General features: G+C 37.7%; 36 protein-coding genes and 6 long non-coding RNA genes across 65 annotated transcripts; 24 read left to right on the top strand and 18 right to left on the bottom strand.

Moving 5' to 3' along the window:
- Window positions 1–4,301: 4,301 nt before the first annotated feature.
- LOC140788196 (uncharacterized) lies at window positions 4,302–7,605 on the bottom strand. The gene is made up of 2 exons (XR_012108981.1): window positions 6,601–7,605; window positions 4,302–4,808 (listed from the first exon to the last, which is right to left on the bottom strand). It is a non-coding gene; the product is annotated as an uncharacterized lncRNA (long non-coding RNA).
- Window positions 4,558–5,340, top strand: LOC140788195 (vascular-related unknown protein 4-like). 2 transcript variants are annotated; one of them, XM_073137360.1, is made up of 3 exons: window positions 4,558–4,890; window positions 4,994–5,056; window positions 5,168–5,340. In XM_073137360.1, exons 1-3 carry the CDS (start codon window positions 4,558–4,560, stop codon window positions 5,303–5,305), a joined length of 534 nt encoding a protein of 177 aa, XP_072993461.1. In that variant the 3' UTR covers window positions 5,306–5,340. The 2 variants fall into 2 exon arrangements, with proteins under 2 accessions (XP_072993461.1, XP_072993462.1); XM_073137361.1 differs by having other exon boundaries at window positions 4,558–4,875.
- Window positions 7,606–8,193: 588 nt separating the features above from the next.
- On the bottom strand, window positions 8,194–16,292 carry LOC140789290 (uncharacterized). Of its 3 annotated transcripts, XM_073138943.1 has the most exons (9): window positions 16,205–16,292; window positions 12,905–13,071; window positions 10,156–10,302; window positions 9,804–9,889; window positions 9,625–9,719; window positions 9,399–9,509; window positions 9,131–9,191; window positions 8,800–9,036; window positions 8,194–8,483 (listed from the first exon to the last, which is right to left on the bottom strand). In XM_073138943.1, exons 2-6 carry the CDS (start codon window positions 13,033–13,035, stop codon window positions 9,450–9,452), a joined length of 519 nt encoding a protein of 172 aa, XP_072995044.1. In that variant the 5' UTR covers window positions 13,036–13,071; window positions 16,205–16,292; the 3' UTR covers window positions 8,194–8,483; window positions 8,800–9,036; window positions 9,131–9,191; window positions 9,399–9,449. The 3 variants fall into 3 exon arrangements, 1 of the variants encoding a protein (XP_072995044.1); XR_012109146.1 differs by lacking the exon at window positions 12,905–13,071 and having other exon boundaries at window positions 8,800–9,191; window positions 16,205–16,264; XR_012109147.1 differs by lacking the exons at window positions 10,156–10,302; window positions 12,905–13,071 and having other exon boundaries at window positions 8,800–9,191; window positions 16,205–16,280.
- A 2,064-nt stretch (window positions 16,293–18,356) lies between these two features.
- Window positions 18,357–21,026, top strand: LOC140788025 (polyubiquitin-like). 3 transcript variants are annotated; one of them, XM_073137112.1, is made up of 2 exons: window positions 18,357–18,466; window positions 18,990–21,026. In XM_073137112.1, the coding sequence occupies exon 2, from the start codon at window positions 18,990–18,992 to the stop codon at window positions 20,817–20,819; it is 1,830 nt and encodes a 609-aa protein (XP_072993213.1). In that variant the 5' UTR covers window positions 18,357–18,466; the 3' UTR covers window positions 20,820–21,026. The 3 variants fall into 3 exon arrangements, with proteins under 3 accessions (XP_072993213.1, XP_072993215.1, XP_072993214.1); XM_073137114.1 differs by having other exon boundaries at window positions 18,408–18,583; XM_073137113.1 differs by having other exon boundaries at window positions 18,413–18,466; window positions 18,954–21,026.
- A 1,345-nt stretch (window positions 21,027–22,371) lies between these two features.
- On the top strand, window positions 22,372–23,300 carry LOC140789381 (NDR1/HIN1-like protein 13). Its single transcript, XM_073139056.1, has one exon. It carries the CDS (start codon window positions 22,560–22,562, stop codon window positions 23,205–23,207), a length of 648 nt encoding a protein of 215 aa, XP_072995157.1. The 5' UTR covers window positions 22,372–22,559; the 3' UTR covers window positions 23,208–23,300.
- A 1,982-nt stretch (window positions 23,301–25,282) lies between these two features.
- LOC140788027 (polycomb group protein FIE1) lies at window positions 25,283–29,732 on the top strand. Of its 2 annotated transcripts, XM_073137115.1 has the most exons (13): window positions 25,283–25,565; window positions 25,729–25,794; window positions 25,980–26,102; window positions 26,449–26,529; window positions 26,610–26,702; window positions 26,841–26,916; window positions 27,001–27,080; window positions 27,166–27,237; window positions 27,427–27,486; window positions 27,671–27,767; window positions 28,917–28,980; window positions 29,078–29,137; window positions 29,229–29,732. In XM_073137115.1, exons 1-13 carry the CDS (start codon window positions 25,389–25,391, stop codon window positions 29,284–29,286), a joined length of 1,107 nt encoding a protein of 368 aa, XP_072993216.1. In that variant the 5' UTR covers window positions 25,283–25,388; the 3' UTR covers window positions 29,287–29,732. The 2 variants fall into 2 exon arrangements, with proteins under 2 accessions (XP_072993216.1, XP_072993217.1); XM_073137116.1 differs by lacking the exon at window positions 27,427–27,486.
- Window positions 29,733–30,125: 393 nt separating this feature from the next.
- LOC140787970 (uncharacterized) lies at window positions 30,126–32,852 on the top strand. Its single transcript, XM_073137015.1, has 3 exons — window positions 30,126–31,069; window positions 31,974–32,510; window positions 32,609–32,852. Exons 1-3 carry the CDS (start codon window positions 30,308–30,310, stop codon window positions 32,714–32,716), a joined length of 1,407 nt encoding a protein of 468 aa, XP_072993116.1. The 5' UTR covers window positions 30,126–30,307; the 3' UTR covers window positions 32,717–32,852.
- A 2,203-nt stretch (window positions 32,853–35,055) lies between these two features.
- On the top strand, window positions 35,056–36,837 carry LOC140789505 (stellacyanin-like). Its single transcript, XM_073139222.1, has 2 exons — window positions 35,056–35,475; window positions 36,245–36,837. The coding sequence occupies exons 1-2, from the start codon at window positions 35,307–35,309 to the stop codon at window positions 36,664–36,666; spliced, it is 591 nt and encodes a 196-aa protein (XP_072995323.1). The 5' UTR covers window positions 35,056–35,306; the 3' UTR covers window positions 36,667–36,837.
- A 2,365-nt stretch (window positions 36,838–39,202) lies between these two features.
- Window positions 39,203–40,328, top strand: LOC140789039 (stellacyanin-like). Its single transcript, XM_073138628.1, has 2 exons — window positions 39,203–39,499; window positions 39,744–40,328. Exons 1-2 carry the CDS (start codon window positions 39,331–39,333, stop codon window positions 40,166–40,168), a joined length of 594 nt encoding a protein of 197 aa, XP_072994729.1. The 5' UTR covers window positions 39,203–39,330; the 3' UTR covers window positions 40,169–40,328.
- A 65-nt stretch (window positions 40,329–40,393) lies between these two features.
- Window positions 40,394–45,273, bottom strand: LOC140788081 (transcription factor ILR3-like). Of its 2 annotated transcripts, none has more exons than XM_073137193.1 (5): window positions 44,725–45,273; window positions 43,418–43,480; window positions 43,248–43,340; window positions 42,975–43,137; window positions 40,394–40,932 (listed from the first exon to the last, which is right to left on the bottom strand). In XM_073137193.1, exons 1-5 carry the CDS (start codon window positions 44,874–44,876, stop codon window positions 40,666–40,668), a joined length of 738 nt encoding a protein of 245 aa, XP_072993294.1. In that variant the 5' UTR covers window positions 44,877–45,273; the 3' UTR covers window positions 40,394–40,665. The 2 variants fall into 2 exon arrangements, with proteins under 2 accessions (XP_072993294.1, XP_072993295.1); XM_073137194.1 differs by having other exon boundaries at window positions 43,248–43,325; window positions 44,725–45,261.
- Window positions 45,274–46,191: 918 nt separating this feature from the next.
- Window positions 46,192–48,939, top strand: LOC140788074 (pentatricopeptide repeat-containing protein At5g50390, chloroplastic). Of its 2 annotated transcripts, XM_073137184.1 has the most exons (2): window positions 46,192–47,026; window positions 47,120–48,939. In XM_073137184.1, exons 1-2 carry the CDS (start codon window positions 46,445–46,447, stop codon window positions 48,557–48,559), a joined length of 2,022 nt encoding a protein of 673 aa, XP_072993285.1. In that variant the 5' UTR covers window positions 46,192–46,444; the 3' UTR covers window positions 48,560–48,939. The 2 variants fall into 2 exon arrangements, with proteins under 2 accessions (XP_072993285.1, XP_072993284.1); XM_073137183.1 differs by having other exon boundaries at window positions 46,192–48,939.
- A 70-nt stretch (window positions 48,940–49,009) lies between these two features.
- Window positions 49,010–50,112, bottom strand: LOC140788083 (protein VASCULATURE COMPLEXITY AND CONNECTIVITY-like). The gene is made up of 3 exons (XM_073137196.1): window positions 49,921–50,112; window positions 49,591–49,796; window positions 49,010–49,496 (listed from the first exon to the last, which is right to left on the bottom strand). Exons 1-3 carry the CDS (start codon window positions 50,017–50,019, stop codon window positions 49,301–49,303), a joined length of 501 nt encoding a protein of 166 aa, XP_072993297.1. The 5' UTR covers window positions 50,020–50,112; the 3' UTR covers window positions 49,010–49,300.
- Window positions 50,113–52,192: 2,080 nt separating this feature from the next.
- Window positions 52,193–52,683, bottom strand: LOC140788091 (uncharacterized). The gene is made up of 2 exons (XR_012108962.1): window positions 52,498–52,683; window positions 52,193–52,413 (listed from the first exon to the last, which is right to left on the bottom strand). It is a non-coding gene; the product is annotated as an uncharacterized lncRNA (long non-coding RNA).
- Window positions 52,684–53,351: 668 nt separating this feature from the next.
- LOC140788078 (uncharacterized) lies at window positions 53,352–56,266 on the bottom strand. 2 transcript variants are annotated; one of them, XM_073137188.1, is made up of 3 exons: window positions 56,028–56,266; window positions 55,053–55,825; window positions 53,352–54,161 (listed from the first exon to the last, which is right to left on the bottom strand). In XM_073137188.1, exons 2-3 carry the CDS (start codon window positions 55,678–55,680, stop codon window positions 53,503–53,505), a joined length of 1,287 nt encoding a protein of 428 aa, XP_072993289.1. In that variant the 5' UTR covers window positions 55,681–55,825; window positions 56,028–56,266; the 3' UTR covers window positions 53,352–53,502. The 2 variants fall into 2 exon arrangements, with proteins under 2 accessions (XP_072993289.1, XP_072993290.1); XM_073137189.1 differs by having other exon boundaries at window positions 55,919–56,038.
- A 711-nt stretch (window positions 56,267–56,977) lies between these two features.
- LOC140788079 (calcium/calmodulin-regulated receptor-like kinase 1) lies at window positions 56,978–62,119 on the bottom strand. The gene is made up of 8 exons (XM_073137190.1): window positions 61,959–62,119; window positions 61,042–61,411; window positions 59,632–59,785; window positions 59,375–59,501; window positions 58,913–58,998; window positions 58,752–58,823; window positions 57,963–58,166; window positions 56,978–57,552 (listed from the first exon to the last, which is right to left on the bottom strand). The coding sequence occupies exons 2-8, from the start codon at window positions 61,353–61,355 to the stop codon at window positions 57,229–57,231; spliced, it is 1,281 nt and encodes a 426-aa protein (XP_072993291.1). The 5' UTR covers window positions 61,356–61,411; window positions 61,959–62,119; the 3' UTR covers window positions 56,978–57,228.
- Window positions 62,120–64,222: 2,103 nt separating this feature from the next.
- Window positions 64,223–66,555, top strand: LOC140788076 (organic cation/carnitine transporter 4-like). Its single transcript, XM_073137186.1, has 2 exons — window positions 64,223–64,762; window positions 65,280–66,555. The coding sequence occupies exons 1-2, from the start codon at window positions 64,366–64,368 to the stop codon at window positions 66,431–66,433; spliced, it is 1,551 nt and encodes a 516-aa protein (XP_072993287.1). The 5' UTR covers window positions 64,223–64,365; the 3' UTR covers window positions 66,434–66,555.
- Window positions 66,556–69,910: 3,355 nt separating this feature from the next.
- Window positions 69,911–74,811, top strand: LOC140788073 (G-type lectin S-receptor-like serine/threonine-protein kinase B120). Of its 2 annotated transcripts, none has more exons than XM_073137182.1 (8): window positions 69,911–70,473; window positions 71,237–72,014; window positions 72,648–72,770; window positions 72,853–73,037; window positions 73,262–73,472; window positions 73,547–73,784; window positions 74,018–74,168; window positions 74,267–74,811. In XM_073137182.1, exons 1-8 carry the CDS (start codon window positions 69,991–69,993, stop codon window positions 74,555–74,557), a joined length of 2,460 nt encoding a protein of 819 aa, XP_072993283.1. In that variant the 5' UTR covers window positions 69,911–69,990; the 3' UTR covers window positions 74,558–74,811. The 2 variants fall into 2 exon arrangements, with proteins under 2 accessions (XP_072993283.1, XP_072993282.1); XM_073137181.1 differs by having other exon boundaries at window positions 69,913–70,473; window positions 71,237–72,047.
- A 6,436-nt stretch (window positions 74,812–81,247) lies between these two features.
- LOC140788072 (G-type lectin S-receptor-like serine/threonine-protein kinase At1g11330) lies at window positions 81,248–86,594 on the top strand. The gene is made up of 8 exons (XM_073137180.1): window positions 81,248–81,829; window positions 82,497–83,316; window positions 84,206–84,328; window positions 84,411–84,622; window positions 84,830–85,040; window positions 85,113–85,350; window positions 85,584–85,734; window positions 85,833–86,594. Exons 1-8 carry the CDS (start codon window positions 81,344–81,346, stop codon window positions 86,136–86,138), a joined length of 2,547 nt encoding a protein of 848 aa, XP_072993281.1. The 5' UTR covers window positions 81,248–81,343; the 3' UTR covers window positions 86,139–86,594.
- A 1,423-nt stretch (window positions 86,595–88,017) lies between these two features.
- Window positions 88,018–88,657, bottom strand: LOC140788085 (calcium-binding protein KIC-like). The gene has a single exon (XM_073137198.1). It carries the CDS (start codon window positions 88,508–88,510, stop codon window positions 88,172–88,174), a length of 339 nt encoding a protein of 112 aa, XP_072993299.1. The 5' UTR covers window positions 88,511–88,657; the 3' UTR covers window positions 88,018–88,171.
- A 30-nt stretch (window positions 88,658–88,687) lies between these two features.
- LOC140788082 (multiple organellar RNA editing factor 9, chloroplastic) lies at window positions 88,688–93,009 on the top strand. The gene is made up of 4 exons (XM_073137195.1): window positions 88,688–89,288; window positions 92,089–92,186; window positions 92,294–92,359; window positions 92,447–93,009. The coding sequence occupies exons 1-4, from the start codon at window positions 88,777–88,779 to the stop codon at window positions 92,623–92,625; spliced, it is 855 nt and encodes a 284-aa protein (XP_072993296.1). The 5' UTR covers window positions 88,688–88,776; the 3' UTR covers window positions 92,626–93,009.
- A 2,042-nt stretch (window positions 93,010–95,051) lies between these two features.
- LOC140788077 (diacylglycerol kinase 1-like) lies at window positions 95,052–99,906 on the top strand. Its single transcript, XM_073137187.1, has 13 exons — window positions 95,052–95,150; window positions 95,665–95,867; window positions 95,945–96,067; window positions 96,191–96,319; window positions 96,853–96,938; window positions 97,131–97,254; window positions 97,594–97,642; window positions 97,848–97,930; window positions 98,049–98,116; window positions 98,541–98,615; window positions 98,972–99,059; window positions 99,158–99,274; window positions 99,422–99,906. The coding sequence occupies exons 2-13, from the start codon at window positions 95,667–95,669 to the stop codon at window positions 99,749–99,751; spliced, it is 1,473 nt and encodes a 490-aa protein (XP_072993288.1). The 5' UTR covers window positions 95,052–95,150; window positions 95,665–95,666; the 3' UTR covers window positions 99,752–99,906.
- A 176-nt stretch (window positions 99,907–100,082) lies between these two features.
- On the top strand, window positions 100,083–100,872 carry LOC140788084 (uncharacterized). Its single transcript, XM_073137197.1, has 3 exons — window positions 100,083–100,251; window positions 100,339–100,487; window positions 100,568–100,872. Exons 1-3 carry the CDS (start codon window positions 100,194–100,196, stop codon window positions 100,733–100,735), a joined length of 375 nt encoding a protein of 124 aa, XP_072993298.1. The 5' UTR covers window positions 100,083–100,193; the 3' UTR covers window positions 100,736–100,872.
- Window positions 100,873–101,227: 355 nt separating this feature from the next.
- On the bottom strand, window positions 101,228–102,940 carry LOC140788080 (oxygen-evolving enhancer protein 1, chloroplastic). Its single transcript, XM_073137192.1, has 2 exons — window positions 102,573–102,940; window positions 101,228–102,169 (listed from the first exon to the last, which is right to left on the bottom strand). The coding sequence occupies exons 1-2, from the start codon at window positions 102,819–102,821 to the stop codon at window positions 101,411–101,413; spliced, it is 1,008 nt and encodes a 335-aa protein (XP_072993293.1). The 5' UTR covers window positions 102,822–102,940; the 3' UTR covers window positions 101,228–101,410.
- A 949-nt stretch (window positions 102,941–103,889) lies between these two features.
- LOC140789172 (palmitoyl-acyl carrier protein thioesterase, chloroplastic-like) lies at window positions 103,890–105,479 on the top strand. Its single transcript, XM_073138780.1, has 6 exons — window positions 103,890–104,237; window positions 104,321–104,454; window positions 104,527–104,640; window positions 104,726–104,894; window positions 105,020–105,088; window positions 105,171–105,479. The coding sequence occupies exons 1-6, from the start codon at window positions 103,890–103,892 to the stop codon at window positions 105,477–105,479; spliced, it is 1,143 nt and encodes a 380-aa protein (XP_072994881.1).
- Window positions 105,480–105,832: 353 nt separating this feature from the next.
- Window positions 105,833–109,040, top strand: LOC140788086 (sm-like protein LSM8). 3 transcript variants are annotated; one of them, XM_073137202.1, is made up of 7 exons: window positions 105,833–105,968; window positions 106,046–106,235; window positions 107,325–107,420; window positions 107,600–107,640; window positions 107,815–107,889; window positions 108,603–108,655; window positions 108,771–109,040. In XM_073137202.1, exons 3-7 carry the CDS (start codon window positions 107,384–107,386, stop codon window positions 108,859–108,861), a joined length of 297 nt encoding a protein of 98 aa, XP_072993303.1. In that variant the 5' UTR covers window positions 105,833–105,968; window positions 106,046–106,235; window positions 107,325–107,383; the 3' UTR covers window positions 108,862–109,040. The 3 variants fall into 3 exon arrangements, with proteins under 3 accessions (XP_072993303.1, XP_072993302.1, XP_072993301.1); XM_073137201.1 differs by having other exon boundaries at window positions 106,046–106,191; XM_073137200.1 differs by lacking the exon at window positions 106,046–106,235 and having other exon boundaries at window positions 105,848–105,968.
- A 530-nt stretch (window positions 109,041–109,570) lies between these two features.
- Window positions 109,571–110,393, top strand: LOC140788087 (uncharacterized). Its single transcript, XR_012108957.1, has 2 exons — window positions 109,571–110,052; window positions 110,145–110,393. It is a non-coding gene; the product is annotated as an uncharacterized lncRNA (long non-coding RNA).
- Window positions 110,394–116,928: 6,535 nt separating this feature from the next.
- LOC140788089 (uncharacterized) lies at window positions 116,929–118,019 on the bottom strand. The gene is made up of 2 exons (XR_012108960.1): window positions 117,900–118,019; window positions 116,929–117,314 (listed from the first exon to the last, which is right to left on the bottom strand). It is a non-coding gene; the product is annotated as an uncharacterized lncRNA (long non-coding RNA).
- A 2,341-nt stretch (window positions 118,020–120,360) lies between these two features.
- LOC140788088 (uncharacterized) lies at window positions 120,361–123,715 on the bottom strand. Of its 2 annotated transcripts, none has more exons than XR_012108958.1 (4): window positions 123,574–123,715; window positions 123,286–123,444; window positions 120,925–121,102; window positions 120,361–120,679 (listed from the first exon to the last, which is right to left on the bottom strand). It is a non-coding gene; the product is annotated as an uncharacterized lncRNA (long non-coding RNA). The 2 variants fall into 2 exon arrangements; XR_012108959.1 differs by having other exon boundaries at window positions 123,286–123,447.
- Window positions 123,716–126,435: 2,720 nt separating this feature from the next.
- Window positions 126,436–129,259, bottom strand: LOC140788090 (uncharacterized). Its single transcript, XR_012108961.1, has 2 exons — window positions 128,739–129,259; window positions 126,436–126,716 (listed from the first exon to the last, which is right to left on the bottom strand). It is a non-coding gene; the product is annotated as an uncharacterized lncRNA (long non-coding RNA).
- A 728-nt stretch (window positions 129,260–129,987) lies between these two features.
- Window positions 129,988–131,909, top strand: LOC140788075 (uncharacterized). The gene has a single exon (XM_073137185.1). It carries the CDS (start codon window positions 130,046–130,048, stop codon window positions 131,741–131,743), a length of 1,698 nt encoding a protein of 565 aa, XP_072993286.1. The 5' UTR covers window positions 129,988–130,045; the 3' UTR covers window positions 131,744–131,909.
- Window positions 131,910–136,726: 4,817 nt separating this feature from the next.
- On the top strand, window positions 136,727–142,083 carry LOC140788610 (protein TIFY 8). 2 transcript variants are annotated; one of them, XM_073137939.1, is made up of 6 exons: window positions 136,727–137,216; window positions 139,513–139,703; window positions 139,835–140,286; window positions 140,502–140,589; window positions 141,472–141,697; window positions 141,797–142,083. In XM_073137939.1, exons 1-6 carry the CDS (start codon window positions 137,036–137,038, stop codon window positions 141,883–141,885), a joined length of 1,227 nt encoding a protein of 408 aa, XP_072994040.1. In that variant the 5' UTR covers window positions 136,727–137,035; the 3' UTR covers window positions 141,886–142,083. The 2 variants fall into 2 exon arrangements, with proteins under 2 accessions (XP_072994040.1, XP_072994041.1); XM_073137940.1 differs by having other exon boundaries at window positions 136,759–137,216; window positions 139,563–139,703.
- A 745-nt stretch (window positions 142,084–142,828) lies between these two features.
- On the bottom strand, window positions 142,829–149,537 carry LOC140788413 (katanin p60 ATPase-containing subunit A1). Of its 2 annotated transcripts, XM_073137659.1 has the most exons (8): window positions 149,497–149,537; window positions 149,114–149,414; window positions 147,811–148,279; window positions 146,384–146,581; window positions 145,721–145,965; window positions 145,453–145,611; window positions 145,196–145,283; window positions 142,829–143,309 (listed from the first exon to the last, which is right to left on the bottom strand). In XM_073137659.1, exons 2-8 carry the CDS (start codon window positions 149,230–149,232, stop codon window positions 143,028–143,030), a joined length of 1,560 nt encoding a protein of 519 aa, XP_072993760.1. In that variant the 5' UTR covers window positions 149,233–149,414; window positions 149,497–149,537; the 3' UTR covers window positions 142,829–143,027. The 2 variants fall into 2 exon arrangements, with proteins under 2 accessions (XP_072993760.1, XP_072993761.1); XM_073137660.1 differs by lacking the exons at window positions 149,114–149,414; window positions 149,497–149,537 and adding an exon at window positions 148,925–149,067.
- Window positions 149,538–149,993: 456 nt separating this feature from the next.
- On the top strand, window positions 149,994–154,193 carry LOC140788415 (protein PGR-like). The gene is made up of 5 exons (XM_073137663.1): window positions 149,994–150,314; window positions 150,426–150,539; window positions 151,410–151,632; window positions 152,111–152,359; window positions 153,749–154,193. Exons 1-5 carry the CDS (start codon window positions 150,169–150,171, stop codon window positions 153,878–153,880), a joined length of 864 nt encoding a protein of 287 aa, XP_072993764.1. The 5' UTR covers window positions 149,994–150,168; the 3' UTR covers window positions 153,881–154,193.
- A 230-nt stretch (window positions 154,194–154,423) lies between these two features.
- Window positions 154,424–157,334, bottom strand: LOC140788414 (palmitoyl-acyl carrier protein thioesterase, chloroplastic-like). 2 transcript variants are annotated; one of them, XM_073137662.1, is made up of 7 exons: window positions 157,218–157,334; window positions 156,262–156,795; window positions 156,043–156,176; window positions 155,701–155,814; window positions 155,411–155,585; window positions 155,244–155,312; window positions 154,424–154,936 (listed from the first exon to the last, which is right to left on the bottom strand). In XM_073137662.1, the coding sequence occupies exons 2-7, from the start codon at window positions 156,766–156,768 to the stop codon at window positions 154,661–154,663; spliced, it is 1,275 nt and encodes a 424-aa protein (XP_072993763.1). In that variant the 5' UTR covers window positions 156,769–156,795; window positions 157,218–157,334; the 3' UTR covers window positions 154,424–154,660. The 2 variants fall into 2 exon arrangements, with proteins under 2 accessions (XP_072993763.1, XP_072993762.1); XM_073137661.1 differs by lacking the exon at window positions 157,218–157,334 and adding an exon at window positions 157,119–157,212.
- Window positions 157,335–159,252: 1,918 nt separating this feature from the next.
- On the bottom strand, window positions 159,253–162,852 carry LOC140789878 (putative protein FAR1-RELATED SEQUENCE 10). Of its 4 annotated transcripts, none has more exons than XM_073139766.1 (5): window positions 162,578–162,852; window positions 160,845–161,882; window positions 160,274–160,717; window positions 160,086–160,193; window positions 159,253–159,968 (listed from the first exon to the last, which is right to left on the bottom strand). In XM_073139766.1, the coding sequence occupies exons 2-5, from the start codon at window positions 161,871–161,873 to the stop codon at window positions 159,429–159,431; spliced, it is 2,121 nt and encodes a 706-aa protein (XP_072995867.1). In that variant the 5' UTR covers window positions 161,874–161,882; window positions 162,578–162,852; the 3' UTR covers window positions 159,253–159,428. The 4 variants fall into 4 exon arrangements, with proteins under 4 accessions (XP_072995867.1, XP_072995865.1, XP_072995868.1 ...); XM_073139767.1 differs by having other exon boundaries at window positions 159,542–159,680; window positions 159,766–160,193; XM_073139768.1 differs by having other exon boundaries at window positions 159,829–159,968; window positions 160,082–160,193.
- Window positions 162,853–163,613: 761 nt separating this feature from the next.
- LOC140789879 (uncharacterized) lies at window positions 163,614–166,457 on the bottom strand. The gene is made up of 3 exons (XM_073139769.1): window positions 165,984–166,457; window positions 165,162–165,580; window positions 163,614–164,254 (listed from the first exon to the last, which is right to left on the bottom strand). Exons 1-3 carry the CDS (start codon window positions 166,146–166,148, stop codon window positions 163,816–163,818), a joined length of 1,023 nt encoding a protein of 340 aa, XP_072995870.1. The 5' UTR covers window positions 166,149–166,457; the 3' UTR covers window positions 163,614–163,815.
- A 194-nt stretch (window positions 166,458–166,651) lies between these two features.
- Window positions 166,652–171,217, top strand: LOC140788018 (psbP domain-containing protein 5, chloroplastic). 2 transcript variants are annotated; one of them, XM_073137100.1, is made up of 12 exons: window positions 166,661–166,781; window positions 166,891–167,057; window positions 167,399–167,519; window positions 167,801–167,850; window positions 167,994–168,061; window positions 168,473–168,571; window positions 169,486–169,545; window positions 169,655–169,714; window positions 169,830–169,884; window positions 170,243–170,292; window positions 170,609–170,742; window positions 170,901–171,105. In XM_073137100.1, exons 1-11 carry the CDS (start codon window positions 166,699–166,701, stop codon window positions 170,705–170,707), a joined length of 912 nt encoding a protein of 303 aa, XP_072993201.1. In that variant the 5' UTR covers window positions 166,661–166,698; the 3' UTR covers window positions 170,708–170,742; window positions 170,901–171,105. The 2 variants fall into 2 exon arrangements, with proteins under 2 accessions (XP_072993200.1, XP_072993201.1); XM_073137099.1 differs by having other exon boundaries at window positions 166,652–166,781; window positions 170,609–171,217.
- Window positions 171,218–172,121: 904 nt separating this feature from the next.
- LOC140788465 (pentatricopeptide repeat-containing protein At1g73400, mitochondrial) lies at window positions 172,122–175,411 on the top strand. The gene is made up of 2 exons (XM_073137716.1): window positions 172,122–174,218; window positions 175,146–175,411. The coding sequence occupies exon 1, from the start codon at window positions 172,358–172,360 to the stop codon at window positions 174,137–174,139; it is 1,782 nt and encodes a 593-aa protein (XP_072993817.1). The 5' UTR covers window positions 172,122–172,357; the 3' UTR covers window positions 174,140–174,218; window positions 175,146–175,411.
- A 1,161-nt stretch (window positions 175,412–176,572) lies between these two features.
- Window positions 176,573–192,870, top strand: LOC140788466 (uncharacterized). 3 transcript variants are annotated; one of them, XM_073137717.1, is made up of 16 exons: window positions 176,576–176,840; window positions 176,954–177,031; window positions 178,178–178,261; window positions 183,026–183,075; window positions 183,199–183,252; window positions 184,002–184,054; window positions 184,454–184,526; window positions 185,740–185,801; window positions 187,431–187,499; window positions 188,572–188,677; window positions 188,899–188,969; window positions 191,048–191,148; window positions 191,540–191,635; window positions 191,830–191,897; window positions 192,459–192,504; window positions 192,599–192,870. In XM_073137717.1, the coding sequence occupies exons 1-16, from the start codon at window positions 176,676–176,678 to the stop codon at window positions 192,677–192,679; spliced, it is 1,257 nt and encodes a 418-aa protein (XP_072993818.1). In that variant the 5' UTR covers window positions 176,576–176,675; the 3' UTR covers window positions 192,680–192,870. The 3 variants fall into 3 exon arrangements, with proteins under 3 accessions (XP_072993820.1, XP_072993818.1, XP_072993819.1); XM_073137718.1 differs by lacking the exon at window positions 178,178–178,261 and adding an exon at window positions 191,349–191,437; XM_073137719.1 differs by lacking the exon at window positions 178,178–178,261 and having other exon boundaries at window positions 176,573–176,840.
- Window positions 192,871–194,508: 1,638 nt separating this feature from the next.
- On the bottom strand, window positions 194,509–200,969 carry LOC140788825 (UDP-glucose 4-epimerase GEPI48). The gene is made up of 9 exons (XM_073138296.1): window positions 200,498–200,969; window positions 199,279–199,328; window positions 197,977–198,112; window positions 197,359–197,460; window positions 197,048–197,275; window positions 196,580–196,658; window positions 195,288–195,370; window positions 194,993–195,084; window positions 194,509–194,840 (listed from the first exon to the last, which is right to left on the bottom strand). The coding sequence occupies exons 1-9, from the start codon at window positions 200,678–200,680 to the stop codon at window positions 194,747–194,749; spliced, it is 1,047 nt and encodes a 348-aa protein (XP_072994397.1). The 5' UTR covers window positions 200,681–200,969; the 3' UTR covers window positions 194,509–194,746.
- A 2,236-nt stretch (window positions 200,970–203,205) lies between these two features.
- On the bottom strand, window positions 203,206–213,550 carry LOC140789472 (uncharacterized). Of its 2 annotated transcripts, none has more exons than XR_012109185.1 (13): window positions 213,017–213,550; window positions 212,717–212,871; window positions 211,892–211,969; window positions 207,969–208,048; window positions 207,334–207,418; window positions 206,307–206,726; window positions 205,098–205,205; window positions 204,937–205,004; window positions 204,704–204,807; window positions 204,554–204,625; window positions 204,377–204,430; window positions 204,200–204,290; window positions 203,206–203,655 (listed from the first exon to the last, which is right to left on the bottom strand). XR_012109185.1 is itself a non-coding variant. In XM_073139184.1 (13 exons), exons 1-12 carry the CDS (start codon window positions 213,450–213,452, stop codon window positions 204,210–204,212), a joined length of 1,725 nt encoding a protein of 574 aa, XP_072995285.1. In that variant the 5' UTR covers window positions 213,453–213,545; the 3' UTR covers window positions 203,206–203,655; window positions 204,200–204,209. The 2 variants fall into 2 exon arrangements, 1 of the variants encoding a protein (XP_072995285.1); XM_073139184.1 differs by having other exon boundaries at window positions 204,704–204,791; window positions 213,017–213,545.
- Window positions 213,551–213,996: 446 nt separating this feature from the next.
- LOC140789461 (pathogenesis-related protein PRB1-3-like) lies at window positions 213,997–214,892 on the top strand. The gene has a single exon (XM_073139170.1). The coding sequence runs from the start codon at window positions 214,050–214,052 to the stop codon at window positions 214,680–214,682; it is 633 nt and encodes a 210-aa protein (XP_072995271.1). The 5' UTR covers window positions 213,997–214,049; the 3' UTR covers window positions 214,683–214,892.
- The last annotated feature ends 11,172 nt before the right edge of the window (window positions 214,893–226,064 follow it).

Here is a 226,064-nt window from a genome sequence, read left to right on the forward strand (position 1 = left end):
TTCAGATTGCGATAGCTTTCTCTATGGTGTGTGTTTGCTTTGATAGGAAGTAAAGGGAGGAAGTTAGTTTATGAAAGGTAGTTATAACTTAGTTAATATTTAATCAAAAATTAGAAGTGTAGCTATAGATATTTTATTTTGAATTGCACGCCTCACTTAGGCATGATAAAAATGTATTACATAACAAGACGATGATTCTTATTTAAACCAAAATACGTTACACAAGAAAAATATTTATAAGGGCACCACAAACTCAAAATCTTGTTCGGTTTGAGGCTAAGTCCAAATTTAATTAGTTAATCTTATATTTTAATCTTAATTTTTTTAAAAAATAAATTTAGTTAAATATAAAATAAAATAAGGAGTTTCTGAACTCAAAAGCAAAAAAATATTTGAAGGATTAGTAGTTATAATAATTAATAATCAAATTACGGAAAAGCAGAGAAAACTTCTAGATTCATTTCTTCATCAAAATATTAATTTTTTAAAAGGGAGTCATTGGAATTCCCTACTCCCCTCAACCAAACAACCACTCATTATAAATAGAAAACGGGTCCCACATAAGGAAATTATTGGGTTCTCTAAGCGTGTATATATATATATATATGTCATTAGTCATGACAGTATTTTTTAGAATATATTCCTTCAAAAATCTCTTATTTGTTTGTATGCCCTCTAAAGTAGTTCATATTTACATTTATAACCCCCCTTGAAAATACATATTTCTTTTGCATATATATCCTTTAAAATCATGTTTACGTGAGTACCCTCTTGGAGATAAACAAAAATAATTTAAATATAAAAAATAAGACATATTTTTTATTATAGTTTTTACGTTTTTTTTATTAAAAATAATTTTATGTTCTTTTTATTAAATTATTCAGAGTTAACTTGAAAAAGTAATTAGAAGAATATCTGTGCATATAACAAATATTTTAATATATATTGACTTTGGGCCGTAAATTTTAGAATAGATATTTTTTTTATTATTCTCAAAATAAAGTATTAAGTCTAGAAATAATTATTCTTATGTTTACTTGTATTACAAAATAAGAGTGTAATAATTACTTTTGATATGATATAAAAAATAAAAAATATATACTTTATTTTTTAATAAAATTATCATGAATACTCTTTAATTTAAGATAAAGTAGATCGATGGAATAGATATTAAGAGTTAATTAGTAATTGAGTTAGTACGTAGTTTTAATAAATAGTGTTTGTATTCTAGAATAAAATTATTACGATATTTAGCTATTATTTTAGAATAATAAAAAAAATTATTTCTAAAGTGAACGGGCTTAGAGATACACAATAAATAAGAAATAAGACATTTCGAAGGGTATACTTGCGAAAGAAAACCTATTATTTTTTAATCAATAGCTTAATTAAGAGTAATGCTATGCTCCCAAATATTTTACAAATATTCTAGGAGCAAGATATGTGGCATCATCTTGTCCATGATAGTTTCTCTCTCCATTTTATAGTTATCACCGTTAATGGACGAGATGATGCAACGTGTAAAACTTTTTGTGGACATAGCATTAGCCGGTGATTAATATTATGGGAGAGCATAATATTTATCTATAGAGAGACAGCTACTTGACAAGAATATATTCAAACATGTTTCCGGGAGAGAAGGCTGAAGTATTTACTGTGAATTATAAAATGATCTACTCGGCTGAGTTCTTAATTTAAATACGTTATTTTCCATGTCAATGGAGGTCACCCAGGAAATCAATTAGGATGTGGTTTTCATAAAAACTGGATTAGTTCTAGAGTTATCCTCTTGAATACCAAAATTATCCATTTCTCCTCCTAAAGAAATAGCCTCAGAAGAGGTGCAGATGAGGACAAGATAACATTATTCGAGGTTGGTCCCACTTAGGGGATAGATAAGTCCGATCGAGTTCAATCCCATTCGAGATATAATTTCTTGAAAACCTTCTGTTTTCTATGTGGATACACCACAGATTTAAGCATAATATAGCAACTATTACTTGAAATCTAGATCATGAATAAGAAAAACAACTTCTTAAGTATACATTTTGGAACTCATTTTTAAGATGAAGACAAGCTGGAAGTCAATGTTCATGTTAACAATGGACCTTTCAACTTACAGCCAACTGATGGTGATGTGGTGATACTTATCTTTCTTGCGAGGCTGCTGCTGATTCCAATTTAGACCATTCTGCTATGAATACTGACCTGAAAGTGAGACCTCATGGCATTTAATTGGTCAATCTCTCGAGCTCCCAAGGTTTCATGGAAGCTTTACAGGAAAAACATGGATTGCCTCCTATTTCAAATTGCCCACTGGCTCTGGCTCTGGGTCAGGATGCATCTTTATACTCCGAAAACAACAAGAACAACTGCATTGAGTTTCATAAACACAAGGTCTTATTAGTCATGTGAGCTACTAATTTAACCAAGTATACATCACCTATTTGTCATTTGCTAACTAATTTGAGCACGATAGTATTGCTATCATAACGAGATCCAAAAGACTAAACCTTACATTATCTATTGATGAAGTGATGATATCTGAATCCAACTCTTAGAAACTATGAGCTGAGCCATGTCATTCAGCTATAAATATCCATCCTAGAGCAAAGGCCGTCTGATCTGCAGACTTTTGGCGTAAATAGGATTATCAACAATGGCAGTTTGAATTCAGATGAATTCTGTATTCAAGTTCAATTCTCGTTCAATTCTAGTTTCGTTCGTGTGATGCCGTAATGTAAATTTTATTTTTTCTACGAAAATTCCTACTTTAAATGTGTGCAGTTATTATGGAGAGCCATAGAGAGAGAAGATATTATAAATTGGAATGTGCCAATAACTCCGTTCCTACCTTGTTGGGTCTCACACTCACTCCCCTGATCCACTTTAAGACATACTTCATCTCAAAAAGGAGTAATAGCTAGATTTATTGAAGTATATATGTTGTTGTTGGTGAGAGTCTCTCATGGTATGATTAAATGATCTCACTAGTGCACATAGTTATGATAGTAAATGCTGCAATATTCAAAGGGACCAAGGAAGAAGACATCAATACAAATGATATTTAACAGCATTGGACCCTTTCTCCATGAATCTTAAGAGTCCGAACACAAAGGAATTATTTGAACTCCTATTTAAGAGTCAACCATGCTATAAATAACAACAGACCTTGATCATATGCTCTAAATCCATCATTTTCAAAATAATAAGATTTCCTACGCAACAGCATGGGAAAGATGTTCTGATACATGAAGACAAAAATTAAAATAAAAAAAAAATTTAAGGAGGAAAAGGTGGAAAGATGTTCTGATAAATGGGCTAATCGTGAATTATGGAATCTAATGTAAGGGGAGTATTCATGGAGTGCTAATTACAAGTATAACACGAATAAAAACAAAGGCTTCACAAAATGGTTGACACAGTAGCATATGTGCAAGGTGGTTTGAAGTATGTGAACAATGAAGACTGGCTAAAGAGTCAGCTACTTCTAGTGTGGAACCATTAGCACCTTGGTCCTTCGATAGACACTTCATAATTAAATGTAAATTTAAGTTTCACTGTGCCCATAATTTAAAATGTTTAATTTCCCTTGGCCCAAATGACTATTAATTCTGGATCTTTGGTGGGCTTTCCATTTGTCAAAGTTACAAGTTAATCCCTTCTATTATCCCTGTAATTCCCTCATACAACTGAATCACTCAACAATCCTTTTCTAGTTTCTATACAATAAAATGGTTTTTTTTTTGCCCGTATATCCCTCCAAAATTTCTTATTGCGTGCATATCCTTTTATATTTTTCATATGTATATGTATACCCTTTATCCATAGTTTTTGCATGGAAGCACTTCAAGTCTTGTTTTAACTATTGGAAGTTTAAATTTTAGTAATTTAACTAGCGCAAAGACATATATATTCTTAATTAAAAAGAACATATGCAAATAAGAAGAAAAGTAATTCTCTTCTTATTTTACAATTAACTTCATGGAATTCCAATGGTCAGTCCTGTTAGAAGGATATTTTTATGGTATGTATGCAAAAATCAAGTGTTTTTGAGTGATATATATTTATATATTAATTTTAGAAAACTGTACAAATAAATAAGTTATTTTAGAAGGTATACATGTAAAAAAAACACCAATATAATCAATCCTCTGCTTGTCAAGCTTAATACCGTTTGGTTTTAGCTTATATTTCCCTTGAATGCATCTATACTCTTTTCCCTAATAATAGGGGTTTGCATCTATAATGAGCTGAGATAAGTTATCAGAACAGGCAAGAAAAAAGGAATGCATGTAATATAGTTGTCCAATCACAGTAACTTAGCCCATTTAACTGGCTGGAATTGTTGATATGCATTTTGATACCACCCATTGCAACCTCTCGAAAAAGTATGATTGAGTATAAAACTTTAGATGCTTACCTACCCCACACTTATTCTGTATACTCTAATCTTTCAACATATGCTTCCATTCACATTCCACATCTTTGAAGTAGTATATAAAACTCCATAACTCTCCTTTCTAAAGGTAAAGCCCACCATCTCTCCCACCTCTAATGGAAGACTCAAACCCCTCCTCCATGAAGAACCCCATTTGCTCCAAGGAACTCAGTGCTGCAGCAGAGGAGAGTGGCTGGACCTTGTACCTTGAGGACTTCTTGTCATTTAAGAATGAGGAAGCTGCTCCAAGTAACACCTCTTCCACTATTGGTGGTGGTGGCTCTTCCATGGTATCCGACGCCGCTTCTTACGTCGCATGGAATCCACCGGCCCGCGTCGGGACATCAGATGGTTCCAAGAAGTTGAGCTTCAGGAAAAAGAAGGAAAGGAAGGCCTCAGTTGATGACTCTTTGGAAGATACTGCTAGTTCTCCTGTTAGTAGCCCTAAGGTTTCTGTTTCCTAACAATTATTTCACTTGCGTTGAAATGAATTTATTTCTGTATTTAGACTGTTTTTTTTTTGTTGTTCTAAGCTGCTTGCTATATAAGTAGGTCAAAGACTATTGTCATATGGATATGAACACAGACAAGAAAGTGGATACAGAGATTTTCCAGGTAAGTTATATGCACATACTATTATTTTGCCTTAATTATTGACTCTTTCTCTTCTTTTGTTGTATGGTTTCGCATAACAACGTGATATGTTGTGCTATTGTTTTCTTCTAGGAGAAGGGAAATGGCTGCAACAACTATAAAGAAACTGAAACCAGTGAGATTGGTGAAGCGAGTGTTGCTGAGAGGGGATATGGATGTAATGAACTGAGGAAAAGGGGACTTTGCTTGCTCCTTTGTCTACTTTACTAGACTATCTTGGATGAACTTCTAATTCTTTGCACGAAGTCTCTCTCTCTCTCTCTCTCTCTCTCTCTCTCAGAATGTAGATGAACATTGTATGCATACATACATGCATATACAATACAAAAATATAGTATAGTTATGTTTTCCTTTTTGTAAATTAATAGGTCTATGTTAGTGGCTAGTCTACCTTTGTTAGGTTAGATATCACTATAATTGTTAGGTGATAAGTCTATTCTATCGTATAGGATGAGTTACTCATAATTATATATCCATTATTACAGGAATGCAAAAACGAAGAAAATAAGCATTAGGCAATGCAGTCAGACCAACAGATTTGATATAATAAGGATAGGAAACTACCTTCTTTAATTCTAGTCTTCACAAAATTAAGCAAGACATGAGGATCAAATCTAAGTCAAGCCAAAAAAAAAAAAAAAAATTTGAAGCTGTTTTCACCTCAACACTATAGAAAGGAAGGATCTAAATTTCCAGTGGAATGGCCTGAATGCCCGTCCACAGTGTCATCTTCAGCAATATTTCCTATCCTTCTTGTGACTCTCTCTGAAGATTGACTATTTTTCCAATTCAAAATCGGATTAGACCTCTCTTAACAATATGCTTCATCAAGTTTGGTGAAAAATGTTGTCTAATACAGTACGAAGGACCGAGTTCATCGAACCAAAGATCACCGAGTATATATCAGGAATTAATTGGCGTTAATTGGAGCTAATCTGAAAAGCGAACTAACCTCTTCATCTGAAGTGAACACCTATTTCTGATATCTTCCTTAATCTCAACTTAAAACAAAAGTGAAAAGCTGGAGTAGATTGAATGCTAACAGTACGCCTGTTAATTCATATTAGATCTCAATCTTTTGAGAACTCCATTCCTCTTGCAGTGTCTCAGCCTAATGTTGATTGTTAGGAATCCTTCTAAAACATCCATCTAACAACGAATCTAATCATGCCTAATTGACTACGACTGAACATATAAACTATATATTCACGAGACACAAGATTGATCCCTCACATTTCCACAAGATTAGTAGGAGGATTAACCATTTCTGTCCTGGCATATGCACCCAAGATTGGTTGATATCTAAGTATTATAATACCACAATACATGTTTCGATAAGGAAATAACGCAATATGAAAACTGCCTGCCTTTAACTAACCGAACCAATGTCAAATTTTTATATCCTATGAGAAACAGAGAATAATGCACTATAGTTTGTCACCCACTTGCAGGAGTTGCAACACAATTAAAATAAAAAGGAAAAGTAGGAGGAAGAAGAGACTCACCCCATGTGCAAGGGCAAAGCAGCAGTTGAGAACGAATGACTTTGAGGTCTTGGAATTTATAAAGACATTCCGTTGGAGGAGGACTAAATTTTCCAAGTTGACTCTTCTTAGTAGCAGAAAGTCACCTTCCCCACCCAACTTCACAATCATGCATGGTCTGATGCAGACTGCATCTGAATTTGAATTGGGTATCATAAATGCACCATGGTATCTTCCAACACCAATGCCTAACAAATATTGAAAACTTCATACAAAGACATGAGCAATATTTACAGAAGTCTAGAGTTAGAAATCTAACTGATTGAAGTATATAAGAATGCCATAAGCCTTTTCCTGACTTTGCTTATTCAGGTATATAGAAACAAAACATGATGAACTCCCTTAATTTCTTGAAGAAAGAAAGAATACACATCATGCTGTTGGAACAAACTATGAGTGCTATGAGTAGTGAGTCAATTTCTTCTTTTCTTTACTGCCTTACAATTTTTATAATCTCATTAGCCATGCTTCCTTTCAATGATGAGCTAATGATGGTCGTCTTCAATCAATTCAGACCGTGGAACGTCCTTTGCTGGCATAGCATGGGCAAAGGACTAGTGAAGGGACCAGTATGTGTGCATGTGTACTGTCAATATATAGTTGGACTTCTTCAACATTTACACCTTGCATGTTTGTGGCATCACCCTTTTAATTTAATCACTAGGAACTGATTGTACGATTCTTAAGTTTGATGACGGGAGACCAACTGAGGTTATGCTGTAACATAGGATTAAGATAATTAAATCACAAACTATATGTCATAGTTCTCCACAACACAACAACTTAAACAAATGGCATTTGGAGTTAATCAACTAGTATCTCTGTTCAATGTATGGATCATCACAGTGTTTGCTGAAGCATATGACTACCTAAGAGGAGAATTATATAAAACAGAACTGGAAAATAAACAACAAATTCAACTATAGAATGGAGACACCAAGAGTCGAGTACTCTTAAAGAACTATATAAAGCAGAACAAGGGAATAATCAGCATTCTCAATTACCCACAATAAAATAGATAAGCTTATTCTTTCTTAGTGTTGAATACTCTAAAAAGATTATTTTTCTTCAAGATGCAAGCTTATCTATTTCAATCTCCGATGACACAGTGATAGATGCAGTAAGGAGATACAACAAGTACAAACTATTATAGCTTAGTAGCAAATCATAGAGTATCTTTAACATCATTTTAGGAGAATATCGACAGAAATAAACAGATCCTGATGGGTATACATGAGGTAGAAATAGAACACTCGACAAAGGTGTGTAGGCAGAAAATTGATGACAATGCATATGAGAAAACAAGAATTAAATCTTATCCATGCGGATATAAACATGAAAAGATGCAAGTTTTCTTCAAGTAAAACACAACTGCGATCTTTATTGATTCTTACTTATAAAATTTAATGTCCTAGTCCTCCGATAAGAGATATTTCGAGAAGGTTGATATAGTTGAAATGAGATCTGAAGGGGATAATTAGAACTAAAGGGACACAAAACATAAAATATTATTATAACAGAATGGTTTGAATTTGCAATGGCCACCAAGAAATATTGATAGGAGAATAGTCTTCTCAACTAAAGCAATTATAAGAATCTTAATACAAAGTCTTATACAAATGCATTTAACTTCACAACAGAGAATGTTACAAAGTCCAGCAAGAGACAAGAGCATTAAGTATGTAAGCATGGCAAATTATGCAATCGAACCACCAGTACTTGAAGTATAGTTTTCATTGATTTAGTAAAACTTGAAATTTATAGAGGGCAGAGCCTCTGCTGTCTTATTCCCTAAGCCTGCTAAATGACTTTGTCACCAAACTGTTGCTTTTGACCCCGGCGACCTGATAAACAAAATAATTAGCAAGAAGGAAGAAGGACAAACCCAGAAAGAAAGCAGGATATGCATAGTATGGTTTAGTCTGACAGAAATAATAAGTCTCAGGGTTACTTTTCTTCATCTATCAGATTTCTTGCTTATTGTTCACACTAATGGGTTCATCAAAATACTTCTGAGAAAATAGATTCATTATTCCTAAGGAAAGTAATAATAGTATATAGTCTGCAAAGTACAATAGCACTCATAATTTGATTAAAGTAAACTTCATGAATTACATAATATGATCACTGCAAAGAACCAGGAAGTTAACCAAAACATACCTTGATATCAACCTAATTCAGTTGCTGAGCTGAACCCCAAACCAATAGGCTCATAAATTTGCAGGAAAACTGTTGTCATTTCTTGTAGGACCTCCACTACTAGATCCTCAATTTTGTGTTTGCGTCACAGATTTGAGATTTGGGTGGTAAACGATATTGGGGCCACCCTGAGAGGGTTGAATTGATGATTGAGAACGTCTTGCATTAGTCTCATCCCCAGTATTTAGATCTCGAATTCTGGCAAATAGAGGGTATATTAAGTTGTTAACCCGACTGCACTACCATACAATTCATATGGTGAAATGTTAAATCTAGCAGGTACAGCAAATACCGTCCTTATTGACAATTACTTCATTTCATCTGTTCAACAAAAGGTGCACCGTGCAAAACTCCTGAAAATGTTTTATGACTATAAGAGTTTATTGTTGGATTTTTCTGCTCATGAAATTGCTTTGTAACTCAAAATATTATGAGAATATAGAGCTGGTACTGTACAACCTACTGATAGAGAAGATCCTGTTACTCAAAATATTATGAGAATGTGGCAAGATAACATTGTTCAATAAAGAAAAATTTACAATATCTGAACAAATATGTACCTGAATATTTATGGGAGAAATTACAGGTCCAAATGATTCGTTTTGCAGACATTACCAGAATATAGAGCTCACCCATTTCCAAATGGACCTAATAACGGATAAGGGAACAGGCTGCAAAGAAGTGTAGCAAATTTAATAAAATAGTAGTACTTTTTGTGTATGTTTGAAACTATCCTGAATAAGCACAGGGTTTAGCATAGATACAGATATGAAACCGCTGGCTCACCATTAATCGCACTTCCAACTGGAGAGGAAAAGAATCATTAAGACTGCTCGCAATTTTGTAATTCAAAAAGGGGAGAAAGAATGTCATCATGAAATCTACAGGTGAAAGTTCCATGCACAACATCATCCTAATGTATCCAAGCTTAAGTAATAAGAAATCTACATACTGCACTAGAATACCCTGTCTCATCATTCTAGCTTGATGATTGATCCAAATCAAGGAATCAGTTGCACATTTTATGATCCTCCAACTTCCTTGCCATGTGCTGTAACAAAACAAAAAAAAAAGAAAAAAAAAGAAAGAAAGCTGTCAATTATCTCAACAGTCACTTAGAAAATCCGTAGGCTAAAGCAAAGATAATTAACAACTACCTATACTTACAGAACGATTGATGAATTATAATTTTAATTATAAACTTATTATCAATCTTTTAGGATAGATTCAACTAATTATGGCATGCTGCTAGAAGCAAAAGTTATAACAACAATAATGACTACAACGTGTTCAGAGCCGACTATTCTGGTTACTAACATGATGCAAGTGAAGGCTCCAATTTCAAACCAAACCAGAAACTCTTCCAATAAATTTGAAGCACCTCCAGCAACAGTCCAACAGTATTCTGAAATAGCTGTTAGCTGCACAGAGCGATCCGCATCTCCAGCATAGACACAACAGGGACTGTTTAAAATTTGCATATGACTGTCAACACTCTGATGGATTAATCATTTGAAATAATTGCTTATTAATCAGAAACTCTCTCCAATATATTCACACAGATTATCGTAAAAAGAAGAAGAGATATTCACAAAATGTATTATAGTTGGATTTAGTCAAAGAAAGACAAAAGCTCAATGATCATACTGAGAATGTATCAAGAGCCAATGTGATATTCTATGATCAAACTTTGCCGTAACTACCTTCTCAAACTATATGTTAAAATTTAAATATTAACCAACAAATGGAATAAACTATGTCATGCAAACAATAAAGATCTATCAAATGATAGAAATATGATTCTCAGTGAGTCAGTTTACCGTAATAGTACTATTTCGACAAACAATTTGCACTAACTGTGCCCAAGATCAGTTTCCTTTGTTTCATTAAATTAATAGGTTCCGGGAAATTGTATCAAAAGAGGAGACTTGTATGAATCAATTTATGCTTGTATTACCATTTCTCGAGATAATGAAGATGATTCTAAGATGAAGTGACAATGAACAATATGCTCCTTTTTCTTATCCAATGCCATTTATAGAAATGTCATATTCTCTCAATATTATAGTAGTTGTGGCTAGATGAACTTGAAACATGTTGGAAAGAAATATTGAAATCAAATTTGGTTTCAACTTGAGAGGGGTGTATGTTGGAAAGAAATATTGAAATCAGATTTGATTCTAACTTGAGGGGGAGTATTGGAAAGAAATATCAAAATCAAAATTTATTACTATTATTATTGATTTGGTTAATCTGTTTGTTATTTACTTTCCTTGTATATAGCAGCTCTATTCTAATCTGTTGGATAGACAAGCTTAATTATATGAGAGATTGTTGTAATCTCCTCCTATTTATGTACTTGATTCATCTCAATGAAATACACAATTTCCTCATTCTAATCTTTTTACATGGTATCAGAGCTAGAACCCTAGCAACCAAGTTCTATTGCAGTCATATTCTAATCCATTGAAACCTTTATTACCCTCAATGGCTGAGGATAATCATTCTTCTTCCCAAGGTGTTGTTCTACCAAAGCCATCAAAGGTAGGGAAAGAAAAATCCCCTACTGACCTCTCCAATCCTTACTTCATCCATCCTTCCGATCATTCCGGATTGGTTCTCATTTCCAAGCCCCTCAATTGAGATAACAACTCCAGTTGGAAAAGATTCATGATTCGAGCCTTGAATACAATCCGGGCTCAGGCTAACACCACATTCACAGAAGCCCAATTAAAATAGATTATGGAACTTCTCAATAATCAGGCAGAAAGTACCCCTAATCCTAAGGCAAATGCAGTCACAAAACCGGGTTTGTCTCAATTAGCTCATCGAAATTGGATTATCGATAGTGGTGCAACAAATCATATCACCTCACCATCAAAAATACTGCATAAAGACAAATGTTGCTTGTTGTCACCCGTATTATTACCTATTAGAGAGAAGGCCAAAACTATTGCTAAAGGATCCATGCCTTTGAATTCCGGCTATAAATAAATTGCATGATTTGTTATCTGTTCCTACATTCAAAGTTGATTTGTTGTCAGTAGGGCGATTGACAAAAGGCTTAAATTGTTCAGTGATATTTTTTCCTTATTGATGCATTTTGCAGGATCTGGATACGAGGAAGATGATTGGTTTGGGTGAAATGCGTGACGAACTCTATTATCTGGTGGCATTAGGAGCAGAAAAATCTACCACCTACCGACCTTTGGCACAACCGCTTAGGGCATGTATCATCTTCCCGTTTGAATTTTATTGCCCAAAATTTCTTCTTTAAAATGGACGTCTCTGCTTGTGAAATTTTTTTTTTGTTAATAAATCAAAAGTTTGTAACTTTTTTGATCTATCGGGTATCCAATGAAAATGGAAGGTGTAGCTCGGTAGTCAAATTTATGAGAGGTATGGATGTTTGTGGCATAAGCCAAGCAACCAAAAACTCGTAGATGGGAAAAAGTATGAGGTTTTGAGTAAAGAAGCTCAAATGATGTCTTGTCGGCTAAAATTGGGGAAGGTAGCCGATTAATGATGTGAACAACAGTAAGAGCACATTCTTTCCAAAATTGGGAAGGAAAATTAGCTTGAAATTTTAATGCTCTTGCTACTTGAAGAATGTGATGGTGTTTGCGTTCCACAATCCCATTTTGTTGAGGTGTGTATACGCAAGAATGTTGAAAAATAACACCGTTATCTTGAAAAAAAGAACGAAGAGAGATAAATTCGCCACCATTATTACTTCGAACAGTTTTGATGCGAGTTTCAAATTGAGTAGAAACATAACTGAAAAAACATTTTAAAAGCAATTGTATTTCATCTTTATGTCGCATAAAAAATATTCAAGAAAAACATGAAAAATCGTCGACAATGGTGAGAAAATAATGAGAACCAGAAAGGGAAGGATGTCGATAGCGACCCCAAATATCACAATGAATAACATCAAATGGTTTAATAGAGAAAGTATTATTGACATTAAAAGGTAAATGACTTTGTTTGGCAAGATTTATTGGAATTAGCAGAAAAATTTAAGAAATTTTGGGCAATAAAATTCAAACAAGAAGATGATATATGCCTTAAGTGGTTGTGCCAAAGATCGGTAGGTGAGATGGTGAGATTGCATGTTGGTTGGTTTGAGGACGTGGCTTGTTTAGTAGTAGACTTTCCTGCTCCTAATGCCACTAGATAACAGAGTCTGTCACGCATTTCACCCAAACCAATAATCTTTCTTGTATCCAGATCCTACAAAATGCACCAATAAGAAAAAAATGTCACTAAACAATTTAAGCCTTTTGTCAATCGCCCTACTGACAACAAATCAATTTTGAATATAGGAACAGATAGCACACCATGCAATTTATAGACAGAATTCAAAGGCATGGATCCTTTAGCAATAGTTTTGGCCTTCTCTCCACTAGGTAATAATACGGGTGACAACGAGCAACCTTTTTCTTTCTGCAGTATTTTTGATGATGAGGTGATATGTTTTGTTGCACCACTATCGATAATCCAATTTCGACGAGCTAATTGAGACAAACCTAGTTTTGTGACCACATTTGCCTTAGGATTAGGGGTACCTTCTGCCTAATTATTGAGAAGTTCCATAGTCTGTTTTAATTGGGCCTTTGTGAATATGGTGTTAGGTCCACCTTCTTCACAGCTCGCTTAGTTGACTGCAGAGTAATTGGGCCGAGCAGAGTCTGAGCTCGGATTGGACTTGGCCTTTGGATGGCTAGGGGGGTAGCCATGTAATTTGTAACACTTTTGGACCCAATGTCTAGAGCATCACAATAAGTGCAGTGGGGACCGGGTCCATTACGTCTGTGATTAGAATCAGGACGATCGCTCCTCTCGTTCTTCCTTGGTGATGGCGGATAAAGCTTGCGGACGGCCATGGCAGCAACTGAGGTCGGTTCGGTGGAGGCGGAAGCAACTCCTAGATGGCGTTGTTTCTCCTCTTGAGCAACGAAGGAGTATGCTTCGCGAACCGAGGGGGAAGGTTTCATCAAGGGAATCTGGTCGCGGATTGCACTGTAAGATTTATTCAAACCCATTAGAAATTGCATTACCTTTTGTTACTCCGATTGTGGTGTTTCACAATGCATCCTTAGGGTTTTCAATCGAATGTAATAGATGGAGATAGAGGTGGTTTCTTGCTTGTGGAGGGCGATGTCCCGTTGGATCTCAAATATGCGGGCTAGATTGCCCCGAGAGAATCGGGTATCGAGGTCCTCCCAAACTTCTCTGGCAGTGGAATACAAATTCACATTGTCAGCAATTTCTGGATCACAGGTGTTGACTATCCAATAATGGATAATGTCATTACATCTTGACCAAATGGCATGATCTTCAAGATCATTTGTTTCTGAAGGAGCTAAGATAAATCCATTGATGAATCTGAGCTTATTTCTTATATTCAAGGCTCGAATCATGGATCTTTTCCAACTGGAGTAGTTATCTCCATTGAGGGGCTTGGAAACGAGAACCAATCCGGAATGATCGAAAGGATGGATGAAGTAAGGATTGGAGAGGTCAGCAGGGAATTTTTCTTTCCCTACCTTTGATGGCTTTGGTAGAACACCTTAGGAAGAAGAATGATTATCTTCAGCCATTGAGGGTAATAAAGGTTTCAATGGATTAGAATATGACTGTAATAGAACTTGGTTGCTAGGGTTCTAGCTCTGATATCATGTAAAAAGATTAAAATGAGAAAATTGTGTATTTCATTGAGATAAATCAAGTACATAAATAGGAGGAGATTACAACAATCTCTCCTACAATTAAGCTTGTCTATCCAACAGATTAGGATAGAGCTGCTATATACAAGGAAAGTAAATAACAAACAAATTAACCAAATCAATAATAATAGTAATAAAATTTGATTTTGATATTTCTTTCTTGATTTTGATATTTCTTTCCAATACTCCCCCTCAAGTTGGAACCAAATCTGATTTCAATATTTCTTTCCAACATACACGCCTCTCAAGTTGGAACTAAATCTGATTTCAATATTTCTTTCCAACACTCCCCTTCAAGTTGGAGAGTGAATATCTTGCACGCTCAACTTGCGTACCATAGGTATAAATATTTTCTATCCCAAAGGTTTAGTTAACAAATCTACCAATTGATTTGTTGAGCCAATATGCTTAGTAATTATTGAACCATCTTGAATCTTGTCTCAAATATAGTGACAGTCCATTTCTATGTGCCTTGTGCGTTCATGAAAGACTGTGTTTGCTGCTATATGCAAAGCGGCTTTGTTGTCACAATATAAGGAAGCAGGTCCATGGTGAATAAGACCTAAGTCTCCTAATAGGCATCGAAGCCATGTTAACTCGCAGCAAGCTCCTGTCATTGCGTGGTATTCCGTTTCGGCTGAAGACAATGATACAGTTTTCTGCCGTTTTGATTTCCATGAAATTAGTGAGGACCCAAGAAACACATAATACCCTGTAGTGGATCCTCAAGTTGAGCGTGCAAGATATCCACTCTCCAACTTGAGGGGGAGTGTTGAAAAGAAATATTGAAATCAGATTTAGTTCCAACTTGAGAGGGGTGTATGTTGGAAAGAAATATTGAAATCAGATTTGGTTCCAACTTGAGGGGGAGTAGAAAAATCAAAATCAAATTTTATTACTATTATTATTGATTTGGTTAATCTGTTTGTTATTTACTTTCCTTGTATATAGTAGCTCTATCCTAATCTGTTGGATAAACAAGCTTAATTGTAGGAGAGATTGTTGTAATCTCCTCCTATTTATGTACTTGATTTATCTCAATGAAATACACAATTTTCTCATTCTAATCTTTTTACAACACAAATTTGTATCAATATATATTTCTCTTCATTCCAAAGTTGCAGCATCTAATTGTCATCTCAGTACATAGAACCTCTAAGCAATCAAAATTTTGAAGGACAAATTGTTCCTGACAGAATATAAAATTTTTCAGTTCCAAAGGAATCAACAACTATTTGTCATCTCAGCAGTGAATCTTTTAGAGATCAAAATATTATATTATCTGGATTCTGTCAGAGGTGTTGATAGAGAAGCTAAGAGGGCATTGACTGCACAATGTTATATGTGGTCAACATAATAACTTTTCTTTCTAGAAAATAAGTGATCACACTAGAAATTGGACGAAAAGAAGGTAGGACTGGAGTGAGAGTGCTACATATGGCTGTATACCGTTCCTTAGTAAGGGGAGTTCTAGAAAATAAGTGATCACGCTAGAAATTGAATGAAAAGAAGGTAGGACTGGGGTGAGAAAGTGCTACATATGGCTGCATACAGTTCCTTAGTAAGGGGGTTTATTTGTTGCATAAAATCTCTAATAAGAGGCAAATAAAAAAAATAAGTTCAGATAAAAAAAGAACCTGAAAAATGTAGATCAAACTGGATGTTTTGAGGTTCCTTCAGTTCCCAAAGGGGATAAGGGGTTTGGATAAGTAGAGATAATGTGCTGAAGACTGAAGTTTTATATGCCCTCCTCACCAACTCCTTTTCATTATGTTTTAACACGTTTAAGGGCACTTTCAGAATTTAATGGAAAAGTCATCATCTTCCAAAATTATACAGAATAATCATTTCAACAAATGATCTTAACTGACAACCAAAGAAGGATAGCGACCAAAGGAGATGGATACAACTAACAAAAAAATTAAAAAAAAAACCCATTTATCAGCTAGAGGTGTTTTGTAACCATACAACTATACAAAGCTCCAAATAATGTTGAAAGAAAATATTTGGAGATATGTCCATATGAAGGATGTGGAGAAGTTCCAGAGATAGCCCCTAGCAGAAGAAGTAGCAATTGGAATTTCTTGTAATCGACAACTGACAGCTAGCCTATGAATATTTCAGAAGTGCACGCTCATACACAAATCAATTAACATCATTATAGAAATAGAAAAATGTTTCCTAATGCTTCAGAAGATATGAGGCTAATGGTAAGTTGGTATTCCTGTGTTTACTTTCTATACCAATTAGAGCAACAAGCTTTCATAACAATGGCAATTCAAAATTCATTAATAGGCAATATGTCACATCAAAAATAATAGAGCTCTTCTTCTTAACGGATGTAATTATTTATTAATCAGTTTGATAAAAATCTAAATCTAACGGTTAAAATTCTCAATAGTATAATAGGAATGTAAAAGATTTAAAGATATTATCAGATCAATAGGTAATTTTTATTTTTTAAATATATTACCTTGTATATTATTTTTTGATGATCATATGATCTTAATAATTTATCAAGTAAAAGATATATATATATCATTAATTGAGAGTAATATATATATATATATATATATATATATATATATATATTAGAATAAGGGTATTGAAGTTTTTTATAATTAACTCGATGAAAGTTTAATTAAAATTTATTTTGTTCAATTATCTTTTTATTATTTATGTATATCTCTCGTTAGTTTAAGATTAATTTAAATTAAATTTAACAATAGATAGAGGTAGAGAATCATATTTAAATTAAAGTCTATCCCCAAAGAATCAAATTTAAATTGTAGATACTTTCTATAATTAATACATAATTATATTTATCACAATTATATTTAAGAAAGAAAAATCTTAATGAAAGAAAAGAATCTGAAAATTAGGCACACCTAATCAAATCATCTTGACTAATATATTCCTTTTTTTTACATAGTGTGGTTTAAAAAAATTAGCTATTATAACTGTTAAATTAAGATTATAGAATTTAAAGAGATATAAAAGTATTTACCAAAATAATAATATATAGCCAACAATTACAAAACCAACTGAGACCACAGGATTTTCAAATGAGGCTGCGCCCAACTGCAAACAAGCAGCCTATCTAGGCTGACCTTTTCCTCTGTTTCTAGACTCTGAATTATTATTTCTTTAATCATCTTAAGCTCTATGTAACAATTGTAGATAAATGGGGCAAAGCAGGAGTATGTTATTGAGAAGTTGAGCTCATTACGTAATCGAAGGCGACACTAATGAGTAAAGTAACGTCTGTTAAGCATTCCAAGAAACACTTTGAATTCATGGAGCACTGGCAATAGAAGATAAATCAAATGACCTAAAAAAGACTACCTAGTTGTCCATCTAATCGAACAAGAAAAGCCAACAGAGTATTGACAGAAATAGTTTGGGCTATATTATTACATCCACAATTAAAAGAAGACATTTCATCGAACAATTGGAGGGCATCAAACAAACGAGAATAAAAAGGATTACCAGTTATTGGATTAGGTACTCCCACGTCATCATCCTTGACGCGTTCCACTTTGGCCTCGGAGAAATTAACGCCACAAATCGACAAGGTCTCCGAAGCAATTCCCGAGGCTGTTATCATTAACGGCGTCATATGACGGTCACCTAATCCGGCCGTTTCTCAATCGCCCATTCCATCTTGGTAAGTTCGCACCGCTCACCCACTTGCTTTGCGTGACTTCTACGCCTCTTTTTTGTCAATATTCCACGTGGCTTCTAATTAATGGTCGAGCCTAGTAGGCGGTAACAGCACCGTGTTGTCATCCTAAGGTGAATCGCAGCTATAAATAAATCCGTCGGGTGCTCTTACGTCTCATCGATTTCATCTTTTCTTTAGACAGCAAAAGCCTCTCTCTCAGATCCCCATTTTAAAGGTATTAATCTGTTCTTTCCTCTCCTCTTCGGTAGCGTTTGAAGACTTGTGTTTTTTTTTTGTTCAATTATAGATGGGATTTAGAGATATTTGACGAGTTTGAGACGTTTTTACTTCGGTGGGTTACATCGTTCAAGTTTTAAAATTTTTTTTGGTCGATTTATTTGTGGCGGTGCTTGCTGTGAGATTCAAGGCTTCGATGCTTTTCTTAGGTTGATAATATTCGGTGTTGGACGCGTTCTTATTGTCCTGTGTTTTTTATGTGATGGTCCATGCTCGATTTCTTCGATCTTTTAGGTCCAGCGTGGGTGGATCTAAGGCTTTGTTGAGTTGTTATCTTAATATGAGCCGACGATCTACTTGTTTTTAAGTACTTATTTTAATTGTGATAGCTGATGTTCGATTTCTTCTTTGATCTTTCTTTTTCTCATAATTTCTCCTGATTTAGTTGCAATTTTGTTGTCTCTTGCTTTTTCCTCCGGATTCAGGGATTAAAATCTGGGTTTATTTTTGGCTTCTCACAGATGCAGATCTTTGTAAAGACCCTCACCGGAAAGACCATCACCCTCGAGGTCGAGAGCTCCGACACCATCGACAACGTCAAGGCAAAGATCCAGGACAAGGAGGGAATCCCTCCAGACCAGCAAAGGTTGATCTTTGCTGGCAAGCAGCTCGAGGATGGCCGCACCCTTGCGGACTACAACATCCAGAAGGAGTCCACCCTTCACTTGGTGCTCCGCCTCCGTGGTGGGATGCAAATCTTTGTGAAGACCCTCACCGGCAAGACGATCACCCTTGAGGTCGAGAGCTCTGACACTATTGACAACGTCAAGGCTAAGATCCAGGACAAGGAGGGAATCCCCCCGGACCAGCAAAGGCTCATCTTTGCCGGCAAGCAACTCGAGGACGGCCGCACCCTCGCCGACTACAACATCCAGAAGGAATCCACCCTCCACCTCGTCCTCCGTCTCCGAGGTGGGATGCAAATCTTCGTCAAGACCCTTACGGGCAAGACGATCACCCTTGAGGTGGAGAGCTCCGACACCATTGACAACGTCAAGGCTAAGATCCAGGACAAGGAGGGAATCCCCCCGGACCAGCAAAGGCTCATCTTTGCCGGCAAGCAACTCGAGGACGGCCGCACCCTCGCCGACTACAACATCCAGAAGGAATCCACCCTCCACCTCGTCCTCCGTCTCCGAGGTGGGATGCAAATCTTCGTCAAGACCCTTACGGGCAAGACTATCACCCTTGAGGTGGAGAGCTCCGACACCATTGACAACGTCAAGGCTAAGATCCAGGACAAGGAGGGTATCCCCCCAGACCAGCAAAGGCTCATCTTTGCCGGCAAGCAACTCGAGGACGGCCGCACCCTCGCCGACTACAACATCCAGAAGGAATCCACCCTCCACCTCGTCCTCCGTCTCCGAGGTGGGATGCAAATCTTCGTCAAGACCCTTACGGGCAAGACGATCACCCTTGAGGTGGAGAGCTCCGACACCATTGACAACGTCAAGGCTAAGATCCAGGACAAGGAGGGAATCCCCCCGGACCAGCAAAGGCTCATCTTTGCCGGCAAGCAACTCGAGGACGGCCGCACCCTCGCCGACTACAACATCCAGAAGGAATCCACCCTCCACCTCGTCCTCCGTCTCCGAGGTGGTATGCAAATCTTCGTCAAGACCCTCACGGGCAAGACCATCACCCTCGAGGTTGAGAGCTCTGACACTATCGACAACGTCAAGGCCAAGATCCAAGACAAGGAGGGCATCCCCCCGGACCAGCAAAGGCTTATCTTTGCCGGTAAGCAGCTCGAGGACGGCCGCACCCTGGCCGACTATAACATTCAGAAGGAGTCCACCCTCCACTTGGTCCTGCGTCTCCGTGGTGGTATGCAGATCTTTGTGAAGACTCTCACTGGCAAGACCATCACCCTCGAGGTGGAGAGCTCGGATACCATCGATAATGTCAAGGCAAAGATCCAAGACAAGGAGGGCATCCCCCCGGACCAGCAGCGTCTCATCTTCGCGGGTAAACAGCTTGAGGATGGACGCACCCTTGCAGATTATAACATCCAGAAGGAGTCCACCCTTCACCTTGTGCTCAGGCTCAGGGGAGGCATGCAGATCTTTGTCAAGACCCTCACTGGCAAAACCATTACCTTGGAGGTGGAAAGCTCTGATACTATTGACAATGTTAAGGCTAAGATCCAGGATAAGGAGGGTATTCCCCCGGACCAGCAGCGTCTCATCTTCGCTGGTAAACAGCTTGAGGATGGACGCACCCTGGCTGATTACAACATTCAGAAGGAATCCACTCTCCACCTGGTGCTCCGCCTCCGTGGTGGCCAGTAATTGATGCTTGTCCGTTGTCGTCGTTGCAGTCTCAGTGTTATTAGTCCGTAGCTAAGCCATACATATCCTATAATGTACGAGGATGGCTTAGCATATGTTTCGAGTCCTTCCTTTCTTTTATGTTGCAGTTTGCTTTATCTGATGAACCTCTATGTGGTATGAACGAGAGTTGGCTGAATTTTATAATAAATAATTGCTGGTATCAAATATTACTGTTGTGTTGTATATTTTGGTTTCCCAACTTATCCCATATGCTTGCTTTGGCCCGGTGTAGTTGGTTGGGCTCTTCTTTTATTGTCACTCTTGTTGATACTTTGGTTGCGTGTTATTTAATAATCTTGCCTTGAACGCTCGGCTCGGGCTATGTATATTAGAACAATAATTATATTTGATTCAGTGGACCTAATCGCAATGAGTGGAAAGCATATTTTTGGCTTTCATGTTTGGCATCCACGAAACAAGTAAGTTAAAGAAGGTGATAATATATTTACCCAAAAAAGAAGAAGAAGAAGAAGAAGAAAGTGATTGATAATAACATACTACTCTTCAAAGAAAAGGTCATGGCACGACTCTGCCTTGTGGTCCGATAACACATCATAGCTGCTCTTGCCTACGAATATACCTTGAAGCTTTCTAGCTCATCTCCATCGCTGGGAAGCTCTGTTGTAGGGCATGCTCAAACATTACACGAATGCGTCCTTTATAGACCCAGCTGTTTGCTTCTACACAGGCGCCCCTCTTCTTATTCCGCTCGTCGTATCGTTGATGACTAAGGCTCTTGCCCTCGAAAGAAATCCTACTATCTATCCGGCGTTTTGCTGAGCTCGCTCTCTCGACGGAGGCTAATTACGTCGCAGATTGATTTACTAATTTAATTTGCTCTATAAAGTTCAGTTGGTATGCATTTTGGCCTCCAATATTAGAGGGTCTTTTTATACTCATGACAGATTATAATTAATGCACACTCTTGTTTCTCTTAAAAGAAAAGAAAAAATAACAGAAAAGGTGATAATATTAACTATATACATACCTTCATCAAAAATTTTACAGATCACACCTTTTAAGTTTTAACTATCTATTTTCTAACTCTTTTAGAACATGTGGGCGATAATATTAACTCTAGGATCCAGAGCTTTTCAACTTCAGTTACTACAGCCCTTAAATAAAAAGCATCTTTCAATCATCTGACGGACCAACGCATACAATTGTTTAAGTGACCTTGCCTTCAAGTTTGACCACATTCTTATTCTTCTGGCTCCAGCAACACCACCCGTGATAAATTAAATACGCAATATCTTTACAGCTCTGGAAGCTTAACTTGCACATATTCTCGAGGTTCTCACGTTCCTTCCCTCCCTTTGATTCTTTAAACAGACAGCACTCAAATTCCAGATCGTCCAACTGTATTGAACAAAACAACTACCGGCCTTATGATTATGTTACCTTTATAACTTGGGTTACATTGGTCATGAGTTATGATTAACAGCCTAACAGGTGTATTATGTCAAGTAATACCAAACCATGATCTACAACTTACCATCAAATGTTTTTTTCCCTATAAATTGCATATATACCTTCACAATATTCCTTCCTTTCTGGCAACAAAAAGCATAACATCAGTACCTCTCTATCTCTGACGTCCCTTCCATCTCCCGGCTTCTCCTCTACTGCATTTATTTAAAGAATGCCGATCGTGATCCGGTCACCGCAAGCTCGGTCTATCGGTTCAACTTTCCCATCATGTCGTCCGCGATCCCGTCGCCGCCTCCGACCCCTACCTTCCTCCACCTCCGAACCCGGTTCAGAGTCCGGCCGACACGCAACCCACACCTACACCGGGCCGCGAAGCTCATCTGCGCTTCCGTACTCTTCTTCCTCTTCGCCGCCGCCTTCCTCCTCTTCCTCCTCTACCTCGCGTTACGCCCCCACCGCCCCCGCTTCCACGTGTCCACCTTCTCCGCCACCGGCCTCTCCTCCTCCTCCCCCGCCCCGACCTTCAACACCCAGATCTCCATCCGAAACCCTAACGAGAAGATCGGGATGTACTTCGGGCCGATCGCCGGCTCGGTCTACTACCTCGACGAGCCGGTCGGGCCGGCGGAGGCGCTAGCGGGGGCCTTCTACCAGCCGCCGAAGAACACGACGACGATCGGAGGGACGTTAGGAGGGGGCCAGGTGGGGGAGGTAGCGGCCGCCGGGATGGCGGCGGATCAGACGGCGGGTGCGGTCGCGTTTAGGATCGAGCTGTCGTCGACCGTCCGCTTTAAGGTTTCGACGTGGGATACGCATCGGCATAAGATGCATGTGAGTTGCGGAGTGAAGGTTGGGAGCGATGGGGAGATCTTGCCGGATTATAAGGAGAAGAGGTGTGATATCTATTTCTTCTAGAGGACGACGGTGGTGTTCCTTTGTTTACTTATTTATTTTTTTGAGAAAAATTGTATAATAAGGAGTGTAATAATTAATAACTTATTGATATAATTGATAAGAGTTTTTTTTTTAAATAGATTATATGAGTAAGTAGGTTAAATATGAGTCAGAAATCGGATGTAAATTATATGAATATAATACTTCAATAATTACCGATCCAATGTTTAACTTTGTTATATGCCGAAAGGATTTGACTAGCCACAATAGTGACGTCAATTGATAGAGCTATAATTCGTAATGGATGACTTTTTATTATTTTCTTTAAATAATTTAAAAAGTTGCGAGAAGAAAGAGCAGAGGTTTAGTTTGACACGACCTATCCATCCTGCCACAGAATTAATCAAAATAAGTAAATCATGTCATCTTAAAAGGCGATTAAGATTCGATACAAATTGACTTAAACATGGGTCCGTCCTAATGTTCACTATAAAAAATCAAGCATTAAGCTTCAAGGGCGTGGGCGTACAAGTTCTAAATGATAAAATACCCCAAAACACCCGAGCTTTACTGACTAATTAGTATTAGCGTTTCTCTTCAATCTCGAACGGATCCTTAAATCACTATAGCTATATAATCTACAAAAGCCAAAATCCTAAATTTCACGGCACCAAGCAACCCTGACCATGGCTAAGGCAAAAGATCAAGGCCAATGCAAAAACTCCAACCAAGCACTGCAAAATTTCGACGGGACATCGAGGGGAGAGTGGCTGACGAGAGTAAAGAAGAATGGACTAGCTCGGCACACGGAAGATCTGACAAGGGACGGTGGTGGGATGGGGAGGGAAGGCAACGAATCCCTCAACAGCGACGACATTAGGGAAGGCAACAACATCGCCAAACTCGGGTCTCCTAGCTATGCGAGTGGCTTTAGGTAGAGAGAGAGAGAGCAGAGAAGGGAGGGGAATAAGGGACAGTGAGGTCAGAAAGGTGGAAAGTGGGGGCAGTGAGCTTTGAAGGTGGAGAAGGAAAAGGAAAGAGAGAAAGGTGGGGGAGTAAGTGTTGGTGCAGAAAGAAAAGTTGCTATAAGGAAGAAACAACAATTGAGGGGAAGGGGGCGGCAACAAAAAGGAGCAAAGCCAAATAGAGAAAAAGAAGAGAGAAAAATGGGAAGAGAAAGAAGTGAAAAATAGGAGAGAAGGGAAGGGGGAGAAAGCATCGAAGACGAGAAAAAAACCTCTCAATGATTAGGAGAAGAGTCATGGACCAACCTTAGCAGAGCTAGGTCTAGTGTCAATTGCACATCTTTGACGCTCAAATTTAAGAAATGTTCCTATCATTCATCTACACAGTATTTAGGCGCATAATAGGGTAGAGAAGCCCAGATTGTACTAGTGTTTTTCATCTAGTGTAATCGAATTAGTAGTTTAAGTTAAATCATTACATCCTGAATAGACCCAACATCATAACCAATCAGCAAAAGTAAAATAAATTGCTAAGAGGAATCGAATCTATAAAATATCAGAGAAATTAGAACAAAAAAAGAATCATTTTTCCTAAGTGAAATATATGTACAAGGAAGAAAAAGGAGTTTATTTATTTAATTTAGCCATTGAGGTGAAGTAATTCATTTAATCCAAAGTAAAGCGTTCGATTTAGAACGTCGAGAAGATCATGATAACTTATAATGCCATGAGATAGTGATAAGATGCTTATAAGGGGTGGGATTGAGCGTTTGCCATTGTTGATGTGGCAATTACGCATTCGATGACTAAGATTGCCCTCGCTGAAACAATCAGTTAAAGAAACCCATAATGTAATAATAGTGTTTCTCAATTAGGGTAATCAAATTAGTAGTTTGAGTCAAATCATTATAGACCAACCTCATAACTAATCAACAAAATTTTGTTAAGTCACTAAGAGGAATCGAATCTATAAAATATCAAATAAATAAAAAATATTACTTTTCCTAAGTGAAATATAAATTTGGTTTAGGTTTTAAGTAAGGCATATAATGATATAATCCGTAGTCGTAGAGCATATGATCCAAGTAATCGCAGCCTATCTACCAACAAAACAACGTTTTGCCATAAATAACCGGAGTTAAAAGTAAAGCTTGTTGCTTTCGCCCCACCCCACAAGGCCCAAAGTCCATAATTTGGAGAGGAGTTCAAACCGAATTGGAAGCTCGATACTTCGTCGATGGCGAAGTGTGGACTGGGTTGTGAGGCGGCGGTGGGCTCGCTAACAGCGTCGAAGAAGAGGGATTACAAGGTAAGCAACCGTCTCCACGAGGGGAAGAGGCCTCTCTACGCTATCGCCTTCAATTTTGTCGACGCTCGCTACTACGACGTCTTCGCCACCGTCGGCGGCAACAGGGTACCTCCAAACTTTCCCTCTTCTTACTGACGGGTCTCTCTTATTTCTCTTTTCTCCGTGTAATTTCTTGTGATCTCATCTGGGTTTTCTCCGTGCGTTGGATGGAGTAGTAAACTTGTGTTTGTGATTGAGATTTTGATTGAAAGATTTAATTTTGTTGTAGGTTACTGTGTACCGTTGCCTTGAAGGGGGTCTTATTGCCGTCCTGCAAGCTTATGTCGACGAAGATGTAAGATTCAAGGAGGAAATTGCTTTAAACTTTTGATTTTGATTCTAATTGTAGTTTGGGTTTTTTTATTAGTAAATCAGATGTTATGGTGTTTATCTGATCTGGAGTTGATCGCACATGGGGGAAGCTGTTTGAAATGGGATTATGTTATTTTCTGATGATGGTAACGGTTTTTTGTAGTTCAGAAGGATGAATCGTTCTATACTTTGAGTTGGGCATGCGATATTGATGGGACTCCATTGTTGGTTGCGGGTGGAAGCAATGGGATCATCCGAGTTATCAATGCCGGCACCGAGAAGATACACAAGGTATTTGCTATCCCTTTTCTTGATCTGATTTTAATTATAAAGAAGCCCATGAGGAAAGGGACAGCATGGATCAGGTGCATTCTACTTCCCAACTGTTCTTACAGCACTTTGGGCATTGAGATAATGCACATTTAGGCATAAAAGATAAATCTTTGAAAATATCTTTGCTATAACTATCTTTAAGAAGGGGGAAGTGCGCAGCACTACGGAAATGCACGTTCTGTTCATTAAGACATTACCTCTTTCTTGATATGCTTGTGTTATGAAATAGATGATCGAACTAGTAACTACATGCATCTGAAAGCTAATATCTTATTTCATTGTTGTTATGCAAATATGCTTGCAGAGTTTTGTTGGCCATGGGGACTCGATAAATGAAATTAGGACACAAGCACTGAAACCTTCTCTTGTTTTGTCTGCCAGTAAGGTAGATGAAGACATCGTCTGATCATAGTTGCAGATCTTTGATGCTCGCATGCTTCTGATTCTAGATTTTTTTTTTCCTAGGATGAATCTGTTAGGCTATGGAATGTGCACACAGGAATCTGTGTACTGATTTTTGCTGGAGCAGGGGGTCACAGAAATGAAGTTTTGAGTGTTGTAAGTGCATCGAAATTTTTTTCTTTTTCTCTTTTGATATCCGTGTCAATGATCACCAACATAGAGTAATTGTCTATCCGTGTCAATGATCACCAACATAGAGTAATTGTCTTTCTTCTTGGTCTTGTTGTTTTGTAGGATTTCCATCCCTCTGACATTTATCGGATAGCAAGCTGTGGTATGGATAATACTGTTAAGATTTGGTCGATGAAAGGTAAGTAAGCACCAGTCATAATAATTTTTCTGATTTACGTTAGCTGTATAATAATTGTATAATGACATTGCTTTGCTTGTGCAGAGTTCTGGACATATGTTGAGAAATCATTTACATGGACTGACCTTCCATCAAAATTTCCCACTAAATATGTCCAGTTTCCAGTTAGTATTAAACATCCTTGTCATTTTTAGAAGTAAAGGTTCCATTAGATTTGTTCATATGGGATCTTGACTCCAATTGTTTCAGGTCTTCATTGTCTCCGTCCACTCTAACTATGTTGACTGCACTAGGTGGCTTGGTGATTTTGTCTTGTCAAAGGTAACTTCTTGCATAGATTATTGTCTGATGGAGTATATGCATTAGTTGGCAAACTTTTTTTATCTAGCTGCATCCCTTGGTTATTGGTTCGCTGTCATCAAGTTCTTCTTTTGACCAAGATAATTAGTTCCAGTTTGATGATTACCTATGTCGTGAAACAAACTGATGCATGCTACTTTAAAAATACAGAGTGTTGACAATGAAATTGTCTTATGGGAGCCAAAAACAAAGGAACAAAGTCCTGGTGAGGTCAGAAATTATGCAATTCCTCATCCGAGGATGCTAAAATTTCTACTTATTTGTTTCCACATATGTTTTTCTTAAACCAGTTGTGTGTTCTAAAGCCATATTTGATAATGGAAGATGTCTTTCATTTGCACTTTCAGTTTTTGTATATCTAGATGAGTAATAGATTTGTTTAAATTCCATGTAGGGTGCTGTTGATATTCTTCAAAAATATCCTGTGCCTGAGTGTGATATTTGGTTCATCAAGTTTTCATGTGATTTTCACTATAATGCAGCAGCAATAGGTAACATGTATCTTTTATCATATTCAAGTTGATATTCTTTTAATACCTTAATCTTGCAATCATTTTCTGATCATATAGATTATGCACCCACGCCCACTTCCAAAATTTTGTACACAATATTCTTTTTCCTTTATTCTTCTCTTATCATTTTGTAGCAAGCTGTTCAAATGAACTACATGCAGACATTTTCATGTTCTATACAGCATACCCATATTTCTGAAGGTCCATGACATTCATGTGGATTCACAATCTCATATTAGGCATTGTTCCACAACTGAAAGTTCAACAAACTGGTTACTGAAATGATCCTAGTGTGATTTCATAATTCAATGTATGACTATTTATGTGTCCAGAGTGTCTGGCAATTGAACTAGAATTCTATGGTCTTTTACGTCACAACAGAAGAGGATTGCACCTCATTTTGGTCTCTTCTGAATTATATAGTCTCTATTCACAAGAAACAGATCAAATAGATAAGCGGTCCAATGGTTGTAGCAATATTGAGTACCATTATTGACTTTGGAACTCCAATATTGAGAGGTGCATGAAACTCACTTCTACTAATAGAAATAGGGCATATTTATTCCTACAGTTACAATAGTCTCAGTAGTCCCTCTGATCACTGGGGCAAGGTATTATTAATTTTTAATGGTGGCACAATAGCATCCATGTATAGTCATGAATTGACCCCAGGAGTGGATCTTGAGTTCGAAAAAGCACTCCTTGGATACTTCATAGTTTTCATCAACCTTAGATGTTAAAGGAATCTTCAACATGGAATCATATTGTTAATGCTTATTGAACCTTTATCAATGATCTTTCTAGACATGTAAAACATCATGTTAAAGTATAATCAAGGATAAAAAAATGTTCTTTTCATATTCTAAAAATTAAATGTCCAATGAGTACAAGGATTTTGTCATGGAAATTAACAACATGAGTGATCTTAGAATATTTAGTTGACATAACTAGAAAGACTGAATATCCTTCTCTAAGACAACTAGAAAGACTTTGAATGACCAGAAGGTCCAAAAAGTTAATTTTGTTTTCTATCATGACTATGTGAATGGGTAACTATTTAAAGCATAACTGCATAACCCCTCTTTTTTTGAGAGTTAAGAGGCTCATTCCAGGTTTTCTATTAAACAGGGAACCGTGAAGGAAAAATTTATGTTTGGGAGCTTCAGTCGAGTCCACCTGTTCTTATAGCTAGGTAATTTTGGCTTCCAACTTCTTTTTCCATCATCTAAGCTGCTATTGTGTCATTCGACTAACTCTAGTAGCTTTTTTTATCAACCGCATTGTTTCAGGCTAGCTCATGCTCAATGCAAATCTCCAATAAGGCAGACAGCCACCTCATTTGATGGAAGGTACTGAGCTCTCGCCAAACATATTCCCTTGCTTTATCATCTACTATATGTAGAACATTGACCATAAATTTCAAAATTTTGTTTGCTGCAGCACCATACTCAGCTGTTGTGAGGATGGCTCGATATGGCGTTGGGATGCAGTCCCATGAGTTGTGTCATCATTCTAGTTAGAGATCAGTTCTCTTTTATGATAATCGAAGTAAAATGGCAGTAAGGTCTTATTGATGGAGTGGTGGATGGGAGATTGAACTGCCTTCTACTACCGCAATTCTTCTGATTTCATGTAGATTATGCCATCCTTGGGCATGTTAGCAAGTCTGAATGGCCAACTAGCATATGTTTTACATGACATCTTTGAGGAAGTTGATACACACATTTGCAGCTTGCAGGTATTAAGTTTATGCAGGATTAGATTGCACAAGCCATCAGATTAGTGTCTAACAGAGTTCCGATTTGTTTATGGCTTTATCCCATAATGTAACCAACCCATGCTTTCTGTGAACTTGCAGTATTCTGCATCTGTGCCTTCTCCTTATTGTACTCCTACTATCTAATTCTGAAAGAAATGTGAATTCAAGGGTCTGTGATTGTATTATTTTCTCCTGAATCCCACACAATGTTCTCTTTTGGTTGGATCATTTGCAATTTTTGATGGCCTGATTATAACCTCTTGAAGGATTCAATGAGGTGAGGTGCCTGCTGTTAAAACAAAACAATAGATTCAACCTTGCTTACTGTACCAACTGTGAAATGAAATAAGTGATTGAAAGGTATATATGGTTAACTTTCTCAATTTTGATGAGTTGCATCAATTTTGGCATTTCTTCTCTTGTTGTTAGAAATAATATTAAATTTCTAGTGACTCTGTTGGGAAGATACGATTTGACCTGTGTTATCTAATATATATTTAGGGACATCCAATTTGGGTTAATCCCAATAGAGAAGTAGACTGGTTTTATATTTTATCATTTGACTCCTTGTCTGACATATGCAAATAAGGATCTTAGAATGGATATATATGCAAAAGAAATAAAAAAAATAAGAAGCCATGCATTATTTGCTTCTCACCAAGACCAAAGCTAGGAGGAATTATCTATCTATTAGACCTTCAACTGATTCCTTCCGTGTCGTCCCCACTCCAAATCCCACTGCACTGTATCCCTACTCCAAATGTTCCCCTACTTCTTCTCCACCCGCCTCCAAACTCTCCTCCTCCTCACCTCCTTCTCCCTTCTCCTCTTCCTCCTCCTCCTCCTCCTTCGCTCGTCGCCCACCTCCTTCACCGTCTCCTCCGCCGCCTCCTCTTCTCCGTCGCCGTCGCCCACCTCCCTCCGTCACCTCCTTTTCGGGATCGCTTCCTCCTCCAAATCCTGGCCTCGCCGGAAGGAACTCCTCCGCCTCTGGTGGCGCCCCGGCCTGGCTCGCGGCATCGTCTTCCTCGACTCCCCCCTCGATCCCGCCGCATCTGGCGGCGTTGATCACACCCTTCCCCCTACTAGCGTCTCCGCCGACACCTCCCGCTTTCCCTACTCCTACAAGGGCGGCCGCCGGTCCGCCGTCCGCGTCGCCCGCATTGTTAAGGAACTCGTCGAGATCGCTGGGGACAGCGAGGTGAGGTGGATCGTGCTCGGGGATGACGACACGGTGTTTGTGCTCGAGAACCTGGTCGGAACCCTGGCGAAGTACGACTGGGAAGGATGGCGGTACATCGGGGGAAGGTCGGAGATCGTGGAGCAGAATGTAAAGCATTCGTTTGGGATGGCGTTTGGGGGAGCCGGGATCGCGATTAGCTATCCCCTGGCTAGGGTTTTGGCGAACGTTTTGGATTCGTGCCTCGTGAGGTACCCGCATCTGTATGGGAGTGATGCGAGGATCTTTGCTTGCTTGGCGGAACTTGGGGTGGAGCTCACTCATGAACCTGGATTCCATCAGGTAAAGGACTCTCCTTGTTTCTTTGCTTTTTGTTCATCTGAATTTATCATTTTTTGCTTCGTTAGTTGATATTTATTTTGGCGACATGCGTAGTTGATGAAGATGAAGACTTTAGTGAACTTCGATTATGCATGTGATAGAGCTTGGAGATGATTTTGAGATTTTAGCATGACGATGTGAATGAAATGGTTAAATTCCGTCATATGTTTCTCCATGCTACTTGCGTTTATATTCCAGTGAGCTATATTGCACTTTGCCAATTTTGAAATTTCAGCTAAGGAAAGACGATTTAGAGGAGGTGAGAGAAACAAATATATAAAATAAAAAAGAGGAGAAAAGAAAAACCACTGATGAGGTGTATAGGTATGATATGCTTTCCTATTGAACCTTCTAAACAGCTGTTGATTACTTGATTTCTCATGAGGTCTCATCCTAATTTTGGTAGCAACCTAATTTTCTTTTTCATGAATCATGAATCATTAATCATTCTAGTGCTGTTATCTCCTCCTCCCTTACCTACTATGCTTTTGTAATATTACTTCCTAAAACATACATCATTCGTGCCTGATTGTCTTCCTGCAACCCGCCCTTTGTTCATCAAACTGACTCTAATATTTTAGTATGTCCAACCCCCACTCCCTCTCTCCTTTTAAGCAAACCCGAGAAAATAAACATTGCTCACTTTGTCCTCAAGTCCAGATATTAGATGTTCATAGGTTTTGATTGAAATAAAAGTTGCATTAGCTGAATAGTGGAAGTGACCCAGATGTTAAAAAATTTGAACACTGAGAAAAAGAATATTATCAAGCAATCAGCTATCTCTATGGGCAATCTAGACATAAATAGCAGCGGTTTGCATTTGTGGCATCAATTTCAACTCAACCATTTGGTTTTCAATGACCAGATTGACCTTCGTGGAGACATTTCTGGTCTTCTGTCTGCACATCCGTTGGCGTCATTGGTGTCACTTCATCATCTTGATTTTGTCAACTCACTGTACCCTGACATGAATCAAACAATGGCACTAAAGCATTTCTTTGAAGCTGTGAATGCTGATCCAGGCAGGATTTTGCAGCAAACAGTTTGTTATGACCGCTTGAAATCACGGACAATTTCAATTTCCTGGGGATATGTGGTTCAGTTGTTTGAAGGAAATCTGGTGCTTACTGACCTTCTTTCTGTACCAAAGACATTTACTCAATGGAAAAGAAGTCGTAATACTTCTTCAGATGTGTATATGTTCAATAGCAAGGAATATTCCAGAGACCAGTGTAAAAGGCCTGCTATTTTTCTTCTAAAAAGTGTGTCTGCTGGTAAGGATAAAATTGAAAGCAATTACAGTAGGCATTTTTGGAGAAAATGCTCGTTGATCCCCAACTCAACAAGGAGTCCTTTATTAATCAGAGTGTCCTCTCAGAGACTTAATGATACAGTTGGAAAGGTACTACAACATATCTCTGCTTCTCTTCCATAATCCCTTGATTTCAGATCCTATAAGATGTTATGTTCTCCTCTTCAATTTTCTTTTAATATTTGCAGGCTTCAAGGCGACACTGTTGCGATGTTTTGCCTTCATCCTCAGGATTTATCATGAAGATAGATATCAGGAAATGTAAAGATAATGAGTTGATTGCCATGCAACCATAGATAGTAACTGGATATTGCTATAAAATGTAGAGTTCTGCAAAAAAATTACTTACAAGGTTCTTTACTGCTTAAACTTGTTGACATATGTATTCCACATTTCCATTATATTCATAGTGTACCACGCAGTGTTTGCCAATATTATGTTTTAGTATTTTTCTTAAGGTAATACATCATTCTTTTTTTCCCCAAATATAATGTTCTTTTGCAATTTTATTTTTCTAACTTCCAAAGTTTGTACATACTCGAGCTTCTCAAGTTATCTGTACTTCTTCTATCAGTTAAGCCTGAATTAGTGTTTGATCAAATTATTCTATTCAAGAAAGGATTACATTGGTTAAAACGACGTTTCTTGATGTTTGTCTGTGGAATACCTGTCAGGAAAGTTGCATACACATCAGAATTATGATATATGCATAATCTTTTACCAATTAGTAGTGATAATGCCACAAACGACTTTTCAACTTTGACTTGAGGTTGCTTCTATAACATATTTACTGCGTTTATTATATGCCGAAGGTATGCCCGTTTACTAATTGCGTTATGCTGTAACTGATTGTGCTATCGCTTACTGGATAAATTTGTTCCTAAGGGATTGTTAAGTCGTTGATGTTTGAATTTTTCACTATATTGGAAAAAAAGAAGGTCTCTTTAATTCCCTTCTGTTAGAATAAGGCTACTGCATATTCTCAATCATAATATTCAATTCCATTTTCCCTTAGTTATGGGGTCTATGGCACTGCTACGCATATTGGTGTCAATTTTCTCATTCTTCTTCGTCGGATGCCTTGCAATTTGACAATGTTGCTACATCTTATATGGTACTTCATCTTCAAATGTTACTTTCACAACTGGTCTCACTTTTAACGACACAATTATTTATTTATAATTTGATTAACTCATTTATAATATATAAAGAATTTGTTTATAATTCAAATAAATATATTTACAATCTTAATAAACATATTTATAATTCAAATAAATTATAAAAAAATATGAATAAATTTATGCCATCGGATAACTCTCATTATGAATTATGACGAGTGTAATCCGATTTATGAACAAGTCATATTCGTATTTAAAATTTTTGATCCATTTAATAAATGGATCATTTCGTATTTGTATTATCATAACTCGATCTAAACTCATCTAACTCAACCTAATTGCCACCCCTTATTTAAAATAGATATTTTTTTATATCGTAAATAAGACTGAAATGTGATTCTTGTTCCACACAAGTGAATAATTTATGCTGCTTTGGGCTGAAAGAGTTCTTATCGCGACGGCCGGCCGAGAGGCAGGATGAAATTAGGACTAATTTCAAGTCTTTGTAAAGTTATACATTATTACTTTACTTTCTTTCTCCGGGCCAAAGTGCTCATTGTTTTCCTTGACTGTAGCTCGTGCCTCTGTTTCTTGCCATCAATCATAAGCTTTCAGCTCAGGAGGAGGGAATTTTCGATTCTAATTTGACTTGCCTATCATAATATTTCTTGCTTCTTTTTCCTCGAGAAAAGTATTTGGTGTTAGAATTCAGAGAGAAAAGATCGAAGCTCGCATCATTTGATGTTCCTTGATTAAACAACAGGATCAGATGATGGTATCATTCACCATATATTTTCTGTTCTTAAATAGTTGGGCAACGTTTTATGCCGGCAAGATATATCAAGACGGTGCCGACTTGCAAGAATAGATGGACAGTCGGCCAGAAAGCTATCTTTTTCAAATAATAACCTCGGTAATCGGCAAAAGATTAAGTAGCTTAGATGGTCCTAATCTTTTGGCGTCACAGATTACGTAAGACTTCCAATTATAACTTCTAGAAGAGATTTGTGTTAGAATACGTGGCAGCTGTGCACAGTGCACTGCATCCAGTCAAAGCCAGAGCTGCGAACTTCCACACTTCTACGGTTCTACCTACTCTAGCATTGACCTAAACGTAACGGTTGACTCGATCCAGATGTCCTCGATTGACAAGAGCTTGGTCGTAATATATCACACCCTTCAACTTCACAAAATTTACGGTTCACACCCTATTTATTTCCATTCTGGCCCTCATCTGTTAGCTTTATTTTCGATAAACACCTCCAATTTACAAAAAAATCTAAATGGTTTACTCGGAGTGCGTGTGCGTGTGTCTAAATACTTTACATATAAAAACGTGTGAAAAACTCGCCCAAGTCTCTGCTAGTTTCGTGGAAGACCAATCATCAAAGACTTGCTCAAAATAAAGCCGTGGATTCTCCGTTCTTAGGACTTATTCCAATTTAAACCATTTAATTTTTTTTTAAAAAAAATAACGTATTCACGTAGGAGATCTCTTCGTGGCTTCCACACCCATAACGTCTCCACTATCCAACGCATTGGCTTAGCAACGTTGGAATTCAACATATCCCCCCCCCAACAACCCCGTTGATTTGCCAGACGTATTCACATGTGACGCGTTCCTGAAAAGTAAATCTTCCACACGGTCTATAAATATCAAGAAACCGATGCAAGAATCACAACACCACCACCACCATTACCATTTCTTTCTCTCCTCTGGAAAACCTTAATTTGTTGATCTCCTCTGCTGCTCCTTCCATCTCTTTACATGGAGAACATGGCGAAAGCTTTGATCGCAGCCTTGGCGATGGCGGCTATCTTTCAGCTCGCCGTTGGCACAAATTACACCGTCGGAGCACCGGCCGGTTCATGGGATCTCCAGACCAACTACAAAAACTGGGTTTCCTCTATCACTTTCCTCACCGGAGATTTTCTCAGTAAGCTTCGGGTCCTTTTGTTTTTTAAAAGAAATTTTATTTTATTTATTTATTACTGTTCACACCAACTCAACAGTGACATTTATCATTCAACTCCAACTCCTGAAATATGTAAAATACCTTAATCTTAATCTTAAAAATTACTTAGAGATATTAAGATAAGTTTATATTAATGCTTAATTTGACTCATATATAGGGCAACTAAAACTTCAATGCCCCTCTCGAGTTGCCTATGTTAATCCTACGGTTGTAGTATGAGGTTTAGCTAGTTTTCATATTCTTTCCTGGTACCGGCTTCAATATAGTTTAATAACTCATTATGAGCTAAGTAGTTAATTAATTAAGGATTAGAAAAAAGGAGCATATTAGGCCGCATAAGTCCATGTCAAACAAATATCTAACACATGATGTTTGACTCGGATTTGGAAGCCTATCTCTATGGAGAGAGTTTTCGATCTGAATCAGATTAGGTTCAGATTTTATCTCCTTAGTTGTAACCAGAATTACTAAATAGAAAAATGAGAAAGAGAATATGGAGATCAAAGATCAAATTTAATTTGACACGAAGGAGAGAGAGAGAGAGAGATAACTAACCGATTTAAGGGGTGAATGTTATGAAATCTTAATTTTACACTTAAAATTAATAAACGGCTCCTCATAATTTGCTAGAGGGTATGGAAGAAGAACTAATTCTTGAGGCATTAAAATCAAAATGTGCAGATCAAAAACTTTCATTAACTAACCACAAAATTTGTTGTGATATGTGCAGTATTCAAGTATTCATCCAGCCAACATGATGTCCTAGAGGTGACCATGAGCAACTATGGGTCATGCACAACAAGCAACCCAATCTCCACAGACGCCAGTGGCAACACCGTCGTAGCTTTGACCGCCCCCGGGACCAGATACTTCATCTGTGGGATCCCAGGTCACTGCACCAGTGGCATGAAGGTCCAAATCGACGTATCCGCAAAGTCGGCGCCGGCCACCCCGCCCACTTCCGGCTCTTCTCCTCCACCTCCATCTCCAACTGCGACTCCTCCATCTCAACCCAACTCACCTCCATCCGGAGTCTCACCTGCACTTGCTCCTCCCCGGCAGGACTCGGCAGCAGGAGTTAGTGGTCTCGGCGTTCAGGAGAAGGTTGCGTTTGCGTTCGGGCTCGGAGTGCTGATGCTTGTGGCGTTTTGAGCACTATGAGGAGGATTTAATTTTATCAATTACATGTCCACCTGTTGTTTTTGTTTGGGGCTTTCGACATTATATTTTATTCATTTGCATAAATAATTTTTGATGCATCAGATTTGTAGCTTACATGCGGTTGAAGAAAATAAAAGTGGCTGGCCTGCCTATTTTATCCTACATTTGGCTCTGAATACTAGAAAGAGTATATCACAAGAAGGATAAGATTGAGTTCTGATTATTATAAAATAAAATAAACTCGTACTTACAATTTGATAGCATAAATTCCAGTTTATCAATTAATCCAGAGTCACAGAATATAAAACTTGCTTCAATTTCCAAATAGGGATGAGGTATCCCTTGTTGACGAGCATTTACATTCTTCCTGCTAATAAGACATTACGATCCACTTAGAGCAAAAGAATTGTGTAAAATTGTTGTCTTAACAAACCACTGTGTATTCTCCCCCTTATGCCCATTGATCTCCACCGCGAGAGAGGCCGTAAAGATGCAGGAGTGAATGAGCTTCATAAGAAGGACAAGGCCTTAGACATATCAGCTTTGAGCAAAACGGCACCAAATTTTGCTCTTAGAGGATTTTGTGAAGTTGATTGTCTCTTGCGCTAGGACATGATTGTCTACTGTTTGCCTTCTAAACACTCATTTTGAGAGGGAGAGATGAGGACATTGAGAAGAGGCTTAATTCTTGCTGCATGGATCTTAGCATTGAGCTTGTAATTGTGTTTTATAGACTTATGAGTCTAAAGTCGAATAAGGAGCATCATTTTTAAAAGACGAGGAGTTGTTCAGATTTTTACCCATACCCCAGATCAGAAGATTGATCGATCGATCGCCTTGCAGGTTGCACTCCTCAGAATATCCTAGTGAGCTGGAAAGAAGTGAGTATTAAGCCTGTCAGACCCTGGGGCCTTGTCCAGACCTAAGCTCCTTAGGATGGTTGTGATGATATATCTCATCATCAGAGGACAAGATGCAGAGGTCCTCAGCAGAGTATTTCACATCAAGATTATGGATGTAGTTGAACTACAATCTACACTAGTTTTTACCAGATAGAGATATTTTTTCCTTACAAATATTTCAAATGGCAAGTCTTTTGATCTAACTATAATGATAGCATGATCAAACAGAGGATTAGAGAGCAAGATCCTGACTAAAGGAAGAACAATGTTGGCATTGGTATTGTGGAGGAAGCTTGAAAGGTTTCGTCGAATTGTCATTTTATGGAGCCCCCCACACCCAGAACAAGTCCAGCGGAGAATTTTCATAAGATGGCGGCATTTTTGGCGTTGCCCCTTCGACCATCGTAATCTTGTTTGATTTATTCTATCAAAGGGGAGAGTAGAGAGTATGCCTTCTGATTTAGGCCAGGTTGGTGCTTGCATGGATGGGCTTGCTTTCGATCCACGAGGGTAACGGGCTTTGCATGGTTCTGAAGAGTAGGCTCATTACCTTTGAATAAGATTATGGGCTTTTGTTAGTTAGCTCTGTTAATAGGGATGGGGCAATGACGGATGGGGAATGAACTGAGATGGAGTCACAGTTATGAGTTTGATAGGGATGATGATAAGAGAGAGGAGCGGTGGTATGCGTTGCTTCAAACTGATAACAAAATTAGGAATTCAAACTTGAATCAAACTTATCACTAATAAACTGTCACAATTTATAAGATAGTCTACAAACAACTTATTGATCTCAACGATTTTACCTGACACAGTTTTAATCACTAGACCTTATAATTCACTACTTTCTATAATTGACTTTTAATTTCAATTTCCTTTAAAATTAATTTTTCATCTTAATGACTCTTAAGACGAATCTTTTGATGTAGAAGATGAGCAAAAACATTTATCGATAAAATGTATTGTTTTTCTAAAAACTTATTATCAAAAGATATTATAATTTTTATATATTCTATAAAGATAAAGTTAAATTCAAGTCAAATTAATTCTCATATAATTTCAGATTTTGCAAAGTTCCACGACTCCGTTCGAATGCAAGTTAGCCTTGTTGGAAAATTTTGACTTGAGTTTCTAAGTGCGTTCAAACGGCCAAAAATACATATCTATATCTTCATATCTTTTAATGTTTTTCAGGGTGCGTTTAAACACACTTCAACCGTACTGACTTAAATGCTTCAGATCTCAAAACTCTTGAAACTAAATCTTATTAAAATTTATAGATATACTCATATACATAAATAAAATACATAAAATAATTTGTATATATATTTAAACCTAACACCTATTTTTTTTATTGCAAAAAGTTTGTACAGAGTGAAAGCAAAGAAAATAATGGACTCATTCCAATTTAAATCATTAAAAAGGTCACGTAGGAGACCTCTTCGTGAGTTCTCACATCCATATCTTTTCCATTACCTAAGACATAGTCTCTAAAGCCGCCAAGTTTGGAATTCAACAAATCCCCAACAACCCTTTTGATTTGCCAGACGTGTATCCACATTTGACGCGGTCCTAAAATAATCTTCAGCACGGTCTATAAATATCGACAAAATCGATACAAGAATCACAGCACCACCGCATCTAAGGAGTTCATCTTCTCTCTCTCCTTTGGAAACTCTCATTCCGCAGCCAAATTAGTATTTCTCTGCCACCTTTCTTGATCTCCCCTGCTGCTCCGTCCCGATCTCTTTACATGGGAAACATGGCAAAAGCTTTGATCGCAGCCTTGGCAATGGCAGCTATCTTTCAGCTCGCAGTTGGTACAAATTACACCGTCGGAGCACCGGGCGGTTCATGGGATCTCCAGACCAACTTCGCAAACTGGGCTTCCCCTATCACCTTCCTCACGGGAGATTTTCTCAGTATGTTTATATTTATTAAAAACACCTTATGTTTGCATTTATTATCATTCACATCTTACATAGGTATTTATCATTGAACTCCTCGAGTTTGCTTAAAAAAAAAAACAGACCGAATAGATAATATTCTGTATTTTAGAGAGATTAAAAAGTAAAAAAGCAATGATCATAAATAATCATCCAAACTTTCTGCAAACTCTTCTAAACTTTCATAAACTAACCATAAAATTTGTTGTGATATCTGCAGTATTCAGTTATGCATCCACCCAACATAATGTCCTCGAGGTGACCATGAGCAACTATGGGTCATGCACAACAAGCAACCCAATCTCCACAGACGCCAGTGGCAACACCGTCGTAGCTTTGACCGCCCCCGGGACCAGATACTTCATCTGTGGGATCCCAGGTCACTGCACCGGTGGCATGAAGGTCCAAATCGACGTGTCCGCAAAGTCGTCGCCAGCTACCCCACCCACTCCCGGCTCTTCTCCTCCACCTCCATCTCCAACTGCGACTCCTCCTCCATCTCAACCCAACTCACCGCCATCCGCAGTCACACCTGCACTTGCTCCTCCCCCGCAGGGCTCGGAAGCAGGAGTTAGTGGTCTCGGCATTCAGGAGAAGGTCGCGTTTGCGTTCGGGCTCGGAGTGCTGATGCTTGTGGCGTTTTGAGCACCACGAGGAGGATTTAATTTAATCAGTTATATATTCACGGTTGTTTGTTTGGATTTAGATATTGTTTTGATTCATTGGCATAAATATCTTCTGATGTATTAGATTTGTAGTATACATGAAATTGATGAAATAAAAGTTGCTGTCCTATTTTTGTCTACATTTGGCTTTGAATGCTAGAAATTCTATCAAAAAAAGGATAAGAATGAGTTCTGATCGTAAAAATAAAATTAACTCATACTGAAATTTATTGATTATTCCTAAAGTCGCAATATAGAGCTTGTTCCAATTTCCAAACAGGGATGAGGTATCCCATGTTGATGAGCATTTACATTATGAGGCCACGTAGTTCATTGGCAAATACATGTTTCCTGCTAATAAGATCCACTTAAAACAAAAGAATTGTGTTAAGAATTTCAACAAACTTCTGAGTACATTAGCAAACAAAAATCTAAGCATAAATCTCCAAGTGCGCAGGTTCAGTTTGTCCAGAAAGCTTATGCAACTGGTGAAAACGCGTCAGTATCTTTGGAGGTATCGACTTCACCCGGCGGCATGAACTGCCACATTGGAAATCCAGGGTAACCGACAACGGGCATCATCAACTTACGCCCAGCAGCTTGACCTTGGGCAGCAAAGACAGTGGGTAATAGAGGAGGCTGTATGTAGGTTGGTTGTGAATTCAAAAGTTTTATTTGCTGCTCTAGGGTCTCCTTCTCTGCCTTCAGCTTTTGCTTCTCATCACGAAGCTCATTCTTCTCTGCCTGCAATGATGTAGAAGTTCAATATTTTCTGTGATTGAAACATGTCTAATAAGTCAGGGAGAATGTAAAGATAGGTGGACTTACTACTTTACCAGTTATCCTAAAAGTAAACAAGTAAAGCACAAAAAGAAATAAAATACTAGCTCCTTCAGCTGCAATTCATATCGTCCAAATGTGAATAAGTAGAAGTAGTACACAACCCCCAGTTTCAATAACCAATGATCACCCAAATGCTCGAAATAATTCTGCAAATTATGAAAAAAAAAGGATGTCTTCCATGATGCTCAACTTTGTCTCAGGAACTCGGAACAATTCATAAGAAATTAATTTGACATTTTGCCAGTTCTTGATTAGCTTTATATACTTAAATTTTATTGCTCAATGAATGTTGTATGGAGTTGCACCTTGACCATTCGCATACAAATAATGATTTCTTTTGTATCAAAAAAGGAATTACAGGTCTCTAAACTAGTTACTTTCATCACATGAGATGGGAAAAATAACTCAACGACTTCGCAGTGTTCCTTAAGTTGTCATTTTATCATACTAAATTTCTGAATTAATTACTGATGATCATAAACGAACTTCCTCTAAGCTCTGTGAAGCATCACACATGCGTGATTTTCTTTACCTACATTGTTTTCAGCACTAGTTTCCTACTCATCTTCAACTATTTACACCTAATCAAACAGCCAAACTCAAATCTCTCATATTAAACTAGACGATCTTCCATCTTCCATCAACAATAGTGGGGAGTGCAGTTGAAAGAAATGATAAATAATTAGTAAGATGCAAGGTTCTAAGTAATAGTATACTAAGTAGGCGGAGAAAACTATTCGTATCAGCAATATCGGTCGTTTTGACCATTGTATTAACCATTTAGATATTGAACTACTTTTGAATTATGTAAATTCTAAAAATTGATATAAAACATAGAAAAATCTCAGAATTTGATGAAAACAAAGATTAAAAAAGTTTAAATTACTCACATTAGATAGTAATAACATAACACAAAGAGTGAATATATTAAGAAATATATCGAATTTCAAAAGCATTCAGTAAATACATGTGTTCATCACCATCATCATCTTTGCAATATAGACGGCAAGAAGCCTCCTGTAGATGAGGCTAGCAAGTGCCTTTGCAATAGCAGTGAGCATAGAAGTGTTAAAAGAAAAATTAAAATTGGTGAAGGAAGAAAAAAATAGCAACAAAACGAAAAGGAGAAAAAATAGCAAGAAAACGTAAAATGTGGCATTCAAGACATTAAGAGATCAATAGTTGATATCTCAAGTTGTATTCACATATAGCCCACATAAAAGAAAAAGAAAAGAAAACCAAAATTTTGTGTTCACAGCCTATATAGTTTATGCTTGGGCCGAAACCAAGGTAAAACTGATTTCGACCCAAATTTTGGGTCAATAAGGATCAAAGCTGATATATATCAACTGATAGTATCGAATATTGATATCCGCTGATACGTTGAACTATGGTAAGATGCTGTTGCTCAACGATGGGCAAAGGAAGAAACTTCCTATGAGCTATCTTGTAGATTGTTTATGCATATTTATTATAAGAAAGATCATTATGAAGTTTATGATTATTAGATGACTAGTACATGGATCAGATAACCACCAAATATTATTTAGCCTAAAATTTAAATTACTGCAATCAAAGAACATCCTACTAGATTCATATATATTCTGACAGCTTAACTAGATATCATAAAACTCTTACCCTATATAATAATATTAATGATGATTATTTATCTTTTTCAGTTAGGAAACACTACAAATAGAAAAGATAACCAATAATTCTAATTCTACAAAGTTTTCACAGTAATGGCATTCAGAACTACTCAAATGGATATATTGATGTTGCAGTCATCTAGAATAACCATTTTGTAAACAGATTAGTATTTACTGAAAATCTAACTGAGAACGTTAATTTTAGGTACTAGCAAAGGATAACAAATAGCATCCTAAAATATATCTATACATAATGGAAGGTTGAACATAATGCGATATGAGAAAATCATTGACCTTCAACTCTTTTATCTTTTCCTGAAGACTCTCATTTGAATCCTTTAGCTTTTGTGCTTCAATGCGCAGCTGAGTAACCATGCAAGCAGCATCACTCAAAATAGCTGCTTTGTCTGATTTCGGTGGCTTCCCAGGATCAATAACAGACCCCAATTCGATGAACCTAAAAAGTAAAAGCCCAAAGACTTATTATTTCAAGCCACCAGAGAGGAAAATTACCTCATATAAATCATGAGTTTTACATGTTATGTAACCAACTAAACACAAATGCACCTGTCATTCAACTTATCCCTTCTCATTTTCTCTCTACAAGCTTTAGACGCAGGCCCACTTCCAGATTCTGTCCTTGCGCTGTAACTCAAATTTCTTTACAATTACAGATATAATAGAAAATAACATGGAAATCATACTCTCAATAACAAAGCTCAAAATAAAAGTCAAACCGTTTGCTAGAGCATGGTGCTTTGGGGTCATCAGAAGTTGTAAAAGAGCCATCAATATCCACACTGACAACAAAAGACAACCCTTAGACACCCATAAAACTGAACAATGGAAAGAAGGAAGGAAAACAAAAACTAATAACTGTAAAAATACATCAGGTGATTAGATATCACATTCTGAAATAAGAAAATAGATATAAAATCAGCAGGGATTCTAAAGAACATAGGTAGCAGCTAGTGCAATAACAGTAGCACATAGCATTAGCAGACCACTGTAAATCAGTATCATCAACATTTTGTCAATAACTCATCGATTCATAGTTTGATGTTGAATATGTATTCTCCTCACGGGGTTTCAGATCTACAAGTACCTAAGTTAAGAAGATATATATATATATATATACACATCACATTCTAGAGTTAAAAAAATGTGAAAAGTACTAACTTGGCCACTTGGCAGCACAAAAACCATACTTTGCACGTAGAATGACTTCATATGATACAATATATTCATCAACAACTGAGGATCCAATTAAAATAAAACTTTACCATGAATAAAGTAAGAAATCACTTCTTACATTATGGAAAAAGGAAATGTCACCCTCCACAAACAGATCAAAACAGCCATCGGATTAAGAGAAATTCCAAGCTAATCTCACCATGAGGATAATTAGAAGCATCATATCTCAGATTGTTAGGTATAATGTTAAAACCAATTATTGTCATCGATTGGCTCTACCAATCTGCTGTCAACTATATTGGAAATCCATTATTTGAAAGTTCCTATAAAATCTAGAGCAGGTGCAGAAAAGAACACATTTCTCGATATAATCTAAAAAAAGATATTAGGTAACTCATATGTTAAATTTCCTTCATAATCATCACACCAAAAAGTAATAATACAATTATTATTAGAAAGCATGTAGATAATGTAAGAAGATTAGCCTGCATGTGTCAACTGCTCCAAAGAATAATTCCGTAGACCAATTTAGCTTACACAGAAGATGATCTCTTTCTCAAATCCTTTTGTAATCTTTCAATTTGCATGGATTTCCTTTTTTCCTAATTACCAGACATTATCCAATAGTCACAAATAACTCCCAAAAAAATTCTGTAGAAATTATTTCAACAAAAAACACAACCAATTGAAGTATAATAAAAAATCAAAGTCAAAAAGAAAAAGAAAGCTCAAAACTTTCCACACACACACAAATTAGACAATTAATTCAAACCGACAAAACCCAAAAGCAAAAACGAGCGAACGTCTTAATAAATCGAAATGAAATCAATAAGAATGATATCCGTGATACCTGACACCAGAAGAAGAATTCACTCCCTGAGGCGTCCAACAATAGCCGCCAGCCGCCGCCGCCGCCGCCGCAGCGAAATCTCCACCGGCGTCGGCCAATTCGTCAATCAGAGCGGAGTCCAAGAACCAATTGGGGTTATCCGGCGAACCCATCCCCGATGCTTCGCCGGGAATCCTAGATCTCCTACAAGGAATCCGAGAGGGTAGATGGCGATAAACTCGATAAAAAGGTGAGAGCTTTCTTCTCCGTTTTTCTCTATACTTTTTGGATATCGAAAAGAGAAAAAGAAAAGCCAATCTGAGGTTGGGATCTGGGCAAAAGCTTATCCAAGTAAGAAATCCAGGCTAATAGAAGTATTAAAATAATTTGACAAATAGGAAAATATTTGGGTTCTCCAAAGTTATCGGTTGACTATGATTTTATTTTTATAAAACAAAGGACTTAGATATTTTATGTAAACTAAAAAATGATATACCTTACTTCAATAACAACTACAGCAACTAAATCTAAACAAACATTTTCTAAGGAAAGTCGGATGGCTAAATTATATTTTATCTCATGCCATTAGATTTAAATTTATTTTATTCACAGTAATTTCAAATTTAAAAATATTTATTAAAGATAAAATTGTTAATAACTAGATAGAATAACAAATCTATTCTATTCTAATAAACATTTTTTGAAAGTGAAAGTCGATATGAAAAATAAAGCAAGGCCTTAGACAGAATCACAAATTATAGATTTCTTCAAGCCGGCAGTCAAAAAAACCACATCATGAATCACCAAACTAAGTGAAATCAAAGATCACCTACCTATAACAGATAGATAGATAGAGAATAAAAGAAAAATGTATAACACACAACCCTATGGGCTAAAACAATAAAATAAAACCTCCCATAATGCCTTGATAAGATCGACACACCGGAGGCGGTAAGAGAGGCACTGCAAGGTGAAGAGGGGGAAGGAGTTATTGAATCAAGGTCGACAATATGGGACATAATCGTGCACAAGAGAAGCGAGGTAGGATGAAGATGGCAATGGAGGCCATGGAAGAGAGGGAGGGAAGGAGCTATCAGAGTAGGGAGTTCGCAGGGAGGAGAAGGAGACGACGTTGCGCGGAGAAAGGGACAGGTGGAGGCGTAAGAAGGAGGAGGAGGATTAGAGACATCAATATCCCACTAGGGAACCCGACGAGGTCTCGGTGGCTCAGAGCTACAAGGAGAAAGAAGAAAGAAAAATAAAAAGAGAAATGGAGAGAAGAATAGAGAGTAAACAAACCATGGTAGAAAGGAGGAAGACGTCGGCTACGAGAAAGACTTTCTAAGAAGAGAGGAGAAAGAAAATGACGCATACCACAACTTTTATATTTTTTTTTACGAATTTACAATTTACTCCCAACCTTTTTAGTATTCACATTATAAGTACTTGTATGCGTATATGAGTTTGTCTAAACTAAAGTCCAGCCCATGGGTAGCCTTTATTTGTAGTCCGGTCCATTTGTAGGTTGGATAATTTCAGTTTTCAAAGGCAGCCACCAAAACCCCAGATCTTTCCAACTCTGGCGGATTTCTCTATGCTCTCAACGACCCCCTCCAAATGAGAAGAAGAAAGATCCCTTCTCCATCCTCTAAACCCTCGTTTCTAACTAACGATCGATTCCTTGAGGTATTTATCCCTTCTTCGCTTCCAGTTTTGATCCTTTTTCCATTAGATTTCTCGAATGGAGCTTTACTTCACCAGCATCTGCAACTGGACCACGGAACACACGATTCACAACAAGTTGTCAACCTTTTCTTCTTCTCTTATTGAAGCTAATATCCCGAGGATCAAAAAGATCCAACCTTTATTGTTCTCTGGGAAAAAGACCCCATGTTGGGGTGTCAAGTGTTGCTCCTCCTTGGAGGGCGGCCTTAAGCCGAAGCCCAGACCAAAAATTAGCCCTGTTGTCGAGAAGCCAGATGCAGAACCTCATCTGGGAGATGCCCACGTCGCGAAGCCTGGCTCTTCTAGTCTCTGTGATCAGATTGAGAAGTTGGTTTTCTTCAAGAGGCATGAAGAAGCCATTGAGTTGTTTGAAATCTTGCGGTGGAAGGGTGGTATAGTTGTTGGCGCCCGTACCTATGATGCGCTGGTGAATGCTTGCATCGCTCTGGGATCCAGCAGGGTGGTCAAGATGGTGTTCCGCCATATGATCGACAGCGGGTTTGAGTTTGATCAGTATATGAGGAATAGAGTCCTTCTGATGCACCTGAAATGTAACATGATGGTTGATGCCAGGCAATTGTTTGATGATATGCCAGAGGTAAACATCGTTACCTGGAACACCATGATTACAGGACTGGTTGATGCTGGTTCCTTTGAGGAGGCATTTGAATTCTTCTTGTTGATGTGGCAGTATACATCTGATGCTGGGCCGCGCATGTTTGCTACCATAATTCGCGCATCTGCCGGTCTGGGCTTCGTGTTTGCTGGTAGGCAGTTGCACTCCTGTATTTGGAAGATGGGTTTGCATGGAAATGTCTTTGTGTCTTGTGCTCTTATTGACATGTACAGTAAATGTGGATACATTGAAGAAGCTCAGTGGGTCTTTGATGAGATGCCTGAGAAGACTGTTGTTGCATGGAACACAATAATAGCAGGATATGCACTTCATGGATACAGTGAGGAAGCTTTGGCCATGTATTATGAGATGCGTAATTCTAATGTTAATATGGATCATTTCACCTACTCAATTCTAGTTAGAATTTGTGCTCGTTTAGGTTCATTGGTACATGCAAAACAAGCTCATGCAGGTCTAGTCCGGAATGGATTTGGATTTGATATTGTTGCAAACACAGCTCTTGTAGATCTGTATTGCAAATGGGGAAGGATGGAAGATGCGAGGAATGTTTTTGAAAGGATGCCTAGGAAGAATGTTATATCTTGGAATGCTCTGATAGGGGGCTATGGCAACCATGGTATGGGAGATGAGGCTGTCAAGATGTTTGAGAGAATGACAAAAGAAGGAATGGTTCCCAACCATGTGACTTTTCTCGCCGTACTGAATGCATGCAGTTATTCTGGTATGTTGGAAAAAGGGTGGGAGCTCTTCGAGTTGATGGGTCAAGATTCAAGAATGAAACCACGGGCAATGCACTATGCATGTATGATTGAGTTGTTGGGTCGAGAAGGGCAATTGGATGAAGCTTTTGCTATGATAAAGGATGCACCTTTTATCCCGACTGCAAACATGTGGGCAGCCTTGCTTACAGCTTGCAGGATTCATAAGAATTTAGAGCTTGCGAAGCTAGCTGCTGAAAAGCTTTTTGGAATGGAACCTGAGAAATTAAGTAATTATATTGTCCTGTTAAATATATACAACAGCTCGAATAGAATGGATGATGCAGCTAAGGTATTGAAAACCTTAAAAAGGAAAGGATTGAGACTACGCCCTGCTTGCAGTTGGATCGAGGTAAAGAAACAACCTCACGGGTTTATTTTTGGAGATAGATATCACCCGCAAATTAATGAAGTATATAGGAGGTTAGATGTCTTAATGGAAGAGATAAAAGAAGTTGGTTATGTCCCTGACCAGAAATCTTTGCTTCCTGATGTTGGTGAGCAGGAGCAACAATTATCAAATCACCACAGCGAAAAATTAGCTATTGCTTTTGGGCTGATAAGCACGCCTGTTTATACTCCCTTGCAAATTGCACAAGGCCATCGGGTGTGCAACGATTGTCATAATATAATCAAGCTTGCCACACTAGTTACTAAGAGGGAAATTGTGGTAAGGGATGCTAGCCGATTTCACCATTTCAGACATGGGACATGTTCTTGTGGAGATTACTGGTGACAATATACGTTCTCAATGGGATAATGTATGATGTAATTCTTCTCTATGATTAGTTGTAGGCTATATATAGTCTCCTCTAGTTATTTATTGATTTCTGCAATTAGATAACATCTTAATATTGCATATTTTGTTATGGAAGGGGGCGAAAGCTTTAACGAAGCTCATCTTCAAAGATGATAAAGGTTCTTTTCATTTAAGCTTTTTCTGCTTCAAGTTCTATAACTATTCTATATTAGTCGATCGACAGGTGAATTGGATTTTTCTAAGCCATGATACATCAGTTGTGGATCAGTAGTAGTAATGATTGATTGTACCAGAACAGCTTATTGTCTGAAATGGTTTTTGCTGTTATATCGAATGAATGATTACATTTCTTGTTACGTGGTCTTTTGATATTTAATTTACTTCTTCCTCTATTTTCATATGCGAAACAATCATTCTTCGTGACAATTTAGCAACCATGAGCAATACCAAATCCCTCTCAGATTCTTCATTTAATAGGTATATTGTCTCGTGCGTCCTACTTTACAATAGATATGAGAAACAAGATACAAGACAGAAGCATTTGATGTTCGTCATACAGTAGATTCACCATTAATCCATGATAAGAATAGGATGGTAAAAGTGGACACAATCCAAGAAAAACCAATGTTCGTTTCTGTGCACCATTTTTGGAGTCAATCAGGGCTGGACTTCTTGTGTTCCTTGCGTGCCACCAGGAACACCGGCATCCCTCGTCGTTCACGGCCTCATCCTTTCTTCCCACAGTGCGGCAGTGGCGGCTACGTAGTAACAGACACTAAGCAGGCCATGGATGAAGCATAAGATCCCCCCAATGGACAAGAAATGGCGATGGCCGAACCCGCAGGAAGCTTGCGACTTTGAATTGTTAATCGCCCCTACCAGCAGCATTGCGAACCCGACCACAACGACGATCCTTTTCAAGACAAGACAACAAAATTGTTTTTTTTAGTCATCCATACGCGGCACGGTCTATAAGATGAGCGATCACTTGAATTAGTTATGATTACCATGAGAGTATGAGGGTAGTTGCTGCGAGTTGCCTATTTGTGGAGGATCGAGTGAATTCCTCTCGTGAGCGGATGCACACGCATCCACCGAGCAGATTAGCTAATGCGTGCGCTAATGCTAATAAAACAGCCGCAGCAAGCCCAAGCTTATAGGCTTGGTGGACTGGCTCTTTGCATTCGAAGATGAACACCCTCAAGTGCTTACCCTGTTATATAATTAACTCGCAGATATATATATATATATATATATATCCAAAGCAACGTTAGATGGATTCGTGAGTGAATGCCTAGTTATTGACAAGTGAAGTCATCATCTTGAATAGTACGTACCTTATTCTGAGCTATCTCTGCTTGGATTCCTAGTATGCCAACAACTATGTCTATGATCACTATCAGCAAACAGATGAAGATTCCTCCCACTCTTGCCATATTTGTGAGTGTTGGAAGAGGAGAAGCGGGGAGGTTTTGTTTTGTTTTGTGATGGGGCAGTGGAGGCCTTCGTTTCGTTAATTATGAAGAGAGATAAAGAACGAAGACTGGAGTAAGATGTTAGCTGCCTAGATATGCTCAAATCTTTATACTTTCCTTTCTACTTTTCATATTTTGAGTGATTCCTTTGTCATAGAGAACAAGTAAAGCTTCGTATCAATGACCCTAGCTAAAACTAGGCCTGATCAAAAGCTAACGTAAATTACAATTTTACAACCTATAGAATTTCACTAATCTTCGATTACGTCGTTTTGCAGTTGGATCCCTGCATTTCCAATATTATTTTGGTGAAAAAGAGTAAAAGATCACCCTATAAATGAGAGAAAATTTATCATTTTTTTTTTAAAAAAAAAAAATTCCAAACCAACTACTACAACGGAAATGCTCATCTGGCTGAGTTCGGCTGGGCAGAGCGCATACCTAATTAAAGCATTCTCATTATTAGAATATAAAGTTTTATCTTTATATTTACATCTAAAAGAAGCAAAGGCTAAAAAGAATCAAGATAATATACGGAACATCTCCCATCCCAGCACCAATTACTAATCGCATGCAAAGCAAGTAACAAATAATTTCTAAAATACTTTATATCTCAATCGATATTATTTAATTTTAAATTTATCTCGTACACGTATCACGTATGCCCTTCTGAAGCCTCTTATTAAGATATACATAGTTTTTGTTTGAATAAGCTATTAAAAGAGATTCAGAGTACTCTATCGAGGAGAAATCTTCCTACTTGGCCTACTTTCTAACTAAACAGTAAAAACAGGAGGAGTCACAAAGTTATGAAACTTTATCATTCCCTCTACAACAATAATTTCATCAAAGATTTGAGCATCAATCTTCCTCTGCTCGTCTTCTTCTTCATCATAATTCAGCAGCATCATCACAGGCTGAGCATTAACCCTGGCCACCCAAATCACCATAATCTGATCCTTCTTCAGCGAGTGCGTGTCCAGGAACTTACCCCACCCCTTCTTGATCCGATAAAACCCGGTACTCTCCAGAAACTTCAACTCCATCACGTACTCATTCCCCTTGAAGTCGTAAGCTTTCACCTGCAACCCTTGATCTTTGTAGATATTAGCTTTCTCTGTCGCCGTCAGCACCGACTTCTCGAACAACGGCGCAACCTGGGCTGCGTTCAGCTGAAGCCGGCATTGGTCGACGTTGATGTCGGTGCTGACGAGCTTCTTCTGAAGAACGCATCGCGAAGTGAGGTCGGCGTTGAGCTTTACAATCGTGCCCAGTAGTTCTCCCTTCTGCTTTTGAGGGTTGCCCGTTCTTATCGTCTTTTCTACTTCCGGCTTGCATTTTTTCTTCTTGTTTTTATTAGTTTTATGTTTCTCGGATTCACGCTTCTGCTTCCCGTCTGCTAGGACGTCGTCGTTGTTGTTATTGTTTGAAGCCGCATCAACTATGTTCATGACTTCTATGGGATTGAAATCCACATCGGCTGCATCATTGTTGTCGTTGTTCTTTGCATCCGTACTTGTCGAGATGAGAGGAGGAGTATCGTTCTTCATCAATTCGGCAGACAAATTTGAGGCGAATTTGTCGAGATGTCGCTCGGTAGATCACCTCGGGAGGGATTCTTAAAACCCACTACGAAGTCTCGTGTTGGGCAAGAGAGGAGAAAGGAACGAAGAAGATCTAGCTCCGCTTTGATTAAATTTTAGTAGAGATTGGATGCTTATAATAGCGTGTAGCTAATCCATATCCGAAACAGATTATAAGAAGAGTTCGACTGTGATAAAAATTATATTAGAGATTCGGATGTTATAACTACTCCGAACTCGAAAAGGATTATAATTATTAAAAAAAATTTAAAAAAAAACTCGGTCTATAAGGCTTTACTCGGAAAAGGAGAAAACATTTGGCTGCTGAGTTCTTACATCGGTTTGGGATATTTCCAACTCTGGCGGATTTCTCTGTGCTCTCAACGATGCCCTCCAAATGAGAAGAAGAAAGATCCCTTCTTTGCTTCCAGTCTTGATCCTTTTCCATTAAATTCCTCGAATGGAGCTTTACTTCACCAGTCTCTTTAACTGGATCACGGAACATACAATTCAAAGCAAGTTGTCGACCTTCTCTTCTTCTTCTTCTCTTATTGAAGCTAATATCCCCAGCCGGATCAAAAATATATAAAAACCTTCATTGTTCTCTGGGAAAAAAGACCCCATGTTGGGTTGTCAAGTGTTGCTCCTCCTTGGAAGGCGGCCTTAAGCCGAAGCCCAGACCAAAACTTAACTCTGTTGTTGTTGAGAACACAGATGCGGAACTCGAACTGCAAGATGCCCATGTCGCAAGAGTACCCGACTCTTCCAGTCTCTGTGATCAGATTGAGAAGTTGGTTTTCTTCAAAACCATAATTCTTTGTTTGAAACTTGCGTTGGAAGGGTGGTATATACCTACGATGCGTTGGTGAATGAATGCTTGCAACTTGCAAGCAGGGTGGTCAAAGATGGTGTTCCGCCATATACATGATCGACGCCAGGTTAATTTGAGTTTGATCAGTATATGAGGAATAGAGTCCTTCTGATGCACCTGAAATGTAACATGATGGTTGACGCCAGGCAGTTGTTTGACGATATGCCGGAGGTAAACATCGTTACCTGGAACACAACGATTACACGACTGGTTCCTTCGAGGAGCCACTCGAGTTCTTCTTGTTGATGTGGCAGTATACACCGGATGCGGGGCCGCGCATGTTTATTACCATAATTCGCGCGCATCTGCTGGTCTGGGCTTCGTGTTTTCTGGTAGGCAGTTGCATATTCCTGTATTTAAAAGATGGGATTTGCATGGAAAATGCCTTCGTTTGCTTCTTGTGCTTCTTATTGATATGTACAGTAAATGTGGATACATGGAAGAAGCTCAGTGGGTCTTTTGGTGAGATGCCTGAGAAGACTGGTGTTGCATGGTTAACACAATAATAGCAGGATATGCTCTTCATGGATACAGCGAAGAAGCTTAATTTGGCCATGTATTATTTGATGCGTAATTCTACTGTTAATATGGATCATTTCACTTACTCAATTCTAGTAAGAATTTTCGTTCGTTTAGGCTCATTGGTACATGCAAAACAAGCTCATGCAGGTCTAGTTGGGAATGGATTTGGATTTGATATTTGTTGCAAATATTGCTCTTGTCGATCTGTATTGCAAAATGCACCTAAATAGACCGACTGCGAACGTGTGGACTGCCTTGGTTACAGCCTTGGTTATGCATGTCATTAACATAGATAAAGAATGGAAGCCACTTACACGAGGAAAAAGAAAGACTGATGGATAAGTTGAAAAGGTACCAGAATTGACATCAGTCAACAAGCAGGAGAGACAAGGAAAAGATTTCCCAGCAAAATGAATCCAAGGACTCCACAACAATCTAACGTGATGGCTGTAAAAGCATTTGAGACTATTACTCGCTTCCAAAAGTAGAATCTTCCCTTCGAGGTTTACATACAACCACAAAACATGGTAGAAGAGCTTGTGGATTGAGAAGATAGAGCTCCTCAATATTGGCATAGAGACCAACTTTCCCTGCTACAGAGTCGAAACCTGACTGATTGGAAAAATCTTGCAGATTGTCTATGGGCTTATGAACCCTCCCTGCAATGACTCTACAAACTAGCAAGGCTTTCCTCGAAGAGGTGTTTTCAAGTCCTTCAATGGCATCTAATGCTCTTCCGCTAGAAGATGTTGTGAATACTCCTATACCTCCCCTGAATTCTTTCTTTGCGGAGAATCCATGCTTAATTATACGGCAGACATTGCACTTCACTGACGTACAAAGACTTGAAGAGCTGTTCATCCCTAGAGAACAGTAAATTGTTGTACCGTAGAACCTCAATAGCTCATTGCCATCGGCTAGGCAACGCGGATGCTTCTTTGGAAGCTTACTGGCTTTGATCTTCACCGTATCCCTGTACTCTTCAAACTGTGCAAGAGTCCTCTGCATGTTATGAACCTTTAAGACCTTCTCAATCCTGGCACTACTGTAGTCAGACTTTAACAAGCTTGCTTTGCATATCATTTCAATTATCTTTCTAGAAGAATCACCTTCAAGCAATTCAGTAACTGCAGGATCAACAGAGAATTGCGAATTTCAATATCTTAAAAGAAGAGTAAGGTAAGGAGGACAAGCGATCACAGTTCTAAGGAAAGTAATAACTTGGAACTCTTAGAAACACGAAATGCCAGAATTGGTATTGAAATGCTCATGTTGGTAGAGGTGTGATTGTGACACGTACCAGATTGGCTATAGACATGCACAAAGGGTTGGTTGATACTTCATTTTAAGGATTTAATGCTTTCATAAGATCTCAACAAAAATAAGCAGTTTAGAGGTACCATATTGGGTTGCTATTAAATTAACATGATGTAAGAGAAACTGACAAGTTATCCAACCTTAAAAATTAGTTAATGAAATAAACCTTTTTCACAGCATTTTGGATTATGCTTAGATCGCACATTCCTCTTTCTAATTGTATCAGAAATTACCAGTATCCAGTCATCTGCCAAGTTTTTATTTCATTTTACTCCCAGTATCTGGATGTAGTGGCAAATAATATTTGGCGCCTAGAAATAGGCCTTGAGAAAAGAGGAAGAAACACCAGAAAAAGGTACGTAGCACAGCATTTATAAATTACTAACAGAATACCTGCCAGATTTCTCATGGACCTATAATATATTAACGAAACCTTATACATAACTAAAGAAAATAATGACAAGAAAAATTCTGATTCAAGGATGGAAGGAATATACAGGATTTCCATAGTAATCATCACCATTTATGAGGTACATCATGCTAAATTGCAACGATTCAGCCCAAAGAACCAATATTTGCAACTCATAATTAGAAGCAAGCAACCCAAAAGAAAAACTTAGCAAGAAGGATTGGAACAAGCAAAACTCCTATAATAATGATTAGAAAAAAAAAAACTTTAGGAAATAGGAACAAAGCCTGACCTGCATGGTTGGAGAGATGATGTGCTTCCAAGGCCTCCCACCTCCCAAATTGCTCGCGGCACCTATGACAGGTCAGAGTAGTAGAGTTCCCCTGTGAAACACGATGAGCTCCACGACCACTCCCAAAGACAGCATCAGAAATAGAGGAACCCTCAAATCCAGAATCCTCCCTATCACCAAACAGCCCGTGGGACTTCCTTGGAGGGGTGGAGCTGCCTCTCATGAGAAGAGGGCTATGGCACCCTCCCTTAGATCCTGGTGTTGCAGTTCTCAATGTCCCCATATAGGTAGAGCCCTCCCCTGCACCACCTTCATGGCCATCACCGCTCCTAAAGCCAGTGATCTTGAGCTCACACCTTGAACCACTGAAGACCACCTCATGGGCTAATGGATTTATGAACTCATTGCTCCCAATGGACCTTGGGCTGCACCCTGCTGGCTTCCTGAGCTCCCTCTTGCCCCCATGGATGACATCTTTGAGGTTGGCTATGGATCTGGAGCAACCAGACCTGCATGGTTTCCTTGTCAAGATGGTGGTGAGATGCCCCTTGGCCTTGGGCTCATACACATCTGAAGGCTCTGACTTGCAATGAAGAGATTTCTTCAGGGAAAACCACACTGTTGGCATCTTGTTTCTTTTCCAGTTAGGTCTCTGTCCACCCTTAAAGATTGGGTCTTTGGCCCTCAATGCTCCATAAATCTCCTGTGCAGAAGATTTCTAATTTCAGCAACAATGTAGCACTAAGTAAGGAGCGAATGTGATCCCCTTCCATCTACAAAAGAGGAAACTCCATTAGACTTGCCTATTTGAGAAGAAGAGATGTCCATTCTAGTTCATTGCATCTCCAGACAAATTGTCTAGATACCTCCAGCTATGCTAGCAACAACTCAATTCAGATAGGAGCCAGATAGATAGAGGAATCCAACCAAAAAACCCATTCGAGGAATTCTAGTTGAGTGAGGATATTTACATACCTAATAGCTTCGTGGGTCTTCATGGAAGAAAAGGGACAAGCAAGCAGGGGCTAGAGACCAAAAACAAGGGAGGCCCAGAACAGCAAATTTGTGCATTTTAATGGGAAAAAGACAAATGGATATGAAAGGCCTGGAATCTTTGGCACCTGGGACCATGGAACACAAACATAAAATCTTTCTAAGGTACACTTTTATTGACAAATTAAATTAACATATCTCTCTCTCTCTCTCTCTCTCTCTCTCTCTCTCTCTCGAGTCGTGAATAAATAAGGATAAATTTGCCAGGTGGCATGATAAATTTCCAAATAAGTCTCATTTTATTAAAATATCGTATTTTGTTAATTGTTTCTTTTTAGGTTTTAAAGTGTAGGCGAGTAGTTGTGATACTCCCTAGTCTCTAATGACACCTGTAAGAAACTCCCATCATTCTCTGAGAATTTGAAAAGAAAAAAAAAAAATTATATATATATATATATATTTGTGTGTCATAATAAATGGTAAAACCAGAACAAGTCAAATAAGTTGCATACTTTGTGGAACTGCATCAACAGTAATGAGACAGCAATGGTATGAAAACTGCGACTCATGGCAGGATATAATTGACCGGTCTTTTTATAGTACTTGCTTCTTGGCTTACAAGGTGTTTGTTACCTAGGGACGGGCCGATGGTTTATTAGGCAACTTCACTTAATGGCTTTACTGGTAATGAGCCATGCTTTTCTCATAATTAAATGGATATTAGACATTAGCATAATGGTACAAGTATGAAGAGCTGAAAATATAAAACAGAAGGGTAAACACATTAATGCAATGGGTTATTAGGCACTTTCCTAAGATTAGTTCATAGAATTTAGCTTAGCATAGTATGCACTCCCTTCCCTTGTTATGTTAAATAAAGGATGCAAATTAGAATTTAGCTTAGCAAGAAAAAAGGCTGGAAGCAATCACTATTTCTGGTTCTGAACAGCAGATGGTTATATAAAAGGCTTATGTTACAAAAAGTAAAATTCACGGGACGTTTTCAAGTCCCAGCCCATTGTCACTTGTCAGTATCAAAAAAAAAAAAAAAAAAACTACAGCCATTTTTACTCCTCGGGCCTACTATATGTGATGAAAAAAATAAAGACAAGCTATCAACAGAAGCAAAGAATTACAACTGAAAAGATAAAAGGAAATAAAAATGAAGCAGATATGAAGTTTGTCAAACGTCTGGTAGATCAGACATGCTCTCAATGGATTCTTCCCTGCGGTGCTCTGAGACTGAAGATTCCAAATCAATAGATTCTTCTTCTGCAGCGAGAGGCAAGAACCTCTTACTATGATGCTTTCTGCTGTTGCATCGTTTTACGGTGCGGGACAGTACTTGGACCACATCTCGCATTGAAGGTCGTTTCCTGGATACTCGGCTGACACATTTGTATGCTAGCGTTGCTACATCGTTGAGCTCTTCTATATCAAATGTACAATTTAGACAGTCGTCTGCAAGTTCCTCCCACCCAGCTCTTCCCTCGGCATTTATTGCAGCCTGATTCACAAATTTTCACATTAGAACATATTCCAAGTAAATAAACTCCGACATAATAATCACCTGCATGAACACGACAAGAATCAGTCGGTTAAATAAGAAATTACATTAGAAGAAAGAGAAGCACAAAGTAGTTGTTTTTGTAGATATCATTATCAAATACTAAACGACAGTGAACATACTCTGACATTTACCATGCTTTGTAGTTTGTACAAAACATTATAGCTCTAATAGGAAAATGATTAGGCTACTTACATATTATATGTCAATTGTAACAATGAAATAAAACCAATTATTGCCTTCATTGTTATCTTTCCATGTCAAAGTTGATCTATGAAGATATGTCATTCCAGCAAGTAATATTAACATAAAATATTGCATTGGAACTATAGATCAGACAAGGGCCTTACAAGTTCAACATATTCCATAAGGCCCTGCTGCGGGTTTCTGCCAGAGATCAATTCAAAAAGCAAAACGCCAAAGCTGTACACATCGCTTTTCTTCGTGAATGACCTTGATGAAACATACTCAGGATCAAGATAACCATAAGTCCCCCTGATATTAGATGCATGACCACTAACCATCTCTTCTCTTGAAAGTCCAAAGTCAGCAACCTGGCCCAGAAAGTAGAAATTGTTTGTGAAAAATCATGAGAAAAAGAAAGCAAATTGTGCCATGATCATAGAGCTAAATCACTTCGATATATCTATGAAAAGATAACAAGCTCTATTTACTTAAGAAGATATTATGTGAACTCAAGAATTGCACTGAAAAAATCATGTTAGTAAAACATAAAGTCCGAAGGTGAAGATTTCAAAATAGAGAATAACTGTCTATAGTTCTATTGAAACCCTCGAGGACAATACCCATTATCGGAGAATATTTGGGAAATGGTGATGTTGCAGCTTTCTGGACAAGATAACAGAAGAGTTTGGCACGTCAGGCAATCTCTATATATTTATGTAATTTCATGGCACATAGGCTGCAAGAATCATACTAGTCTTGATGTGCTATACTATACATAACAATGAAAATATGCTAAGACAAAAGAAAAAATTGATCGTCCGTGGAAAAACTTAAAATCCAATAAATATAATGGTAAGGATCATCATAGCCAGCTAGCTGGTAAATTGATGGATATGTAAGTGTTTTCGCTTTCAACAATTGTTTGAAAGGAGAAGCATTTAAGGGTAACATACTCTAGCCCTCATGGAACGATCCAACAATATGTTGGCAGATTTGATGTCACGATGCACTACAGGTGGGACAGCCTGCATTTTAAGGCAGATACAGACCAATAAACTTGTCAAGTACTTTATTACATAAAATTCCCTGCCAATAATGTGATATGGGAGCTTACCCCATCATGGAGGTACTCCAAGCCTCTGGCAACATCCAAAGCTATATTGATCCTCAAACCCCAGCTTAATGGTTCATGGTTTTCACCTGCATGATCAAAGGAACAATTAATACATGTCATCTGAGGCTCTGGGTAAAGAGTAATGCACAATTTTTGTCACTGCCTTCATTCTAAATAACCCAGTCCACTTAATTATATATACCGCAATTATAAATTCTCAGGTCCTAATAATTTGGAGCCACCTAACAGATTCTTCTTTCATTGTTCAGCTCTGATACAGGTATGGTCCTCAACAAATTTGAGGGCTATCAAGCCATTTATAATTAATTAAATCCTATTGAAATTTTACCGAAGACAAGAATATTACATTCCTGGATAAGTGCGACAATAAATTCTTACCAAGATCCAATACATTGATTCATCATAAATTATAGAGATAGCGAAAGATCAGCCAAGACATACCGTATAAGTGAGAAGCAAGGCTTCCATTAGTCATATAAACATATATTAACATATGTTTCCCTTTTTCAGCACAATAACCCACCAAATTGACAAGATTCCTATGATGTAGTCTGCCAAGAAGCAGAACCTGCAAATAATAAATTTAGAGCAATAATATATTCCATCAGGCAAATCTAACATTTTGTTAGAAGAGTAATAAACAATTCTCAGAAATCAGAAGCTAGAAAAAGAGACATGGACTTGGATTTATAACTGACCTCTGTTTGGAACTCCTTCTCACCTTGCTTAGAACTAGTATCAAGCATCTTAACAGCCACAGTCTCACCGGTAGACATCTGAGCTTTATAAACAGTCCCAAATGCCCCTTGACCTATCAATGTTGTAAAATTGCCAGTCGCCTTTTGTAAATCCCTTAAAAAACAAGTATTGGTGATGCCCATTAAAGTCAATTAGATCATAATAAGGGTAAGAAAGCGAAAGCGTTGTAACCACAGTATTCTAGAGAAAATAAGCACTGCTCAAATAACTTCTATAACTTTTACCAACTTTATCAATATTAAACAAGAATCCTCAAGGACTTTACATCCTATCATCCAATTAAAGAGGACAACTCTTATGAAAATGAATCACAAATCAACATACAGTTACAATACATTTCGGAATAGCAAACCATAGCCCATCTACTTGTCCCAGAAAAGAAACAGCAGTTCAGTTATGTGGTGATTATAACATGCTCGATATGAATTCCTAAATGATACATCTATCTGAACTCTTAAGAGATTAGCCTTTATGAAAGTTATTCATTAATAACTACATAGTTCTTACCCTCAACGGAATTCAAAAAATGAAAAATCCTACCAATGACAACAGGAACAGTTGCCTAGTTATTCTGGTTATTGGGCCAACTAGGATCTATGAATTGGCTTGACAGTTGTCTTCATCGTCTAATTTCCGTTAGATCTCATATCCTGCTATCCACATCAAAGAATACATAAATTCATGGTTTCAAATTTCACTCAAAACCGAGAAGTTTCCCAAAACATTTCGTGTTTCAGTCCTATCCTTTCCGAAGCTGCGCCCTGAAACTAGCATCCAATCGAAACAACTCTAATAACAATTTTTTAATATATGTTTTAAATTTTAAATTGGATTTGACTGGAACCCAACTTGTTCCTAACTCGATATTAACCTCATTGCTTAAACACTATTAGATTTTGTGTGATGTATTAAAAAATAAGATTAAAAAGACTATTTATTAAAAAAATGCTCCAAACCAATACAGTAAAACTAGAGTAGAAACTGATCGAAAGGTTTTATTTTTAACCAAGCTGAAACCAAAACTAAGACTTTGGACAATGGCTGTAATCCATTGCAACAACTCAACAATATATTTGAATGTTATCAAAAAAGGCATCATAGAATAATCAAGATAATGTTGTGATGTAAAGTGTTTCTCCTGTTTTATTTTCCTATTTATCTGTGCAAGTTGCTGTTTATGTTCAGTTGAAGGAATTGATCCTTTGAGAAGGTGAAGTATTATGTCTATTAATTACTTGTGCACATATGGGTCTCGAGATAAAATAATTGCTAAGAATATTATGGGAAGCCGATCAGCAGAATAAATCATTGAGCAATCTAATAACACCAGATGGAATAGGTGATCATACTTGTAAGAATATTTGGGTATCCCAGAAACTGAGACTACATTCGTCCTCTTGGGCCCTTCCAGCCAAAGAGATGTACCCCTTTCTCCAGAGAGCTTGGGTGATTCCTGACCAGCAGTCGAATCTGAAATCTCTGAGAAAGCATCGATACCATTTGCACGGATGGGAATGGTTGATGCCCTCCTTGAGCTGCTATTACCTATCTGTGATCGCCTTCTGCGGTAGGCAGTGCAGAGCAATGCACCAGTAGCCAAAAGAACCCCAATCACCACACCAATCGTGACTCCTATGATCAGCCCCCATGACACTCCCTTCATTGCCTCCAAACACCCCCAATTCTACAAATCGTGTAGTACACCCACCATGAGAATTCCTGCAAAACATATCCAAAGCTTTATCCTAGCAGTGATTTTTAATTAAAAGAACAGAAATCATACGTTGGTTTAGTTCCAAAATCACTAATAGCGTCTGGATCGGATTGCCAACTCAGCTGAGTCAACATCAAGCAGAACAAAAACCAAGAAATGGCGTTTCGAAAAGAACAGCACAACCATTGCCATATAACTAGTCAAACATCCTTATCACTATTCAATAATGCAACTATGCAGAGATTCAGAATTACGCTATCAGATCACAAATCTATCACATAACAAGTGACAAAAATAAAATAATACAATTAAGTGGCTGTTTGCATTAAAATTAGGCCAAATTTAGCTCCAAAACCGCACAAATCAACAACGCCGATCACAAAAGTCCAGACAGTGCAAAGCCAAAACCAAAAGGATTAACGAAGAAAACGCCAAATGAGATGGAAGTACCCAGTGGAGAACAACAAAAGAGGTGTAGATCTCAGAAACAGGGACCGAAACATGCCTATTCCTAAAACCCTAGATCGATAACGACAAGAGTGGAGGCCTCACCTCTTCTGCTTCCAGTTCTAGCGAAATCTTTGGAAATGGAGTGCTAGGAACCGACGGGGTTTTGTTTAGAGATCTCAGAAGAAGAAGACGACGACGACTTAAAACTTGCCAAAAAGATGAACAGATAAATAAAAATTTTAAAAATTTAAAAAAAGGAAAAGGAAGTCGAGACCAGACGTGAGCGAAAAGTGGGAATTTTTTTAAACCAAAAAACAGAAGGTGGAATTTTATTTTGTGAAGTGACGGAAATACCCCTGCTTCCCCGTTCGTTTTGGCTGTCGTTGCCTCACATACCGGGGGGGTCGGTGAAACTGTGAAGAAAAGTCCATTCATGATTGATGAGATGAGCGTGGCGGCAAGTAGGTGCTGTGGGTCCCACGGAATTGGACGGTGATCCCAGCCCTGATCTACTGTGGAACTATACGTACATCGTGGACTTGGGAACGACTGAATGCTTGGAATTCATACTATACTATTTACAAATATCTCGAGGAGGACTGGGATTTTCTAAGATTTAGGAATAAAATTTGTAGGGAAAATATATGCGTCCCTAGATTTACAAATATCTTCTGTGATGCTGATTAAAAATACAACTAGAGTTTTTAATTACCATAGCAACCACTGTTTTTTGGCATACGATTATTCCTTCATTTCTAATTATAATCACTTTAAATATATTTTGCTTTTCTCTGCTATAGAACCAAACCCCAAAGTCAACATCTACATATAACCATTGGTTGAGCCACTAATCACTATATATTATCTACGTCTAATGTACTTTTGTTAGAAGACCTCTAAGAAATTATTTATGTATAAAGCTCACGTGAAAGCTAGATCTATGTGACTATGTAGCAGTACAGTAGAATTTTTTATGCAGATCTCATTTTAGCTTGTTGCTTGATTGGATCTCAATTCTCACATACAGAATAGATATAAATAAATAAATAAAACCCATGTCATGGTGGCATGTTCTAATTTGCTAGAAAGTCAGAAACTGTGCATTTGATCAATCTAACTCTCATTAATATGAAAGAGTTGGTAAAGAAATATTGTTAGCCTAACTTGTTCATCTCTGACTTCATTCCATCCATTCCACTATTGTACCATTCTCCAAGATAATTAAGTTGGTCTTTTTTCAATAGGATTGGTTAACTAAACCATAGTTAGGCAAGGGGGATAATGTATAATATAAAGTTGAGATGAGTTGATGACCTACACCAACAAATCTTAGATGGGATTAGTGATGTGTTGGCACAAGCCCACCCCAAACAAAATTATGTTACTTTAATTGTAAAGGAAATTTATCAGATACAGTGTACATTTTGTAGTTTGCTTTTAGTGTGTTAAAAAAAAAAACCCAAGTTAAATTTAGACAACTAATAGAATAGAGAATATCCTTTATTTGATGTTTTAAGTTTGGCGACCTTCAAAAACATAGTAAAGGTTATTTTTATTTGTAATTAATTTAACTAATTGATATAGTAAATATTCTACGAATAAATATTACTAATAAATTAAATATTTTATAAATAAAATGACGTAGCATCATGACAATTACTATTAATGAATAAGATAATATCCTGTCAAAAGTGTTTGCAGAGTGTTTGTGGACATAACATTATTCTTTCTCTACTTTTGTAAACATTTTTCACTTTTTTATATATTATATATCATTATTAATTATCATAATTATCAATTTTACTGAATATTTTTTACTTAACTTTCGCTATCATCTTTATTTCACTTCTTATCTATGAAACACATCGTAAGAAAACTATTATAACAAAATATTATCATTTAAGAAAAAAAACTTTTTATAAAGAAAAATAGTTTGACTACTTGAGATATTAAAAATAAAATACATGAGTAAAGTATAAGTATTTTGGTCCATAGTTATAGAAATATAAATTTAGATTCAAAATCTAACTATTGCAAAGTAGTCTATACTATAGGAGGGAAAGCTAAATGCTTAAGTTGAGATATATATATACACGTGGCGTGGTTAAGATGCAAACTTTTATCCTGCTTTAATAATAAATCCTCAGATACTGTTGGGCTGTGCCCAGCCCGGCCCATTGGTACACAACCTTCTATAATGGACCCCCGTTTAGCTTTAACCATCTTAACTCTCGAAGAGTTCCAAACGAAATTATGTTATCCCTCGTATCTTTATCAACCTTTTTATCGAACTTTCATATCAATGAAGAAATTATTATCATATAGTAAGACCCAAAGGTCAAATAAGCTAGTCAAGTTAATGAATCACGGGACCATTCAAATTAAATCTCCAACTCATCAATCCTATCCAAGCAATCTATTCGGATAACTAGGTAACCTAAATCATAACTCTCGATATCCAGATTCCAGAATAACCCGCACTCTTTGATCCGACTCACGAGGCAGAGTGATGGGATCCAACAGATCGGACGGCGGGGGCGGCCTCCACGAAACCCTCCTTCCCGGGTCGGACGGCGAGGAGGAGCGGATGGGGATCGACGAGATGCTCCGGCGGCACGCGGGGGAGTTCGGGCGGTGGCAGCTGCGGCACTTCGTGCTGACGTCAGTGGCGTGGGCCCTGGAGGCGATGCACACCATGGTTATGATCTTCGCCGACCGCGAACCGGATCGGGTGTGCCGATTCGGGCCGGACCGGTGCGGGGGAGACCCGTGCCGGCCCGGTTCGGGTGGGTGGGAGTGGGCCGGTGGGCCCGCGGCGTCCACGGTGGCGCAGTGGGGGTTGGTCTGCGGGGAGAGGTATAAGGTCGGGCTGGCCCAGTCGGCGTTCTTCGCCGGGTGTACCATCGGTAACTTCACCTCCATTTGATAGAACCCTATCTTTTTCTCTTAATTAATCAAAGAATGTTTATTTATTAGTAGCAACTAACATTTAAGATATCTCTTATTGTTGCCATTCCATGATTATAGAGAATTCGTGAGTAGTTAATTAATATAATATTTTTAGCATAGATGACCAAGTAGTGAGCGACTATGCTAAGTGATTGATCTATTTGTTTTCTTTTTATTAGTTCTTCATACTAAGCTCTTATCTTCATTCAATCTTAGATATAATAAGTTTGGTGGACAAAATTTTCAATGGGCTGGCTAGGCTGAGCCGCCTGAGCGCATTGAAACTTGAAATATTCTTTATCGATTTCCACTAGTATTCGGAATCTTTGACAAGTAGTATGTTAATACCTGACGCACATTTGTCAGGCCCTCTTCTCTCTGCTCTTTAAAATTACAACGTGCTATATTATATATATATATATATATCGGTTGTCTTTTTCTGCAATAATTGATTTATAATAATTTGTTATATAGGTGCTGGTATCTTTGGCCACCTCTCCGACTCATTCCTCGGCCGGAAAGGCTCCCTAACGGTGGTCTGCATCCTGAACACCATCTTCGGCCTCCTCACCTCCCTCTCCCCGACTTACTGGCTCTATGCCGCCCTCCGCTTCCTCACCGGCATCAGCACCGGCGGCGTCGGCCTCTGCGCTTTCGTTCTCGCCACCGAGCCCATCGGACCTGCGAAGCGCGGCGCCGCCGGCATGTCCACGTTCTACTTCTTCTCCGGTGGCATCGCTGTCCTCGCCGGCATCGCCTACCTCTTCCAATCCTGGCGCCCCCTCTACGTAGTCACGTCACTGCCTTCCTTACTCTTCCTAATTACCATCCTACCATTCGTCTCCGAGTCGCCTCGGTGGTACCTCGTCCGCCGCAAGACGGCAAAGGCGATGGACGTCATGTGCTCGATCGCGAGGACGAACGGCAAGAAACTACCGAGCAACGCGACATTAAAACTCGACGAAGAGGAGGAAGAAGAAGACGAAAGAAAACACCAAAAAGTCGATGTCGAACGCGCGGTCTCGGGGTCAATCGTCGACGTCCTCCGCTCCCCAACGACGCGCATCCGCCTCGTCCTTGCCGTCTCCATCAACTTCCTCTGCTCCGTCGTTTACTACGGCCTCAGCCTCAACGTCGTCAACCTCAAGACCAACCTCTACCTCACCGTCCTCCTCAACGCCGCCGCCGAGATGCCGGCCTTCGCCATCACCGCCCTCTTACTAGACCGATTCGGCCGGAAGCCGCTCGGCGTCGGAACGATGTGGCTAAGCGGAGCGTTCTGCATCGTCGGAAGCATGGCGGAAGGGAAGGTGGTAAGGATGGTGTGTGGAATCCTGGGGATATTTGGAATGGCGGCGACGTATAACTTGCTGTTTATTTACACGACGGAGTTGTTTCCGACGGTGGTGAGGAACGCGGCGCTCGGATGCGCGACGCAGGCGGCGCAGATGGGGGCGATACTGGCGCCGTTGGTGGTGGTCTTGGGAGAAAGATTGCCTTTTGGGGTGTTTGGATTGTGTGGAGTGGTAGGGGGGGTTCTTGCGTTTTACTTGCCGGAGACGATGAACAAGCCGTTGTACGATACGATGGCTGGATTGGAGGAGGGGGAGAGTGCAATTTTGAAGTAAGGGTAGGGGAAATTTGCATATTTTTCAATTAGCCATGCTTCATGCTGACTTAGTAAGACCATCTTGGTTATTGGAAAACGAGGAAAGCAAAATAATATTGGAAATTAGATGTTCTTATGGAATTTACTTTCTAACAAAAGCTTACCTCTTCCTAATCTTTAGTGAGATGGAGGGAGTGAAATTAGAACTGTTAATTTTTTTTTATTTGATTGAAAAACAAAATAAGAGACAGAAATTAGAACTTCAAAATAAAAATAAAAAGTTTTATTTATATCTATACCCATACGGAGTTTTATAATTGTATGGGTAATTTTTTTTCAATTTCTAAATTTATGTGTATATCCTTTTAAAGCCATAGGTTATATATATATATATATATATATATATATCCTTTGTCTAAGTATAAAAAGACATAAATACCATTAATTGAAAAGAGTATTTAAAATAAGAAATAAGGATATTTTTTATTTTTTCAGCCAAATTGATGAAATGTTAATAGTTAAATTGGTTTTAGAGGGGTCTATAAAAAATAATAGATTTTATACCGAGGAAGAAAAGTTGAAAATAATAATAATATGGGTTGTCAAGAATTAGATTTGGAAATTGGACTTTCCTGCCTCTCTCGAGATGAAGTGAATTTGATCAAATACTATCATTTTCTAACTCATTTTCTTCAACCAAACAATGAAAAGAAAAGGTCAAACAACTCACTTTCTATTCTCTCTAACTACACACAAACCGACAAACGTTCAAGTTCAGTGACACAACCAATAGTTCCATTTACTAAGTATTCATCTTTATAATTGATATACAAACTAGGTAATATATCTACAGAAGCATCAAAGTTTTGTGTCTTTTGAGATTACTTCATCAATTGTAACGACGCCCGTATCAGAATAAGAAAGCTGTAGGCGTGAACGCTACCATGTTTGTCGGGGTTTCTACGTGCCTGAAAAGAAGAAAAAAAACACAGAGGAAACGAAGATGAATAAACTCTTTAGGAACTAAAAACTAAACTTTTAAGCTTTTGGATTAGTCAAATGACGAGTATACTGATATATGAAATATAAAAAAGTGTCTTTTTTTACTAAATATCCGCCTATCGATTGGGTTATTACAAAATATCCCCTCATTTTGACGTGAGGATTCTTTGAAATAGAACCGAGTGTAGGTGGTGATATATATGCGAAAGAGGAGGTAACGGAGATAATTATGGAGAGTTCTGTCTGACCTATAGTGGTCGGTGTGAGCACGTCGAAGACCCCTCGCCGGAGCTCCGGTGGTCTTACTCGCCGTCAGTCTAGCAGCCGACGCGCTCTTCGCGGCTGTGGCTGCGTCCTCGTTGATATCACCGAGAGAAGGCCTCCAATGAGCAGCCTCTGACCCGCCTCGTCTCGCCCTCCGATGCCGATTTTTGGCGCAGCTCCCGGCGGAGAGCGGCGTCTCCTCCTCCTTCACCGGCCGGATCACCGGCGGCGACTCCTCAATCCGCACTCGTCTGCAGCAACATGGGACCAATCCCAGAAGCCACATCTCCTAATCCTTTCAGTTGCCTCTTCGGGATTTATAGAGAGCGGTCGTTATTTTTCGAAATGACGAGAGTACCCTCATGCTGATTCGAGTCTATCAGGGTAATATTGGGATATAAATTTATGTGGCTCGTTGGATTCTCTCTCTTTAGCTGCATTAATTAGATATCCAGCCATGCTGAATTATGTGAATCAACCAATATTTAGTTTTTGAGAGAGAATTATTTTTTTCTTATTCGACCACCAGATCTGTTGAAGTTATTAGTTTGTTATTGTTTTGTTTTTGTAATCCTTTAATATGTCGTCATTTGATCTATTCTTTAGTTATTTATCACATTTTTAGGTTTGTTAAACATGGGCTATTTTTTTTTATTATTTTTAGTTATTTTTATAAAGTTATTTAGAAGCCAGTTTGTTTATTCAATTAAATAAGATTATTCTCCCAATTTTTCTTTTTAATTTCTACACAAAGTTTAATTAACATTTGATATCAGAGCAACAATAATTAGAACTGAACAAAAGTTTAGAAGCTATAGTCAATTCCAAAGCTTGATGAACACTAGGATTACTAGTGTATGCTCATGGAGAAGGAATATTGGAGCTTGTTAAAATAATAGATTTTTATAGCTAGAGGATAAAGGATGGTGATTGAAGAGATCAATTTGAAGGCTAATTCTAAGACATTGAGTTGATTAATTTTTTAGACCATTTTAAACAAGAATATAACCAAGCGAAAAGAATTTAATCGTACGCAACATGAAACAGGAGAATTTATGTACGAGTACTTTGCTAGAACTTTTACTATAGACAACAAAATGAGAAATCACAAGAAGAAGATGACAAATGTTGTGGTCAGTAAGAAGATTCTAAGATCTTTGACTTCAAAGTTCGACTATGTTATGTGTTCTATTGATGAGTCTAATAATTTAGAAAACTTATCTATTGATAAGCTACAGTCTTCTAGTGTATGAACGTGTATGAATAGCCATCTTGTAGAGTTATTACAGCAATTGACAGCTGCATATACTCCCAAACAAAATGGTGTTGCAGACAAAAAATATCAAATCATTATCCAAAAACTTTCTGAATTGAAGCAGGTAATTGGACAACTTATGTTCTAAGTAGAAGTCTAACTCTAGCGGTAAAAAAAAACATGACCTCAGAAAAAGCTTGGAGTGGATCTAATAGTGGCAGTAAGCAAAAGTTTTAAGGGAATTGCTAAAAGTTATTAGTTCGTTATTATTTTCTTTTCATAATCACTATTGTTAAGGGATTTGATGTCATTTGATCTATTCTTAATCACGTTCTTAAATTTGTTAAGCTTGAGCTGTTTTTTTCGTTTTCAGGTCGGCTATTTTCGATTCCTCGGAGGCGTTAGAAGAAAGTAAGCTAGCCTCTTTGTGGCATTAAAAAAACAACAAAAGCGTGGTGATTAGGCTAAGACGCTAGGACACGGATCTATAAATGTATTTGTCTATTTGGAGACATCTCGTTTGTTCCCTGTAAGAGGGGGCTCTCACTCTGATCTCTAGATCTTCCCCTCAGAACTCACTATCATGTAATAAATTTTCTCCGATAAGCTTCTTGTGGTTCTCAGTTCAAGAAGAATACCAAACTAAAAATCCAAAATTGCTTATGCTTGCCTATATGTAGCTAGGACGTGCTGTCACATATTTAATTCGATCGCTGAATTGTCATTCCAGCATACAGTACAAGAACAGATGGCCAGCATGTCTCCATTGGATTCAGCTTTCTTGCTTAATGTTAGTCGCCTTCTAGAAATTGGAATACCTCTGAATGGTGGGAAATTAATGGATATGGGATTGATTATATCCTCATGGACTATTGGACTTCAAACTTGGATTTACATGGAATCTATGACGAATTAAGCAAAGGGGGGGGGGGGGAATAAAATATGAAGAAGACTAGGAAAGTAAACGACCAAGTCAGTCATGCATCTATCTGTCAAACAAAAATAACATATCTATAGCATCATCTCATGTAGTAACTAATTAATCCTAGCTAGAAATGAGTTTATACTACATTACTTCTTCTCTCTTCTCTCCTCTACTCATCGTATCTTTGTGCTTTGCATCTCTCCTATGCCATGCAGCTGACACCCTAACGCCCGGCCAGTCGCTCAGAGACGGCGAGAAGCTAATCTCCGCCAGCAAGATATTTGAGCTCGGATTCTTCAGCCGGCCCGGTAAGTCTACGCGCCGGTACGTCGGCGTATGGTACTATAATTCCTCGGCCGACCCGGTCTTATGGGTCGCCAACCGCGACGCCCCCATCGCAGATTCCTCGGGTCGCCTCGCCATCAATACCGACGGCAATCTTGTCGTCGTCGACGAGAATAAGAACATTTTATGGTCATCTAATACCAAAGTGGAATCGAACGATTCGACGGTGCAGTTACTTGATACCGGCAACCTCGTGCTTAACAACTCCGGGACTGTTGCATGGCAGAGCTTCGACCATCCCACAGACACGTACCTTCCCGGCATGAAGGTATTGCGTTTATTATGATTTACACCCGTGTTGTTTTTGTTTATTTTAACTTATTTTTAATTCCAACACTGCATTTTGCATCATTTAAAACCATCATATCGGACTTTTTTTCTCGCCCCAAATAAGATGTTTTCTGGGATTGAATAGATAAGAAAGGGTTGAGAGAGTGTCGGAGTAGATTACAAATCAATCAGTATAGTCTCAGCCATCTAGCTCTAGCTCAAGTGCAAAATTTATTTAAACATATATATATATATTTTTTAAAATTTAACTCAAGCTTAATTTAAGCTGAATGGAGCATATTTTCATACCAAACTTAAGAGAGGGCAATCCTAAGCTATTAGCTTATTTTCAAGTGAGCCTAAGAATAAAAAATCTAATAATTATAAATATATATATATAATAAAATATTAATAAAAAATATTTTTGAACCGAAGCAAGTTAGCTCTGACTTAGACTTAGCTTAAAATTTAATTTGAGCACACAAATTTATTTAGGCTTGACTTAGCTTAAATCGAGCCGAGCTAAGTTTGAGTTTCAACCTAGCCCATCCAAGCGGTAGTTTATTTTGAAACACTTGTGTCAAGTGAAATTGTTTTTCAAAATGATAATAAAATTAAAATGGTTAAAGTTAGAATTATAAAAACGTACAAGTATATATATATATATATATATATTGTATATGTTAACAAGCATCTCACTAATTAAGACACTTGATTGGGTTCGAGAGGTCTACTCCCTCTTAATAACTTTATTTGACCAGGTGGGACTCGACCTCCAGACCAATGTGAACCAGCTCTTCACGTCGTGGAAGAGCGCCGACGACCCCGGCGTCGGGAACTTCTCGATGGGCATAGACCCGAAGCGATCGACGCAGATCTTCATCTGGAAAGGCACGAAGCCGTGGTGGCGATCGGGGCGGTGGAACGGGCAAGTGTTCCTCGGAATCCAGAACATGGTGCCGACCTACATCTACGGGTTCAGGCTCAGCAACTTCCTCCAAGAGCAAAAGATGTACTTCTACTACACTGGATACGATAGCTCACATCACTACGTTCTAACGTCAGATGGAATAGAGAAGTACATGGAATGGTCACAGGATACCAAGTCTTGGCACACTCCTTTTGCTCAGCCAATTACCCGTTGCGAGCATTATAACGAGTGTGGGAATTATGGCAGTTGCAGTGATGAGAACTCACCCATATGTACGTGCTTGAAAGGATACGTACCGGTTAACGATAGTGAATGGAATAGCGGGAATTGGAATAGTGGGTGCGTTAAGAGGACTTTATTCCAGTGTGAGAGGAATACTACTAGTAGTAGTAATGGTACAGTGAAGGATGATGGGTTTTGGAAGATGGAGCAGGTGAAGTTGCCGGATCTATCGGATTGGTATTCGGAAGTGCTTACCGAGGATGGATGCAGAGTAACTTGTTTGAGCAATTGCTCGTGTAAGGCTTATGCTTATACGAGTGGGATCGGGTGCTTGATATGGGCGCAGGACTTGGTGGATATTCACATCTTCTCCAGTGGTGGGGAAGGTATGTACCTAAGGCTAGCAGGATCAGAACTAGGTATGTGGCTTTTTAATCACCACTTTTAATTTCTTTATTTTGTTTTAGTTCATTTTGGTAAAATAGAATCAATCATAAGTGAGTATTCAAATTTTGTCATTCCAATAATTAGGGGCAAAAGTTATGAGTCGAAGCTGATTTGATTCAATATTCAAATTTTGCAAGATATGAGTCAAACAAAATCTATCCATCTTAATATCTGAATTTATATCTATACCCAAATAATCTATTCGGATAGGGATATATAGATTGAAATATAATTTCTGAATTATTATTTATATACACAGATAATTTAAAATATTATAGAAAAAGTGATATAAAATATATATTTTTTTTTTACCTTTTATGTGATCTCTAATATATTTATAAATTGGCCTGTAAATATTGGTAATATCATAAGTTTTAGTAGTTTCAAACAACTAATAGAAAAATATCCAAAATCCAAACTATATCAACTTAAAACCAAGTTACGTGTGTCTCCTGACAAGGTTTTGATATTTCTGGGTAGGATTTGAACTAAGAATATTGTTTTTGTCGCTGGAAACACATTCTTCTCTTATTTCTTACTCATTCTTACATTACAATGTTCAAACTTGGCAGTCCTCGCTGATGAGAAGAAAAAGAAACATGGAGCAAAACTTGTCGCACTAGTAGTTGTTTTCTTAGTGGTCTTCTTATTTATATGCATCTACCTGTGCTGGCAATGCAAGAAGAGAAGAAAAGGTGAGGTGATGAAATGGCTTTGTACATTTCTGAAAGCGTTGCCAGCACCATTGATGTCTAACTGTTGCTAAGATTTGTACAGAGAGAAAAGCCCCAGGAGTGCAATCAACAACAGTGGATCAAGGTGTGAACAATGTTAAAGATGACGCCAAGGATGGAGAATGGGGAGAGCTGCCTCTACTAAGTTTTGATTCCCTTGTAGCTGCCACAGACAATTTTTCTCAAACGAACTTCCTAGGAGAAGGTGGATTTGGTCCAGTCTACAAGGTATGTTCCTATATGACATTGTTGTCTTTTAATGTTGTTGGAAAAGAAGAACTAACTTCTGAAAGTAATCCAGAGACATATATATGTCGAAGAAACAAAATCCAGACTTTCTCCTCTGTTCCCATGTAAAGTTCCATAATCTGTCTATGAAAATTCCAATCAGTCTTTATTAGAAAACAAGAAGATTGACACTAATTACTAAAGCTTGATGTGATTCTTGATAGGGGATGCTACCTGAAGGCAAAGAAGTAGCTGTGAAAAGACTATCTAGGAATTCAGGGCAAGGCATGGAGGAATTCAAGAATGAGGTTATACTGATTGCAAAGTTACAACACAGGAACCTTGTTAGACTTTTGGGCTGCTGCATCCAAGGAAAAGAAAAGATACTGATCTATGAGTACATGCCAAACAAAAGCTTGAATGCTTTCCTTTTCGGTAATCCACCATTCGTAATCCTTGAGAGAATTATAAATTGTGCACATTTAGGATCTTAAACAGATTTTGAACAGATCCGACCAAAAAGGAGAAGTTGGACTGGAAGACACGATACAGTATAATTGAAGGGATTGCTCGGGGGCTCCTCTACCTTCACCGGGATTCTAGATTACGAGTAATCCATCGTGACCTTAAAGTTAGCAACATATTGCTAGATGAGGAGATGAATCCAAAGATTTCAGACTTTGGTTTGGCGAGGATATTTGGTAGTGATGATAATGAAACAAACACTAAACGTGTGGTCGGGACATAGTAAGTACTACTCAGTCTCACAAGTCAATTTGGAAATAACAATCATGAAACCATGCAGTAGTTTTAGAACTGTAATGCTGCAATATTACACTTGAGGTGAACAATTCAGATATGCATAGAACTACAGTAAGCAGATGCTTTGTCTTGGTCAGCATGTCTGGACGATGGAAAGAACAAACTAAAACATTCAATTTTACAATTATGTCTCTGACATATTTGATGATAAATTACAGTGGCTACATGTCTCCTGAATATGCCATGCACGGAGTATTCTCCGTGAAGTCTGATGTCTATAGCTTTGGTGTACTACTTCTAGAGATTGTCAGCGGAAAGAAGAACAGCACCTACAGTAACCAAGAGTTATCTCTCAATCTCTTAGGACAAGTAAGTAAAGGCTGTGAATGCTTCACTCTTTCTTTACTATTTTAACTTTTTAACACTACTTCATACACTAAAATTTATGGAATTTAAACTTCTTACAGGCTTGGAAGCTATGGAATGAGGACAATGTGTTGGAGTTTGTGGACCCATCTATAAGGAATTCATGCTCCTTGAAAGAAGTATCAAGGTGCATAAATGTGGGGCTCTTATGTGTGCAGGATCGCTCAAATGATAGGCCAACCATGTCATCAGTCATTATAATGTTAGAGAGCGGGACTATGGAGAATGCCTCTCCCAGGCAGCCCACTTTTGCAGCTGGGATAATTCCCGGCCATACTGATTCATCATCAGCTGATGTTAATGCTTCAATCACTACGCTTACTGGACGATAGACAATTAACTTTCATGCTTAACTTTCTTAAGATTGACTATTCTCTAGTAACTTAATTTTTGAGATTAGTCGATGTAGAGTATACCCACGCGAGCCAAACATAAGAGTGTCTTTTTCTGTAAATATCCGCCTATCGATTGGCTTCTTGCAAATTACCTCCTCACTTTGACGTGAAGGTTCTTCGAAATAGAGCCAAGCGTGGGTGGCGATATGCGAAAGAGGAGGTAACAGCGATAACTATAAAGAGTTCTGACCCATAGTGTGTAGAATCTCAGAATCAGATTATTCATTATTAAAACTAGTTTGGCATTAAATAGCCATACAATTCCTAATCTTTAGCCTAAACAACAGCACACGATATGTGCATTTGAATTAAAAAAACAGTTGCTAAACTATTTCCTGGATATCAGGGATTTATTTGAACAAACTGAGATGCATGACTAAGTAAACAACAGACTTAATGAATCCCCTAGAATTAAGGACCCAGCTCCTTCAATCCCTCCCTCAAACTAATCTGTGTATCACTAATTAGTTTACTTGATGCTGAACAGACTCCAAGTTGTGTGCGAAGCTTTTGGAATGTGACAAGTTTCAATGGCTTCGTAAAAATGTCAGCTATTTGATCTTGTGTTCCACAATGCTCTAACTTGATCACGCCGTTATTAACCAAATCTCGCAAGAAATGGAACCGCACATCAATGTGCTTACATCTACCATGAAACACTGGATTCTTAGACAATTTTATTGCTGAGGTGTTGTCACACAGGATAGTGGTGCTTTCTTCCAATGCATAACCTAGTTCCTTCAAAACTCTTCTCATCCAGATAGCTTGACAAGCACAAGCCACAGCTGCAATATATTCAGCTTCTGTTGTGGAAAGTGTAACAATGGCTTGCTTCTTTGAGGACCAGGCTACTGCCCCGTCACTTAACAAGAATGTGTAGCCTGAGGTGCTCTTCCTCTTGTCAATATCTCCTACATAGTCACTATCTGTGAACACCTTCAGATCTTTTGTACCTCCACGCTTATACCATATCCCATAATCTAGAGTTCTTTTTAAGTATCTTAACACCCTCTTGGCTGCCTAATGGTGTGCCCTAGTTGGTCTGGACGTGAAACGACTAATAAGACTCAACAAATTGCAGATCTGGCCGAGTGGAAGTGATATACATTAAGCTTCCAATCATTTGTTTGTAGAGTGTTTCATCAACCTTTTCTCCCTCTTCATCACAACTCAATTTGCACCCTGGAACAATGGGATTACATACATGATTGCAGTCTTCCATTCCAAAACGTTTCAAAATGTCAATAGCATACTTATGTTGGCAAATGTGAATGCCATCAAGTGACTGCATTACTTCTATTCCAAGAAAAAATCTCATCTTCCCAAGATCGAACATGTCAAACTCCTTTGCATTGAAGTTTTAAATTTTTCATCAACAAAATATCATTACCAGTATAAATAAGGTCATCAACATAAATACTGACAATGAGAAATCTACCTTCACTGTTTCCTTTAAAGAATAATGTATGCTCATTTTGACTCCTCTGAAAGCCTTCTTTGATGAAATAGGTTTCAATACGACTGAACCAAGCCCTAGGTGCTTGTTTTAGTTCGTATAGAGCCTTGTGAAGTTTATAAACCTTATGTTCACTGCCCTTGATCACATACCCTTTTGGTTGTTCAATGTAGACATCCTCTTGCAAAGCTCCATGCAGAAATGCTGACTTGACATCAAGTTGGAAGATCTCCCATCCATTCTGAGCTGCCAAAGCAATGACCATTCTCACTGTGTCCATTCGAGCCACTGGTGCATGTACCTCTGTATAATCAACTCCATACTTTTGAGAGTACCCTTTTGCCACCAATCGAGCTTTAAACTTATCCACCTCCCCAAGTTCATTAAGTTTAGTTTTGTAAATCCATTTGACACCAATGCATTTACTTCCCTTTGGTAACTCGGTCAGCTTCCAAGTTTGATTCCTTTCAATTGCTTCAATTTATGCATCCATGGTTATTCTCCACTTTTTGTTCTTTTGTGCTTCCTCAAATGTCAGTGGATCACATGTGTCAAACTCCACCAAATTCAGCTCAAATGGATCACACGTGTCAAGCTTCATAAAATCTAGCTCCATCATATTAGCCTCATCTTCATCTTCTGACAATTCTTCACCAGTGACATAGTCACTAAGGTAAGAAGGTGTTCTACGTGCTCGTCCCTCCCTTGCTTCTGCAACTATCTCTATAGCTGCATCCAAGTCTTCCTGTACGCCATCATTATTCCAATTTACACCCTCAAAGACTTCTTCTTCTCCACTTATTTTATCATCACCTCAAACTAGCTCTACACTAGTTTGTTCTACATTATTCTCTCTCCAATCCCATAGCTTATTCTCTTCAAAAACCACATCTTTACTTACTACCACTTTCTTAGTTCTTGGATCAAATAGTCTATAGCCTTTAGATTCCTCACTAACTCCCAAAAGAATACAAGTAAAACTTTTGTCATCGAGTTTACCTCTCTTAGTGTCAGGTATGTAGACATGAGCAATGCATCCCCAAACTCAAAAATGTTCCACTGAGGGCTTAACTCCACTCCAAGCCTCTTGTGGTGTGATATTCTTGACTGCCAGTGTAGGACATCTATTGAGGACATAGAAGGTCCAATTTACAGCTTTTGGCCAAAAAGTCTTGGGAATTTTCTTTGCACATAGCATGGATCTCACCATGTTCATGACCGTCCTGTTCTTGCGCTCAGCTACACCATTTTGCTGCGGCGTATAGGGAGTTGTTAATTGTCTCTGAATTCCATGCTCCTTGCAATAGTCATTGAATTCATTGGAAGTGAATTCACCTCCTCGATCTGTCCTTACGCTCTTGATCAGCTTTCCTGTTTCTTTCTCAACCAATTTTTTAAACATTTTGAAGCAATTAAAGGCCTTAGCCTTTTTAACAAGCAAATACACCCATGCTTTACGACTAAAATCATCTATAAAGCATAGAGTGTACCTTTTACCATTGTTGGATGTAGGACTAATTGGACCACATATGTCTGAGTGTATGAGCTCCAAGACTTCTTTTGCTCTCCAAGTACTTTGCTTGGGAATGACATTCCTATGTTGCTTGCCAACCATGCAATCTGTACAGATGCTATTTGATGCTTCAAATTGTGGCAAACCTCGCACCATTTTCTTGTCTTGCAATGTCTTTAGACCTTTATAACTTAGATGACCATATCTTTCATGCCAAAGTTGAGGTAGATCCATGGAGCTTGTGTGCAAACAGTTTACAAATTGTGCTTTTGGAGATGAATGAGTTTGAGCTACCAGTATGAACATCCTGTTTGAACTCATTTTGCTTTGAACAATTAACCCTCTTACTGGGTGAAAGATTTGACATATTCCTCCTTGAATTAGGATTGTTAATTCTTTCTCCTGGTGTTGTCCTATACTCAAGAGGTTGCTCTTGAGCTCGGGAACAAAATACACATCACTAATCACATAGGCAGCATTATTGAAAACCAATTTGACATTCCCTTTTTCGGTCACTTCCATTCTAGTGTTATTTCCAAGCTTAACTGAATGTTTGAAATTTTCATTTAAGCTTGAAAACATAGCTTTATCTCCACACATGTGATTAGAGCAGCCAGAATCCAAGAACCAGACATCATTCCTCCTTGCTTTCTGTTCCTCCACCAATGCCATTAAAAGAAGCTCTTCATCTTCATCAAACTCAGCGAAGTTGACTTCTTTGTTCCACATTGGGCATTCATATTGAAAATGTCCCAAGTTGTGACATTTATAACATTCTATAGTTGCCTTATTGAAGAAGCTTCTACCTCGACCTCGACCTCGTCCTCTTCCTCTCATAGTTGTCCTTCCACGACCTCTAAAACTCTTCATATGGCTCACTTTTAGGGCTTGATCTTCTCCTCGATCATGTCTCTAAAATTTTTGCTCATGAACTACAAGGGAGCTTTGCAGTTCATCAATTGAGATTGTCTCAATGTCTTTGGATTCTTCTATGGATATCACAACATAAGTGAACCTTTCTGTGAGGGTTCTTAAAATCTTTTCAACCACCTTTGAATCTGGCAGTTCCTCTCCATTGCTTCTCATATGATTAGTTATTGACATGACTTTAACAAAATACTCAGAGACATTTTCATTCTCCTTCATTTCCAATACTTCAAAATCTCTCCTTAGTTTTTGAAGGAGTGACCTTTTAACACGATAATTTCCTCCAAATTTCTTTTTCATGGAATCCCACACAATCTTTGCCGTGCGCCTATCAATAATTTGCTCAAATGTTACCCTGTCAATTGCTTGATAAAGATAATGTTTTACTTTGTGATCTTTCATCCTTGAATCTTCAAGCTGTGCTCTCTGTGTATCAGTGAGCATCGTACTAGCTGTTGGTTCTACAAAACCATTCTCCACCGGGCTCCATAGTCCTTTTGCTCTCAAAAGGTTTTCCATCAGTTCACTCCAGTGGTCATAATGACCATCAAAGTGAGGAAGCTTCATCTTCTCTTCCCTCATCTTTTATGTATCACTCAAGAAAGTTGCGGCTTTTCTTTTGGCCGGCTCTGATACCAAATGTAGAATCTCAGAATCAGATTATTCATTATTAAAACTAGTTTGGCATTAAATAGCCATACAATTCCTAATCTTTAGCCTAAATAACAGCACACGATATGTGCATTTGAATTCAAAAAACAGTTGCTAAACTATTTCCTGGATATCAGGGATTTATTTGAACAAACTGAGATGCATGACTAAGTAAACAACAGATTTAATGAATCCCCTAGAATTAAGGACCCAGCTCCTTCATAGTGGTCGGTGTGAGCACGTGGAAGACCCCTCGCAGGAGCTCCGGCCACCTTACTCGCCGTCAATCCAGCAGCCGACGCGCTCTTCGCGGCTGTGGCTGCGTCCTCGATGATGTCACCAAGAGAAGGCCTCGAAGGAGCCGGCTCCGACCCGCCGCGTTCCGCCCTCCGACGCCGATTCTTCCCGCCGCTTCCGGCGGAGAGCGGCGTCTCATCTTCCTTCACCGGTCGGATCATCGGCGGCGACTCCTCAATCCGCACTCTTCTGCAGTCACATGGGACCAATCCGAGAAGCCACATCTCCTAATCCTTTCAGAGAGCAGTGGTTATTTTCCGAAATGACGATAGTACTCTCACGTCGCTTCAAGTCTATCAGGGTAATTTAGGGATATAAATTTATGTGGCTCGTTGGATTCTCTCTTTAGCTGCATTAATAAGATTTCCAGCCCTGTTGAGTTATGTGAATCAACAAATATTTACTTTTTTTTAAAAAGCATTACAATATATATATATATTTTTTTTTAATGAGAAAAGGTTTTCTCTTCTCGTTCGTCCTCAGACTTGTTAAAGTTAGTAGTTTGTTGTTGCCCTGTTTTTTAATTCATATAGTCAAGGGATGTGTTGTCATTTAATCTATTATTTAGTTATTTACCTTTTTTCTTAAGGTTCGTTAAACGTGAGTTATTTTTACAAGGTTAGTTGCAAGTCGGTTTCAGTTCGTGGAGATTTCTGATCCTTAATTACTCATGAAAGTTATAGATTCTTGTAGAGTTTCAACTGCTCATAACTTTCGATGCAGCAATACTAACAACCAACTCTGACCTGAAACTGAGGTTGAGATCAGAATCAGCATTACAGTTGTTGTAATTTCCCCTGCATTTAATTTATCATCTAAAATTGTTTGAAAAAAAAAGAATATTTGTCCACTAAAACCTCATGGTTTCCTATGATTACTCCGGCCTCCTCAGCTTTCCCAAGTATCACAAATTATTTCACTTCAGTATTTGTCCATTTCTGGACATCACAGGTGGTACACTTGCTGCTATTTACTTAGTTATCATCGCCTTCCTTTCTCGTTGCAGAGAAGAATTTTTGCACAGATCCAGGCGTAAATTGATTGCTAAAACATTTAGTTATTTATCACGATTCTTAGGTTTGCTAACCATTGGCTTTTTTTTAGTTATTTTTGTAAGACTATTTACAAGTCAATTTGTTCATTCAATGGAATAAAACTTTTTATTCACTGCAGGCGTTATGAGAAAGTTAGGTAGCCACTTTGTGGCATTATATGATTAGACGTGGTGGTAATTAGGCCAGACGCTAGGACACGGAGCTATAAATGTATTTGTCTATTTGGAGACATCTTGATTGTTCCCTGTAAGAAAGATTGGGTTCTCACTCTGATATCTAAATCTTCCCCTCAGAACTCACTATCATGTAACAAGTTTTCTCTGATAGGCTTCTTGTGATTCTCACTATTTGGTAGGAGAATACTTTAGAAAACATGCATCCAAGATTGCCTATGGTTGCCCATATGTCGCACTTCGTGACATAGAAAGATCGTGCTGTCATATAATTAATTCGATCACTTGTCGTTCCAGGCTACACAAGAACAGATGGCATGCGTGTGTTCATTGAACTGAACCCAGTCATCTTGCTTAGTATTAGTCGCCTTCTAGAGATTGGAATACTTCTAAAATGTAGGAAATTTGATTGATGATATATACCTTCATGGCCTCTTCAAACTTGGCTGCTCTACACTAGTTGACTATTAGGAAGCACGAGTTGGACTTTACATGGAATCTATAACGAATTATGAAAAGGGGAGGACTAAAAGTATTAAGAAGACCAGGAATGTAAACAGCCAAGTCAGTCATGCATCTCTCAAAGAAAAATAACATATCTATAGCATCATCTCATGCATGTAGTAACTAATTAATCCTAGCTAGCTAGAAATGAGTTTTTACTACATTACTTCTTCTCTCTTCTCTCCTATACTCATCGCATCTTTGTGCTTTGCATCTCTCCTATGCCATGCAACTGACACCCTAACGCCCGGCCAGTCGCTCAGAGACGGCGACAAGCTGATCTCCGCCGGCGGGGTAGTTGAGCTCGGATTCTTCAGCCGGCCAGGTAAGTCTACGCGCCGGTACGTCGGCATATGGTACTATAACTTCTCGGCCGACCCGGTCATATGGGTCGCCAACCGCGACGCCCCCATCGCAGATTCCTCGGGCCGCCTCGCCATCGGTACCGACGGCAATCTTGTCGTCTTCGACGAGAATAAGAACATTTTATGGTCATCTAATACTTCGGTGGAATCGAACGAGTCGACGGTACTGCAGTTACTTGATACCGGCAACCTCGTGCTTAACAACTCCGAGACTGTTGCATGGCAGAGCTTCGACCATCCCACCGACACGTTGCTTCCCGGCATGAAGGTATTGCAATTGATTTGCATACCAGAAAGCATATCTAGAAGCTATAATATATGTATTTACACCAATATATTATGTGTTTATTATGGTTTACACCCGTTTTGTTTTTGTTTTTCTTAAACCTATTTTTAATTCCACCCCTGCATTTTGCATCATCTAGAACCATCGTGCGGGGCATTTTTCGCCCCCAAATAAGATGATTTCTAGGATTTAATGAAACAAAAAGGGTTGAACTAAGATTACTGTGTGTCTAGTACTAGTACTAGTACTCGTGTAAACTAGCCCAACGAGTCAGCACCAAGCTCGAGCTAAGCTGAACCTAAACTGAGCTTATTTTTAAACCAACCCCATGTTATTAGCTTATTTTTAAGTTGAGCCCATCTTTGAATCAAAATCTAGTAGCTATGAATATAGTTATATATAATATATATTAAAATATATATTGTTTTAGCTAAGTTTGGGTAGCCTACATAGCTCAGTATTTAATTCGATCTTACAAAGTTATTTAGGTTCAGCTCAACTCAAACGGAGCAAAATTAAAAAGGTTACAGTAAAGAATTATGGAAATGTGCAAGTATATATATTGTATATGTTAACAAATATCTCAGTGCTTAAGACACTTAATTGGGTTCAACAAGTCGACTCCATTATAATAACTTTATTTGATCAGGTGGGACTCGACCTCCGGACCAATGTGAACCAGCTCTTGACGTCGTGGAAGAGCGAGGACGACCCCGGCGTCGGCAGCTTCTCGATGGGCATAGACCCGAAGGGATCCACGCAGGTCTTCATCTGGAATGGCACGAAGCCGTGGTGGCGATCGGGGCGGTGGAACGGGCAAATGTTCCTCGGAATCCAGAACATGGTGCCGACCTGCATCTACGGGTTCAGGCTCGACTACTTCATCCAAAACAACCAAGAGCAAAAGATGTACTTCTACTTCACTGGATACGATAGCTTACATCACTACATTCTAACGTCAGACGGAATACAGAAGTACCTGGAAGAGTCACAGGATACCAAGTCTTGGCACACTCGTTTTGCTCAGCCAACTACCCCATGCCAGCATTATAACGAGTGTGGGAATTATGGCAGTTGCAGTGATGAGAACTCACCGACATGTACGTGCTTGAAAGGATACGTACCGGCTAACCATAGTGAATGGAATAGCGGGAATTGGAATAGTGGGTGCGTTAAGAGGACTTTATTCGAGTGTGAGAGGAATACTAGTGCTAGTAGTAATGGTATAGTGAAGGATGATGGGTTTTGGAAGATGGAGCAGGTGAAGTTGCCGGATTTATCGGATTGGTATTCGGAAGTGCTTGCCGAGGATGGATGCAGAGTAACTTGTTTGAGCAATTGCTCGTGTAAGGCTTATGCTTATACGGCTGGGATTGGGTGCTTGATATGGGGGCAGGACTTAGTGGATATTCACATCTTCTCCAGTGGTGGGGAAGATATGTACCTGAGGCTAGCAGGATCAGAACTAGGTATGTGGCTTTTTAATCACCACTTTTCTTTATTTTGTTTTACTTCGTTTTGGTAAGATAGAATAAATCATGAGTGAGTATAATACTGTTATTCTCACAATTAGGGGGCGAAAATGATGGGTCGAATAAAATTTGATCTGATTTGATTCGGTATTCAAACTTTGCTAGATATGTGAATCTTTTTATCTGATGTCCGAATTCATATTTATATTCAGATACGAATATAGATTGAAGTATAATATTATATACACAGATAATTTAAAATATTATAAAAAAGTGATATGAAAGATTTTTTCTTTTTTACTTTTACGTAATCTCTAATATACTTTTCTTATATATTTATTAGTTGTGATGTAAATTTTGGTAATATCATTAGTTTTAATAGATTAAATATATCCGACATCCAAACTATATTCGTATGTGTAGTTAGCATATATGTTAATTAAGTTTATTATCTGTATTTGTTTTTGTATAAAAGAAAATGGATATACTCGATCCATATCACTCCCATCAACTATCAAAACAGTAGATGTGGTTTAGATGCTCAAACCTAAGACCTGAAAATAAATACTCTTACTACCGATGGTTAGATAAGAGTACAAGTTAAATCGCAACCAAACAGAAAACATGTACAATTGTATAGAAACTATCATTAGGCATACATTGTACATAGTGAAGTTAAAACCAGGTTAAAATTTAAAGACTATAGACTGTGAGCTCGTTGTCATATATCAACTTAAAACCAAGTTTCCTGCGTCTCCTGCGTCTCCTGAAAGGTTTCGATATTGCTAGGTAGGATTTGAACTAGAATATTGTTTTGTCATTGGAAACACATTCTTCTCTTCTTTCTTGTTCATTCTTTCGTTATTACATTGTTCAAACTTGGCAGTCCTCGCAGATGAGAAGAAAAGGAAACATGGAGCAGAAATTGTCACACTAGTACTTGTTTTCTCAGTGGCCTTCTTATTTGGATGCATCTACCTGTGCTGGAAATGCAAGAAGAGAAGAAAAGGTGAAGTGATGAAATGGCTTTATACACTTCTGAAAGCTTTGCCAGCACCATCGATGTCTAACTGTTGCTAACATTTGTACAGGGAGAAAAGCCCCAGGACTGCAATCAACAATGGATAAAGGCAGGGGTACAGTAGAGAAAGAGTTTTCAGATGTAATCAATGTTAAAGATGACGCGAAGGGTGGAGAATGGGGAGAGCTGCCTCTGCTAAATTTTGATTCCCTTGTAGCTGCCACAGACAATTTTTCTCATATGAACTTCCTAGGAGAAGGTGGATTTGGTCCAGTCTACAAGGTATATTCCTATATGACATTGTTGTCTTTTATTGTTGTACTGAAAATAATCAAGAGATATATATGTTGAAGAAACAAAATCCAGACTTTCCTCTCTGTTCCCATGTAAAGTTCCATAATCTGTCTAAAACAGGAAAATCCCAATCAGCCTTTATTAGAAAAGTATAAGATTGACAATAACTAGTACTACTTGATGTGATTCTGATAGGGTATGCTACCTGAAGGCAAAGAAGTAGCTGTGAAAAGACTATCTAGGAATTCAGGGCAAGGCATGGAGGAATTCAAGAATGAGGTTATACTGATTGCAAAATTACAACATAGGAACCTTGTTAGACTTTTGGGCTGCTGCATCCAAGGAAAAGAAAAGATACTGATCTATGAATACATGCCAAACAAAAGCTTGGATGCTTTCCTTTTTGGTAATCCACCATTCCTAATACTTGAAAGAATTACATGTGCACAATTTAGGATCTTAAACAGATTTTGAACAGATCCGACAAAGAAGGAGAAGTTGGACTGGATGACGCGATACAGTATAATTGAAGGGATTGCTCGGGGGCTCCTCTACCTTCACCGGGATTCTAGATTACGAGTAATCCATCGTGACCTTAAAGTTAGCAACATATTACTAGATGAGGAGATGAATCCAAAGATTTCAGACTTTGGTTTGGCGAGGATATTTGGTAGTGATGATAATGAAACAAACACTAACCGTGTGGTCGGGACATAGTAAGTACTACTCAGTCTCACAAGTCAATTTGGAAATAACAATCATGAAACCATGCAGTAGTTTTAGAACTGTAATGCTGCAATATTACACTTGAGGTGAAAAATTCAGATATGCATAGAACTACAGTAAGCAGATGCTTTGCCTTGGTCAGCATGTCTGGACGATGCAAAGAACAAACTAAAACATTCAATTTTACAATTATGTATCTGACATATTTGATGAAAAATTACAGTGGCTACATGTCTCCTGAATATGCCATGCAAGGAGTATTCTCCGCGAAGTCTGATGTCTATAGCTTTGGTGTACTACTTCTAGAGATTGTCAGTGGAAAGAAGAACAGCACCTACAATAACCAAGAGTTATCTCTCAATCTCTTAGGACAAGTAAGTAAAGGCTGTGAATGCTTCACTCTTTCTTTGCTATTTTAACCTTTTGACACTACTTTATACACTAAAGTTTGTGGAATTTAAACTTCTTATAGGCTTGGAAGCTATGGAATGAGGACAATGTGTTAGAGTTTGTGGACCCATCTATGAGGAATTCATGCTCCTTGAAAGAAGTATCAAGGTGCATAAATGTGGGGCTCTTATGTGTGCAGGATCGCGCAAATGATAGGCCAACTATGTCATCAGTCATTATAATGTTAGAGAGTGGGACTTTGGAGAATGCCTCTCCCAGGCAGCCCACTTTTGTAGTTGAGATGATTCCTGGCCATACTGATTCATCATCAGCTGAAATTAGAGCCATTTCTGTTAATGCTTCAATCACTATGCTTACTGGACGATAGACAACTAATTTTCATGCTTAATTTTCATTCTGTGGATTTGGGAGCTGATGAATGTGATTAGTTCCATACTAAGAGAACTATGTCTGAAATGCATTAATTGTTTATGTCTTTAACTCATTTTCAGCATTTACTAAGAAGGTCTTAGTCAAGTTAACATGATCAATATTCTACTCAACGACTAAGCCATGGATGATTTTACTCTCTATTTGGGTCCTGACAATTTCGCGTTACAAGTCTGTTTCATTAATTCTTCGGAAGTTCTGCCTTTCAGTAGAACAGCCATTAATTGCTTTATTTTATTAATTCTTCTTTCCTTTGGCACCTCAAATGTTGTAATTTGTAAACTCGGCATTATTTTCTTTCAAGGCAGACAAATATGTGCCAGATGTACAGGCTATGCATTTCCTTAAGTTGTAAACTTTCAGCTGAGTGATGAAAATTGGATTATCTGTATAATGCTGTCACATATCTACTTTCTTAATGGTATTTACATCGATAAGATATTTAAATCTGCAAATCCATACAAAGGTGAAAAGAAGAGAACACTAGGTTGACTGCAGAGCCAGTCAAATAGGTGTTAGCTAAAATGTTCCAAACCAACTATAATCAGCAACAATGGCAGACATGTTATATGGTGTGTTCTAAAGCTTTGCAAAGTATATAGAAAGGTTTTAGCCGCACAGAAAAGATATTGGATTTTCTGTAGTGGTCTGAGATAATTAAACTTGGACCAATACCTGTTCGATGAAGTTTGACTTCATATGAGATCGGATAGGATCAGGTTTAAAAGTTTAGGTGACTCCATGAGCTTTCTAACAAACCAACAAGAAATCATAAGTCTTAAGGGTTTGAGATACTGGACCCAGGCACAAGCTCATTTATGGCGTGACCTGAAGGTCTGCATTTATATATCATATGGTGGTAAGTTTGTAACTGTTTTATATTGATCGATTGGTTATAGTTACAGCTGCAAAACTACTTGGTCAACTTATGACCTGATCCAGACCTCCCCACTTAATACTTGAATTTGAACCAGTTTTAAGATTCAGAGTAATGTCAAGCTTGGAGTTCTGCAGGTTTGACCAAACACAACATTGCTGGTCAATCAGTTCTGCAGGTTTGACCAAACACAACATTGCTGGTCAAATCAGGTGATTTGAAGGATCACTAGCAGCCTTTCTTTGATATGGAAACTACCACATCCAGTCACATACAATTTCTGAGAAGATGTTTCAACTTGAAATTTCTAAGAATAAGTAACATCGTCACAATTACACTGGGCTTTTGTGAATGCAGAGGATGAATGTTCAAGTTACCATATAATGTCTAACAAAAGAATTTTAGATCTCTTCTAATTCATTCTTTTGTCATCGCTTTAAAAGGACAAACTACTAACTGAATAAAGCATTTGCTAGAGGTTAAAAACAGGAAAGCATATGTATAAACTTATAGTGAAAAAAAAAACATTGATAACATAATTATGCTATTGATAAAAAGTACAGATCAGATCAGCAATTACCTGGATCAGCTACAATATGGACAAGAAGCTGCAGCAAAGAGATCTCGTGAAGGATTCCTCATCAAGAGATTGATTCCATGAATGAGGTCACGCTGATCGAGTTCAATGAAGTATCTTGCCAACTCTTTGTTGCTGCATCATGGCAGTGGCAGTTTGCTGATATATTAGTATGTGAGAACAAAATTTGTGAAATTCCACATGTGGTATTTGGTGTGGAACTAACTTGCTTATCAGAAGTTCATTATTTTTTCAGGGTGAGTGGAGCAAGAAGCAGAAAGGAAATGAATTCAGGTATAATATTCAATCGAATCTCATATGGAACTTGAGATTTGCCTCATCATATTGGACAAGAGATCTCCATTTCTTTCAAAAATTGGTCCAATTCCAATTAATTTATCATATGAACATCAAAATCAAACAACCAAATCGCCCTAATCCTTACAAAGGTAGATGCGATAAAAGAAGAAGAAGAAGAAGAAGAAGAAGAAGAAGAAGAAGAAGAAGAATTAGCCCCTCAAAACAATTGCCGAAGCGTCTCATCAAGCCACCTCCTTGGCCCCTCCATGAGCTCCGGACTTAGCCGCACCATTAGCACGCAAAACTCCATCTGATTCAATGCACCATCTCCATCCAAGTCCCCCTCCATTACCATTTCCCTCAATTCGTCGTCCCCCATCCCCTCGATCCCCAGGAACGCCGAGTTTTGCTTCAAACTCTCGAAAGTTATCACCTTTCGCCTTGGATCCATGAGCAGATGAAACCCATTGCAGAGCTCCTCCATTAAGCCCTCCTCTCCGAGCTTTTCCGCCATGAGGGGGAGGAAATCGTCGAATCCGAGATTTGGATTGGCCATAGGAAGAGGAAAGGCGAGGCGAGTCGTTTGGGAATGGAGTGGTGAGGGGTTAAATAAGGGAATAGGAGGGGATTCGAGGAAGACGCGGCCATGTATGGCTGCGGGGAGGAGGAGCTTTCGTTAGAGGGAGGGAGAAAGGGCAGAGAAATAGGGGGGACACTTCCAAGAAGGTGTTGGATTATTACTATTCTTCTTTTCCAGGAATAAATGGTCTCATGTGGCAGTGGATTGGGTTTGACGCGCTGGAATAGCCCAGGAGTTACTATATGGATTCGAAGAATTACTACGTGGATGATAGAAATTTATCCAACTTGGAAACCCTAAACCCTGATAAAATATCTCCCTCTCTCTCACCTTATCTTTACCTATTTCCGTCCTCTTCCCCCTCTCCCTATCTTTCACTTCGAGCTTCTTCCATGGCGACGCTGAGCTCCTCCTCTCTCCTCCGCATTCGAACCCTAATCTCCTCCCCTTCTGCAAACCCTAATACAAAACCTCCTTCCTCGATGCTCCTCCCCTCGCCTCTTCGGTTTTCCGATTCCTTCGCCTCTCTCTCATCTCGGCGCCGTTCGCCAGTAGCTTTCCGGGTAATGGCAAAGGTTGACGGAGACTACTCATCTCGGAGGAGCAGCAGCAGCGAGCCAAGGGAGACGATCCTGCTCCCCGGTTGCGATTACAACCACTGGCTCATAGTGATGGAGTTCCCCAAGGATCCCGCGCCCACCAGGGAGCAAATGATCGAAACCTATCTTAACACCCTCGCTACCGTCCTCGGGAGGTGAGAAAAGCCTCACTTTTTCTTGTGCTTTGTGTACATTTTCTTGTAATACGTCGATATTTTGAACATTTGGCTTTATTCGGTTGTGCTTGATTTAGATTCCCACAAAAAAATGTCTCCTTTTATTCTAAGGTTCAGGGGATAGTTGCCGATTGCTAAAACATACTTTCCTGTATTTGGTTAGTATGACATTACTGTTAGTGTTACAAGTTTTGTTGCATTGATTCACTTAATACGTTTTTAAACATCCAAATGGCTCCATCGTAATACCTAAACTGGATTGAGTGATTCCTATATATTTCCTAACTATTCCTTAGGAAGAATTTGGTTGGAAAAGAGAAGTGAAATTCGAAATGGTCAAGGATATTTGTTAAGCAAGATTAGCTTTACTTTTGCCCCTGATCATGGAAGGATGTCCTGGTATTACTTCATGGGAGATTGACTTTGTTCAATCTGCATATAATTGTTGTTTCTGAGTTCTAATGTTATGTTGATTTGATATTCTGTATAGAGTCTGATATAATTGAACTCTTCATGGCATCTTGATTGTTTACTGTATCGTATCCTTTGCTGATTGAAATTATGTATCCTTGAACCACTTGGGCTTCTTCTCCAGTATTGCAGTTCTTTTTTCAGTTTTCTCTACCAAACCAGTTACTGGAGGGACATGCTTAATCACTCTTGTTGGAATATAAGTTCTTTATGCATCTGTATGGCTTCCTTAGTTAGCAGTATAAGAAAAGCTAAATAAATTATTTATCTTTCAGGAACTGCTGCTCTGTCCATCAAATTACTTATCTTCAGATATGTACATTATTTTAACTGGAGATAGAATAACTACAATTCGTGAGTGTCAAGTAACATGTTTTAAGACTTAGGTTATCACAATGTTTAAGCATTTGTTGCAGAAGAATTGTTAAAGAGATAATGACTCTAGAGCATCAGGTAAGTGAAGGAACGGAAGATAAAGACTTTACTTTTTGGGAACTAGGATGCAAAAAGCTTTGTTATAAATGCATGACATTCAGCAAACATACAATGCCAACTTGCTTAAGTTTGTTTCTTATTCATCCTATTTTTTCCAGAGGAGTTGTCATTCCTCGATTTGTCCCTGTTGGTGTTTCCCCTATTAAGAATCAAAGTGCTGCCTGACAATGGGAGTGAGGAAAAAGGAAGAAGAGAGCGAAGGAGACGATATTTTGAGCCGGGATATCATTAGTACCTACAACTTTTTCAAGTTTCACTATCTTTATAAACGATTACATTCTTAACCTCCTGTAATCTATTTCTTATAATCTATTATCAATTCATATTCATACCTCATCTGTTGAACTTTAAACTCGGGTTCTCTTCTTGTTTTTCATCCATACTCCAGTAATTTGTTGGATTTAAGTGTCATAATAATGGAGCAATGATTCCCACTACCACTTTAAACTGAGGTTACTTTTCCAGGATTTTTGAACCTTTCTTCCTTTTGGCTAATTAGATCTAGTATCCACAGAAAGGAACTGAGCCTAGAGGTAGTCCATAGCAGTGAATTACTAGAGTAGGAAAACATTCATATACTACTGATGAGAGCTTATTCCATTAGTACACGCCATCAAGATCCTTAGTAGTAAGCCTTACAGTCACACCAGTTTCTTGAATTGTTGTAGCTTCAGACTTAATAACTTGGATATTAATTTCCGTTGACAGCTACTGTTAGTTGGTTTCTCCTTTGGGTCTGAAATTTCTTTTATCTTCAGTCAGAGGTTTAAAGCTGTAAATTTGAATTTTGAAGTAATAGTGACATTTACATGGTTAAGAATCTGCTACATGGGTATAGTGGTGTAAATGAGCCGAGCTCGGCTTGGCTTGAAATTGGAAAAACTCTAGCTCGAGCTCAATACGAGAAACTAATGTGGGTCGAGCTCGGCTCACCCAAGTATCGAGCTGGCTTGGCTCGAATCGTGTACATCTCATTTTGGAAACTATATAAAGACTACTCTCTTTCTTTAGTTTTTCAATGAGACTAAGGGAAAGTAAATGCAAAAGCAACAACATAAAAAATAGTCACACTTGAATATTATAATGACGAGAGCGTGAACCCTCGACATCCTACATAAAACAAATGCTTTACCCAGTTGTGCTAGAGAGAAGGTAGAATATTTTAGTGAACTGAATATATATATATATATATATATATATATATATATATATATAATATAGTATTACACTCTATGGAGCTCGAGTGAGCTAGGTCTTGGTTAGCTCAGCTTGGCTCGATTATTTTTTCGAGCCTAAAAATCGAGCTTGGCTTGGCTTGGCTCATTGATAGCTCGAGAGGCTTGCAAGCTGCTGAGCTATTTTGACAGCCCTACATAGAGATGCATGCATGGAGTTGTATATATACAAGTGTTATATTCCATTTTCAGGAAAAGCCTCATGGATGACACATTGTGAGTACTTGGTGTTTATTCTCTAGGAGGTAAACTAATATCTCAATTACAGTTATTGAAAGTTGAAACTTAATAATGAAATGATTTTGTTTGTAGTAATTTTAAGAACTGACAAATTGACAAGTAATGATGTTTCACATTCTGTTTCGGTTGAAATCATATCCTGCTTCTTTTCTTGTGCATATTCGTTAGCTTTATGTGCAAACATACCCGAGTCATTTATATATTAAATGTTTCATAAATTTATTATACACGATAACCTGCTTTCAGTGCAGATTGGGTTTTTTCAGTTTTATTATTTCATACTATATTAGGTCATGAACTAGTTTGATGCAATTATTTGACAATTGTCACTCTTGCAGCATGGAGGAAGCCAAGAAGAACATGTATGCTTTCAGTACCACCACATATACTGGCTTTCAGTGCACTGTATCAGAAGAAACATCAGAAAAGTTCAAGGGTGATGTTTTAGATCTAATGCATTCATCTCTTATTCTCTTAATCCTGTCAATGATTCAAAAAATTTCAATAATTCATGCTTCAAATTATTTGTCCTATTTTCTGTAGGCCTTCCTGGAGTCCTTTGGGTACTGCCTGATTCCTATATAGATGTGAAAAACAAAGACTATGGAGGTAAGTTCGATCATTACTCAGTATGTTTTTATCTTGATTCGCCTGTGGTTTATGTATCTGTTTTTCCTTTTGTTTTCATGTGTTAAGGTGATAAATATGTAAATGGGGAGATAATTCCATGCAAGTACCCTACTTATCAACCAAAGCAGCGAAGTGGTGGATCAAAGTATGAGAGTAGAAGATATGAGAGGCGAAGAGATGGGCCCCCAGCAGAGCGCAGGAGACCAAGACAAGAAACTCCTCAACCTGAGTCAGCTTCGTCATGAGGTGAACTCAAAAGGGGATTCCGTTAAGCTATTACAACTTATTTATGCATGTCAATCAAAACCTGATTACTCTAAAAAAATGTTAGTTTGGGGGCCACATTCTTCATGCTGATGAAACGAAGAACTGTTTGACTTATGACTTCTGATTGGAGGTTATTTTTTAAGAATTTATACTCCCAAAGCATTTGTCATGGTAATAGTTACTAGTTCCATGTGGTGCAAAGTGTGAACCTTGTACGATCTTTTGCTTGGAGCAGGTATTCATGAGGATGAAGTTTGTATCTATGAATGAGAATAACTAAAATGTAATGTCTATCTGGACATGTGAGAGACACAAACTTCATTTTATAGTTGATTATTATAGGTGCAATCTGGTTATATGAATCTTCTATCCTCCTATTCTCGCCAAATTTCAGATTTTTTGCTTGTATATCCGATACGTAACAGTGATGGGTGGATTCTTTGCTCAAATTTCTCTAAGATCCGAATGCGGTAGATGATGGCACTCCCCATGTAATGCTTCGGTCGCTACCTGTACTTCTTCGGGTTCCCTGTGAATCATCAAGGAATCGATGTTAATTTAAGCACTTATTAACTTCTTACGGTATACATTAAAATAATACTAATTAAAATTAAATAGTAAAAATATAATAAATATATGTGTATTTTATTCGTGTATCGTATATTTCTCTAACTTCCTTTTCACTTATTAACTCCTCGTGCGAAATTCCCCGAGCTCAGGAGCTCAAACCTCTGGTCCGACCAGACCATCCCTCGAAGGCCTCAGCCATCGCCACGTCGCTGCGGACGTGTGCTTAGAGATTCGTCCACCTGTACATCCTGATCACCTTCCACGGCCCATGCCAACCTGGAGGTCCTTAAGGTTGATAACTGAGCCCGACTCGGTCGGGCCATTCTTGAGGTATTCCGGGTTAGTCCCGAGCCAATCGGTGAGGATCCAGAGGCATGTGCAGTCACAGCACGTGAGCAACCACAGGTGACACGTGACAAGCTGAGAAATTATTGGACCTGATGGGCAGCCTTACACTTGTTTGGATCTGCGTAACGTCTCCTAGACGTTCCCTCCTCTCAAGTATCAACTCTCACAACGAAGGGCTACCTGCATTCTTATTCTTATTCAAAATTAATCCAATTCGTTTTCACTTCTATATAACATCCCACAAAAATAATTTTCATATTTTGGTCCATAAATTTTGGAGTCTATCACCGACAAACATTCTGCTCTATAACTTGGGTACACTTCTTTCTCATGTACCAAGCAACCGTTACCTTTGAAGACGTAGCTTTCGGATATATCCTTTTCTTACAATGCGCAGTTTGGAATCAGTTGCAGTTTGTATGGCGTTTACTTCAACTCTCCCCCTCATTCAACCATTTAAATTTCTCCCATTTCCCTATTTCCTTCTCCTCATCCGTTCTTCTCTCTTTCTCTCCCCGGCCCTCCTCCTCCTCCTCCTCCTCCTCTATCTCAATATGAAGCTCTGTGAGTGAACTCTACGTACTTCAACATGATGCGCAATTGTATACTGAATGCTAAATCTTTATGCCATGAAACAATCTCCGTCACCGCATTCTTTTTGCAAAGCCGACGTCGCAATGCCGATGCATGTACGTGGCGAAAGCCGGAGAAAGGCTGCATCAAGGTAAACTTTGATGGAGCTTCAAAGTTTGCAACAGGAAATGCAAGCATAGGAGGGGTGTATCGAAACCATGAAGGTGTATTCTTATTAGGCTATGCTGAACGCATTGGCAAAGCGACTAGCTCTGTAGCTGAATTGATTGCAGCCAAGCGTGGGCTTGAATTGGCTCTACAAAATGGATGGCACAACTTGTGGATGGAGGGAGATGCCAAGGCAGTCGTGGATCATCTACTGCATGGGGGGAGATTGAGATCTAAAGAAGATCTTAGACATCTGAGAGAAATAAGTATGATGGTCTCACAATTGGATGCCTTTAATGCGTCTCATATTTATAGGAAAGGGAATAAGGTGGCTCACAAGCTTGCTAAGATGGGGTATATAACTTCGAAGCCTCAAATATGGCAGGATGTGCCTCCAAATGAAGTGTTAAGTCTCCTTCGCCAAGATGAGATTGGTGACTAATTAATTCATCTCAGGGGGAAATGATATTTAACCTTATTAGTTAAATCGAGTTGTAAGGTTCTTTACATTATTTATATTTAACTTTTGATATCTAACTCTTAAACTTGTTTAATTCGGAATAACCCGTATAATCCACATAATAAACTATATGTAATTTGAGTTTGATCCGTTTTTTAGTTGCGTTGAAGGTGCAAATAATAATACACGCAAACTGAAGGTGCTATTTGTAAATTTCCAAAAAAAATTATAGGATTGTTTTATACTTCTAAAATTATTTAATTCCTATAATATCTGGGAATACTCGTTACTCCCATACTTGATATAAATACCCGAAACGGTCAAAGTTAATAGCGCTTCCGAAGCGATTTCCCTTCCGATCGATCTCTGCGATATCCTTCCACGGTGAGCTTCTTCGTCCAAAACTTGAATTAGTCGTAGCTAAGACTTCTCGTTTCATGAAGTAATCATCTGCATAATGAGATTAAAAGTCTCTTTAATCTTTAGATTCAGCAATTTTCTTTTTCTTTTCTGCCGGATGGATTATTACTATTGTTACTATCTCAATGGAACAAATGCAATTCTTGTTGTTGTCCTAATTCTCTACCGCAAGAATTTGTAATTAGAGAACGAATACTTTGATGAGCCAAATTTGAGAGCAAGGATCGATTTTTTTTTTCCTTCCTTCTGGGTTAAAAAATCAGCTAGCTTGTGGATTCTACCCAAAAGTTGAAGGATTAGATCAAGACATCTAATGTGCTTTCCCCATGTAATGTTATATTTTTTTCTCAATTTACCAGTTGGAAAAACCTTTATACTGCGATATGGTGACTGCATGTGATTGCAAATTTTCCCTTGTGCATCGCATCATTTATATTCCAAAGTTAGTTATAGATATCCGTACTTCAAATGAATGCAGAAATGGAGGACAGCAGTTCTGATTCATGTCAGCATTTGAAGGACTTCTACATTCCAGATTACATACTGATACCGGAGTTAGAATCAGAAATTGTTGAGCATTCACCACAATGTCCTGTGATAGTCTTCATCAATTCAAAAAGCGGCGGACAGCTTGGAGGTGATTTGCTAAAAACATATCGTGAACTACTGAATGAAGCTCAGGTACCTAAGCCGCTGCGTACTCATGTGCTTTGCTCATAATATGGTGCTGTACTTCTACTTGTTCACAAATTTTCCAGGTCTTTGATCTTGGAGAGGATGCTCCTGATAAGGTTCTAAACAGATTATATGTGAATTTGGAAAAGCATAAGTGCAGTGGTGATATTCTTGCTATACAGATTTTGAAGAGATTGAAACTAATTGTGAGTTATAAGCTCTGAAATGTTAACTTGGGATACTTTTTAGGTTTTGCCCCCCGATATTGTCTTAGTCTTTACCGTCATTTATGAAGTTTCTTGTAATACTTGTTATAATTCATCTAATAGGTTGCGGGTGGTGATGGGACTGCAAGTTGGCTGCTTGGAGTGGTTAGTGACCTAAAGCTTGTACAACCACCTCCTATTGCTACAGTTCCTTTAGGAACGGGAAACAACCTTCCTTTCTCTTTTGGATGGGTAAGCAAGACTAGTATTATGTTTTTGAGTTAGTATTTTCCAGGCATGTGAAGAGGCATCATAGAAGTCAACCATTGCACGACAGTGGATTACTTGCAAACTTTATCAGCATGTTTATATCTGACAAGTATGATGATTCACTCATTTGATATGGTAAGCTAAAAAATAGCTTAAATTTGAACTCGTGTTGCCCATGGGAAATAATTAAAAAAAAAACCAAATGACTTCCTGTTTGAAGCTGGATAGACAAGTTTTGTCTTTAGAAGGTGTTCTTATAAAAACATGCTTCTCATATTGCCCATGGGAAATAATTAATTTGTTTTTCCGTTCTCTGAATCTATTCAAATATCGACATATAGTTAAAGCAGGACAAATTCCGTGACTAAATTCATGTGATCCAATTTTCTTTTTCCAATATTTTTATTCTGTTTAAATATCAATAGATAGTCTATTCCATTGGAAGGATTTGTTGACTTGCTTCTCAGTCATAGCAAGAAAATTATTTCTCAGTGAAGATCCAACTCTGGCTGCAGGGAAAGAAGAATCCTGGCACAGATCGCCAGTCCGTGAAGGCTTTCCTTGACCAAGTGATAAAAGCACGAGAAATGAAAATTGATAGGTATATTGTTCCTCCAATTGACATAATTGAAGATACTCATGCCCTGATAGGAACAAATTATGCCATTTCTAAATGGTGGATGAGTATGCAATAATACTTCCTGCTAGCCTGTGCAATAGTATTATTTGGTTCTGCATGTTTTTAGCTACTTGAAGAAAATTCATGGCTATTTTCTTACTTTTTCTACTTCAGTTGGCATACATTTATGAGGATGCGAGCTCCCAAGGAAGGTACCTGTGATCCAATTGCACCCCTAGAGCTACCACATTCACTGCATGCATTTCACCGAGTGTCTAGCGCTGACTCCCTTAATGTGGTAAGACAACCTCCTCCTGATGCTTGTCATAAGAAAGTCAGAAAACTTTTTCTGAATTCTTAAAGAAGTTAATGAGGCTAAGACACAGTAATTCATGTGATCATGCATGTAACTTTTTTCTTTGTTTAAAGTATGGTTTAATCTGGAGACCTCTTTAATGGAAGATCCCAGTATATTGATGACTCTAGATTCAGTTCCCTTGACTCCAGCATTTATTTCTCACATTCATGACATATACGCCACAAGGATTACTAAATAATATATTTTGATCAAAGTCCTGCTATTTATTCTGATGACTGTCTTATTATCTTTCAATTTAATCATCCTTGTTTCCTGCAGGAAGGTTACCACACATTTCGTGGCGGCTTTTGGAACTACTTTAGTATGGGTAAGAATTTTAGCTGTTCTCTTATTATAGAGACCGTTATCTATATTATGATAATTTTCTAGTGAAGATGAATATCTTTGTACACCAGAATAGTGTTCGCTTTGCTCTTTGCTCTTTTTCCAGCTGGAGGTATATTATTGAAAGATACAAAAATATTATTTCAGATCATCCAATGCATCAAGTACCGTAATTTGTTATTTTGCAGGGATGGATGCTCAAGTATCATATGCATTCCATTCTGAAAGGAAGCTGCATCCAGAGAAGTTCAATAACCAGATAATTAATCAGGTCTTCTTTTTGTCACCATTTGTACAGAGAAAGCATTTCTTACATTGTATGGCCTGTCTCACTAAGGAACAATTCTATATGCATGGATAAACATTTAACTTATCATACATTCTTAAAGGGTACATATGCCAAGCTTGGATGTACACAAGGATGGTTTTTTGCTTCTCTCTTTCATCCATCTTCAAGGTAATATGTTGGTTGGCCTGCCATTAAATATAAAACGCAAGTAACAACCCCATCCTTACGGCAAACTAGGGAAGATAGTAAAGGGCATTCCAATAAAAAAAATCCTTTTCCAAAGATTAAGAAATAATATCAGAACAGAGGATGCTAGATTTTATAAACACATAGCATATATCCTGTTTATAGACAGGCTACATTTCCGTTTTCTATATATCCTGTTTACAAAAACATAGGATAACTTTATAAGAATGGTTTTATCTATTGCCAAATTGACTACAATGCAATGAGTTGCAATCTTATACATGGTCAGAAAACAAGTATGTAACACTTGATGAATAACAAGACCTTAAAAGCCAGCCCATGCTGATGTAACTTCGTTATGTTCTTTATATCTAGATTCTAGTTAATCAGACTTTTCACAAATCAGGAATATTGCTCAACTTGCAAAGGTAAAGATCATGAGAAGACATGGCCACTGGAAAGAACTTAATATTCCTCGCAGGTAAACAGATGTAACTATCTTCACTCAAGTTTGATAGCCATCTTTATCGGTTGATTTTAAATGCAATCACTATGTTTCTCTAGAGTCTCGACCATACTTGTTTCTGCTGGTATTACTGTTGTCGTTTCTTTGCACAGTTCAGTAGGCAAAAAAGATTGGAAATATCATCCTAATTGATGCAGCAACATCATTTTACATCAATTCTAATAGTTAGTCATAAGCTTCATGCGCTTCACTAAGTGAAGTCCTCTCATACATGTTTTCTTTCCTCTTCATGATGCACCTTCATTTCTGGCTTCTTCTTTGAATATGGATTTCGTACCAACTATAAATAAAATCTGTTCCTCTACTTACAGCATTAGATCAATTGTTTGCCTCAACTTACCAAGCTTTTCCGGAGGTTTAAATCCTTGGGGAACTCCTAATCAGAGCAAAGTGCGAGATGTGAGTTCATTGTCCTCTTCATGACCTGAATTTTGCCAAATGATGTTGTCCCATGCCTATAAATGAATCACCTGAAATATTATATTGGCATTCCACAGAGGGACCTGACTGCACCATATGTCGATGATGGCCTTCTTGAAGTTGTAGGTTTCCGAGATGCTTGGCATGGACTCGTGTTGCTTGCTCCCAGTGGCCATGGGACTCGTCTTGCACAGGTAAAACATTGGGATCTCTTACTTTTCTAATAACAATGATAAGAATAGCAATGCAAATTTTGTGCTGCTCTCACATTTAGGACTTCTTGGGTGAATATGTCATATAATGTGATTTTATTTTTGTCTTCTCTCTTTTGTTTTACTTAGGCACATAGAATTCGTTTTGAGTTCCACAAAGGCGCAGCTGATCACACGTACATGAGACTTGATGGTGAACCGTGGAAGCAGCCTCTTCCTGAGGATGATAACACTGTTGTCGTGGAGATCTCTCATCTTGGTCAAGTAAACATGCTTGCCACTGATCACTGCAAATCCAGAAGCATCAATGACCCCTCGACACCGGTATCGACTAGTCATCATGACGATGAAGACAGCTGCGAAGACTCTGAAGATGAATGGGAAGGAGAGAAGAGGAAGTTCGGTGCAGCAGATACATTCAAAATTCCTGATGAGATAGACATTTCTCATCTTAGTTAGATCTTCCATCAATTGTTCTGTTTTGCCCTTCCCATGTTCGTGAATCTGCTTGGAGTTTCATTGCTTACTTTCTTGTTGCAATTGATATTTATGTAGCCATAGACTAGTATTTAAACTAGCGAATTGCTGAATAAAGTGTACTGTTTGAAAACTTACAGCATGTATTCTTGATAATTGTGGTGCTAGCCTTCAAAATGTATATTGCTATAGAGCAGCAGCCAATCAAGAAATGCCAAGTTCCCTATTTGTAGGAAATTCCTGCAACCGTGGTTGCATCCCAGGTTGTGGTGCAGAGAGGGCCTAAGGTGATAGAACTCTATCCTCATCCACTTCATCCTTCTGCAGAGGAATCCAACCACGTATGTGATCTCTTCCTCAGAGCTCCTGCTCAAGTAGTAACTGAGCAATACCACTCCTCATAGCATTCAAAGCTCACTCCCAGATGCCTCTCCTGCTCAACTCTCCAAGCCTACTGAGACTACCAATTAATTTCCATCAAGGTAACTACCACAAACCAACCGTTTAAATCATTCCTTCTTATATTTCATCCTTAAATTTTGAATTCTTTTATACCAAATCAAATGCAGCAAAGAAGGCGAAGAGTGCAAGGTTTGTTGTGAAGGGGTGCCAAGGAGAGCAGAAGAGCCAGAGGAGAACTTTCCTTAGCGTAGAAGAAGCTGGTCTAGTTGAAATCTCTGGACTTAGCACCCATGAGCGCTTTCTATGCCGATTAACTGTGAGAATTGACTTGTTTTAGTGAAAATTAACCATCCTTTTTTCTTAACCATATTAAAGGGCTTTATATTTGATGTTCAGATATCATCGTTGAATCTACTAAGAGTGATCTCTGAGCAAGAAGGAGTGCCAATTGAAGAGCTTAACGCTGGCCGGGTTTGCGATTGGTTCTTAAAAGACAAGCTCAAGAGAGAGCAGGACATGGAGTCTGCGGTCCTTCAGTGGGATGATTCGGGATTCCAAATGTGAGAAAATATTGGAAGAAGTTTATTCTGTATCAATATTCCACAGCAACAAACGGATGAGTGGATTGATGGACTAACCAAGTTCCCATCTTTCATGTGATCAGTCCTATTGCAATAGAATTTTGAGCAATTTCATATTAATTTCATGAGTTTTATATTCCTTTGGAGGAAGACATAAGTTTAGTCCCACATAGAATAAAAGACAAGTGGTGAAGGAATTCTTTTGTTCTGATCGTATCAAATTATATATATTTACTCTGATCAATTTCATGCTTGCTTATAAAGGTTTGGGTGACATTTGAACCTTCCATTAAACTATAGCCTTTTAAGTGATCAATGACGTGAGAAAATTATATTTGAGTCGGACATTGGCAAAAATAGCTTCAATCGTTGTTGTAATAATATGCTCGAAATCTGCAAAAGCTATAAGCTTTCTGAGTGAAGATCTGATATAGAGTTTTCCCGTGACTTTTCTCAATAAACTAACACGATCCAATTATAAGATTAACAACCACTCGATCATAGATGATCAAAGTCATAGCATAGATCATTAATGCAAATATACACCCAGTTCTCTGATTCAAGAAAAGAAAATTAAGAAGATTACACTAGCAAGAAATCAAAGGAGTAGCAGCACATGATCATTATCCTTTTCCATCACCACGTACGTACGTATCCTCTAAGACTCAAGCTGTGCATACCAAACGCCCTGGATCTTCACATCCTTCGGCACCTTTGCCCCGAGGTCGGTATCCGACGGCTGGATGCTCTCAAACACTCCGATCACCTCCCCGGTGTCCGCCTTGCTCTTCGTCACGCTCAGCGTAATCGTCCCGGTCGACGACGCCGCGTTCTTTATGTTCTCCTTGGTCAAGTCCTCCTCGTCTCCCCTACCTCCGGCTGGCAAGGCGACGGCGTTGTCGTACCCGGTGCTCCCTCCCCGTCCTTTGGGGTCGAGGAACGACGAGCCCCGGTAGCTGGGCACCAAGAACTGGCCGCTGAAGCTCTCGGGCTTGCCGGTGGCGACGAGCTGCTTGACGGTGAAGAGGAAGGGGACGCGCTCCCCGCCGGGAAGCTGGACGGTGACGGCGGCGTAATCGATCCCGTCCTTCTCCTCGAACTTGATGGTGCCGTCGGAGGAGACCTCGAGGGGGCCCTCGATCTCGTCGAGAGTGTAGGTGAGGCGGGTCATGAGCTTCGTCTTCTGGAACTCCGGGGCGGAGTTCTTGCCGACGCCCTCCGCCTTCACGGTGAAGGAGGTGGGCTCCAGGCAGAACTTCTTCATGGTGTACTTGCCGGACTTGAAGGAGAACGAGTCGACCCCGCCGTCGATGGTCGGGCACTGATTCGCCGTGCCGGTGCCCTTCACCTCCATGTACGTCTTGCTTTGGATCTCGTCGTACGTCAGCCTCTTCGGGACTCCCTCGGCGTTGGCTCCCTGTTGTTCATGTGTACATGCATGGCAAGTCCATATGGAAGGCATCAGTCATTACTCATATGTATCTATTGTGCAAGATTTTAAATGCTTCTGGTTCTCCAAAATTAGTACAAAATTTAAGACCAAATGAGAGCAAAATTAGAATGTAACCATGGAAAGGTATATGCATCCCGCCCATAATAATAGATCATTATAATGTGAAGTCTCCTAAATTAGAATATCAAGCGATAACGGAAGGAAAAATAAATCCTATAATTAGAGTACACTTCGTAAAGGATAATTAACAAATTGCAATCGCATCAAAATTTTCCCGGCTACAAGTGAATCCATCTGAATTAAACGCTTGAAGAAACCTTAGCTATGAGTTTAGAGTACTAGAACAAGATTGAAACATATAATTTACCGAAGCTATGAGAGCCGAAGTGGCGAGCGCGAAGCCGGCGAGCTTAGCAGCGTCGGTACACTTCTGGGCCAGCTCCCGGAGGTCCGAGTGGATCGAGCAGGTGAGCCGCGAGGCCGACGCCGGCTCGAACCCGAAGGCCTTGGAGAGATGCATGGACGACCTCAGTGGCTGCGCGGCCGAGACCCGACCGGCAGAGCCGAGCTTAGCCGGCTGCATCAGCGTAGCCGTGGCTTGAAGAGAAGCTGCCATCCTGAATCTCTATCCCCTTTGCTTTCTCTCTCTCTCTCTCTCGTGTGAAGGCTTTTTGTTCGAGGAGGATGGTATTATTTGGGTGGTGGATAAGAGGTTCGGATAAGAGGGCAATTCCCATTGGTCGCTTGCTGCTATGGTGCCCATTATCCCTTCTTCCTATGTGGCGATCCATGGGGCTCCCGTTGCTGTGGGCCCACCTGGTTTGAGGATCTTGCTAGCTGACTAATAGGAGATTGCCACGTGTTAGCAAGCTCGATACCATCTCGGCCCATCGGATTTGGGCTGGGCTTATTAATAACATAAGAATATAAATGTACCGAGCTTTTCATAATAATCCCAAGTACTAACGACTTACTACCTAAGATGAAACCGGTTGGATTAGCAACCACCCTACGCAACCTGAATCAAATCCTATCAAGATATAGATATAAATATGGAGTAAATAAGACGATTTATCAGAGATCCTATTTAATAATAAGTTTAAGGAATAATTTATTTTAAAATAAATTGTAACAAATCTAGTTTGGTTAAAAACTCATTCAAATTTGTTAGATAAAATATTAAACTAAAAATAAATTTCAAGCTGAGCCTAAATAAAATATATTACTTAAAATAAATTTTAAGTTAAGGTTGAGCTGGAGCCTGAGCCGCTGAGCCTTTTTCGCCCCTGATTGATATTTCGTCCTTCAGCATCAAATTGTCCATTTCAATGGAATAGCTTCTCAACTTTAAAAGAAATCCTGCAACTTCGACCCAAAGAGGAAGGCCAATGATCTTTCTTTGGATTATAGCTCTCTCGGTGATCATTCTCATGCCACTTCCTCCATCTTCCACCTCCAAAAAGGAACAGCTTTGTTCCATTATACTTCAATTCCTTGACAAGTCCAAAATTGCCAACAAAAACAAATGCAAGCTCTTGTCCTTTGGCTTATCATCTATAGACCCCTCCGCCAACTTTGGATTCTCAAGCATCTATAAAACCAAAGCAGAGCTCATTTCATGCTTTTCAAATTTCTACTCTTCTCTTAGGCCTCCATCAAGCATAGTAACTTCTAATAATATTATATGGCTACTCTATCTTGTGCTTTCTCCTACACAATCAAATGCTCTTCTAAAAGAGAGAATGACCCCAGAAGCCCCCAGCTAAAGAAGAGCTCTGTCAAAGCGAATGGCACCTACACTGCCATCTCACACACTGCAACCGATCCTGCGACGCAATTAGTACTCGTCAAAGAGATCACCGGAGAACGTAATCGACAAAATATACCCACAAAGAAGCAGACGACCGATCCTTTTCGACAAGGCCTGATCGTCGACGGAGGGGTCGGATATAGGCAGACTGTGGTCATTAGATCTTACGAAGTCGGCCCGGATAAAACTGCAACTCTTGAGACCTTACTCAATCTTCTTCAAGTAAAAGTTGTTGTATGCGAAAAATTGTTCCTTGAACTGTTATCCGACAGCAAAAACTCATTTATTTTCATGTACGTATGTAGGAAACTGCACTGAATCATGTATGGATGTCTGGTCTTCTTGGAGATGGATTTGGAGCCACGCATGGTATGATAAGCAACAATCTCATATGGGTGGTGACGAGGATGCATCTGCAAGTTGACAAGTATCCTATCTGGTGAGTTTTGCTTAACGTCCGTCAATCTTCTCTTCTGGATTAATGCTGAGTGCTTAACTCCGGCTATGGCAGGGGAGAGGTGCTTGAGATTGACACATGGGTAGCGGCATCAGGGAAGAATGGCATGCGAAGAGATTGGTTAATTCGAAACCGTCTCACGGGAACTATCTTCGCTCGCGCAACAAGGCATGATCGCTATTCTGTTTCTCTTAATTTTTCGATAATTTTACGAACATACTTTGTGATGACAATCTTAGTCGTGCGCAAGCAGCACCTGGGTGATGATGAACAAACAAACGAGGCGTCTTTCGAAGATGCCAGAGGAGGTCAGAGATGAGATCGCGCCATGGTTCATTGAAAGGCAAGCAATTGAAGAGGATGTTCCTGAGAAAATCGTCAAGCTAGACGACAGTGCGAAATACATAGACTCAGACTTGAAGGTAATGCTCTGTTTCATCAGTTTATACACAAAATGCTCCAAATAAGCTAGTGAGAGTTCATCTTGGTGGCTACAACAAAGCACGGATTAAATTATAACCTTTTTTTTCTCGTTGGAATTTTTCAGCCAAAGAGGAGTGACTTGGATATGAATCACCATGTCAACAATGTTAAGTATGTAAGATGGATGCTCCAGGTGAATAGAAATTGAGTAGAAAATGATGGAACTTTTTATGATGGTAAATAATGAAACTCATCTTGTTGCATTGGTTGAGCAGAATATCCCTGACTTATTCCTGGAGAACCATGAGCTATCCAGCATCATACTAGAATATCGAAGGGAATGCGGCAGCTCAGACATTGTGCAATCTATTTGTGAACCTGATGAACATTCAATCCCAGAAGATGATAATATCAAAATTGTCAGGGGTTTCTCTTTGGCACCGGAAATCCTGGACGGCCGTGGCTTGTCGGGGACTTTCGATAGATGGCCGACAAAGTATACTCATCTCCTTCAAATGAAAGGAGAGCAGAAACATGAAGAGATCGTTAGGGGAAGGACTACATGGAGGAAAAAAATCATATAAAGCTACTTAGGATTTCACTGCTTGTTGCTTTTCTTGTTTCGGTTTGAGGAATTCATTGCTAAAGATGAAATCAGATGGGCTATTCGAATGATGAAGAAAACAAGCTCTCTTTTTTTTTCTTTTTCTTTTTTAGCCTGGTTTTCTTAATCTGTATCATGGAATATTCTGCTCAGTAATTGTAAATTATGGAACAGTGCACTGAGTCCTAAGTCAAATCTACAGACTAATATCATGCCGTATGAAATTTTTGGAGCTTATATTGATTTATTCGTAAAAGATTAAAAAATGTAGGGTTTGATTTGTAAATAGGGAAAGTATAGGGTGTGATGTGCAAAAAGTACCGTCGCTAAAAGGGCCCATCTTGGCCCAACGCTCTTCGCAAAATCCCTAATTTCCCTCCTCCTCTCTTGCTCTTTCTGCTTGCGGTTTGTCTTCTTCAACATCTCCGAGGAGGTCGTCGTCTTAGTTGTCATCGAGTTCTTCGAAGAGGTGGTAGTCTAAAACCCTAGTTCCTGTTGTCCTATTCTGTTTGATTTGCTGGTCTTAATATTGGATTTTTCTTGAAGAGTTCTCTTCCTGGGTGGACGGAGATTTATTGTTTGAATAATCTATTGTGATTGGAGTGTTCATCTTCACGGTGCTTGGGAACCGCTTTGGTTGGTTTCTCTGGAGGGGCTCTACCCTACTCCTAACATCCATTCCACAAGACAAGGTTGCGTCCTTGTGTTACAGACTCTGGGACAAATTAGATAAATTGTGAGATAGTGATCTGATTGCAGTTAGAAACTTTGAATTTTCGAGTGAAGATAGAGATGATGGGCGATGTGTTTTAGCATGTAAATTTGTCCTTCTAATCTCCTTTATTAATGTTGATAACTTTCAACAAGAAGGATTGGATTGTGAGTTGGTCTTCCTTTTAGTTCAAAACTGTTCTCTCTTACTGTAAAGAGTTGGAGCCCTTTACAGGGATATCTAATTCGTTGCTTCTGACTGCTTTTTTTTCTTCTGATTTTTACGAATTTCATTTAACTTTCAAATGTCATAATATGATCAAAACTGGGAGAAGCTTATAAATTTTTTGTTGTTTCGGGAATGAAACCAAAATTTACTGAATATTGCTTCTTACAAAGTTTAGACTTTGCTCAATTGTTAAGGACTGTCAGATGATGTGTTCTTCTGGCCTCCCCTCTTACTCAACCACTACTACATCTAGAGAAAACTGACAGCAGTTTTTCAGCTGTTTTCGTGTTTGTCTGCATTCTCTTATTTCAGAGACTATGATCATACTTGGTTAGAATATATGTTGTTGGGTTGTAGATCAGTTATGTTGTTAGAAGATATGTGCCCCTAAAGGGTTGCTAAATATGCATGCTTTCTTTTCTCTGTCCATCTTGAATTTAGCCTTCAACTTAAATTTCAATAGAAGATGACCATTGTTTGGTCTTGTTGTACATGTCACAACAACTTTAATGAGTCCAGAGATAGTCAAAGGATTGTATAAATTGACTTATCCTGTCAATTTACTGGTTGCAATTATTCACTGGTGGCAATTTGGAATCATGACACCTTAACATTTGGGTTCACAGATCAGTTAGATTCTAGAGTAGAAGTTGACTGATTTGGGCTAGGTGTTAAGGAAGCTGATGTTTCCCCTTTATTCTGCTTTCCAGTTATTAGCTTTAAGACGTTGAGTGCTATTTTCATTTTGCTAGATCATAAAATTGGTTCTCCCTGATTCGGTTCTCTTAGTTTCTAAAAGGGAATGATGGATCGAAGTATGTACAGTGATAATCATTTGCCTATGCAGACATCTAGCTTCTAATACCTGAGCCTGCTCTTCTGCAGTTTTATCAAAAAGCGTGGGAGTTCTGCAGTTTTATTAAAATTTTCCGATCACAATCACAATGTCAGCTGGTCCTGGACTTGAATCACTTGTCGACCGTGAGCTACCTCTTGCTAATTTGGTTGAAACTTCAGCTATTACCTATTGTAGACTACATATATTGTGTGGGTCTAATAGTTAGATAGTTACAAATATTTATGTGCATCCATGAACATATCTCAGATGCCCATTTTTACTCAGAGAAGAATGCTTATTGAGTATCTTTTTTTATCTGCAGAGACAATATCTATCATTACAAATGATGGGCGTAATATTGTTGTAAGTTCTTTTCCTTTTAATTTATTAATGCGAATCCTGCAGATAGTTTAAACTTAGAAACCTCTCCCTTTGATCAACTTTGCATTCTAAAATTCCCAAGATATCTAATGTTTGAGGTCTGTTATGTGGCTTCCCTACATTTTCATATTGATTAATAGCTCTTTTGTTCTTTAGGGGGTTTTAAAAGGCTTTGATCAGGCTACTAATATCATTCTGGATGAGTCACACGAGAGGGTATACTCCACAAAGGTTTGTTTTTCCTCTAGTTGTGCTTTATGACTTATGAGTATGGCCATACTTTTGACGTATCTCTTCATATTTCACCTATCTCATGGATCCTGGGCATACCAGTATGTATACCTTATGGAAATGTTCCCTTGTATATTCTTGTAAACCTTAAGTCCACTCATTTATGCCTTTAGTAACAAGGCTCGAACTGCTTCGCAAATGTGACGTCCCAAGCTTACACAGCTATCTTAATATGAACTCTGAAGCCTACACTGCTTTGATCAAATACCTCTTCCCATTAAGACCGGCATGGATGTGTCAAAAAAGTTATTTGGAAAGAGTAAAAGGAAACCTTGTCCTCATTGCACACTCTTTTTGGTTAGTCAATCAATATGATATTTTCAGAAATATATTCTTGAATGAATCTACGATGCATGTTGCAAGAAATGAAGGGAGGTGTACACTTATCTAATATCTTGGATATAATTGATAAATATGAGTTTATGATTTCCTCATAACTATTTGACGTAAGACTTCTCTTCTAATTTCTTAAGACCAAGTCTTCTTATGAACTGGCATACGCTCTTTGTGAACTGCTTTACCTCAAAACCATGTCTCTCTTTGTTATTGCTTAACTTGAATAGAAGCCCTGTATATAAATTTGGGCAATTTTTCCAGCTTATAAATTGTTATTCAGAATATATAATTTTGAGTTTACTTCTTTGCTTTTGCAGGAAGGTGTGCAACAACTTGTCCTAGGCCTCTACATTATTAGGGGTGATAATATGTATGAAACAAATCCTTATCTTTTGAGTCATCAATTTCTATATTTCCAAATTGATTTTTTATATATATGCTTTCCAATTTTTTGCCGTATTATTCAATTTATTCAACAATTGCAGAAGCGTCGTGGGTGAGTTAGATGAAGAGTTGGATGCGAATCTTGACCTGTCAAAGCTTAGGGCACATCCTCTCAAGCCCGTCATCCATTAATTCACTACAAATATCCGATCCTTTCTACATATCTGTTACCATTTTGGTGTTTTATGTTGGATATTTGAGTTACTATATTTGAAGAGTTGTGAATCTACTACAGTGGAGCATGTTAGATATTCCCCAGTCAAGTTTGTCAAGGATATCTTGATATATGTTTAGTGAGTTTCTATGTGCCATTCTGTCTCATCCTAATTACATATTAGAATGTTATGACACTGTTTTCTCTGCCTCCTCCTCTTATGACCCTAAGTATTTCGTCTTGCTGATTTCTTTTCCAAACTTCAGAAGCCCTATGCTTGCAAACTATTCCAAGTAAGAGGTGGCTACCATTTATTGGCATACAAGTTTTTATTCATAGTTCTCTGACCATTTGCAGGATCTCTTTATTTCCTTGTTTTTATCCCATTCTCATCGGAGATGATGCTTATACACGGTCAGTGTGCACTTGGATGCTCTTTTATTTAGGATGACACCTTTTTGCCTTCTCTGTGAAACTATTCAGTCTTATATAATTAGCTGCACCATATTTTTTTGTAATACGTCCAAAGTTCTCGTCAATTAATAAAAGAAAAATGGCGTGTTCGGGAGGTTATGAATGCTGAATGATAAATGGGATGACTTGACTTTTTCGTAAGAAACCAAAAGGCTTTCACATTCTGCGTTTGTTGTACTTCATAGATCAATCAAAACTGCAATTACGGTTCACGTGAATTACTAGGTAGAGCTCATCGAAATATCGATGCTATCTTTTAAGCCAAAGTCATTCATCTTTTTCTTAGAAAATTCTGATGCTTCTCTACTCATATCCCCCCACAACGTGAAAACTCCTTTAAAGATAGAATGAAATTGGTTGTATTTAGAAAAATGAATTTTGCTATTTGGGAAATAATTAAATTGAAACAAAAGTAGACAGGTCCATGAATAGATTTAATCTTAATCCACCAATCCTTAACTGCATCAAAGCCATCAGGCAAAAAAAAAAAAAAAATCAACGCCGAGTCTATCAATCTATCGCTGATTAGGGTATAAATACATGGTAACCACCAATCCCTGGAGGTACCCAAATCAATATGGATCACCGCTTCCCAAAGAACTCCTCCATCCTCCTCCTTGCTCTTCTCATCTCGGCTCTCATCATCTCTCCATCTCACGCAGCGGAATTCCCCACCTCCGGCAACCCAGAGAAAGGTTACTTACGTTCTCTCATGGATGCGATGCTTGTCTTCTTTTTGTAATTTTATGAGGTATTCAAGGGTGTGTTATTCTTTGTGAATTATTAGGTGGGCATGGCTTTGTTGGAAGGAGAGGAAGGGTGAGTTTGGATCGGCGACAGGAGTTCGCACCGCCTTCACCAGAAGGCAATGAAAGGCCTCCTCCGACGGGGCTTTCTCGTTGAAACATGGAGATGTTCTTTCTCCAGATGGCTGGTTTAATTTCCTCTTGCTTGTATTTGTCTCTAATTAATGGAGGCTGCTAAAAAATAAACATTGGTTATGACTTTATGATACGATCGTGTTGTATTTGGCTAATTCTATTTTGATTTGTGTTGATGAACCTTCCCATGGATTGAGTAGTCATGACTAAAATGTTTGGGAAAAAGATAAAGAAAAGTTGACATGATATCTTTCTTTACGACTGATTGAATACATCTCGGGATCCAAAATAGGTACAGGAAATAGAATATTTACTTTGCCATGTGCAGTCTATGTATTGTAGAGTGTTTATATATATATATATATATAATATTTTTTGTGTTTGTCAAATGAAGAGGTTTTAAAATTATGATTATCTCCAATTAATTTTAGAAAGGTCATAGATTCTGAACACTGCTTAAAGCACACAGGAGCAGTTTATATCTCCCAGGAGCTTATGAAACAGTCATCTTACAGTCCCCCTGGTGCTTATTTTCAGAAAAAAAAAAATGGTAGATTTCTCCTGTTTCAACTTTAAATAACCTCATTTTTTTGTGGGTTAAAAGAAAGCAATCGTATTAGATAATAAAGAGTAAGATTTCAGATAGATATGACAGGTGCAAAAGTATAATTTACTTAAAGGTCAATACAGTGTGATTAGATTTACTTTTCATGACAACTATCAGTAGAGCATATTCCCATGATCGAGGGGTAGGTCGGCCCGAGGATAGATGATGTAGCTCCGTCTACAGGCACAATTAAAGTTATCACATGGATGCAACTGTTATATTGGCAAGCATCCAACGCTGCATTTGCACCAGCCTTGCATCTGAATCCATTCCTTACGCTCTTAAGGACTATCACCTAGTTTGGATAAGATAGAATATAAAAGAAAGTAAGGACAGATTATTTTACTTGTTTGGATCCAATTTTTAGAAAAGAAAGAGAGAGAAAGTAAGATAAAGAGGAATAAAAACCCGTCTCTAACTGTCACTTTTCTCTCCAAAAGGGAAGAGAAATTTCCCCCCTATCTACCAAAGGTTCTACATAATCATTAGGTCTGACCCTCCCCTAAACTCAGTTGGAACTCACTGGTTCCCAAACCCGGTCGGAACTCGCCTGATTCGCTTGGTTCCCAAATCTGGTCGAAACTCACCTAGTTCCTAAACTCGGCCGGAACCCGTCTGGTTTTAATCGAGCTAAGCCCATCCCAAGCCCGATTTAGACTCGGCCCGACTCGAGCCCGAGATGGTAATGGGCGGCATAGGCTAAGCCTTTGCTTGCCCGGTTCAGTCCAAAAGCCCGATCCACTACTCTCATCTATAGCCCAACACATAATGCTTGCATATTCCTATAAAAATTTTATTTCCACATTAGATATTTAGTAAACTATATATAAATATATAAGTATGTTATCATAAAAGATAACCAAAATATCTTCATATAAGCCCATTAAACTCAGCCTAATAAAATATAATATTTTTTATATTTAACCTATTATGTTAGACCCATTATATCCAACCCAAGACCAATATCTAATAAGCTAGTAGGCGGTAATAAGCTAAAATATTCTAGCCTGGCCTAGCCCAACCCGAGTGATTGGTGGGTCGGGCCGTGAATAAATATTTAAGCCTAGTTGGCCAAAAAAATATGGCTTGAACTCGGCCCAGCTTACCCGATGATCACGTCTACTTCACTGTGAGGGTTTCTTCCCCTTCCGTCTGTTTTATTCTTCCCTCCCTTATATCTTTTTTCCCTTCCCTCCCTTATATCTTTCTTTCCCTCTTAAGATTTATCCACCCTCTATCACAACTCTTTATTTTTTGTGATACTCTCCTTTCATTTTCCTCACTTTTATTTGTCGTCGTCCCCTCTATTTCGATCTCCCTTTTTGATAAAGGTTCTCTTCGATGCCCCTCTGTTGCTCGGTGTACCCTCCTCCCGCTTGCGGCTATAAATTACATGCAGTTAGTTGTTCACTGTATACTCGGCGTGCCCTTATCTTTCATCTCCAATTTGTTCACCACTATTTGTTGTTGTCGCTTGCTCACTCTCTCCTGCGTGCCACCGCCGTTTGGCTTGCCTCCCTCATTCTTTATCTTCACTTGCATTCATCCTTCCATTTTGACGAGGATGATGTCTATGGAATTCTAATAGTCATATAATCACTTATTTTATTTGAACGCATTCCATGTTTTGTTTTACGTAGGTTGTTGCTATGCTTCAAGATCTAATCAAGATTGAGAGGAAGCTAGTGTTAGCTAGCCAGTAGAGGATGTGTGATATGAGTGTTTTCTCATTCGGATCTTGTATGTCTTTGGGGCTTTGTGTTTTTCTCTCTTATAATGTTGGTAGAGGGGCTTTTCAAAATATATTTCATTTTTCTATGTATATCAAGCTTGTAGGTCATGATTGGAATTAATAAGGTTATCTGCATACATACTTGTTATATGTATGTATGTATGTATATTAGCATTCTAAATATTCTTCTATTTTATTATATTATTTATTTCATCTTTGGAATTCTATTAATAAATTTAAAAATTTAAATATTATAGCTTGTGCTAGTTCATTTTAATAATTAAATGTTAGATGAAGAGTAAAATAGTAATCATATTATTATTATTTTTTCCTCTACTTATTAGGGGAAGTCGGACATATCACTTCCTAACTCATTTCTCTTAACTAAACAACAAAAAAATGGGTCAATTTCTAAAATTATCCACTTTACTTTTCTCACTTTCCAACGAGTAAACTAAACGAAGTAAGCTTATTAATATATATATATATATATATATATATATATATATATATATATATTTAATCTTCTTTGGGTTGCATCCAAACAAGAGGCGTAGCCATTTCGTACGCATCGAACTAGTCCAATTTGGGCGCGGATTGGCCGGTCCAAATCCCACCCCACCCCCCGTATGGTTTCACGTGCCGTCACGGTTCGAACCAATTCTTCCTATTATTTTTTTTAATAAAAATTGTAATAAAAGCATCAACTCCAATCGGAATGGGCCAGCGTTTGGGCCAACGTTTTGGACCGGAAGACGAGAAGCAGCCGCGCCGATCTCCACCGTTGGTGGATGTGAGGGCCGCATGCGCCACCCGCACGAAACCCCACGCCCACGCGCCGCTCTCTTGCCGCTCCTCCACCGGACATCCCTCGACACGCGTCGACATTTCATTCGCCTCCTCCCATGGGAAGGCCGTTCGAGTGCCCAATGATTGACTAATTTTTCCTTTTTATTTTCTGATTCCTCTGTCGAAATTTGCGTATTACCCCCCTCACCTTACACCAAATTCGCAAAAGATGCCGAGTTTAACGCCGCCGATGACAAAATTGCTTAAATTTAGGGGAGTTATGTGAAACTTTGACGTGATGGCCGCGTGCCCATGACGTAAACGGTGGGCAATGCAAGTGCTCGTACTAAGCCCACACTGCGTGCGTGGGATTAATTAAGAGGTAAATCTAGGAGTTAATCAGTCGATTAGGGAAATAATAATAATAATAATATTATTATTATTATTATTGTTATCAGAGATGAGTAGTGAGTGGGCTTCATGGGTGGCTGGTGTTCTCCCGAGAAGTCTTCCCAATAAAGGAGAGAATCTCGTAATTTGACCACTAGCCTTAAGCTTTATTGTTCTCGGATAGGGACTTGTCCTTTCTGATTGGTCCTTCTCCCCCAGTGCCTAACCTTAATTTAGAGCCCTAACTGAATCGTAGCAATAATAATGCACATATATATATATATATGTATTAATTATATTATAATGCCAGTTGATTGATATTTAGGAATAATTGGATCCATATAACAGAGAAATAAAGAAGCGTGTACTATTGTAGAAAAAGCCGTAGACCAAGGGGTTTATTCACCATTTTCTCTGCATGTAATAAAGTTTTTTTTTTCCTTCTTTTTATTACTTTTCACCCTTTTTTATGCTTTTAGATTTGACATGACAACTTATGTATCCGTTTGAGTTGACGTGACAAAAATCAGGTGCAAATTTAATTCCTTTTACAATTTTCTTTGCATTCAAGATTCACTCTCAATTATTACCTTTTCTAATATCTAAAATATTTTTTTAAAAAAAAAAAAAAAACACAATTTTCTTGTAGATGGTACTTAATGCTAAATATTTTATCTTTCATTAATTTTCATGCAACTTGTTTCTTATTTTAAACAATGGTGCACATAGCAACCTTAGCCAGGAGAAGTGAATATGTTATTCATAAGCATGTTCACTCTTTGCAGCAGAAAGGGGGAAAAAGAGAGAGAAAAGAAAAGGGAGAGAAGGTTCTTAATTTGCCTACCTATTTTATGGAATTAATATAAATTTATCTATGATAATTTTGTTATATATATATATATATTTTTTTTTTTTTCTCTCCTCTCAATTCAATCTTTCATGTAGCTGAAAGTTTTAATTGCAGCATAATCATGAGACTAAGTTGTGAGTGATTAGACCTAAATATGATCAATTAATGATTACCCCCAAGTACAAAATGAGGTCCAAATTAAAAGGGCCAGTCAAACGGGGAGAAGAGGTCGTTCAACCCTATTCCACTTATGGTTACTCCTTTACGGACTTTATTATATGTAAATATTTCCCCACATACGTATAAAGTCTCTCACCCCGACGTGCTTTGAAATCCGCGCAAGTGCGTTTTGCATTTCCCACAAACATGCCCCCCATCCCCCCTCAGAATCCATTAAAAATCCACACGCTATGCTCCAAAAAAGCAACCCCTTCTCTCTCTTTCTCTCTCTCTCTTCTTATGTAGTTATATACCCACCTTATGCTCCTCCTTCCTCCTTAGCTTCTGTCAACTCTAGCTAAGCTCATGGAAGCCATGTCTCCAAGGCCAAAGTATGGGGACCCAAGTGGTGGGTACTTGGCCTATCGCAAGAGAAGAGCTTTATACGCAACTTTGATCAAGACGTACAAATAGAAGTAAGCTTTGCAGCTGTGCTCTCTCTTTCACTCTCATGGAGGGTGGCATTGTACTGCGGGGGAATTGAGGGTTCATGGTCCGATTAATTTCTAGGTATCTTTTAATACTCCCTTTTTTCTTTTCCTTATCTCTCTTCTTCTTCCTTCGTAAGGGACGCATTCGTAGTGTTTCAAGTTGTGAGGGTTTTAATTTTGTTTTTTGGAGAGGGTTTTGGTGCTGGGAATGCATCGCTTACATTTTTATCTTCATCACCATCATGTAATTCTATATTTCTATCTCTAAGTATATGATTTTTGTGCTTGGATACATATATATATATATATATATATATATATATTTATCCAGGGAATATTCACATCCGCTTTGATATTTATTATCATGAGTTTATTCAGTGGAGGAGGTGGGAGGGGTTATGTTATTATGTAAGGTGATGGTGGCTTGACCTTTAGAGAGAGGATTAGATTAGGATTTAGGAGGAGGAGGAGGAGGAGGAGGAGGAGGTCCTGTTTGATGTGGCTGTGCAGCATCAGAGGTGGGCTCAGAGTGGTATACAGTATATACTATGCTTGTGTGGGTGTGATTGCGTCTCCTTGCTTTAGACGAGCAGAGAGTGGATTCTGACATTAGACTGACAGATGGTTACATGCACATTTCTTGCCCAGCTTTAGCTTTTATCATGCCTTGATTGCTATCTTGTTGTACGGCCTGCAAGATGAGCAATCTTAGGGAAGTAAACAGTGTAATGATGTTATGCTTGGTACTTTGCTCCTTGTTTTTTTTTTTTAATGCCTTTTTTTTTTCTTTTCTTTTCTTTTGTTATATATTAGATAATTAAGCAAACTCTCTCAAAATATGAGCTAATAGTTGGTGTTAAAATATTGTACTATCAAGGATATATGCATCAATTTTGGTATTGTCTTTATAGAAAAAGTTTATAGCAGATGAGATTAGTATTTGCTCTGGCAGTAGGAGATCTAGAGAGGGATATTGGAGAAATTGGGCTATTAATTAAGAGGGTATAAATATGGTATGACTTTGGACCAGTATTTTTAAGTACAAAGAGAAAGAGAGGGTCAGATTGGAAGTACAGAAGTTACCTCAGGGGTAAATATATTCTTTACCCAAAAGTTAACTAACCTTATTCCTTGCCTAAATACTTTAACAAGTGAAATGAAAGATAAACAAGTGAACTACTAAAATTCCATCCGGTCTTCCAATCTCAGGTTATTATTTTTAGTGATACAACTGTACTCTATGGAGCAATGGAATATATTCTAAGTAAGAAATTAAGATCGAAATTTGAATCTGGTTAATTATATACTTCCTTTCACCGCTTGTACTTCAATATAGCAGAGAAAAGAAGAGATGCCTCCAAGATGCTCTCTTAATCTCCTCCTCTCCATCCATATTTTCTTGAATAAATATTTATTTTTTAGAAATTTCAAATTATTTACAAACTAGATGCCACCTGTGATCACTACTTGGCCCGGAGTCGATTTCCAGCCTAAGATTTACAACTGAGCTGCGCTTGATTTTCTTATTAAGCTTCCCACCAAATCAATAGTGAATTGATAGTTAGACTAAATCTCAAGATTGGTATCAGATAGTTTTACTCTATATCGATATACTTCAAGTCAAATAATTAATTAGGCAAGAAATTGGTACGGATTGGGCCATTCGGATCGGTTTAGATGAGCACTCACTCAATGGATCTCTATTATCAAAAGCTTACAACAAAGAGAAAAAGAAAAATTATGGCCTCAAAAGATAAAGAGAGGAAATTGGGTAGGCTTTAATTTCTTGCGAGCATGGATTAATTATTGTGGAACATTTACAATTGCATGGTACTTAATAATTGAGATCGTCAAAGAGTACTAACTACTACATGCATGTTTGGAAACTCTAAATTCTCCCAGATTACTACTTCTTCTCAAGAATCTCGTGGTTTTCCATTTCCGTCAAAAACGATGATAGTAGAGAACACCTTGTTGACCTGCAAGGGATGTAAAAATTGTGGTGTGGAGGGCTGCCTGCAGGAGAAGGAGGGCCGGGCAAAGGCCTTCTTCCCAATTCTATACAAGAAAACAAACAATGATAAAAATAAAAATAAAAAATATTAGAATATGAACATGAGTATAACTGTCGTGCTCTATCGGCCTAAGATTTTTGAGTAATGGATGACTAAACATAATATGAGAATAGATGAGTGTCAGCCATTTTTATTAAAGGTCATGAAGCTAATGCACATGATTGATGTGTTGCATATAACTAATTAAAGTCATCGAATACGTATGATTGATATGTTAAAATGCATCAAATGACGGACCAACTCGGATGAGTTAGGTCGCACCCGCACAGGCACCCGCATCTCGCCAAGTACTCTTCCTCAAAAATAGGAGGTCATGAATTTATAATTCAGAACAAGATAGAAAAAAAAAGAGAAGCCAAAAGAGAAAGAAAAAGAGCAAGATTTTCTCTCAATCTTATTTGGGGGCATGAGAGAAATAGAGATATATAATAGAAAGAAATATTTAATTTTCTTTCTCTCATCTCCTTTCTCTCTTTAAATTTATAAACGAGAAAAATAGTTTCCTCTCCTCTTATTATATCTTCTATTATCTCATATTTCCTCAATCCAGATATTTTATAGAAGATACCTGATTTCACTAGTTGGATTTGGGGTTGCATGAAAGAGAGGATGAGCAGCAAAATCTTCACCATTTTTAAAGAGTGATTGAGAGAAGAAGAGAAGCCTTGCATGTTTCTTCGATTCAAATAATTCTTCTACAACACTTTTAGCAACGAAGAGCTCTATTTATAGTTCAAAAAAAGGAATTTTGTTTTTATAATTTACTTAAAATATGACGAGTTATTTTTAACTTTATCTAAAAAAAAAGTGAAATTAACTAAAGTTGTGAAAAAAAGAAGCATAAATAGATGTTTGTGGTCTGTGAAACAAGGAAAGATCATGATCTAATTCATGGCTTTTAGCTTTGAACAAAAGGACATTGTAAATAGATGTTTATGTGGTTGGTGAACGAATAAGACGTATGTGAGGGGGTACTATGAATTAATTAATGAGAAGTGACTGGAGTCAACCTTGTTTAACATTGACTACAATATATATATATATATATTTAATTTTTTTTTTTTTTTAAAAATATCGGTAACGAGATAATTTCATTAATTTCAATAAGATGTTTACAAGCTTAGTACACAGAGAAACAGAGAGATATGTTGAAATAATTCTACCACCAATATAATAAAAAAAATATATGAGCTAATTTAGATTAACAAATTTCTAATATAATGATATCTCAATAGAAATATTATATTTAGTGAGACACTAAATTTACCTTTTAAAATTACTTATCAAAGAAGAGTACTTAAGATATTCTTATCTTCTTTTTTTCTGTTTTTTTTCTAGAATGTTCTTATTCTTATCTAAAGCACCATTAAAATCCAAACTTCTTTTACATTTTTAAGGGTATATTAGCAAATCAATTAACAATGTGTTAAGTTAAAATGTAACTTGTAAATCTACCTTTTTTTTTTTCTTCATTCAGACCCAATATGATGTTTTCTCTGCAATTGACAAGTAATTTTTTTTAAATTATTTTCTTCCTAAGTAGACCCAATATATATATATATATATTAAAATTATCCTTTCTTACCGCTCTTATATAGCATGTGATATTAAACAAAAATGATGTAAAGTTTAGTACTTTAGTCTTTTGTTTTTAATGCCTTAATAAATTTTTTTTTTAGTACATTAAGAATTTGTAGGCAAATTATGGATGTTTGGAAAAAGCATGGTTTATTGAAAATAACTGATCTAACTGAATGTTAGTTAGTTCAACCTAGCATAATTTCGTATTGAATTGTTTCCGTATTTAGCTTCTCTAACTATTTTATAGTTATCTAACTATCTAGCACTTTTTATTTAACATATTTTTAACTTTTTATTCTAAATTAAAGAATATTCTATTATTTTAAGATATACTCCAAATTTTAATTTTGGAGTTACATTTTGATTTGCAATGATATTATATCTCAAGAATATATTTTGTTTATTAATTTTAATCGCAACTTGTGAACGATAAATTTACTTAAGAAATAGATTCATCTTTGTCTGATAATTACAAGAGGCTAACTACTTTGATTTCATTCTTTTTTTTTTCTTTAATAACAACAGAAGATTCGTAAGGCGAAGAAGAGATGCCCTCCTCTTTTCGATCTTAATTTGCTTCTTAGATTAGATTCTTTTTAACAAAATTAATAAAAGTAAGTTTTCTCCTCTAAATTGTTTTATTAGAATTTATGAGATTTTTTTCTCGCCTAAATTCTTTTCAACCAATAAATATCCAAGAAGGGAGAATTGTGGCTTGGAGGGTTGTTCGACGGACAAGGAGGGATCGTAGTTTTAGACTGAACTCTTCCGCTCAATTCTATATGAGAAAATAAATAATAAAAAAAGAATGACTAGAATATAGATAGTTATAAGTTTATAACTCTCGTTGCTCTGTGAGCTTAAGCTTTTAGAATCGTCCATAACTTAACATGGTACAAAAATAAGAGACTAGAATTTATTGTGTGCATGAGAACATTTTTCTTCTATTTTCTCCATCCAAACAGACTTTTTGGTGGCACTACCAGCTAGAGCTCGTATGTGAGTATCTAGTTGTGCATCTTATCGACATTTAAAGGCAAGAAGCTTTGGATATCCCACAATTAAAAATTAAATTCATTCCCTAATTTTAACCATATACGATCGCAAGGTTTAAATGCCAATCATACATTTTTATATTTCCTACTCACAGTAAGCATCATTTACACTCTATTATATATAATATCTTATTTTTAATGTCTCAAAAATATTCTAAGTTAGGTTTTCATCTAAAAGCCAGTTCCATGAAGAAGAAAAAAATTACTTTGGTCATTCACTACTTGAAATCTTCTTCTAAGTTATCTAATTCACCGAGCATTAGGAATGCTTTGGGGAAGTCAACCTAATTAGGTTACACCATTCAAACGAGTGCAAAATTAAACACAAAAGCTAAGTGGATTGCACCTTGAATGACTCACATGCATGCTAATTAATTTGTAGTTGAATAAGTATTAATAAGAGATAAAACATTATTACTTTATTTTTTTATTTCGAAACACCCATATGTGAATAACTTGATTGATGCATCAAAACAATTAACAAGCTTATACATAATAGAAGAGGAAGATTAGACAATTGACTTTTAAAATCAGTCTCACAACTCGGTAGAAAACTCCAACACCACAAGGAGGAACAATATATAATGTATATATATATTATAAGGATGACCTATTCTATAATTCAAAGTTATTCATGAATTGTTGTGGATCATATTGTTGCCTTGGGGAGAATTAGGGATCGAAGTTGCACGCAAAGCCCTTCCTCTCAATTCTACACAAGAAAAAAAGAATAATAAGGATAAGGATTATAAACCTCGTGCATTATTACCTTAAGATTTTACCGTATAACTTAACAATAATATCCTAATTAAACTCACATATGTATCAATCTTAGCACTTGATTTAGTTCAATTTTTTTAAAAAACCATGTTTTGGATTGTCTCTTTGTTATTTTAGAGGATTGATTATTCTACTATTAAGTTAAATTATATTTATCTCTCAAATAATAGAGTATACCTGCTTTCGCTGCTGGTTGGACTTGAAGTTGCACTAGACAGAGGATGATGATGAAGAAGAAGAAGAAGAAGAAGAAGAAGAGAAGCCTCCCATTTGCTCCCATTTGCTCCCACTTCATAACTATTATTCACTCTTTTGTTGCACATATACATATGTGAGAGGATCTCCATCGTTGCATCTGCTCCATATTTAAAGGCAAGAAACTTTAATTTGGAGGTCCCACAAAGACTTAAATTAGGATCCAAAACTTTTTTACCCTATGAAAAACGCAATCATGTGTGCTTTATTAGGCAGTGAGACACTAAACCCCTTTTCCAACTCGTTTCCTACTTATATAGATATAAATATATATCTATATGCTAATGTTTCGAAGGTTTGTGAACTAGTTGGAATGGTCTTGTAATTAATACAATTGACAGCCAGTTAATGGATGGTATATTGGTGCGGGGAACTCAACCTAACTTTGAGGTTTCAAGACGTTCACATCGAAAGTCTACTTAAATCTTTGGCTACATGACGAAAACCGAGTCCAAAGTAGATTGCACGCTTGAATTCGTCAAAATATTTTCGTGGCGTGTTCTTTCTTCTAAGGAAATTGAGCAATAGCAGTGGTAGTGATGACCTTTTATTGTAAGTTGCACTATTTTTTCCCTGGTCGGCCATAGTAGTGGGTAGACATGATTATTAGGCTCGACCCGTCTAAACCCAGACCCGAGCCCGATTTAGGCTCGGCCCGACCCGAACCCGATATGGTAGTGGGCGGCATGGGCTAAGCCTTTGCCCGCCCGGCTCGGCCCGAAAGCCCGATCCACTACTCTTATATATAGCCCAACCCATAATGTATGCATATTTATATAATTATTTTAGTCCCACATTGGATATTTAGTAAACTATATTTTAATATATATATATATATATATATATATATATATATATATATTCATGAAAGATAACTAAAATATCTTTATATAAACCCATTAAACTCGGCCCAATAAAATATAATAATTTTTTATATTTAATGCATTATATTAGAGCCATTATACCCAATCGAAGCCCAATATGTAATGGACTAGTGGGCGGTAACGGGCTAGAATATTCTAGCCCGGTCCGAACCCGGTCCGGCCCGCCCGATGATCACGTCTAGTAGTGGGTCTAGTAGGGTCTTATGATTTTCCCTTTCCATAGTGAGCGTTCTCTTAGTGCGCTCCACCACCGCCGGCTTTTCTCCTCTCCCCTCCTGATGAGGCTTTTATTTCTTTCTCTCGCTCTCTCTATTTTTTTCTTATTCTTTCCTCTCTATCTATATCCTCTCCTTCCCCTCCTCCTTACTTATCCTAGTCTCTGATGTTGCTCATCGATGTGGCAAAGAATTAGGGGAACTCCCTTTGTATCTTCTTTTAGTCTATGACAATTTTTGGCTAATAATGATAGAGATAGTTATTGAATTAGCTTAGGGTTTGGGTGTTTGATTGGTTTAGAAATTTTTGTAGCAATCCAACCCCATCATTTTGTTCGTGGTTAAGATCTTGCCTTCCTCCCTTCTCGTTGTTATTACGGCGATCGAAGCTTATCTACTATGCTTTCATTTGTTTCTTACGTTGGTTTATTTGTTGACTTGCTCTCTACTACCTGTTGATAAATGCAGAGTTATGTATGCTCGGGTCAACAAAGATTATAACGGTGTCCTTATATTTTATTCCTATACACTCTTTTAATTAATAATATTTTAATATCTTTTATTTTTTTAAGTACTAAAAAAGACTTTATCTTATATTTGTTAAAAACTAACATGAAAAGTACATATTTAATAACTATGACGTTTAAAGAATATATATATAATTTAAAAGGATATAGAAAAAAAATTTCTATTTTGAAGTTGTAACTTCAATTTTTTTTTTCAAACAAAAAATAGAAAGTAAAAAAATCCCAATTCTAATCTCGCACTCCCTATCATGAACTTCCACTTTCTAAGGTTCGACAACTAAAACTTTCCTTCAAAATAAAAAATTGAAAATAAAACAACTTGTCATTCAGAAACAAATTACTTCTTTTCTGTCTCTTGCGTTCTGATTCTCGATAGATCTTGTGCTGAAGAAAGCTTGTATTTTCTAATTGGATTATAGTCTACAAATATCTAATCCCTTCTTAAGATATTTGGATTTCCTTTTAGAGGAGAACAGTACGCCTAAACCAAAAATAAATACGGTTAAATAAAGAGTTAATGAGAACGAAGATTTCAAACAAAACTTAAGCAGCAGTTCCATTTGATATGGAATGGAGAAAAAAAAAGGTTTAATTTATGTTTGAGGATGGTAACAGTCAATTTAGATAAGAGAGGAGAAAAATTATATATTTATTTACCTTAAACAAGCATTTTTTTTTTAATCTCGAAATACGATATCTAATTAAAAAAACACCGCATCTCTAAGTAGAGACGTTCTTAGAGTGGAATCGGAGCTGGTGGAGTATACGGCGGTGGAGGGCCAGACGGTTGTTCACGTAGCAGCCTCCCTTTCATATCTGCTAAATATTAGAATTAAGATCTAATTAGAGAGTGGTATAAATCTAGAGACGAGACGAGACGAGAGGAGAAAGAAAATAATAGATAGATATATAGATTGGTAAGTGAAATTATTTACATCCACTCACAGTTTCCATTGACCAACTCGAAATTGAAGGAGAACAAGGTCACTATTAACAGCACTAAGAGGAGAGACAGGAAGTTGGAAGAGAGATGCATATATATATTTTTGGGCTCCCTTGATTCTTTAAGATATTTGGATTACTTACTTCCTCTTAAGATCTTATACTATCCTCCTTTTTGACAAGTCTTGCTTAGTGACTTTATCGCTCAAGAAATTTAGTGGCAGGACTTGACTAGTCTATGTTTTACTTTTACTATCGTATTAAAGAATTTGGGCTTGGCATCTTATTTATTTATTTATTTATTATTATTATTATTATTATTATTTTCGTGGAGAAAGACTTTGCAACATCTCTGAGACTATTCAAATATATCAACTACTTAGAGCTTTTATTCTTCGGCTATAATTGAGTAGCTGAAAGTTAATAGAACTTCAAAGTTCCATTGCATTAAAAAAATCGTAGATTCATACTCATATATGCGTGAAAGGACCGACGTCTCATTTATCAAAATCACCCTAACTTTGACTTTTATCATCATTCACAAACATTTATTGAGGCCTTTCTTCCTCTCATCTAGGACAGGAGAAAGTCTTTTCTCCCTCTTGAGATTTTCTCTATTTTTTTCTTCTCTTCTCTGAAATCTTCTTCCTTCTTTCATCTTTTCCTCACTCTTCTACCCCATGCCTTGGTTGATTCTCTTGTTTGTTTTTATTGTAACCTTAAAAAATTATTTTAAAAAAATATTAAGGTCAGTTTGCATCAAAAACAAATGGTAGAGTATTTTTAAGACAGTATAGAGTGTGAAGGCTAACAAAAACCTCAGGTAAAGTACTTTTGTTAAATTTCCATAAACAATTTAAACTCTTAAGTTCATTTTAGTGGTAATTATTTTTCACAATCTGATTTGGATTGTAAACCAATTTATAAATCATCTGATAATATATGAGAAGGATGGCATGAGAATGATTCGCATTCTCTTGATCTTCACAATGTAAGATAATTAATAAGCCAAAAATAAATAGAATTTAGTTTTTGCATGTTCGTACTTTTAAATCTTTTATTTATATTTATACCTCTCAAATCTACGTTTTCTTTTTACCTTCAACTTACTTTACAACTGGATGCAAATGAGAATAATTGATAGAATTTTATAGTTAATTAGGACTAAAAATAATTCATACAAAAAGCCAATAATTTTGAGAGATGAATACCTATATATATTAGAAACGCGTGGAAGGACCGGCAATGCCATTAATCAATTCTACCTTTGAAAAAGTTCATTCTAGTGGTAACTTTTGATAAACCATTTTGACCAGTCCATTTGATACGTCTAATTAACTCAATTATTAGATAGATCATGTCCATATCTATTCCTTCATTGCCACAGACAAATTAAAAGTCAGTCTTGCCATGGACTTTCATAAGAAAATACTAATGAAGACAAAGGAGGCAAGACTTGGGTCAAAAAGAATATAATGTAGTATAAATATCCCTCCTCTAGGAGAAGTTGGCAAACACAAGAAGAGACAGAGACAGAAGAAAGAAGAAGATGGAGCTCTCGTCCAAGGTCCTCTCTGTCTTCTTAGTGTTGATTGTGGCCTTCTTCTCCTTAAATTTTGAGTTGGTTAAAGGAAACGGATTGTGGAAGTACCTTGTTCACTTATCTATCTACTATTTTTCGCCTTCACGGATAATGTCCTCGCTCTTAACTAGAGCTTTGAAATGAACAGAGCTGCATATCTCTGCGTTTAATTTCAATGCTTTGCAGCTAAGTATCTCCCCTGTTTTTCTGTATCTCGATCCTGGAACTTACTAAATAAATGATATCCTCTACGGGCTGTTCCTTAAAAATTTAAAGATATTGTGAGTGTTTGATGGTATGATGCTTTGATGAGAGTTTAAGTTGCATTGTTGAAAGGGCTGATGATAAACATTTGCTTTGATGCATCATTGTTGATATACCTTCTGATACGTCTTTTTGCTGACAATTGTTCCAAAGAGCTTTGACTCATGTCAACGGAATCAAATTAGGGTCGACTATTTTAATCTTAAATAATTACTTTAAGAGTATTAAATAGTTAAATTAACTCACTTATGTAATAATTATTTATAATAAATATTTCTGAGACATAAGTATTTCATATAATAGTATGAAGGATTAAATTAACTCACTTATGTAATAATTTCGACTTTGGCAACATCTCTGATTCAAATTATACTATATGCACTTATTTGAGTGGTGCAACATTGCACGTAGTCTAAAAGGCATTAAAAAAATAAATGATTTGTAGGCTTTTTTTTTTTCTTAACTCGAAATGGGCTTCTAAATTAGATTACATCAAGCCTTGTGCTCAGAGAGAGAGAGAAGAGAAAAAAAGAAGGAAAACTCAATTCCAATACCCAAATTTTTTTTTTAAAGAATGTAGTTTAATAGTTTAATCGTTCATACAACAAAGTACTAAATCCAATCTTTTGCAATGCCTGGCATTGGTGCTCTCTCTCTTGGAGAGTGACTATGCCCAAATTACCAACTCTATAAATGTTTTAATCTTCCACACCCAGCCAGTTTTATTTGCCAGAGTAGATATCAAGTGCAAGAGTTCATGAAGTACGTCTGCAAAAACTAATTCACATAGTGTGGCTGCAAAAACTTTAAAATCATGCAAAATTTCCAGTTTCTTGGATTAATTAAAGGCTAAGGCTTCTAAATAGGGTAGATATTGACAAATTTTTTAGACTAAGTATAACTCCAAATCTAAAATATTTACTCTTGTTTTTTGACTTTATAACTAGTAACAATACTATTTTAAAAAAACATATATGTATATTACTGACATTCAAATGAAACTTAAAACCAAAGGGAGATGAAATAAGAATACACTAATTATTTAACTTAAAAATTAGTTGCGATTGCTCATTTCACTTAGTACATATATAATGATAAAACCACCGCAACTAATTTCAATTTAATGACAAATAAATTCTTACTCTATCCCTCTCTACTGTCAAAATTCATCCAAACCCCAACATTTTCCTTGCGAAATAACATCAATAACTAATTAGCAGGCCTTGTTCTTTCCTTCAACAAGTAGCGTTCCATTTACTCCCTTCGAGACACCAACAAGTTCTTGATAGAATGACATCCTCTGTCCATGTTAGAATGAAGAATGATGCAACAATAATTTTTATTATTACTTTTAGTGTATATAATGAGTTATTTCCGCATACATCTTCTAACATGATATCGTACTAGTATCTATCACAGGCCGCCTTCTCTGTTCTGTTAAACCTATCTTCTTTACTTAGTTGATCTTTGCCATTAGCTTGTTTCAGACACCTCTCATGGAGCATCAAATAGATCCATTAGCTATTTTTGTCATCAAGTTTTTCTTATCTCGAAGCCCAATTGATAGAATGTGTCTTCAAATTAAGATCCATGGATAAATACTAGTTAGTGTTAACTCACTAATTTTAATATTTTTAAGCAAAGATGAGCAGCAGAATTTGAATTTATAACCTCTCGGTCATAATAGAGTTTCACAAATGGATGTCTTATGTAGCTATGTTTTCATAAAAAATATTTTAGAAGTCCACTAAAAAAAGTGTGTTAACCAAACACATTATATTTAAATAAAATTAATTTAGAAGCAACCAGCTTAATCAAATTGTCCTCTTGTCATCTCTTTATCCATTCAACCATTTACTCAATCAATTATTATTTCATCATTTTCTCCACTACTCTCTCCTCCTCGAATCCATCTAATATAAAAAATTAGTTAACTGTTAACATAAAAAATCTCTCTTAAACCCACTATTTTTAACATCACATTAAAATTAAGTAGGACAAGTGTCTATGTTAGCCCTTTTATTTTAATGAGTTTTTCAAGCCCTATTTAAAGGTGTCAGGAGACCCATCTCCAATTACCATCTAAGTTGTTCTCCCTCTCACACCCATTGCTTCATAATATGAATAGTAAGATTAAGCTCTACAAACTGAAGTGCATTCATTTTTATACTAGATTCATCTTTTTATAATAAAATGCGCAAAAGATGCCACATAAGAACCCATTTTTATTATTTTGAAACTACAAAACTCTTTATACAAATGATAGCTCGTAATGCTACCATTTCTTAATCTTTCTTTCTAGTATGTCACCTTTATAACTTGAGAACATGAACGCCTGTAGAAATGAGCTCTTTTGGTAGCCACCTTAGATAACTTATCAAATCTCAACAACATTTCACGTAATGCTTCATAGTGTTTGCCATCTCTTTTTCTTTTTTGTCCTAGTATGATACCTTTAAAACATGAGAGCATCATCACTTATATAGCTCCTTTGGTCTGGGCCCACCTTAAGAGAACTCATCACATCTCAACAACATCATCTAACAAAATTAAGGCACGAACTTTAATGCTCCATAGGGCTGCCATCTCTTAAATTTTCTTTTTTCTAGTATGGCACATTCATAGGTTGAAAGCATCAACACATAGAATTCTATGAGCTCTTCTAGTTGGGGGCTGCTGTAAGCGGGCTCATCGAAACTAAGGCATGAACTTTATTGGCTATTGCATCATAAGTAATCGATTTATAAGCCTCAATGTCAATGTCAAACAATGATTAGAAGTTGCATACTCAAGAGTGATCTAAAAGAGAGGGTTGCTCTTTTGTTTAGCCCATTAGTAATCAAAACCTCTTTAATGTAACTAAGAATTACTATATTATTTCTGTTTTAACTATATCACCCATCAGACAAGTTTATCAAGTGCAAGCTAACCTCTCTTCTCTCTCCCATACTTGCATTTTCTCATTCATCACTTCCCTTTTAAACCTAGAATATATAAAACATCGCTAAACACTAAAGTTGTAACATTTTTAATAAATGCCTAGTTTAAAAACTAAACTACTTGGCAAAATACCAAATAAACATGTATGTTAGTCTCAATCTGAATCCAACCCAAAGGATATTTCCAAGACTCAGTGGAATTATAAGAAAACCTTATGAGATAATATCATCAATTGAACACCTGAACTGTCCTAAAAGCACACAGACACACAGTTCACTAAATAATTCTATTATGACACTACCAACTAGTAAAACAACAGGATAAGAACAGAGCATGAACTGATTGTTTCAGAAAAGGGATAACTTTGGGAAAGAAAACTTACCCGCTCAGAGAAGATTAAAAAAAAACAATGGTCGGGGAGAGGAAGGAGGTTCTAAGAACTGTAGGCATGGGCGGAATTGGCAAATTCTTTAACCACTCTTTCCATTATAAAGCTAAAAGCTAAGCTAAATATAAAGAGAAGGATTTGCCAATGCCCCCGAGCCCATAACTCTTAGACACCCACATCTTCCTCTCTCTAACTCTTCCCATCTTGTAGGAAAGGCAGCAAGGGAGAGGGAGAGGCGATTAGAAACCATCGGCATGGGAGGGATCGGAAAGCAACTTTGAAGCAATTTTTCAGTAATCTTAGCGTGCTTTCCAAACCTGACCCATACCAATAGCTCCTAAAAACCCAATCTCCCTTTCTCGTCTACCTTCACTCGTCTCTCTCTCTCTCTCTCTCTCTCTCTCTCTGCTTCTGAGTCTCTGTTGCTGATAAAGAAGAGACCTTTATTATCGCATTGGATTCTCTAGTTTTGTAAAACCACTTGTTGCGCCCCTGGTTTTCAAAAACCACCTTGTTTTACGCGTGTATGGTGTTGGGAATGCCCCAGAGACAACGTGCTTTCTTAGAGGACATGAATTGTATGCAAACACGTCTGCAGAAATTTGTTGCGTACGGTCAGCGAGAGCCTGCCACATATATCAGTTGCGTAAATTTCCTACAGGCTACAGCAGATATGCTGACCCTCTCTCTCTCTCTCTCTCTCTTTTTGATAAAAAAGAAAGAAAAAGATTAAAATAATTTTAATAACTCTTAAAAATATTAAAAAGAGAAATTAAAATTTTAAAATTAAATGAGAGTTATTTTAATATTTATTCTAAAAGTAGCGGAATATTTTCCGCTCTAAATTAAATCGAGTTATTTTTGAGATATTAAAAGTAAAATAGTAAAACATAGAGCGTAGATGAAATTAAGGCCCATCTCTACATGATTGGGCTAAGCCATGGTAATTGAATTTTGATGGGCTTCCTTTTATTTACAAGTGCGAGGCAAATTATAAACTGCGAAGCTCGGATGGGCAGGCCTTCGCTCTTAAAGCTGCAGTTGCGAAGGATTAAAACATGATCCTTGTGGAGACTTATTAGAATTCATTCTGAAGGCTTTTACACGTGTCTGTAGGTAAACTTAGTTTGTTTGATAAATTTCCGAATAATTTAATGAACGGATAAATCGACCCACAATTTTAGTCAGGACTCAGGCATAGTAAAGTTAGTATGGCAAATCCCAACCAACGTAAGTAGCCACAAATTATGTGTACGTCTTAATAAATACTCTCCCTGCGCCGTCACTCCCATTGAAATGTTATGTTCTCCAACTTCTTCTCCCGATCCTTCCTCCTCCACCCACTCACCCCAACTCCCTCCGCTCGTCTCCTCTTCTCCACCTCATGCCTCTCCATCCCACAAGAACTCGACGCCGAGGCTCGTATCGCCGCCGACTCCTCCACCGTCCTCCACCTCCTCCGCTCCACCCCCTCCCATAACATCTCTTCCGCCCTCCTCCTCTCCAACGTCACCCCTACCCCATCTCTCATCTCCGCCCTCCTCCCTTCCCTCTCCTCTCTCCCCTCGTCCTCCCTCCTCCCCTTCTCTCTCTGGTCTCGCCCCCACCTCCCTCCTCCCCTCCTCTCCTCCCTCGTCGACCTCCTCGCCAAGTCCCGCTCCTTCCACTCCGCCTGGTCCCTCCTCCTTTCCCTCCCCCCTTCCCCTCTTCCCTCCTTTGTCCCCCTCTTCCGACGCTACGCTCGCGCCGGCCATCCCTCCGCCGCCGTACGCACCTTCCGCTTCCTTCTCCGCCATCCTGAGTACGTCGCCGTCGAAGGCGACACTTTTTCGGCTGACCCGGCCGACCTCCTTATCGACGCGCTCTGCAAAGAAGGACACACTCGCGCGGCCGCAGAATTCGTCGCCAGCAGGCGCGAGGCGGACGAGAATTGGGTCCCCTCGGTTCGCGTCTACAATGTACTCATCCACGGATGGTTCCGTGCCCGCCGCATCCACAAGGCCGAGCGGTTGTGGGCCGAGATGCAGAACAACGGCGTGCGGCCGACTGTCGTCACCTACGGGACCCTCATTGAGGGGCTTTGCCGCATGCGGCGGCCCGACCAGGCCGTTGCCCTTTTGGATGAGATGATGACGGCTGGAATTGAACCTAATTCGCTCACCTGTAACCCCATTGTTGACTCCCTTGCTGAGGGCGGTCGGTTTAAGGATGCCCACAACATGCTTGAGAAATTTCCCCTGTATGGTGTTTCCCCCGATATCTCCACTTTTAATTCCCTTGTCAAGGGTTTTTGCAAGAATGGCGATCTCGTTGGGGCCAGCAAGGCGCTTAAGATGATGATTGGAAGGGGCATTCTTCCCACCGCGACCACGTATAATTATTTCTTTAGGTTCTTCGCAAAGTTTGGGAAGATTGAGGAGGGTATGAATCTTTACACAAAGATGATTCATTCTGGGTACTCCCCTGATTGCCTTACGTACCATCTTTTGATCAAAATGTTGTGCGAGAAGGATAAACTGGACTTGGCTGTTCAGATGATAAGGGAGATGAATAGGAATGGATTTGAGTCGGACTTGGCCACGAGCACCATGTTGGTGCATCTTCTTTGTAGGATTCGTCGATTTGAGGAGGCTTTCGAGGAGTTTGAGAGTATGTTTCGGAGAGGAATTGTGCCGCAGTATATTACATATAAGATGCTCAAGAAAGAATTTCAAAGGTTGGAGTTGCTTGAATTGGAAAAGCAGTTGGTGGAGCTGATGAAATCAGTTCCACATTCGACCAGATTGCCTGGTACCTACAGGGATAAGGAAGGGGATGAGTCTGTCAAGCTGCGGAAGTCTATAATGAGGAAGGCCCAAGTTATTTCTGATGCTTTGAAGGAATGTAAAGATCCAAAGGAGTTAATTAAACTAAAAAGCTCTACCGAGAGTGCTTTAGAGAGCGCAAATAGGTTGATTGCAGATATTAGGAGAAGAGTATATGGAGTGCGAGGTGAGTAGCACTTCTGTTTTGTGAAATTAGAAAGTTACAGTTGGCTGGAGATGTGAGGATGGCAAACTATAGCTGCTATGTTGTAAAACATTGGATTCGCTTGATTACTTACAATAAAATCCTTGTAAATTTATCTAGGAAGATGATTTAAGTAAGAAACTTCCTGGATTGTGAGGGGTGCTTTGTTTGTTTGCTTAAAGTGAGTACTTACAATCACCAACGCAACTTTTTACAGGCAAAAGTGACAGCATTTTCTTTGCAAAACGGCTGAGGAAGCAATTCCGGTTTAATGTTATTGTACATTTCATGTTACTGAGATGATTAAATTTCTTTATGTTATTTTTATAAAGATGTTAATGATCTTCCTTTGCAAAGGATTCTTCTTTTTTTGTTCTTGTAATGTTTAGCATAGTATTATTACATTAGTGTTTGCACTGAAATGTCTCACCATTTAACAGCTGGAGTTTTCTTTGCATACAGAACTGACTCTCTTTGAAGCTAAAATCAGATTCAGAATACCTTTCCTGCATTTCTGACTTCAATACTTGTCATGAAATGTTTCGGAACCAATCTCCCCTTCAAGCAACTTCTTCTTTTCATAAATGTATTCTGGAATGATTCACCTGGAGCTGAATTATAAGACACCAGAAAGCTTTAGTAACATACAGATGTAGGAAATGCTTAGCAGGACCACAGGCATAGCTTGGAGATTACATCATTAGATAGGTTGACAGATAATAGCCTGTTCTGACCTGGTGTATGTGATTTTCTTTTGGTAATTTTTCCTGGCTGTCAGTGGACTTGATGGCAATTCAAAGATATATACATGAGGAGAACCATTTGCACTTACATCTTCATCAAATAAACCGAAATTCTAGATTTTAAACACCTGAGAATTTGGGGACATTTTGATGCTCATCCATTCCTGGTTAGCTGCTTTTGTGGATCAACTTTGAGCAGCTTAATCAATAGAATATTTCCTCTGAGCATGCAAGAATATTTTTAATTTAAATATGTTTTGAAGAATATCAGTATGGAATAAGATTACTGATAGTTAGTGGTCTGGTCTTAGGGCAATCCTTAATAGTATTCTTCTATCCTGACTTCATAAAACCGTTAGATGATTCACCATAAACAAATATCTTATTTTAGTATGCCTTGAAGAACATGGTCACATGGTCAGAGAACAAGATTCTTGATCATTACAAACTCTGATCCCATAATCCTTACATTGTACTGACTATTCAGAAGAATTTGATGATGGGTCTGCTGACTCTGCCATCTGCCTAAACAATTTCTTTCAGGTATTTGCATGCATATACTAACTAATAATTTCTTTTAGTCTTGTTCCAAATCCATATTATCACTTGCGTAGTCAAACACTAGATGATAAACATATCTATCTTTGGCAATTTTTATTGTAAAAGTTTTTGTGGTATATTGGAATACCATTAGTTATGCAAAAGCTGATAGTAACTGTAAATCTATCATCTGTATCGATATTAGAGTTAGGACCGTTGCTGTTATTACATGTCTAATGTCTCTGGACAGCCACTGGTTGGCTGAATGACGACACTTGTTAAGAGCAGTCTTTCAAGTACTAATCTTCTTGTCACACAGCAAGCTCAAGGTTGATCCGGCAGCATATGTCAATCCTTTTCATTTGGCTATCTAGTCCAGGTCAGGCTATTTCTGATATGTTATCCTCAGTTCCAGATCTTTCCTTCACTTTCTTGTGTCCTCGAAGCAAATATAGAACTTTTGTATCAGGCTGCCAACTTCTGTCGAATTCTATTGAAATGTTTGTTATACTCTCTGCCAAATCTTGTGGTGAATTACAGAGTTACAACTTATTCTGCTGGAGTTGGACCAGCTTGCTGTAATTACAGTGGAAATTTATGTACATCACTAGGCAAAAGAACATGGAGATTTTTGGTTTGCCCTTCACTCAAAAAGTTTGATTGGTAGTTTGGTACTGAGTGGTACTCTAGGTGAGGACAGACACCCTACTTAAAATCAACATGCCATGTTGTTTCTTACTTTCTTCGGCTACTTTGATGATCTATTTGTCATTTTGCAGGAAATTGGAAACAGTCTTATATCAAACTTCCAGATTTTCAGCATAATAGGACGCCATATTGCACAATGCCAGACTAGTTATGCAGGGCCTAAAGAGGGTAAGATGTACACAGTATATGTGAATCCTGTCTTTCTGGTATTTATTAAACCAGTGGGCAATACTTGGCTACCATTATATTCATATATCCAATTATTGCTCTTAGTCTGTAAACACAAAGATGGGTTTTGCAAATATAGGGTCTAAGAAGGACAAGAGAGATGTGGCAAGAAAGGAAATCTTCTCCATGGACTGTATTACTATTACAATGGGGGATTGTGGCAAGCCCCACACTTTAGCCCTCAATCAACAGCTACTGATTGGAATTCTGATGCTGATCTGAGTTGGTGTTTCCAGAATCATTTCAATATCTATGGTTTACAGATTATATGATCGAGTGATGTTCTCTGCTTTCCTCATGCACACTGTAGTTTAGTTCACTTATTGCCACTAGCATCATTATTATCTAATGCATTTCTGCAAACTTTACCTTTTATGGCAACTTCAAGAATATAATGTGCTTTAGTTTATGATGTCTAGGCTCTACGGTCGTCTCCATGAGAAATTCTGACCCCTCAAATTGAGTACCCTCTAGCATTCATGACATCCTCACTTCTCTCAAGGGTCATCATTGAGAATATTCTCCATGCTGTGAGCTACAGTGACTGTAGTATTCTTGGGACAGAATGATACACCTTATCACCTATGAATCGTGGAAAGTGAGCTCACTTGGAGTTGGCCCTAGCATGATAAGCATGTTGAAAATATGTTTGGGATCTAGATTTCTCTTCCATATCTGCTAGAATGTATGAACCTCTTATGCTTTATATTGGGAAATTGTATGACTTAAAAGTTAATGAAACCTGTTTTCTGAGTTCTTTCTGGGGATTTGGGAGATCAAATCATGGATGATTGATGGCAAGTCCTGGATATTTGTTATTATTGAATACTATTAATTAATAGAAGAAGAGATAACCCGTGGTTTCAAATCTTTATATTTTGTTTTAATCAAGTTTATTATCTGTCTATCGTCACTGTGAGTTCTTATGAGCCACTTTCTCATGCAGTGAATTTTTAGTTAAGCAAAATCATTTTCAGTTTTCTGTTATTTTCCCTAGTCATGCTTCTTTTCTTTTCCTATTATTTTCATTAGTTTGTTGAGCTGCCTATTTTTCTCGAGGTAGTATATCTCTATATTTTCTCAGGGTCTGATCCTAAAACTCTTTTATCTTGATTCCAACATGTTGCAGGTTGCAGGGGTACCAGTTCATTGCATCTGCAGCTATAAACTGTTGATTTCAAGAATGTAGGCCAAAAGATGGCAATCCTTCTAGACAGCAGCTTCAGGAGTCCTGATGGCTGGTATAATCAGAAGTTAAAAAGGTAACAATTGTTTGAAAGCATATTGATACTTGATAGCTCTTGCCAACCATCACTACTAATGATTTCCCATTCAGCTGAGATCTTCAATCTCAACATGACATGATGAGAAGTAAGAAAGCTGACCCAATCGACAGAATGGATAAAATGACAATAATATAGATAGAGATAGAGATAGAGAACTTAGTTCAAACTTTCTATCAACTTATCCTAGGGATAGTTGATTTGCCAACACGCCTAAAAAGGTGCTAATCAAATGTAGATGTGATAAGTTTTTTTTTTTTTCTTTTCTTCTTTCTTTTTCTCCCACTCTAAACTTACATTGAGTTGTGTGAGTCTTCAAGCACTAGCAATCTGGGAAAAAAAAAATCTGGAAGCATTGCGCGTGCAAACGCTGTGATGGTGGAGAGGATTTGGGCCCCCTCCCCCACCTGGAACCAAAATTGTTTGCTTCTGTATGTGATCCTAAAACTCCTCAATTTATAATCTCTCTCTCTCTCTCTCAATTATCTTTCGTCATCCCATTTGAGAGGGCTAAAAGAAATTAGAGTGATTCTACTAGTTATCTTTTTTTTTTATAAAAAAATTATGAAAAATATAAATTCGTGCCCTCTCACGTGCCACTTCACATATTTTAGTACCACAGGTATTTCTCAAATCCAATATTATATTTTTTCCACTAGATACTTAAGCATTGTTTCACTGTCATAATTGTCCATATAGACTCGTGATCACCCTCTATATTCCTACTTGTCGCATCTTAAGTTGTTGTCCAAACGAACACGTGACCTTCATATATTCCTAATTGTCTTCTGCAACCACTACTCGCCTGCACAAATATTACACCATACTTGTCATTGATTTATCAAGCTTTTTTTTCTTTTCTTTTTTCTCTTTTCCACCTTATTGCACAAAAAGGGAGGAAAAAAAAAACTCAGTAAAACCACCTCGTATTTAGTCACAGAATTATTCTCAAAACATTCTTTATTTTTAACGAGTTTGTGATGAAATGGTAGATTTAAGATCTAAGACATAGTAAAAGTATTCTTAAAGCGTCCAGATAATGTTTCGATAAAAAATGTGATTTAGATGGCCTTTGTTCTCAAAATTATTTTCATGTAACTGGTATGGTGGATCCTATCGATAATTAGTGAGGAAAGAGGGAGAGAGAATTCTGGGACTATGATCTAATACTATAGACAGTGATATATGCAAAAGTAGCACCACATAAATTTCCTACCAAATTAATATGAAAGGGAACAGTTCGAGGGTACATTTATTGGCACGCCAAATTTCTAATCGGGAACCCTTTCCTAGTTAACATCTTTATCTACATTTGTTGAAAAATAATAATATCTTTATATAATAATAATAATAATAATAATAATAATAATAATAATTTATTTATATTATTGTGACTAAAATAATTTATTTATTATTGCTACTATTATTTTTATTTTCTAACACGAACCTTCCCTTCTCTCTCTCTCTCTTCGCTTTCTCCTCTCTTTTCTCTCTCATTTCTTTGTATTCTAGTAGTACAAAACAGAGGAGAGAGAGAGAGAGAGAGGCAGGAGCGATGAACAAAAAGAAGGAATGGGCAATCAAAATCCCACCTTTTGCTTTTTAATGCCTCCCCACCTCTAAAGACACAACCAAAAGCCTCTCGTCGTCTCTCTCTCTCTAAACTCATCTCTCTTTTATCTTTCTCGTACTCCGAGCTCTCTACTCCTCCATGAGGGGGAGGAAGAGAGGGGACGCTGTTAACTATAAAGGGTGAGGAAAGGGGCATGAGGGGAGGATAATGGCGGTTGGGATGACAAGTGGGGAAGAGAAAAAACCCACCTTTCACGATTTCTTCGGGAGGGTAGCGAGGAGTGGGGAGAAGAAGAACCCGTTGGAGGCGGAGCCGGAGATATCGGCTTCTTTGGGGGCTACCTCCGGTGGTCATGGGCTTGTTTCGGGAAGCTCCGATCTGGGCTCAGGTGGGTTTTTCGTGGGTCCTCTTCGTATTCTTCGCTTTGTTTCTTCCTCTGGGGTTTGGATTCGGGGGGTTTTGTTGGCTGTTGTTTTGCTTCTGTTCGTGTCCTTTCTTTTTTCCTTCTGTCGGAATAATTATTTTCTTTGGTTTTGGTTTTTTTGCCTGCGTCAGCTTTGTTGATTCGTATTTTTTTTTAATTTTTTAATTTATTTTTGGTGGATTTATGTGGGGTGATATTTTTGTACTTTGAGACTCTTGTTTTTGGTATTACTTTACTCAGCTGCGAATTGTTTAATTTTTCTTGAGAACTCCGGCTTTTACTAATTTACATGCGTATTTTATACATTTGAGAGTTCTTTTTTCTTATTTGGTAAGTTTAATTTATTTTGCTAAAACTGGGATCAGTATTGGTGTTTGAAATAAAATATACTTGGATAAAATCAAGGTATAGTTTAATTCTCTTGCTCATTTTAGCTATTCCTGTTTTGGGTAGTGACCACTAGTATTTAAATTAGTTTCATACTCTTTTATTACGTAGGTCTAAACATTCCGGGCTTTGTGTAATCCCATCTTTGTGATGCCATTGAAAAGTTTCGACTATAAAGAATTGAGAGATTGCTAGTTTCCTCTAACTGCTGCATGCATTGGACTAAATGTGTAGGCATTTGTTTTCTGTGGCTTCCTGATGAAAGGAAATTGTATGCACATTGCATGAAAATTACATTAATCTTTCTCGGATGTAAATTGTGAAATATTCATGAACTGTATTAGGATTATTGTTCAATATCTTGTATATTCTGTAAAAGATCATGGCTTGAGGAATGTGATATATTTTCTGAAGAGATAGGTTAGCATGGGAATCTTGAGCATTTGACTGTTCTGCCATTCCATACTTTTGGCTAGGCAAAAGAGAACTAATTGAACCACTTAAAAATTCTAGCAGAGCATATCACTAGAGCTCCCATCTTCCTCTGGGCATATATTTGGGTTTGTCAAATTGAGCTTACTTGAGTTCATTCCTAAAAAATGATGCCCAGGCTCAGGCCATTCAAATATACCACTGCCGGCTCTTTTGTTTTCCCAATGGTCCAAGTAAATCATTGTAATATATTCTCTCTTCCATCAGCTTTCTGTTTGTCCTTTAAACTATCTTACTTTGAGTACGACTGCAATGTGCTATTGTTTTTTCACTTTTTCTTACAAAAACTTATACTAGAGTTGGAAACCTTTTGGATGCTTTGATATCTTACCTCTTTTGCTTTGTCATTCTTTTTCTCTAATTTAATTGTCTCATGAAATCTTTTTGCTCTCTTTCTGATTTGGAATGCACAAAATTTTATGTACAATTTGGTGAAGCTAATTGCTTCATTTTCTAATCCTCATTGTATAATATTCCCATTCAATATGTTGAAGGATTTGCTTCATATTAGATGGATCATTGATTTGTTCCATATTTATATCTTCTGCAAACCATCTCCACTCACTATTGTATTGCCACTCCACTAAATTATACAATCACCCACCCCATCTACCACCTCCACTAATTAACTCTGCCAGTTTCTAACTCTTTTGGGTTGATGACTCTTGTAAATGTATACTTCCTATAACTATCGTCATCATTCCTATAATTTCCATGACAGCACTTCATTCCTTTGGTTGTTATATGGCGAGGATGGTAATTGATATATATGTGCTTTGTTCTATTATCTTATAACCTCCTCGCCAAACAAAGAGTCTTTCATGATTTCATCTAACCATTATTTCTTCTCATCAGACACTACAATTAAACTTTATTTCACTGCAATTGTATTTTCCTGGGATTTATTTCTGCTTCTTGGCATCTGCCCTTTTTTCCTCTTTTTGCTGAATGTCCTTCTTGAAGGTGGACTCTCCTCTCTTCCACTGCTCCTAGTCGCTGTGCTTAGATTTTTTATGATTGTCTTTACTTTTTTTTTCTTCATAGCTGCTGCATTACGAGAGAGACCAAAATCTGATCTATTTCTCATCAAGAATGTATTTATATATACACACACATGATTGTGTGGTATGTCAACCCTCAAGCATAGCATAAGATTATATATACATCAACATGCTGAATATTCCATGGAATGTAAAAGAAAGTCATCATGAGTTACCCTTTTTTTTTTGCTTCTGTGTATTTTTCCTGCTGCATCCACATTTTTCCAGTGATGGTGTTGCTTATTCTATTTTACTTCACATATCTTGACCGTTCTAAATTTTGACACAATTTCTATTTCATGGACATAAGTTCATTTATTTTCTTTTCCTAAATTTGGTAGAGAGGCAGGGGGTGAACAATTCTGAGGTTTTTCACTTTCATGGTAGGAAGGCTTCTATGTCAGGGCCTGAGGTAGGTAACACATTTTCAGGGAGGAAGAGGACCAACTCAGATTCAGCTTATCTGGGTATGATGGCAGATAGGATGCTTCCAGTGAGCTCAGATTCTCTCGAAGGCTCACGCATAATGAAGGTATACTAATTATGTAGCTCGCCATTTAGGCATTTAACATTTTATCCCATCAAACAATTAGTATATCTAGTACTTTTAATCATGAATACCAATTACGTAATTCTTTACAAAATATAAACTTTTCAATTCAGATGTTTGGAAAAGAAGTCATAAGTGAGCAGTCAGGAAGATCACAAGAAGATGAAATTACATTTTCAATGCAGCCACCGCAGAGACCAGGTTCTCTGATGTTACGCCCACCTGCTGGCAGCAGACCTGAATCTCCTATTTTAAGATTGGAAAGAACTGTGCCCAGTTCTGGGCAAATGGTTTATTATCCTTCACGCTTTGCTCAATCTGGCACATACATGGATAAAGTTTCTTCTTCTTCATATAGATGTGGGAATGCTAGTATGGGTGCCACACTTGTTTCTCAATCTGCTGCAGATGAGGGTTCTAGAACAGGAGTTAAAGGTTCTGGAGTCTTGAAAATTATTGACCCAAATAGTGGAGTTGGTGAGAGGAATTTAATTGGGTTAATGCCTTGCAGCAGTAAACCGAAGGTCACCCAAATGATTGAACCAGAATCTTCTAATGTACCCAGGTAATCATTTTTCCTTCCATACGAGGGTGGAAATAAGTTATTGTCATCAAATCCAAGGTATTGCGTGCTGCCAACACACCTCGTGCCGGTGGCTTGTCAGCACAGTTTATGTGCTACCTGGCATGGTACCCTGCTAATAGAGTATTTTCAGCATGATGTAGCATGCTTTGTTTGACATATTCAAAGCCATCTGATTTCATGTTTGTTTAATGCAGTCGACATACCACAATGTCTGTTGGTCGGCAGATGACCATATTTTACGCTGGCCAAGCACATGTCTTTGATAATGTTCATCCAAATAAGGTAGGTTCTATTTTCCCCCTTTTAGTTGTTTAGAAGGATTGAACATGGAGAAATTATGTCTCAGTAAATTTATTCTCCTGTTCTGAGATTGATAGCTTTTGAACTGTCTTCCTTTCTTCACCTTGTATATTGCACCTAGAAAATATTTGGAAATTTTTGTTGGATTTTCTAGAAAAGCTCTTATGGTTTTTTTAAAATATATGTTCTATTTATTCAATTCACTCGTTGTGAATTGGTCATCCATATGATGAAATAATGAAATAATGAAAGTGAAATTAGACATAATTGTGGAGCATTATGATTCCCTCGATATGATAATTATTTATCATTCCTATCCTCAATCTTGTACAACAGGAATTTCAATAGCGAGGTAGGAAATGCTGTCTTGGTCATATATACATATACATATATAGAAAAATTATGGAAAAAGATTATGACAGAATGGAGGAATGTAGCAAACATTTTCTAGTCTTTCTGTATGTGCTTCTTAGAAATTGATTTATTATGGATTATTGATGATAATGCAGACTTCCAAGAAAATAAGATAAAAAAGAAGTCCAGTAAAACTCTGATTCATCGGATTTCTTTTGGAAAACTATATTTATAAAGATAGTGAACCTTTTATCAAGATGTAACATGGACCAACTAGCAAGATAAGGCTCCCAGAAACAGATACAAAGTAACCAAGAACCTAATGAATTTTCTCCTCCAAAATAAAAAATTCTAGAGGGGCTCTTACTTAAGGTATATTATCTTCCATGTCTAGTTTGGAAACTAGATAATGAATTACTTCTGCTGGTCTTTTCATTTAGCTGGGATTAGACTAGATAGAAACTTTGGTTTCAACACAGTATGACATTTCAGTTTTCCTCTGAAGAATAGGCAGATCTGATAATGGCATTGGCTGGATCAAACGGAGGATCGTGGTCAACCACATACTCCCTGAAATCTGATGCGCGCCCATCCAATACTGAAGCTAAAGTTCCCAGCAAAGAGGGTCAAATGCGAATAGGCAGCTTACCAGCATTGGCGCATGGGCTTTCAGAAGCTACACCGAGCCGGGTTCTGATGATTGCAGATCCAAATGATCTTTCAGGTCCTTTACCTGGTATACATCCTGATGAATCTCTTAGTCTTCTTTTAATTCACTTATTTTTAGATAACATGCTATCTCATTGGACATCCTGTTTCGTAATTGTGGCCTTAGGAGTTCTTCAAGATAGCGTGACTACTAGAGATGCAAGGCCATCTATTCCATCGGCACAATTTCACATGGAAGGGAAGAGGGATGCATGATAGAATTCGTGTATGATCCAGCTACATTGGTAGCATTTTGGAAACTTAATTGGTCGTCCCATATTCTCACTTTACTGGTCAGTATAGGTTGTAGACTGATACCCAACTGCTACTGAACTTGGATGCTCATGTCTCTGGTGCCTTTTACTTTTATGAATTGCACTTCTTTACAGATGCATTACATGTCTCTGTTCTTCATGATCTTCTTTGTTTTTCCTTTCCCTGTTTCCTTTCTCCTTATTTTAACAAATTAGTTTGGGTAGGGTCACATCATAATCTTGTGCTACTTTTTTGTGTGATGTTAGATCTAGCGGGTTTGTATTCCTTCCTCGTCGGTTCAGGCCCTCTGCTGTTTTAATCTGTTTCTGTTTTTCTTTTTTAAAATTCAACTGATTAGGATCTTTATGTCATGTTATGCTAAACGCATCCAGGATTTGGTGGTTTCAAGTGACTCATCTGTCTAAAGTTATACAGTTGTAATGATCCCTTTTTTTTTTTTGTGGCTTATTCAGTTTTATTGACTTGCATTTATTCATAAAGAATATATATATATCAGTCTTCTATTTCTTCCCGACATGCTTCTGTTTCAACTTTGGAGAATTCCCTATTATATTTTATAGACCAAAATTTACTGTGACTATTATTACTACTATGATTATTATTCTTACGGTTATTATTGTTTCTCATGACTTGGGAGTTGTTTCCATTCCATTTTAGTTTTTATCTTCTCTTTTCTTTGAATGATTTTACCTCAAGGTCTACAGAAAGTAGCAATCAAGTGCCCCTTTTCCTCCTATCATGAACACAGAAACATTAAAAAAAAAATTTCCTTTCTATTTGTCACGCTCTGACTAGGGCTGTTAAACCTTCTCAATACCGGTTTTAGCGAGAGAATATGAATATATCTTTTTGCACGAGTCTAATAGTAACCAACAAATGCAGATAGGTCCAAGCACAATATTCTCCCCATTGTGATAATTTACAATTACAAAGACCAATAAAGCCAAGGAATGGCAAATCACTCGCCAATAAAAACGTAGTTAAGCAGTATAACAACATCTGTTACAGGGAAATGTTAATGATACAGAGAAGCAAAAGGATCAAGAGGAGCACGAATAACTTCCGTCAGCATTTTACAACTCTTACGCTGATCCAAACTCAGCAAACCACTTCTCATGACGTTCTATATCAGTAGGAGAAACACTTCTCTGGACCTTTGATAGAGCTTCTTCAAAGTCGCACATAGCTACAGGATCCTTTGAGATCTCATCCTTTGACATGTTCTTAATCTCATCTCTAGTCTTTCCTGCAATCTTTCGCCTCATACCATTTAGTGATGCATCTCGGCAAACATTGGTGAGATCGTCTCCACTGTAGCCTTCTGTTCTACGAGCTACTTCGTCAATGTTTACATCAGTAGCTACCTGTTCACATTATGTAAGAGTAAGACAGAAAGTAACAAACAAGAAGCATCGTTCACATTGTGTAAGACAGTAAGAGAATCAAAATGACAAACAAGAAGCATAATGTGATTAGAAGAACCCAAACTAGGTTTAGTAAGTGATTCTATATAGAAATTTTGAAACCTAAAGTTCCAGCATCATTGGAAGTTCTGCACAGTTAACGTATGCCCAGACAGTTACTCGGCTATCAGCTATTTATAGCTTAAATTGCAGACAGCCAACTACAAAGCAAATCAGCATGTTCAAGTTTGCACTTTAGTTATTAGCTTCAGATTTTTTTCAATCACTTTCAAGTTAACTGGCCAAAACAACCCGGAAGTGCCTACTGGCATAAACCATTTAAAAGCAAGTCAAATCAGATCAGAATTAGAAAAATAAAGCTATGTAAGATAGTCTTTAGAAAAAAATAGTACCTTAAAAAGATCCAGATATTTATTCTCTACCCAGAAATTGTAAATGAATAATAAATAGAAAATTACGAATATCAGCATATTTGACAGATATATCAAACTGATTACAAGTGAAGAGGATCAGTTTTCTTCGTCATGTTCAGGTTGTATACTAGTCGATAACTAAATCAAGATAAATTTCAAGCCAAAGAGAAGCTTCAAAGAGCTTTCTGGTTGACACTTGACAGCCCTACTCAAATCAACATTTCACAAGAACACAAATATTTGTTAAATACTAGCCCTATTTGGATATGGTTTTAGACATACCTTTGAATATGTTTAGTGAGCCCTAAACTTGTTTAGGTGGCATAAGAAATACTCATATATTTTACAATCAAACATTCACTTATGTATATTTTAGTAAAACCTAATATAAGATAAATCACGTGATAGAAGAGTGAGATAAAGTTATCTTTAAAAAAAAATATGCACGAACCAAATAAGATAGTAGGGGTGACAATCGAGTCAAGTTAATCAGGTTTGAGTCAAGTTGGGTTCAGATCGAGTCATTATAATGTAAACACAAACACGACACGTTTATTAAACCAGTTGGAATTTCTAAACATATAACAGGATAATTAGGTCATAAATGGGTTAGTCGATCATAAACAAGCTATTCTGTTATAAATGGGTTGGTGGGTCAGGTCATAAACGGGTTAATTGGATTGAGGTAATAAACACAAATATAACCCATTTAATAATCGAGTTAGACACGTTGACTCATTTATGACTCAAACCTAATTAGATTAAACCTAAACTCGTTTCAAAGTTGGATTATCGTGTGTCACGTTATCAATTGGGTTAAATTTTGCCACTCCTACAGTATTCGAACAATAGTTTATCCCAAAACTAATTTAAAAGCAACCTACTTAAATCCAATTTTCTCTCTCCTCTTTTCTTCCATCTACTACTTTATATTTACTAACAAAATCCCCCTTAAAAAGATATTTCTTCAATCATTCTCTCCCTCTCCCATCTCTTTTCTCATCAATTTGTTATAAAGGGTATGTTGGTTATTTGACAAAATATCTCCAAAATTTATTACTTTTTTTGTATCACATTGAGTGTAATTAAGTCACCACTAAACCAATTTACAATCAAATACCATATTTCCTAAACCAATTTAAGCTACCTTATTCAAATTTAAGAGAGGAGTATAGCTAACAGATTTAGAATTATACCATATGCAAATGCCACCTTAAAGTTCAAAACTTCTATTGCCAATTCCAAAGAACAGTAAATATGTTGTGGCTAAAACGGTGATTCTCAGGCAGTCATTCTAAATGATTTAACTATAAGCACTGATCTGGAATAGTAAGACGCATATCAGGATTTGATTTATGTGAACCTCTAACAAGATAAAAGGGATATCACAAACAATCCCATTCAGGATTTTACCTCAACTGTTCTTAGATTGATCTTGATTAGCTCCTTTCTGCTCTCAAAGTTTGGAAGAGGAATATAAATCCGTTTTTCCAGCCGCCTCCTAAAAGAGATTGAAACGTGAACAATCAAACATCACACCAAAGAAGAAGGAAATTCTCATAGAGAAATTTCAAATAACTTGGTGATGCTGCAAGTGATACCATGAAAAAATGAAACTATGATTGAAAGAGAATGAATGCCAGATTTATGAAGCAGAATAACATTTGAACCTGAGTGCTTCATCAATGTCCCATGGAAAGTTAGTAGCAGCCAAGACCATCACTATCTTTCGCTGACCATCTTCCCCAGTGGTGCTGTTGTTTACACCATCTACTTGCACCAGTAGTTCAGACTTCACTCTTCTGGATGATTCATGCTCACCTGAAGCTCTGAAGAGAAATAACATACTCATAGATTAGCCATAAGAAGCAAAAAAGTGAAAGTAACCAACTTGGCATGGTTGAACTCTCTTGAAAAAATGGAATTCCAGGTACATACCCACGAGAATTGCAGAGAGAGTCAATTTCATCAATAAAAATTGTGCTTGGAGCATAAGCTCTTGCAAGGTCAAAAAGGCATCGAACCATGCGCTCACTTTCTCCACGCCATTTTGAAGCCAATGTTGCAGAAGAAACATTGAAAAATGTTGTACCACATTCTGTAGCTACAGCCTTAGCCAAGAGTGTCTTTCCAGTACCAGGTGGACCGAACATAAGAACACCTTTCCATGGGCGACGAATACCCTGAAAACAATTAAATTAACGCTCTCATCATGCCACTTTTACGGCTTTTGAGGCATCAAACGCTAGATAGGGATCAGATCTGCAGAAGGTTTGATTGTAGCCTTCAGCTATCAATTAGCGAGTGCAAAGAATCCAATCCAGTGGATGGAAATTATCTAGTTCACATTTATACTGAAAATAAACCCAATTGAGAGGAAGAAATCATGCACATAAAAATCTAACAGATGAATAATGATATTTAGGCTTTAGTTACTGATATTTTATTAGCATCGGAGAAGCTTGCTGGTGAAAAGGACAACATATACGACTTAATTTAAGTTTGTTTTCCTATACTTAGGTTGAATTGGGTGGACATATATGACCAAATTGAACTCCATATCTATGGACTTTCAGTTGGATAAAAATCATAGGGCTTTACCTGAAAATACTCAGGCATCCATAGAGGAAGAACAACAGCTTCCTCTAGAAGCCTTTTGGCTTCGCTAAGACCTGCAACATCATCCCACCTTACACCCGGGGTGGTCTCCAAGACATCTCTTTCCAGCATTGCAGCTAAGTCTGCATCAGGTCCTTCATACTGTCCCTTTCTTGACTTCCCTTCTTCTGAATCACCACCCTAGAATGATAGAAGCAAAGGAGTAATGATAATAAAGAAACCTAATCATAAACGAGTTTTGAACCTAAAGTGTCATTACTAGTGCATCATGTATGATATGTCACACTTGTGAGATTGACAGTGTCAGATAATTTCAGTAACTTCATGAGCAAGATCACATTCTTCACAATAAGATATTTATCTAGGTCAGATACTCTAATCGAGGATGTGTTACTGGCATAAAAGAAGTGAGAGAGACACATAGTGCAAGATGATTAAGAACCTCAACAAGAGAATCCTTCTAGCTAACAAGGCAATAATCTTGAATTCACTTACCTCTATTCAAATGTCTAAAGAATTTCATAATCTTCACATGCCTCTCATCCTTGCCCAAGAAACTATCACATCATCCAAAATTTCATCTTTCATGAAAAGTGTGCTAACCTGTCACATTTCAGTCATTTCTCTTGCTACGCACAGGATCACTGAAAGATCTTGCATGCAGACACACATAAGTTCAAACTCACATGATCATAATTTGGAATGAGCTGGTTTGGGGACTGTATAACATTAGTCCAATCTTGCTTCTATCTTCCTAGAGGTTTCGAAACTTAATATAAATTCTACTTCAAATTTTAGTAAGGCCAGAATGTTTGGCATCAATTTTCCATTAGCTTAAATTCTAAAAGTTTCCCTCTTCTCAGAACATGGAATAGCAAAGTGCAACAAAGCAAGGAGGGAGGAGAGGGCGTATGAGTCAAGGAAAAGAACTAGCCACAAAAGAGAATCATTTCTAACAATAAAAGTGAAAACTTGCAACAAGTAGGAAAGCCAGGGGAAAAATGTTTTATGTCATGGTAAATTATTTTTGGATTTTGAATCAAAAGCAATATATGAAGAGAAGAAAAGGATGCTAAAATATAATGCTTGTGTCTTTTCTTAACTAACAATGAGAAACAATGAGCATTACATAAAGTGTCCTATTGCTATTAGCCTCTGAGAGCAGCTTCTATTATCTTTTCTTTTTCAACCTTACGTACATGTACGCAATTTTACTGATGCTTATTAGTGGATTTGATTTATTCTGTGACTAGAGCTCTCAGTGTATAATTTAAGTCAAGTGAGGTAAGTCTGTTATTCAAGTAAACTAAGCATATAACCTATTAACCATCATGCAGTTAGCAACTTATGGCATAGCAATGAAACAGAAACAGAAATAATGGGAAAGAGACCAGCTAAACATAATTTACCTGCGAATCTGCCTTGTTAGAACTTGATTTCCCTTTCTTCCCTCCCAATCCAGATGCAGTTGATGATCTGACACCTGAACTACTCTTACTTGCACTAGATTTTGCCCCACGCCCAGCAGATCCAGCCCTTGATGACCCACGTGCCCATGTTGCATCTTGAGAGGTTTTTCTCATGCCTGCTTGACCAGCTCTTGTTGATCTTCTGTTCTGTGTGTCTCGGCTTGGAGGTCTCCAAACATCAGGATCATCCAAAGGTGCACCTGAGGATGTCGGATATTCGTCCAATGGTTGGAAAACAAAGGATTTAGTAGGAATAGGAGGCGAAGAGGACCGCCTAGTCCCAGGAACTTCCTTGAAGGACCTTAATTCCGCGTCCAACTGTTTCACAATATCTATTTCTTCAGAAATAGCTTTTTTGCAGTTCATCCATTTTGATCGAGAGGTAGCATCATCCAGAGTGCTCAGATGCCTATCCATTGAGATCAGACATATGAGAGTTCACCATCAGTTTGTACCATTCATAAGAACAGGATGAGAATACAAGGGAAGATAAAGAAAACTAAATTTTATTTGGTCCATCATAATATCGGTCTCTAATATTTGCAACTCTTGCAGACACATAAAATGTCACCAACATCACTTCAAAAGGAACACCTACAACAAAGCAAATCTCTAATTCTTTTGACTTTATTGAAACAAATAGTAACTCCGAAACAAGTATAATATTAACTTCAACTCGAAGACTTTCCAACAAAAGAAAACTATATGTCCCATAAAAGAATCTATTAGAGACACCTAAAATTTTCTGAAGTTAAATCTTCATGGGTCATGACAATAAATTTTCTAACGTTCTAACTATTAGGCAACTAAATTGGAACTTAACAAACTAATCATACCTGAAAAGAGTCATGAAAATCAATAAAAAGAATGTAAACCAGTAATTCCGACACAAATAGAACTTCTTAACTGGATCAATTTCTCTAAGCTAATGACTGATCAATTTCTCAGAAAAAAATAGACTAAGATACTAAAAATTCAAGAAAAGAAAATCATGACAATGTACCATTCAGAGAAACAGTTTATAAACAAACAAGTGAACGAGCAAAAAATCTACCCATTTACGTGCTGCATTAAAATAAACCGTCTTCCACTAAATCTTCATCGACCTCCTTATCCTCGTCCAAACTGATTGTACTTAGACCTACCCATCAAATGTAGCAATCCCAGAAACACTGCAACTAGATCCAACGAAACATTGAACCGAGAGGAGGAGGGGAAGAGGGATTTTGAGAGGATTACACACTTGTTGATCTGAGCAATGGCGCCGTCGAAGAAGATGATGGAGGTATCATAGAGGCCTTCGAGCGCGTAGTCGCGCGCGAGCTTGAGGTGATCTTGCAGCCCCGATAGGGCTCCAGCCATCTCCCGAGCACCAGATCTAGCGTTTCCAAGAATTTTCTTGAGCTATTATCGCGGAGGAAGACGAATCCAGGGACGTCGCCCCCTTCCTATAAGGTTTTAGGGCTGGGGACAATTTTTGGGCAATGGAGCTCCACCACACTCCGATGCGGCCAAACCCAGCACCGGACCCCACGACTCTGATGCTGCAACGAAAGAGTAATATTATTCACTCTTCATCATAAGAGATTTTATAAATTAACTTTTTTAGAGCCCGAGACCAAATACCATAGCAGCTCAGCAAGAACCCATCATGCCATGGCTAATGGCTTACAACTTTTCTATCCTAATTTGCAAGCCAACGGGATGATTTTTTTTAAAAAAAAAATTATAAATAATTTTACAATTTTAAAAACTAATTGTTAGTATAATAATATCATTAGTAATTGAGTCAAAGAAGTTCTGTGGTTGCTTGTGAGAATATTAATTGGAAGGAACGAGTCTGATGCAGGTGATTCCCACTAAATGCTTGTTCAAATTTATTAAAATTACGGGTAAAGAAAATGGGTCGTTTGCATGAAAAGAAAAAATGAACTATTTTTTATTTTTCTTTTGCAGAACTATCCAAATTATTCTTCTCTGGCTCATCGGGCTCGTGCAAGGTTTATAAATGGGCGTGCCCCAAATCTGGCTGTTAGAAGGCTCTCGTCCACTACCGCACTCTCTGCCGCATACAAGCTTATATACGATCCTCGTTTGATCTTAAAAGACAGATTCCCGCCCACTCGCATATAAATTCCTATGCATCCGTGTCTCGTGGAAAATATGTTCGGTAATTCCTCGTTTTAAGTGGACTTACCCTCCGTCTCCGAGCATCTCGTTCACCAGCAAAGGAGAGAGAGAGAGAGAGAGAGAGAGAGAGAGAGAGAGAGAGAGAGAGAGAGAGAGAGAGAGAGAGAGATGGAGGGTTTGTTGATCCGATTCTTCGTTGCTGTCTTGCTCTCCTCTTTGATCGCCATGAGAGCATTCAAACACCAATCCTTGGATCGATCAGGCGCGTTTGCAGGGTTCTTGGTGATGGTGATCCATATCGCATCTGGTTACAGGTCGGATTTCTTCTCCTCCTCTCTGATCTCTTCCATCCATGATGAATTGGAAGAGTAATTGCACGTTTTCCCTCTTTCTGATTCATGTTCGCCTTCGGATCTCTCCGATAGGTTCGGAGCGATGATTCTCGTGTTCTTCTTCACCTCCTCGAAGCTCACGAAGATTGGTCAGGAGAAGAAACGGAGCGTCGAGGAGGATTTCAAGGATGGCGGACAGCGGAACTGGTGAGATTTGTCGATTTCCACCTGAATTCGTCATTTTTTTATTTTTATTTATTTTGTATCACTTTCTGCAGTTTCGTGATGTAAAGTGAAGTCGTTTTTTTTAGAGTTGGTATATCCTTTTCTTGAGAAATTGTAAGAGAGTTTTGTCTTCTTGCATAATGTTAACTGAGTCGGATATTTTGTACTAGTATGCTTGTTGAAGCTGATGGTTTAAGTAAAAAAAAGAAAATAGAGTTTGATTGACAAATATTTGAGGCTCTAGATGAGATATCCTCTGACTAAAATTGTGGGCAAGCCAGTATAGAGAGTCCACTGGATAGGGGCTAACTTTTAGCAAGTCCAATTTCTTGAAATGGACTCTATCCTTTGAAATACTGCAGTGAAAAGGAAGAAATTTGAGATGGGAAAGACGGTCCAAAATGCCTGCTAATGTCAAAATGGACATCCAAGATGAACTTTCAAAGCGTGTAAATTCCCCGATAAGCGGAGGTACTTTCACTATATTGAACTAACTTCTGTTTACTACAAGCCATAGGCCCATAGGCTTATTTGAACCACTTTAGTCTTTCGTTAAGTACTCTTTACAAGCCATGTGCATGTTTACATCTGGATGTTCATACCTGCTATCGGTGCCAAATTCCTGGTTGAAGTGGCCAAGTTGTTAATTATATAACCTTACGCCCATGTAAATTGACTGTTCAAAAAAAATTTAGACATGGAAGGGAATCTATATGAAGGAGAAAAGTAACAAGTAATTCATAGGCTAGTTAGTCTGTTGAGTTTAAATTTAATGATCTCTGATATTTTCTTAACATTTTTTATTCATTTGTAAACTCTAGTGACAGACATTAGACAGTATCTCTTTTACAGGATACAAGTTCTATGTAATAGTGTGATTGCAACTGTATTGGTACTTGTTCTCTCAACAACAACTGGGGGGAAAGATAGGTGCTTGGACACAAAAGAATCAACTTTTATTACTGGTCTTATTGGTGGTATTATTGGGCACTATGCCTGCTGCAATGGAGACACCTGGTCATCAGAAATTGGAATGCTTAGTGATGGACAACCCCGACTAATTACAACTTTCAAGGTACATATCTTTGTTTGTCAATTAAGATTTGCCTTGACAAAAAGCAGGGGGAGTTGAGGAGAAATCTAGCTAGGTTTTTCTAGCCACCTTGGATATAGTCTACCTATTGCAGGTGATGGGATGTGAAGTATTACTTGTCAAGTGAATTTAGGAGCTTCAAAAGGCCTTTTCTGTTTTCGTTAACCTTGCGATTCACATTGTGGCGGTTATGTCTTGCATCACAACAATATAGATGAAAAAATGATCTCAAGAAGCCCCTGTTCTTTAATTGTGTAAAAGCAGCAATATATTGTTGTTTCACAATGAAGCCAGGAAAATGTTTCACAATAGATATCTACTCATCACCACGTTCAAGTCTAGATTTTCCTTCATCATATGAGATAAAATGTTTAATAATTATAAAAATCACATTCATCTGCTTTCTATTATCTGATGCTTCTAATTTGTAATCTTTCTTGGCTTTCCAATTACTGATCAGGCAGTCCGAAAGGGCACAAATGGTGCAGTCACTATAGAAGGCCTATTAGCAGCTGTGGCAGCTGGTTTTGTAATTGGTGTTACCTTTTTTATTGCTGGATTGCTCACAGCTGATTGTGCTTCTGATGTAGCTTGGAGACAGCTGTTAGTAATACCTATTGCTGCAGCAGCTGGCTTGTCTGGTAGTCTGATTGATTCATTATTGGGTGCAACACTTCAGTTCAGTGGATATTGTAGCTTGCGCAAGAAGGTAAACGAAAACATCCCCCCGTTGTGCTTTTCTCAGCATGGAAATCAGAAACACATCTTTGACTGCTCAAATATTACTTTTAGCAGTTTTTTTTAGAAAGTTGAGAGTTATATTGGACTTCTCTTTTACTAAATACAAAATGTGTAGAATAAATCTGATTTTCTTGTTTATAAAATGAAATTCCAAATATAAAAGGTCAAGGATGATCATGCTTAATAGTTTGTTCCCTGTGTGATCCTTATTGCTAGCCAACAAGTGTGTTGCATGATTTTCATATGGCCTTTTATGATGTCTCATATGAAAGAATATGGCTATAAAATTTGCCACTTATCATAGTCTACATGTTGATTGGCTGCTTTCTGGGTCAACCAGATCTAATTTAATTGAGTTTGATTGAAGGTTAAGGAAGTAAAGTGCAACCATTCTCAGAACAGAGTGTCATGCTGACAGCATTAAATCTCCTAGAAATAGTTCCCAGGTATTCCTGTTTTTCCTTGTTACAAATGAAGTCTGATAAAGATGTCAGCAAAGTTTCGATCCATCCCCCCACCCATTCACTCAAGGAAAATCAGGAGTATCTTCTTTTAGTTCTTGGATTAATTAGTTTGTTTCTTTTCCATCTCCAAACTACACGCTCTGTCAATTTATTTCAGAATATGCTTCAAATTGACCTTTTTGCAAGTTGATTTCTCCTCTTTTTTTTTTTTTTTAGTTGCAATTGAAACCTACAGTTTCTGTTGTTCAGTTCCATGAGTTGTTGCAGAATTTAGAAAGTATTTTCTCCTCCTTACGGATGCATTAGTACACACTTTACTAGAACATCTATTGAAGGGTTTTTTTTTTCCTTTTTAACCTGCTCTAATGCACTCTTCAATAGAATGAAATTGAATAATATCTGCCACACAGTTCGAGGAATGCTGTGGTCACAACTCACAACAGCTTTATGCCACTACTAGAACCAGTCAAGAGTGGGTCAGGAATTGTTGGGTTTGTGAGGGTAAGAGAAGATATAACCTATAAAGATAATATCATCTTAGTTTGTGAGATATTTATGAGGAGGAGACATACTATTAATATATGCTATAAATTGATGGAATCAACTAATAACAGGTATTTTTTTCTTACAAATATACTTGAAAAAGGGACAAGTTATTTGCAAATAGGACAGCTTGAAGCGTTTTCAATATACACTAGTAAGTTGGGGTGATAACTCATAAGAACAATGATGAATCGTTTACTCTAGTGAGCTTGCAGAAAAGCCAAACCGGCATTGTACCTGGACAGTGAAAGTGTCATCTATCGAGCTAGTGGTATTACAATATTCTTTTTTCACAAAAGAAAAATAATCTCTGACCTATTATCTTTTTTTTTAAATTTTGCTAACTGAAGGTTGTCAGTAGACGTGGACCCACCGTGAAGAGGATATCTGGAATGAGCATCCTGGACAATAATGCTGTAAATGCAGTGTCGATACTGTTAACAACGCTGCTTACATCTATTGTATGTTTGTACACCTTCTAGTTGCCTCAAAATTGTCTAGCATCACCATTTACTGTGCATCGGTGCATCCAGAAGGACAGAGGAGCAGTTCTCATGTATCTGATAGCAGAGCAAAAGGGTAAATGCTTCAAAACTTTGCTTCCGGTGACAGCAGTTGTACTATTGGGGGCTTCACGTACTAATACATCTTGTTCCTTTGTGTGGTTTGTTTGATCTCTCAATGCTTGTAATTCACCCCTCAAAGGATTGTAGAATGGTAGATACTGATAAGACGCAGAATAATTTTCTTAATGTAGTAAACTTTGGTATGAGAAAATCTTTTGCAGTATATAAATGTATGAATCTAATATCTTCCAGGCACTATATACTCTGAGGCCGAACACAAGGGTTTATTTGAACATTTGGAACTAGATATAGCTGCAGCTCACCAGAACTGTTTGCTAGCTTTTCATTGTTACCAAGTAAGAGAGGAAATTTTGGTTAGAGTTAAAAATCGGATTGTGCTGCATGAAATCGGCATAGCTACATCTTTCTCACAATCCAGATAAACATAAAAACAAGAGCTACCATAACATCGAGACTTCATAGATATAATCATGTCTCGGATAAATACATACGCTTTTGTCATGTACAAAAGCTTACAAGGAACCAGTTACATACCCTGTTTCACATAAGAATCAAAGACTCCATGCAAGACCAGGAAAAAAGTAGCATGAGGACTTTTCCCCATATAGTAAGAGCCATTTGTATGGTTTGATATGTAGTTGCTGTGGAACCAGTAGCATTATAAGGCGAGCTCTTTCATGAGCTAGCAGTAGGAAGAACACCCACACTTCCAGTATTTTTGCGATGCTGCTTGTGCCTCCACTGCGTTTGTCCCCTCATTATTTCAGCTCCACCCTCAAATTGCAGCAGATGCTGGCACTCTATTCCTGATTCACTATTTCCATTGATGCAGTCAGCACCAGCAGAGACAGTAGTGAGTGAATCCAGCACACTCCCTCGCCTGCACTCCCTTCGGTACTCTAGAAACATACTTTCGAGCTTGTAGTTCTCCAATATAGATATTGGAGAGGTCTACAAAGAAAAAGAAAAAAAAAATATATAAGAATCAAGTGGGCAGTCTAGATAATACCGACTGAATAGTTTGTGATATATTCCTTTGAACTATTTCATTGAACGCATAGGTCGATATAGAAACGCTTCTTCAAGCTTATCTTGCATTTAACAAAACATAGACGCGTTATGGAATTTAAATACGACATCATGGCATCTTCTCGTTACCTAAAAAGAAGTGTTAGAAAAGAGGAATGCAACTGCCTATCATGATGTAATATACTCAGTGTATCAGAAGATAGATATACAAGCATAGAATTATTTGTACCTCAAGAATCCATCCAATGTACTTCACATTGTTCACATGCTGATTGGTATCTAAATCACTCCAGTGAGGCTGTAGATATTAATGAAAAACGTAATTAGGACAATACATTATTAATATATTATCCATAACACACACCACAGAACTGTAAAAGTCAATCTCAAACTTACAGTTAATCCCTTTTGTACATGAGTTGCAGTACTAGTATCAAGCTTTGGCAATCTTCTGCCGTCATCGTCCAGAATAGCAGCGACTTTAGGAATAAAATAGGGTTCTGTTTCAGTTCTAACTTCTTCAGGTACTTTTGAAAGTCTTCTAGTCCTTTTGTTCATCATAACCCACAAACTGTGAAGGCCACAAAAAAGGTTTAGTTTAGTGATAGATAATAACATTTGCCGTGCCACAACTGCAATTAGGAACTCTATGTTATTGATACACGACCAAATGACTCAACGACAACCTCGTAGCTTTCAATATGGTTTTTCCAGTTTCAACATCTTTAACATGCCAATCACGCCGCATGGCATTCTTTCCAGATGGAAAACCCCATGTTTCTACCTGGATAACATCTCCCCTGCATAATATATGGAGGGAAAAAAAAAGTCAAAAAACTAGTTAATAGTATAGAACCAAATATAGACCTAATCCAATCAATAGGAGAGGTGCAATATATGAGTAGAAATAAAATAATAATAATAATAATAACATAACACTTAAACTGATTTTTCTATCATTCATGTACATGTCCATGTAGATTTGGAAGATCACTAATCAAAGTAGAAGACAAAAAAAAGAATCTCACCAAGAAGGATACTTTTCCACATGAACCTGCATTTTTGTGACCACCCATATCAGGCTCCTCTTATACATCTCCGGAGTGGAACCAAAACCATCTCCTAGGAGACCTGCACATTTCATATGGTTGAGAGCTGTTTCCTGCATTCAAAACATGAGTATTACAACCTCAAAAGCAAAAGGCATTCATTTTGTCCTTCATCCAAAATGCTTCAATGCTTCCTACCTGTAATTGGTTCATCAATGCCTCTATTGAAGCAGTTTGATCAGCCTCTATCTCATAAGACCTTATGAAAAAGTTCTGCCTGAAAACAGATCCATCCTTTACAAACTTTCCGAGCCCGAATGCATCCGCGAGCATGTCAGGCCGCCTCACCTTGCAATCAGGTACACTCCGCTGCTTCTCAGTGGCCAAGAAGGCCGTAGCAATGGCCACTAGTAGCTTGCTCCAATCCGGCGGCAATTGGTTGTAGAAAGTTTGCAGGGCCATTGAAGAATTACTACCATCCTCAACCTCTATGTTTTCATATTTTAGGCCACCTGCGCTGCTGCTAGTTATGGGTGTGGCCTGAACACTACTAGCATTCAGCTGCATGGCTCCAGTGGAAGATGTTGTTTTCGCGGCAAAGCCTCTAACATCCAGACTATCAGAAGCAGCTCTTGCGGAAGCTGCAGAAGAGGATGATGATGATGGCAGAGGCAAGGAGGAAGAGGCCATGATAGAAGCTGACATGGTTGGTGAATGAAGTGCACAAGCCAACTGAGGAAACAAAGATCTTGTAAGCATTCATCAGTTCAATCCCTCAATCATCTCTCTCTTGTAACAGTCAACAATTATCAACATTGCATTCCTTTAAAATGATGCAGAATTGACAGACCAAACATGTACAATTTAACTAAGAAATCAGCACACACAAAAAAAACAAACTTGTCTAGTTTATCTAGCTCTACCAAGAAGAACCATAATGGAGTAGTAAAAATCCAAAAAGCTAAACTAAAGCTACTACAAAAGAAACAGTTAGAATTCCTAATCCCCATTGCAACAGAGAACTTCTAACTAGGCACAGTAAGATGTACACTGACCTCTTCACCCTTTTCTTTAATGAGAGAGAATTGAATTAGAGATATAGAAACTTATTCCTATATATATAAGCAGGAGGAAGAGCACGAGTCTTCTTGTACCTCGCGCTGGAGACTTAGCTCTCGTCCGCATTTAAACTGCTCACCTGCCCCAGCCTCTCCTCCCTCAATTGTGGAACTCGTAAAATCATTTGACTACCAAACTGCCATTGTATTTTCTTCAAATTTCCTTCATTTATGACCAAAATTGGAAGGCGGTAGTGCTACAGTTGGTTTGGTGGCAGATGAGTTTGCCATGTTGGATCTAGAATGAAGCAATCAAACAGGCTCAACCACTAACAATATGATTATGATCTTACCCGAGGGACATCATCACTCTCTCTAACAAAATATTGGAGCCAGCCACGTGGCAGAAGAAAGTATGGTTCATGGGACAAGGATCTTCCCGCTGCCAGCTCAGCCTCCAAATTTTACTTTACCTCAAATAATCCAATTTTTTTTATAAACCAAAGGTATTCAGGAACACCAAAAGCTGGGCCTCACAGTTCTACTCTTTTCTTCTTAATTTGGATCGGAAATTTTCAGATCATTTTGGGCACAAAAAAGTTTTGGGCCACGGAGAGTAATCACTAGTTTATCTGTTTACTAAGTGTTCTTTCTCAGTTCTTGTTATTTTTTACTATTAAAATACAAAATTTGGCATCGCCCTCAACCTTATTAATTGTAGTTGTCACATGTTGATGCCTAACGGGGTTGTGCAAACAATTCACACAAGTGGTCCAAGATTTATAATTGGACAAAAATATCGAAGGAAGAACAAATGTTAATGGAAGTGTTTATAATGGTCGGTTTTACTAGTTCATTGGTGTGTATTATCGTAAGACCACAGAAATAGAATAATTGTGAAAGAAAAGCATTAACTAGGTTTCAGTAGTCCTATGCCATTTATACGTCAAGGGTATTGCAATTTGAATCCTATGTGTATAATGGAGAAAAATAAAATAAAATAAAATAAATTCGTGGTAGTTTAAACTAAGTTGGCTCAACATTCAGGGCATAAGTCACCATGTTTTTTTTTTCTGTTGTCAGGTATCATCTCTAGTCCAAGTTTTATATAAACTGAGATGGTTGTTAGTGCAAACTAACTGATGAAAGAATTCACGAAGAACACCATCTTGCATACAGTATGAATAAGCTGAATGAAAATTTCACAGTTGTTGTTCAAAGAAGAACGGTAATAGAAAACCATTTGGCATATGAATGTTTTAAATTACTGGATGAGCAAGTAGACATTTGAATTGCATCTACTCTTTCAACGAAAGAAGAGGATAAGTACTAGTGCGACTCTGTTTTTAGCAATCAAACAAGCAATGTTCTTTTCCTCCTTCGCAAAGAAATTTCTAATGACAGCATAAGAATCAGTTTGAAGCTACAAGCTCACCGTTTGGTGTGAACGTATTAAGATAGATGAAGGTCATTTTTTATCTTAAATGTCCTCAATTTGCCACCCAACACCAAAAAGATGTCCATTTCTCTGGAACACTTCCGTGCTTATGGGATCACTTTCATGCATATATTCTTGACAGTTACATTAATATGTGGTTGAAACTTGAGCTTTTTTTTCTTTTTCTGTTGTTATGTTGAGATATTGCTATCAGTGGAAGATAAACTTTTAATATCATTGTTTCCATATTCTTCTAATAATGGCACCAGCCAACTAATTCTACCAAAATCATTATGGAGCTTGTATGACTTAACTATCATTGTTGTCATGTTCTACTAATGGCACCAGCCAACTAATTGGACCAAATCATGATGGAGCTCGTGCAAATCTGAGGAACCATGGTTCATTCATTCTCCATTCTCATGCACTAGAACATTCGACAAAGAGGGCCACCCTTTATATTCACCAACATTTCTGAATCGGTAAAAGACACGATTCTTGAATCCATTCATCTGCCACATATAACGAGAGTAGATGCCACATGTGGCCTATGTATGTTCAATTGTAACAAATTAATGGCCGAGAGGAACTATATTTCTTTCCTGAACTTGGAACTAGAAGAAGCTACAAGAGAAACTCTGAATATCAATGTCAAGATCAAACTAGATATGTATGTACAGGAAGCCTGCCAACTAACTTCATAAAACTACTGGCCTCCAATTCATTCAGTTGAAAAATATTATACAGAAGAAACTGACCATCAATTGATGCTTTACAATTATATCACAAATTGATAAAGTGAGATCAGTCATACCATGGGGAGGCAGAGACTAGATTTTAAATCATTTCTATCCTATTGGAAATAAATCTTATGACAAATCTTGTGTTTCCAATAATTCATGTGTCTCCAACAATTCTTGTCTCCCTGAGAAAGCTTGCATTTCTGCTTGAGTCTCCTTTGGCATTTCACTGATGCATCTTGGTTTTCTTGGTCTTCCTCTTGATCTTAAAGGAGCTATATCTACTGTGGCTTTTAATGATGAACCTGGCTCCACATCCGAGGCAGATTCATCTACTGTTGGCATGGCCCTTACATGAGCAAGAAGCTTGCTCATATGCCACTGTGCATAATTAAAGCGATCCTTTGTCAGGGACGATTCTTGTATTATAATTGAAGCAAGGGAACGTAGGGCTTGAGAGCGATACTTATAACCAGTGCTTCGCGGAAACAATGAGCTTTCTCGACGCCATCGAGTCAGTAAATATTTATCTGGAAGTAGAAAGCAGTTCTTCAATGAAAGAACACGAAGTGCGTGCCTGCATAAAATTCCAGATGATTCAAACTCTTTGCAACTGCATTGAACCAATTCATCTGATGCGATGCACTGGACTATTTGCTCTTCAGCTGTCTGCAAGCGGTGGCGGACAAGGTAAGTCTCCCTTTGTGTTTCATAAACAGCAAACTGTGTTGATGATACAAGTTCTTTCTGAAATAAGTCAAAGGCATAAGGGGTAAGAATACTTGCGGCGTGTTCTTCAATGGGCATGCAGGTCTTAATCTTTACATTCTGATAATTTTGCCTCATTGTTGCTTCCTCTCCTGCTTGATTTTGGAGATCAGTTGTGATGCTCACCTGAAAAGAGAAAAGGAGGAGATATACTGATGAAAAGCTAGGGTCAGCATGAGAAAAGAGGAAAACAATTAACAATGTACCTGCTCAACAAAATCTCTCAAACGCGTTTGTGAGTTCAAGAATCCCTTGAAGAATGTTTTGATTGATGTTGAAAAATCAGTATTCATCAATCCACCAAAAAACCAACCTCGAAGGAATGGTAATGCCCAATATTCCCGGTTATATGTAAGTATGGCAATATGTCTATCTGATACAAGTTGATATTCACTAACCATCTGACCCCAGAGGTGCGTAAACTCCTCCAAACTTTCCAAATTACATATTCTTTGAAATTCGTTAACAAACCTCTCGAAATGAGGACCAAGTGAGACAGAAAACCAGCTAGATAATTTGGACATGATGTGCCAAGTGGAAAATGCATGTTTTGTGCTTGGTAGCTCACTCGTTATAGCTTCTTTAAGCCCTAGATCCAGATCAGTCAACAGTGTTTGCGGGAACTTCCCATCCATCAGTCGGATAAAAGACTGCAAAGGAGAGGAAAATGTGTTAAGAATACAAAGAAGTATGCAAGGCATTGCACATGTTAATACTTTGGCATAAAGAGGAAACAACAGGGAAATCTTCTTGACAGACCAAGGCAAAAAGACATACCAGCAAAGCCCACTTAAAGGAGGACGGTCTTTCATCTTGCAATAGAACACAACCAAAAAATATGGTATTGCCATAGTTGTCCATGCCAAACCATACTCCAACAGGTCTATCATATGCGTAGAGCCGATATGAAGTGTCAAATACCACCACATCTCCAAAAACTTTGTATGCACGAATAGATTCCGGGTATGACCACACAATGTGCTCAAGCTTATCATTTGCATCCAATGTAAACTCATAACAAAATTCTGGAACCTTTTCTTTCCTAGCCTTGCATACTTTAAGGAGTTCCACTCCTTCGTTTTCATGATTAATGTTCTTTGAGGCCTGCAAGAAGTTTCTCAAATCCCTCTCTGTAAATGTCAACTGACCTGGTTTCACCCCCTTTTCCATTTCAAGAGCCCTCATTATAAGATTCACAGTGCAACCAGCTTTTGCAAGAAACAGAATACGCTCACGGTCAACAGCGGATATATTGCGGTAGGCAGGAAGATGCCGCACTTCATCACTATCCAACAACTCATGGTTGTGTATATTACTAAATTGTACAACCACCCATCGACTCATACCTTTTGAGACATTCTTTTTTATTATCATTTGTGCCTCACATTTACACCGTGAGGATTTCTTATTTCTCTGACGTTTGAGTTCTGCTGTTTTCCTGGGAAGAGACACACCAGCACGATGGCATACAAGTTCTCGTTTGTAAACCCCTAAAGGATGAGCAGTGTTGCCCTTTGACCGCTCTCTCCTAATAGCAAAGCCATTCTTCCGAGCAAAGTTGGTGTAGTACTCTTGGGCCTCATCATCAGTTCGGAAAGACTGTCCTATATATGGAGTTTCAACTACAGCTACCTCAGAGTTAGCATGGGGTGTTCCATGCATAAGGTTTGGCTCACTGGGCACTGCAACATCGGATAATGCATCTTCTTCGTCCCCGTCCACTCTAATATAACATTGGTCATCTCCACATGGACATCGTTGCCTTTGGGTAAGACAACCATTGTTTCTTGATGATGTTTTTGTCATTCAAGAGTCCTTCAGTTCAAGAATGCACCAATGAGCAAGTGTATGACACGAATACGCACACTAAACAGCACGAAAATAGGCATTTCGATCCAAGTAAAATAATCAAGCTCCTAACAGAACATACACATCATAATAATTTATCGTCTGACGACAACTGAGGATATGAACCCATTTATACAAATCTTATATACCCATTGAGAGTGCAATTAAACAAAAATACAATTAAAGTACAATAAAGTAACAATTTCTAATACAAAGGCCCAAGAGAAAATGAACAGCCCAAATGATCACCAACTCGTCATCCAATTATGCAGTCAAAAAGGCTGAAAATTAAGTAACAAGGTTGCTGAACTACTCCATGTATTAATTGATACCAACAATAGCTAAAACATTCTTTATTCCCATAATCAAAGGCACTTAATTTGAACTATACCACTATCAAGTAGTACTCCTTAATGCGTAAGTACGCAAACACTCCAATAAGTTCAAAATTTCCCCTAGCACAGTTCAAATTCACATAATTATAAGAACTGCAGGAGAGAAAAAAAAAGTCCAAATTTTAGTCAGTTAACCGACCATCAAGACAGAAACCGTATCAAAAGCATCTCGAATACAAAAAGTAACTTGCACCAACAAATTCTCCACCAGTATTAATAAGTAACACTGATCAAAATCTTGATTAGCTTCGAGATTAGGAGCATTACCCAAGAGACAGGCAACGAGCGAGAAAGAAGTGAAGGACTCAGGATTCGGGTTAGGGTTAGGGTTTTGTGGCGGGATTTGGGCTGCCAGAGGAGGGATTTTGCGCGGGGTATGGTCACCGCCGGCGAGTCGGAATCTTGATATTCCAACCCCCTTTCGATGCGAACGGATCCCTACGGTGAGTGCAGGAGGACAGAGGAGAGGGGAGGGTGGAGCGTCGAAAGAGGGGTGGGAATATCTAAGAAGGTGCAGTTGGCGGAAACAACGGTAAGGTGATTAAGCCACAATTAATTAGATGGTTGGCAAGAAGCTAGCTAAGGTTATCAATAACTGGTCGGATCCGGGTCGCATAAGGATCCATACCCGAATACCCGTAGGTTGGCTTCCACCAGATTGGACGCTTAATTTGTTAACTGCAGGTATACAATCCGATCGGGTCGGTTACTTTCATTTAGATTTGAGTTGTGTTTGATATCCAACAACCCGTTAAGTGAAACATTAGAGATGAATATTGAAGTTTGAGATGCATGATGGGCTTCTAAAATGGTTGTTTTTCGATATAGGTGGCAACTTAACGGTGTCCTAGTTAAAATTGTTATCGTTAAAATTCAAACATATGAATTCTCATGCAATATGAGTATCTTTTAACCTTTTAAGCACTATTCTTCTAAGATGGTTGTTACGTTCTAATTACCCTAATCAAACTCCCTTCTTTTCTCCTCCTTGTGTCTGTAATCAGAAGCGGCAACTGGTCAGAGTGGGTTGAGTTAAATTCAATCGAAATCTGAATCAGGTCAGAAGCCCTTCAACATATGATCCACATAAATCAATTCTTGACATCATTCCTTCTTGACAAACACTATATGTATATTATGTTGGATTATCACAACCTTGTGTAAATCTTAGGAACATATAACCAAGGAGTATACTGCTACAGATTTTGTAGAGAATGAAATGTTTAGTAATATAACTTCTGACCGGGGACACTGTAGAAACTATAACCCATGGCAAATCAGATCAAAATAAAGAGAAAAAGAATGTTAAAGGCAACTGGCTACCACCATTTCAATCGTAATCACAACAAACACTGAAAAGGTTCATATTGAACAAAGAAGAAACAAATGGAATACAGAAGGAATACATAATAAAGATGCTTCATATTGGAGAAGTTACATGTATACAACAACCAACCGTTTTCATGTCTGTTACTTTTTACTGGTGATTATGATCCATTGTGAAGTTAACCTCCCAAGATGCGCTTGATACCTGTCCGTTGCTCAGGTGTCAGTCTAGAAGGGAACTTCACATCAAACTTGATCCTTAAGCTCCCCTTCTTCCCTGGCTCCTTGGCAATTGGCATTCCTTCCTTTGCGATGACAAGTTCGTAGCCTGGAGTGACAACATCAGTAACTGGAATGGAAAGTTTGCGGCCATCAAGAGTTATCAGGTCCATGGTGCTTCCTGCAAGTGCCTCTGCCAGTGAAATCTTCTGGTAAACAACTAGATCATTTCCATCCCTCTTGAACACCTCATGCAGTTTCTCATCAATGACGAAAATAAGATCTGCAGGGAGTTGATTTGCCTGTTCATTGCCTTTATCAGGGAATGTAATCTTGGTGCCCTTTTTCCATCCGGGCTTCACGTCTATGGTTAATATCTCTGACTCTGTCATCATTTGTCTGCAAATTTCAACAGATGGACAGTAACAGAAGGAAGGTTTCCGTTTGTTTTTTGTAGAAATGTAGTATTACCTACTCAAGGGTTGAAAGAAACACAAAATTGGATTTTATAATACTTGGCAACAGTTCCATCGGATAAAGGGACTATGTCTTCTGTGGTAATGGAGCATGATGCAACAAGAGCACAAAACAAAAAAGGCTTCGATTCCCTGCTTTTATATGCTCTAGAACAACAGGAACCATGCTGAAAGAGGAACTCCACAACTTAATTTTGGTTACTCGCAGAGTGCCAAAACTTTATAGAGGACAACTACAAGTTAAACAATCATCTGATTAATTCTTAATTGACGACACTGTTAAACCTGAAGCAAGACAAAATCTTATATTTTTAAGTGCAGCGATCAATTTCCCAACTTAATGCATTTAATTTGATTGATGAGACGTGTCCAAGTTCAATGAAAGGGCCAAGAAATGCAAAATAAATTAAAGAATAAAGCATGCATCATTAAGTACTTCTCACAAAAAAGCTAGAAGCAAGAGCAGACTACAGGTAATTGCTGATTCTATGTCAATACAAGCATATAATAAAAAAAGAAAGCAAACAAAACATGATGTTGCACAAATAGCAGCTTAGTAGATAAGTGAAGCGAACAAGAGAATAGAAGATCACAAAATTCCATAGTCATTTAAAAGTAGCTATAGATATCCAAAAAAAAGAGTGAAAAAAGTATTAAAAAAAAAGGAAAAACAGGACTGTTATCTAGTACATAATCATATTTTGTACTTGTTCAGTTTCTGAAGTCGCAAACTCAGTTATTTCATTTGAACTTACTCAAAAAACAGCAACAATTACATAACATTCATGATTAGATATGCTATTATATAAGTGGAGAGGAAATTGCTTTACCCGTTGGCATCTAAGACATTCCTGGAGATCTTCATCTTCCTAGTAGATCCAGTATAGAGCTCTTCAAGGCTACATGCTAACTTGCTCTCGACAGCCTGCGGTTTCCGGAGCTGGCCTCCCCCACCAGATCCAATACCCTCACTATATGACCGAAAGACACTCTCAGGCCCACCAAAACCTCTGAACATGCCACTACCGTCTGACTGAAACCTCATGGACTTGGCACGCCCCATGGAACCAAATCCAAATGGGCTGCTTCCAAAGAACTCGGCGAATATATCCTCTGCATTGCGAGGATTGAAGAAGAAATCATCAGAGCTTCTTGTGCCCGCACCTGAGGAACCAGGAGGAGGCATGCCCTTCAGCCCTTCTTCTCCGTACTGATCATAGAGTGACCTTTTCTGAGGATCACTTAGGACCTGAAGAGAGATGGTAGATTGAGAATGTGAGGAACTAAAATTAATTCAATCTAAGAAAGATCCAAATTATTACCCACATTGACCAAATAATTCACAGGGCATCAAAAAAGAAGCTACTGAAACAAGTGAACAAATTAATGGCATCTGCAAGTATTCTCTATCATTCAACATCTCATTCCATTTGCACTTAAATTTTAAACCATTATATATGAAAAGTAAACTTGGGTAAGATCCTTCCAATGATCATTTTGTTTCAGCAGCTTAATACCGGATTAAGACTATACCAAACGCTCAAACTAAATGATGTCCAGCCATAACAGTGTTTTCAACATTAGACTAGAAGCTCAAATTAGGAAACAACAAAGACTTAAAATATATTTATGCAATGGATCAAACCACTTGCCTCGTATGCTTCGGAGATCTGCTTGAATTGGGCCTCCGCTTCCTTCTTGTTGTTGGGATTCTTGTCCGGGTGCCATTTCATCGCCAACTTCCGATACGCCTTTTTTAGATCCTCATCCGACGCATTCCGGTCCACCTTCAAGATGTTGTAGTAATCCACTCCCATTCCGATATATTTTCCGTTCCGAATCCCACCAGTTTTAGATCGATCACCAAACAAAATATAAATTTCCCTAATCCTAAGGTGATCTCTCTGCTCAAAAACGAAAAAGAAAAAGAAAGAAAAAGAAAAAGGAAACCTATTTCAAATCTCTCAAATTTCTGGATCACTAATCGTGTCTATAGTTCTCTACAAAATAACTTCTCGAATTTCCACTCAAATCATTATATAAAGAACGAAATTTGCGATCTTTTGCAAGGCCAAACTATTCTAAAGTTCGAGCAATATATTTATGGATGGAAGAAAAGAAGCAACAAGAAAAGGGAGGGAGATGGTATAGCTTTTATTTATAGATCAGTGCCTACGATTTCCTATACGTTAGTTTTACTTTCTTCGCAACCTGACGATGTAACAAACGGCGGATATTGCGTCCGCATATAGTACTTAATCCTATGCGGCCTCTCCTTTATTTAATATTTATTTCCTCCCTTAATTGGCAAATTAGGCCTTCAATTTTAACGGCTATCGGGATAGGATATCGCTGTCCCAGAAAAGAATGGCAGCAGCTCTTCTTTCCCCTCCTCCCTCTCTCTCCCGTTCCTCTTCTCCTCCTCCTCCCTCGAATCTCTCGACCGTTAAGTATGGATTGCTATCCTGGGAATAGAATAGATAGCTAGTCTTGCTTATATATCTGCGGGTTTATCTTATTCTCACTATTCTACTAAGATTCCTAGTTATATACTCTCAGGAGCCGAAATCTAACTCGTGTGGGGGGAACATGTCGATCTTTGAGAAGAACCCAGTTGGTGGTTTCTTCTTCTTCGATGCCCTCTTTGGGAAAAGTAAGCTTACAGAGAAGGGATTTGATGCTCGTGGGGCTCTCCTCTTCTCTAGTACTTGTTCTTCCATCTTCTGGTACAGATGAGCTCAATCCCATCTCTCTATATATATTGAGTTCAATAAGCTGTTCATAATTATAAACTGTTTATGGTGGTGACCTAATGTCGTGATGATTGATAGTTTCACCTCATGATTGGTTTACGTATAGTTATCAACAACTCAAATCATTAAAACAAGATTTAATTTGCTAAAATTAAGGATCCTTTTCCACAGCTATCGGTCTAGCAAGGAGATATATCCATATTACTGATCTTCCTTATTTAAACGTTAGAAAATCTTGGTTGCTTTTGTTTTTTTGGTTCCTAAAACTTCATCTGCCTGTTAGTCTTTTTTAACAGCTTCACTTATATTTGTAGGTTTGCATGCTGTGGTTGAGCTGGACGGAAATGTGAAGATGGATTTACTTGAGGATGACATAAATGCATATTCTTTTCTATACCCTGTTGAATTGCCTATGAGGAAGTTTACCTTTAAATGGTAAGATTAAATGAATTTTGTACTTCCATTTTAGTTAAAGTAATTTTTAAAGTCAATCGCTGGCACATTAGTTTTGGAAGTTTATGGTTGATAGTCACTTAAGCTCTGGATGCGGAAGTATATTATGGATTGGTTCTCCTGATATGTTGTTCTCTTATAACAATTTATCTGTAAGATAATGAAACACATGATCCACATATATTCTAATCCAATTTTATGTTACCAAAGCATGAACTCTTTATTTAAACAGAAAAAAACTGACTACTGTCATCTGTTTAAAGGGTTCAATCAAGAAAGCCAGAAAGATATTCCTCTGCTGCTCCACTGTCACGTAAGTGACTTTCTCATTTTAGCATTAAATTTGGCTTGTAGAGCTTCTTCCATGCTATCATAGAACTCTTTCCCTGTATATCTTTATCAGTTAAGGCAAGAAATTTAAGGTAGCTACTAATTTGATAACTGCATGATGTACAGCTGATGCACGGCAACGTATTGTGTCTGAGCGCGTTGACATGATCAACAACCTCGTCATCTCAGTTTCGGTAAAATTTCATAACTACGCTGTAACATTAGATAAAAGTTGGAGCAGCTTAGTTAAAATTGGTGTCCTTGTACTAATTTAGGAATAGTTGTTTTGCATGCCACCACCCACATTTTGGAGTTCATGTGCACATAGATCAAAAGGTTTTCCACCATAAAGCATAAATATAGGTGCTGAAATGCAGTAATCCCTTTTGCAATACTAGCCTAGAAGGAATCTAAATACTTCAACGGTGCTGGAGACTAAGCAGATGCTTCCTTCTTTCACCATGATTCTGTGAATATATAGATCATTCACAATAAGTTTCATTTATATTTTCTTATCTTTCATGAACTTTCATACCTGTTTCTGACTTGTATCATTTCTCCCAAAATTTTGTGGTTTGAGCTTTGCAACCTTATGTCTGATGCAGATCGGCCCTCCCAATTCACGCTTCCTGACTTCAAATGACAAGAGTACGTGGAATGCAAAAGATGTTGCTGATTCTGTTCTATCTGATAAATCTGCTTTGGTACTTAATGTCTCTGAAACTTTGCATCCATGAAAAGAATAATATTGGTGATTTCTACATCCATGAATCTATTGCCCATAATTTCATTTTGTATTAACTTCATGCGCTGCAAAACTGAATTGATAACAGAATGAAGGTCCTATAGTTTGTGAATTATCTTTAAATCTTCAGCTTTATATAAACTAGGGTACAAAAGTGCGCTTTGAACATGGCCAAAATATCTTGGTATCAGCATCATATATGCTTTTTTGCATTGAAGTAGGCCTTAGTTATACATGTATTGGAAATTACTAAGATAATCATTTTAGTAGGACTAGGTCCCATCTTATTGCAGAGAAAGGTGAAGGCATCTATGGATACACATTACATCGACTAATATTGATAACTTACTAACTACTCTAAAAGTTTAAGCTATTAAAAATATGATTTTTTTTACTCACTTCTAAGCTTGAGATATTTTAATGGGTCCAATAAGTAGACTTGAATTAAAGGAGTGGAGGTTTTCTATTTTAAACAACAAATGTGTCCGACAAAGTTCGAACCCAAGATCTCCACTCTGATTCCATGCTAACTTGTCAATTACTCTAAAAACTTAAGCTATTAGAGAATGATAACTTATATATTTTGTCTTCTAACAAATATCAACCATAAAATTATACGTTTATATTATAACTGAGTCAGCTATTTCGTCAAGAAGCCCTTGTCCGCATGAGGCATGTTGATGGGCATGGCTCGTGTTGCCTGGCACAGTCTAGTCAATGCCATCAAGTTTATTAGAAGTGATTTCCTCTATAAAAGTAAAAATACTGAATTCCTGATTTCCTCTATAAAAGTGAAAATATTGAATTCCACTTGAATATAGCTTATCTGTTGAATTCCTATCAATTTTGATGGTTGCATCATCTCATGTGCAGCGTGTGACAACAGGCCAACGCATGGCTGAGAGTTCTGTTCTTGATGCACATTCAACTAATGTAAGCTACAGAATTATATTCTTTGACAGATGAGCTAATTTATGATTTCTTATTCAAATGTTTTGCCATCAAATTAATAATTACTTAAACTAGATTGTTGTTTGTGTAGGTTGATGGTGAACCATACTGGTATTACGAGTATATTGTTCGAAAATCACCAACAAAATCTGTAAGTGTTCTGGTATTGCTGATGTGATGCAATAGATAATATTGAGCAATCACTGAGAATGATCTACTTCTTTTTCCAAAATTTTCCGGTCTTTAGATAATTCATATTTTCTCAGGCGCAAGAACCAAATCTCTTTCGGCATAGTGTGGCTTCAACTGCTGAGCGAGATGGTATCTATAAGTCCTATCCTTCACAATTTATTCTGAATTAGCATACATAATATTCAGTGTTGCTTACATAAAGAAACTGGGATCAAGTTTAAGTTCACAGCAAATTAGCAATCTCTGAATATATCCTCATCTAGTTTCAGTGACCTGTGCACGTGATGATATGCTTCTATGTCTTTAAATCTTTCTCTCAGAAACTGTGGTTCTTTTTACGGAATAGTTTTGAATGACAGATATGGCTCTAGAATTTTTCTCCTTGAAGAACTTGCACATTGTTTTGGATGTCTTAGTGAATTTTCTTATATTCTTCTAGTCTTCTACTTTGCATTCTTATGTGTTTACAATCCCTTTCTCCCACCAGGCTACTTGTATTCGTTGAATGCTTCAACTCTTAGCAAGCAGTGGGAATCTGTAAGTTTACATCCATGATTTCCATAAGCTTTCCTTTCATATTGTTTTGCTATCTTCTTATATTCATTTGTTTTACTCAATTTTGTTCTTTGACAATAATTCCTAAGGAGCAACTAATATTTTAAATCTTGCTAGCCAACTGTATGAATTATATCTTGTACTTATCAAAATAATTTCCTTGTGGCGAGACTCAGTTTGAATTGGTTCTAATTTTATTATTCATTATGTTGTTCACTTGCATAACAGAATATGTTCGTGATGAGTATAAAATAAAAACCTTCAGCTTCTGACTAGAATATGTTCTGTTGTGATGCAGATAGGACCTTTCTTAGAGAAAACAGTGGCATCTTTTCGCCTTCTCCCCCCTACAGAAAATTATGTTCCTCCATACAAGGATCCTTGGAGATTTTGGTGATAGGGGTTTCTCATATTTTTGGACAATTTTTGCAGGTGACACTGAGTGCATGACTGTCTTAGATACACTTATTCAAAGCTAGTCACAATCTTCTGTTGAAATTCATGTGTACACAGTCTATACTACAAAGATAGAGAAGATTCATTCATTCAAGAGCCTCTCATCAAGATGCGTGACTCAAAATCTTATGCAGATCCATTCCTAAATGAAGGAAAGTTAAGCATTTTAGTGAAGCTGGCAATGTCTGCTTTATCCATAGTGGTCACAACTCAGGACTCCTGGGATCTTAAATTGTTCCTACTTCGTACTATCTAGTATGCTGTGTTTGTTTGAGCACTTTGTTCATGTTGATTTGTACTTCAGATTTCAGATTAACTTCATCATTTGTCCTTTTGTCCTTTGACTTGGCCATAGATGTGAGATATATCTCAATAAGGCCTCGTAAATAAAATTCATTGGAAACTTCTGAGCATTAAATAATAGACTGCACCCAGCATTCTTAATGATCTATTTCTCCTCCACTGAGTAAACTTTGGTTTGCTTTAAGACTGATCCCTGAGTATTAATTGCTAAAGAAAGCGTCTCATCAAATCACTGCAGAATGTCTCTTAGTCATAGGATAATATGATGCAACTTATAAATAGATCAAGAAGTGACTACATTACATTGAGAAATAAGAAAATGAAAATTGAAACTTATTGGGATAATAAATGTTCCAAAATGGCCCGGTTTATGATGAAACATCGCAAAATCTTGAAAATATTTTCTATGTTTTTTTCTCTAACCATATATTTTTTAATTATCCGAAACCAAATCTTTTGTCCACCCTTCCTTCAACCCCATTCGGATCTGTATAATGACCCATTTCCTTACCGGGTCGGGTATTATTTAACCCGTTTTAGATTATCCTAGCTCAACTCTCTGCATATAATCGTACTCTGGTCGCAGCAGCGTGGGAACCATCTGTGGGTGAGTCGCCGCTACGAACCGAGGGGCACGCCCTCCGGTTGGGACTGCGACTTGCGGCAGGCTACACCAAGGTGGAAGTTGAATCCGACTCATTGGAGTTAGTTAGGATCATGCAGAATAGAGTCAGCTGCCCTTGGAAAATTAAGGGTTTAGTTGCTGAGTGCAGCGCATTACTCAGCTTTTTTGTAAGTTGTCGCCTGAGTCATGTAAGGCGAGAAGGGAATAAAGTGGCCGACTGGGCGGCCAAATGTGGTAAGCGGGGTCTGGGGGCCGCTCGGCTGGGGCCGACGGACTCTATCCCCGTGGAATTATGTAACCTTGTTTTGGAGGAGGCCGTGATCCCCTCAGGCGGATAGGTCAGTCTAATATAGCCAGCTTTTCAAAAAAAAAAAAAAAAAAAACTCTGTGCATATAATACCCAAGTAGCTTGTTGAACCCTGTCTCTCTCCCGAACCCGAACACAAATCGGCTGCTGCAGCCGCTGGCCCGCTGCTCTGCTTTCCCCGATTCTTCTACATCTCGCGGAATTAGTAATCTTTCTCTGAATCCTCTGGTGTGAGTTAGGTTCTTGTTCTCTGGAAAATAGTGTTACGATCCATTTGAGATGTAGTAGTTCTTGCAAGCAGCAATCTCAAATAATTTAAATTTATTTATCGTCCTGCTTCTGATCATCTTAAACTGATGGTTTTGTACCAAAATTTCCAATCTTTCGTCAGATTTCGCTCGCTCTATCGTCTTATCTCAATACCCATTTCTCCCATCTCGTCAAATTTGATCCATTCTCCCAGAATTTTTGCGTCTTCTTGCCCCTCCGGTTCATCGCACGAGAAATTTTCCCTCTTTATTACTCCATTTCGGTCTACTTCCTTATATCCAAATGGGGTTTTTAGCAGTTCTTCTTATTTCGTGAATTTAGACCAGTCGTCTAATTTTTCGGCTAGAGCTTTTTCCTGTATGCCTTCTTTGGAAATTCTAACTACGGATGACGCACGAAGTTATTGTTCAAGCAATGCTAGAGATGAACATTTGGTCTCCGCTTCCAACCGGGTATATGAAACTATAATCTCAGACATCAATTCTAGCCGAAGCTTGGAGAGAACTCTGGACTCTCTTGATATAGAGTTGACAACCGAGCTGGTAAATGATGTTATACAAAGGCTCCGCTACGAGGAGAAATTAGCTTTCAGGTTCTTCACTTGGGTTGGCCATCAAGAAGGCTATACACATGAGCCTGAGACATATAATTTTATGATTGATATACTATCCAGCACGAGATACAAGGCCCGAGAATTTGGAGTTGTTTGCGATATCTTGGATCACATGAAAAGACGAGGAAAGAATTCGGTGCCCCTTGATGCCCTATTAATGATTCTGAAAGCTTACACGGATAAGCATCTGACCCATCTTAGAAAGTTTGCAAAGAAGAAAAGAAGTAAGATGAAGACTCCACCAGAGATTGATGCATTTAACTTGCTATTGGATTCACTCTGCAAGTGTAGCCTTGTCAGGGAAGCTGAAGTCATGTTTCATCGGGTGAAGAGTAAGCTGTCCCCCAATGCAGAAACATATAATATTTTGTTTTTTGGTTGGTGTAGGATCAGAGATCCCAAGAAAGCAATGAAGGTGCTGGAGGAAATGCTAGAAATGCATTATACTCCTGAGAATTTTACATACAATGCTGCCATTGATTCCTTTTGTAGTGCTGGGATGGTCTCGGAAGCAAGAGAGCTCTTTGAGTTTATGAGAACTAAAGGTTCCACCATATCTTCACCAACTGCCAAGACCTACTCTATCATGATTGTGGCTCTTGCCAAGTCTGATATGATGGATGAGAGCTTTAAACTTCTAGCTGACATGAGAAGCTGTGGTTGCCTACCAGATGTTTCAACGTATAAGGATATGATTGAAGGGATGTGCTTGGCTGGAAAGGTTGAAGCTGCCTACAAGATATTGGAGGAGATGAGCAAAACAGGTTTTCCACCTGATATCCTTACATATAATTGCTTCCTCAAGGTTCTTTGCAACCTAAAAAAGCAGGAAGAAGCCCTTGGGCTTTGTGATAGAATGATAGATGCTGGTTGCGAGCCAAGTGTTCATACTTATAACATGCTGATTACAATGTTTTTTGAGATCGGAGAGTCAGATAGAGCAATTAATATATGGCATGAGATGGATAAGAGAGGATGTGAGCGTACTGTTGATACGTATGGAATAATGATCAGCGGGTTGTTCAATTCTGAGAGAATGGAGAATGCATGCTCCCTTTTGGAAGAGGTGATGGACCGCGGACTGAAATTGCCATACCAAAAGCTTGATGCCATTATGCTGTGGCTATCAGCTGTTGGGAACCTTCGTTTGATCCATTGTCTGTCTGAGCATATGAGGAAATTTTACAATGTAGCTATGGCTAGACGATTTGCTATAAGCCAAAAGAAGAAGAGCATGAGTTTGAGAAGGAAATAATTTTGCAGGAGTCCATGCAGTCATTAAGCATTTTCTCAGATCAAGAAGAAGCAAGCTTGAGGCCTGTTTAATGTCCATTGTAAGTGCTAGTTAAATTAGGCCTCTTGCAAAAGGATATTTCGAATAACTTATTGAATCATTCTTGGAGAGCATTTCTGCAGCACAATTCAATTAATTTAATTTGAATTCTTTAAACTATTGAGTAGTGGTGGATCATTATGTTTTCTTTTATGAGAAGGTTTTGATTTTCTTATATCATATGTTCTTTTTATCCATCAAATGTATCTAACCTGTACGTTGTGTTGTATTGGTGAAATTATAGCAAGATAGCTTTCTTTGCAATATATCCCCTTGTGCATGCATTTCAAAATTAAAGAAGTGTTTTGAAGAAGAACAATGAATGTACAGTCAATAGGTTTCCAAGATATAACTTCATACAAACAGTAGAAATCTTGAATCTGACTCTGTCAAATCATCGGCTGATTTATATATAATTATATACATTCAATACTGTATGCTCTTCTTTTAACTGATGTTGAATCCTTTTCATATGTTACATACAAAAGTCACATTATTTTCCTTTTCCATTGATGTAGTTGTATAATAGTTCATGTGACCATGATCATGGTGGCCACGAGTTCCTTAGTTTGTTTACTCCGAGTAGTGACAGGAACTTTCTATTAATTGTGAGGCAATTCCTAGGAGGTCACTGGGATACTTGGTTCAGAATATAAGACCATGAAAGTAGGCTTTTGATCAGACATTTACTTGTTTTTGTCTAAAAAGAAGCAACTCTTCTCCTTAACTCCTTATGGCTCATGGCATTCTGTTATAAACAGACTGTTTAGTCTTCTGGTTTATGTCTTCCCTCAATGTTGTGAATTTCAGAAAGGCTTTTGATGAGTAACTTAAATATTGAGTAGTTTGCATATGTTTAACAAAAGATCAAGACAAGAGTATTACACTTAAAAACTATTGAGTGATTCTTCATTTGATATGACAACAGAAGCTACTGGATTTTGCATGTTTGGCTGATCTGGATGACGCAAATTTTACCAAAGTGAAGTAGGTGAAGGATGTACTAAGATGCAGTTACAAGCAGACTAAAAAGTTAATTTCCTAGTCTGGTATGGAAGCTAGATTTAATTGAGCTTCTGATGGCAGCAACGATCTGCACAGAACATGGCAATTAGCATTCCCAGTCACACCAATTCATAAAATCTCTATGTTCTTCACTTGTTGCAAGACAGACTACCGATAACGCACTTGCAGGTTAAGTCATGCAACTTTTTATAGTCTTTTTTTTTCTCTCTCTCTTTTTCCTTTCGTCTTATATGATTCACTATAACTAGCATATTTACTAGTTTGCCTCTTATTTCTATTTTTCTTTTATTCTTATAAGGAGAAAGAAGCATTAGATTATTGGAACCATTGGTTCCTATAGAGTTTTTAAGATTTTAATTGTTGTAGTCATGATCTTCGATGGAATGCCTGATATCTCAAAATCTATTGGGCTCTTTTCTTGTGCTCATATGATGTGGCTATCAGGTCAGAGAGGTAAATTTTCCTTCATTAACAAAATCTATTAGAGACAAAGTGAATAAAGCTATACCATTACCGGTTACTAAATGTGTTTTTTAATGTTATTCATCTTCGACGTTCTCTCCATTAATCAGTTTTAATTGATTATTGATCCTTGTGATCGAAGCTGCATTGCATGTGAGGAAACAATACATCAACTTTTTTTGTATTATAGAAATTAATGCATCAATTTAATGCTTGCTCATTTAATTCCTGTTTTGAAACTTACATAATTAGCTAACTTTTTTTTTACTTACTCCAGCATTGCAGAGATATGGCCTGGACATAATTAGCTAACTTTTTTTTTTTTACTTTAACCTAATTGTTCAATGGGTAGCAAGAAATGCCACAGTGCTTTAGACATCAAGGAGCTCAGCAGTCATGAGGTTGGAGATAAGCACCTGATTCTTCTGAGAAAAATAATTTGGTGTTTGATTAGTCCAATCAGAGATCAGGAATAATGGATTAATGCTAATTTCTAGAATTTGTGTAATTGCCAGACATGTTTGGTTCTAATATATATCATGTTGCCAGATAAATGGTCTTTGGCTATGCCTTAATTTTGAAAATATTTTTAGTGCGAATCCTTAGTTTATTTATTTGTGTACTTAATATTTCAATATTTGATAGATTTAAATATTCTATAATTGGGGATAAATCAAATTTAAATAGTTCCATGATTTAGCAATATCATAGTTCCCTATAACCTCTTGGAACAAGAAGAAAAAGAAAAAAAATATGAAAATGATGGAATAAATCAACAAAATGAAAACATAAATAATTAAAGCTGAAAGTGATATTTACGAAAACACCAAAAAAGATTCACCATCGAGCTCTACTTTTTAATATTCTCTCCATTCTACAACGCAACCGCCAAAATGACAAGAGAAAAAAGGTCAGGGTGAAAGAGGAAAATAGAGAAGTTTCCCCCTCTCTCCACATCGCGAGGAGAGAGATGGCTCCAATTCTCATCCAAATTCATCGCTCCTTTAATCTACCCTCCATCTCCGCTCGATCCCCAACTCGATACTCTCCAATTCGATGTTCTCCGCGCCGGATTTCGTGCCAGAATCTGCCTCCCACGGTGAGGACGGTCACCATCTCCTACTCCGACCTCAGGGTGAGTCTAATCTCGATCAAGCATGCTTCGGTTTGATAGGTTTTGGATCGTTTCCTTCCCAGCTCGTTGTGATTTGTCTTAGCTTCTTCTTGGATGGGTTTTGCCTGAATCAGGACAGGGAGAAGGATTTATCCAAAAAGATCGAGGAAGGGCTCGGCCCTAATGGTTTAGGAATTATCTCAATCTCAGATGTATGTAGTGAGTTCTTTCTACTCATGTTCATTCATTTCCCTTGAAATTATAATGTCCTGATGGATAGTGGAGATTGTCAACATGGTTAACATTAGTCTGGTGCTTCAGTGTAGTTGGATCGATTTTCTTGGCCCAGAATTCCTTTAGTACTATGTGGCAAAATGCGCTACTATAGCATAGCGATTCATGATACATACTATTTTCGAATCGATGCTAACTAGAACATAACTCTTATGTGCAACTTAATAACACTCTTCGGAAGAATGATTTCAATCTTTGTGTTATTATATCTTGCCGAACCAAAGAAAAGGAAAACTAATTATAGTAAAAGCTGGGATACGCCCACAATTGGGAGAAACCATAAGGCATTTGAGATATCTACTAAGCAAGAGAGAATAAAACACATCTTTTGCAGCGATCAACCCTTAGTCGAGAATTATCATTTAGTACAATAAAGGAGTACGGGAGATTTCTAGAGAAGTCTAGAGAGGACAGTATTGGACTATCAATTAGGATTCAGAATGTTATCCGAGATTAGTCTCCCCGGGACAAAGGCACATGACATATAGAGTTCTAACACCGAAGCCATGTTGACGCTGAATGTCAACTGAATGATGAACCAAGAAGCCAAGTTGGTCCAATATGGATTTCTGCATATTCACTATCCTTTCCTAAGGCGAGGAGATTCCTCATAATCAAAGAAAGGACAATCCCATTTGTTTGGATAAAGAGTGAAGCTGGTTTTATCTTACCTTTTGGGTGTTTTATTTGGTAGCCATATTTGCTAGGTTTGTGTTGATATATTTTGTGTTTCGTTAGACCAGAATGCATTTATTTTATATATTACTGATGCTGTAATAGCTAGATTGTTATGTTTCTATTGAAACTGAGCTGTGGCCTTCCTTTGAAACTGAAACAATACAAAGCCTAATCCTAGATTGGATTTGGAGAGAAGAGAGGAAGAGGAGAGAAGATTTGGTGAAAATATTGTGTAATGTGATAGAAATGTACTTAGCCCTATTTATACAAAGTCACCATATATCTAAATAAATAAATACAATTTAACATAATAACTCTAATACTCTCCCTCAAACCCAAGGGGGATCATAAATCGAGAGTTTACTAATTAGATACTCAAAACGCAGAAGAAGAGACTTCGTGAAGAAGTCGGCAATCTGCTCCTCAGTGCTAAAGCGATGGAGAGAAATGATGTCGGCTTGGTACTCTTGGTAAGTGTAGTGCATATCGACTTCAATGTGTTTCATCCTCTTATGAAAAATAGAATTTTCAGCAAGTTTTTTGGCACTATCATTTTCAACATAAAGAAGAGTTGGGAGGGGCAATGGAACACCCATATCACTAAGGAGGTGACGGAGCCAAACAATCTCCTTAGTCACCGCATATATACCACGATAATCTGACTCAGTACTGGAGAGAAACACCACATTCTGCTTCTTGTTATGTTAGAAAATTAGGGAGTCTTCTAGAAAAATGTAAAAGCTAGTAGTAGACTTCCGATCAGACTTGTTACCAACATATTTTGCATCGAAATAAGCTCACAAAGACAAGATGAAAGTCGATGGCATGAAAAGAGAACATATGATGGTGCCATCGAAGAATACGTATAAGAGCAGCATAGTAGGCAGTTCAAGGAGCCTGTATGAATTGAGTGACAATACCAATTGCATGAGAGATATCAGGTCGAGTAATGGTCAGGTAGACGAGTGCCCGGACTAGCTGACAATATCTAGTTGAATTTAGAAGAAGTTAATCATCATCGGGCTGAAGCTTCACATGAAGCTCAACTGCGGTAGCAGCAAGACGAGTGCCAATGATAGTAGCACGGTTGAGAATGTCTACAATATACTTCTGCTGGGGCAGCAAAAGACCGTGGAATGACAGTAATTTTGATATCCAGAAAGTACTGAAGAGGGCCGATGTCCTTCACCTCAAACTAAATTTGAAGATGCTGCTGAAGAGAGCGGATCCCGACCGAGTCATCTTCGGTGATAATCATATTATCAACATACAGAAGGACCCGACCCTGAGCAAAAGAATGCAAAAACATGGATGGCTCAGAGGGACTCTCTTGAAATCTGTAGGCTGTGATAATACTACGAAATCGATCAAACTAGAAACAATGAGCTTATTTGAACCCATAGATAGCTCATCGTAGTCGACATATATAACACGGGAGAAGAGGGAAATTAGGTGGAGTATCCACATACACCTCCTTGTTAAGAAGACTATAAAGAAATGCATTCTTCACATCCATCTGATAAAGAGACCACTGGCAATTGGAAGCAACAATAAAGATAGTACAGACAGAGGTTATCCAGGCAGTAGGAGCAAATGTCTTCTTATAATCTATCTTGTATTCCTGAGTAAAGCCCTGAGCAATTAGACGAGCTTTGTACCTAGCAATAGATCCATCATGCCGATACTTGACCTTGAAGATTCATTTGAGTATGCATCTGCTGAAGGGTCTGAAGCTCATTTGTCATAGCCTGCTACCACTCTGGAACCTGTACGACCTCACGATATGACCTAGGCTGAGGGGTGGAGCAGATGGCTACAAGGAAAGTGTGGAACTGAGGAAAGTATGTAGCGGAAGACATCAGAAAACCATACCAATTGGGAGGGCGACGCTCACGCTCTGAATAATGACGAATAGTTGCAGGTGTCGTCACAGTAGAGGATGGGATGGTCGGAGGGATACTTTCGGAGAAGGGAGGCTCAACTATATGAGAGGGATGCAGCTTTGCAAGTGAAGTACGGCAGGGTTGTCATGGGAGCAGGGTACTCCACTGGAAGAGCTGGAACCTCAGCGAGAGAGCGGTCTGAAGGGGTAGATGGAATTGATAGTAAAGGAGTGTCTACAAGAGGAATATCAGGCAAGTGGGGGGAGATAGTGGGACTAAGGTAAGAAAATCTGAGGGGATGAAAGATAAGATAGGTGTAAGGAGATCTAGAAAGGATAAGTCTGAGGGAGCCAAAGTATCGAAGGTGAAGAAGGGTATCTCTTCCAAAATAATGACATGGCGTGATATCTAAGACGATGAGCATAAGTATCATAACAACGACAACCTTTAAGCTCAGGACTATATCCTAGAAAGACGTATTTAGCTGCTTGAGGGGATAACTTATTGTGTTCATCCGAAGGAAGAAAAACAAAGCAGGTGCACTCAAAGATACGAAGATGACCATAAGACAATGAAGTACTATAGAGACGCTCGTATGGGGTCACACCATCAAAGACTGAAGATTGAGTTTGATTGATTAGATAGATAGCAGTAAGAAGGACTTCAGCCCAATAAGAATGAGGACTATAAACCTCAAAGAGAAAAGCACGAGTGGCCTTAAGAAGATGACAATGTTTCTGTTTGGCAACACCGTTCTGAGCAGAGGTATAAGGACATGAACCCTAAGGTAGGGTTTCGACAGAAGTATGAATTAAAAGAAACTCAAAAGAAAGGTACTCCCAATCACTGTTAGATTAGAAGATCTTAATAGATCGATAAAACTAAGTATGAACCATAGAAGATAAATCATGATAGATTTGACATACCTCAGAACGCTGGTGCATGAGGTAAATCCAAGTGAAACGAGAGAAATCATCAATAAAGCATACATAATAGAGAAAACTAAGACTAAAAGAAAGGGAAACGAGACCCCAAATGTCAGAGTGCACAAGATCAAAAAGAAAATCAGAGGGATACACTCACTAAAAGGAAAAGAGAGGGCTCGATGTTTTGCTATTCTACGGCCAGTACAATGAGACAAACAGAAAAATTGCTACTATCTAAGGATTCAGACTTGGATAAGGTCTTGAGACACTGACTCGATACATGACCTAAATATCGATGTCATAGGTCTGAAGGAGATAGAAGAGTGACGGGACAAACACTTAGACTAGGCGGAGGAAAGTGAAGCTTGTCCAGGTGGTAGAGCCCATGAATCTGATTACCGGTCCCAATCCTCTAGCCTATTGACGTGTCCTGCACAACACAAGAAGTAGAAGATGACACAGTGTAATTAGAGTTCGAAAGCTGCGTAACAAAAATAAGGTTCATTGTAAGACCAGGAACAAGCCAGACATCTGATAAAGTAAGACAACTAGTAGGATCAATGGTGGAGATAATGTATTTAATGTGAGAGATAGGGTAATGAGTCCTATCAACAGTGTGAATATGAGGAAGGGCACTGGGGGCAGGAGTGAGACTAGTGAAAATAGAAGAGTCACCAGTCATATGATATGAGGCACCAGAATAAAAAGTTCAGAATTTAATTATACTAGAGAAAGCAGAGGAAGAAATAGAAGCATTAGTGAAGCTGAAACTCTCATGACTGATCGGACCAAAAGATGCCATTAGAGAGACAAAAACTATCTGCCACATTGAGGGCATTTCGCAATTTTCTGACTTGGGCTTTTCATCGAACACTTGATGAACAATGCTGCTAACCTTGACTCGCTGGCAAATAGATGTCAATTTGGACAGATCTACTGAAAGCATGAGGGCTCGACACTGTAGAATTTTGTCAAACACTTAATAAGCACTTGCTGAAAACAAAACTGCTAAAGAATGAGAGCTCGACGCAGTGAAATTTCATAAAATATTAGGTGGGCACTTGTTGAAGACCAACTCTGCTGCTGTCCTTGATACATTGAACTTTTGTCAAACATCTAATGGGCATTGCTGAAAACATTGTCTGTTGCTGTGTGGCTTTTCGTCAAACACTTAGAGAACAAACTTTCAAGGCTTTTTTGACTTCAATGCTAAGATTAGTGGGCTGTAGAGAGAGTGAAACATGATTCGCTGGATGGTGGAGTTAGTGCGGCTTTTCGTCGAACAGTTGGTGAGCAAGTCTTCAAGGCTTCCTTATCTTCAATTCCGGCAACAATGGGCTGCAGCAGAAGTGAAGTAGGGAAGGTAGCTTCACTGACCCACGGTGGAGCTAGCTGCAAAAGAAGACGGCGTTGTTGGAGCTGTGGAAGAAGCAACGTCTAATGTGGTCGATGGGCGTGACGCGGTTTAGGGAGGCTGTAGCGAGAAAAGCTGATTTCTCACCAGGAATTTGTGGACAACTACTGTCGGAGCTGCTCACAGGGTGGAGGCCATGAGGGAGCTGCTCATCAAAGAACCCGATAGAGATGGTGAAAGGGAAAGGAGGCTGTTTGAGCTGAGTCCCTAGAGATCAAGATGCTCTAATACCATGAAACAATACAAAGCCTAATTCTAGATTGGATTTGGAGAGAAGAGAGGAAGAAGGGAGAAGATTTGGTGAAAAATGTATTGTGTAATGTGATAGAGAGGGACTTAGTCCTATTTATACAAAGTCATCGTATATCTAAATAAATAAATATAATATAATATAATAATTCTAATACAAATAAAATGATAAGAAAAAGCACAGGGTGGTGCCAACAACACCCCCAAAAGTCCTATGTGGAAGCCTTCTACGACTATGAACAGGCTTGTAAGGGCCTTCCACGACAGTTAGGAGGCCTCCTTGAGGCCTCTCGCTGAAGTCGGAGGAGGATAGCGGCGTAGGGCATCCATCCTCACCGCCTTCCTCGTCGGGAAGATGATCCACTTGAAACGGATCATGAATTAATCTTGATCTGCTTTGACTAGATCATCACAAGTGAGATCTGCTTAGGCGGGTCTCTTCTTGTAAATATCTGCTGAAGTGGATCAGATAATATATTTCATGATCCGTTCCACTTCTTTGAGCAACATCGTCATCTTCTTTTATTTAGGGCTCCCCGGCATGTGACGAAATGAGAGATTCCGCCAATGGCAATGGAATCGAACAGGAAAAGGAAGTCAGCCGTGCTGTGGCCAGTCCTTGAGAAAAAGGAAGTCCTCTGTGGTGGAGCTTCCTCATGAGGCTGCCGCAGTACTTCAGTTCTTATATTTGATAGCAAGCTGCTGTCTGTATTATGCAAATTATGCTCTTAATATATTATAACCATCTTTCCTTCAATGCAGATACCACAGTTTCCTGTATTTCGGACAAATCTCTTATATCTGGCACCCAGGCATGCACTTTAAGATTGCCTTTAGATATTTTTCTCTTAGCCCTTATTATTATTATTATTATTATTATTTCGAGTGCAATGCTTTACTAGGAAGATTGAGATAGTTTTCCTTCTATTCACCAGACTAGCAAATCTTCCTGATGATGTGAAGAAGGAACTTGAAGACCCCGATAGCAGGTGCTGGAAATATTAATTTTGTTTGCCTTTTAATGTGGAATTTTACTTGTAGGTACGTGCTAAAGATATTTTGTGTTAATCTGCTTCAGAACACACAAGAAAGGGTGATATTTTTCATTCTCAAATTTTTGCATAAACCCTTCATTCTTAGTCCTATTATCTGATAGTTATACAAAATGCACTGTTGTTCTGGTTGACCTATGGTAGCTGATTGACACAATCATAAACCTTTTTTTGGGCTATTGGTACAGCCTTGAAATTCCTTTTGACCTATTTGTTCAGTTTGTACATTTTTTTATCTATGCTTTGGGGAAGAGGTAGTGTCACATGTTTATTCAAACTCCAAAGAGGGAGGTAAGATTTCTGTAGATAACAAAAGGCTAGTTGTAAATCTTTATTTTGCATCACATTATAGTTAATTGCTGTTTTCTTCAACAAAAAAAGAGTTAATTACTGGTATTATGTATATATTTTGTGTCTGTATATACATGCCAGAGCATCTAATGTCTTGAATACACTTATATAAGGTTAAAAGGTCTGTACATATGAAAGATATAAGCAAACTGAATCTGGTCTTTTCATTGAATATATATTATTCTATTTTTCTGAAACTTTTCAACAGTTGTGGCTCACGGGAATCTTTCATTACTGATGGGAAGTACAATATTCTGTAGTTGATAAGTTTAATTTTGAATTCAAAAAATTACTTGACAGAAACTCTTAGGTATCATCTATTTCTCATTGTATAGGTATAGCTTTGGATGGAGTCATGGGAAAGAAATGATTGAATCTGGTAAACTCGGTAAGTTTCATTGCTATTTGCGTTACAGTTCGTGCTCATGTATTTGAGTTCACAAAACCTACAAACAAGTGTAAAAGAACTCTTCTCTCATAGGGTGGCCTTGATCATTTGTCATTATGACAAACGATACATATATATGGAACCGAAACCTGTGCATATAGTCTTTAATATGTATAGGATATGCCATATATAAGAATTGAAATTGGGCTCAACAATTAAAAGCAAGAAAGGAATTGCTTGAATTTATAGCAGCTGTATTTGCATCACGAGAAAGTTCTGCAGATCTGCAATCTAATTTGTAAACCGATCTACTTCTTACGAGTTTAATCGGTATAATTTTTATGAACTCAGCATTCTCTGGATATTCTGATATACTTTTCTCCACTCTGCTCCATGTAGATACACACAAAGGATCTTTTTATGCTAATCCAATTTTGGACACACCTACAACTGATGTTGCTCTAATGCTTCGGTATAATCTTCTTTTTGTAAAACATCATTGTCTTAGTCAATTAGCATTTTTTTTTCCAAAAAAAAAAGGCAGTTATTTCTTCTGATAATAATGATATATATATAATATCTATCTCCTGGTTTAATGATTTAAGCATGTAATATCTATCAGGTATTTGCTAGGTGTTACTTCTTGCAAAATACATAAAAGTTGATAAAATACTTTCATGAACTATATATGTAACCATATCAAACAAGCAGCACATTATGGACATCTAATCTTGTTGTTTGGAACAAAGTAGGAATTCATTTCTTAATGTTGCTTATTAATTGGCAACAGAGAAACAATTGCTGACTGCATTGCTTTGTTGAGAACACCTGGTCATTAGTTGCTAACAATCTCTCCTTGCATCTGCATCTTTGTAAGGGTATCCTCATTTGTAGCAGGTGAATGCAACTTTTTTGTTTGGCCCATTTGGTTGGCTACTTCTATTCTTACTAGTCTATATTACTTGCAAAACTGGGTAATTTGGTCAACTCCTGAATTGATTTTGACAAATGTAGAAATTGATAACAGTCCCTAAACTCCCTCTTTTCAGCTGAACAGAAAAACCTAACCAGATCATTAAAACATTTGGTCTTCTTTGAGCAAAAAATCTGCAGTTGCCAGTTTGCTATAATATGTCATTGTTTGATTGCTTATGATGCACTATGCTCTGCCTATTAAACTTCAGAAAATTTAAAATTTAGCAACTTTCGGGACTCAATATACTTATTTAATTGGTTTTGATATCATGTTTTGTCAACCTCACCTTGTGTCCTACGAGTAATGAAAACTAGAGAAGCAATGGAATTTTTTGTCCATTCTTGTTTCACTTTTTATTTTACACGAATTCTTTGGCTTTACTTATTAACCAAGTTAAATGTGGTTTTTAAGATCGTCTTATGATAATTTCTCCTAGGGTCTTCAAATTTTCCTTGATACTTTTGACTAGACTGACAAGTAAGATTGTTTTAGACTTTTAGTAAGGTTTTGCTTAGAATATGCATGCAATTAAATGAGTGGTTATTTCATGTTCTAGAAGAAAATGCTTATAACATGACTTTAGTATAAACCATTCCTGTTGTTTCCAAGAAACAATTATATTGCTTGTTAGTTCCATATTAAGTTACAATTGTCTAGATATCGTTTCCTGCACCATTTTCTTGGAGATATTATTGAATCAGTGATATAGGTACCCATCATACTGTCGACCAAATAAATGGCCCACCACCTCTTTACCTGAGCTTGAAGAAGGTAATTGTTTTTTTGTAACTAGTTAAGTCATATCTTTTGGCTGCAATTATTGTCTGATTCTCTCAATGTTACTGCAAGGCACCTATCTATTGATGAATTTGTTTTTATTTGTTTGGCTCTTTTTCTATAATGTGCACTTATGATCATCCATGTAGTGGAAATAATTACAAAATTTTAGCTTGATTCAGATAACTTTCTGAATTATCCTCTATATCTTAGATTAGACATTTATCAGTTAAGCTTTTTCATTTTTCCCTCGATCTTCAATTTATATATTTGTAGGGCCAAGGATGGCCGTGCTAGTCGGCACTTACCGTGCCGACCGGCACTTGCCGTGCCAGTAGAGGCACAGCACTTGGCACGAGGTGTGACAGTGGCACACCCCCGTGCCGATCCGTGCCGTCCGGCATAGCCTTGTGCCGGTCATGTGCCAATGTAGAGACTTTTTTTAAATTTTTTTTTCTATTTATATCAATCTTTATCAAATCAACTTTACTTATTTTCTTAACAAACATGATATGACATGTAGAACCCATTTTTTAACTTTTTATTATTTTCATCGATTAACTTTTGTCATTTGTCATTTTTGAAATGATAATTTATTTGTCATTTTTTAAAATTGGAATGACAATTCATTTGCTAGACCTAGACAACCACAAAGATGAATTTATCAGAGACAGAAGAAAGGAAAGGGATCATCTCAAGCTCAATATGCTTATAGTCAGATAAAGAAAGGACTTGAGTCTATAGGTAGCAGGACATCAGGAGAGGTGCACCCATAGGATGATATGAGTTCATCATCATTACCATCATATCAATCACACCCACCAGAGCCACAACACCCTTATTATACTCTATATCCATAATCTGCATATGCTTATGGTGTGTCTGTGCCTATGCCGGTCATTCCCGTGTATATTTAATATCTATATCATATCATCGAAGAATTACAAAATTCTTATTTCTATAAAGACTATGTGAGACATTATAACGAGCAATATTATTAGTGGATAAGTTTTGAAGAATATCGACAGTATTTAACGCAACATTTCCATATTATTCTTGTGCTAGCAAATGAAGTTTTTGATCTTCCTCGTCATTCTATGTTCAACTAGATATTAGTTTTAATTATTGAACTATTATTAATTATGTATTGAATGTTATTATGTGTTCAATTATACTATGGAGTATTCAATCATATTATGGAGTGTTTAATCATTAATATTAATTTTAATGAATGTATTTAATCATATTATGTGTTGAATAATATTTATATTCAAATGTTGTTTTATCTTTAATAAAATAGGTTATTTATGAAAATAATCTAAAGATAAAACATTCTAATGTAGGTTTTAAATTTTAATACATATATTTAGACAAAAAAAAATTAAAGATTGACATACCAAAGACCCAAAAACATCTCTAAACATCTTAAAATTTTTATTAAAAATATTATAGGGGGGCGTGCCGAGGCATGCCGCTTGGCACGCCCCGTGCCATTGGCACAGCCATCACTGATGTGGACTAACATTGTTAATAGACAATAATTGCTTAGTAAACACTGATAACATAAGCCTTGGTAGGCAACAAGAGGCAATGCTGATGATATTTTTCTTTTTCTTTTTCTAGCATTCAAAGCTCTTGGAAATCTGATGTTTGAAGTTGGCCTGATGTTGGCACATCACTGTGATCAATATGGTATGCATTTAGGTTAATATTTTGTAGACCTTATAATTTCTGAATGAGCTTTCAATTTTAGATGTCATTCTGGACTTGGAGTTTTCTTTCTGTCAGAGGGATTCACCTCACAGCTTGTACACCTTAAACAGCATTGTTATTCTCAATTTGCATGCAGTCGCTCAAGGTGATCTTATCTGTATGTTGCCATATTTAGCCTGAGAGGTCAAGTATATCCAAATCAAATAATTAACAAACAATTTGATATTAATTAATCCGTGGTCATATTTACATGGTTTATTTATTAATGTCCATATATCAGTGCCATTAGGTAATTGGGACCTAGGATACCCTGAAAGGTTTGTAATGATAGATTCTCATCAGATGAAGCTCCTCAACTGTATCAAAATAGAAATCATATTCAAATGTAATATTGGAGAATTATCGGTTCTATTTTGTTTCTGTTATAGAGAAAGAGGTTTGGAAATAGTTCTAATCGAAATATTGATAGCTTTATTGGCTATCCAATCATGAAGAGAACTCAACTTAGTGATAAGTATAACTTAAATCTTAACTAAACCTGGTTTTTCTATTATTTCCATAAGGATATCTTATTTCTGGCTTTCTGCATTCTTTATCACTGTTTATTTACAGTGGATGATATGCAATTGGGGTATTTACGATAACCAATATTCCCAGCAATTTATGCAAGGTAACTATCCCCGAGTAGCTTATGAGCTTGGAATTACTTCCCATGAACATAAGACACTCAAAATCAAGTTTGCTAGAGGACCTAAAGGCTAAAATTTGGAAGAAGATTTGGTAAATTTGAGTAAGTCAAGAAAAAGTACTTAAATAAGTGGAAATAGTGACTAATGAAATGTAGATCTGTAGATCTAGCCTTTAATGGATCATTCTCTTAAAGTTAGACTGAAAGCTTGCAATCAAATCGGGAAATTTTTTTTCCAATTTGTTAGGCAAAATTTGCCAATAGTTCTTTCCTTATAATTCCAAATAGACTTCTACATCTTTTCAGTAGGCATCTTACAGTAGGAACTTTCTCTAACTCTTTTTGCTAATGAGTAATGACTAGTGCTGAAAGGAAAAAGAATGCACGAGAATGAAAGGCTCGAGCAAATACTGAAACGTTCCAGGTGCCACAAAGGGCGTTTGCTTTATTACTTTCCAATGCAGCCGAGGTAGGTCGAAGATCTTTTACTTGCATATATTTAACTACTTCCCATTTTGTTCTCTCTTCTAGTTGTACGGTTTGAAACAAGTATATTTAACTTTAATGCTATTCTTACTGGATTCTTATCCCAGATGTACTGTCTGGAATACTGAGTTGCCTTCCAAGAGAATGATAGATTTAAATTCTCTTGATAAATTTATTTATTTTTTTGAATCTTTTCACTTGTAGTGAATCAAGAAAAGATACTGGTTCTTTGTCCTCATGGTGTGGATGGCATACAGACTTTGGTTCACTAACAGGTTGTTAAACCTTCATGAATTTTTTTTTAAAAGCTCACTAGAGAGTGCAAAATGTGTTCAATTGATGGAGTTATGAATGAGAAAAAGATTCTTTGGCTATTTGTGGCTTGTTTATTCTCCTCTTTCAATTATTAATCTAGGTTTATATTCTCTCTTTTTTTTTAAAGTTCACTAGAGAGTGTAAAATGTGTTCAATTGATGGAGTTATGAATGAGAAGAAGATTCTTTGGCTATGTGTGGCTTGTTTATTCTCCTCTTTCAATTATTGATCTAGGTTTATATTCTCTTTTTAAGTTGTCTATATTCTATAATTTCTTCAACTTAAGAGTCAACCAAAGCATTTTCCACTCTCCACTTTGTCCTAGGGGCTCAGTGGCCGGGTAGATTTACCTACCTTCCTAATTGCAGTATAAGGTTATGCAACCCCAGAGAAACCCCCTGAGGCTTCCCTGAACATGGAAATAACTCAATAAGCTAGAAAGGGGAGAAAGGTTGGAACTTCTGATTGCATTTTTTCCCTAAATGCTCTGAATTCATTGACTTGGGTATCCTTTCAGGCTACTTCAGTGTCTATAGCATTGCTGTTGTCTATTTAGGGACTTTATCATAATTTAATTGAAACAACAATGTGCTGTTTAAGTGTCTATCATCATAGTTAAAACTTATAACTTAAGAACTGTTATGAAGAGCCTATGTGGCTTTAAGCTTTTTCTTCCTTTTGTGATTTTGGATAAACTATCAGGCAAAAGATGCATAATGGAGGTTGGTGATTAATGATGCTAGATAGAACTGGTTATTCTCATGGTTTGAAGGATCGGGCGATCCGGGCCGATCCTCTTTCACTAATTTTCTCTTTTTCTCTCTTTTTTTTCTCTTTCACTATTTCTCTCTTTTTCTCTCCCTACCATAGCTATTGCTTCTCCGACGCAGAAATGCAGCTCGGGCCAACTCCGTCGACCCAGATCCAACTTTGATGACCTTGGCTACGTGATTATTTTATTTTATTTATTTCTCTCTCTCTTTTCTTCACTGTAGCTTCTTCACTATGGTAGAGTTTCTTTTCTTCTTCTTTTTTCTTTTCATTTCTTCTACTCTCTCTTCTTCGTTGCAGCAGTTTTAAGTAAGTATTTTTTTTAGTTTTTAGGCTGCATATGTGAGTAATTATTATTTTCTCTTTTTTTTTTCTTTTTTTTAAAATTTTTTTGCATTCCTAAATAATATTTACATTTTATGTAATTAAATAGCCCAATCCGAGCAGCCAATACAGCCGATTTGGCTGATACAACTAATATGTATTATTTTTTCAGGAGGCCGATCTCAATCCTAATCCTGATTTTTCGAACCTTGGTTATTCTAATATTAAGTGAATATAATGTAAGGATTTTTATGTAATTGCCACTTAAAACTTTTAAAATATCATAATTGCCACTAAAGTTTTTTTGACTCTTTTAGAATTGCTATCATCGTTAATTTTTAACAGAATATTCCTAACAGATTATTATTAAAATTAATAAACACATGTAAATGATTAAACTACTCCCCTTTTTAAATATTGTATAAATATTTATCAACAATTTTTATCTTATATAAAATAAGATACATTTTATTGTACTATGGTATTAGGTATAATATTAAGATAGCTTTTAAATTATTTTTAATAATTTATATAAAGGGCAAAATAGTATGTTTTAGATATAAGTTGTGTTAATTATGATTAGTTAGACTTAACTAATGGAATGGCATTTTTGAAATAGCACAATGATTTCAGTGGCAATTATGATATTTTGAAAGTTTTCGGTGACAATTATGTAAAGATTCCTATAATGTAACCTCAAATTCTTGAGATTGTTTTTGATGTCATTCATAGGCAGAAATGTAGTTTCGCAAGTGATTAGCTAGAAATTCTTAGCACTATGTGCATTTTGCTTAGAATATCAAACTTTTAGGTTTTCCTTTTCTTCTTATGAAGGATCAACATCATGTCATTTCAAGTTATTATTTATGGATGATGCTGAGTTTATTTTCATATTTCTCTTTATTCTGGAACTTTAGCAATCATAACTAAGTCATACTTGTAGGTCTTACATGTGGCTTGTTTACAAGAAATTCTGTAAAGATCCCTTGTCCTGATGATGCTGCTGGACTCTATGTTCAGACACGTAAAAATCAAGTTGTTAAGGTAACATCTGGCTACCAACAGAGTAAGATAATGACAGTATCTTTATGTAGATGGTTCCCATTTCTTTGTTATGTACTACCAGAGTACCAATTAGGAAGATTTACTGGATCCACCAATTATTTGGGATAAAGAGGATGTTCCTTGATATGCTTGTTGCGGAGCTTGAAAGTCGCTGATGTTTCTTTGTTATGTACTACCAGTATATTATACCACCCAATGAACCAATTATAATGGTGCCAATGGAAGTGGTCGCTGACCCTGACAATATAACAGGCTATATTTGTAACCTGTCAGTCATGACTAGAGAGCTCTATCTTCTGAAATTAATATTTCCTTTGCACTTGATAACAAGTTATGTGATATTATTCTGGTTTCCATATTGTTGCTTTAGGTTATCTTTCAAGAAAATGAATTGGCTTATCAAATTGGTGAAACAAGTGAAATACTATCAAGAGGCCGTCTCTGCGCAACTCCACATTGTGTACAGGTATACTACAAACATTTCCATGGTAAATCTCTTCTACTATACCTTATATTTCCTCTGTTATTGTACACATATCAATATGATTACCATTCAAAGTTCTAGCCATGCAACACTTTCATTATAGTAAAATCTACTTATCCTAATTTAATGATCTTCTGTCGTGACATCATCTAAGTCTCTTATGTTTTGCTTCGTAGGCCCCTGATGGTGAGAATGCTTTTGGCGTGGAGCGTTCTACTTTTGCAATGTTCATGCAACCTGATTGGTATGCTAATATAGGCATCTACATAAACTCGAAGAAATTTATTAAATGATTGACAACTGTCTCACACATTTTAGTTGGAGTGGATTAACACTCCAAAATTTCCCCCAATTGGAAGCAGATGCACCTCCCACCAAATCTGCTGCATCTTTTTCAGATAACCTAAAAGCTCTAATAAATGAACTGTTTGTATTATGATATATAATATCATCAACAAACGTTGCTATCATCTTGGAAAGTTCCATATTCGGCCAATGATGCTGGAGCCTGATGCATTTACCAAACAGCTTGATTCTTTGATCATATGAATTCTGTGGTTTGTCATGTTACATATGATCGTGAGAATCAGAGCCTTATAAATATGTGCAAACTAGAATAGTATTTGCGAGAACTGATTGCCTGAATGTCTAGTTTCCTTTATTTTGATTATTTCAGCAGCATCTCATAATAAATCCTGTCTCTTTTCGTGCTTGTCTCTTGAAGTTAAAACTATGATTCACAGGTTTTGAGACTTCTACCTTGAGCTGAACAGTGTTTTTTTTTCCTTTTTTTTTCATTCGGTAGGGATGAGAATCTCAGGTTTCCTGAAGAAATTCATCGTCACCAAGAGGTATGTCTCAGGAGCTTTTTTTTTTCATTTTCAATTTGTAACTGTCAAAATTTGATTTTTCATTTGGTTTCTTTTTTCTGTCTTACCCTTGCAGTTGATTCCACCTAATGGAACTCTTACATTTGGGGAGTATTCAGAGACACTCATTAACAAGTACTACCACCAACTTACATGAGGAAATCTAACTCGCTGTATATGCATGGATATCTTGTTGGACAAATAAAAATTTGTACGCTGTACTTCCTCCTTTTGATCATGATGATGAGTATAATCATCATCGATAGAAGCTAATAAGTGTAATATATGGATGGTATTGCATCTATCTCAAAAATATTGTAAAATGGAAATAAACTTATTTTAGAATAAGCCTCTTTATTCTTGTGTAGTAACTAAACAACAATTTATCTTATTCCGGTATAGTAGTTCATTCTTCTCTCTCATATTATTCTATACAACTTTTAAAAAATAATTGAATAATAATCTACAATTATTATTTTGTTCTTAGATTAGACAACACTCAATTATACGTCAGTCAGCTATAGTTAAGATTCTCTCTCCACTAACTCTTCTCTTAAATACTGGTTATCTCATCTACAGTTTAAGAAAACTCTCTTATTTTCTTTTCTTTATTTTCTCTAGTGTATAGCTATTTTACAGAGTGCAGACTTATAATTCTGCATTATCCCGCAGTGTCTTTTTATATTCTCTAGTGCATGATTATTTTACATTGAGTGCGAGCTTATAACTCTATATTACCCATAGTGCCTCTTTATATACTCTAATGCATGATTATGTTATATATAGTGCATGCGGATTTATAATATTGTATTACTCCGTAGTGCCTCTTTATATCATCTAGTGTATAGTTATTTTACATAGAGTGAGAGTTTATAATCCTACATTATTTCGCAGTGCTTTTTTATATCCTCTAGTATATAGTTATTTTACATAAAGTACAAATTTATAATTCATATTATTCAGCATTTTAAGTCCGTAGTTAAAATTAAAAAAATATATTATTATTTTATAAAAATACTATTTACTACTATTTCAACATAAATTTTATATCACATTAAATATAATTATTACTTCTTATATAATATTAAACTAAATATTAGAATAGCTTATTCTAATATTAGCTCTCTTTTTCTTCTTCTTCTTCTTCTGATATTAAAATTTAAAATAGTTATACCTAATGCACTCTTATTCCACAAAACTGCATCCACTTTCTTAAAAAGCTATTTCTTGCGGAAGTTGTACTCTTTTTCTTTAATGTACGACCAGCGTTTTCATTGAGAATTCTATACTAATTTAGACGGCTACAAGCTGTTGTGTTTTCTCAAGTGGTCTCCCAGCTGTGATTCTCGAATTTAGACAAAATAGTAGGAAACTTTTTTCCTGTATATATATTTTTTCTTCCAATTGCAGATTGCACTATTAACGTTTTAGTAATGAGAAAAAGGAATCACCTTGTACCGGATCAAGTTCAACACGTTTGAGTGGATGCGATAAAAAAGGAGATTCTATTCGATTCAGAAGCTCTGTTATTGCAAATGCACCATCTACACCTTTAGTAGCAAGTGTGCAAAACCTACCTCAGAATATAGGAAAAATAAGAAGTGAAGCACATTTACACCAACAATCTTAATACAGAATCAGATATACACACCAACGATCTTAATATAGAGTCAGGTATTATATGCATAACAAACTTCCCAAGACTTGTATAACAAGTGACATCTTTTATAATTTTGCCATTTCACAGGCCACTTTGAGAAGGCATCATATCAGTATTTACCTTTTTTCCCCAGGAACATCACTGTACAAATGACACCTTCTGTGATCTGTCTAAAACTTAAAACAATCTGTATCACCCATGCTCCTAAATTAGCAACACTGCTGGTCTACCCAAGAGAGAGAGAGAGAGAGAGAGAAAAGAAATGAAAAACTAGCTAATGCATCAATTGTATCCTGATTTAACAACTAAGGCCTACAGTAGCAACGTTATACCAAAAAATTTCTCCAAAAAAGGGAGAATAGTTATACCAAAAAAAAGCACCAGTAAAGATGCCTCCGTATAATATGCCTCATCAGTGTCATTACAAATTTATTTATTTGATAAACCAATGAATCTAGAATGATATCAGCTGGACCTATACCACATGTACATGGAGTCCATGAATTAGTGATTTCTATTTGTGTCCTGAAGAACTGATGTTACACATAGCTAGAGTTGGTTCCTTCAGTTAGTGGAGTCAGGTGATGCATATCCATAGGGATTCTTACTAGCCCAGTTCCATTGATCTCTGCACATCTCGTCGATGCCATACTTTGCTCTACAAGACAGATGATGCCAGCATTAGGCTAGACAAAAGTGGTACGACGCATGAGGAACAACACCAGAATGAATAAAATTGAAACAAAGTTCCCTGCAATTTCATTGTCTAGTCTTACAGCCATGTACTTGTGTATGCATTTTACCACTTACCTCCAATTCAGCTCCTTCTCTGCTTTGGCAGTTGATGCATAGACAATTTCAGCATCACCAGGTCTTCGTCCAGCCATGACCAAAGGTATTTTCTGAGGAAAAAAAAATTGTTTCTCAAATACCAAGAGAAAAAGAGAACCGAACATTTATTGCTGTGTAGGTTTGTTTTGTGCACCAGATTTAACATTAACTACATATTCACAAGATTTTCTCTGACGTCGGACCATTTCAGGTTAGAGGAAAGGTGTTAAGTAAAGGTCAAACAAATCAGAAAATACGTCAGGACAAGAAGTACCTTCCCAGAAGCCTTCTCAAATGCTGCTACCATCTCCAAAACAGAAGTGCCCTTTCCAGTTCCTAGGTTGTACACTTCACAGCCTGGAAATCACAATCGAATTTATCAGAAAAATACGACAAGCTAACAAGTACATTTTAGGTATAAAAGATTACTGTTGACTTTATCAACGCACATACTGAAATGAAAAGGCACTTTCGTGTCATTATGTATGCCTAATAATACTGACAGCAATTAAAGAAAAAGATAGCAGAGTACAGATAGAAATTGAAGACCAACGATTTTGCTTTCGAGACAACTAGAGTAGAGTTTGGAAGGATTGGACTGTATCTGGCATGAATATTTCATTTTGTTATGCTAATGTGCTTTACAAGGAAACACTCTCTTATCCATACAAGATAATGTAAAATAAGAACAATATCATGCACCCTTGGATGTCAAAAGGTACCCGATTTCATTTTTGGACTATATGAGTTATATTAGTAAATCAGACTGGTTTTCACCAATGTACATATTCCCTCGGTACCTGTGCAAACTATCAACCGCCTCAAACAAATCCCCCTCATGCCCCTTTGAATATAAGAACTTCCAAGAATTCATTATCCTACTTGAATATGACCGGAAAAAAATGAGAAAATAACACTCCGAGGAATACTTTAGAGCTCTCTACGCAATCTTGGTAGAGACTGATCTGAAACAATTATGTCAGAACCTTGACTGATAGGACACATTACGGTTCAAAGATTAATCTCACACTATTATAAGATAGGATGTACAAATTAAGAGATATTAGCTTGAACTTATCGGCTAACTAACTAAAAGAAATATTCTTTCAAAATAAATATATAAAGATACACCAGCCAACCAAGTTCTCATGTTTGAACTCAGTGACCAGCTTTGAAATGATAATATCAGTCATCACAGGTTAAAACTTAATAGGTTCAAAATGGTGTCATAGTCAAAGCATCAAATACTCATCACATGTTAAAAAGTTACAATTATCAGATGATCAAGCTGTTGTTACAAAACAAAATATAGCCAGATCTTTAGAGAAGATGCAAATAGATAAACCGAAGAAATGCCACAATTAACAGTTATGAAAGACATATGCAAGTCCAATCATTTACCCATGAATTAGTAGGAACTGAGGATAATTTTAGTCGACCTATCTTAACTTGCAAAATATGCACCACATAATCATGAATCAAAACCAAAGGATCAACCTAATTTTTGGTTGGTAGCAAACATCTGCTGAAGACAAGATTAAATCTTTCAATTCAATTCATGCGTACCTATGTTAGATTCAAAAAGCTTCTGCAGAGCAGCAATGTGTCCATCTGCCAGATCAACCACATGAATGTAATCTCGTACCTGCAGAACCAGAAAAGAGCAAACAATATGACAATTCATACATTGATTGAGAAAATTGTCTTCCACCAAAAACAGAAAGAAAAGCAATGAACCATGTTGACATGTCGATTAGAAAATAGTGTCTCATAAAGACATATCTGATATCTGATTGCCAATAAAAGATGATACTTTTACAGAAATTCCAAACTAAAATAGGTTATAGAGATATATATAGCACACTGTTTCTTAGAAAATGATAGGAACTCCATAGACTAGATCCAGGTGGAAAATAATGATAACCATCTAACCTCAAGGGATAATTTAGAAACTAGTAGAATCATTCTCGAGAAATGGAACCAAAGTGAATTAACTAAACAATAAGACTAAACAATAAGATTAAACAACAATACCCCAGTGCCATCCTTGGTCGAGTAGTCATTTCCATATACTGTAAGGGCAGATCTCCTCCCAACAGCAACTTGCTGAACAAAGGGCATAAGGTTATTAGGAATTCCACGAGGATCCTCACCAATATCTCCACTTGGATGAGCACCAACAGGGTTAAAGTATCTAAGCAATATTATCTTCCAATCTGAATCGGAACGATAAATATCACGACAAATATCCTCGATGATAAGCTGCAACCATCAGTAGAATTAATATTAGCTTACAGAACAGGTGCATTTATATGGAAAGATGCAGGAAAGGAAAAAGAGGAAACCTTAGTTTGACCATATGGGTTCATTGCGAATAGAGGAAATTCTTCCGTACAGGGGACTTCCTTTGGCCATCCATAGACAGTTGCTGATGATGAGAACACTAACTGGAAGGATTAAACATCCATGAAAATGGGCACACAATACTCAGTTCTGGACATGTATAGATGTCACACATTATGGTTACTAATAAGAAAAGTTTTATCTGAAAATTGCATTTCTAGAGAGTCGAGATCACATTATAACATTGTAAGTATGCATCATTAACAAGTAAGAACTTAGAACAGCAAGGCACATTTACCCTTTTAGAATGCTTATATGTAGAGCAAAGCATAGCTGTAACAATGATATCCTGCTTAATGGAATAATATTACCCTACTATCTTTTAAAACCAGTTACATATCTTGTTGTACACCAGGGAATATAGGGAGTTAAAAAAATGATATTATCTAGTTATTGCAAGACCCTTCTAAACCTACTTATTCATGTGCAGATGAATCTAGGAAAAATAGACAGATAAGATACCACAGATTTGATGATCAATCTCATGGACCCTCTAATAGTCTAATGGTTATATAAGAAAATAAACCTCAGACTGTAAATGAAATGAAATGTAAATATACCTTCTTGCATCCATGGGCAGCCATTATTTCCAAAAGGGTTATTGTACCAATTATATTATTGTCATAATAAAGCAGGGGCTTTTGCACACTTTCACCCACAGCTTTTAATCCAGCAAAGTGTATAACAGCATCAAAACTGCAAAGAAAAAATTATAAGAAAGAGTACTACAAGTGCTTCATAGCAGAGATTCCCTTTACATGAAGAGCTGAAGCAGACCAATTTAAACTAGGTAAATTAAATCACTTGGAAAAAAAAAGAGACATAAAATGAACAAAACAGTCTTAGATCTATATGACAACATGCTGAAGAGCGAAGACTGCAAGATCAACTACTTCTAAGAATGTGTTTCATGGATCAATGATATTCCTGCAATAAATGTCTAAGCAAATGCCCTCTGTATGCTAAATAACACCAAATCAACAGTAGCTACTTTTCCTGCTCTCTCTAAAACAACTGTAACTGGAGGAAATTGAAAAGATTGCTTCTCATTGCAAGAGCATAAACTGCAACTGTCAACCAATGGAAGCATAGAACATTAGAACACTCGCTAAATGGCCTTACAGGTTTCGTGAATACCCACCCCTTTCTTTCTGCTGGGAGCTTGGGAGCCTCGTCAAATTTGAGTTGTACTTTAGTAAGTTTTAACGACACATCAGCACCAATTGGCAAAATGGCCGATAGAATATATTCTGCATGGTTAATGCTTAGTTTTTCACCATCTCGGGTTAATTTGGGCCCTTAAGATCTCTTTTGGGCCACTAGTAAACTCATGGCAGCGGTCTTCCAGAAATACTACAAATAAGGGAACTACTTTCAAACCAACAGTCAGGCACAGAAAACACCGTAATTTTCTCATGGAGAAGTGTATAATTGTAGAGATCTAATCTGAGTCATTAGTAGAGATTATTTGCAAAAAGATGACTGATTCTTAGACAATGTTACAAAAACAACTCAATGTACACAGCATAGACATAAATAAATTGGAACATCCTTTTAAATGTCAACTGATGTCAAAAAAAAAAAACTTGGAACTCTTCTATGTGTGTCATGTATGTGTCTGTTGAAGAAACCTTAAATGTCAACTGATGTCAAAAAAAAAAAAACTTGGAACTCTTCTTTGTGTGTCATGTATGTGTCTGTTGAAGAAACCTTAAGCAAATTTATTGCATGTCAAACAATTGGATTTAATAACAAGCAAGATATGTTTAGTATGGCGGTGGAAATAAGGTCATAGATGTATTGTAACAGAATAAGATTGCATAGAAACGGTTATATATATATATGAAAAGAAAAAGACTTACTTTGTTGAAGCAAAGATTTTGTCAAGTGCGTCTTTATTTCGAAGATCAATCTGCAGAAGCGTGCAAGTGATTAACTCTCTTTTAAAGTCTCATGCTTTTATATTTCAGTTTACCCGAAGTTGTAGATAACAGCAGGACAAAAAGATGACATGAGAATATTAAAATTGGGAAATTACTCGTCTAAGAATTTATGTATTGATATGTCTTACAACCATAGGTGCTACATCTTCAAACTATATTCACACTGAACAATTTCAAAAATATATAGCACAAGAGGAAAAAAAATCTTTTCCTTGTAGTATATGCATGTTTTATCAAGAAAAAACATTCAAAGGAAACATAAATAGCAACGTAACAGAGAATCTAACTGAAAATGAGAATAACTATATAAATATTGGTGAAGGATTGACATTGCGGTTACCCAACTTTGGCATGAAATGAAACAATTTAATAGAACCAAGTCCAAAATCAGGGTGAAAACTGATATATGTCTTTGTTTCAGCATGAAGTCGATTTAGAGCCTCTTTGGGATGTTTCAACCTGTCTCAACTGAGACAGCATTATTGAAACCTGAGCTCTCAAGTGTTCAGGTAAAGTCTGACAATTTTTTGCCATAGTTTTCAGGTGGATGGTTTTTCACCTATATGTGTTTTTCTTTCCTCTCTATTTTTATCGCTTGGCTACAACAAGGTATATAGGTCGACTCAAGATAATACAGCATAATAGTCCATTCAAATAATTCCAAGAATTGGGTACTTCTATTCAATTGGAATGAGACGTAAAACTCGTGAATCAATTAAATTGCATAATTCGAACCAGAACAACCATAACCAGCGGACAAGCCCCTCTACTCCAAAGGAGAAAATTTCCAGTCAAGCAACGATAAATAAATTCGTAAACAATTTAACAGCAGGGGTATTAGAATTTTCAAACTAATATTAGAACAAAATCCTTATTAACCAACACCAACTCAGTAAGCAATTCAATTTCACCAAAAAATTACATCTTTTCCAAATAAGAAAACCCAAATCACTCGTAACACGCAAAGCAGGACAAGCAAAAGAGATATGCAATCCCCGATCAACTTCCCACCCAATTCCATCAGAAGAAAACCAACAAAAGAACAAAGAGAACAAAAGAAATCCTCATAAACAACCAAAGAAACCTTGAATTCGAATCTCCACCCGCATCTCCAAATCAAAAGTCCAGAAATTGATACCTTATGAAACGTAAGATTCTTTCCAAACTCGCCGGCCAACTCCACGACTCGATTAATCGCCACCTCCGAAGAGTTATCGAGATTATCCACAACGACGGTGCGAAACCCGCCTTGGAGGAGTTGGAGCACCGCGTGGCTCCCTATGTACCCGGCACCGCCGGTTACCAGAATCGACTTCGCCATGGCCCAATGATTTATCCTCTCGAATAAATATAATGACAGAGAACAACTAAAAGGTATCCGCGAAGAAGGAGAAGAAGAGCGAGAGAGAGAAAGGAATCGAGCGAGCGAGAGAGAAGAGAGGGAAGAGAGGAGAAGAGATCCAAAACGAAGGGAATGCGATTTTGGTATAATTTATACGAAAGTCGGGGTCTTATATATAAATATTAAGCGCGGTTTGGGATCTTAAATAGCATCACGAATTGCGCTGGCCAGCGACTAGAGCCTAGAGGAGTCGAGTGTGCCGCAAATCGAATATCTCGAATTAAAACCAAAATTTAAAATGCTGGAATAAAGCATGGATGCGGTGGCTTCGCTGATTCGCGGGTGGACTACGTGGCGCAACTCTACTGGCCCAAGATCGGAATTTTAACAGCTGGTTTGACGCTCCGGTGGGGAAACCGTGTTCACACGTGGCGAGAGACAGCTCTGGGCTGCCACGTGTAGTTAAGATGCGGTGGTAGTGGGTTTTAGGAAAGAAATGGGTATCTTGAGGAGGGGAAGCCATTGGAAATAATTTCCCCCCAGTACACAACTTGCAACCAAGGGAATAGTTAGAATAGTTGTATGATGCTCTGCTCTAAACGAATCTCCTTTTAGTCATTCCTTTCGAAAGGAAAATAAATAAATTGGAGTATAAACGAATCCATATATATATATATATATATATATATATAAAAGGAGGAATAAAGAAGAGTACTCTCGAATCCCAAGGTCTACTTTGGCATTATACTTTTTAAGGTGTACTTTCCTTGTGACATGAGGCAAAGTTCAGGTCAAGGAAATGGAAGTCCTGAGCTTTGCCGAACTCCTTAGAAATTTCAATAAAGGAGGCTTTGAGACGATGAATGCATCAACCGACCAACGCTGACTCGGACGACACGTTAAAAATCCAATAGCGGTATCCTATTTAGATTTGGCCGTGGTCCGTTTCTAGTAGACGCGGGAAACATTAATGACCTTTTTCTATTATTATTAAATGGACTTCAATAGACGTCACAATTCATGTGACCGTCAACATAGGAAGGGGGTTTTATACGCATTATACTTTTGGAGGTCAGACGAGTAGTGTGTTTCCTATGATGAAATAATAAACTTTTTTTTTTGTTTTGTTTGTGTGTGTGTGTGTAATTAATGTCACTATCCAAATTGCGTGGAATTCATACAAATCAACGGCCGGTCAATTAGGCTTTTGTTTACCTAATTATCTAAAATTGGAGGGGCTTATGTGTGAAAATGGCGCAGAATTTAAAAAGTTTTGGGGGGGTTGGGGGGGATGCTTGTTTGAGAAAATATCTTAGGGTCATTACCAATTAATAATGATTAGGCGATGGAGAGGGGATTACCTTTAGCAACGACAAAGAAGAGTAGTTGCGAACGCACGTAGATTGCGGTAGATATACAAAAAAGAAGAGTAATTCTATCGAATGATTGATTAAGAGGTAGAATATATTCTTTAAATAAACAAAAGAAAATTTTCATCTTGAATTTCCGAATTAGATCCTCGAAGTATTATATTATTCCTATACACTTGTTGCTGTGAAGGTGGTTTGTGGATCCCACGTCCAACTGCAGCGTACACATGTTGATTCCATCCACTAATTCTTGTGCTTGTCTAAATATAAAATAAAATTATGAGCAATTAGATAGGCAAGTCCTCACATGCAAAATTTGGTGGTGAACATCATAACGTGACACAAGCTTTGTAAGTATAATTATTTATGTAAAAGTTTTAGGGCATGTATACCACCGTCTTGTATTCTTGTATAATGTATACCCTCTCTTTTTTTTTGACAAAAAAAATTCTTAGAGGAGTTTTTTGTAAAAAGTTACTGCCTTTTTTTGTTTATAGAAGTAAGACCCTTTTCTTCCATCGCTTGGTACTTCGGAGTTAAGCTAAAGGTTGGATATTTGAATATTTAGTATAGTTGACTAACTTCATAGTGAAGTAATTTTTGTATTTATTAGTAAGATTCTTGAGTCTTATATACTTGTTTGATATTAGGCACTCTGACAAATATTTTCAATTTCTGAATAGATGTTTGACCTCTTGAAATCTTTTTCTGGGGATCTATGTTTGCTTTTCTCTAATGACAATTCTTCTAACAGTCTATTAGAGTACTATTAATGGTAGTTATGAATATTATTCATAAAAATGTTTATACTAATGAAACAATGGCAGTCCTCCAATGATTTTTTTTTTCTTTTTTTCAACTCCTTTGTACCAGTGCTTAAGGGGATGGTGAAATTAAAGTAGTCTAATTTGACTTGGAACCTTCACAAAATTCCTTATGACTTATATTTATGACTAAATAGATAAGCACACAATTGCATCTATTTAAATCATGGAACCATGAGATCAAACTATTATGCTTTTTCCCGCACAGGATTTGTTTATACCACTGGATCCAAAAACTTGCGGAATCATCAGCACAATATCAAGAAAAGCACGAAGTGGTGGGAGGAAATAGCCAATTCTGAAACTGATATTATAGAAGAAAGAAATCATTTTTAAGAAAGACAGATGAAAGTCACTAAAGAAAATTGTTGTCTAGGGACAAAGGATAAAGAAAAGTGAAATTATGAGATAGCAACACGAAATAATAATCTGCTGGATTTATCGAGTATTAGTCGCGGTTAGAGACACAGTTATTCAACACTTCGATACGTAGTTAGAATGCTATGATCATCGAAAGAAACATCCAGTTCTGCTGCTAGATGGACATAACTCCTGCCATTTCTGTTGCAATAGTCCATAAGGATCAACAGCTGCATCTCTAATGGATTTGTGCTGCAATTTGCTTCAAATCGCTGTGTTTCTGGTTCATTCCATCTCCACCACTCATATACATAACGGGGAAAGAATGGTATCATTCGTTGACGCTTGTACGTGATACTGTGTATTTGCACCATTCTGAGTAAGTGTGATATTGAAGGACCTATATGGTAGGAAAAGAAAAATGAAATTAGTAGACATGATGATCATGAAGGAATCAACATAATTTGTTTGTACAAAAACAGATATGTAGGAGAAAAATGTGGAGAAATTAAATTTTACAGATATAAAGTATGGCTACCACATACCTGAAAGGGGAAACAGAGAATTGAGGTAGGTATAATTGTTACATAAATATAACCTAAAGAAACATCTAGAGGTAATGTATAAAAAAGATACGATATAGCAAGTAAATGTTGTTTTGGGGTAAGAAACACTTCATTTATTACCATTTCTTCATCCAAACAGATTTTAGCAGCAAGAACATCAGAGCCCAATTCTAATTTAATTTCAATCATTGAGGATATCTGGAATACAAGAATTTTGGCAACATTGTATAGAATAATCCAAAAGATAGCTGAGCATGAAAAAAAATTTTAAAAAAAACATAAACAGAAATCTACAGAGAGATTGAGAGGTCCAAGGAACTTCACAAGTATCTAGAAAGATGAAAAGTATTAAGAATGGTAAATAACACGATCTGTTACCACGATTTAATTAAACACGCTCAGTAGACAATGGTTGAGAACTGAGAAGCCTTTCTACTTCATCATTTGCCTCAGCTTGTATACGCCATCGCTAGATAAATTACAGGTCAAATAAGAGATTAATAACAAAACATTAATTTGAAGGTCAAGCTAACACTCAAGAACAAGAACACTTGCCTCTTCAAGGTTGTCTATCTCCATAATCTGTTGTATTTGTTCTGATATTCTTTCCTGCAATAATGCAGTTAACCCAGTTGAAGATTCTAATATTGTGATCATGCAAGAGAAAACCTTTGCTCCCTATACTAGCATTAGATCAGACAGACAACTAAAGAGTTTTCACTAGCTACTCACAGCACTGCTCGCTGCTTCAGCAGCAAGAACATCAGAGTCCATTTCCACTTCAATTTCAATCATTGAAGATATCTGGAATATAAAAAATTTGGATTAGAAATAAAAGTTCCTTGTCAAACTGGATGTTGCATTAATACTCTTGAAACCTACTTTTGCATAGCCATCAATTAACTCGATCTTTGCCAAAAGGGCACTTTCCAAGCTCTCCTGCGCCTTTTTGATTCTTTCTCGTCGAGCACTAGAAAAAGCAAGTGCTTTAGACAACCAACAATGGATTGTCAAAAGTTAATTACTTATGGAATAATAAGTTGACACCAGATATATATTTCCTAATATTAAGTTAGTGCACATCTATGAATTAAGAAAGGCCCATGTGATGTTACCGGTAAGATGGTTCCCCCACTGCAACTATTTTGTTCTCCAACTGGCACATTCTAGCCAACATCCACACCTTTAAGGAAAGCTCCCAAATTTAGGTCCACTTATAAGGATTCTTTTCATTGAATTTTACTTTGTAAAATACTACAAAACAGAAAAACCAAACCTCCTTTTCAGCAGTCTGTCTTAGGTCCTTGATGCGCGTCTGCAGCAAGTCATATTGAGCTAAAAGCTGCTGCTTGAGAGCAACAACATCAATGGTCCTCTGAGGAAGCTGACAAAAGAAAAAAAAAACAGTGTAACTGAAAAGGCCGGTATAAGCAAATATGTGAAGCAATTTTCTTTTTCCTAATGAATAAAAAAGCCAACCATCCTTTGTTAAATTGATTGAAACATTGAAGAACTAATTACATATATACATGATCCAGTGAGTTGGGTCTCCTTTTTCCAATCTTTTATTAGATTTAAGTGTCCTAATGTTGAGTTTGATACTACTCACAAACCTAGTACTGTGTAAAGAAATGAACAATGCTCTCTACACCAAAGTACCTAGAGTACTGTCCAAATTTCACCTGACTATATGATATCACCTTGGTCATAGATCAAAATATTCATGTGTTAGTACTGATCACTAATAGATGACCACTTTAAACAGATGACCAGCTATCTCATGTACTAACAGTAAAATTGATTAGTATCCAAAATTAGTATCTTTGTTTTGTGAGAATTTTAAATTTTAACTCCAAAATCAAATTCAATGGGCATTTGTACTGGAGGCTAATTCTTTTTACTAGAATTTGGCTTTAAAAGAAACCCTAAACCCTAAATTATAGGTTCAGAATAAAGGAATAGGACAATCTCTTCATACATTTAGGCATCTCTACTGTTGCTTCTCTAGTCAACATAAGCAATTTTATCAATTCATCTTCACTCTTCATATATTACTAGCTCTTGAACACCCCAAATGTCCTTGTAAAGTATATTAATAACTTCTAAAGTGAACATATGCTCACTTTGCCCGTTCGTATGCATTTGTCTTAATGAATCAAAATGGGATCCAATGAGCTGTAATAAACTCGCGGTGAACATTCAAGGAGACATCAACTGAAGCATCTTTTTGTAAACAAGGGTAATCCACTTGTGTTTCAGCTGCTTACTAATGCTTCTATAAGCCTATAACTAACAGATGGATATCATTAAATAGAGCAGGGAGTACCCAAAGGAGCAGGGAAATGTCTGAAGTCTGAACAAATGCAAACATAGTGGCAAAAATTGACTAGTTATTTCATCAAATACAAATCAAGATGCTAAATCCATCAGAAAGGCACTAGTTAATATAAACCAAACTACAAAAGGTAACTGAAAGAAAAGTTACCTTACGCAATTCTGGAAGAACAACTAGGTTTACAGCGGTCCCAACGGTAACTGATGCAATAACAGTGGCTGAAATGAGTCTAGGAAGGCTTGGGTCAATGAATGAGGCAGCAGCATCTCCAGTAGCCAGAAAAGCAAGCGAAGGAAATAAGACATATGGGTTTAGCAAAAATGAACCACTGTTCTTAATGGTATCTCTCAACAGTTCTGACACCTGTCCGTTAGTGTGATTTGTAAGACTCATGGGTTCCCCAGGTCTAAACCCAGGATATTGTGTGTTTAGCCTGAATGGACCCATTTCACGGTAAACATTTGATGGAGCTGCCAAGGAAATGGTTACTCTTTCTCCTTCTTGCGCAGGAAGTTCTGTTGTCTTGGTAGCAAACCTGTGTGTGCGAGCTGTCCCTGTAGGACTGCGAACCTGCACATCTTAGAGAAATAAATCGCTGGAAATGGTGACCAGAGCCACTTAAAAAATCATCTTTCCAAAAGGAAAAGGGTGTTGATAATTTTAAAAAAATTTACTATTTAATCTCGGACATGCACTGTCACATAAATAATATGTGATTAGTAATTCACAGAATGAATATTAATTCTATTAATGGTTCAGTTGTGTTTTATAAGTTACTCTCCACGTCAATATGGACACACGGAGTTTATTTTTAGATAATTTATTTTACATGTTTTTCAGGTACTCCAAAAGTATGTAACTGGGGGTGTTACACAGAAATTGACTTGAAGGCTAGTTAGTAAATGTTATATCTGAAGCTTAAATTTCAATGGGCTACCGAAAAAGTCTTAAGGTTGTTTCCATCACTTTAATAGACTCCCTTATGGATTGATTTTATTCATCATGAATCAAATTCTAAAAAGCAAGGATTACAATTTTGAACATCATAATTTCAATTTGATGTAGGTCTATCTAGGCTTCTTGCTTGATTAAGGGAAAGTAGAATAGTGAAACATCTAAACATTTGGTCCAAAACGATCAAAAGAGTAAAGAAGAAAATATTTGTCGAGAAGTGTACCACAATTGAATGCAGAGCAGCAGGGACATCATCTTTCATTACTTTTAGAAACCTTAAAGCCCTCTCCCAAGCTGGAGTGTCCTTGCTGCGTTCGGCAGGAGTAGATCCTTAGAGAAGTGAATGTTGCAGAATCAACATCATATTTACTAGCAAAGGAATAAGCAAAATGTAAAGCATCACTTTGATAGAACAAAGAAATTAACAGGTCAATTAACTTGTAGAAAACAGAACATCTAAACAAAGTCAGATGAAAAGATCAATAGCTCCTATCACATCATGTTATGTTGTGCTAGTGTGTATGTGAGGGAGAAGCATATGAACTGAGGCTTACATATTTTAAAAGAAGAATAAATTGGCAATATGGATAATAGGGTTGAAATAATTGTTCTAACGAGTGTATTTTCTCACTGCATATAGAAGGCTGCAGCTAAGATAGATTATCATTTGTAAACAATTATATTTTTGTTACTAACGAGTTCTGAGTCAAAGACAGGACATGGCAGCTCAATAATTGTAGGTTGATAACCAGCTGTCAGACATATAACAGTGGATTATCATACAAAGAAACATCCATGGTGTAAAAAGGAAAAGAAAATACAACAGGATTGTTGTCAATAAAAGAATGTGCTACTTACCTAACTTCTTCCGAATCAATATTAACTATATCTCCAGATACAAGTTCATATTGGTACCGACACTTGGAACAAGAAGCAACCTGATAAAGATCATAAAAAAAATTTATACAGAGGTGTGCAAGCATAATGATTCATGTATAACATCTAACAAAAAAAGTACTTGTCCACCAAAGATATATTCGTCTTAAGATAAAGCATAGAAGAAGCCAACCTGCTAAATCACAGGACTTTTAATAGATACTATATATTAGCTTCTGGTAGGACATCTGGTCCTTATTCTTTCATCTTCCCTTCACATTTTCGTGCAAACTAAGTTTATCTTTGACTAACAAATGGGTATAGCACTAGAAGGACAAAAGTAAACCTTACACTCTCCTCATTTCTTTCTGTTTACATGCTGATCGTTGGTAAACAGCAAATTAATAAAGTATGATGATCTTGTTTGTGACTATTAGTTCATCAACTGCAGAATAGAGAAATCAGTAGGACTGAATTTACATTAACAAAAAAAAAATAATGATAAACAGAATGCAAGCAAAATAGAGAATTCACATAGGTCATTCACATATATATAGGTAACCTGGATTCATGAAAAAATAATAATTCTATGTTACACCTTGCAGTTTGTAAGTACAGATTATTATCCAAATGATTGTCATCCAATATTACTTCCAACAATATGGGCTTGGCAAGAGCACAATTCAAAGATTGAAAAGACTCCAAAAAAATTCCAGATATTCGTGATCAGCTTCCAACCTGACGTCAACCTTCTAAAAATTGATGCCAATTTACCAGGGAAGAAATATAAGACAGTACCCCTTCTGAGTGGATTAAAACTAACAACCACCCATGGGATGCTTCCATGAGCAGTGCTGAAGGGAAAAATCCACCAGCACTAGCAGGTAGTGAAGATATGATTCTCTGACAAGCGTCCTCATCCAAGCCAGCTAAGGACAGACTGGAGGGACTGAAAAAGTCTTGGACTGAAGTAGCAGCAGGAAATCAGCAGACCCACTCGGCACCAGAGCACATTCCAGAAGAGATCTTAGCTAAGTTCAAAAACCAAACGGATGATTGTGTCATATTGGATGAAGGCATGTAGAGAGAGGTGGAAGCCAACACTGTTTGGTAGGTTCCTAGTGAGGGGGATCCCTCTCATCAGGTTGAACAGCATTCTGGCAAGGCTATGGAATGGGATTGACAAGTTCTCAATTTCAGATATAAAGAAAGGATTCTACGCCTTCCGTTTCGAGTGGGAGGATGACCTAAACTATGCCCTAATTAATGGTCCTTGGACTATGCAAGGAATGGTGCTCAACCTAATTCCTTGGTGAAATAACTTTCGGCCATCGCCAGATATCTTCACTACGGCTTCGATTTGCATCCATCTACACAATTTGCCCAAGGAATATGGGAATTAGAAGCCCTCACACCAGTAGCAACGAATTTTGACAAACCATTAAGAGTAAGACAATGTTGGATCACACCCGCAGCCGGTTTGCGAGAGTTTGTGTGGAGGTCAACCTGAAGAAGCCACTCAAAACGACGATTTTATTAGCAGTTGTAATTAACAAATTTGTGACAAAACAAAAACCATATGAGTTATAACTTGTTAGATTCAAAAGCACATCTTTAAAGGCAAAGAAGATTTTCATTCAGACGGGATGAATCCATCAAACAATTTCTCCCGCGGAGCATATTTTCGTAAGTGTTAAAAATCTGTTCGAATAGTTTTTCGGAGTGCTATCTCGTTTGAACATGATATGCATGGCAAGAGACAAATGGCTATCCAATGTGGGAAAAACGTTCGAACGAGTTTCTCAAAAGAACTCATTGTGTTTAATGTGGGAAAGACATTCAAACGAGATTTTCCTAAGAGCTCACTGTATCCAATGTAGAAAAGATATTCGAACGAATTGCTGAAGACTTTGAATATTGGATACCCATTCGAATAGGATTTTTGGAATACGATTGGCTGAAATTCAAGCTGTTCGAACGATTTTATTAAGTTGGCTTTTATTAATTCAAATTAGGGCTTTCTAAAGGCTATCTCTAGATATAAAAGGGAAACTTGAAAAAGGTGAGGCACACCTTTAGAGGCTACATGGAGCTACACTAAAGAGAAGGGAGAGATGCTCTTAGAGATGCTTGAAGCTTGAAGATATTGGTGTCATCCTATACTCACTTAGTCTACCAATTAATATTCTTAATTAGAGAATTTTACCAGATCTATTAATATCTCACCGGGCTTAAAGAAAATGGAAAGGTACTTGAGATTGCCTCAAGGGTCAACAAAGTTATAAACTAAGCACAAGAGGCGGTATATTGAAGGAGAATCAAGCAAAACACTATCGTGACAATTGTGGATAATAACAATCAATTTGTATCTTGTAACTGCTAAATTTATAGTGCTTTATTTTATCTCATAGAAGAGACACATAATTTTTTCACTCTTAATTAATAAATAGTTTTTCCACATTAAAATTTGTATTGTTTGTGCATGCTTTATTCTCATCTTTTAATTCATAAATTGTCTCATTAGTAGTGTTCATCTAATTAGAGTATAGAATTTCAGGTTTGGTTGGAACTGAAGGCAAACAACCTAGACCAAAAAGTGGTGTATGAGAATATCCATGCATACTGTTTCAACCTGTAGATAGGTGGGACACAAGATGGAGGCATGCTCGGAGACCAAAAAAGAGACGGCTAAGCTCCATCAACCGGAGAAAAAGTCAGGTTAGACGAACCAAAGGCTAAACAAGCGGGGGTTCAAAGGACCACCTATGGGCCGTGGTTCATGTTTCAACGATGGCCGCGAAGGAATGCTCCTTCGAGAGGTACCAAACAAGGGCAGGGACGCTAACTAAGAGACAATAGCAGGGTTGATAGAGTAGGATCGATGAACACCGGGGCTGACTCTGACTAGGGTCAAGATCAGCAATTAAGGAAATGGACATGAGGGTCTTTCAAGATTAGGATTGATGTGAAATCGCCAATCTTAGTTAATCCCCCTAACTGAGGCTAGATGCAATTAGGATTTATGAGGGGAGACAATGACATGCATAATAGCCTCCCATATCAGGAAACCCAAAAGCATGCAAAACCTAACCTTAGAAGAGTGTGCCAACCCTTCGCAAACAAAACGAAAGAGAAGCAGGTGGAGGACCCTTCGGCTTCGAGCCAACCAAAAGACCCACTATCGTTGCAAACCCCACCAAGGGTGAACCTCACTCCACCATCGACTGAAGCAACTCAGACCGCTAAAGGGGCATAATGTAGCAGGACCAACTCGACCAAAGAGGGGACAGGCAAGCCTCTGAACGTGATTTGATTTCGGACATGGGCTTGGCTTTCATCAATAGCCACCAAGTAAGGTTGGGAACCAGGTAAAAATGTGGGATGAGGTTGGCCTACGTCAAAACCAACAAAAAGAGAGATATAAAAGGAAAAGCAGAATCCGTGTAGTCTGTTGTACCTTGACGGCCTACCTAATTAAAAGGTGACAGGTATTTTTAGTTCAATGCAGCTCATCTTATCAAAAAAAAATCCAAGATAGTAGGACTTCCATGAACAATAAGAGGCCAATTGGCCAGTAGAGTAGTCTACATTGTTGATTGCAGTTTAGCCTCATGAAACTCAGGAGAATAGATTACCATGTATGTAAGAACAACAAATATAGGTTGTATCGAGAATATTAATTATAATTCAATCAGTTATACAAATTTCTAAAATGATTCATAGCTCCATGCAACACAATCAACTATGCATCTACAAGCTAATCAAAAAATTTAGCAGTCGATAGTTGTTATCAGATGCTTAAAACATAATATATCATTTTCTGAGAAATATGCCATACAAGAATATTCTTCATCCTACTGATAGTTAAGATAGTGGAGTGACAGCTTACGAGATTGGTAGCATACTTGAGTTCCATCTTGAGGTTGTGCGACAGCAATTGCTATCATACACTTCGGACATCGAACAATCATCCCAAATGGCAGCTATAAGATAATGAAAAGGAGCAATGTGGTAACAAAATTGCATTAATACCTTATTAGACTAAAGATATTTAACAAGATACATAAAGACTTGCAGCAATAGTTTATCTGATAATAAAATCGAAAAGGTAGTAATTGTAATGAAATATAAAAGCATATAAACGTAAAAGAATTAGTAAACAGTAGTTGCTTGGCCATGTAACTACATTTTCTTTTTCTAATTCTGAAGTCTTGCTATTGTATTTCCTTTTTTGAAAAATATTTCTTTTTTCAATTTATATGAGTGTAAAATGGCATCCTAGCAAGTAATTTTCTAGAAATAACTTAGACCTAAAAGGCTGTGTATTCTCAACTTTGATGTGCATAGCAGGCAGACAATCTTGTTGATGCAAGGTCATTGCTTTGAATACCAAAATGACCTCTATGCCTCTATCAGCCAATTCATTAAAATAATTAAGGCTGCACGCAAGGAATTAAGTGCCACTGGCACTGGTGCGTACTATAGGTATTACAACCTTTTGCTAGGACTGCTAGCTATCTGTCAGTGCTAGAACATTGTGCTAGGTAAGAGGGAGAGGGAAGCAAGGGAAAGCGATGAAAGAACCAGAGGAGGAGGGAAACAGAGGAAGGGGCAGAGAGAGAAAGAGACTGGATAGCAGCGGCAGTAAGGTTCTACGGTGATCACAATTTAATAAAGAACAATAAAAATTTCCTAAATGTGGAAGCACAAAAAAGGAAAAGAAGACTTACCTCCTCCCGTGAAGATACTCCCACCCGAGAAACATAGTCAATTATACTAATCGCACCCGACACATGCAAGGAAGCTGCCAGTCCACGAACAAGCAATGCATATGTGCGCACATCCGGCCTGGACCACTTCAACAAAATCTTGCCATCATTCCCATCTAATGTTCACAAAAATAGGAAGAAAAAAAAACAAACTCATTAAATGGAAGTATCAATCTGGATCATCTAAATTTATCAAATACTTCAATCTTAATCCTCTGAAACATCACAAAACTCGATGAAAGAAAAAGAAAAGGATTCCACCTTGGGCAATTCGCGACCGCATAGCATCAAACAACGATAGTGCTAATTCAACGTTTCCTCGATCAAATGCTGCTGCAATGATGGAATTACAATCACATGTCTCCATGGAAGCACAATTCTTACTCCCTTTCAACTCCATAACAATCTCCAAAACTTGATCGGCATCCTTTGCGGCAGAGAGCTGCCTCAACAAGTCATCATCAAGAAAACCAAGACCAGACTTCTCCGTGCTCAGGGGATCTTTGTTGGTAGAATAAGCTCTTATAGAACAAGAATTGATGATAGATGGAGTAGAAAAGAAGCAGAGGTTATTAGCAGATGAGAAATCTGAGTTGCATCTGCTAAGGAGGAGGATCAGAGAGTTGGTATTATTAGACGGACATCTAAAACTGTGAGAGAAATGATACATAGAGGGAGAGAGAACGTTGAGAGCCATCTAACACGCTCTCTCAGAAGCATAGCGTCGAGCACATAGCGTGCGTGCTTATGAGGATGAGGAATGAGCGGTCGAGAATAATGTCGCGACAAAGACATGAGCTTCCGGATTTGTGGAGGCGTTTGCGCTTCCGTAACGGGCATAGCGGCTGAGGAGGATATTTAGTTGGGTTTCGGATCTATAGTACGACAATGGATCGAAATCCAGATCCATTTAAAATTAGCCAATCGGATTCGAATTTTGCGAATCAAGCCCCATAAGTCACTGTGAATGCCAGGTAACTCAAGTAACCAACTTTGAAACTTTCCTACAACCGAAGCTAAATAAAATTGCAGGCTGTTGCAATTAAGCCCTCGTATCGTTCTTTTCCTATCCAATTTCCCAAACCTGTCCACATTCAGCGGTTAGGAGTCAAACTGGTCAACACCCACATTTCCCGGGCTAAACTAAATCCTTGTCGTCAACCCCCAACCGTTTTACCTTCCTCTTTCCCCTTTCCCTCCCACCACTTCACCATCTCCATTAATTCCCCCACAAGAACTCAAAACCGTTCACCATTCTTCCCTCCTCTCCTCTCCACCACTTTAGCCAAGAGGGATGGCGAGTCCCTCACAATACTTGTCTTCCCCTATCAACGTCTTTATCCCCCTCTTCTTCCTTTTCTCCTCCATTCCCCTCTCCTCCCAAACTTTACTCCCTCCCCTCCCCAGCCAGAAACCCAGGGTCGACGTCGGCGTCAGCGCCGCAATCAACATCGCCGTCAGAGGGCCGCCGCTGCAAGCCACGCTGACCCCATACCAGCACATCCACACCGAATTCCTCAGCTCCCACAACCAAGTCCGCGCCGCGTACGGGGAGCACCCCTACAAGTGGGACTCGCGGCTGACGCGCTACGCACGGCGGTGGTCCAGCCACCTGCGCGACTCCGGCTGCACCATCTTCCACTCCAACGGGCCCTACGGCGAGAACCTATTCTGGGGGAGCGGGTTCGACTGGCGGCCGTCGGACGCCATCAACAGCTGGGCCAGCGAGAAGGAGTTCTACAACCCGGACGCCAACTCGTGCGCCGCCGGCAAGCAGTGCGGCCACTTCACGCAGCTCGTGTGGAATGGCACGACGCACGTCGGCTGCGCGCGCGTCGAGTGCAGCGGCGACGGGGTCATAATGGCCTGCTCGTATTACCCGCCGGGGAATTGGGTCGGCGAGAGACCCTACAAATTTGCTACCTGAGGTAGATGCTATGGCTTGCGCGGGAACTACTAGGACGTTAATATCTATGAATACTTGCTTGCGTACTCGTTATAAAGTTGGAGCCTCTTATATACTTCGTTTGATTGAAGACTCTCCCTTTCTCTGTTTCTTGTATTGATACGGGAAGAACTGCGATTGGTTTGTTAACTTTGAGAATGGAGATGAATTACCTGCAGAGCCTTAAGGTAATGGCATGTTAATATATATGATGATATGCCAGTGATCATCTAAGACAAATCTTGAAATAATTAAATAAATACTTACTAGCTAGTACTAGAAGTATGATTTATTACATTGATGGCAATAAAGTCGCTCTCAATAACCAAGAGGTAGAACGAAAATTAGAATGCGCATGTCATTCATTCAAATATGTCACAAAGATATGAAAATTAGAATGAAGAAAGGCTTACATTGATGAGAAAAGTTTAGAAAAAGGCTTGCATTGGCTAATTAATGGCTATGCACTTCTTGCACATAAAATAGTGCAGAATAACATAGCTTTACTACAAAACAGAGGACAAAGGATAATTGCAGCCACCGCCACTAAAAGGAGCCATGCTGTTTGATTTTGTACTTGACAAAATTTGCGACGAAGCAAAGATATTCATAATGTATCTTTCCTAGTTAATTATGTATGAGGTGTGACACAATATTTGATAGAAAACATTTACAAAATAAAAGTTAAATCTGCCAAAATATTAAAAGAGATAAATAGAGTGCGATGAATAATCCGTATTCGCTGTTTGAAGTTTTCGTAAAAGTTTGAATTCCCAATGGGTCTCTTCGTAATGGCCGAAAAAGTATCCAAACTTTTGAAACCGTATGTAAAAAGATTTGAAGGGGATTTTAAATATTCCTAATCCGTTTAGAAGATGTTTTCATCACCTACATAAAAGAAATGAATGTTATTTTTGTTGTCAAGGCTTTTGGAGATCTCTTCAACGTTGTTTTTGTCTAAGATTTACTTCATTGTCGAAGCTACAACGTGAAGATCTTGGAGGTCCCATAGTTGTTCATCTACATCAACATTCTCTATAACTCAAGAGAATCAAACAACACAAGCTTTAGTACAAGTTATATCTACATTTAATAATGCATTGGTTTTGATTCATAATTTTCACCTTTACTCAGAATGGGTTTTTTTTAATGTAAAAATTCTTCTTCATGTTTACATGATTACTTTGGATTGTCTCACCAATTTATTATTACCTTCCACTGATTTTGATTAGATTGACTTAGATTCTCATTATCTAGTTCCATCTCTCCTGCGTAATTTCGCATGCCATCTATTAGAGTTATTTGATTTTATTTTATTTATCTATTTAGATATATGGTAACTTTGTATAAATAGGGCTAATGCTCTTTGTCATTCAACGAGAAATACATTCACCAAAATCCTCTCCTCTTCTCCTCTTCTCTTTTCTCCAAATCTATTCTAGGTTTGGATCTTCTATTGTTACATAGTATCAGAACCTCCCGATTATTAGGGACATTTCTTAAGATTAGATCTCTCCTCCAACAATCTCCCTCTATCTCATTGCTCAAAAAAAAAAAAAAAAAACTCTCTTTGGATTTTTTTTTTCTTTCCTTCACCTTCTTCGAGCTCGACAGTTCTGCAGCAGCCTCTTCCTCTCGCTTCGACATCTTGTCTACAACAGCCACCACTGCAGTAGCCACTGTTGCTGCTGCAGCAGCAGCAGCCACCGCCATTGCAGCAGCAGTAGCCACAGTCAGCGGCAGCAGCAGCAGTCAGCCACAACTATGCTTCTCCCTTGGCGCGAGCTCCTCTCCTTACCATCACCACAGTCGCAATCTCTTCCAGCAGCACTGTTTTCAACGAGTGCCCACCAAGTGTTTGACGAAAGTTAGAGTGCCCACAACCCTCTTTTTCTGCACAACAACCCATTTTTCAGCTAGTGCCTATCAAGTGTTTGACGGAAGTTCACTTATCCTCAGCTCTTTCATTCAGCAACACTATTCAAAATTTTCGCTCACCAGGTGTTCGACAAAAGTTGTGTGTCAAATGCAGCAACAGCACAGTAGCAGAATTGGTTTCCAGCAAGTGCCCACATAATGTTCGACAAAATGTCAGTGTCGAGCTCTTATTCTTTAGCAATTCTATTTTCAGCAATTGCTCACCAAATGTTCGACGAAAGTCCATTATGTCGAGCCCTCAAGTTTTCAGCAGACTTGTCTAAATTTGACATCTATTTGGTAGCGTGTCAAGGTTAACAGCACTGTTTACCGGTGTTTGACGAAGGCCTAAGTCAGAAAAAAAAATTTCGAAACACCCTCAAGGTGTCGCTGTCATGTGAAATTTTGATATCTTGTAGTCCCAGAAAAGAGCTTTCCAACAAATTAAGTTTTAGGCAAATCGAATGTCGGGATCTCGAGATATCATCTAATTAGTGGACAAACATCAGGTAGTTTGTCTTAGAATTTGTGGATGGAGGCACGAGATCCTAGATGATGGTGGATAATGGTGGACTGGCGTTAATGGGGTGGCACCAGTGAATAAATGGTGGTGGAAGGGTTATGAGTGATGGAAGGATTAGGGCAAGTAATGGATAGATTGGAAGAAGGGGGAGGAGAGGGCCGCCCCTAAGGGACTAGGGTGATTGGTCGGTCGAGGGAGGTTAGAAGCGGCGTCGCCGAGGAACGAGAGAACGGGAGAGAAGAAGACGAAGGAGGTAAGGCAAAAACTCAATTCATCAATAATAATTTTATGGTTGCCATCCACACCTTTAGAGGCTAACCAAACAATTCAAAAATATCAATTATTAATCCTAAACAGTACATTTTCGTTGACCGCGTTCGAACGCGCCCGATCGCGTTCGAACACACATATTTTGCACTTCTCTAGATGTGCAAACGTGATGCAGGCGTTCCTAGGCGCGTTCGAACTCACATTTCGCACTCTCTAAATGTGCGAACCTGATGCAGACGTTCACAAGCGCGTTCGAACGCACTCCACCTGCGTTCGAACGCGACATACATAAAACTTATTTTTTTAAGAATTAAACACTAAAATAAGAGACAAAGACATCCCTAAAGTATATCCATGCTCGAGACGACATCGGTGAAATTTGAATCGTATCACATTATCCAAGTCTGGATCCTTAGACAATAGTTATTTTTTTTTGTCTCCTTGTACTGGCTGTAGGTTGGCAAAACATCAGGCTCTTTCTTTTCCTCTTAGTGAAAGTATCTCTGATTCACCTTTCAATCTTGTGCACTTTGACATTTGGTGTCCTGCCCCCCTTTCTTCTGGTCTTGTTTTTCTCTATTATGTATATTTTATTGATGATTTCTCTCATTTCATTTGGATTTACCTTATGCGTCAGCGTTCTAAGGTATGTCAGATATATCGTGATTTCTCTTCTATGGTTCGTACTCAGTTCGATCGATCTATTAAGATCTTTCGATCTGACGGTGCTCGGGAGTACTCTGAGTTTCGTTCTATTCATGCTTCTACCGGCACTCTACCTCAACAGTCATGTCCCTATACCCATGCTCAAAATGGTATTGCCGAACGAAAGCATCGTCATCTTCTTGAGACCACTCGTGCTCTTCTCTTTGAGGCTTCTGTTCCTCGTTCTTATTGGGTTGAGGCCCTTCTTACTGCTCTCTATCTAATCAATCGAATTCCATCTTCAATTTTTGGTGGTGTGACCCTGTACGAGCGTCTCTATGGTACTTCACCATCTTATGGTCATCTTCGTGTCTTTGGGTGCACCTGTTTTGTTCTTCTTCTTCTGGGTGAATGCAACAAGTTGTCCCCTTGTGTAGCTAAATGCTTCTTTCTAGGATATAGTCCTGAGTATAAAGGCTATCGTTATTATGACACTTATGCTTGTCGTTTAAGGATATCACATCATGTCACTTTTCTAGAAGAGATATATTTTTTCACCTCCGATACTTTGGCTCCCTCAGACTTATCTTTTCTAGATCTTCTTACATCTATCCTATCTTCCATCCCCTCAGATGTCCATACCTTAGCCCAACCATCTGCCCCCAACTTGCTTGATACTCCTCTATCCATTGACACTCATTTACTATCACTTCCACCTACAACTACAAACTGCTTTCTCGCTGAGGTTCTAGCTCTTTCAAAGTATTACCCCCCTCCCATGACGAATTTTCCATACTTCTACACTCGTAGGTCGAGTCCCCCTCCTACAGTTGAGCCTCCCTCTATAGGTAGTATCCCTCTGACCATCCTATCCTTTACTGTGACGGCTCCTGCACCTGCTCATCGTTATCCAGAGCATGAGCATCGCCCTCTCGATTGGTATGATATTTTGATGTCTTCCGCTACATACTCTCCCCAATTTCTCACCTTTCTTGCAGCCATCCACTCCATCCCTCAACCCATGTCATATCGTGAGGCCGTCCAGGTTCCAGAGTGGTAGCAGGCTATGACAGATGAGCTTCAGGCCCTTCAGCAAATACATACTTGGGATGTTGTCCCCCGCCCACCCGACATCGTGCATGTCAGTTGCTAGGGGCTCGACATACTTGGGATGGATCCATTGCTAAGTACAAAGCTCGTTTGGTTGCTCGGGGCTTTACTCAGGAATACGGGATAGACTACGAGGAGACCTTTGCTCCTGTTGCCCGGATGACCTATGTCCGTACTATTCTTGTTGTTTCTTCCAGTCGCCAGTGACCTCTTCATCAGATGGATGTGAAGAATGCTTTTCTTCATGGTCTTCTTGACGAGGACATGTACATGGATCCTCCACCTAGTTTCCCCCTTCCCCCGGTCACATCCTGTCAACTACAACGAGCTATCTATGGGCTCAAGCAGGCTCCTCTTGCCTAGTTTGATCGATTTCGTAGCGTTCTCACAGCCTACGAATTTCAGGAGAGTCCATCTGAGCCATCTATGTTTTTGCGGTTTTCTGCTCAGGGTCGGATCATTCTGTATGTCAATGATATGATTATCATCGGAGATGACTCGGTCAGGATTCGCTCTCTTCAGCAGCATCTTTAAAGTCAGTTTGAGATGAAGGACCTTGGTCCTCTTCGATACTTTCTAGGTATCAAAATTGCTCAGTCATCTTATGGTTTTTTGCTATCGCAGTAGAAGTATATTACAGACATTCTCAGTCATACTACTATCACTGACATTCGTCCCGCTGCTACCCGAGTCGAGCTTCATGTGAAGCTTCAGCCCGATGATAGTCAGCTTCTTCCAGATCCGACTAGATATCGTCAGCTGGTCAGGGCACTCATCTATCTGGCCTAATATCTCTCATATAGTTAGCCTTGCCACTCAGTTCATGCAGGCTCCTCGAACTGCCCACTATGATGCTCTTATTCGTATTCTTCGATATCTTCGTGGCACTATTATCCGCTCTCTTTTCATGCCATCGACTTCCATTTTAGCTCTGCGAGCTTATTCCAATGCAGACTATGCTGGCGACAAGTCTGATTGAAAGTCTACTATTGGCTTCTGCATGTTTCTGGGAGACTCCCTAATTTCCTGGCATAGCAAAAAATAAAATGTGGTGTCTCTCTCTAGTACTGAGTTAGAGTATCATGTTATGTGTATAGTGACTAAAGAGATTGTTTGGCTCCGTCGCCTCCTTAATGATATGGGTGTTCCATTGCCCCTCCTAACTCCTCTTTCTGTCGACAATGATAGTGCTAAGAAGCTCGCTAATAATCTTATTTTTCATGAGTGGACGAAGCACATTGAAATCAATATGCACTACACTCGTTAGGAGTACCGAGCTGGCATCATTTCTCTCCATCGTCTTAGCACTGAGGAGCAGATTATCGACTTCTTCGTGAAGTCACTTCCTCTTCCGCGTTTTAAGTATTTAGTTAGCAAACTCTCAGTTTATGATCCGCTTTGAGTTTGAAGAGGGGTATTATAATTATTTGATTTTATTTTATTTATCTATTTAAATTTATGATGACTTTGTATAAATAGGGCTAATGCCCTTTTATCATTCAACAAAGAATACATTCATCAAAATCCTCTCCTCTTCTCCTCTTCTCCTTTCTTTTCTCTCCAAATCTATTCTAGGTTTGGATTTTCCATTGTTACACCATCCATCTTATTCCAACGACTATGGTAATGTTTATCCAAGCTCGAAGGTAGAGGATTTGGAAAATAGTCCATCGTTGTAATCAAAGATGATGCTTTCACCTAGCTTTTGACAAAGATTTTGCAGCCTCTCCATCATTACCTAGTACCTAATAAGTATTACCTAGTAGGCTCCTACCTGGTTGGTGTACATTAATGAGTTTTTTTAATATTTTAGGTATATACACCAAGCATTATACCTAGATAAATGATTTACAAACTAAAGGAGGTTAATTACCCAAAAGCAGTCATAGGTAAAACTATTTATGTTAATAAAAAGTCTCTAATTCAGACAACTATTTCTGTATATGTGTAAAAAACTGTAAATGACATCTATTTAGACTAAAAGTCATGTAGTCTTGTAAATAAATTTATAACTCATCTATTTGGGTATATTGTTCATGGTGTACAGACTTATAATAATGTAAAACTCTACAGTAATTCTCTCCTTGGTGAGACATCTTCAGGCAATTCAAAGGAGGATAGCTATGAGAGCTAGCAAACATAAGATGCCATGTGATTCCCCATATGGACGACAAGCTTGCTCGAAGGCCATAAAATTCCTGAAGAGATAGTATGTCCTTTCATCGATTGATCAGAAATAAGATGGGAGTTAATAGTCCATCATAATTTTTGTAAAACCTTTGTCCGATAAAGAATAAGGATGGTGTTCATCAAACTCTCTTTTCTTAAAATCAACACTTCCATCATGATATTCCTTTGCACCTTCTAAGTTCCACATATATATTGACGGCTGGATTTGAAAAAAAAATCTGTTAACCACTTGCAGCAAAAGTTGGAAAAAAAAATTAAGCCCAAACTCCATCCCAAAAGGTCAGAGCTCAGGAAGATGTTCTTAGTTGAATTTAGCTCTCGCTGCTGAGGGAAATGATCATGCATGGAAGAGTTAGATAGCTGTGTAGATTTTAGATCGAATATGTTTAACTAGCCCAACAACAACACGAACTGGAATAGGTTTACTTTTCTACTAAATCAACCTTGCAAGGGCTTATAATGATGATCATATCTAAGGTAGTCGTGGTCTAGTTTAAGACTCAGGTCCCCCGAGGTTCAAATGCTCAGTAGTGTAAAATAGTGCTCCGAGGATGCATGCATACATGGGTGGCTTGCGAAGGGAAGAAAAAAATGGCTACCAAATCATTACTACTTTCCCTTGCCATCTCTTAATTAGCTGAGAATCTTATCATTTACATTGTGGCCCAATAGAGACCATATAATATTAGATTATAGCTCTCTCTCTCTCTCTCTCTCTCACACACACACACACACACACACACACACACACACACACACACACACACACATCTCACAGGAGCATTTCATTTCATCTGCGGGTTTCTGTCAATGATGGCAAGGCTGAGGTTAGTGGCCCCACATGCATGGCAAATCGATCGCCTTCGAGTTCAAGGTACTTTTTATTTGTTTTGCTTTCGGAGTAAGAGTAGTCGATGTTGGTTTTTTGTCTACATCTGGAGAGCTAGGGTATTTTGCAGTACTCTCTTTATCTTATTCCACTCTGACAAGATAAAAAGGATAAGGCTATGAAATGGGATAACTTATAAATCAAGATTAGAGACACAGACCTCAAGATCAAGATCATATTTTCTTTTAGCTCATGTTCTTCTTCTTCCTCTCTTTCTTTTCTTTCTTGTCACTTTTTGGAACGTCTATCAAAGGCCATTGTTCCATGACCGCCAAACGTATAGTGCACAAATGATTAACGAAGCATACACCAATATAATTGGCACATTAAATAGTCACTTTTCTCTTTGATCGCTCAAAATTCTGAAATATAGAATTTGGAGGCCTGGTCCAGTACAGCCTAGAATAATTCTTAGGCATTGGGGGGGGGGGGTCAAGTGAGACTATAATATTATATATTTAGTAATTCTTTAACTAAAAATATAAATTATATTGATAGAGATATTTGGGGAATTAAAGTAGATTCTTGCTGGAAAATAGTACAATATTTAAAAGAAATCTTACACCAAGGAGGCCAAATAGTGGTACTAATAAAAAAATATTTTTAGTAGCATTATTAATAAGAGAAGATTTTGTAATCGATAGGAGAATGGGGCTCTTCACCAATGCCATGAGCCAAATCCAACTTTATTAATCTCCATTGAAGATAAATTTCTTAGGATAACTACATTAAAACCCCTTGAGTTGGTAGTTATTTTTATATGCACCTCCTTACCTTTTTTTTTTTTTTGGTATACAGTATTAATGAAAAACATTTATGCTAAATTGTATTCTTTATTTTTTTTTTTCTTGTAAGATAATGGTCAAAAACTCAAGCCTAATATTGGTTATGTGATAATAATATAATATTTTTTTAATTAGAAACTAATAAAATAGGTATTTTAAAAGTTTGTCGTGGTTAAGGAATCAATACGTCACAATGAAAGAAAATGAGGGGTGGGTTTAGTTCGGAATCTAAGTGTAATTATGACTAATTCCCCAGTAAGCTATCCTTGTTTCACGGATAGTATAATTACTTTCGTTTCGTTGTATTAATATCACCACCGTTAAACCTTCACGTGTGACGTGTGACGTGTGAGCACTATTCCTTGATGGCCACCTAAACAAGAAACAGGGGAGGTGGGCCCCCGCCGGTGACTATGCACTCACTTACTTGGCAGCGACACTTGTCATTTTCCCCAAAAAGGTTTTTTGTCTTCTTTTTGGATGAGAACAACTTAGTACCCATTTGTGACTACTATTCAACCCGAGGACAGGTGGACTTCATTAGAACACTCCAGAGGCAGAGACCAACCGACTTGCTTGCTTTCTTGCAGTCTTAATTAAGTTTATTAGCACTAACTAAGATATGAGATAATCTAGGATTACGTAACTATCTCGAAAGAAAGGTTTACATTGAGCTCGTCCTTCGGCTCCCTTCAACTCACTTGTTCCTGTTAAACATAATCCCAGAGGTGATTGATCTTGACCTCCGCAATATTAACACTCAGTGATCACTGGAAGCATTTGATTAGTGATCAAGGTTGTTTCTCATGTCAACATTAAAGCTTATTCCCCTCCTCCCCTCCTCCCCTCCCCTGAATATATATCTAGATAAGGAGCCATGTCCTTATTCACCTCATATTGGTGACAAACAAGTAGATACACAGATAATTTAATTGAAACAGATCTCAATTCAATTGAAACAAATCCAAAATTATCTCACCTGATTGGAAGACTTTTCTCAGTCTCTTTTGGCGCTTCTTTCTGCTTTCTTTTTTCAATTATTAGTATCGAAAGAAAACAAGGAGTTAAATATATTATTTGTTGCATCTCCACATTGGAGTGATCCATCTCCCATGGTATTAATTCAGAAGTGCCAATTTGTGACCTGACAAGTAGGTGACGTGTTAGCAAAAAAAAAAAAAAAAAAAAAAAAAAATCTAATGATGGTGGTTGGTACATCATGGTTCTTAGGTCACGCACAGACACAGACATAGGGTGCTGTCTGAAAGAGCAGAGCCAAACAACAATGTATTTGCAAGAGACCACCCCATCTACTACCTGTGTTTGTTTTCTCCAACCAAAGCCAAAAATGGATACATTACTTTTTACCAAATTAGGCATCACGGAGGTAGTACAAGCCAAAAGCTGAGTCATGCATTGAGCTAGGCGCATTTAAGAGGAAGAGGAAGAGGAAGAGGAGCTAGCTACCTTTAGCTACTAAGGACCACTTTGTTTTTTTAATCCTGATCAAATAAGGACCACTTTCATCCGGAGATTGTTTTGGTGTCGGGGTAATGTCCACACAGTGAGACAGCTCATTTAGGCATTAAATATAAGAATTTTTGACCAAACTAATCAGTTATTTAGTTTTATTTTTTAATTGAAATTGACTGTTAATTCACACTAGTCCTAACACAGATGTTAAACTGATCAGTTTAACGTTTTTATTGCCAGTTAATTTTTTTCTTAAACAGCTGAAAGAGTTGCGTTACAGACATTTATACATACAAAATACTAAAATATTTAATATTTTAAAATTTAGATCAGATAATAAATTTGAATGATAATTTATTTTGATGAAAAAAAAATTTAGAACGCCACTAGTTCAGTAAAAAAAATCTCACGAATATGGAACTAATGATTGTTTGGCTTATCTCCGGGTCCCACATGACATCTCTGGATTACCACCATATCTATCCTGTCGTACGTTAAATTTGCCCATTTTGGGGACTTCTTGACCAAAATTGAGCCGACGTAGTTATAAGAATGGTTTACCAACAAAATTTTATCACTAATTCGGATCTATTTTGATAGATAAATTATTAAATAGTTTAGCAGTTTCATTGCATGCTACGTAGGAAAAAAAAAATAGAGTTTTATTTTCTTTAATAATATATTAAATAATTCAGTGGTTTATAAATAGTGGAAGCCTTGAACAGTTTTAATGAGTTTACTATCGACTTATGACATGAATAACAACCAACTCTTTCAATAAAAATAATAGTTAGTGGTGAAAAACTCCATTTTTGATGGAAAATGGAAGCGCATCAGTCGCCTTGCAATTCAAAGTACATTTTATTTGCATTGCTTTTTGGAGTAAGAGTTGTTGGTGTTCGTTGTTTGTCTACATTTGAAGAGCTAGGGTTTTTTGCAATGATGCCTTTTATCTTATTCCACTTTAATTGGATAAAAAAACGAGAAGGCTACGAAATGAATCAAGATTTGAGACACAAACCTCAAGATCGAGATCATATTCTCTTTGAGCTCATGTTCTACCTTTTATTTTCTTTTTTTTTTAATCACTTCTCAAAATCTATCAACGGCTGTTGTATAATACCTGAATGATTAAAAAAAAAACTCATATTATATAATATCTCACTCTTCTCTTTGTTCTTCGCTCAAAATTTTGAAATATATGTTTTAAATCAAATTAGTACTTACTACTAGTGCTAAATGAGCAAATGGATGTGGGTATTTGGAGTATTGATCCCAAAGGAAGGTCCCTTACTACTGGGTGCGGGTAAGATTTAGTATTAGGGGTAAGGGGTAGGGTGTGTAAATAAGCTCAGCTAAATTTCTACTAGACTAGCTCGGTTTAAGTTAAGTCAAGCCACGATCAAACTTATAAGCAAAGCTTATTTTTGAAGCCTTAAATAAGATGAGCCTATTTTCAAGCCTCAAATGAGCCAATTTTAGCCTCAACTATATATATATATATATATAGTAGAGCCTGTGTAAGCTAGTGCTTAATTCACTAAGTGAACTCTTACAAAATC

Source organism: Typha latifolia, chromosome 5 (genome assembly GCF_019914945.1).
Source record: "Typha latifolia isolate L0001 chromosome 5, TyphaL0001v2, whole genome shotgun sequence".
Lineage (NCBI taxonomy): Eukaryota > Viridiplantae > Streptophyta > Magnoliopsida > Poales > Typhaceae > Typha > Typha latifolia.

Coding starts and splice junctions, on each gene's coding strand:
- LOC140788079 (XM_073137190.1), bottom strand. CDS start 61,355: ATGAAGGGAGTGTCATGGGGGCTGATCATAGGAGTCACGATTGGTGTG. Junction 59,786..61,041: donor ATACCCAAATATTCTTACAA/GTATGATCACCT, acceptor TTGTTTTTTAAG/GGATTTACAAAAGGCGACTG. Junction 58,999..59,374: donor CCTTGCTTCTCACTTATACG/GTATGTCTTGGC, acceptor TTGATCATGCAG/GTGAAAACCATGAACCATTA.
- LOC140788086 (XM_073137202.1), top strand. CDS start 107,384: ATGTCAGCTGGTCCTGGACTTGAATCACTTGTCGACC. Junction 107,641..107,814: donor ATGATGGGCGTAATATTGTT/GTAAGTTCTTTT, acceptor TTTGTTCTTTAG/GGGGTTTTAAAAGGCTTTGA. Junction 107,890..108,602: donor AGAGGGTATACTCCACAAAG/GTTTGTTTTTCC, acceptor TTGCTTTTGCAG/GAAGGTGTGCAACAACTTGT.
- LOC140789879 (XM_073139769.1), bottom strand. CDS start 166,148: ATGGGAGTGGATTACTACAACATCTTGAAGGTGGACCGGAATGCGTCG. Junction 165,581..165,983: donor AGATCTCCGAAGCATACGAG/GCAAGTGGTTTG, acceptor ATCTCTCTTCAG/GTCCTAAGTGATCCTCAGAA. Junction 164,255..165,161: donor AATGTCTTAGATGCCAACGG/GTAAAGCAATTT, acceptor TGAAATTTGCAG/ACAAATGATGACAGAGTCAG.
- LOC140788018 (XM_073137099.1), top strand. CDS start 166,699: ATGGCAGCAGCTCTTCTTTCCCCTCCTCCCTCTCTCTCCCGTTCCTCT. Junction 168,572..169,485: donor TATCTGATAAATCTGCTTTG/GTACTTAATGTC, acceptor TCTCATGTGCAG/CGTGTGACAACAGGCCAACG. Junction 169,715..169,829: donor GAAAATCACCAACAAAATCT/GTAAGTGTTCTG, acceptor ATATTTTCTCAG/GCGCAAGAACCAAATCTCTT.
- LOC140788027 (XM_073137115.1), top strand. CDS start 25,389: ATGGCGAAGTGTGGACTGGGTTGTGAGGCGGCGGTGGGCTCGCTAACA. Junction 26,530..26,609: donor TTGTTTTGTCTGCCAGTAAG/GTAGATGAAGAC, acceptor TTTTTTTCCTAG/GATGAATCTGTTAGGCTATG. Junction 26,703..26,840: donor GAAATGAAGTTTTGAGTGTT/GTAAGTGCATCG, acceptor GTTGTTTTGTAG/GATTTCCATCCCTCTGACAT.
- LOC140788084 (XM_073137197.1), top strand. CDS start 100,194: ATGCCTCTCCTGCTCAACTCTCCAAGCCTACTGAGACTACCAATTAAT. Junction 100,252..100,338: donor ACCAATTAATTTCCATCAAG/GTAACTACCACA, acceptor AATCAAATGCAG/CAAAGAAGGCGAAGAGTGCA. Junction 100,488..100,567: donor GCTTTCTATGCCGATTAACT/GTGAGAATTGAC, acceptor TTTGATGTTCAG/ATATCATCGTTGAATCTACT.
- LOC140788025 (XM_073137112.1), top strand. CDS start 18,990: ATGCAGATCTTTGTAAAGACCCTCACCGGAAAGACCATCACCCTCGAG.
- LOC140788081 (XM_073137193.1), bottom strand. CDS start 44,876: ATGGGTTCGCCGGATAACCCCAATTGGTTCTTGGACTCCGCTCTGATT. Junction 43,481..44,724: donor AATTCTTCTTCTGGTGTCAG/GTATCACGGATA, acceptor TTTTGTTGTCAG/TGTGGATATTGATGGCTCTT. Junction 40,933..42,974: donor AAAAGATAAAAGAGTTGAAG/GTCAATGATTTT, acceptor ACATCATTGCAG/GCAGAGAAGAATGAGCTTCG.
- LOC140788072 (XM_073137180.1), top strand. CDS start 81,344: ATGAGTTTTTACTACATTACTTCTTCTCTCTTCTCTCCTATACTCATC. Junction 83,317..84,205: donor GCTAGCAGGATCAGAACTAG/GTATGTGGCTTT, acceptor CAAACTTGGCAG/TCCTCGCAGATGAGAAGAAA. Junction 85,351..85,583: donor AACCGTGTGGTCGGGACATA/GTAAGTACTACT, acceptor GAAAAATTACAG/TGGCTACATGTCTCCTGAAT.
- LOC140788610 (XM_073137939.1), top strand. CDS start 137,036: ATGGCGGTTGGGATGACAAGTGGGGAAGAGAAAAAACCCACCTTTCAC. Junction 139,704..139,834: donor AAGGCTCACGCATAATGAAG/GTATACTAATTA, acceptor TTTTCAATTCAG/ATGTTTGGAAAAGAAGTCAT. Junction 140,590..141,471: donor ATAATGTTCATCCAAATAAG/GTAGGTTCTATT, acceptor TCTGAAGAATAG/GCAGATCTGATAATGGCATT.
- LOC140788415 (XM_073137663.1), top strand. CDS start 150,169: ATGGAGGGTTTGTTGATCCGATTCTTCGTTGCTGTCTTGCTCTCCTCT. Junction 150,315..150,425: donor CATATCGCATCTGGTTACAG/GTCGGATTTCTT, acceptor TCTCTCCGATAG/GTTCGGAGCGATGATTCTCG. Junction 152,360..153,748: donor ATTGTAGCTTGCGCAAGAAG/GTAAACGAAAAC, acceptor TGCTAACTGAAG/GTTGTCAGTAGACGTGGACC.
- LOC140788195 (XM_073137360.1), top strand. CDS start 4,558: ATGGAAGACTCAAACCCCTCCTCCATGAAGAACCCCATTTGCTCCAAG. Junction 4,891..4,993: donor CTCCTGTTAGTAGCCCTAAG/GTTTCTGTTTCC, acceptor CTATATAAGTAG/GTCAAAGACTATTGTCATAT. Junction 5,057..5,167: donor TGGATACAGAGATTTTCCAG/GTAAGTTATATG, acceptor GTTTTCTTCTAG/GAGAAGGGAAATGGCTGCAA.
- LOC140788073 (XM_073137181.1), top strand. CDS start 69,991: ATGAGTTTATACTACATTACTTCTTCTCTCTTCTCTCCTCTACTCATC. Junction 72,048..72,647: donor GCTAGCAGGATCAGAACTAG/GTATGTGGCTTT, acceptor CAAACTTGGCAG/TCCTCGCTGATGAGAAGAAA. Junction 73,785..74,017: donor AAACGTGTGGTCGGGACATA/GTAAGTACTACT, acceptor GATAAATTACAG/TGGCTACATGTCTCCTGAAT.
- LOC140788085 (XM_073137198.1), bottom strand. CDS start 88,510: ATGGCCAATCCAAATCTCGGATTCGACGATTTCCTCCCCCTCATGGCG.
- LOC140788825 (XM_073138296.1), bottom strand. CDS start 200,680: ATGGCGAAGTCGATTCTGGTAACCGGCGGTGCCGGGTACATAGGGAGC. Junction 197,461..197,976: donor CTGCCCATGGATGCAAGAAG/GTATATTTACAT, acceptor TAATCCTTCCAG/TTAGTGTTCTCATCATCAGC. Junction 195,371..196,579: donor GCTTTTTGAATCTAACATAG/GTACGCATGAAT, acceptor TGTGATTTCCAG/GCTGTGAAGTGTACAACCTA.
- LOC140788074 (XM_073137183.1), top strand. CDS start 46,445: ATGGAGCTTTACTTCACCAGCATCTGCAACTGGACCACGGAACACACG.
- LOC140789172 (XM_073138780.1), top strand. CDS start 103,890: ATGGCTACTCTATCTTGTGCTTTCTCCTACACAATCAAATGCTCTTCT. Junction 104,238..104,320: donor CCTTACTCAATCTTCTTCAA/GTAAAAGTTGTT, acceptor GTACGTATGTAG/GAAACTGCACTGAATCATGT. Junction 104,641..104,725: donor ATCTTCGCTCGCGCAACAAG/GCATGATCGCTA, acceptor GTGCGCAAGCAG/CACCTGGGTGATGATGAACA.
- LOC140789505 (XM_073139222.1), top strand. CDS start 35,307: ATGGAGAACATGGCGAAAGCTTTGATCGCAGCCTTGGCGATGGCGGCT. Junction 35,476..36,244: donor CCTCACCGGAGATTTTCTCA/GTAAGCTTCGGG, acceptor TGATATGTGCAG/TATTCAAGTATTCATCCAGC.
- LOC140787970 (XM_073137015.1), top strand. CDS start 30,308: ATGTTCCCCTACTTCTTCTCCACCCGCCTCCAAACTCTCCTCCTCCTC. Junction 31,070..31,973: donor ATGAACCTGGATTCCATCAG/GTAAAGGACTCT, acceptor TTCAATGACCAG/ATTGACCTTCGTGGAGACAT. Junction 32,511..32,608: donor TTAATGATACAGTTGGAAAG/GTACTACAACAT, acceptor TAATATTTGCAG/GCTTCAAGGCGACACTGTTG.
- LOC140789039 (XM_073138628.1), top strand. CDS start 39,331: ATGGGAAACATGGCAAAAGCTTTGATCGCAGCCTTGGCAATGGCAGCT. Junction 39,500..39,743: donor CCTCACGGGAGATTTTCTCA/GTATGTTTATAT, acceptor TGATATCTGCAG/TATTCAGTTATGCATCCACC.
- LOC140789381 (XM_073139056.1), top strand. CDS start 22,560: ATGTCGTCCGCGATCCCGTCGCCGCCTCCGACCCCTACCTTCCTCCAC.
- LOC140788414 (XM_073137662.1), bottom strand. CDS start 156,768: ATGTCAGCTTCTATCATGGCCTCTTCCTCCTTGCCTCTGCCATCATCA. Junction 155,815..156,042: donor GTGGAAAAGTATCCTTCTTG/GTGAGATTCTTT, acceptor TATATTATGCAG/GGGAGATGTTATCCAGGTAG. Junction 154,937..155,243: donor ACATTGGATGGATTCTTGAG/GTACAAATAATT, acceptor TTTTCTTTGTAG/ACCTCTCCAATATCTATATT.
- LOC140788082 (XM_073137195.1), top strand. CDS start 88,777: ATGGATTCGAAGAATTACTACGTGGATGATAGAAATTTATCCAACTTG. Junction 89,289..92,088: donor CTCGCTACCGTCCTCGGGAG/GTGAGAAAAGCC, acceptor TCACTCTTGCAG/CATGGAGGAAGCCAAGAAGA. Junction 92,187..92,293: donor AACATCAGAAAAGTTCAAGG/GTGATGTTTTAG, acceptor TATTTTCTGTAG/GCCTTCCTGGAGTCCTTTGG.
- LOC140789290 (XM_073138943.1), bottom strand. CDS start 13,035: ATGCGTGACAGACTCTGTTATCTAGTGGCATTAGGAGCAGGAAAGTCT. Junction 10,303..12,904: donor CTTTGGCACAACCACTTAAG/GCATATATCATC, acceptor AATTTTAAACAG/TCCCTGTTGTGTCTATGCTG. Junction 9,890..10,155: donor GGAGCCTTCACTTGCATCAT/GTTAGTAACCAG, acceptor GTTTTGTTACAG/CACATGGCAAGGAAGTTGGA.
- LOC140788080 (XM_073137192.1), bottom strand. CDS start 102,821: ATGGCAGCTTCTCTTCAAGCCACGGCTACGCTGATGCAGCCGGCTAAG. Junction 102,170..102,572: donor CTTCGGCTCTCATAGCTTCG/GTAAATTATATG, acceptor CATGAACAACAG/GGAGCCAACGCCGAGGGAGT.
- LOC140788075 (XM_073137185.1), top strand. CDS start 130,046: ATGTTCTCCAACTTCTTCTCCCGATCCTTCCTCCTCCACCCACTCACC.
- LOC140789472 (XM_073139184.1), bottom strand. CDS start 213,452: ATGGCTCTCAACGTTCTCTCTCCCTCTATGTATCATTTCTCTCACAGT. Junction 204,792..204,936: donor GTGGGGGAACCATCTTACCG/GTAACATCACAT, acceptor TGCTTTTTCTAG/TGCTCGACGAGAAAGAATCA. Junction 204,626..204,703: donor TAATTGATGGCTATGCAAAA/GTAGGTTTCAAG, acceptor TTTATATTCCAG/ATATCTTCAATGATTGAAAT.
- LOC140788076 (XM_073137186.1), top strand. CDS start 64,366: ATGGGATCCAACAGATCGGACGGCGGGGGCGGCCTCCACGAAACCCTC. Junction 64,763..65,279: donor CTTCGCCGGGTGTACCATCG/GTAACTTCACCT, acceptor TTTGTTATATAG/GTGCTGGTATCTTTGGCCAC.
- LOC140788083 (XM_073137196.1), bottom strand. CDS start 50,019: ATGGCAAGAGTGGGAGGAATCTTCATCTGTTTGCTGATAGTGATCATA. Junction 49,797..49,920: donor CAGAGATAGCTCAGAATAAG/GTACGTACTATT, acceptor ATTATATAACAG/GGTAAGCACTTGAGGGTGTT. Junction 49,497..49,590: donor ACTACCCTCATACTCTCATG/GTAATCATAACT, acceptor TGTCTTGAAAAG/GATCGTCGTTGTGGTCGGGT.
- LOC140788077 (XM_073137187.1), top strand. CDS start 95,667: ATGGAGGACAGCAGTTCTGATTCATGTCAGCATTTGAAGGACTTCTAC. Junction 96,320..96,852: donor TTCCTTTCTCTTTTGGATGG/GTAAGCAAGACT, acceptor CTCTGGCTGCAG/GGAAAGAAGAATCCTGGCAC. Junction 99,275..99,421: donor ATGGGACTCGTCTTGCACAG/GTAAAACATTGG, acceptor TGTTTTACTTAG/GCACATAGAATTCGTTTTGA.
- LOC140788466 (XM_073137717.1), top strand. CDS start 176,676: ATGGCTCCAATTCTCATCCAAATTCATCGCTCCTTTAATCTACCCTCC. Junction 184,055..184,453: donor GATTGAATCTGGTAAACTCG/GTAAGTTTCATT, acceptor TGCTCCATGTAG/ATACACACAAAGGATCTTTT. Junction 192,505..192,598: donor AAATTCATCGTCACCAAGAG/GTATGTCTCAGG, acceptor TTACCCTTGCAG/TTGATTCCACCTAATGGAAC.
- LOC140788413 (XM_073137659.1), bottom strand. CDS start 149,232: ATGGCTGGAGCCCTATCGGGGCTGCAAGATCACCTCAAGCTCGCGCGC. Junction 145,284..145,452: donor GACATTGATGAAGCACTCAG/GTTCAAATGTTA, acceptor AATCTCTTTTAG/GAGGCGGCTGGAAAAACGGA. Junction 143,310..145,195: donor TCAATCTAAGAACAGTTGAG/GTAAAATCCTGA, acceptor TAATGTGAACAG/GTAGCTACTGATGTAAACAT.
- LOC140789878 (XM_073139764.1), bottom strand. CDS start 161,873: ATGACAAAAACATCATCAAGAAACAATGGTTGTCTTACCCAAAGGCAA. Junction 160,718..160,844: donor CCTTTAAGTGGGCTTTGCTG/GTATGTCTTTTT, acceptor TCTCCTTTGCAG/TCTTTTATCCGACTGATGGA. Junction 160,194..160,273: donor TGAGAGATTTTGTTGAGCAG/GTACATTGTTAA, acceptor TTCTCTTTTCAG/GTGAGCATCACAACTGATCT.
- LOC140789461 (XM_073139170.1), top strand. CDS start 214,050: ATGGCGAGTCCCTCACAATACTTGTCTTCCCCTATCAACGTCTTTATC.
- LOC140788465 (XM_073137716.1), top strand. CDS start 172,358: ATGGTTTTGTACCAAAATTTCCAATCTTTCGTCAGATTTCGCTCGCTC.
- LOC140788078 (XM_073137188.1), bottom strand. CDS start 55,680: ATGCCAACAGTGTGGTTTTCCCTGAAGAAATCTCTTCATTGCAAGTCA. Junction 54,162..55,052: donor TCATCTCTCCAACCATGCAG/GTCAGGCTTTGT, acceptor TTGATCCTGCAG/TTACTGAATTGCTTGAAGGT.